At 40.0% G+C, this 288,358-nt stretch overlaps 5 protein-coding genes, 1 long non-coding RNA gene and 2 other non-coding genes across 12 annotated transcripts in view; 3 read left to right on the forward strand and 5 right to left on the reverse strand.

The window, feature by feature from the left end:
• Positions 1-17,785: 17,785 nt before the first annotated feature.
• On the forward strand, positions 17,786-80,654 carry PRKCI (protein kinase C iota). Of its 5 annotated transcripts, XM_036447796.2 has the most exons (18): positions 17,788-18,119; positions 31,493-31,614; positions 40,892-40,981; positions 44,754-44,804; positions 48,378-48,463; positions 51,241-51,381; positions 54,469-54,523; positions 55,597-55,655; positions 59,027-59,203; positions 59,641-59,738; positions 60,442-60,528; positions 65,730-65,865; positions 68,157-68,244; positions 69,156-69,281; positions 71,101-71,180; positions 73,468-73,557; positions 73,884-73,999; positions 77,834-80,654. In XM_036447796.2, the coding sequence occupies exons 1-18, from the start codon at positions 18,019-18,021 to the stop codon at positions 77,919-77,921; spliced, it is 1,791 nt and encodes a 596-aa protein (XP_036303689.1). In that variant the 5' UTR covers positions 17,788-18,018; the 3' UTR covers positions 77,922-80,654. The 5 variants fall into 5 exon arrangements, with proteins under 5 accessions (XP_036303690.1, XP_036303691.1, XP_036303689.1 ...); XM_036447797.2 differs by lacking the exon at positions 40,892-40,981 and having other exon boundaries at positions 17,786-18,119; XM_036447798.2 differs by lacking the exon at positions 73,884-73,999 and having other exon boundaries at positions 17,787-18,119.
• LOC118725015 lies at positions 76,968-77,070 on the reverse strand. The gene has a single exon (XR_004989782.1). It is a non-coding gene; the product is annotated as a U6 spliceosomal RNA (small nuclear RNA).
• Positions 80,655-94,139: 13,485 nt separating the features above from the next.
• LOC118722340 (translation initiation factor IF-2-like) lies at positions 94,140-119,113 on the reverse strand. Its single transcript, XM_036443723.1, has 5 exons — positions 119,033-119,113; positions 116,878-118,057; positions 115,354-115,542; positions 94,524-94,670; positions 94,140-94,294 (listed from the first exon to the last, which is right to left on the reverse strand). Exons 1-5 carry the CDS (start codon positions 119,111-119,113, stop codon positions 94,140-94,142), a joined length of 1,752 nt encoding a protein of 583 aa, XP_036299616.1.
• Positions 116,941-144,908, forward strand: SKIL (SKI like proto-oncogene). Its single transcript, XM_036447793.2, has 7 exons — positions 116,941-117,139; positions 118,879-120,641; positions 134,296-134,393; positions 136,693-136,925; positions 139,157-139,398; positions 139,680-139,904; positions 140,553-144,908. The coding sequence occupies exons 2-7, from the start codon at positions 119,571-119,573 to the stop codon at positions 140,706-140,708; spliced, it is 2,025 nt and encodes a 674-aa protein (XP_036303686.1). The 5' UTR covers positions 116,941-117,139; positions 118,879-119,570; the 3' UTR covers positions 140,709-144,908.
• Positions 144,909-146,771: 1,863 nt separating this feature from the next.
• Positions 146,772-159,233, reverse strand: LOC118724093. The gene is made up of 3 exons (XR_006742036.1): positions 158,943-159,233; positions 158,493-158,494; positions 146,772-146,784 (listed from the first exon to the last, which is right to left on the reverse strand). It is a non-coding gene; the product is annotated as an uncharacterized LOC118724093 (long non-coding RNA).
• A 4,118-nt stretch (positions 159,234-163,351) lies between these two features.
• CLDN11 (claudin 11) lies at positions 163,352-178,194 on the forward strand. Its single transcript, XM_036447134.2, has 3 exons — positions 163,352-163,787; positions 167,170-167,334; positions 176,919-178,194. The coding sequence occupies exons 1-3, from the start codon at positions 163,562-163,564 to the stop codon at positions 177,149-177,151; spliced, it is 624 nt and encodes a 207-aa protein (XP_036303027.1). The 5' UTR covers positions 163,352-163,561; the 3' UTR covers positions 177,152-178,194.
• A 22,259-nt stretch (positions 178,195-200,453) lies between these two features.
• The window catches only part of SLC7A14 (solute carrier family 7 member 14), a 94,667-nt gene continuing 6,762 nt past the window's right edge, over positions 200,454-288,358 (reverse strand). Inside the window, exons 2-8 of the mRNA XM_045583666.1 lie at positions 247,089-247,545; positions 229,046-229,282; positions 227,103-227,320; positions 217,960-218,106; positions 214,842-215,050; positions 212,054-212,931; positions 200,454-201,180 (exon numbers count right to left, since the gene is read on the reverse strand). Of these exons, the coding sequence (XP_045439622.1) occupies positions 200,858-201,180; positions 212,054-212,931; positions 214,842-215,050; positions 217,960-218,106; positions 227,103-227,320; positions 229,046-229,282; positions 247,089-247,392 (2,316 nt within the window). The 5' untranslated portion in view covers positions 247,393-247,545 and the 3' untranslated portion in view covers positions 200,454-200,857. The remainder of the gene's footprint in view (positions 201,181-212,053; positions 212,932-214,841; positions 215,051-217,959; positions 218,107-227,102; positions 227,321-229,045; positions 229,283-247,088; positions 247,546-288,358) is intronic.
• On the reverse strand, positions 254,863-254,969 carry LOC118724986. Its single transcript, XR_004989754.1, has one exon. It is a non-coding gene; the product is annotated as a U6 spliceosomal RNA (small nuclear RNA).

Raw genomic sequence — 288,358 nt, forward strand, 5'->3', positions numbered from 1 at the left:
TCTGTTCTGCCCTGGTGATTCCCTGTGACTCTGCCCAACCCAATTTGCAGGCCCAACCAAGCTGTTTGCAGGTGCTTTTCCATATAAGTGGCCTGTGCTGGCACAGGCTTCAAACTTTGCTAAAATCTCTTAAACAAGCAACAGCTTGAGTCAGCATGCTCCAAAGAGTATCAATTAAAGGCCCAACAACCAGCACTAGCACCAGCCTGCTTTGCCTCAGAGGTGGGCCTTTTCTGGGAACTTCCTAGTCCAATACAAATAGCAGCCATCTGTATATCTCTCTGTAGCTCCTACTGGGTGGCCCTAGTCACTGTCTGACTTTGATCTCCGGGGAGGACCCAGAGCTAGTGGCCCAGTGAACAGCTTCAGACCATACCAGATTACAATTCTACACATCCACAAGCAGTACACTCAAGGGGCAGACTCAGTGAGCACCAAAGCCTCACTGAAGCAAGTCCTGCTCCATAGCAGTGTCTCATGCATAGCAGCTCTTCCATTGTAGACTTAGCTGATCCTCACAGACAATTGGCTTGGAGACAAATTCCCCCCATTGACACCAATTCCTCAAGTACAATAAGACTATGCACCCAGCCCTCACAGAGACACAACTAGAGCTCCCAGCTCAGGTGATCAGGGAGGCTGAGCCACTGGGCCCTACAGGATATCTATTACACAAGGCCACTCTACCAATTCCAGGAAACATAACAGCTCTAGCTAATACATAGAAACAAACACAGGAAGCCAAAATGTGGAGACAAAAAACATGTTACAGATGAAAGAAATGGAAACAGGCAAGCTACTAGATACAGAGTTCAAAACAATGGTTATAAGATTCTCAAGAATCTTACTGAGAACTTCAAGGGACTTAATGAGTGATTCAAGGGACTTAGTGAGATATCCAAGGATCTTAGTGAGATTATCAAAGACATAAGAAAAGACCAGTCAGAAACTAAGCATACACTACCTGAATTAAAGAATAACTTACAGTGATTCAACAGTAGAGTAGAGAATTCTGAGAATCAAATCAATGATTTGGAATATGAGGAAGCAAAAAACACTCAATCAGAAGAACAAAAAGAAAAAGAGAGTCCAAAAATATGAAGATAGTGTAAGGAGCCTCTGAGACAACTTCAAGTGTACCAACATGTTAATTATGGGGGTTCCAGAAAGAGAAGAAAAAGCAAGATATTGACAACCTATTTGAAGAAATAATGACAGAAAACTTTCTCTACCTGATGAAAGAAATAAACTTACAAGTCCAGGAAGCACAGAAAGTTCCAAACAAGAGAAACCTAAAGAGGACCACACCAAGACACATCATAATTAAAATGCCAAGGGCAAAAGACAAAGCGTTACCTACAAGGGAGCACCTGTACAACTGTCATCTGACTTTTCAACAGAAACTTTGCAGGCCAGAAGGGAGTTGCAAGAAATATTCGAAGTGATGAATAGCAAGGACCTACAACCAATATTACTCTACCTAGCAAAGCTATTATTTAGAATTGAAGGTCAGATAAAGAGGTCCACAGACAAAAAACAAAAGGCTTGCCAAAACTGGTTTGGCTCAGTGAATAGAGCGTTGGCCTGCGGACTCAATGGTCCCAGGTTCAATTCCGGTCAAGGGCATATACCTTGGTTACAGGCACACCCCAAGTGGGTGATGTGCAGGAGGCAGCTGATTAATGTTTCTAGCTCTCTATCCTATCCCTTCCTCTCTGTGAAAAATCTATAAAATATATTTTTAAAAAGGCTGAAGGAGGTCATCACCACCAAACCAGTATATATGAAATGTTGAAGGATGTTCTATAAGAAGAGGAGGAATAAAGAGGAGGTGGAGGAGAGAGAGGAGGCAAAGAAGAAGAGATCAAATATATGAACAATAAAATGGCAATAAACACTTATCAATCAACTATTGAATCTAAAAATCAAAATAAATGAACAAGAAATCTAATGAACAAAATTAACTGATGAATAAAATAGAATCAGAGGCATGGAAACATGAAACAGACTGACAAATCTCAGAGGGAAGGGAGTGGTGGAGGCCTGGGGCAGGCCAGAAACAAGGTAGAGGGGGGCAATGGAAAGAAAAAAGAGGGACATCTGTAATACTTTCAACAATAAATATTTTAAAACATAATAAATAAATAAATATAGATAGATAGATAGATAGATAGATAGATAAAAACAAAAATAAAGAAAAAAGAGAGGGAAAAAAAGAAAGTTTGAGCAAATTTGGGATTGGATGGTTTGAGTAATGTTGGCAGACTCTGATCCATAGGGGTGGTCTCTAATTGTCCAGTACCCTGGGGTGATTTAGGGCAGCAGAAAATATTGGCTTGATGTATGAGAGTTAGTTGAAGGAGGTGGTTCGGGATATGAATTTTGGTTTGGTTGGTTTTTATATGAGAAGCACATTCACAGAGAATCATTTGCTATCTCTAGGAGTCAGCTAGCTCCGGGAGCAGCAGTCTTTGTTTTGTCAGTAATACCACCAAAAAGCCAAAATATCATAAAATATATCCCTAAAAGCATGTTTAATACATTTCTAACCTACTTTAAGTATTATGAATGTTTATTCCCTGATTAAATTCTTCAGCTAAAGGATAGACTATTATTGCTATGTGGTATTTTAAATACACTACATACTATATTGAACAATATATATTGATTGAAAAATTATTTTATTATGATAACTTAATATATATAGAGCTTTATCCAAGTAATTTTATAACATTGACATATTGTGAGAAACACTTGGATTACTTATTTGATTAGTTTTATGGAAAAAAATATGTAAAAGCTGTAATTTTCTCTTAGCTAATACCATACTATTTAATCTTAATTTACAATAAATGTCCCCTGTTGCAATATGGTATATTTAGGAGCCCATAAGCAATCCATTCTCTGTGACAGGTATGGAATATTTTTTAGGTAATTAAATGTGTGTGTGTGTGTGTTTGTGTGTGTGTGTGTACATCTTTGTCTAGTTTAATGAAGGAAGATTTGCAGGGGTAGAAATTTGGAGTTCAAAAGCTGAGTTTAAGAACTGGTTTTATGAATTTTCAGCCAATGATCTTTGGCAATTCATTTAACTTCTCTGAATACCAAGTTGATTATCATTAAAGCAGAGATAACAGTAATTTTTACCAGATGAACTTTTGGGAGAAATCAATTAATCTAAATGTGATTGTACTTGTCAATGTGTTTTATAACCACAATGCACTATGTGCATGTATGTAGGGCTTACTCCTACTTTAATATACTGTGGAGACATTTTTTTCAGAATAAGAATTCAGAAAGTTTTTTATAATTGTAGAAATGTCCAAGGGCAAGACCAGAGAGAGAAAACACTAAAAATTGATTCAGGAAAAGAATAATAATTTACTCTCTATTTATGTAGTGAAATTTTGGATTTAATTGGGTATTTTCCATCTTTGAACTTCAAAGAGCTTTGAAATGTTTATTTATTTTCATAATATTTTGAAGTCAGATTAAAGTTGTAATTTGCTCTCTGAAAGGGAAATAAATACAGAGCAAGTTACACAACCTGCCTAAGTCAAAATTAGAACAAAGGCTTTCAATTTTGCCACGTATGTTCAGACTGGATATTGCACTGCTCCCACAATAAGTATCTTCTTTTGTTGGAATCATCAAAGGTTTGGCTTTATCAAAATACTTGCAGGTGGCCCTAGCCGGTTTGGCTCAGTGGATAGAGCATCAACCTGTGTACCAAAAGGTCCAGGGTTTGATTCTAGTCAAAGGCACATACCTTGGCTGCAGGCTCCTCCCTGGCCTGGGCCCTGGTCAGAGCATGTGCAGGAGGCAACAAATGGATGTATTTCTCTTACATCGATGTTTCTCTCTGTCTTTCCCTCTCTCTTCCACTCTCTCTAAAAATCAATGGAAAAATATCTTCAAGTGAGGACAAAACAAAACAAAACAAAACTTGCTGGTGCAAGCAATTAAGTATAGAAAATCTGTCACCAAATAATTGTTAGGAACTCATTTTCAGCAAGCACACCACGTCAAGTCCTCTAAGATGCAGGCTTTAGTCTATAGTAATGAAGTGAAGAATCTGCATCTTTTCCTGAGGTCCCAAAGGAAAAGTAGTTTTTTACTATTCTCAGCCACCCTTTCCTCTGTTCTCATCTAAAGAACAAATGTCTTCACATTCCTCTTTTCCCTAAAACTTCAGCTGACTTAGGGTTAAATAATAAAAGTCTAAATCCAAAGCTCTTTCTTGGCATACAGGGTCTTTATTTTCTGACTCTAAAATACCTTCCCTTGCTTCCAACTGCCTTTGTACTTATGCCTCATTGGCTTTCTCATCATTCAGACACCAGCGAGGCCTTTTCTCTGCTTTGCTTTTACTCTCAACATTAATTCCACCTAAAATAGCATTAAGAAGAGGTTGAGGATGAGAAAGACAAGGCTATACTTGTTGAATACTTATTGAGTGTTCTACACGGTGTCCTATCTAAAATTTGTACAGCAAGCCCATGAAGTAGGTATGGTAATATTCATTTTTGTGGCATTAAGTAAGCTGTCTAAGGTCACAAAGTGGCAGGGCTAGCTTTGGAACCAAAGTCTAACTTCAAAACACAAGTTCTGGAGTTACTTAGTATGCTGAATCCTATTTAGTATGCTGAATCCCTCCACCCACTCTGTGTATACTATTCAAACAGTACTTACCAAATGTTTGCTTTTGATTCAGATATAATTCACACATAATATAAAATTCATCTGTTTAAAGTATACAATTCAATGTATATTCACAAGATTGTATAACCATCACCACTATTTAATTCCAGAACATGTTCATCACCCCATTCCCTCTTCCTGGCAACCATTACTCTGCTTTCGTGTCTATGGATTTGCCGCTTGTGGACATTTCATACAAACAGATTTACACAACACGTGATCTTTTCTGTCTGGCTTCTTTCACTTAGCTTAATGTTTTCAAGGTTCATCCACATTGTAATGTGTTTCAGTACTTCATTCCTTTTTGTAGATGAATACTATTCCATTTTATGGAAACACCGCATTTTGTTTATCCTTCAACTTTATTCCTTTATATATGGATATCCAATTGTTCCAGGATCATTTGCTAAAACAAACAAACAAATAAACAATGGACATTTTGTTTGATTTCACTTTTAAGCTATAACAAATAATGTTTCTGTAAACATTTATGTACTAGTTTTTGTACAGACATATTTTTAATTCTCTTAGTTATATAACCAGGAGTAGAATTGTTGGGTCATACAGTAACTGTGTACAACATCTTAAAGAATCATTGAACTGTTTTCCAATGCAGCTGTACTACTTTACATTCCCACCAATTTGTCTTTTTCTTTTGTTATTTGTGCTTTTGGTGTGCAGTCTAAGAGACCATTGCATAATAAATGGTTACAAAGATATACTACTATGTTTTTCTAAGTTTTACAATTTTAACTCTTACATTTAGATGTTTGATTCATTTTTGAAAAATATTTTCTTTTATTAATTTCAGAGAGGAATGGAGAGAGAGAAATAGAAACATCGATGATGAGAGAGAATCATTGATTGGCTTCCTCCTCTATGCCCCACACCAGGGATCTAGCCGCAACTCAGGCATGTACCCTGGCCCACGCCTGGGAATCCAACCATAACCTCCTGTTCAGAAGTTGACACTCAATCACTGAGCCACGCCAGCTGGGCTTAGATCCATTTCAAGTTAACTTTGTAAATGGTTTAGGTAGGGCTCCAACTTCATTTCTTTATATGTGGATATCCAATTGTCCCAGCAGCATTTGCTAAAACAAACAAACAAACAAACAAACAAACAAACAAAACCCTTATTATTTCTTCCATTGAATTATCTTGGCTCTTACTATGAATTTTTATTTATTTTCTTTTATTTTTTAAAATATATTTTATTAATTTTTTTAAAGAGAGGAAGGGAGAGGGAGAGAGAGTTAGAAACATTGATGAAAGAGGAAGGGAGAGGGAGAGAGAGTTAGAAACATTGATGAGAGAGAAACATCGATCAGCTGCCTCTTGCACACCCCCTACTGGGGATGTGCCCACAACCAAAGTACATGCCCTTGATCAGAATCGAACCTGGGAACCTTGAGTCTGCAGTCACTCTATCCACTGAGCAAAACCAGCCAGGGCTTCCATGAGTTTTTAAATTAACCTTGGCACATGGCTACTCCTATGCGCTCCTTGAGGGAAACTCTTGAATTCCTACCTCTGTGTCTTCCATGGGACCACGACATAGTAAATCTTCAACAAACACCTTCAATAAATAAAAAGCTGATTAAAGATTCCTATTGTTAACCAACAAATACCAAGTGCGGTAGACTTTGCTAGGAGTTGGGAAAGTTTCATACATGTAATTCACAGTCTAGTGAATTTTTCTTTTCTTTTCTTTTTTTTAAATATATATTTTATTGATTTTTAACAGAGAGAAAGGGAGAAAGATAGAGAGCTAGAAACGTCCATGAGAGAGAAACATCGACCAGCTGCCTCTTGCACACCCCCTACTGGGGATGTGCCCGCAGCCAAGGTACATGCCCTTGACCGGAATCGAACCTGGGACCTTTCAGTCCGCAGACCAACGCTCTACCACTGAGCCAAACCGGCTTCGGCATGTCTAGTGAATTTTTCAAATCAAAAGTTTCCAAGGGGTCCCAGAATCTTACAGTTTAGACTGAAATGGGTCTTTGAGATCATAGACCCCCTCACTTGCCAGTAAGAAAATGCAGCTGTTGGAAGGCTGAATAGCAGCTTGTGGCCTTATCTTATGTAAATTTACCAGAGGGTACCAGGTCTCTTGGAATTTACACTCTAACTATTGCAAATTAACAAAGGATTTTTTTTTTAGTTAGTCCTTGATAAAGCATTTCCCCCCCCCCTCCCCCCTTCCCAGTTAGTCCTTGATAAAGCCCTTTCCAGATGAAAGACAATGCTTTGGTTTCATAGCATACTTATCTTCTGAGATAACTGCTATCAGAGATTTTTTAAAAAATCTCCATCCTAGCTGTACATTATTACTCCTTTCTCTGAATTTCTATAGATCTTACTTGCTCTTCCACAAAATTATCAATCTCTTTGTACTGCCCTATTGCTTTGGAATGTAACGTAATCTTGAATTATTATTTATCACAGGTTTATGTGTGGCCTTCCTAAGTAGACTACTCCAACTAGACTTGGGAAAATTTTAGATGTTACACTTTATTGTATGAAATGTAGAGCCCCTAGTGGACATGGGACTGATGTTTCTTGATATTACTTAGATAATAAGTAATAAGTGTGTTTAGATAATTCATGTTTAAAATAAGAAACTATTAGGCCTAAGTTTCATTCTGTTTTCTCCCTTTCAAAGATCAGGCAGCTCAGTCATAGCTCAGGGTGAGAGGCTTAAGGAAGAAGCACCTTCTCTCACTTTCTAGTGATCCTCTGCTAGCTTTCCTAGAGGAAGAGAGAGACCAGGGACCTAATAATTAGTATATATGGGGTGTCCCCTAAACATGTATATACATTTTGAATGATTATAAAGTCAGTGTTTATTAACATGCAGTTCATTTTCAAAATTAAGTGAATTTATAAGCTGTTAAAATATGTATACATTTTTGGGGGAATACCCTATATATTTAAATATTTCTTAATATTACTATTCAAAGTATTAAAATTATATTAAAAGCATAAAAACCTTTGGCAGAATTCTCCCAACAATTCAATAAATTAAATGAACTGCCAAGGGAACTCTGAGTTGTAGTTTTAAATTACTGAGTCAGAAAGAAAAAAAAACATCCTGTTTTCCTTCTTATCTCAAGCTTTCTTTCTAGTTTTGAGGTGGAGGAAGGAGATGGAATAACCTAGCCTCATATTGCTTTATAGGACATAACCACAGCTTTGAAACTGTTTAACTGAGTTAAAATATAAAGTTAAGACTAAATAAAAAGTTGCCAAATGAGAAAGAATATGCCATGACATGACACTTGGTAGATATTATGCCTCTATGGGAATACAGTGAGCCTGTTAATTGATTGTGATAAGACAAATTATGTGTGGGCTAAAGTGCTTCTCTAATAACTGAATACAGAGCATTTTAGCAGATGGTTAGGTCATGGAAAACAAACAAACAAAAAAACCCTCAGAATTTTGTGAAGTTAATGTTTTCCCTGTTCTACCAGAAATCACTCAATCTCTGTTTCAAATTCATGGTATTTTACACTTATGCTAGAGAATGAAACACATTGGATTAATGATAAAGTCTTTCGCCAAAGCTGGTTTGGCTCAGTGGATGGAGCGTTGGCCTGCGGACTGAAAGGTCCTGGCTTCGATTCCGGTCAAGGGCATGTACCTTGGTTGCGTGCACATCCCCAGTAGGGGGTGTGCAAGAGGCAGCTAATTGATGTTTCTAGCTTTCTATCCCTCTCCCTTCCTCTCTGTAAAAACTTAATAAAATATATTTTTTTAAAATGATAAAGTCTTTCTCATTTCACTTCTCTGGACTTCATTTGTAAGATGAGACCTAGACTTCCTACTCCTCAAATTGTAATCAGTGGAGCAACAGCATCAGCATCACATGAAAGTTGGTTTGAAATGGAAAATCTGGGTCCCTTCCTAGATCTCCTAAATCAGAATCCTCATTTTCAGAAAATCACAGCCTAATTTGTATGCATGTTTGAGAAGACTGACCTGGATGATATAATGTAACTTCCAGCTAGTAAATGCTACTATTCCATGATTCCAGTGAAAAGATTCCAAGTTAGGAAACATGAGAGTCAGTTCCTTAAGAGTTACGTTGGACGAGTAAACGGATAGCTCAGCATGTTGAACTAACCTTTCAGGTCACAGCCTTAACAAGGCAAAGAAAATAAAGACTTGCTCTGCTTGTTAGATGTGTCCGATTTCTTTCCTATCACACTAAGATTAATTTTAGCATTTAAATGGACACAAACCAATGTAAACCTACTTAAATATTAAATAATTTAATATTTGTTGAATTCCTGCAACTTTCTAAGTGCCATCAAAACACACACACACACACACAAAAAAAAAACTCTCAAAAGGTAAGATTCCTATTGTTGAGGCACCTAAAGAAGATGGTAGCTTGGAAAGTCTTAGTGTCTGGAGCCCTTTGCTGATTGAATTACAGGCTGATTTATAATTTGTTACTATCCAGAATAGAAGCCACACCAAGTCATTAAAATACCTTATGCTTAAGTCTCAGGACGCTAAGCATAATGTGCCGTTGGATTAATCGGCAGCTTCATCTCTGGAGTAATGTTCCCATTGACATTGTGCATGTAATCAAGCAGCCAGAGATCATTGTAGACTCTGAGCTCTGCTTTTTCTCCTGATTTCTGTGCGACCACCTAATAGGATATGGTTTCAAGGTCAGCAGAAATTCCATATGAAAATATCTGAGTCCAGTAGGAAGTAGGTGAAGGTGGTAGAGGAATGAGCTGGTCCTCTGTGGTGGGGCGAAAGGTTGGCAACCTTGTGGGGCAGTTCTAGGAGCTCACTCCAGAGGCTGAGAGAGAACTAGATTACTGAAGGAGGCCAGTCCTGGGGCGGGTGAACTTCTGAAGCTGGGGACATTATTATATTAGGTTCACATTTTCATTTGAATATGCCACCCTCAGGAACAGTTTGACATTTCAAATCGGAAGGTAATGTACATTTGATGGCCAATTGCTATTAGTGAAAGCATACTTGCTGTGCAAACATCATTAGACAATGAAGTTTCTAGACCAGCCGGCATGGCTCAGTGGTTGACCTATGAACCAGGAGGTCACAGTCCAATTCCCCGTCAGGGAAGATGACTGGGTTATGGGCTCATTCCCAGTGTGGAGTGTGCAGGAGGCAGCTGATCAATGATTCTCTCTCATCACTGATGTTTCCATCCTTCTCTCCTTCCTTCCTCTCTGAAATCAATAAAAATATTTAAAAAATAAATAAATGAAGTTTCTATGTTTCAATAGAGGCTCTTTCAACATCATTTCACTAGTCAATCTTGTGCCTCTCAGTATAGTCAGATATAAACGGTTCTTCTGGTTCCTGAGGTAGCACTGCTGTAATTGCTCTTTGTCATTTCCTGGCACATAGTTTGCTATTTTGCATTATTTTTGTTTTTATTGGTGTATGTCCTGACATTCTATCTAAATTGTAACTTCCTTGAAAAGAAGGAGAGAGCCTAGTGCCTGGCACCAATTAACCCCATTGGAGCTAATTATGTTAAGGTTTCTCTTTAATATTCAGTTATTTTCCTTAAGCAAATGTTTTATAATTTTATTGCTGATTCTTCTGCTTACCGGAACTCTCCATTGATGGTTCACTAAAAACAAATCTCTTTTTTCTTGTTTTTTTGTTTTTTGTATCAACAACTTGCTACTTTATATTTTAAGAATTAAATGTAGTCCAGCCTCAGGAAATCCTTATCAAGTAAAGCAAATGCTTATCCTTTCCTAATAGATAAGAAAAATAAAGCCAAGTGGTGTTGTTAGTGTCAACAGACACTGAGAACCTATTATGTGCTAGGTGCAGGGAAACAGAGGTGAACAAAGTAGAGCTTCAACCTTATGAATGTGCCAGCGAGAAAATAAAGTCTGATTTTGTGCAATGTGGGCTGTAATTGATACATGAACAGAGTGTAGAGCAGGAGTGCAGAAGAAGAGGAAACATAAAGAGAATGGATACCTCATGGCCTTGGAAGCAGAGGTGAGAAGGAGAGTAGAACTCTACCAGGAGTGGTAGGGACTAAGTTAAGGAGGGCATTTCAGACTAAGACAGAAATAGCTGAAACCGGTTTGACTCAGTGGATAGAGGACTGAGAGGTCCTGGGTTTGATTCCGGTCAAGGGCATGTATCTTCATTGCGGGCACATCCCCAGTAGGGGGTGTGCAAGAGGCAGCTGATCAATGTTTCTCTCTCATGGATGTTTCTAACTCTCTATCCCTCTTTCTCCCTTCCTCTCTGTAAAAAATCAATAATATATATATATATATATATATATATATATATATATATATATATATAATTTTTTTTTTAAAGACAGAAATATGAGCCGGGATCGGTTTGGCTCAATGGATAGAGCGTCGGCTTGGGGACTGAAGGGTCCCGGGTTCGATTCCAGTCAAGGGCATGTACTTTGGTTGCGGGCATATCCCCAGTAAGGGGTGTGCAAGAGGCAGCTGATCAATGACTCTCTCTCATCGATGTTTCTGGCTCTCTATCTCTCTCCCTCTCTGTACAAAATCAATAAAATATATATATAAAAAAAGAAGACAGAAATATGTGTCATTGGCGTCAACGAATAAGCTTCCTTTTCTGTGATTATCAGGGAACATATGACATGAATTTTTAAGTTATTTTAAATTCAAAGATCTTTTATTTCAAAGGCAAAAATAAATGAAGGCCCGAACTGCTATGTCATTATGTGTAGTGTGGGAGTGAGATGGGGAGATATAATGGAAATAAGTTTGTGCAGCTGGAGCAAAGGGAGTATCCAGATAACTTGGAGATAAAGTTGGCCCGATGTCAAAGAGGCAGTGTGAGGGCGTAGGAGAAAGAAGGGTAAAGGGAAGTCTTGGGGTTATTGCTTGCTATGTTAACAGAATAAAAATGAAACTCTCTCATGTAATCTCAGCTATCGGGACTTTAATCAGGAGTTTTGGTCATGGCTTCTGCTCTTGGAGGTTAAGAAAAACTAATGTGATATTAGGACATGATCACGCAGGACCTATGTCCACTAGTTATTGTCTCCTTCACCATTCTCCTAGCAGGTTATTTCTTTGCTCCATCTTGGACAAGCACTCTGATAATGACAGAATTGGAGAATGTTAGCCAAAAAAACTTTAAATCCCTTAAGCCATATGTGTCAAACACAAGGCCCGCGGGCCAAATCCGTCCCGCCAGGCCTTGCAATGTGGCCCGCACTGCGCTGTCATCACTGCACTCCGCTGCGTTTCCATCACAATGACAGTTTATGACTGTTCAGTAAACCATTCGGCCCGCGATTTAGGCTGGATTTTAGATTTTGGCCCCTTCTCTGATTGAGTTCGACACCCCTACCTTAAGCCTATGGATTGGAGACTTAATTATTTTTCTATTAAAGTTATTGCAGTTAGGAAAGTACAAGTCAGCCCAGAGACCACTGTTTATCACCACAGGTCAAAGAGTCCCTCTAAATGATTAGGACTTGCAATTTAAACACTTTTATCTCCTTTTAATGACATTATCACATGTTCAGTGTAACTACTGAAGAATGTTAGGTTAAGGGCAACAGGCTTACGCAAAATTGAAGGTATTCGTAAGCACCATTTTAAGTACAACCGAAAGATAATGGGCTTTGAGAGACTTGTTCACAGTGTCTACTTTTGACTTCCCATTTTATTTTTTTTAAAGAAGATTTATATATTTTTAAAATATATTTTATCGATTTTTTTTACAGAGAGGATAGGGAGTTAGAAACATTAATCAGTTGCCTCTTGCACACCCTGGGGATGTGCCCACAACCAAGGTACATGCCCCTGACCGGAATCAAACCTGGGACCCTTCAGTCTGCGGGTCGACGCTCTATCCACTGAGCCAAACTGGTTTTGGCTGACTTTCCATTTTAATCATTTGAGTTTCAATTAAGAAACAGGCATGGAAGATCCAGGAGCAGGATATATGAGATGACATCAAGAATATAGCAAACAAATTTTCATATTTGATCCTGGCTGCGGGGCTCATTAATAAGGCTAATTAAAACTGAATATAAAGTTTTATCTATTGTGATCAGTCATTTTCTTGTTAGAGCAACTCAATCTCTAGAAAGGAAGCCAAATTTTTCCAAATATGTGATTAATGTGATGCCAAGTTCCTTTTAAACCTTTTTGCACAATCTGGTTTTCTTTAGCCAAAGAGATGATTAGATAGTTTCTGGTATTTTGTTACTAAAAGTGACATCATTTCTGTGCCCTGATCACCCTTATATACATAAATGTTTGTGCCTTAATGACTTTAAAAATTAATGTCAGACTACTTCCAGAATGGAGACACGAGGAGCTTCCGGTATACTCTCCTTATTGAAACAACCACACTGATCAAAATTACAAAAAAAAAAAAAAAAAAAAAAAAAATTTCCTCAGACTATGAGGCAATTTATGCCTCAAGGTATTGTCAAAAACACTGGAGCCATAAGTTGCCAATTAGTGGAGGCGAACAGCTGGGAGTGATATCAATAACAGTAAGCCAGCCAAAAGCTTGATAGGGAGGTGAAGGAAAGGGAACCTAACTAGGGATGGAAGGAGAGAGAGAGAGAAGAGAGATTTATTGTTTCACATATTTTGCATTCATGGGTTGCTTCTTGTATGGACCCTGATCAGAGAATTAAACCGGCAACCTTTCCCTGTGTGCTCAGTGGTTAATGAATGAGTCCTTGCACTGCAGGTCAAGGGTTTGATTCCCCCTCAAGGCCATTCACAGGTCCTGGTTAGGGCTTGTGCAGGAGGCAACCAATTGATGTATCTCTCTCACATCAATGTTTTCCCTCTCTCTTTCCTTCCCTTCCCTCCCTTCCATGCTTTCTTGTGTGAGGATTTTTATTTTATTTTATTTTTTAAGTATATATTTTATTGATTTTTTTGCAGAGAGGAAGGGAGAGGGATAGAGAGCTAGAAACATCGATGAGAGAGAAACATTGACCAGCTGCCTCCTGCACACCCCCTTCTGGGGATGTGCCTGCAACTAATGTACATGCCCTTGACCGGAATCGAATCGAACCTGGGACCTCTCAATCCGCAGTCTGATGCTCTATCCACTGAGCCAAACCTGTTTCGGCTTGTGTGAGGATTAATAAAGATAAACAAAACAAAAAACACCCCTCAACGTTGGCATATCAGAACAACACTCTAACTTGAACTACTTCACTAATGCAAAAATAGCATGTTAAGTGAGAGAAGCCAGACACAACGGACCACATATTATATGATTACATTTAAAATGTCCAGAAAGGGCAAACTATAGAGACAGAACATGGATTACTGGTTGGCTAGGGCTAGAGGTATAAGTTGAATTAATTGTAAGTGGGCATGACGGATTTTACTGGGGTAGTAAAAATGTTTAGGACCAGATGGTAGCTCCGTTGGTTGGAGCGTTGTCCCAGAACCACAAGGTTGCAGTTTGGTCCTCAGTCAGGGCATATACTAGAAACAGCCAAAGAATACATAAATGAGTGGAGCAATAAATCCATGTCTCTCTCTCCAAAAATTAATTTAAAAATTTTTAATGTTCTAAAACTGATTTATAGTGATGAGTACATAATTGAACAAATTTTCTAAAAAGCCCTCTATTACACACTGGAAACAGGCCAATTTTAACATTTGTAAAGTATACTTCAATAAAGTAAGAAAATGTCTATAAGAGAAGAGAGACGTAATAATGCTCTACTCACTATGTTCTTTTATAGTCTCCTTCCCAACGCTTAGTTCTTTCAGGTTCTTCAACCATTTTTTCTTAAATTCATTATATTATTCAACATCTTACAAGAATCATAACATTATGAATTTCCTAAAGATATTGTCACCAAATACTTACAATTAAATTTGAAAAGTAAAGGGTGGGAAGTAAAACACACACAGAGAGAGAGAGAGAGAGAGAGAGAGAGAGAGAGAGAGAGAGAGAGAGAGGGAGAGAGAGAGAAGCTGTCTAAAACCACTGTCATTCCCCTGGGAGGGAGAAGTCAAAGTAACATTATAATGAAGAATATGGTGTTGACAAGGACATAAAGAAGTTAGAAACTTCATACATGCTGGTACAAATGTAAAATGGTGCAGCCAATTTGGAAAAACAGTTTGGCATTACCTTAAGATATTAAACATAATTTGGCCTGCGAGGGTTGGTAGTTGAGTGCTGACCTATGAGCCAAGAGGTCCTGTTTCCATTCCCAGTCAGGGCACATGCCTGGATTTGAGGCTCCATCTCCAGCAGGGGGCGTGCAGGAGGCAGTCAATGGATAATTCTCATTATTGATGATTGTTTCCTCTCCCTCTCTGAGATCCATAAAAATATATATTTTTTAAAAAAATGTTAAATATAGAGCAGTCATATTACTTAGCAATTCTACTCATACCCAAGAGAATTAAAAACATATACATATTCCACACAAAAACTTACACATGAATGTTAATAATATCATGAATTGGAACACTCATGCAATGAAATATTATTCAGTGATAGATAGGTATGCAGAACTTACATATCATACAACGTGGACAAAACTGTACAATACTGAAGTAAATATTATAAAAGAAGACATATTTACACAGAAAGCTACAGCATTGTATGATTCCATTTATATGTCTAGAATAGGAGAACCATTGTGATAGAAAATACACTAGCAGTTGCCAGAGGCTAAAGAGAATGGGGAGTTACAACTAATGCATGTGTAGTTTCTTTGCGGGGGAAGAGAATGAAATTGATCTGGTATTAATGGTGATGACTGCATAACTGTGAATATAGCAAAAACTACTGAATTGTACACTTTAAATGAATGACTCATGTGATATGTGAATTATATCTCAATAATGCTGTTAAAAAACTAAGGTCAGACTTTCTCTGATAATCATAAGGTCATGCTTTCATCATCCAGAAAAGGAATATTTATTTATATGGTGGCATTAATGCAAATTATCAATATTTATAGACTCATGTTGATGACAAAGTAATCAAAGTCTCTCTGGAAAAAAAATTATTTACCTTCAAAGTATGCTATGAGGACAATAATGAAGTATTTTTCAAACTGCTAAGGAATAAGAATCCAAAATAAAAAGGTTTTCATGCCTTACCTTTCTAAAGTCTTGCTTCCCATATAAGATAAATTTCTTTTTCTAGGACATTATATAATCTTTCAAAGTTGTCAGAAGCATATTAAATTTTCCATTAAGCCAGTTAAAATTTCACAATCTCACTTCAGAAATACTTTATATTCCAAAGCTAATCCTATCTAATAAAGAGGTAATATGCAAATCACTTCATATTGCTACATCCATCACTCCAACACACAAAATGGCCACTCCCATGTAGTCAAAGATGGCTGCCCTCATGTGGCTGCCACAGATGGCTGCCAGGGAAGGGCAGTTGTGAGGGACCAGCTCTGCAGGAGAGGGCAGTTAGGGATGACCAGGCCAGCTGGGGAGGGCAATTGGGGGTGACCAGGCTTGCAGGGGAGGGAAATTGGGGTGACCAGGCTGGCCAGGGAGTGAAGTTAGGGGGTGACTGTGCCATCAGGGGAGGGTAGTTGGGGTGAACAGGCTGGCAAGGGAGGACAGGGGTGATCACGCTGGCAGGCAGAAGTGGTTAGGGGAAATCAGGCAGGCAGGTAGGTGAGGGGGTGGGAGCCAGCAGTCCTGGATTGTGAGAGGGATGTCCAACTGCCCGTTTAGGTCCAATCCTACCAGGCAGTTGGACTTCCCTCAAGGGGTTCCAGGTTAGAGAGGGTGCAGGCTGGGCTGAGGGACACCTTCCCCCACTCCCAATGCACGAATTTAATGCACCAGACCCCTAGTTGATTCATATTTAACATGCTGATGCAGGGCCCCAGTTGCCATAAACTCTGATACCAAGTCTTTCAATGGGGATTTTTATTAAAACATATAATCCAAGTTTGTAACAGTTCAAGAACATACCAGGCTAGGTGTCAGAACATACCAGACTAAGCGTCACAAATATCTCTGATGAGTCAATCCCCCCAACCCTGTGTTTTCATAGTAAGAAAAGTTATTTCCTCCATGATTCCAACTCTTTCAGCATGGGTTGGTTCCAGGACTGATGCAGGAGCTGGATTCATGCTACCTCTAACTGCAGTATGTGACAGAGCCAAGACCAGTGGAAGGACAGATTCTTTTAATCCTTTGTCTGCCAGTGTTAACAGGAAAAAAAAAAAAAAAAAAAAGGCAATGGATGGAAGGATGGATTGGTTACATCCATCGTACACTTGTTCTATGCAACATACACGGTCCTAGATATGGAGGCCAAGAAGGAAGAAAAGTCAGTCTTCTATCATATTTTCTTATTTGAGTTTCCTCCTTTATTACTTTCATTATTACATTGGCTACCCTGTTTAATTCTATCCATGCAAGAGGCTATGCTGAGCAGGTAATCCAACTTTCGTTCCTACTGTATAATTGGGATGATGAATGCAACTGGAAGCGAGACTTCATCACAGAAAAAAAAAAAAGAGCCGAGATCGTGACGCAGCCCAGTCATTCCCAGGAACTTGGGACGCCCAAGCTGGAATCAGGATTTCCACTTGGATGGTTCCTGGGGGCGCAAGCTGGAGACACTCAGCCAGAATGCCAGGCGCTCTGCACGGACGGAACCTCAAGTCCCAGAATCCCCCGGGAACTCCAAATCCCAGAATCCCCGCTCGGGAACTCTACCGAGATTCCAAGTCGGCTGTCCACGGGCGCTACCAAGTTAGAAAACGGGGGGAGACGCCGCAGCATTTCCCCTCTACCATTCTCCCTTTAAGGGAAGGGGCTTTTTTTTTTTTAAGAACTCCAGTTACCCAAATCTTTCTTATTCTCTCACCCGGCTTCCACGGAAGACCTTCTCCCGGTAGGCGATGGAGTGGTTAGCGCCTCTCAGTCCTCTCTCCCCCCCTTCTCCTGGCCGGAATGGTTCAGCCGGGCGTCAAGGCTCCCGGAGTCGGCTCCGCGGTGGCGCCCTCCCGCCCTCCCTCCCTCCCGGCGGAATGTGGGCTTCGGGAGCCCGCGAGGTGGGAGGGGCCCGGGCGGGGAGGCGTGCTGGGTCCTCCTTGCCGAGGTAGAGGCGGTGGCGGCCGCGGGCGGTGGGAGGAGCCGCGTGGTTCCGGCTGCCCGGGCGCGGCGGCCCCTGGGTCCGCGCCGCGGGGCGGGAGAGCAGGTAGAGCGGCGGAGCGCACCGCCGCGGCTCCGGGGAAGGCTCCGGCGGCGGCGGAGTCTCCCCTCGGCGCGCCCCCGGCACCCTCGGCCTCCGGCGTTGAGGCGGGGGAAGAAGGAGATGCCGACCCAGAGGGACAGCACTACCATGGCTCACCCGATCGCGGGCGGCGGCTTCGGGGACCATTCTCACCAGGTCCGGGTGAAAGCCTACTACCGCGGGTGAGTGCCCCGGGAGAGAGGCGGGGAGGGCGGGCGGGGAAAGGCCGGCTCCGGGGCTGGAGGTGGTGTGTGTGTGTGTGTGTGTGTGTGTGTGTGTGTGGCGGACGGGACGTGCGGTGGCAGGTTGGTCTGGGAGGGCGGCTTTGGGGCTCGGGATGGGTGGCCGGGGGAGGAGCGTGGCATGGGGCGCTGGGGTGGGGAGCGCCCTCTAAGTGTAGGGGGGACAGGGCGCCTGGGAGTCGCGTGGCTGAGGGTCCGAGGGAGGAGGAGCCTGGGGATCGAGTAGGTCCACCTGATGGGCTGGGTGGACCCGCCTGATGAGACATGTCCACGGGCTTAGAGGTCATTAAGTCTGGACGTGTTCTTCGGAGTTGACTCCGAGGGACGATGCCTCCGTGAACTAAGTTTGCTCTGGGCTGGAAAGATGGGGGCTCCCGTTGTGCTGGCGGCCCTTTGGATGTCCAGCAGGCCTGAAAGAAAGCCTCTGGTTCTCTAAGTCAGGTTTCTTTGATTGCCTGCAAGAGTTCACCAAGTGTGCTCTAGTGTCTGGAGTGTGGTCCGGCTGCCAGGAAATGAGACACAGCAGTTGTTATTTCAGAGGAGAGTGGATGCATTTTTAGGGATGTGCATTAGTATTTATATCTCCAAGATTAGAGCGTGCATGCGTAAAGTTCTGTGAATGCTTCCCTGTAAAGGTTGTTGTGTTGCCTCGTGGGTCTTCCCCCTAGGGTGAGAGACAATGCAAGGTGAGAGAGGAGGAGGAGGCGGCTAAGGCACAGCTGGAAAAATCTGTGATCTTTATTCATGTTATTATCTAAGTTATAATTAACCGTGGTTGCCAGAAATAACCCAGTCCTGAGATCGTGGTATTAAATCATATTCCGTAATCAGTGACCTGAAGTGTCCCCCATTCCCTTCAATTCAGTTGATGGTTTTTAAATGTCTTTGATATAATTATATTTAGGAGGATCAGAAATGTGAAATGTTAGTGTGAGAACAGAGGTTTGAAACTAAGGGTTAAACAGAAAACCCAACCATCTTGGCATGTCTCTCTGCTTGTCCAGGCAGAAATAAATTGCTTTAAAAAAAAAAAAAAAACCTCAGGCACTGGGAGGTTGAAACTGCAATGCATACTTGAACATTCCTGAAAGGATCAGTGGAGATAGCAAACTTTAAAAGCAAAACTCTCGCTTTGATTTCAAAGAAAATATAAACCCCCTAAATGTTACTGATGGATGTAAGGACATACTGGTTTATTTTGTTTGCTGCCATGAAGCGTCTGATCTGTGTGTATCAGCTTGACTGTATTCACAAGTTGTTCATAGGTATTTTGGACAATATCAGTGTTTTTGCTTAAATTGACACAGGGAGGTCTTTTGTTTGTTAATTTCCCCAAATATATTTTTCCCATTGATTTTTAGAGAGAGTGAAAGGACGGGGAGGAGGAAGAGAGAGAGACATTAATGTGAGAGAGACACATTGATTGGTTGCCTCTCCAATGCACCCTAGCTGGGGTCAGGGATCGAGCCTATACCCCATGTACCTGCCCTTGACCAGGAATTGAACCCACAACCCTTCCGTGCGGGACTGATGCTCTCTAACTCTGGGAACACCAGCCAGGGTGATCAAGGAGGTCTTGATTTTAAAACAATGCCAAGAATGGTGTGTAGGGGTTTTTTTTATTTTTGTTTTTTTAAATGGTTTGTAGTTACCACAGTTAACTTGAGGATGGTCAGCTATGAATTTTGCATTATGGGGAAAAAAGCTTTGCTTCTTTTATCTTACCTTTAATAGATATTTCACAAAGTGTGCTCCATTTTATAAAGACTACAGGTCATGAGCTGTTAGATTCAGAGAATGAAATATAGTACTTGGTGTTGTTTTTTAAAGGTATCTGATTATTGGTAGTTTAAAAGGTAGATTAAGAAATGAGAATATACACACTTGGTAGGAGAGTGCAAATTGTCCAGATGTAAAATAAAGTGTTCCCCATCTCACCTTGCCAACCTCCAGAGGTAGCCACTGTTGACACTTGATTTCTGGTTCTTCTGGAGATTGCCTTTATTATTTTAAAAGTTATAGCTCTATTTTGTGATTTATCAACATTAGATAATATCTTTTGATACTCTGAAAGATGAGAAATTGGATGCATACTACCTTTTGCTTTTTCTCCTCGTGGTTCCTCTCATTTTTTATTGTTAGTCTATTGTTTTTAGTTTTCTGATTTACCTTTATGACTTTAAATATATAAATTCTTGACTTATTAAATATGGGTAGTTTTCAATTATTCCAACTATGGAAGATGAAGAAACTGGTGCTTTATTTCCATTTTTATTAGCTTGACAAATGTACATAGGCCTAATTAGTAAATTTAAATCATTGTAAGCTTCTCCTTTGGAAAGAAATCAAAGTATGCTATACTTTAGGAATGCATTATCATATTTTCTTGGCTCATTACCCTTTTAACGCTGGACTAAAATTTCTCCAAGACGTTCAAGCTAACATTTTCTTTGTTTTATTTTATACCTATGAATTTTTGCTAAGGAATGAAAGAATCTCTTGCCCTTTAGCGCCTTTAATTCAATGAAAGCTTTCTAATAGTGCCTTCATTTCAAGCCTCATTTAAAGACAACATCAGCACTCTAAATTGTACCAATTTCTCCCCTCTGAAATTAGATCTGTTAAGATTTTATGTTTTTAACAATAGTCTAAATTGATAGTTATGATATGTAAATGTTCAGGTGACTAAAATGAGTCACCAATGAGGATAGTTAATAAACAGGTTACCTAACTAGAACACCTACCTGATTTTAAAATAAAAATCCTTCTTGTCAGGAAATGTAAGGACAATCTACATTGGAAAAAAAGTATTTTTATTTCAGATTTTCTGAATAGCTATTATCCAAGAGCTTTCCCCTTATTTCCTTCTAACAACATTTCTATCCAGTACATGTTGAATCTCAGAATAGCAGCATTTTGTAGTGATTAATGGCCCTCTTCTTTCAAAGATGTGTATAGTGTTATCATTCTGTTAAATTTCTTTTTAATACAAATGTGATGTCTCCTAGCCATACAGACATTTAATTAGATTTTTTTCTAGTTTTTAAGCAAGAGAGTAATAGCACTGAGACCCTGATTTTATTGGAGCCCCCCTAAGAGCCCCTGTCTCCCAGCCTGAACCCCTCTTTCCTGGCCTCAGTGGCTTGCCAGTGAGTGGCCTTCCTTCAATCATTACCCGAATGGTATTAGTTCGGAGGAAGAGAAACAGGTTTTGTTGGTTAGTGATAGATTGCCATGGGATGTGATTTATCCTTATATGAAATCACTTGTTATTATGGGATCAAATTTAACAAGGAAATGTCTGGGCTACTCATTCCTTTACGTTGTAAGTGTTTAGGACATTTTGTAAAAAGTGCTTTTTAAACTGCTGCTGTTGAGCAGTTACAACAATTCAGAGGATTCTTTGTGTAGACAGATAAGATTGTTAACTCCTTGCATATTTGGAATGTATAGCTGGTTCCGTGAAGAAATCGGCAGGATTTTTTTTTTTTTTTTTTTTTTTTTACTGTTAACAAGTCTTAACAAGACTTGTTTTTTTGAAGAATTGCAACATAATTTTAATGATAGACTTTAGTAATGGTTCTAAGGAAATAAAAATAGTATATGGAGTTGAAAATTGGGGGAATGTTAGATATTGATCCTAGAGCTTCTGCTTGACACCTAACCATCCAGCAATTGATCCATAGCTTTACTGGGGAGAGAGAAAGGACATGGTGGCCTGGTGCCAAAGACCAAAACCAAAACAGCCCTCTCAGAAATTTGAATTAGATGATATGGCGGTAAGTTGTTGTTAACAGTGAGGACTAAAGCTGAAGAGTGGAGGGAGAGGCTGGTGAGACCATGTGCAAGATCTAATGAAACAGGAGAAAGAAACAGTTTTCTACAGAAAATTCTCCCTGCCGGGCCGATGTGGTTCAGTAGTTGAGCATTCACCCATGAGCAAGGTCATGGTTCGGTTCCCAGTCAGGGCACATGCGGGGTTTCAGGCTAAATCCCTAGTAGGAGTGTGCAGGAGGCAGCTGATCAAAGTTTCTCTTTCATTGATGTTTTTATCTCTCTCTCTCCCTTTCTCTTCCTCTCTGAAATCAATAAAAACATAGATATTTAAAAAAAAATTTCCTACAGGTCCAAGATAATACAACACACAAACCTCCTTTTAAGGTGGGTTTTTTTTTTTTTTTTTTTTTTTATGATTGAAATGGAACTTGTTAAAATATGAATTTTAAAAATTCCAGTCTTACGATTTCACATATTACTTAAATGTGTTTGAATTCAATGTAATAAACTTGTTGGCCCTGGATGGTGTGGCTCAGTTGGTTAGAGCATTGTCCTGTGCTCCAAAGGGTCACAGTTTTGGTTTCCAGTCAGGACACATACCCAGGTTGCAGGTTCAATCCACAGTCAGGGGCATACAGGAGGCAATCAACATTTCTCTTTTTTTCCTCTCCTTTTCTCCTTCCCCCTTCCTCTCTCTCTAGAATCAATGAAAAGCATATCATTGTAAGGATTAAAAAATAAATAAATATACATATACATATATATATATACACACACACACACACACACACACACACACACACACATTGTTGAACACCTACTATCGGATATAAGCCAGGCATGTGGTGCTAGGGTAGACACAGAGGATAATACAAGGAACTAAGAAACTAATAGGAGGAAAGACATAGAAGTGTTAGTAAATGTGTGTGTAAGGTATTTGCAGGGATGGATGTTGGAGAGGAGTTTGGATGAGGGAAGCCTTTCTAGAGGTTGAAATGTTTGAGGCTTTTATTATTATTCTTTAATATATATATATATATATATATATATATATACACACACACATATATATTTTATATATATATATATATATATACACACACACACATATATTTTATATATATATATATATATATTTATTGATTTCAGAGAGGAGGGGAGAGGGAGAGAGGGATAGAACCATCAATGATGAGAGAGAATCATTAATTGGCTTCCTCCTGCACACCCCCCTACTGGAAATTGAGCCCACAACCTAGGCAAGTGCCCTGACTAGGAATTGAATTCAGGATCTCTTGGTCCATGGGACGATGCTCAATCCACTGAACCATACCAGCTGGACTATAGTATGTTATGGAAAGACCCATTTCATTAATTTTCTGTTTCCAGATTTTCTTGTCTATTGTATATTTTCTATTCCAGATTAATTTTTGAAGGTTTTTATAGGTTAAAAATAAAACAAAACAAAAAAACAACAACCTTACTGGCATTTTGATTTGCAATTGCATTGAATTTATAGATTAATTTGAGAACTGCCAGTTTTATAATATTTAGCATCTTACAAGTATATGGTATAATACCTATTTATTAATTTCTTCCATGTTTTTCAGTAAGGTTCCCATTCCATAGGTCTTACACATTTCCTATTAAATTTATTCTTAGATATTTTATCATCTACACTAATAAAAGAATAACATGCTAATTGACTGTACCTTTGCAACGACCACCAGCCAGTCAGGAGTGAATATGCAAATTAACCCAACAAATTTGGTGGGTTAATTTGCATACACAGGCAGGGAGCTGCTGGGAGTGGGGCTGGACACGTGCATTGTAGTCATGGTGACAGCGCAGGCGTTCTGCACCACTCCAGCTGCTGAGGGCCTCTGGGCAGGTGGGAAGGTGCAAAGGCGGCTCCGGCCAGAGCAAAGACTGCCAGCAGCCAGGGGAAGGAAGGCCCATTCTTGCACTAATCTTTGTGCATCGGGCCTCTAGTTCTTTTATAAATTGCTTTTATAAATTTTGATTGCTTTTATTCCATTTTATTATATGCCATGTATTTTTGTATGCTTAAATCAAACTGGCCACCTTATTAGTTCTAATAATTTCTTAGTTAACTGTCTTAGAATTTAGAGGTAGAAAATGCCATTTGCAAAAAACAGTTTTGCCTCTTTTTATTTATATATCTTATTTATTTTTCTTATCTTAACCATATGGCTAGGTTTTCCAGGCAGTGTTGAATTTTAGCAGTGATCGGTTATTTAATAAAATATGAACAATATCTAGAAAAATTTAATAAATTATATTAAGAGATACCCAGTCTCCTTTTTTGCCTTTGAAGTACATTAAAGAGCATAAGAACTAACTTTCAAGATGCACCCACATGTTCTAAGAAGTATAATAGTGTTTTGCACATATCCAGAAGTATATATCAGTATCTCCATTTTATGGATGTTAACATTGAAGCTGAATAAGCCTCAGAAATTTCTTTTTTCCCTTTTACTATTTTAGTAGGGCTTTTTAAGGTAACTTTTTTGTTTTATTGTCAGATTCATATTTCACAGTTATTCTTTTGGAGTCAGTTTTCGATATCCTTTATTACTTAAAATGGTTTATGACTTTTTACAATTAGCAGTTAACTTGAGGGGTGATACTTTGAGATTGTGTGAATATTCTGTTTCTCCGAAATCTTTCACCCATGGTTTACCACCCATGAATAATTCTGGCTAAGTCTATTATATTGGTGATTCCAAAGAAAATTTTTCTTTCTGATTACATATTTAATTATACATTTAAAGGAGAAAAGCTTATGTTGAGATAGCAAAAGGGCTGAATGTGGTTCTTTTTATTTCTAAAAGCAATTAGTCCCAAGGAAAAACTTTAGATTCTATATTTTAGAACATAGGAACATAGCAAATGTCTTCAGAAGTTCAGCAGCAAATTTAAAAATGCATTTTTTTTCCTTTTAAAAAATTTAGCTAAAACTCTATCTGAATTTGTAATTTTGGGAAACCTTGTGGTGAAGCAGACTGTTAGAATAGTCTGTTGAAGACTAGTGGTAGGAGGTAATTTATGTAACACTGAAATTAAAACAAGAAAAAAATCTTCCATGCATAATTTGTTTTATACCTTTAAAATCTAATATCTTTATTCTGCAGCTCAATTTAGCTTTGCTACTATGATAAGGATTTGGTGATTATGGAGTATATGAACATGGTGTTTTCCCAATTACTGAGAGAAGTGTTTATAAAACTCCCTTAAATATTTTAGTTCCTGGAACTTAAGGAGTGGCAGTTGATAAAGCATGACTCCTTCATTGAGACTCTTTAGGAAGTATGTATTCATGTTTTCTAAGGATTCCACAGATTTTGAAAAAGTATTTGTATGTTCTGATAAATATTTTTTAGCTCTTGAGAAAAATAAGATTTCTGAAAAATCCCTATTGCTTACATATGTGTTAATTTTAACTCCATGTGGACCTGAATAAGGAAATGATAGCTTGAAGATATCTGATCATACTAATTATTTTCCCCTTGCATTAAAAAATGATAATGTCACACTTGTTTTTGCCAAAGAAATTTCCTTTCCTTCTCTTCCGATTTAATTCTAAAATACATTTCTGCCAACCCTTACTCTCTCATACTAATAACCTTGAGCATATTTTGAAAGAAAAGTTGCTTTAAAGTAGAAAAATTACTAATTATACCATTAAGCATGAGGGAGGTGTAGACTGGGACTAGGGGACAGGGGCAAGCTGGGAGATGACAAGGGTGGGAAAAGGGGACACATAATACTTTCAACAATAAAGAATTAAAAATAATAATACTTATACCATTCAGCAGGGTCTAAGTACAAAGTACAACTTTCCATCTCTAGTCTCAGCCAAATCCCCAATTCCACCATCCAGAGTTAATTACTTTAAAAATTTTGTTTTGCTTTAATATATCTGTTGATTAATGTGAATGATGACAAATTTAACACATCTTCATTATTCTCTCATCTGACTATTTTTAATCCTTTTTGTAATTACATTTATAATTTAAATAATATACCTTTTCTTGCTTTTAAAGTGTACACTTCAGTAGTATTAATTACATTCATACTGTTGTGCAACCAATCTCCAGAATTTTGCATTTTGCAAATCTGAAACTCTGTCCTTAGTGAACAACTCCCCATTTCCCCTCTCAACACCTGACAGCTACTATTCTACTTTCTGTTTCTATGAATCTGATTACTCTAGATACCTCATATAAGTGCAATCATTACAGTATTTGTCTTTTTGTGACTGGCCTTTTTTCAAGTCAAGGTTTATCCATGTTGTAGCATGTGTCAGAATTTCCTTTTCAAAACGGAATAGTCTTTTAGTACATATACACACATACACACACACACACAATTTTATTCATCTGTTGATGGACATTGGGTTGCTTCCACCTTTTGGCTATTGTGAATAATGCTGCCATGAACATGGGTGTCCAAATATCTGGTGAAGAATCTGCTTTCAGTTCTTTTGGATACCAAGAAGTGGACTTACTGGATTCTACGGAAATTTCCTTTTTACATTTCCACCAACAATGCAACAATTTTTCTCCACATCCTTGTCAACACTTGTTATTCTGTGTGTTTTTTAAATAGTCAGCACCCTAATGGGTGTACAGTGATACTTCATTTGGTTTCCATCTTCATTTCCCCAATGACTAGGGATATTGAACATGTTTTCATAAATTTGTTGGTCATTTGTATATCCTCCTTGAAGAAATATATGTTCAAGTACTTTGCCCATTTTTGTATTATTAGTTTAGGAACTTGGAAAGGAACATTTTTAAATTTATACTTCCTTTTTTTTTTTTCCATATCATGATTTTTCTTAGTAATTTTTACATTGTAAAGGTTTATAACATCATTCTACTCTTTAACTCTTAGTTTTTTCTTTAAAGCGAGTTAGAAAAGAATTTATAATGAATGCTTATGTAAAAGTGTTATGCAGTTGAAGATTCGAGGTGATATGATTAGATGCTTAGAGGAGGGAAAAGTAATCTTGTGTCAATAAAACTTCTCTTTTTTAAAGTTTCTCATAATTCTTGTTGTTTGGGGCAGGTATGGTTTCTGGGGTCAATTTAATCCCATCTGTTTTCAATACTCTAGGACTTTCTCATAATTCCTGGTAGTATGCTGTTTGTGCCCTTTTTTTATTTGTTTGTTTGTTTGCAAAGCCTTTGATAATTTGTCATTTCAGTGGGCCCTTATGATGAAAAGATATAGATGTGTGTTCCTCGTACCATATTAAACCAGAAACATCTGAGTTTTGCTTTTAGAAGGTTGGGCTATTTTTAATCTCTCTAATGAGGTTTCACTTCTATTTAAATTATTATTATTATTATTATTATTATTTACCAAGCCCACAATCGGGGTGTGTGCCTTGACCGGGAATCAAACCATGACCTCCTGGTTCATAGGTCGATGCTCAATCCCTGAACCACACCAGCCAGGCTATTTTTTAAAATTTATTAAATACATATAGAGTATGCTATATGCACTATTCTAAGAATTATAAAGATTAATTCACTTAATCCATTAAATCTTTATAATACCATATGAGATATTATTACACCTATTTTATAAATGATGAAGTTGAGCCACAGAGAAGATAAGGAACTCACGTAAGGATACACAGCTGTGACAGAGCCTGGCTTCAGCTCTCATGGTCTGAACCAGTATAGTTCAGCTGCCTCTTATGTGCCATTCCTCTTTCCTGGAATGTTTTTTATTTTCACATTTCCCTTGCTTTCTTTAGAGTACAGCATGTGACACCTCCATTCATTTAACATATATATTAAGTGAGCATCCATTCTGGCCAGACACTGCTTTAGGTACTGATGATATAGAGCAAAACAGGGTTCCTGCTCTCATGGATTTTACATTTAGTTGGAGGAGACTTAAAATATGTATAATTTATATATGTCAGCAATGTATTTTCTCTGAAAATTCAAAAAATTAATTACCTTTAGGTATTAAGTAGACTAATTTCCAAAACAAGGGTTACATTTTTCATTAGCCAATCTCTTAAAAGTGTGATTGACTGTTTGTATCCATTATATTTTTTGTCAAAACAATATCTTCTGATAATAGCTAGCGTGGAAAGTTGTGTCTCAGATTAGCATGAAGGAGATTTATACAGGAGGACTCTTGGAATCGGTAGCTATGGAGGAAGAGGGAAGGGAAGGGAGCAAGCTTAGGTAGGAAAGAATCAAGGTGCTCTGAAATCTCAACAGAAACCTTAATTAACTCTCCAGAGAGTGAGTTCTGAAGAGCAGTTCACACTTCAGAGCTTTCCTGAGTCACATCTAGGGCCCTTTTATACCCCACATCGAATTAGTCATTGGTTGTGGGCTGTTTCTAAGAAGGGGGTGTGATCATCTGCAAAGAGTGAAATCTCTGAAGGAGGCTGACAGCTGGGGATTGTCTGCTGGTAATAGTTCCAGCAGCTGGTATAATAAATGCATCGTTGCTAATGGGTGAACCTGGAGGTGGGGAGTGCGGAGGGGGAAGGTCAGATTAAAGCATCCACCATGAGGTTATTAGAAGATTTGGATTTTAATTCATATTCTATTTTCTACTCGTGAGACATTGGCAGATATTCCAGAGTTGAAAGTGTTTTACTTTTTACATTGGTAAAATAGGATTAGTATGTCTAGTTTGATGGTTGTTTTGAAGATTATGTAAGATAAAGTTTGTTTAAATGCCTGGAACATACTCAGTATTCTGTACATGTTTATAGGCAAAAGAAACAGTGATATTCCCTTGTCATAAGTACATTTTCTGGAAGATGGATTTCTCCTAGAAAGTATTTCTTCTATAGTTAAATATTCGAGTCCTGCCGAAACCGATTTGGCTCAGTGGTAGAGCGTCGGTCTGCGGACTGAAAGGTCCCAGGTTCGATTCTGGTCAAAGGCATGTACTGTACATTGGTTGCGGGCACATCCCCGGTAGGGGGTGTGCAAGAGGCAGCTGGTCGATGTCTCTCTCATCGATGTTCCTAGCTCTCTATCTCTTTCCCTTCCTCTCTGTAAAAAATCAATAAGATATATTAAATAAAAAGAGAAATATTCTAATCCTAATTATGTCATTGGTTATGTGAATATATTTAAAAGTCCAAAATCTGCCGAAACCGGTTTGGCTCAGCGGTAGAGTGTCGCTCTGCGGACTGAAAGGTCCCAGGTTTGATTCCGGTCAAGGGCATGTACGTTGGTTGCGGGCACATCCCCGGTAGGGGGCGTGCAAGAGGCAGCTGGTCGATGTTTCTCTCTCATTGATGTTTCTAGCTCTCTATCTCTCTCCCTCTCTGTAAAAAATCAATAAAATATATTTAAAAGTCCAAAATCTTTGTCTTCCAGTTGTTTACAATTTAGTTGAGGATGTATTATCAGTATATGATGAGTTAAATAACAAAAGGTGGAACATAAAATACATGTTGGACAGGTTTAGAAGTATAGACTATTGGACTGGTTTGGTTGAAAAAGGTTTAATGGAAGTTGGTGTTGAAGTACCTGTTAAGATTGATCCCCACCTCCCTCATAAACTGAGGAAATGTCAAGGTTAAAGATTGGATCATCAAGATCTTATATTTGAAGATTGTGATGTGAAACCAAATATTTGCAATAATTTGTGTTGGAAATGATGGGATCAAGTTGAGAATAGAAATTAGAACCAGATTATCAAGAGTCTTAAATATTACACAGAGTTGGAATTATAGATTTAGGAGGCCCCTAGAGATAGTAGTTAAAACATTGATTATGAAGTAGGTTTGAGGGACGGGGACTGAATGAAGGAATAATAGAGCAGGTATAAAGAATATCTTGTGATTGAAGACAAAAGTGTTCAGAATATAGTAGAAAGAGAGCCAGGGTAGCATACTGTTAAGAAAGCCAAGACAAGAGGACTCTTAGAAGAAGGGGCAGAAAACCATGAGATACTTAGGAAGAGAATGATTATCATAAAAAGGCAATTCAATTTCCATGCTTGGCTCTCTGCTTACCTTTAATAGCCCCTAAGACTGAAGTTTTAACTTTTTTGCAGATGACTGACATTTTTAATTTCCTACTCTATGCTCCAAATACTCAGGTATATTCACAGTTCCTAACACTGTCATTTCCTTCATCTCTTCAAAAATATTTGCCAAATAGCCATTCTGTGTTAGGCATTATGTTGGCCACTAGGAATATCATGAGCTTACATTGTAGCTGGGGTAGGTGGTGGGCTACAAACATTGTTTATCTGTCTGGTGGTAGAAGAGGTAGCCAGGGCCAGTTCACAGCGGGCTTTGTAGAAGTGAGGACTTTGGATTTTACTCTGCATAAGAGACAAAAGGCATTTGGAAAGTTTAAAACAGGAAGCACATGAACTACATTAACTTTGTGAACGCTTAGAACAGAGTGTGACACATAGAGATGGTTATATAAGTGTTCCCTTAGACTCATTCAGTCTGTTTAACTTACCTTTGGAAGGATGACTGGCTGACTACTGTATGATTAAATCATAGGCTTCTCATGGCTCCTTGGGAGAAGCCCCAGGCTTCTGCTTAAAACTCCTTATTTTATTTATTTATTTTTTTTTTTATTGATTTTAGTTTTTCCATCACCATTTATTTTCTCTATGCCCTCTTCCACCTCCACCCACCCCTCCTCTCCACAGTCACAACACTGTTGTCCATGTCCATGAGTTCTCTCTCTCTTTTTTTTTTTCTTTTTTGCTCAATCTCTCCCCCACCTTTAAGCCCCCCTCCCCAAGCTGTCTGCCTGCTCTCTATCTATGAGTATGTCTCTAGTTTGCTTGATAGTTCAGTTTGCTCATTAAATTCCATGTATGAGCGAAATTATATGGTCCTTATCTTTCTCTGACTGGCTTTTTCACTTAGCACAATGTTCTCCAGGCTCGTCCATGGTGTTGCAAAGGGTAAAATTTCTTCCTTTTTATGCGGAGTAGTATTCCATTGTGTAAATGTACCATAGCTTTTTATTTTATTTTTTTAATGCATTTTTATTGATTTCAGAGAGGAAGGGAAGGGGGGAGAGAGAGAGATAGAAACATCAGTGATAAAAGAGAATCACTGATCAGCTGCCTCCTGCACAACCCCAGTGGGGTCAAGCCTGCAACGTGGGCATGTGCCCTGACCAGGAATTGAACCGTGACCTCCTGGTTCATAGGTCCACACTCAATCACTGAGTACCACAGCTTTTTTATCCACTTACCTACTTTTTGTTACATTTTAAGTTTTATAATGAATGGCTGCTAAGTGGATTTATATAATATTGCTTACACATTTATTTATTCTTACATATTTTGAGTATCTTACCAATTTAATTTGTACTTTGGTTTCTTACAGATTTAATTTTTACTTTGCACAGATAGTTTACTGAAAGCAACATATGTCGATGCACATACAAAACAGCTGAAGTCCTTAATGGACGATTTAATATCGTCAGGCATTTAGAGCATTATTCATTTTAATCCTTGTCTAACTCGAAACTCCCTTTCTTTTTCAGGGATATCATGATAACACACTTTGAACCTTCCATCTCCTTCGAGGGCCTTTGCAATGAGGTTCGAGACATGTGTTCTTTTGACAATGAACAGCTTTTTACCATGAAATGGATCGATGAGGAAGGTGAGTGGTAAAGAGAGGATTGCAAATGTAAGCATTTGATTTAGATACCATTCTTGTCATTTATTTTTAAAACTTAATAAAAGTCCTTATTAATTTAAGGGGGGAAGATATACTACAAATTGATGCCATTCTTAATTTTCTGTAGGTATTTAAATGGAAAGTCTACCAAAGAGTACCATCTTTGTTTTGCCCTTTTTACCCTAAAATAGTGAAATTAGTGTGACTTTTTTCCAGCAATGAGATAAATATCTCATCAAATAGTATTACATTTTACTTTAATTTTGAATTTGTGTTGTCTTATATTTTAAGTGACTTTTAATAATTTGACAGTATTTTTTACTGTATATTACTCTAAAAAATGTTATGGAATAAAAGTGATTGTGACAAACATTATTTCAAAGACTGGCAGAAATGCCATACCTTAGTGACTTGTATTCAAAAGACATTTATTGAGTATCTTGTGTCGAGGATAGCATTTTTATATCCCCACACTCACAGTCTCAGGGGGAGACAGACATGTGAAGTGTGGTGAGTTAAACATGAATGCATAGGGGCCATGGAACACAAAGGAAACAGCAACAACATATGCCTGAAGGCTCTGTGATGTTTGAACTAAACTGTAACAGAGAGTAAAAGTTTTTGAAGTGGAGGAGGTAAGGGAAAAACCATATTCAGTGAAGATATAAAAAGGCACAGAGGTAAGAACATGGTGTTTGGGGAAGAGCATTAATTCACTGTGTGGGAGTGGTATGAGGTATGAACTTGAGCTATTGTAGATCCTTGCTACTCAAAGTTTCGTCTGTAGAACTTACTAAAAAGGGAATCTCCGGTCCCATTACAGAACACTGAATCAGAATATTTTAATAGGATCTACAGGTGAGTTGCATGAATTCCTGAAGGCTTTGTAAGCCACATTTGACTTTATTTTGCATGATGGAATGTCATTGAAGTGTAGTCAAAAGATCTTTTCCGGCTGGTATGGCTCAGCCTAGGAACCAGGAAGTCACGGGTTTGATTCACAGTCAAGGGCACATGTCCGAGTTGCGGGCTTGAACCCTAGTGGGGGGTGTGCAGGAGGCAGTTGATAATGATTCTCTTTCATCATTGATGTTTCTATCTTTCTCTGCCTCTCCCTTCCTCTCTGAAATCAGCAAACATATTTTAAAAAACTGATTCAGAGACAATTCATTTAGAGACAATTCAAAATATCTTACAGTACCCTTATATTTTATATTATCTTTGCTTGCAGAATTCTGTTCCTAGATGGTCACATGGCTTTTTCTTTCTTGTCATTCAGGTCTTAACTCACAGGTCATGTCCTCCAAGAAACCTTTTAGCCCTGTTCACTTTGCATCTTATTTGTATGGTAGAATGTAAGCTCCATAGAGCAGAGATCATCTTTTACTGTGGAATTCCAGTACCTAGGGCAGTAGTCAGTAATAGTATACACATAAATTATGACTTGTATGAAAGGTTAATATCAAGCCTTTCCATAGTGTAGTTTTATTATGGAGATTTAAGCATTGGGAGTTGCGGTGTGTTCTGTATTTTTCTTAACAGTAGCATATTTTAGGTAACAGATTCACATAGTAAATTCAATTAATTATCTGATGAAATAGTTTTTTCCTTTTATAATACAACTAGAGACCCAGTTGTATAGTAGGGGGAAAAGGAGGTCGGGTTCCTCAGCCCAGCCTACAACGAGGTCAGGGTCCCATGCCCTGGCCGGCCTCTGGCCAGAGGCCTGCCCGCCCTCCCTCTGCGGGCCAGGGCACACGGCAATGCTGGGGCCCATTGCCAGGGCGCTGCTGCCAGCATCCAGAGCCCCTGCCACTATGAGCGCTGCCATATTTGTGACGGAGTGATGGTTAATTTGCATATTACCATTTTATTAGCTAGGATTCATAGTTTTTCTCTCTAAATAGCTATTAGGTGTCCTAATGTTCTGGAGGAAAACAAGAAAACTGTAGCCTTTGCCTCATTCAAATAAAAAAGTTAAATTTTCCATTAAGGTTTGTTGATTACCTTCTTGCCCTGGTTAATTTCTGATACCAATCTTACTACAGCCAATAGTAATTATATTTTAGTTCCTTGCAATTATTTTTCAATTGTAATCTTGCCACCTTTGTTTTTAGCCACATAGGCATTTAGGGCATGCTTATCTGGAGAAAATGTTTTTCTAGGATGTGTGGAAGACAGAACTACTATAATTTTACTTCTCTGCTTTATGAGAAACACTGTTCTAGAAGCTAAACTTTTAATAGTGGGGTTTTATGTTAGAGTAAATAAAGATCATACGCTTACTTCATTCCTTTAAGCAGATTTATGGCAACCACTCTTTTTCTTTGTGTTCAAAACCAGTTTTACTGATTTGTTTTGATGTACATGTGGAAAAACTGGTTTGTTTAATGGAACTAAAGACTTTAGAATGAATAGTAAAATTTTATAATAATCATACCTCGATTTCTCAGACTGTGAGAGAGGTGGAGCAGAGAATGATAAATGTGACTTTTTAATTCATTTTTTTTTAACTGTGGCCATTTTTCCTTAAGGATGCACTTTTAATACTTACAACCTAATAGTGTTTTCTAACCTTCTAATTTCTTCAGGGTTTGATTACCTGGTTTAAATTTCACTATGTTTCTTTCTGTTCTTTCTTTTTTACTAGAAAATAACCTTTGGACATTTTGTTTCTTTTCTTTTCTTTTCTTTTTCTTTTTAGATATATTTTTATTGATTTCAGAGAGGAAGGGAGAAGGATAGAGAGTTAGAATCATTGATGAGAGAGAAACATTAATCAGCTGCCTCCTGCACGCCCCCCACTGGGGATATGCCTGCAACCAAGGTACGTGCCCTTGACTGGAATTGAACCCGGGACCCTTCAGTCTGCAAACTGATGCTCTATCCACTGAGCCAAACTGGTTAGGGCTGGACATTTTGTTTCTTATTGAAGTTTTTATTAAGGATATGGAGTCATAGGTTCTGGGTCAGGGCACCTGTGGGCTTGATCCCCAGCAGGAGCATGCAGGATGTTGATGTTTCTCCCTTCTTCCCTTTCTAAAATCAATAAAAACATATAAAAACATGATTTGTGTGAAGGAAAAAGTATCTCTGGGCATCCTCCGATCCCCAGAAGTAGTTGCTATAAAGTTTATAGTATAAACAAATTGATGATGTACTTTTCTGTGAATATACAACTAAAAGGGACATGGTAATAGTTTTTTCTTCTTTTTTTACAAAAAAACTGATTGATATTGCACAAGCTATAATTTAATGTGCTTTTTCACTTAACATCTTGTGGCTATTTTTTCATATCAGTGCATGGAGATTTATCTTGTTCCTCTTAAAGTGTTGTGTGGTATTATAACATGGTTGTACCCTAATTTATTTAACTAGTTCCCTTTTGTTGGGTATTTGGATTGTTTGTAAATTCATTATAAAAAAAATATGGTGCAAAGAATAAGTGTGTGCATAAATTTTTGGGGGACACCTGTACTATATTATCTCCAGCGTAAATTCCCTGAAATAGAATGTGTCCTTGACAATAGATGGTACTAAACTGACTACCAAAAATATTGTACCTTTGTTATACTTTCACCAATAGCATATGTGAATGCTTATTTATTTATTTTTATACCCAGTAAAAGACTATGTGAGGGGAAATATTGAAAATGATTTGCGGAACCGAAACTGGTCTGGCTCAGTGGTGGAGCGTCGGTCTGCGGACTGAAAGGTCCCGGGTTCGATTCTGGTCAGGGGCATGTACTTTGGTTGCGGGCACGTCCCCGGTGGGGGTGTGCAGGAGGCAGCTGGTCGATGTTTCTCTCTCATCGACGTTTCTAGCTCTCTATTTCTCTCCCTTCTTCTCTGTTAAAAAAAAAAGAAAGAAAGAAAATGATTTGCAGAGAGAGTGGGAGAGAATATTATTTGGATATAGCTGTTTAAATTCGTGTCCTATTGGTTTAGATAAGTTAGAATTATGGAAAAGAAAATTTTTATATATATTTTATTGATTTTTTATAGAGAGGAAGGGAGAGAGATAGAAAGCTAGAAACGTCGATGAGAGAGAAACATCGACCAGCTGCCTCTTGCACACCCCCTACCGGGGATGTGCCCGCAACCAATGTATCAATATATGCCCTTGACCGGAATCGAACCTGGGACCTTTCAGTCCGCAGACCGATGCTCTACCACTGAGTCAAACCGGTTTCGGCAGAATTATGGAAATTTAAAACGAATATATAAGTATTCTTTGGCATAAAAGTTTGGAGTTTTTCTGAATTCTGAGAGATTAAACTTCTTCCTGGCTTGTATTATAAAACTCGTGTGCTATTAGGGGAGAAAATTGAGTGCCAAGGTGTAACCAAACTTAAGATAATAAGGAACATACTTCTTTTATGTGATATTTTCCAAGCATCTTTAGTCTGGTGTAATTTTAGCTGGTGTGCTAAGAACTAAAATAGCAAATCGTTCTTCAGACTTTTTCTTTATCACCCAAGCTATACACTAACTTTGGCAATCATGTCAGTGAGGAAAACTTTTTGACTGAATGTCTAGTAATTCTTATTTCAATTACTTTGATAGCAGTATTATGGCTTCAAACCTGGTAATTAAAAAATGAAATCAGTATCAGTAAGAAAAAGCATCTAAGTACCCTTAAGCAGATCTCTCTGTAACTCTTATTTTCCTCCTGCTTCCTTTAACATTTCTTATAGTGGAGGCTTGCTGGTGATTAATTCTTTCAGCTTTTCATGTCTTTATTTCATATTTTAAAAAATGGCTTCATTGGGTGGTGGGCACACAATGCAACATCAGGATGATATATCATAGAATTGTTTAGCCTGTATAATTTTTTCTCCGTTTAATAGTTATCTATATTGTTAATAGTATTATAGATGTCCTCCCTTTTCTCCAGTTGTTCCTTTGATTAGCCAATGTGACCCCAATAAATTTAATTAAAAATAAAATGGCTTTATTGAGGTATAATTGACATGCAACAAACTATATGCTTAAAAGTATACAATTTGAACCTGGCTGGTGTGGCTCAGTGGTTGAGCACCGAACTCATGAACCAGGAGGTCACGGTTCAGTTCCTGGTCAGGGCACATGCTCGGGTTGTGGGCTCGATCCCCAGTAAGGGGGCATGCAGGACACAGCTAATTGATGATTCTCTCTCATCACTGATGTTTCTATTTCTCCCTCTCCCTTCCTTTCTCTGAAATCAATAAAAACATATTTTTGAAGAAAAAAAAGAAAAAAAAGTGTAAAATTTGATGAGTTTTAATACCCAGAAAATCATCACAAGCAAGATATGGAACATATCCATTATCCTGAAAAGTTTCCTTGGGCTTTGAAATTCCTCACTCCTGCCCCTCCATCCCGGGCAACTACTGATCTGCTTTCTATTGCTGTCGATTAGTTTGCATTTTCAAGAGTTTTATAGGAATGAAATCATACAGCATGTCTGATTTTTGGGTGAAGGGGTTGGTCTGGCTTCTTTCACTCAGCATAAGTATTAATGTATTAGGGTTGTGTGTATTAGTTTACTTCTTTTTATTGCTGAGTAGTATTTCATCTTGATGTACCACAGTTTGTTTATCCATTCTTCTGTTGTTGGACATTGAAGTTGTTTCCAGTTTGGGGCTATTATAAATAAAAGTGTTTTGGCAATCATTTATAAGTTTTTTATGGATATATGTTTTATGTTATATGCTAGGTATATATGCATGTTTTTTATAAAATAGGAAGACATTTTTGAAAAAAAGATGAGGCAGGGTATTGCACCGCAGGCACATTCCCAGGCAGATGGCTTTTAGAAAGGAACTTATGTGACAGTTAAGGATCTGGGCATCGATACCTTTTTAAAACTGTTTATGTCTGGTAATCCCTGGAAAGTCTTCCTGCACTCCCAGGCATGGCACACTCCACACAGAAGACAGCTGGCTTAGAAAAGTCCCCCAGTACTTCTCTTAGTTCTGGTCTCTTCAAAAGGATCAGACTAAGGCCCACCTGGGAGAAACGCCGTGCAGTAGGGGGTGGGGCTGAGTTGAGAGGTGAGGCAAGAGAGGCTGTAGGAGCCTAATAAGGCACCGGTGCTCCCAGACTGCAGCTTATGCTCTGGTTTTAGGGGAAGTCTGTCCTTGTTAGCATCCCATCTCCAATTGCATTGTCTTCCTTCCCAATCTCTTCTCTCACTCATGCCTTCATCCCAGGCAACTGCTGATCTGCTTTCTGGTTATAACTAAGTATAGTGTATTATGTGCTTTTAAATTAATATAAATGCCATTATTCAGCACATAATTCTGAAACTTCCCTTTCTCCACTGGGCATTATCTCTTGAGTTTCATTCTTGTGGAAGGAGAACAATTATATTCCCTCTTAAGAATTTTTTTTTTATTGTGCAAAATATACATAACATAAAATTTACTATTTGAATCTTTTTTAAATGTACAAATCAGTGTCATTAAGCACATTTACATTGTTATGCAACCATCCTCATTACCCATTTCTAAAACTTATTCATCATCCAAACAAAACTCTACCCATAAAACAATAATTCCTCATCCCTTATCTAGCTTCTAATAACCTCTCCAATATTTATTGTCTCTATGAATTTCTCTCTATGAATTTGTTTCTAGGTCATCTTTGATTTTGAAAGATAATTTTCCCTGGTAAATAATTTTAGGTTGACTTTTTTTAAATTTTATTCTGTACATTGTCTTCGAGCTTGCATTGCTTCTGATGCAAAATCTGCTCTCAATATTATCAGGGAGAGGAGTGCAGTGGTGCCAACTTTGGTTTTAGACTATATTGATTCTTTTAAATGTGGGGCACTGAATTCAGTCATATATTGGAGAAAATATATATATATATATTTTATAAAGTGTTATAAAGGCATCAGGTCATCTCATAAATAATTGGCTGTTGCAGATTTACCAAACAGTTTGAGGTGTTTTGTTCTTTCTTTTTATAGTTGAGAAGAAAATACAGATTTACTGAAAAAATACCAATTCTGCTGGATAATATACAGATTTCACTATCCAGAAATTTGTTTAACTAAGCAGATCTCTCTCTGGGTCTATGGCCATTTTAGGATGTAAACTGAGATTTTAGTAATAGAGTGGACTTTAAGGTATAACTTTTCCTTTCATCTTTGCTTCATGGTGACTCTCTATGGAATGTTTTGCTTCTGAGTAATGTATCCTGCTTTATCAGGCATTAAATAGTTGGTCTGAAAGGTAATACTTGAACCAAAGATATTCAGTCCAATAAAAATAAAATAGATTTGAATATACGTAATGTCAACTATTAACTCTTATTTTCACACTTCCTTGTGGTTATTCCAAAGTATTAATCTCTAAATGCACATTTGAAAGTGGGTACTTGGCCTGACCTAGGTTTCTTCCAACAGCAAGTAGATACTACACTGGTTTGGCAAAAGGACAATGTCTAGCAAGAAAAGAAAAATTGATTTTTTAAAAATATGTTTATAATGATGCTTTTAACAATAGTTAAATCCATTTATGGCTTTTGATCAAAGTACAATAATAAAAACCACACCTATAATGGATCAAGCACACTATGAGTCATTTTAAATATATGGTCTTTAGTTTTCCCATCATACTTGCAACATAGATAATAGCCCTCTTTTTATATAGGAGAAAATTGAAACTCAAAGTAATTTTGCTGTAGTTGCGCAGAGAGACAGGATGTGAGGCATAGGAGAGAGCCTGGATGCAAAGTACAGCAGGACACCTCTTTGAGAGATTTTTGGTGCTTCTTGAGTGGGGGAGAGACTTTTTTTTCCCCCCGCCCCCCCTGGGGGAGAGATTTTTGAGGGAGATTCTAACATGCCTTTGCTTTCCTGAGAAGAGCTAGTGGCAGGAAAGCCAAAATAAAAATGAACTAAGGAAGACTAATTCTGTATAATAAAAGGGTAATATGCAAATTGACCCTAACGGGGGAACAACCAATGCTATGATGCACACTGACCACCAGGGGGCAGATGCTTAACACAGGAGCTGCCCCTGGTGGTCAGTGCACTCCCACAGGGCTGACAGCTGTGAGCACAGTGGTGGTGGCAGGTACTTGCCTGCCTCTGCAGCAGTGCTAAGAATGTCTGACTGTGGCTTAGGCCCACTCTCCATGGGAGCAGGCTTAAGCCATTAGGTGGACATCCCCTGAAGGCTCCTGGGCTGCTAGAGGGATGTCTGACTATCAGTGTAGGCCCATTCCCCAAGGGAGCAGGTCTCGGCTGGCAGGTGGACATCCCCTGAGGGTCCTGGCCTGCGAGAGGGCGTAGGCAGGGCTGAGGGACCCCTCCCCCCCAGCCCTGAGTGCACAAATTTTTGTTCACCAGGCCTCTGGTGGGATAATACCCAGAGAAAGAAGGAAGTAGGGATTCATTGGCCAAGTTAGAGAACAGGACAGCATACTCAAAACAGGACAGCAAATGACTTCATTTTTCTCTTTCAAGTACTAGACCAAGTTTTCTGCTGAGAATGATTGAGGTTTGGATGGGGTTGGTGGTATGTAGTGTGTGGTTACACTTGGTGTAACCACAGGAATGAGCAAAAGAATGACAGAGTTGAGGACCCAGCTCAGGCCTCAAATATGTTCAGAATGACTTCTTCATCGGGGAATGCCATCTATGAGGAGATGTGTCATCTCATTGATTGCCAGGGATGACTCAGTTTTATTGGCTGGTTGATCAAGGAAGGTGTTTCTTCCCCTCTGTGTATAAGTTTACTGAAACTATGTATTTACATTTAAAAGCTCAAATAGGACTGCTCTCCAGTCCAGAGTACTTTATTAGCCACACTTCCTTGTGAGTCTCTTGAGCAGGCTCTCAGATGAAGGAAGAATTTGATAAAATGCAGACCTCAAAGGAACTACTTTCACTTCCTCTTTTAATGAAACAGGTGACAGAAAGTCTCTGGCTATTAGTCATATGGCAGTGACAATCTAAAATGTGATCAACGGTAGATTCTGTTTCTACGTTTTGAATATGTACATTATTGAGAATTAAATGGTTTTATCTGTATAAAATTTGGTGTCTATGAACCTCGAGTATGTTGTAGAAATAGAAATGGAAATATATTAACTACTTTAGTGAACAGAATTACCTAAATATGTAAAGATTTGTCCTTGTCAAATATTTCTCTCTGTATGTTATGTCTTTTCCCCCCCTCAAGACTTTATGTAACAGAAACTGTTTTCTAATCATCACATTTAGAGGATTTAAAAAGAACTTACCTTTAATTTTTATATTTTGCAGGAGACCCATGTACAGTATCATCTCAATTGGAGTTAGAAGAAGCCTTTAGGCTTTATGAGCTAAACAAGGATTCTGAACTCTTGATTCATGGTAAAGGCGTGTCATTTCTTATTTTTCTAGAGCAATATTAAAAACACACACACACACACACACTCACACACACACACACACAAAAAAAAAAACCCCAACACACACACACAAAACACACACACACACAAAAAAACCCACCAAGCTTATATTCTTGACCAAATTAAAACAAAATTTTGATGTCATTTTCTTAATCTCTATTGCTCATCATTATATAATTATCCTAGTAGTATCTCAATTGCTAGAGAAGACAAAATCAGTTCAGCTTTTTTAATCTTGAGAAATTTGTTATTTATGTATGCTCCTTGGATACTAGTAAAACTCAGTGTTTCACAACAAAAATGTAACATAGAACTTGAAGTTTTTAATTTATGCAAACAATGATCTCTAAAGGTAAGGTATTGTCAATGTCCTTTCTTTTGTTTAGGGGTTATCAATGACACTATTTATAGTTATTACATAATTAAAAGTCAGCAAGCCTGAGAGGTGGGTAGTGGTATAGAAGAAGCCTAAACTCAGCTAGCATGTAACTGGTACAATATAGACCTGGGTTGTACTGTAAATCTAGGTATTTTGATTCCAGATCTGTATTCTTCCTATATATATATATATATATATATATATATATATATATATATATATATATATATATATATGAGAGAGAGAGAGGAAGGGAGAGAAAAAGGATAGAGAGATAGACCGGGCCAGATCTGTGTTCTTTTCATTCTCCCATGCTATCTCTCATTTTTTTTTTTATCTTATGTAGAAACCACTTAATGTATTGCATTTAATTGCAATACATTGACAGTTTTTTATGGAACATTTTGGGGAGCTTTAGGAGACCTAGGAAACTCTTTAAAACTTGAAGTAGATATAAATCTCCCTTAAGTGTAATGAATCATTTCAATTCTTTGTTGGAATTCCCTTATACTTTTCTATACAGTATGCTTTTTGACAAACAGTAGTTTGACTTTTTTCTACTGTTAGAATTTGACATAGCGATTCCTAAGGGCTACATAATCTAGTTTGTTGAGATCCTTGCAGAACTTTGTCTTCTATTTTGAGACTCATCTTTTTTTTAGAATAAAACTACAATGCATGATTGGTCAATAGTATTAAACTGTTTATTTTAAGTTTTAATACTACATCACAGATCTATTTTCAGAAACTAGTTTATAGTATTTCAACTTTTAAAAATATATAAGGAGCTGCCTTTCTCATACTCTGTGATCTTTATTAAACCTATGAGAAGCCCGGTGCATGGATTCATGCATCAGTGGGGTCCCTTGACCTGGCCGGGGAGGTACCATGGGAGGGCTCCAGGGTATGTCTGGCCCATCTCGTCCAGTCCTGATCAGCCGGACCCCAGCAGCAAACTAATGTACTGGTTGGAGCTCTGCCTCCTGGTAGTCAGTGCACATAATAGCGAATGATTGAACGGTTGGATACTTAGCACATTAGGTTTTTATATATATAAACTAGAGGCCTGGTGTATTTGTTCACTGGGGGGTCCCTCCACCTGGCCTGTACCCTCTCACAGTCTGGAACCCCTTGGGTGATGTTTGTCTGCCAGCTTAGGGGATCGGGCTTAAGCAGGCAGTCGGACATCCCTCTCACAGACGGGACCCCTCGCTCCTTACTGCCTGCCTGACTGCTCGCTCCTATCGCTCAGCTTGCTGCTCCTCAGTGCTGCCGCGGAGGTGGAAGAGGCTCCCCCACCACTGCTGCACTTGCCAGTCGTGAGCCCAGCTTCTGGCTGGGTGGCACTTCCCCTATGGGAGTGCACTGACCACCAGGGGGTAGCTCCTGCATTGCACATCTGCTCCCTGTTGGTCAGTGTGCATCATAGTGACTGGTTATTCCAGTTATTCTCCCATAACGGCCACTTAGGCTTTTATTATATAAACTAGAGGCCCGGTGCACAAAATTCATGCACTGGGGGTTGGTTTCCTCAGCCTGACCTGTACCCTCTGCAATCTGGGAGCCCTTAGGGGATGTCTTATTGATGGCTTAGGTCTGCTCCCCACAGAGCCTAAGCCATAGTCTGGACTCCGTCTGCAGAAGGCGACTGGGCTGATCAGGGGAAGGCACTGCCCTTCACCCTGCTGCTGCTGCCACTGCCAATTGCCACAGCCGCCAAGGTGTTTTCATCATCATGGACTTCAGTCTCTTCACCATGAAAAAATGACAACTTTCTTTAGGCATTTTCAAGATGTCTCTTTTATAGAATATGACAGTTATTTCTTTCTTTTTTATCCTCACCTGAGGCTATTTTTCCATTGATTTTTAAAGAGCATGGAAGAGAGAGGATAGACAGAGAGAAACATCAGTGTGAGAGGGACACTTTGATTGGTTGCCTGCTGAATGAGCCTTGACCTGGCCCCAGCCAGGGAGGAGCCTGCAACCTAGGAACATGCCCTTGGCCAGAATCAAACCTGGACTCTGTGGTTGGCATGCTGAGGCTCTATCCACTGAGCCAAACCTGCCAGGGCAGGATATGACATTTCTTAGCTCCTCCAGCAGCAGACCTTCATTTTTTTCCTCCAGGAGTGAGGTGGAAAAACCCTAGATCACCTCTTGGATTCTCGTTACGCAAGTTACCAGGAACACTGTGAGTGGCGTACCGGGAGCTTAACCAATGAGTGGTCAGAAAAGGTGTTTTCTCTGCAGCTCACACACAGAGGTGGGACTGCTGGTGTGCCTGGCAAGCAGGCAGACCCTCCTTGCTCCCTGCTCTCTGGGGGCCATGCTCTACCCTGCTGCATGCGCAGCCTCCTCCTGAGCCGGTTGTGACTGTTATGGTGTCCCGGCTAATTTGCATATTACCTCTTTATATTTATAGATGGAACTTAGGTTTTTATTATATAGCTGGAACTACCTGACAGTCAATGTGCCCCCCTGAGGGGTCCCAGGTTGCGAGAGGGTGCAGGCTAGGCTGAGGGACCCCACCGGTGCATGATTGGGGCTGGGGAGTGACACAGGAGGGCTCCAGGGCGTGTCTGGCCCATCTTCTTCAGTTCTGATTGGCCAGACCTCAGCAGCAAACTAACCTACCAGTTGGAGCGTCTGCCCCCTGTTGGTCAGTGCATGTTATAGTGAGCAGTTGAATGTCCTTAGCATGTCATTAGCATATTACACTTTGATTGGTTGAATGGATGACCAGACACTTAGCATATTAGGCTTTTACTACTGTATATAGGATTCTTTTGTACATCACAGACCACAAATAGTTGGTTAAATGTTCATATAATATTTCTTCTATCTATAAAAAAAATAATCTGAGTTAGCTTATTTATAAATCCATAGTTTCTAACATAAAGCTTACATTTTTGGATTTGGGTACTGTTTCTGGTGTTAAATTATTCCTAAGTTTAGTATACATTTTTTAAAAACTGTAAAGGCTTATGTCCCTACTTGTATATATTTTTATAATTTAATTCTTCATTGTAGTAAACTTGTCAGTACAACAAGGATTCAAAGGAATAGTGGTTAATGATTTATCTAAAGCAAAATAAAAAAAAATCAGAAATGTAACAGAGACTGGAATGAGTAATTTGAGCTTCTGATGCATTATTTATTGATGGTTACTTTCATTAAAACTATTTTTTAGATACCCTTGGTAAAGTAGATCTCTTTAAAAAAATAATGCTGACTATATGCTAAGTATCTGTGTCAAGAGAGGGTCAGGTTAAAATTTGGGTCAATTTTTTTGATATCTGAATTTAAAATTCTATGTAATTTGTATATTTTAAATTTGTGGTATTATTTTTTTCAGTATTTCCTTGTGTACCAGAACGTCCTGGAATGCCCTGTCCAGGAGAAGATAGTGAGTATTTATATACTTCATACCACTTAATAAAGTGTTTTATGACACAATGGCACAAGTGAAAGGAAATCAGAAATAGAAATTTTAATTCCTTTGGTTTCTTTTCCATTCTTTAGTCTAATTTAGAATATATTAAGAACTGCCTAAGTTCTACTTTGCCAGATCAAAATAAGGCAGTTCTTAGTTATAACTTACTAACATAATTATCTATTCTGCATTTGAAAGGAAAGTTAAGTCATATTTCTTCTGAGTTTTTTTTTTTTAATATATTTTATTGATTTTGTACAGAGAGGAAGGGAGAGAGACAGAGAGCTAGAAATATCGATGAGAGAGAGTCATTGATCAGTTGCTCTTGCACACCCCCCACTGGGGATATGCCCGCAACCAAGGTACATGCCCTTGATCGGAATCGAACCTGGGACCTTTCTATCCATTGAGCCAAACCGGTTTCGGCTCTTCTGAGTTTTTAATTTTGGAAAATTTCAAACCTATGGAGAAGTTGAAACAACATTGAAAACCAAGATACCCATATATCTTTTGCCTAGATTCACCAATTTTAAAAAAATATATATTTTATTGATTTTTTACGGAGTGGAAGAGAGAGGGATAGAGAGTTAGAAACATCGATGAGAGAGAAACATCGATTCAGCTGCCTCTTGCACACTCCCCATTGGGGATGTGCCCGCAACCAAGGTACATGCCCTTGACCGGAATCGAACCTGGGACCTTTCAGTCCGCAGGCCAATACTCTATCCACTGAGCCAAACCAGTTTCGGCTAGATTCACCAATTTTTAACATTGTGTTTGCTCTATCTCTTTATGTGCATGTGTGCACACATATGCGTACATGTATATACATAGGAAACACTTGTTTTATTTTTACTTATATTTGCTGTACCATCTGAGAGTAAGTAACGGACATAACACTTCACCTCTAAACACTTCAGCATGCATCCTTAGGAATTGTTACAGGATTTTCTTTTGAATGTCTAAGCTAGTGATTGCTATTAGTGAATGAATTGAAAGAGTCAAACAACTATTTGTCCTGATATAATTTAAATATTCAAACTTATGTATGAGCATAATTTATTGCTTTTGCTATATGGAATAATTTATTAATTGTGGATATTAGACAACTCATTTTCATTTGTGGTTTCTACACATACCTATGACTTTAGAAGGAATTGTGGTAAATATTAAAAATTAAATGAAGTAGTTCTAACTTTAAAAAAAATTCAAAATTTTAAATTTATTTTTTAATTTTATTTTTGTAGAGAGAAGAAGGGAAAGAAGTGAGGGAAAGAGAGAGTAATAGCAATGTGAGAAAGAAAAATTGATCTGTTTCCTCCCACATTGCACCCCAATTGGGGACTGAACCCACAATCTGGTCCCCTGAGTGGGAATCAAACCTGCCACCTTTTAGTGTAGAGGACAACACTTCAACCACTGGGTCACACCGGCCAGGGTAGTCGTTCTAACTTTTAATTCTATGACTCTCCATGCAACTTCATAAGAAGAAAAAAATTAAAGAACTATGGATGTTCGTATATAAAGTCGAATGGGGCCATGCACTATATAGGAAAATGGTTAACTATAAGAAATAGACAGAGCTCTGGTCAGTAGTGAAAAATGTCAGTTTGGATTCAGCTAGGAATAGTACTCTGGACTTCCAGTGGCAGATGGATTGAAGCCAGCATAGGCTGCCTTCAGAGAGCTGTGAAGCAAGTGGCTGTTCTCTCTGGCCAACCTCAGGTTTTAAAAGACTTGTCATTGTGGCAGATCTTGGTTTTAGAGTTCCATCTGCCGTTGTATTATGGTCTGCAGCATACAGATAAAATATTTCATAACTTTTTCACTATATTTCATGCCCACTTTCCCTCTTTAAAATTTGCTGGTGGAGATTTTGACACAACCCCTTCTACAGTATAATAAATATTAATAAACTAGAGCATGGGGGGAAATTGATAACCATTAATGTGGTCTCTTGGCTTTTTTAATTTCTAGCCAACATTAACATGTTTAAATTTATGATATATCAAGATGTAGTTCATGAAAGCTTCTGAAATAAAATGTTCTTTCAACTTTGGTTACTCCTAACAGAATAAATAATTTAAAATAAAACATCTAGGTGTGGCTCAGTAGTTGAGTGTCAACCTATGAACCAGGAGGTCACGGTTCGATTCCCTGCCAGGGCACATGCCTGGTTGTAGGCTTGATCCCAGTGTGGGATGTGCAGGAGGCAGCCATCAGTGATTCTCCCTCTTCCTTCCTCTTCTGAAATCAATAAAAATTTATTTAAGTAAAATAAAACATCTATATTTAAGGTTATATATTACACTATCTCAAGATTTCTAATTCAGAGTATTTAATTGGTCTTTTCTATTTAAATTTTAAATAGTAAACCCAGTGCTACATTTGCTTTAAAATGAGTTTAGAAACCTAATGGAATCTTTTCCACATATATTGTCTATTGACTAATAGACAATATATATAATAGTGATTGACTTAAAACCAAAATTTCACCAGTAGTCTAGAATGATTTTGTGGCAGTTCTTTGTTTAGGAAAAGCATTAATTTAAAGACAATTGGATGAAAGGTTGTTAGGGAAGAGAATATTCTTGTGGTTACAAAATGTCACTTAGATATTTGTAAGACTACTTATAAAAAGGAAAATGTACCTTTACAATAAAGAGAACTAGCAATTACTACCTTCAACAGAGTGAGCACCAGTAGTGAGAGTCAACAATCTGACATTTGTGTATTTCTTGATGTGTCACCTGTGTATTATTTTTGGCAAAATATTTATTACTAACTCTAATGAAGGAAGAGATAAATCCAGAATGTAGAACCTAAGACTGTTGCCTAGACTTAAAAAAAATCCTCAACTTTATGGAAAACAGACAACAAAGTTGAGTGTTTTAGCATACATGAAAGAGACAAAAAGGTTATAGCATCCTTGCAATTATCATTTTCTAAACAGTGAAAAATCCAAATGCAATGCCGGAATCTTGATTAGATCCTGGAGAGAAAAGGAAGCTATGACTGACACATTGAGGGCAAATAGCAAAATTTGCATCTGAACTGCATATTTGGTATTAAATTAATGCTAATTTTCTAAGAAATGGTAATAGTGGGGGATGTCCTTAATCTTAAGCAATGGGAGTTTAAGGGTGAAGTGTTAATGATATTTCCAATCTTTAAGTGATTCAGGAGAAAGTGTATGTGTAAATAGAGAGAAAAGCAAGTGCTTGCTTAGGTAGTACATATACTGAGTCAAAATAAAATGTAGTAATTGGTAAATCTTGGTGAAGGATGCAGGCATTTATTGCAAAATTAGGAGTTGGGGGAAAATGCAAAACCAGAAAAGTAATAATAGTTACCAAAACATTTATATTCCATGGGCTATATTTCCATCCAGTCCCTTTTGAATCCAGTTTATTTTTCCACTTTCAGGTTTTTATCAATATAAATTATTTTCTTGCTATCAATATCATGAAAAAAAATAACAGACTTAATTATGATAATGATTTTTATCCACACTTGCTCATTTTTAAACTCTTATTCTCTTTTCAGAGTCCATCTACCGGAGAGGTGCTCGCCGATGGAGAAAGCTTTATTGTGCAAATGGCCACACTTTTCAAGCCAAGCGTTTCAATAGGGTAAACCTTAGTTTGCTGAAAATCGATAATTTGAGAAATCTATTTTTTTCTTCTCTATTATGAAAGAAAGGTAGTCTTGTTATTCACCTTTAAAGGAATATGGTTACCTAAAATTCCCAGTTTGTGTAGTGTACCTGTTTCCTTGATGATGTAATTTTTAACAGAATCTCCTGTCACTCTTAAAAATGTTCCTGATTTGATGATTAGTTATATGGTTATTCTAGCTATAAGAATGTTGTATTTTTTAATATAACTCCAGATACTCATAAAATAAGGTTAATTTTGCAAATCATTTAATAATGTAATTTTAATTTTCACTGTTTAGAAAATAATTGCAAAAACTTCTCTAGCTTTTTTTATGTCTCAGGTACTTTTCCAAATGCTTGACATATACTAATTCATTTAATCATTACTACAACCTTGTGAGATAGGTACTATATATTTCCATTTTATAGATGAAGAAACTGAGGATTGGGGCATTTAAATAACTTGCCCAAGATGAGAAAACTAGTAAGTTGCAAAGCCATGGTTTGAAAGCATTTATCTTCTGAAGTTCACATTTTTAACTATTCTTGATAACTAAACCAATGGACTCCCATTTCCATTTTAAAACTGGTGCCATGTTCTGAATTCATTAATGTAAATAGAAGTTACCACCCAAGGTACCACTGATAATTAAAAACCTTTGACCCTGGCTGATCAGACTCGGTTGAGCTTAGCCCTATGCATCAAAAGGTTGTTGGTTTGATCCTGATCAGGGCACTTGCCCAGGTTGTGTGTTGGGGTATGTATGATTGAGGTTCCTCTGTCTTTTTCTCGCTCTCCCTTCCTCTCTCTCTCAGGTTATTAAAAACATATTAACAGAAAAAAGCTTTAAAATGAAAGGGCTTTGGTTTGACTTCTAAATAGTCTGGAAGGTTTATTTTTTATTGAGAGTCCTTGTACCGTATTTTCTGCAAGATGTTTTCCAGGTTTACTCACTTTTTCTATTTTTATAAATCTCAACCTAATTACATGAAGACTGAAAAGTCTTGGACTTATAAAGGAAAACAACATGTTGCAAATTTCTCTACCGTATTTTCCGGCGTATAAGATGACCCCTAATTTTACACTTAAAACATAGGTTTAGGCCTATATTCGCTGTATAAGACTACCCCCCACTTCAAAGAAAAGACTTACTTTGCCTTCAAGATCTGCAGGTAATTTTTGTGCAATTTTGGTCTTTTGCCCCCGATTTTCGATTGACTTTTTTTCGTTTCAAAGGTCGTCTTATACGCCGGAAATATTTATTTTATTTTATTTTTTAAAATTTCTTTATTGATTACGGTGTTACATATATGTCCTTATTCCCCCATTACCCCCTCCCATCCCCCCTCATGCCCTCACCCCCTTGTTGTCTGTATCCATTGGTTAGGCTTATATGCATGCATATAAGTCCTTTGTTGATCTCTCCCTCTTACACCCACCCTCCCCTACCTTCCCTCTGGGTTTAATAGTCTGATCGATATTTCTCTGTCTCTGGATCTATTTTTGTTCATGAGTTTATGTTGTTCATTATATTCCATAAGTGTTCACTCTCTCTTTAAACCTATTTTTATTTTATTTTATTTATTTTTATTTTTTTATTTTTACATATTTTATTGATTTTTTTTTTGCCCCCCTCCCTCCCACACATCCCCTCCCTCCCCAGAGTTTTATGTCCATTGGTTGTACTTATATGCATGTATACAAGTCCTTCGGTTGATCTATTATCTCCCCCAGATCCTCCTCCCCTCCCCACTGTAATTTGACAAACTGCTTGTTGCTTTATTGTCTCTATATCTATCTTTTGGTTCATCAGTTTATAATGATCTTTATTATCCACAAATGAGTGAGGTCATGTGATGTTTCTCTTTCATTGATTGGCTTATTTCACTCAGCATGATGTTCTCCAATTCCATCCAGGTTGCTGCAAATGATGAGAATTCCTTCTTTTTTATGGCAGCATAGTATTCCATTGTGTAGATGTACCATAGTTTTTGGATCCAATCATCTGCTGACGGGCACCTAGGCTGTTTCCAAATTCTGGCTATTGTAGATTGTGCTGCTATGAACATAGGGGTGCATATATCCTTTCTGATTCATGTTTCTAGTTTCTTGGGATATATTCCTAGAAGTGGGATTACTGGGTCAAATGGGAGTTCCATTTTCAGTTTTTTGAGGAAACTCCACACTGTTCCCCACAGTGGTTGCACCAGTCTGCATTCCCACCAGCAGTGCACGAGGGTTCCTTTTTCTCCACAACCTCGCCAACACTTGTTTGTTGATTTGTTGATGTTGGCCATTCTGACAGGTGTGAGATGGCACCGCATTGTTGTTTTGATTTGCATTAAACCTATTTTTTATTATTAATTTTTAGAGAGAGAGGAAGAGAGAGAGAGAAACATTGATGTGAGAATGAAACATCCATCTGCTGTCTCTTGCATGCCCCCTACTGGGGATCAAGTCTGTAGCCCAGGCATATACCCTCATCTGGAATTGAAAGGCAACCCTTCAGTGCACAGGACAACACCCAACCAATTGAGCCACTTGGGCCAGGGCTCATTGTCTCTTTAAAACAAGCTCTCTTTTCTGTTTATTTTTCCCAGATCATCATAGCTTTGAAAAAGTCATGTATGATAAAAAGAACTGAATTAAAGAAGAAGGCTACTTATTTTCACTATTTTATGAACAAACTGTTGGGGAATGATTATGACCTTTTTGTTGTTTTACTGAATTCTTTGAATTACTCTTCCCAGCGTGCCCACTGTGCCATCTGTACTGACCGGATATGGGGACTTGGACGCCAGGGATATAAATGCATCAACTGCAAACTCCTGGTTCATAAAAAGTGCCACAAACTTGTCACAATTGAATGTGGGCGACATTCTTTACCACCGGTAAGACACAGGTGTCTTCTTTATTTTTAATAGAGCATTTTTTATGATGTTACCATAAAAGAGGTATAAAGTGGTCTAAAGTGGGGGGGTTGTTAAGGAATCATAACTCAACAGTGTTATGGAATGTGGGTAGGAATATTTTACAGTCAGCTCACATATTGTAAATTTGGGAATTGTCATTACAAATTTGTTTATAGGATATAGTTAACTTTTCTGTTTTGCCTGATATAAAATCCTCTGGCCCTAATAGAAAGATATATGGAGAAGCATTTAAGAGTTTTTTTTTTTTCTATTTTTTAAGCTAATTTCATTAGTTGATAGCTCCCATTATTCGAATATGAACACTAAGCACAGATCAGGTAAGAACAGTCTTCATGTTTGCTATTTAAAGTATCAGATTAACTGGAGAGTTTTGCATTTAAAATTTTTATTTTTTACTTTTTTTTTGTTTCTTTAAATATATTTTTATTTATTTCAGAGAAGAAGGGAGAAGGAGAGAGAGATAGAAACATAAATGATGAGAAAGAATCATCCATCAACTGCCTCATGCACACCCCCTACTGGGGATTGAGCCCTTGACCAGAATTAAACCCGGGATCCTTTGATCTGCAGGCTGATGCTTTTTTCACTGAGCCAAATCCTCTGGCCTAGGGCTATTTTTCACTTTTTTAAAAAAATCCTCACTCGAGGATATTTTTCCATTGATTTTAAAGAAAGTGAAAGAAATAAGGAAAGGCAGAGAAAAATATAGATATAAGAGAAACACATCAATTGGTTGCTTCCTACACATACCCTGACCACGACCTGGGCCAGGGAGGAATCTGCAACCGATTCAAACCTTTGAAATAGAACCCGGGACCCTTTCGCCGATGCTCTATTCACTGAGTCAAACCAGCTAGGGCTTCTCTTTTTTAAATATGTAATAAAAATATGTTCATTATAGAAAAAAATAGAGAATACAGGTGAATAAAGAAAAATTAAATAAAAATCCCCCATAAATAAAATCTATCATCTAAAGGTAGTTGTCATTTGTGTATATCTTTCCATGCAGATTTATATGTTTAAACATTTAAAATTTTTCCATGTAGAAAAAAATTTAAACATACATTAAGAATAGCTGGAACCATGTAATGAACTTCCATATACCAATCACCCTGCTCCAACAGTTATTAATGTACAACCAATCTTGTTTCATCTATATCCCTGCCCATTTAACCCTATGTTATGTTGAAACAATCCCAGACATGTTTCAGAATGTACCTCTAACAAGAAAGATTCTTTTTAAAATCTAAAAGCCAAATTCCTTATGTCACATATCCATCCAGGCAATGTTCACATTTTCAGTTGTCTCTTAAATGTTTTGTTTTTACAATTTTCATTATGAATCAGGATCAAATGAAGCCCATATTTGTAATTGATTGATACATCTTCCCTATTTTTAAATTTACTGACTGCTCTATCGCTCCCTCTCTCCCCTTATGTGTGTGTTGCTCTTGCATTCTTGCTCACTCTTTTCCCCCTCTCTTACAATTTAATTATAGAAGAAACTATATTGTCAGTTTTTCTTAATTTTTCTCTTTGCTTTTTTTCATGGTATTGTTTAAAATATTCCTCTTTCCTCTTTATTTTCTGTATATTATAGTTGGATCTAGAGGTTTGATTAGATAGTAGACTTCGGTTTTATTTTTGTGGGTCATTTTGGAGACTACTTTATTAATGGTGGAGGGTTTATTTATCAGAAAGCACATAATATTTGGATGCCTCATTCTTTTACATGCTTTTTAACAAAAGTGAAATCATATGAGTAATATTTTCTAACCATTTTTCTTAGTCAATAATATATTTTGGTCCTCTTTCTATATTTAGCTATCTATATCCTCATCACTTTTAGCATAATATTTTGTTATTTGTTTATACCATAATTTTTTAAACCTGTTCTTCATGATTGAACAGTTGAGTTGTTTTTCTAAATTTTCCTAAGAAGAAAATCACAATGAACTTACTGGTGAATAAATCTTAAGAAGAAGAATTACTGGGTTAAAGAATATGTGTATTTAAAAAGATCTGGATGCCTCCTTCTAAATTGTCTTCCAAAATGATTGTACTATTATATGTTTCTCATAGTACCTTCTTTGAACAAAGATTATTGGTGGTGTCTCTTTGGTATTAGAATTACTTAGCTGGTTCATATAAGCTTAGACATGGGTTTGTACAAGTTACAGAGGTAAAAATCCAATCTTAAGGAGAAGCAGAAGGCCAAAAAGTAAGGACATAATTTCTCCAGGTTACTATTGATATTTGTGTGCATGTTCTTAGGTGATGGATGACTTGTGTGGATTTATTAGTGGGGGGGTGGGAGTGGGGAAGAGGGCCAGGGTTAGGGATTATATTTAGAATAAGTGCTAAATGCATTAAGAAATTCATGAGCCCTATCTTTAAGGCTCATGAATTTATAAAATTATAATGGTATAATTAATGTTCCTTCTCAGGTTCACCTTTTCTTGCTGGTATTCATTAAATCTGGGTCCAAGATTAATGAATTAGTAACATTTTGGTTTGACTTAGTATTATCCTAGTTTAGTGACAGTGGTTAAGTCAATTTCTAGGGGATATTTCTTTTCCTTTTTGGTTCACTGACAACTTACCACAAAATTTTACATGGAATTTCAAGAGGTTTATAGACATCTTGAAATCCATCTCTAGGCTTCAGCTAAAGAAGTCAAATACTAGATACTCTTCCCAGAAACTTAAAGTGTATATGGAGCTTGAAAGATTAGGTAGTGTATAAGAGAAATCAGAATATAAAGGAAAATAATTTTTATTTCTATTTGATGGCCTGAAATTAGTTTTGTGTGTTCCTTCTGTTACCTGTAAAATGTGACATTACCTCATTTACAGGAATATTATATGGTGTCATATAGTAAAGTTGAAAACAAATTAATATAGTAATATAGTTCTTATTATGTTATATTTTGTCAACTTTATGTGTTAATATGATGTGTCTCATTAAAATGCTCCAGAATTTATAGAGATAGTGAGATTTAAAAAGACTTCACTAAGTTGCTGTTTCTTTGGAAATGTTTCTAGGAACCAATGACGCCCATGGATCAGTCATCCATGCACACAGACCATGCCCAAACAGGTAAAAATGACACTGTCGTGAATTATTGTTCATTAACAAAATATCGTTGAGAGACTTCTTTCAGTGACTCTTACACCTAAGTTTAAAAAAAAATTCTGTTCTCCTTACATGAAATCGAGGTAACTATATATTTTATGGTGGTGATATCGTCACAATATTTAACATACGTTTGACATTTTAAAAAGACAAATATATAAACTACAACAAATGACTGTTTTCTCTAATTTAAATTAATTTTGTTTAAGACCCCTTTAAATTCACCAAACCTAGTTTTTGGGGTTTTTTTCTTTCAATAACGCAAACATACTGATTTTGTGGGCCATGTTGATTATGTTAAAGTGACCCATTTTTATTAAAAGCTTTATTATCAGAAGTACAAAATATGTAAAGACATAGAGATGCAGTATAAAAATTCAAAAAAGATCACGTGAATTCAAATGTCAAGTAGATACAAATCTCAAATGTGTATCTGAGAAATTTAAGGAGCAATTAAATGGGATAGGGAAGCCTATTAGGGGATGAATCAAGGAAGGCAAAGCAAGGACTTTGCTGCTTGTATGAAATATAGGATTTTTTTTTGTTTTTTGTTTTTGTAATCCAAGTGGCTTCAAGGAATAGAAGCCAAGAGTAGAATCTTGTCAGTTCTTTACTTCACCTACGTGGTGCAGTAGTTAGGGGCATTTTGAGTATGAAAGAAGTGAGGAATGAAAACCAGAGACCCTCTACTTCCATGCCTCACTCATACTAAAATAATCAAATAGGGTTTATGGAGTCACCCTTACAGAGAAATTGATTAATTTGTGAAGAAGGGAAATATTTTTAAAATAGCAAAAATACTTATTAAAATCAGTACTTGGTTACTGATTGGTTTTTGCTCTCCTTTACCCTCATTAAATATTAAAATTTAATTCATATTATATACACTTTGTTATTAGTAAGACAGCTACTTAATTTTAAATGATCAAGACCAGAAAGAAAACTAAAATAATAAAATCAAGAGGAAATTTTAAGTTAAAATCAGCTAATGGATGTTGTTTTTCTCTTTTTTTTTATGTTTGGGATTGGGTTTTTAGTAATTCCATATAATCCTTCAAGTCATGAAAGTTTGGACCAAGTTGGTGAAGAAAAGGAGGTAAATTAATTAGTATTTTTTTAAAAAAATGTTTAAAAGTTGCTATTTTTTTTAATAAAAATGTTTAAAATTATTGTTCATGTTAGTTTATTGAAGGTTAATCTTATTGTACATTATACCATTAGTTTTTTTAATTTTTTTATTCTTCACTGAGGATATTTTTCCATTGATTTTTAGAGAGAGTGGAAGGGAAGGGGAGCAACAGAGAGAGAAACATTGATGTGAGAAAGACACATCGATTGTTTGCCTCCCTCATGCACCTGGACCAGGGCTGGGATCGCACCTGCGATGGAGAGATATGCCCTAGACTGGAATCAAAACTGGGACCCTTCAGTTTGTGGGCTGATGCTCTATCCACTGAGCAAAACTGGCTACGCCTTTTAATAAGCCTTGACAGTATAAAAATATGACAAATTGATTTTTCTTATTTCTTTCTTTTTTTAAAAAAGGGTTAATATACAGGAGAAAACTCCAGAGAGTTTTTTTTTTGTTTGTTTGTTTTTTTACTTGAGTTTTTTGGTACTTGGGTTCTGGCTAGGAAAGAATTCAGAACCAAGAAGACCCAAATTGTAAGAGAACATTTATTTGGTAAATCACAGAGGTAGAAGTAATTCCTAGAAGAAATGGACTTAGAAAACAAGTTATGGAGATAAAGGAAAGATTGTTGGAGCTTGGGAGTGAGGAAGCTAGTAGTAACATGCCTGGAGAAGGGAGGGGATGGGGATAGGAAAATGGAAACCCATGGGTGTGTTTCTGGGAGGAGAGCCTTTTCTTGTTTCTTGAGGTAGGCTTGCATTTTTGTGAATTTCCCTCTTAGGATTGCTTTTACTGTGTCCCATAGATGTTTGGGTTGTGTTTTCATTTCATTTGTCACAGGTATCTTTTGATTTCTTCCTTGATCTTGTTGTTAACCCATTCATTGTTTAGTCTCCATGTTTTTGTGTGCTGTCCAGTTATTTTCTTGTAATTGACTTCTAGTTTCATACCACTGCAGTCAGAAAAGATGCTTAAAATTATTTCAATCTTCTGGAATTTAAGAAGACTTATTTGTGACCTAACATGTGGTCTGTCCTGGAAAATGTTCTCTGTGTATTTGAAAAGAATGTATATTCTGTTGCTTTTGGATGAAATGTTCTAAAAATATCATTACATCTATTTGGTGTAATATGTCACTTAAGGTTGCTATTTCCTTCTTGATTTTGTCTGGATGATCTATCCATTTATGCCAGTTGGGTATTAAAGTCCCCAATAATTACTGTTGATCTGACCCTATAGCTCTATCACTATTTTCTTTATGAATTTAGGTGCTCCTACTTGGGTGTGTAAATGTTTACAAGGGTTATATCTTCTTGCTGGGTTGATCCCTTTATTATTATGTGTTGTCCTTCTTTGTCTCCTATTATAACTTTTGTGTTAAAATTTATTTTGTCTAATAGAAGTATTGCTACCCCAGCTTTTTTGTTTTGTTTATTTCCATTTGCATGAAATATCTTTGTTTATTCCTTTATATTCCATCTGTGTGTGCTTTTGATCTGAAATGAGTCTCTTTTAGTCAACATATGTATGAGTCATGTTTCTGATCCATTTAGCCACCCTGTGTCCTTTGATTGGAGCATTTAATCTATTTACATTTAAAGTGGTTGTTGATAGATATATAGTTACTATCATTTTGTTATTCACATTTGTTTCTCTTTTTTTCTTAAAGAAGTCCCTTCAACATTTCTTGAAATACTGGTTTGGTGATAATGAATTCCTTGAGCTTTTTCTTATCTGGGAAACTCTTCATCTCTCCTTTGATTTTTAAATGATAGCTGTACTGGGTAATCTTGATTGTAGATTCTTGTTTTTCATTGCTTTGAATATTTTATGCCAATTCCTTCTGACCTATAAAGTTTTTGTTGAGAAATCAGCCGACAGTCTACAGAGCTTCCTTGTAGGTAACTAACTGCTTTTCTCTTGCTGCTTTTAATGGGTTGTCTTCAATCTTTGGCATTTTAATTATAATGTGTCTTATTGTAGGTCTTTTGAGGTTCATCTTGTTTGTGTCTGTGTGCTTCCTGGACTTGTGTATCCGTTTCTTTCATGAGGTTAAGGAAGTTTCCAATCATTATTTTATCAAATCTGTTTTCAATCCTTGCTCTTTCTCTTCTCCTTCTAGTTACTTGATGATGCAAATGTTGTTCCAGAGGTCTTAAACTGACCTCATTTTAAAAAATTCTTTTCCACTGAAACCGGTTCGGCCTGCAGACGGAAGGGTCCCAGGTTCAATTCCGGTCTAGAGCATGTAGCTTGATTGCAGGCACATCCCTAGTAGAGGGTGTGCAAGAGGCAGCTGATTCATGATTCTCTTTCATCGATGTTTCTAACTATCTTTCTCTGAAAAAAAAAAAAAAAAAAAAAAAATCAACAAAATATATTTTTAAAAAAATCTTTTCCTCTTTTTCCTGTTCTGATTGGGTGTTTACCACTACCTTGTCTTCCAGGTCACTGAGTTGATCTTCTGCTTTATCTAATCTTGTTGATTCTTCTAGCGTATTCTTTTTTTTCTTTTTTAATATATTTTATTGATATTTTACAAAGAGGAAGGGAGAGATATAGAGAGCTAGAAACGTCGATGAGAGAGAAACATTGACCAGCTGCCTCTTGCACACCCCCTACTGGGGATGTGCCCTCAACTTGGGTACATGCCCTTGACTGGAATCGAACCCGGGACCTAGCATATTCTTTATTTAAGGTATTGGGTTTTTCATTTGCGATTTTTTTTATGGTGTCCATGTCCTTTTTTATGTTTACTATCTCTCTGTTGAAGTTCTCACTTAGTTTATCTACTCTTCCTCTCAGTTCATTGAACTTTCTTATAACTGGTGTTTTGAACTCTGTACCTGGTAGATTTCTTGCCTCCATTTGATTTACTTATTTTCCTGGAGTTTTCTCCTGTACTTTCAACTCGTGAATTTGTCCCATTTCTTGAGTAGTTAGATTGCATCGTTTGGAATGATGTTAGAAAAGAATTATTAAGAACTTAAATCAGAAAATACTTTTTAAATGGTCATAGGTATAACTAGGTGTTAGAAATATATTTATGCAAAATACTTCCAGTTATAATTCTTTTTTAGTTGTTAATCCTCATGCAAGTGTATTTTCTCTATTGATTTTTTTTTAGAGATAGTGGAAGTGGGAGGGGGCAGTGGGGAGTTTGGTTGCCTCACACATGTGCCCTCACTGGGGGCGGGGGATCAAGCCTTTAATCGAGGCACCTGCCCTTAACTGGAATTGAACCCATGACTCTTCAGTCCTCAGGCCAATGCTGTATAACCACTAAGCCAACCTGCTAGGGCCAGTTATAACTCTGATATAAATGTTCTCAACAGGCAATGAACACCAGGGAAAGTGGCAAAGCATCATCCAGTCTAGGTCTTCAGGATTTTGATTTGCTCCGGGTAATAGGAAGAGGAAGTTATGCCAAAGTACTGTTGGTACGATTAAAAAAAACAGACCGTATCTATGCAATGAAAGTTGTGAAAAAGGAGCTTGTTAATGATGATGAGGTAAGCACAATGTTTTATTACTTCTAAACTGTTAAATTGACTTAAGTGTACCATTTCAGAGAAAACCTCAATGCTTATGATTTATTTCAATCTATTTTTCCAAATAATGCCTCAAATGGGTTATATAAGATATTTTAAAAGAAATATTATATGATGATTAGGTTTTAAAAAAAATAAAAATCAAATCATATTATGATCAAGGGAAAATACTTGATTGAACTTTGAAAAAATTTTCTAGACCATTTCATAATATTGAAATGTTTACTGGTAGTGTTTTTTTCTCTCTTTGAATATAAGTTGTTGTTGCATGATTACTCATTCTTTGATATTTAGTATAGTTAGTTAATAATTGCACTTGTGATCATTGAATTGCCAAGAACAAATATAGTTTGATGATATTTCAGTTTGATAAATATTTCTTTTGTATTTTAAAATAGGATATTGACTGGGTACAGACAGAGAAGCATGTTTTTGAGCAGGCATCCAATCATCCTTTTCTTGTTGGGCTGCATTCTTGCTTTCAGACAGAAAGCAGGTAAGGTCGGAAGATTGAGTGATTACTGGGCTTTACATGCTTTACATATTACACAATAAGAACTCTTTATACTATAAATCCTGAAGCGGTAGTCATGGAGACAGACACAATAATATGATGCTTATGATTTCCTGACACACGAACTCCCATCAGTGATATCTGTTTGGATTAGCCTGGGGGGGCGGGGGGGAGAATGGGAGGGTGGGAGAGAAGGCAGAGGGAGAAATGGGGGGAGGGGCATCTGTAATACTTTCAACCATAAAGATGAATTTATATATATGGTCGAAATATGGCAATAGAAATTCATATTTTTAAATATCTCTAAGGTTTTAGCTTTAGATTTAAAGTTTCCCAGAATTTAACTAGCGGGAGAAATCCCAACTGCTTTACTTTAAGGGACAGTTGAAGTAACTTATCACGCAAACGCTAGAATTGGGGTGGCAGTGGGAGGGTCTGGATTGCAATTGGTACCACGGAAGTAAGAGGTTACAGAATGCTATCTTGCTGGTTTACTTTCTTGTATATACTGTGATGAACAGCTTCCTACTACCACCACCCTTTGTTTCCACCAAATTCCTGGGATTTTGTACAGGGTAAATGACAGAATGCTCTAAGTTGTGACTGGTCTCTATAATATTTAAAATGCACAGTTATATTTTCTTCTTTTGGACCTTGGTTTCATGTGTTCTTTCCTATGTTTTAGGTTGTTCTTTGTCATAGAGTATGTAAATGGAGGAGATCTAATGTTTCATATGCAGAGACAAAGAAAACTTCCTGAAGAACATGCCAGGTAAATTTATTGATTGTTGTTTGTGTTGGGGTTTTGGGGAGCAGCTGTGGCACTTTTATGTTCTAGTGGTTGAAAACAGTAGATACATTAGGTTTTTTTAAAATTTTAAAATTTTATTTTTTAAAATATATTTTATTGATTTAAAAAAATATTTTATTGCTTTTTTACAGAGAGGAAGGGAGAGGGATAGAGAGTTGGAAACATTGGTTAGAGAGACATCAATCAGCTACCTCTTCCACACCTCCTACTGGGGATATGTCCACAACCCAGGTACATGCCCTTGACCAGAATCGAACCTGGGACCCTTCTATCCACTGAGCCAAACAGGTCAGGGCAATTTTATGATATTTTACAGAGAGGAAGGGAGAGGGATGAGAGGAACATCAATGAGAGAGAAACATTAATCAGCTGCCTCCTGCACACCTCCTCCTCACCCCCCAATGGGGATGTGACCACAACCAAGGTACATGCCCTTGACCAGAATGGAACCTGGGACCTTTCAGTTCCCAGGCCGATGCTCTATCCACTGAGCCAAACCAGTTAGGGCCGTAGATAATTTATTTTGATACTGGTTAATTCTTGGTAAGTCATGTGGGAGACTAAGGTAAAAGTTATTTTGTTTTATAATAAAATACAATATATAACATTATATAGTATGTAATAATATAATTATAAGCTTTTAAAAAGTATAAACAGTATTAGAGGGGAAACCTTTAGTCAACTAAACCCAATTGTTTTAAAATATTTTGTCTATTCAGCATCAGCCTCTGAAGTAATTGAATTTACAAATACTTATTAATCTTATCAGATTTTCAGTTATCTCTGACAGTTTTTCATTAGACAATTATTCATACTAGTCGCCAGTGCACGCATTCATGCACTGGTGGGATCCCTCGGCCTGGACTGCACCATGTCACAATCCAGGACCTCTCGGGATGTTGGAGGCTCAGTGCATGGATTTGGCCTGATTACTGCAGGCCAGGCCGAGGGATCCCATGGGTGCACGAATTTGTGCACCGGGTCTATAGTATGCATATAAGATCTTTGGTTAATCCATTCCTGCCCTCCCCCCTCTCCTCTCCTCTGAGATTCATCAATCTGTTCCATGTTTTCATGCCTGTGTGTTGAGCGTCTGCCCCCTGGTGGTCAGAGTGCATCATAGTTACTGGTGGAATGGTTGAAAAGTCGGACACTTAGTGTATTTGTGTGTACACACACACACTTGAGAGTAATAAAACAGTTTCTCTTAAGCTATTATACATGCCTGACTATTCTTGTAATTATGATTTTTGAATTGGTCTGATGTTGGCTTTTTTCCTGTGATTCTATATGTGTTGATGAATCAGAGCAAAGAGCATTAATATTATTTGTTTAGTGCCCTATCTTTAATATTATTATACAAGATTGTAAATTGTTTCTATATTGGAAGACTTAGGTGGGAAGGATCATGGCCTTGGATAAGAAGTTTAGTTCATCAATGCCATGGTTTACTCATAATTAGCAGTAATTCTCACTCTTGTGCTTCATAAAAGTAATTTAAAAAATAAAGCTTGTGCCGAAACCGGTTTGGCTCAGTGGTACAGTGTTGGTCTGCGGACTGAAAGGTCCCAGGTTCGATTTCGGTCAAGGGGCATATACATTGGTTGCGGGCACCCGGTAGTGGGTGTGCAAGAGGCAGCTGGTCGATGTTTTTCTCTCATTGACGTTTCTAGCTCTCTATCCCTCTCTCCTCCTCTCTATAAAAAAATCAATAAAATATATTAAAAAAAATCAAGTATCAAGGATATAAAAATAACTCCTTAAAAAAAAAATGAAGCTTGTGAGTTTGTACACATAGGTAACAAAGGTTAGATATTTTATTTTTTTAAGAATTTAGTAAAAATCTTGCTAGTTCATTAATTATTTTTCTTGTCAGAAAGAGATAATATCCTTCAATTTTATAAGAAGCTATAAATTATATCAACTAACCTCAGGGCCAAAGTGTTCTTTCTTTTATTTACTGTATGTTTATTGTTTATTTAGGCTTTATCAAATGGTGGCCCTTCAATAGCAAAGCCAGGGATAACATTTTATTTTGTGAATATATAACCAGTATTTGTTCCTTGTTTGCTCAGTAGGACATGGGGAAAGTAGTCCAGTTTTATTGTATTAAAGTTCCATTTTTTTTTTTTTATCATCTTTGCTTTTCTAGAAACAAAAGTATAAATAAAGGCTCAAGTTCCCTATTCATAGAATTAAGTAGCTAGAAGGTATATATTCTGTATCCTCAAACAAGATTGTGACTATCTTTATCTAAGCAGCCATAAACCAGCATGGTATTTCATTTTCATTAGTCAGGTCAAAAGTTCTAGTTATCACCAATGGGTTGCTGACAATTTTAAAACTTCTTTCTTTAATATTAAATATTATGGTTGCAGAATAATTTCTTTTTTTTTTTTAAATAAATCTTTATTGTTCAGATTATTACAAATGTGATCCTCTTCCCCCCCCTCAGTTGCTCCCCTTCAGCTTCCCACCCCACCCTCTGTCCTTTCCCCATCCCCCATTGTCCTCATCCATAGGTGCACAGTTTTTGTTCAGTCCCTTCCGCACCCCCACTCCCCTTTTCCCCGAGAATCGTCAGTCCACTCCCCTTCCGTACCTCTGATTCTATTATATTCAACAGTTACTATTGTTCATCAGATTTTTTTTTTAATTTCCTTGGTTTTTAGATTCACTTGTTGATAGTTACATATTTGTTGTTCATAATTTTTATCTTTATTTACTTTCTCTTCTGAAAGAACCCCCTTCAGCAATTCATATAATTCTGGTTTGGTGGTGATGAACTCCTTTAGCTTTTTTTTTTTATTAGTGAAGCTCTTTATCTGGCCTTCGATTCTGAGTGATAGCTTTGCTGGGTAGTTTATTTTTGGCTGTAGGTTCTTGCTATTCATCACCTTGAATATTTCTTGCCATTCCCGTCTGGCCTGCATGGTTTTGGCTGAGAAATCAGCTGACAATCGGATAGGTGCTCCTTTATAGGTAACTACCTGCTTAGCTCTTGCTGCTTTTAATATTCTCTCTTTGTCTTTTGCTCTTGGAATCTTAATTATGATTTGTCTTGGTGTGGTCCTCTTTGGATTCCTTTTATTTGGAGTTCTGTGTGCTTCCTGGACTTGTAAGTCCAATTCTTTCACCAGGTAGGGGAAGTTTTCTGTCACTATTTCTTTCAGTATGTTTTCGATATCTTGCTCTTTCTCATCTTCTGGGACCCCCATAATTCTGATGTTGGATCGTTTGAAGTTGTCCCAGAGGTTTCTTACATCATCTTCAATTTTCTGAATTCTCTTGCCTTCTAGCTTCTGCAGAGGAGTGTCTTCTGGCTCTTTATGTTCCAAATCTTTGACTTGATTCTTGCGATCTTCTATTCTGTTTTTAGGACTCTGTATAATATTTTTTATTTCAGACAATGTATTCTTTATTTCTTGTTGATCCCTTTTCATATCCTCATAGGTCTCATTTATTTTATCGGCCTTTTCTAGGAAACTCTTGAAAAACCTTATAAGTGTGGTTTTGAACTCTATATCCAGTCGCCTTTTGTCCTCCATTTCTTTCGTTTGTGATCTATTTGGTTTAGGCATTTTTGCAGGCAGCTTTCCTGATGGGGCGGGGTTTCAGGGTGGAGCCTACAGCCTTGGCTTCCGTCAGCCCCGCCCTATGCGGGTCCTTCAGTGCTCGCTGCCGGCGCCTCTGAGAGAAAGGTGCCCTCGATTTTTGCCTGCTACCAAACAGTCTAGTCTCTCCCCCAATGGGCCCGAAACTGGGGTTCAGTTCAGTTGGAAGTGGAGTTGGAGGTGGCGTTCAGAGCAGACTGGAGCCCCTGTCTCCTTCCCACCAGGGCAATCCCGCGGCACAGCCGACCGTCCCTTCTCTGCGCACAATGTGCGTGCCTCCGGGACCACCTTTCGCTGCTCCCCCGGGTTTCACCTTACAACCCAGCTCCCCCTGTGTTCGCCTGGGTCCCCGGGGTCTGGCCTAAAACTGGGGTTCAGAGCGATTGGAGCTGGGCCCAGCACAGTCGGAGCGTTTATCTCCTTCCTGGAGGGAACGCCAGCCAGGCACTCAGCCTCCCTCCTCTCTGGCTCCAACCTCTCCGCGCACCGCATGTCTTGGTACCTTAGGCTTTTCCAGCTCCTCCGCTCTTCTTTCTGGTTATCTCCTTGCTTCTTGTTGTAGAATTTCCAGTCAGTCGACTTTCCTGTAGTTCTGGGTAATGTCCATTTTATATTTTAGTTGTATTTTATTGAAATTGTTGCGTGTGGCTGCGGCTAGGTGCCTACCCGAGCAGCCATCTTGGATTCTCCTCCAGTGATAGACTTTTTAAAAACAATATATTTTATTGATTTTTTTTTAAAAAAATATATTTTATTGCAGTGTTTTTCAACCTTTTTTGGGCAAAGGCACACTTGTTTCATGAAAAAAATCACGAGGCACACCACCATTAGAAAATGTTAAAAAATTTAACTCTGTGCCTATATTGACTATATATAAAGTAATTCTCTTGAATAGGAATCAAATAAACACAAAGAAAGTATTTTATAATTACTTTATTATGAAATATTAAGTAAATAAAATAGTGAAAAATTATAAAATTCTTGTCTTGTCTGCCCAGGGGTGTCGAACTCAATCAGAGAAGGGGCCAAAATCTAAAATCCAGCCTAAATCGCGGGCCAAATGGTTTACTGAACAGTCATAAACTGTCATTGTGATGGAAACGCAGCGGAGTGCAGTGATGACAGCGCTGTGCGGGCCACATTGCAAGGCCTGGCGGGACGGATTTGGCCCGCGGGCCTTGTGTTTGACACATGTGCTGTAGAAGATGTGCATACATGTGCACAGGTTCTTACACTTTATCCCAGTTGTTGGAGCATGGACTGCCTGAGGCCCATCCAGATTACGAACCCCTGTTTGAGACTTTCAAATTGATAACTTCATGAGTTTGATTTGTACTGGATCTTTTATAATTATGTTTTGGGTTCAGATGCTTTAAAGTAGGACTTTAATTTGTGTTTGGTATTGTTCCTAAAAACACTGAGAGGAAAATAATCTTTTAACATGATTTTGATGTTTTAATTTGCAGACAAGAGTATGACTTAAATACCTTCCTCTAGAAATTTACAGTTTTAAAACTTGAATCAATGAATTTTTTCATTTTATTTTAGATTTTACTCTGCAGAAATCAGTCTAGCATTAAATTATCTTCATGAACGAGGGATAATTTATAGAGATTTGAAATTGGACAATGTATTGCTGGACTCAGAAGGACACATTAAACTCACTGACTACGGCATGTGTAAGGTGAGGGAAAATTCTAGTTATTCGAAAGCTCTCAGATGCTCATAAGGTTGTTTTGGTAAAATAACTTCATACTTAAAGATGGAGAAATGATTGCTACTTTGTTAAGGATACTTTTGGGGATTGTAGCACAAAAACAAGTACATAGAGTGGGGCAAAAGTAAGTTTACAGTTGTTTGTGTGGAAAATAATAAACAAAAGAATAAACTTTTACATATTCACAACTGTAAACTTACTTTTGCCCCACCCTGTACTTTTTTTTTCCTAACCATTTACAAAATTCCATATTTTCTGTGAGTGTTAAATGTCCTACAATGAGTTAATTTCTACATATGCTTTGTAACCTTTTTTTGAAAGTTGTGATATTATTAAAATTTTGAAGATAAAAATTATCTACAATCTCTCAACTTTAACACAACTACTTGCATATCACCTTCCAGTTTTTGCCATTTAATTGTAATACTCAATAATGCATTTAAAATTGTCCTAGGAAATTTATCTCTTTTTGTATTTAAATTTTTAAATATCTGACATAAAATACAGTTCATTCTTAGGACATGTCGTTATTTCTTGATGTTTTATTCTTTTTGTAACAGTATTTTACTTAAGGATTCAGTCTCTTTCCACAAAATATGAAATGAATCCCCAGGATATAGAATGTTCTTGTTTTATGACTTAGAGTCAGTATTTAAACTTACCTAAAGTCAAACCTCTGGCAAATATTGGATGAATTTCTTTTCCTTGTTACAATTCCTTGGGAAATCTAAAACACTAAAAAAATTTTATGTAGCTTCTACAGAAATACTTCCTTTAGGTTAAATTAATTTAATCTCTTCACTTTCACTAGATGCTTTTATATAAAGAGTGCTTGGGATAGTGATGACTGAAGGCATATAAAAATTTGAATGAATAGCTTCAGGCTCATGTTTGAAATATTTTGTGAACATTGATTATTATGCACTGAAAAACTTTGGCCATTTTATGAGCAGTTAGGAGCCAGTGGTCCTAGATTGAGAGAGGGATGTTCGATTGCCAATTTAGTGGGATTGGGCCTAAATTGGCAGTTGGACATCCCCCAAGGAGTCCCCAATTAGAGAGGGTGCAAGTGGGGCTGAGGGAACCCCCTCCTCCTGTGCATGAATTTTGTGCACCAGGCCTCTAGTATATACATAATTTATATATTTTTTCAGCTCTAGCTTTGTCCAAATCTTTCTGTGCTTATTAATTTTTTGTCTGTATAATCTGTCATCCTATATAATAAAGGCCTAATATGCTAAGTGTCTGGTCATCTGGTTGTTTGTTCAACCAATCAAAACGTAATATGCTAAGGCCTCTCAACCACTTGCTATGATGTGCACCGACCACACGGGTGCAGACAGTCAACCTGTTAACCAGTTGGTATGACATGTACTGACCATCAGGGGACAGACGCCCCAACCGGTAGGTTAGCTTGTTATTGGGGTCCGGACGATCGGACTGAGCAAGCCAGGCCGGATACGCCCTGGAGCATTTGTTTCTCGTGGCTCTGGAGGCTGGGAAGTCCAAGGTCAAGGTGCCAGCATTCTTCATTATTTACAGATGGCTGTCTCTCAGTGTATCCTCCATGGGAGTGGGGAGCAGGGCTGGCTGTCTTTCCCTTTTTATAAGGACACTAATCCCATCCTGGGGTCTCTAAACTCATGACCTAATTACCTTCCAAAGGCTCCACTTCCCTCATCACATTAGAACTTCAACATATGAATTTGGAAGCACACATACTTTCAGTCCATAGCAAAGATTGTGAAATTCTAATACTTAGTCTATTTTTAGTCTTTGTATTTTGAGGCTGTGTTGTTAGGTACATACATAGTTTGTTACAACTTCTTGATGATTGCTCCATTTGTTATTGTGTAGTTTCTCTTTTTATACAGATTACTGGGTTTTGTCTTAATTTTCTCCATCCTGCAACTATTAAAATACAAAACCAAAAAAACTTACGCCCTAGGAATAATTAGAGAGAAACATCATAATGCCAGCTGTGGTTATATTAGGAAGCAAGGTTAAAGTGCTTCTTTTCTTCATAAAATATGATTCCTTTTACTCTAATTGAACTGATTTTTTTAAATCAACATCTAATGAGAACAGATTTTCTCTGAGCTATTTCAGTCCATGATTTTAATGCAAAAGGCAACTGTGCTAGTGATATTTTATTTAAACTTAACAGATGCTGAGCTTCTATAGGTGAAATAAAAGAGGTGAATTTAAAACAGAATTTTGGGTCTTATTGTTTCTCTTTTTTTTCTTTTTTATAAAAGGAAGGATTACGGCCAGGAGATACAACCAGCACTTTCTGTGGTACTCCAAATTACATTGCTCCTGAAATTTTAAGAGGAGAAGACTATGGTAAATAAATCAATAGGTGGTATTTAGCTATGTTTTAGAAGGGTGGTTAGATGTGCTATAAATTGCATTTTTGTACACTATAATATTTTGATGTTGATCTTAGTATAAACTTTCTTGATCCCCTTAAAATCTGCATTAAAGCCCAAACTGAAATTGGAGACAGTGGAACTTGGACAGTATTTGGGAGTACAAATTTGTATGATATTTTATTAGTGACAAGCACTAAAGGGTACTAGGTACTATTCTAAGCAGTTTATATATTACCCAAGTTAATGCTCTCAATCATATGACATAAGCACTGTTAATTCCCATTTCACAGACAAGGAATCTAAAGTGTAGAAAGTTTAAAGTAACCTCAAAGTCATAAAACTGGGAAGTGGTAGAGTAGGAATTTAAACGTCATCCATGTGACTTCAGAACAGCCTCTGGAAGATTGTTTAGATTTCCTGGGATATCTCTAAGTCATGCTATATCTTAAGAAAACATGACTTCTTTGTTTCTAGACCTCTCGTTTCAACAGATGTAAAGGAGGATGGGTATTTCTGACAGCTGCTCATAATCTGATTCCAAGGTTCCTCAAGAATCTTTAATCAGCTAGCAGAAGATCAAGTTTTAGACTCAGAAAGTTATTCTTAAATGCAATTTAATTATGTCAACAGAAGAAAATATTAGATACAGGCTATGAGTCTGAAATTACATATTTATTAGGAAAAGAAACTGAATGTGTTATTTTTTAATAATTTATTTTTAAAGTTATCTCTCAGTTACCTCCCCTTGTTGATAAGTGAAATATGTTTGCAGCCTTCTATGCCTTTCTCATTATGTTTATTTCTTATTATGTAATAAAATGAATCTCAAAATAATGACATTCAAGTATGCAGATTGGATAATTTAAAATTTCTCTATTGAAGGTTTCAGTGTTGACTGGTGGGCTCTTGGAGTACTAATGTTTGAGATGATGGCAGGAAGGTCTCCATTTGATATTGTTGGGAGCTCTGATAACCCTGATCAAAACACAGAGGACTATCTCTTCCAAGGTAAGAAAGAGGAAAATAGCCCTGACTGGTGTGGCTTAGTTGGTTAGGAGTCGTCCTGTGTACCAAAGTGTTGCTGGTTTGGTTCCAGACAGTGCACATTACCTGGGTTGATAGTTCGATCCCCAGTAGGGGCTGTGCAGGAGTCAGCTGATGGTTGTTTTGATCTCACATCAACATCTCCCTCCCTTTCCCTTCCTCTCTTTCTAAAAATCAATTTAAAATAAAGGAAGGAGAAAATAATCTTGACAATATATTCCTTAATATGTGAGGCTTTGACTTGATATACATTTTTTCTACCTCTGTAAGTGTCCATTTCCATTTGCCAGTTACCATCTCATATTCAAAAACAGTTTCCTTCAGATTGTATATTGCAAACAGAGATTGGAGGAAGAAATCCTGTGGCTAGAGAGGACAGTCTTTTTACATGAACCCAGGCCAAGTACATAAGTTCAAGAACAATATGGGAAAAAGTAGAGTACCAAGAAGATAAGAGGTATCAAAAGGTGAAGATAAAAGCCCCACAATTGGGAATACAAAGAGTTGAACAGAACAAAAACAAGTTGATAAGTACAGACCCCCAACCCACAGCCCAAAGAAGTGGGAAGACTGCCATAAATTCTACATTTAGTAATTAAGGACTCACACAATAGGAATAAATATTTCATATAATAGCAAATCCAAATGGCCATGGAACATGTGGGAAGATGCCCAACCTCACTAGTGGTTAGGGCATGCATGTTAAAACATTAATGAACTACTCTTTCATATCCCATACATTTGGCAGAAAATTTAAAGTGTTGTTAATACCAGTGCTAGTGAGGATGTGGAGCAGCTGGAACGCTTCATAGACTGCTGATGGGAGTGAAATCGATACATCTTTGAAGAATAATTTGGCAATGCCAGTCAGATCCAAAATAGTAATATGTGCCACACATTTTCCAGATATTAACTCATTTAAATCTCATAACAGCCCTATGAAGCAGGTATTATTTTATTTTTTTTAAATCAATCTTTATTGTTCATATTATTACAAAGGTTCCTCATTTCTTCCCCCCTCCACCAGGTTCCCACCCTACCCTCCGCCCCCTCCCCATCCCCCATTGTCCTCATCCATAGGTGCACAGTTTATGTTCAATCTCTTCCTCCCTCCCTTTCCCCGATAGTAAATCCTTTTTCAGATAGTAAATCAGTTACTTAGCATTTTCTCATATCAATAATACCTCCACATGCCCAATGATACACTTCACACAAAAGACATTTCCAAATAGGTCAACCAGCCTCATCTAGGCCCCACCCAAGGCACTCACAGATCAACACCCCAGCGCTATACTAACTCAACACATCCAGATCTAAGCCTTCATCACTTGATTCAGCAGACCCTCAAGTTCCCGCAAAAGTTTCCAGCCATGTCTGAGAGGCAGCCGTGGGGCAGGGGCAGGCGAGGAGCGAGCTGTTCCGGGCCTGGATGCTCCGGGCCTGGCCTCTATTGCTCTGGTTCGTTCCACAACCAGCTGCTCCGGGTCTGGTCACTGCCGCTCCCGACCTAGTTGCTCTGGACTTGGCGAAGCAGGTATTATTTTACAGTTTTACAGATGAGGAAGCTAAGGCATAGTAAGGTAGTCAAAGAATAAAACAGGCAGGTAGGTGATTATAAACGGAGAAGAACCGGGTTGGGAAAGTATTATATACAGAGACATTTAAGCAGTCTATGTAATGTCTTATATTTTTCTGCTAAAATGCGTTGAATATCTCATAATAAAAATGTAAAGAGTAAAGCCATATAAAAGTTAAACATAATGCCATTATATTATTTTTCTAGTTATTTTGGAAAAACAAATTCGAATACCACGTTCCTTGTCTGTAAAAGCTGCAAGTGTCCTGAAGAGTTTTCTCAACAAGGTATAAATCCTGTATCAGAAATCTTTAGTGGTTTATCTCTATGTAAGTGAGACTGGTAAGCAGAGGTTCAAGCAATGTAAAATTCCAAAATATCAGAGGATGTAATTTTTCAGTTACATCTGGAATTTGTCTCTTCACCAAAAAGTAATTTGACAACATTAGGTACTGAGATGAGTTGTCCTTTCCATTTGCCAACATAACTTACTCCCAGCTGTATATTACATATGTTGTTTTCAATGTAAATGATACATACCGTGTACTCAATTAAGGAAAAATTGCATCTTTGGGATGGTCTTAATTATACTTTCTGCTCTTATTTTCAATTTTCTTTGGATTCATTTTCAAAGAATCTCTTTTACTTATTGAGCACTTGGGAGAGTCATGTTCTCTACAAATTCCCATGTCAAAAACCCTATGATTAGATAACATTCAAAAGAAACGAATTTTCTTTGCTCTTAACAAATCTGAATGCATTCAGTTGTTGTAGATGGTAGGCTACAGTTTTAGGATCTATCTAAAGTTATGATTTCTGAACTGTTTTTGTTTATAACACCAAGTGTATAGGTTTTTTTCCACACCAACAACCAATTCTCCAACTCTCCAGATAACCAACTATGTGTCCTATATTTCAGTTCATTTCTGACACTACCTAGAGTCAGCATTAGACTCCACAGGTGTAAGGACTCAGTTCCACAAGACTACCCTCACTTCAGAGGCCAGTCACAAGTATTGGGTACCACTCCTGTCTGACTTGGCTATAAAATTGGGAATCTCCCTGTCCTCCCCCCACACTTTAGTTTCAGTAATTTGCTAGAATGACTCACAGAAAATCAGGAAAACGCTTATTTACTCTCACTGGTGTATTATAAAGATTACAAAGGAGCAACCAGATGAAGAGGTGAGATTCAGAAAGGTCCTGAGCACAGGAGCTTCTGTTCCTGTGGAGTTGGGTGTCCACCCTCCTGGCATATAGATGTGTTCACCAGCCAGAAGCTCTGTGACTCCTATGGTATAGAGATTTATATGGAGGTTCCTTCACATAAGCATGATTGATTATGTCTTTGGCCATTGGTGATAAAGCTCAATTTCTAGTCCCTCTGGAAATTGGGCTGAAAGTCCCAAACCTTTAATCGTATGGTTGGTTCCTCTGGCAATCAGACCCCATCCTGAAGCTATCTAGAGACCCACCAAGAGTCACCTTATTAGGGTAAACTCAGGAATTATTGAAAGGGACTTGTTATGAATAACAAAAGACACTCCTGTCACTCAGGAAGCTAAAAGGGTTTTAGAAACTTAGGGTCAACCAGGGACAAAGACCAAATATATACTTTTTATTATATTACAATGATCTTGGCAATCAAATCAAATGGTAGGTTAATGTGCATTTATCTTCTAAGGTAAATGGATAAGATAATGATGACTTTTAATAGGAAATTGGAAGTTTATTTTAAACTAGAGGCCCAGTGCATGAAATTTGTGCACAGGTAGGGTCCTTAGGCGATCAGAGCCTTAGGCAATTGGGGTCTTCCTTCCCCCGGCTACTGGTTGGGGCCTTCCTTCATTCTGCACCACCCCCAGGGGGGCAGTGCATGTCATAGCAAGCAGTTGAACTCCTGTTGGTTGAACTCCCAAGGCGGCAATTTGCATATTAACCTTTTTATTATAAAGGGTGAGTGCTTCATATGAGGAAATTTTTACACTAGAAACCTAAACTTTAACACAGTGAAAAGTGAAGGGCAGAGGTGTTAATATGCAAAATAAAATGTCTTTTATTGGGGGAGGGGGATCTGGGAACATATTTTCATTTCACAGTAATGAATAAGCTAAGTTGCAGGCTCCTTCTCAGTCCAGTGGTTCAGATAAAAGTTATATCATTGTACAGAAATTATAGGTTGTTAACTGCGATTGGGCATAGAGATTCTAAACTGAGCTAAGAACAAACTTGTGAAGTTTGGAGTTTGCAAAATTTGACTGTCACTGTAACTCATGGCAAAGACATAGCTGGATGCTGCTCAAGTTATTCTGCTGCTCTATTTTTCCTCCTGTTTCTCTTTGCAGCTTCACTTTAATTACATGACAGCTGGGGAAGAGCCGTGAGGAAATCTTACTTGTCACAAGTTTCAGAAATTATTTTAATCTAGTGTTGTACCTTCTAGAAAGAAAAGGTAGACCATTCTGATTTCAGAAATAAGTGTATTATATAGTAGACTCAAAGCACAGGCCATAAAGAGGATGTATTCTAAAACATGATATTCACCCATTTTTGAAACATTTCTTCCCACCATAGGACCCAAAGGAACGATTGGGTTGTCATCCTCAAACAGGATTTGCTGATATTCAGGGACACCCATTCTTCCGAAATGTTGACTGGGATATGGTATGTAAATTGTGATTGTTTTCTGTATTAGGTTTCATCATTATCTTGGGCCAAATTTTATTACCTTGAAAGAATGTTGAAAATCTAGTATGTCATAGCTTAAATTAACTTAAAAGCACTCTCTAACGTGGAACAGATTGTAATATTGAGACCTGCATCACTGCTCAGATTTGTAAACTACTTCCATCACTGTGAATAGTGTTGTAGAACTTTACCTAGGGACTCGCTTTAATAAGACTGGGAAATCTCTGAGGGCAGAGGAGAAATGTAGAGGGGGATTTTTCCAAGAACACAGGCTTGAACTGTCATCCAATCTGTCTTTCTAGATGGAGCAAAAGCAGGTGGTACCTCCCTTTAAACCAAATATTTCTGGGGAATTTGGTTTGGACAACTTTGATTCTCAGTTTACTAATGAACCTGTCCAGCTCACTCCAGATGATGAGTAAGTAATTCCATAGACTGAAATATTGTCAGAGTTCTTTGACATTCCCACTTTTAATGGCTATACAGTGTTTCATGATCAGATTATACTGTAATTTATCTAACCACTGAGTTATTGGGTATCTGAATCTATTATATCATTATAAATATGACAATATGGCCATTTTTTACTTTGACTTACATGCATTATCTCTAATTCTCACAACCTTGTAAACCTAGTTATTGTCATCTTCGTTTTACAGATGAGGAAACTGAGGCTCAGAGAGGTTAAGCACAAGTTACACAGATGTGAGGGGGCAGAGCCAGGATTCAGACCCAATAATGAGTGGCGAAGGCCTGTGCTGTTTCTATTCGATGATGACCATCTGCGAGTTCCTGAGTATTACCTTAAGATAGATTCCTAGAAAGGGAATTAGGTCAAGGGGTATGAAATTTTAAAGCTCTTGATGTGTTTTGCCAAATTGCTTTTTTAAAAAATTACATCAACTTATCACGTCCAGCCAGCAGTGATCTCACATATTTTTGTGTGTTCGTGTTACATATTGTAAAAATAGGCTTTAGAATAATTTGGGGATGTTTTGATCCTTTACCTGTGGTTACAGATTCATTCTCTCGTCTCAAGGAGACTCTTACAGCTCGGCAGACATTTATTTCTTGTTAATCCTTATCACATTCCTCATGGCAGCTGTTTCAAACTACATTTTACCCCTACCTCCATCACTTAATGGTTTACCCTGCCTTAATCTGACAGCAAGAATCAAGACCTCCCTATTGTGAGCTTGCTCCCTTTTCAGCTGTCATTCGGGTGCCTTGATCTCAGAATTGCTCTCTAACTCTTCTCAACCTTTTTCTCCTTCCCCGTTCTTGGAAAGCTAACTGTCCTTTGCAAGGGATGCTCTCCTGTTTTCCTAGACTTGTTCCCTTATTTTCCTCCAGGATCTTGTTTTATCAGTGGCCTCCATTATCCCACCTTCTTTCATTTCTTTTTTTTTTTTTTTCCAGCTTCTTTCCCTCTGCCTGTAAACATGCTCAGATAGCCTAATTTTTTTCTTCGGAATCTTAGCACTTTTTGAACCACCACATTCTTTTCTTCTTTTCATCTGCAAGCTTTTTCAAAGATAGTTAATAGATGCACAGGAAAAATAAGCAGTATCTCTATCAAATGTCTTCATAATAGTGAACATTGATTGCACTTTCTTACTGGCAACACTTTAACACAGTTTAACCTGTGGCCTTCAGCTTTTGAAGGTTGAATCAACTTCTTACTTTCTAAACTGTTTTGATCAGTTCCAATGTCCCCTGATGTCTATAAAGCATTTGGCACTCATGGCCTTGCTTTGTTTGGAACTACCCATCCTTCTGCTTCACCTCTGTGACCACTTTTCATCTTTTCTTCCCTTGTCCTCACCTTGTGACTAGGATCCTTCATGGTTCTGTCCATGCCAGCCTTCTCTTTGCTGTATGCAGTTTGCATTTTGGGGATGTCAACCAGCCCCATAGCATGGATACCGGCTATTAAAAAGGACTCCCAGCTAACTTGGCCAACAATTATTGAACAAAAGCACTATTCTAAGTACTAGACATTCAAAGATGATCAAAATTTAGACTGATTTTGCAAAAAACTTACTGTCTATTAAAGGAAATAGATAGGTATCAAAGTCATTATTTCAGACAGCATCTTGTTTTAGAAAGAGCACTGGGTTTAATAAAAAAGTAGGAATTTGAATTCAGACACCAACTCTTACCAGCTGGGTAACCTGGGTGTGAATTGCATAGCTTCTTTGAGCCTGTTTCTTGTATTGCCTACCCCACAAGATTGCTGTGAAGAATAAGTGAATGATGGTTTCTAAACCTAGCCACTGCCCTGGTATCTATCCTGAGATGCATTTCCATTCACTTGTTTAACACCTCCCTAGTGTCAGACAAGCACCTCAAACATATGAAGTCTGAAATCAAAGTAATGACTTTTTATGGTCTCTTTTTCTGTTCTCAGTGATTCCTTGTTTTTATTTACCTTTTTCTGCTCATTGCAGCAGTGTGCATTCCTGCATTCGGATTCAGATTATCAGGGTCATTGATTTCTCCTTTTCATTAAAAACTTACATAATACCTTCATCTGCCAAGACCATGTCTGTTTCTCCTTTACTTCTTCATTTGCATCATATCTTTCTTTTCCATTTGCATTGCCATAAACCCAATTCAAACCTCTTTCAAATCATACCTAGAATATTATGCCACCCTCCTAACTGGACTCCTTTACTTTGCATCCCATTCTGTACATCTCAAGAAGTGCCACTCCAGAAACGTTTAACAGCTCCCGCATTACCTAGCAAGTAACATCCATCCTCTTGGCTAGCGTTCCAGGCCTCCCACCGTCTGCTCCAGCCTTTCTAGCCATATCTCTTGCTATACTTGAACACAGACACTGTGTTCTGATTAGTCTCTGACTCACCATTCCCTGATAGCATGCTGCTGACCTTTACTCCTGCCATTTCCTCTGTGTTCTTCCTTCATTTTTATCTGTTGAAATCTTCGCCATCTTTCAGAGCTTTCTCATATGCACCTCAGTCTTGGATGGGTCAAGGTGAAGCTCCACAGTGTAAACATCACTAGGTTCTCTGAGCCAGCCATTACTTTCCTCCCAGAATCGTCTGCCATATTAATAGCCTTCTTCTGTTCCTGTGCTCCCAGACCTAGCATAATCTTTCATAATTCCATCCAGTGTTTGTTCAATGAATGCTTTTTCTTTTTCTCTAACTAGAAGTCACCCTTTTATTTTGTTTTGCTTTTTTGATTTAAAATTTTTTTTAAATTACAGTTTACATTCAGTATCATTTGTATCAGTTTCAGGTGTACAGCAAAGGCTATACAACTGGCACCATACATAGTTATCACAGTATTATTGACCATATTTCCCTGCTTACTCCTCATCCCCATGACTGTTCTGTAACTGCCAACCTGTACTTCTCAAAAAATGTGAACGTTTCACGAATTTGCATGTCATCCTTACACAGAGGCCATGCTCATCTTCTCTGGACCCTCCCGATTTTAGTATATGTGCTGCCAAAGCAATACCACACTTTTCTTTAGAAACATGTTTATAACAGGACTTAGCTTGTCCTATATGAACTTAGCAGGTACTTCTTTCTCTTGTAGCTTTCTGTTCTAAAAGGTACCTTCCCTCCTTGAAGCATAGGAACTAATATATCCTGTGTAACTTAGTGCTTTGCAGTATGATGTGTACATTGAAGTATGAAAATATTCGATAGTACTACTCACTCCTCTTATATTAACTAGTAGCCCAGTGTAACTGAATGTCAACCTCTCCCTTCCCTGTGATCCACTGCCTGTCTGTGGCATTCTCCCTTTATTCCAGGTCTGTCAGTGTGCTTGTCCCATTTCCCTTTCCTTCTGGTTAACACCTTCCGGGCCTTCTCTGCACCATGTATTCCATCTGGCTAGTGAGGTGACTACTAAATTGAATGCCTAATTCAGACCCGGATGTTTACCTATAACTATGAATGTTGTTTAGTTAAGATTAACTAGAATAGTGATAACTTTCTAGTTAATAGTGAGATTTTTAAATCTCAGGCTTCAGTTTGGACTACCTTTGATTCTAAAGTTGCTTGTAAGTCTTTTAGCCTTTTTTTTTTTTTTTTTTCTAAGACTCTTGATTCTTCTAGAAAATATTTTGGGATTAATCTAAAAACTTGTAAAACTTCTTCCCATAATTAACATAAATTAGCTTTATTTTTTGTTTCTTAATCTTATTTTACCATTTAAATAAGTTGAAGAAATATTGATTGAGGAAATTAATTTATTTTTGTCCCAACAGTGATATTGTGAGGAAGATTGATCAGTCTGAATTTGAAGGCTTTGAGTACATCAATCCTCTTTTGATGTCTGCAGAAGAATGCGTCTGATCCTCGTTTCTCAACTGTGCATTTTACTTGTGTTGCCATTTAATGCATGGAAAACTCATTACCAGCCTGTATATAATGAACCATTTGATATTTGCCAACTACAAAAAAGCGCTCAATATCTTGTATATGTTGACTATAAGAGTCAATTATTACATATAAATTTAACTGTAAAAAGAAAAAAAAGATACTAGATTCCAGACAATCGTGTCAAAATTCAGTTATACTGGTAGTCTAGCAGCCTACTGATGAGTAACAGCGTTGTCTTTTCCTTTGAAGAAACTACTTACCACAGCTTTTAAAGAGTACCTGTTGCATTAAGGCACATGGTGGTATTACATCATAAGCCTCCCTGTGATTTTTGTCATACGTCCTTTATTTAATTTTGGAATAAAAATATTAATTCAAAATATAGCAACTTGTTATATTACCTGTTACTTTATGAATTCTTTGTGTTTAAAAATTCAGCTGTGAATTTTATCATTGCATGGGATAATTACTGATTTTTAAGGCAACAGTTATTAAATTGACTGGTAATAAAAGATGTCACTTGCTTAGGATTGGGTAATACAGATTCTTCTTGAGGAAAAAGGCACATTTTATTAAGAATCAGATTCCAAATCATTAGCTGTTTTTGAGTTCTTTAATATTTTAAGGGGTTAGTTTCTGAGCTAGTCCCGTTAGTCAGAACTTTAACTGGAATGTTAAGAAATGTAGTTCAAAGGATCCACGATGTAGCTGAATGGGAAAGTTCTCAGTATATATAGGAAGAAAAAATAAGAAATTTAAAGGACATATAAAAAAGTGCAATGGTAATATTTATTTCCTACAAGAGAGTAAATCTCACAGTTGCTTTTGTGATTTGATTAAATAAGGAGGCACTTATTACAAAACTTGTAAAAGCATTCCATTTATCCAATGGAGACGGATGTATACTATTTTCCCTTATAATTTAGTATACAAGAAAAGAATTTACCTTCCAAACAGTGTATTAAACATGCTTATTTCCTACTCCAAAACACATTATCCATACTTCTGGACCCTGTGCATGGAGTCTGCAGTGAAATCCATGAAAATAATAAACATGAATAGGTGTTCAGGACCCACACATACACTCACACCACAGTCCCAGCCCCGCAAGCGAGTTTTTGTTAAGTAGGTAACACATGTAATACAGAATTCAATACATTTCAGAGGCAGAGTTCTTCAGGTTATGTTTTATTAATATTAACGTTTAGGAATGTATTATGTAAAGGGATGTCAAAGATAGCATCCTTCTGTTATTTTAATATTTTTTTTTTTTATGAAAAGGGACCTTAAAGTAACCATAATCATCTAAATTACTTATAATTCCCCAATCTTAGTAAAATTTAATTTTGGGGAAAGCTGTTGAGTCTTCAGCTTAGAATTATTTAAAACTTGTAGGCATTTAATATCTTCTTTTTTTGGATGTTACACATTTCATTAGAAATATAATTTTACCAAAGTTTCTGACCGTGTACTCTTTTTACTTTAAGATTTTTAAAAATTATTATTCTACAGTGTTTCTCTCTCTCATACACAAATATCGACGTGAGAGAGAAACACTGATTGGTTGCTTTCCTTCATGTGACTGGGGATCAAACACGCAACCTGGGTATGTGCCCTGCCGGGAATTGAGCCCACCACCTTTTGGTGCACAGGACAGTGCTCCAACCAACTGAGCCGTACCGGCCGGGGCCTGCCTGGCCATGTCGTCTTTTCTTTAAATAATTATCTTTGAACGCAATGAAAACCTCAAAGGAAAAATGTTTATATCCACATGTTTATTTAAGAGGTATACACGTTTCTCTTAATACCTGAAACTTGTTTTTTTTTTTTTTTAAGTAAAAAGCAGTATTCACTTCAAATCATAAACTTACCGAAAATTCTGACATCTTATGATATATGTTTATGATATTGTTTTTAAGTGGTGCTGTTTCCCCTAGGGCATTAGTTCCAAAATTTTAGAATATGGAATAAGTTTGTTTAAAAACACAATACTGGACCTACCTTAGAATTCTGATGGGTCTTTGGAACCATATTTTGAGGAAACTTGAGTCATTCTTCTATTTTTGCCCTGTGTTAAATATTAGAAAGAGGACTTGTGGTAAAACATTTTGAGTAGGGATAGGCAGTGAGTTTCTGTTTTACCTACTATTTTAAATACATTTTGAATGAATGACTTCCTCAAGTTAGATATCATCTCAAAAAAAACCCCATCAGTTTTCTCTCAATGATGCAAACGATAAGCATTTTTTTGTGATGAGGTTTTAACCATTATTCAGGGCGATCTTTAGTTTTTAATCTTTTTTTAAAATCTAAGATTTACTGTGTATATTTTATACAGAATTGCATTACAAATATGTTTCTAATTGTGTTCCTATTTTGTAGTCTTTAAGTGCCATGTCAATTTTTTTATATTATATAAAGTTCTCTGAAAATACTCGCCAGGGGAAAAAGGCATTTGACAGAATGGTTGGAATTTTGGTGTTCTAAGAAAAATTTTATTTTGTATAAGCATGTGGTCAGAGCATTTTATGTGTATGCAGCCTGAATCGGCTATCAGGTATTTTGCTTTCTACATTAACTTTTAAAATTTTGTTTTGCTTTTGCCATGTAGAATACTGCCTTGGTCATCATAATGTAGTCTGTATTTGTGTACCTTCTTTTTTTTTTTACTTTAAAATTTTAAATAAAACGTTTAATACCCATCAAGATTGGAAAATTTTTAATTACGTAACATATCAGAAACTTGTTTCAGATATATCAAAATTTGTTCTAAAAGGAAAATGAGAATTTTAGGGTTTGGGATTTTGCTGTACTTCCAAAAGCATTCTGGTAGTGTTAGTGCCATATTGAAATCATTCACTTATAAAATAGTCAGTATATTTTTAAACTTGCCGCCCTACCATATGTATCTCTTTTGTTGAAAACAAATTAGTAAAAACAGATTCAGCTGAACATAGAGCATTTTAACTAGTTTCAAAACTGAAGGAAACTTGAACAGAACAGATTATTCCCAAATTATGTTTTATAGTGACTAATTGTAAAGTTCTAGAACTTCTTTCAATTGACCCCATGGGTGGGAGTTCAACTGACTGGGAGTTAGACATACGTTGGCCACCAGGGGGCGGCACGGGACATGGTGTGGCAGCAGAAGGCAGTGGACGCCCTGCCAGCCCCGATGGGCACCAATGAGAGCAGGACCGCAGCAGAATGGTGGAGCAGGTGGCGCCAGGCCAAGGTGGGTACAAGTGGGGCCACAATCGGCCCTGATCGCCTGCCAGGCCTAGGGACCCACCCGTGCACAAATTTTGTGCACTGGGCCTCTAGTATGTAAGTAAGTGTGAGCCTTATCCCATATTTACCACTTTATTGTAGCAATTTGTGCCTTTCCCTTCACAAAAATAATAAAATCTTAAGTGCCTTTATTATTTTTTTCTTATTTGACTTGTCAGAAAGCTAGGACCTGTGTAATAAAACCACCAAAGACTGATTTCATGAGTGTTATTTTATCTTTTTAAAAAAAATATTGGTGAGAGTATTATAGATGTTCCCCATTTTGGTCCCCCATTGCTCCTCTTCCTGGATCCCAGCACACCCCAGTGTTATTTTATCTTAAGTTCAACTCTTTCTCAAAATGGAGTTAAAGGAAGTATTATTAAAGTACTATCTAGACCACATGTGTCAAACACAAGGCCCGCGGGCCAAATCCGTCCCGCCAGGCCTTGCAATGTGGCCCGCACCGCGCTGTCATCACTGCACTCCGCTGCGTTTCCATCACAATGACAGTTTATGACTGTTCAGTAAACCATTCGGCCCGCGATTTAGGCTGGATTTTAGATTTTGGCCCCTTCTCTGATTGAGTTCGACACCCCTAATCTAGACTATCCCCTATACTAGGGGTCGGCAACCTTTAAGACATAAAGAGCCACTTGGACCTGTTTTCGAAGGAAAAAAAAAACACCTGGGAGCCGCAAAACCATTGCGACATTTAAAACAAATATAACACTGCATATATTGTTTCTTAACTTAATGCTATATACCGGATCGTGCAGTTAGCTGTCAATCTGAAGAAAAAAAGGATTTTTTCACTTAACAAAAAGAGCCGCAGGTTTCCGACACCTGCCCTATACCAAATCATAAATATGTTTTTCTTTGAATTAGTAAAAGTCCAGAGTCCAAAGAGGAGTTTGATGCTTTAGGGAAATTGTGCATTAGGCATTTAGTCACTAGGGAGCCAACCAGTTTCTCCCTGAAACCTAAAGTCAGTCTCCTGCCTTTAAAATGCAACAGGTTGGTTTCTGGACAACACCCAACAGTGAGCCATTTACTGTATTTGATGGTCCCCCTATGAAGTAATACCCCTCTCTGCTCTCGGACTTTAGTTAAAACCCAGAGAGTCTGAGCAGTTTGTACTCAGAATCTATTGTTCCTGAATACACTTGGAATTTACTATGCATGGTGTTACATGAGACTAATAAAAAGACAGAACCTCTACCATTGACATTCGAGATGGAAAACATACTAAGGAAGATGTTCATCTTCTTAGTATGTTCATCTTCCAAGAAATAGTCCAGTGATAAAAGCCAAATAAATGCCGTGAAATATGGATTATATGGTCATGATAGTTTATCAGTTTCACCAATAAAACTTGTGAGTTTTACTTGACATATATAATTGATCCATGCTAGAAATTTTTTTGGTTTATGGTACCTTCCACAAAGCTTTCAGAATTCAAATATGTAATAAGAATAAATGCCTGTATGTATTATATATACACTAGGGGTCCAGTGCACAAATTTGTGCACCTTGAATGGGACTGTGGGCTGTGAGGCTGGGCGCTGGCAGTGGGTGCAAGGAGCAGCACCAGCAGTGGGTACAGGCAGGGCCAGTGCTGGCAGCAGGTGTCAGTGCTGGGTGGGACCATGGCACGTAGGAGCAAAGAAATTTCAGTAACCACCAGAGGCTCATCCCGATGACAACCACCAGCGCCCGCCTTGGTCTAGCGCCCCTGCTCACCTGCTCCGCCATCCCACCACAGCTGATGCCTTGCCAGGTTCCACACTCTTCTGCCTGCTGCCGACACCTGCCATGTTCCGCACATGCCCTCTGTTTGTCAGTGCATGTCATAGCAACTGGTTGTTTGGTTGTTCCACCATTCAGTCTATTTGCATATTAGGGTTACATATATATAGATTAAATATATGTGATTATTTTTGGCTTTTGAGCTCAGAAATATGAATTAGATTTTACATGGAAATGGGAGAGAAAATCGTTCAATGTTTCTGCTTAGATTAGGATTTTGTACACTCCTTCTCTGAAATTTGTAATTAAAAAGAATCCAGCTCAGAATTTGAGAGTGACTCTCAGATGTGAAATGTGACCGCACAATTCACCTCCATGTAGCAATTTGTGCCTTAGAGGTATAACACTGTCTTTTCACTCCAATTATGGAAGAAAATGAAATTACAAGTATCTAAGAATTAAGTGGCTATTTAGTGTGACCTTTCAAAGTATATCTGAAAGTTATAACTTAAGACAGATGGATTCACTGAAATTGAGAGAGCTGTAACTCATTTTCATTGACAGTTTAGTCAGAAGCAAATGCCATTTGTGTAAGAAAGTCCACTGAAAATCTCTAAAAAATCCTTGAAAAAAAATTAGATGCTTTGCATTTTTCCATAAAAGGGAAGAGCTGGGTTTCTAGAGGAATTGCCATGTAACGGGATTTAAACTTACATGATATAAACTGTCTTCAGTGTGGGTGACTATCCTTGGTGACATTTTATATTATACATAATTAGGAGTACATTCATATAAAAGTAAAATGCAAATAAACCATCACTGCTCAAGCCATGCCCACCAGCTACGCCCACCAGCCCAATCAGAGCGAGTATGCAAATTAACCCCAACCAAGATGGCTGCAGTCACAGAGGGCAGTAGAGAGGCTTGGGTGTCCCTGGCAATGGAGGAAGCCAAGCTTTCCACACATTCTGGCTGGACTAGGCCTCCACTCAAGGCTACAAAGTTTCAGTTAGAGAATGTAAACAAATTCAAACAGAAATGGCCGCAGTCATGTAGCAAGCAGAAGGTTTGGTTTCGCTCCAGGCTACAAAGTTTCAATTGTAGAAGGTAAATAAATTCCAGATACCAGGGCCTTCGCTTGGGTTGCCAGGAGCGTGGCTTGTCTGCAAACCACCACAGACCCCTCACCCAGGCCACCCCACACCCCAAGGGAACCCCCATCCTGATCCGGGACAACCTTCAAGGCAAACTAGCTGGCCTCGACCCATGCTCCAGGCCTCTATCCTATCTAATAAAAGAGTAATATGCAGATTGACCATCACTCCAACACACAAGATGGCTGCCCCCATGTGGTCAAAGATCCTGCCCCTATGTTGACACAAGATGACCAGCAGGGGAGGGCAGTTGAGAGGGACTAGGTCTGCAAGGGAGGGCAGTTAGAGGCAATCAACCCTGTAGGGGAGGGCAGTTAGGGGTGGCCAGGCCGGCAGAAGAGGGTAGTTGGGGGCAAACAGGCTGGCAGGGGAGCAGTTAGACATCAATCAGGCTGGCATGAGAGTGGTTAGACTCAGGGTGATCAGGCTGGCAGGCAGAAGCGGTTAGGGGCAATCAAGAAGGCAGGCAGGTGAGCAGTTGGGAGCCAGCAGTCCTGGATTGTGAGAAGGATGTCCGACTGCCCATTTAGACCTGATAGTTGAACATCCCTTGAGAGGTCCCAGATTGGAGAGGGTACAAGCTGGGCTGAGGGACACCCTCCCAAATCATGCACAAATTCTGTGCACTGTGCCTCTAGTTAAGTATAAGAGCCTAATTCTAACACTTTTTATGGCTCTAAGTACATTTTTCTAGGAACTCTAGGTTTTTATTTTAAAGTCAGATTTTAAAACTTAAGGATTGTGAAAGGTATATGCATTTCTGAACAGTTTGACTCAAGTTTACCCAGTTTGAAACAATATGTTAACAAGGAAATCTGAATTAGTGTGCCAAAGACTAAATTATTCTTTAAATTTAAATTTTTAATTCATGTATTTATCAGAGGCTTTATAATGTGTCTAGCACTATACTGATTTGGCGGGATTTAGAAAAGTTTTATTGAAAGGAGTTTTTTATGCTATAAGGAATAAATCATTCTTGGAAAGTTGGCTTAAGTTAAAAAATAAAAGTCTGTGTGTATGTTATCCCATTTAGGAAGGGGATATACCCAGTGATTAAAAGAAAAATTGCCCGATTGGTATTGCTCAGTGGTTGAGCATTGACCTATGAACCAAAAGGTCAAGGTTTGATTGATTCCCTGTCAGGGCACATGCTTGGAATGTGAACTAGATCCCCAGTGGGTGGCATGCAGGAGGCAGCCAATGATTCTCATCATTGATGTTTCTATCTCTCCCTTTCCCTTCCACTCTAAAATCAACAAAAAAACATAGTTATTTTAAACAAACAAATAAAATAAAAATTAACATTCTCCCCCAAGTAGTGGGGTCTGAAAAATGTAGAAATGGGAGACGAGCCTAGTGTACCTAGTTTTCTCTCAGAATGGTGATTCTATCTGCTTCACCACCACCAGGGGCCAGTCTTGCTGTAATAAAGGTCAATGTTGCCAGCACCTAGTCCTCTAGGAGGCAGTGTATTCACGCCTAGCCGGCTACCAAGAGGTTCCAAGATTCTTACTAAAGTTGATCATCTGTGTTTTGACTTTACAGAACTATTTTTAAATTTAAAAATGTATTCATTAAAATATATTGTTGACTTTACAAAACTATTAAAAGCCAATGTACCATTTGAATTGCTTTTCTGAAGGGGAACTATTAAATATGTTATCTGCAAGTGTGGCAAGTTCTCAGAATCGCTTTGCCTTCTTTAACTGTCTGAGTGCTAGACCTTCCATATTCATGAAACATAAATGAGGAGCTACTGTGTGTCCTGCAATGGGAATATAACAAGCAGGAGTCTAGTCATGTCATATTTCATACTGTCTGGGCAGTTTTCCATCTATGAATAAAACCAGGGCTGAAATGAATCATTTTAATACAGAGGAATTCAACTAAAATAAAAATCTAAAAAATTATCCACATTCTTTAGTTGTGGGACTTTCTATATTAAATATTGCATGGTAATAAAAAGTGTCCTTCACAGGTGAATCAATGAATGTTTGTAGACATTCAGACTGTCCATTAAAAACACGATTTTGAAAGAGTTTTGACTATGTTGCTGAAGAGACCAACATGGGATTATCATGCCTATATGGATTCCCCAGGCTCATATATTAAACTTTGATGTTCTCCTGTTAATCTGTCTCTGTTATTTGGTTTTTAGCCCAGAATAGAGGAAGTTAGAAGGTGGGAGAAAAAGTATTAATATATTTTAGCCTCCACATTGCTATTGCAAAAACACTTTTGTATTGGGGGTAAACAGGGGAAAATTAGCTTACCAAGAAAATACACTTTCTTGGTAATCCTGTTGAAAATAAATAAATTTCCACCACGTCTCAATTCCAGGCAGTTATTTACTTCATTGCCCAAAATAACTGGTTGTACAATATGCTGCAAGTTGCGTTAAACCTCACACCTTCTCCTTCGCAGGTTTTTCATCAATAACTTTTTTAGATTTATTGTGTTGTCGACACCACTTTATAATCTGTGCATTGTGACTTGGTAGTGAGAGTAGCTAGGCAGTATGAAATGTGCCCACTTACAAAGTATTCTTAAAAACACAAGAGTTCCTTTTTGCATTTTGAAACAGAGGGGGAAACTTGTACCTTAAAGCTGTGAGGTCTGATTTTTTTTTTTTTTTTTTTTTTTTACTTCTGTTTGATTTTTAATGATGCCAAAGCAAGTTAAGTTTCCCGAAAACGTTGCACCTCGATGGTAGATCCAGCCCAAGAGACATATCATGTGTGGAGTTCAATAGCCGACATAGGCCAGCACGTGCTGAACATTTTGCACGGCTCATTTAATCCTGACAAACCTCCGGCAGAATCTTCCACTCCAGAGCTGCTGAACGGAAGTCTTTGTAGATGGGACCTGGGGCCAGCAGGTCAGGCTGGTCTCAAGTTAAAGTTTGAGAACTGCTAACCTGTATTGATACGTACTGTTATCACCATCCAACAAATGAAAGAAAAAAAAAAAAAAAGATACATGGGGGTGAAGTAACTTAAACAAGGTCCATATGGCTTCATTGCCTCTCAAGACAATTTATATAAAGTTTGCTCTAAAATCTCAGTCTCCTGAAAAATTACAACTGATGCACTATTTTATAAGCTCAGTCTCACTAATGAACTTCCCCCCCACAGAGACCTGTGGAATCCACTTCTGTGGACAGTCCAGGGCCCCTTTCTTCCAAGCATTCAGAACTGCCTCTCAGGCGTCCCTGTGTCCTCACACAGCATGTGGTGGGAGGCTGCCCAATGAAATGCTCCTGTGGCTGCCCTCCTCACCTAACTATGACTCCCTCCCAAAAAGTCCAGGAGGTTGCCGATTTCCAGGAAACTAGGATGTCTTCCGAAACATGCACAAACACCTCTAGTTCACTAGGTGCCTGCTGGGGTTAGTTGTTTTAGACACTTTGGAGTCACCAGGGGGTAGTGACCCTCCAGATGTGACTGCAGCAAGGTAGCCTGCCCTGCACTCCCATTCCCGTTCTCCATTGCCCTCACCTTCCCCAGCTCCACCTCTCCTCTGCTCACTGGGACCTCCTTCCGGGTAAGTGATCATTGGTGTTGTCAGCCATTTACTGCACGTTCCTCCCCCTTCTGACTGTACCCTAAAGACATTGCTTTTCCTGCCCCCTTTCGAGTCCAGGCTGCACTTTATCCTGGTGGTTCCTGGGACTCGGCATCCTCCTGGTTCCTGAATGCCTCCACATACTGCTGCTGCCCCACCTGGGCGTGCAAACCCAGCTTCTTCAGGGTCCATGCTATGCGGCGTGGCCTCTTTGTCACTCACCATGCTCCTGTTGATTCCATGTCATTTGAGGAAGATGTGGCACCTCGCTCGCTGCATTACCCTCAGGCCTGCCATCTGTGACAACTTCAGTGTCTCCGTGTACCGGGAATCTAACATCCAATCAAGCACCAAATCGTGTCCCTTTTTTCTCCTCAGCTTTTTTCTGCCGCGGTTGTTTCCACCTGAGGACCTCAGCACATGCTGTCCCTGTGTCTGTAATACCCACCCCCCCCTTTGTCCTCCTGTCTCAGGATGGGCAGCTTCTATCCTGCAGGCATGTGTGTCGCTTGCACAGAGAGGACAACTCAAGGCCACATGATCTGATGGGTCCTTCTACTTTTCTCAGTCGTTGCCCTTTATTTATTTCCTTCACAGCATCTCTCACAATGTGTAGGGATGTATTGGCTGGTTTGTTTGTTACCATCTGTCCCCTCCACCAATTTGTATGTCCCATGAGGACAGGGGACCTGTCGATTTCATTTATGATTGCAGTCCCAGCCTCTAGAGCACATAGATCCTCCAGATATAAATAAATGACTAAATAAATGACTGAATGAATGACGATTGGCTCCGTCCTTTGGAGGAGAGCTCCCATGGGTTTGTGGTTTCCATGAGTAGAGGTTGGCAGGGAAATTTTCTTTAAAAAAAAAAATGTTATTGATTTTTCACAGAGAGGAAGAGAGAGGGATAGAGAGCTAGAAACATCGATGAGAGAGAAACATCGATCAGCTGTCTCCTGCACACCCCTCATTGGGGATGTGCCTGCAACCAAGGTACATGCCCTTGACCAGGATCGAACCCGGGACCCTTCAGTTCACAGGCCGACGCTCTATCCATTGAGCCAAACTGGTTTTGGCGGCAGGGAAATTTTCACTGCTCCCGCAGCATTGGGACCAAGGAACCAGGATTTTTAATAGACCATGCAGATGGTTCTCATGCTTTAATACAATTTGGAAAACAGCACTAGGGAAAGGCCTCACCCACACACTAAATGCTGGCCTGGGCCAGGGAAACGTTTTGCTGCAGTCGGGAAAGTGAGTCATCCTGGGGTTTTCTGGGATTCCCCAGCACTGATGCGAAGGGAAGCTTTTAGAGAGGGGCCCCAGTAATAAATGCAAAGCAAGAGAAAGGAGCCTCCTGTAGTGTTGTAGAGACTGAAAAGCATATACTGGTTCAATTGATTATTAGTTTTCTGTTTTGTAAGGAGAATTTAGGACAGGAGAATTGCAGATTTGCCTAAAGACAAAGACAGTTCTTACATTGCCTCTGTCACCTTCACCAGGTGCACATTATTGAAAATCCTCAATGGCAGCACATTTTATACTTTGAAGATGGATTTGGTTCTCAGAAATACCTAAAAGCTACTAAGAGTCAAGTTTAATGTAGGTGGCAAATCTGGGAAACATTTTTCTGGAATTATGAACTTTCACCCCCCATCCTCCACCCCCTGATGGAGGAGCCTTTGACAGGATGACTTCTTGTGATGACTTCTGGAGGTCAACCAGACCTTTTGTTCCTTCTCTTTAGTATACAGAGGAAGACTTTAGTTCTTCTCAGGATTGATGACCTAGAGACCCAGAGAATGAATATATATATATATATATATATATATATATATATATATATATATATATAGTCTTTTCTCCAGCACCTTCATTTTTATGCTAGGCCCTTTGTCTCTGCATTGAGCCCTCTTGAGGTAACTCAGGTGCTTACTATGGACCAGGGGTGGGGAAGGTCTAGTTCTGAAGCTCTTCCAAGCTTCCAAGAACCCAGAAGAATAATCAATGAGCTCTGTGCTCCAGGTCCTCGTGAGAGGATTTCATAGGGTTGGAGTAGAGGGGATGAAAAGAGAGGAGTTGCACATCTAGTTTAGAATCCTTGGCCCTCGAAGGTTACATGACTGCAGGTGCTCATCCGCCCACCCCGAGGCCTTTGTGGGGAGAGAGGAAGGAGGATAGCAGACTCCTCTTCCTCTCTCCCCACCTAATCCGTGCTCAACTCCTTTACCACTTGAGTAACTACTATTTTAATCTCTCACACCTTCTCTGCTGCTTAAGATGGATAAAGGAAACATAGGCCTTCTGGGGTTAAAGGAAGGAAAGAAAGAATCATAATGGCTTTGCTTTTGTTTTCTGTTTATTTTATTTTAATGTGTTTATTTCTAAATTTCTTTTAAAAAATCAGACATCTTGCATTGTGAGGGTTAATATCCTATGGCTACATCTCCAGGTCTGCATTTAAGATTCATACTCTCGCTGCTAGCATAATTCTTGGGCCTTTGGGACCTGTGAGAACATCTGTCTCCTTCTGAAACCTTACAAAGTCGCCTTCTATTAATTTTGTTTGGTTAGAGCCTGTGTCAAATTTCTCCTTCCCAATTTCCTGTTTTCTTCACCCTCTGATATCAGGCAAAGAGACGTTATAAATGATGGTGGAGTGTGCTAACTATTGCTTTTGGTATTGTAGGTGAAGCATATATAGGTGTGAGGACCTAACTGTCATTTCTAACATCATCTATATGAAAGATGGATACATCTAAAGAAACATCTTCTATGTTCCAAACAAAGAGACATATATGCAAACCAGTGGACTTAGTGTTGCCATGGAAACAGTCTCTATGCGTATGCATGAGTGGTCATACACATCACATACATAGAGGCAATGGCCTGGGGCATTCTCTACATAATGACCCTCTTGGGGCCTTGGTAAATCTCTGGCCACGCTAAGTATTCCTTAGGGTAGGCTACACTGCTCTAACAAACAGCCCTGTAAGATGATGGTGGTTTGGGGGCTTCCTCTCCTAACAGTACAGGACAGATGCTCTGAGTCGGGGTTGGGAGGCACTCAGGCTGATGGTGGCTCTGCCATCTTCAAACCACAGGAAGGGTAAAGGCTGGGAGGCCGAGCTGTGTGGGAGGTGTTACAGCCCGGGCATGGGAGTAAATTGCCTCCCTTAGACTCATGGTGGTTTGGCTAGAACTCAGTCCTGTGGCCTTTCCTAAAGCAGAGGAGGCAGAGGGATGAGTGTCAGCCCGCTGCGCGCCCAGGAAGGAGAGGCAGATTGTGGTGGCCCACCAGCCGCCTCCACCGTGCAGTGGGCAGAGTTTCCTTTAGACTCAGTCTAATCAGATGGGAAACCCCGAGGGGCCGTTGGAGGAGTATCAGCATCTGTTTCAGGCTGAGATGGACCAGTGGGAAGTTCTGAGCCCACACTCAGAGAGTCACCAGCACACCCACCTCTTGGGTCTTGGGGGCTGCAACTGCCATGTCCTGCTCTGACATCCCCCCTGATTCCTGGCTCAGCTGGACTCCATTGTTCCCTCCTGTGTCCTGCGCTCAGTCAGCATGACCCTGCTCAGGCCACGGTCCACCCTTGCAACCAGGATCTGCAAGCAGGCTTTCTGGTTCCTTATTCAGCTGCCTGCTGGCCTCCTCCGCTTTTGGCTCATGTGCCTTGAGAGTTCTCTTTGGTTTTTCCTAATGTGGACAACAGCACGGGGCTTGGAGATCCCAGCCTGACACCTTAGGCCCAGGCCCCGGCCTTGGCTTTAGCACATTGGTCTCCTCTTTCGTTTCTCTCAACTCCGTGTTTCCTTCCTCCTGGCTGGCTGCTGGTTTGACTTTCCTGAAGCCGTCCCTTTCATATTCAGAGACAGGAGCCTGCTGCTTCCCCAAACTCCAGAGTGCATCTATGCTAAGGGCCCGAGGCCTCATTTTCTGGATCTCACCTTCTCCTCCCTGAGGGGAACTCTCTAAGCCGGAGATCTTGTGTGGCTCAGGCAATTCAGAAAGCACACAGATAAAATGTATTCAGTAAGAATCCTTCACTTGTCACTTCATGTATGTCAACAGCCTTGTAATAGAATTTTTTTATGTAGGTGGTTTGTCACCACCTTCTCCATCTAAGTTGACAATCCTTGGTCTAGATTTAATGAATATTTTATTATGTCCTATGTATCCTGGCTCATATACACTGAGTGGCCAGATTATTATGATCTCTGAACACATAATAATTTCGTCACTCAGTGAGTGTATTAGAGGCCCAGTGCATGAATTCGTACATGGGTGGAATCTGACCAGCCTGGCCAGGGGGACATGGGTGGTTGGTTGGCCTGCCTGCTGGTCAAACTCCTGGTCGAGGGGACAATTTGCATATTAGTCTTTTATTATGTAGGATATACACTGAGTGGCCAGATGATTATGCGTTCAGAGATCATAATCATCTGGCCGCTCAGTGTATACTTCTTTGTCTATTCCACAGCACCTAGCCCAAATGAAGCACTCACTGTCAATATTAGCTGTTGCCTCATCCACTTATTATGTAAAGGGAAGCTCTTTTTACAATGAAGATTTAGATGATTTAAACTGCTGGCTACTCGACCCTTAAACTAAGTATGACAAATGAAGCAAATGAATACATAGCACTAATGAGGAGGTTATATCCAAAACTAAAGAGAAAGGTGGTTTAAAGGTGGCTCCACAAACTAGAACAATGTAAAGCTAGATATCTGCTATACTGATCTGAAGCTTGCTTCGTCCTCATACCTATACTGTGGCTTTGCCGCGTTTTTAACAGCATTATAACTACATTTTGAAATGAGGATCTGTCTTCATAGAGAAGTATGGCAGCTATAAAGAGAAATATCATGTATGCAGGCTAAAAGTTGGCCTGACCAAGAAATTCTTTAGAGACTCATTTATTTATATCTTTTGGCAAAGCAGACCTGAAGTAGGAGCGGTAAGTTAAGGAATGATAGTCGACATTTGAAAAGGAAGATCCACTGGGTAGGAAACAAATCCTTCTTTACAGGATGGTTTCAAAGGAAAGGTTTGCCTGCAGCCCGCATTGCGGTACCCATGGCTACCTACCCGCCCCAATGTGGCTCCGTGGAGGCCGCTGCACTATGTATAGAAAGACAAGTTGAGTGGAAGATGAGTTATGTAAATTTACATTGACTGAGGATCCTGGTGGAGCATTTAGGAACTCTGATTATTAAAAACAAACCTAGGATTTTCTTACATTCAAAAGCAATGAAAAGATGAATGCTAATTTGCTATAGTCTTAGAATGGCATCTGGATCCGCCCCCAAAAAGAACATTATTAACATTACAGTAAGTTACTTGCAGGTAGCAGCCATTTTGTGGATGTGAGAGGAAATATAGAGTGTTTTAAACTGGAAGTTTATATTTTAATATTTGTTTATTAAAAAAAACACACAAAAATAACCTGATGGTACCAAAAATGTCACACTTTCCATAAACCTGTTAACATAGAAGCCTGAAATGTTCTCCGCTCCAGGTGGAGGGCTTTCATTTTAAAAATATAAAACCTAGCTTAAAGGCAGAGGATTAGAAAAACAACAAAGACCAGAAAGCCTTTAGCTCTTCTCAAAGAAGACCTTTTCTGTTTTTGTTCAAAGATGGGCCATCGAAATAAACACCTGAATAAGGATGCTTAGCCTGACGCTACACACTTAGCAATTTGATAAACTCGGGTTTGCTGAAATTGTTAACGAAAGCAGAATGAAACTGGTATTTAAATTTTTTTCTTCGTGAAACGTTACTCAATACGTAATTTAACAAGCTGTCATTTTAAATGAATCTTTCCCTGCTCAGACACATTGGGAAGGCAGCTAAGTCGTTCAATCGCCCACTCACCTAACAACAACAACAACAAAAGACATGTCTTGCTACATATCAGAAAGGTGGAGGGTGCAGCACAATTCACAGAGAAGGTTCTTTTTTTTCTTTTTTTCTTTTTTCTTTCCACTCGCCAATATCAGAGCACTTGGAATAAATGGGGGGAAAGCACTGTCCTATCAGAGTCAGAAACCTGGGTGAATATGAAATGCCTTGTGTTTATCGCCACTCTTAATTCCCAAGTACGTATATTTCAACCATCTACAATCCAGGGGGGAATACCCAAGGCTCTTTCCTTGTGCTAGACGGAGAACCCCTGTGCAGACAGACAAAGGACAGCTTGAGGATACCGGGTGTCCATATTTAGCACTGACACAGCACTTCCGTCTGCAGCGCGCCTTACAAACGTTAGCCAATTAAGAGGAGCCACGGCCCTGCAAGGTATTTTAGCAGGATGCAGAGATGAAAACCTACAAGCAACGCAGCCAGGATGCATAAATCATGAGGTGTTAAATCAACATGACCCAAAAACCAGCAGGGCTCCCTCCCCCTCTTCTTGCCAGGACTGTCTTTTGGAAAAGGGAGTAAGTTAGACTTTATGCCGAGTGATGGTGGTGGTGGTGGTGGTGGGGACATGTCTGGGTGGGAGAACGGAGATGAAGTTCTCAGGATCACATTTGCAAAGGGGCAATGTTCTACGAACGCCGAGAACAGGCTTCGAGGCTCTCACCCTTTTAGCCGCACCTCAGAGGATAGGAAATCAATGCAGTGTTTAATTAATCTACTGCGGATGGACTTCCCATGGAGGAGCCCCAACCTGGAGAGGGTCACGCTGGGAAGTCGGACAGGGCACAGCAGGAGAGGCAGGGAGGCAGGGAGTGGCCAGTGGTACAACGGGCCACTTTTTGTCCTTTCAGGGCTGGGGGAGGGCATCGTGACTGGCCTGTGATCCGACTGCACAGGCTTCGCTCACCTGCTCTAGGATAGAGGTCTCTACCAGCCTTACACCGCCACGAGTGGGATCTGACTGGTAGCTTTGAGAGGAGGGATGGAGTGCCATTCAAAAGAGTCTCTGGTGTAGGGCTCTGGGTGAAGGAGACTGCGATTCTCAAAGCCGGTGCTAGAAAATGAAATGGACACAGAAGTGCTTCAGTGCAGAGTAAATGCTCAGTGGATTGTCATTCTCTCCTGACCGCCCAGGCATGCAACCGATATGGGGCAGGGACAGTTCTGTCTCAACCCCTGAAGGTCTGCCACCATTAGAAGCAGTTCTGGGGTGAGATGCCCTCTACTAGCCCCAGGTGGCACTGTCCATGAGCCGCATGAGCTATTGAGCACTGGCACTATGGCTCATCTGAGCTGAGCTGTCCCTGTAAACTGCTCACCAAATTTTGAAGATTTCATTTTTAAAAATATATATATTTTATTGATTTTTTTACAGAGCGGAAGGGAGAGGGATAGAGAGCCAGAAACATCGATGAGAGAGAAACATGGACCTGCTGCCTCCTGCACAGCCCTCACTGAGTTTGCGTCCGCAACCAAGGTACATGCCCTTGACAGGAATTGAACCTGGGACCTTCCAGTCTGCAGGCCAACCTTCTGTCTCAACTGGTTCCGGTGAGATTTCGTTTTTTAAAAGAGTCTCTAGTTTGGCCTTTGTGGCCAGTGATTGAATGTTGACCTATGAACCAGGAGGTCACGGTTCAGGCTACATGCCCAGGTTGTGGGCTGGATCCGGCGTGGGGGGCATGTGGGGGGCAGCCAGTCAATGATTCTCTCTCATCATTGATGTTTCTATCTCTTTCCCTCCTCCTTCCTCTCTGAAAACAATTTTTAAAAAAGTCTAAAATATTTTATTAATAATTTTAATGTTTATTACATATTGCAATGAGGATACTTTTAGACATATTGTGTTAAATAAAATATATTCAAATTAATTCTACCTCTTTTTACTTTTCTAAAATGTGATAAAGGGAGACTTAAAGTTACGTACGGAGCTTACTTTTGTGGTTCACATTTATGTTTCTGTTGGATGTTGTTGCCCTAGAACACGACTCTCAAATATCTTGGTTCACACACTGTCAGTTTTTAAAAAGTTTAAGAAAACACCCTCAAAATACATATTCTTATTTATAAGTACACATTATGTACATTAGGAAACATACAAAAATAGAAAACAAACATATGAATAGAAGTTCTAACATCCTTTTCCCATACCCAATGATCACCACATGTACCCTGAGGGTGTGTACATGCCCCTTTGGAAATTGCTACCTTAGAAGTGGCTCTTGGCCCTGGCCGGTTTGGCTTAGTGGATAAAGCATCGGCCTGCAGACTGAAGGTCCCAGGTTTGATTCCGGTCAAGGTCATATGCATGGGATGCGGGCTCAATCCCCAGTGGAGGGCTTGTAGGAGGCAGCCGATCAATGATTCTCTCTCAACATTGATGTTTCTATCTCTCTCTCCCCCTCCTTTCCTCTCTGAAGTCAATAATAATAATAAAAAAGTTGCTCTTGAGGCAAAGGACCCACTTATCACACTCCTACGCTCCTTTGAGGAGTAAGGGAACTGGATGATTATAATTTGAGAGAAACAAAATTACCAGAAAAATTGTAACAATGTTCAGATTATACAAGTACAACCAAAGTAAAATATTACAAATATAACAACACAAGTTAAAAGATATATAAGAGGCCAACAATAGGCTCCCCTGAGTTTCAGCTGAAGAACTGGAGGGTGGGCAAGTGGAGGAGGGGCCAATGAGATCTAGTCCGGAAGCTAACTCTTCATAGAACTTCACAGAAGGATAGGAAGATGGCAATTGTTTGAAGCAAAGATTATAGGGGTGGGACTGAGGCATGCCCTAGTTCCGTGGTCGGCAAACTGCAGCTCGCAAGCCATATGTGGCTCTTCCACAAAATACTACAGCCTGGGCGAGCCTATTTTGAAGATGTGGTGTTAGAAGTTTAAGTTTAAAAAAATGTGGCTCTCAAAAGAAATTTCAATCGTTGTACTGTTGATCGTTGGCTCTGATGACTAGTGAGTTTGCCGACCCCTGCCCTAGGTGCTCTTTGGTACCTTCTTCACTCACCACCAACCCCCATGACAGTAAAGAGGGCTGGGTTTCTAAACGTTTATACGAGGAGAGGGAAAGGAAAGTGCCAAGAAATAAGAAAGTGGAGAAGGAGCCCTTGCCGTTTTCAGATTCTGTGAGCAGGGGCATGGAGTCAAGGGCATGTACCTTGGTTGCAGGCACGTCCCCAGTAGGGGGTGTGCAGGAGGCGGCTGGTTGATGTTTCTCTCTCATCGATGTTTCTAACTTTCTATCCCTCTCTCTTCCTCTCTGTAAAAACAAAAGATTTGAGGGCAGCAGTGAAAGATTCTTCTGCCCACATTTGGTCCAGGAATTTAAGAGATTAGGCTTGAGCATAGGGATTTACATTGGAAACCAGAGGACCTGCCTCATATATATATTTTTTTAAATAAGTTTTTATTGTTCCTATTATTACAAATGTTCCTTTTTTCCCCCCCACCATTGCTCTCCTCCACCAGGTTCCCACCCCACCCTCTGCCCTTTCCCCACTCCCCATTGTCCTCATCCATAGGTGCACAGTTTATGTTTAGTCTCTTCCCACGCCCCCCTCTCCCCTTTTCCCCCTGCCTCATATATTTTAAAATACATGAGACCATCTCTTGCATGACCTTAGGGAGGGGGAGCATATCATGACTGATATTAATTTTCTGGCAGGAGAATTATCTGAATGAGAGAATCATGGAAATGTAACAAGCTTTATAAAAATTTTCTTAATTAATAAATGTACATAATTATATCTTTTAAAACATTAAATAGAAATGAAAATAAAAGTCCCTTATCCCACCTCCACACTCCAGATTCCCACCTCTCAGGAACCTGCAACTTTTTAAGCTGCTTTTTCTTGCATTTACCTCCAGAATTCTAAGTAAGGTATTCTTACTGCTTCTGAGGATTTTTAGTTTTATATATTACCTAAGGACTTCTTACTATGGGAGATGACAGTGCGACTCTCTTACACACACACACTTTACCCCCCTTCTAGTTATATCCCAGTTTCATAACTTTGGTTATTAGCAGAGTTAATTATTACAACCACGCCAATGTTATTCACAGCAGAGCCAGATCGTGTATGATGGTTTCCCTTTTTTGAACGACTTACTGTTTGGTTTTTTTCTAGAATGAATAAGCGCCTTAAAAACCTTTGCTTAGTTTTCTAAGTTACTGATGTATCATCACTCATTCATCTTCAAACTGCCTCACTGCACAGTAGGGCTTCCTCACATGCTCACGCGATAGGAAATGAGTCCCTTCTCTGGCGTCTCTCGCCCTGCACCAATCTGGGCTGGAATAAACTCGTCATCCTGGGGCTTCCCTTTACCAGCAGCTTCACATTTCCCTTATCTTTTGCAATTTTTTTTGCTCTCGTGGTTTCATGATTACTTTATTTATTGACTTCCTTTTTTATGAGGGTTAAGGAAGGTACAGACTTTTTTTTCTCCCCCCCCCCCCAGGAGGGCTGCTTATTGGGTGGTGGGAACAGGACATTTTCCAACCTCAGTCTTGTGGAGTAAAAGTCATAGCAGCCTCACAGAAACAAACCACAGCATCGGAAAACCATGACCAGTGCAACCCCAGGGACAACGGAAGGGAAATGCCTCTACCAACTGGAGCTGACTCCGACCACCTGCGTGGCCCTTGGACTTCATGGTAGAATGCAGTCCTCTGAAATGCTGGTAACGCACTGATTTTGTTCTATAAACGCCGGATTGGAATAATTTGGAACAAATTATTTTTTTAAGCTCTGGAAAGTAGCTCTTGGTCATATGAGAAAGTAAACACATACGATTGTGGGTCATTCATTCCAAGGCCAAAAGCAACTCCTGTGGCCCAAAGTGGAACATTTTGAGCAAAACCAAACTATAATGGATTGAGATATGTAAAATATGCTTAAATACAGGGGCTCATCGGGACATACAAAAAAACAACAAAAAACTCCTTGGTTATATTTGGACGATACTCATTATTCTGAAAACTGGTAAAAAAAAAAAAAAAAAAAAAAAAAAAAAAAAGGGGGGGGGCAGTGGGAATCAACATTTTGCCTTTTCTGAAAAACAAACAAGCTATCCCTAAAGGTAACCAATAGATGGTAAGAGAGAGAAAGTTCTTCTAAAAAAAAAAAAATTCAGCTAACAAAAGAGGATGGAGTAAATTACATTACAACCCCTACTGAAATAATGGTTCTTGGGAATCATCATCAGTGGCTACTGAAATCATTTGCTGAGAACTTTGTAATAGACTAGTGGCCTGGTGCATGAAATTCAGTCCAGCCTGCACCCTCTTCAATCAGTGACCCTGTGGGGGATGTCCAACTCGAAATCTGGGACCGCTGGCTTGCAATCTGACCGCATGCTCACCTGCCTGCCTGCATGGTTGCCCCTAACTGCTTCTGCCTGCCTAATCACCCCTACCTGCCCTCTCCTGCTGGCCTGATCTCACCCCCAACTGCCTCTGCCTGCCTGATCAGCCCCAACTGCCCTCCCCTAATGGCCTGATATCACCTCCAATGGCCTTAAAACCCCTCCTCAGCCCCCACCTTAGGCTCTGCCTTTGCATTTCACCCAGATTAGGTTCTGATTGGTGGGCTTCTATGCCAGTTAGCATCTCTGGGCCTATCTCCGGGCCTGATCAGTAGTCCCTGCCGAGGCCCAGAGAGAAAGAGAGGCACACTGCTGGCCAGGACTAGAGAGAAGGAGAGAGGCAAGGGCTAATCAACCACTGCCATGGAGGCTACGGATCAGACCCTGCTTCTCTCTCCAGGTCTCCCTCTCTGGGCCTGTTCTGCAGCCCTCTCAGCAGTCAGTGCTGGGTTGCCACGGCAAGTACTGACTTCCGGTGTTCGGTGGAGCCTTCAGTTGTTAGGGTCACTGCCTTTTTATATAGATCAATAAATATATCAGGCTGAAAACACTGATCAATGTTAATATTACAAAAAGGAGAGACAAACACATTATGTGATATAAATAAGAAGTATACAACATTGCCAATAAAATATTCTTCCCAATAAATCACTTGAATGTGATCCATTCAAGTCTCTAGATTTTACTCAAAACAAATAGAGGGAGCAGGCACATGGTGCATTGACATTATAGGGATGCAATAAATAAAATAATCCAATATCAGAATATAGGAAACCCTACAGGAAAAATTACAGTTTCTGTCACAAATAAATTGTAAGGAAAAAAAAAAGAGTAGCTACAGATGCATAGAGTCAAGAATCCTCACTCAGGTGTAGAATGTGGAGATATATATATATATATATATATATATATATATATATATATATATATTTAATATATTTTATTGTTTTTTTATAGAGAGGAAGGGAGAGGGATAGAGAGCTAGAAACATCGATGAAAGAGAAACATTGACCAGCTGCCTCCTGCACACCTCCTACCGGGGATGTGCCCGCAACCAAGGTACATGCCCTTGACTGGAATCGAACCCAGGACCTTTCAGTCCACAGACCGACGCTCTATCCACTGAGCCAAACCGGTTTTGGCTAGAATGTGGATCTTGATTCTAACACATTAACTGTACAAATGAGCAACGCTTTATGAGATAACCAGGGAAATGTGAACATTGACTAAACATTTGTTAGTTGTTTAAGGCCTGACACTGGTATTGTGATTGTGCTTTAAAAGGACTTCTTGTTGTTTTAGAGATAGAGAGGCTCAGTTCACCTGCCTTCTCTGTCCCACAAACTGTTATGCTACAGGGTTGGCTCTCTTTACAACAGGTGGAAAGCTAGTGTAGGTGCCCAGGAGCCCTCTGGCTTATCACAGAGCCCCCTCTAGGTGGGACCTTAGAGTCAGTCGAGGTCTTCAAAGCCAAAGAAGATTCAGGGTAGCTGGCCACTATGAAGGCTTTTAATCACTGAGTGTGAAAATGTGTGCCAGGGCCAGCTACAGGGAGAGGTGGGGCCAGGGTAAATCGAAGCACACTTGCTCTATTGGAAAGCATTCACATTTCATGTCTGTGGTGGAGAACACAAAGAGCTCAGGCCATGTCCTTTAGCCAAATCCATGATCTCTGCAGAAGACTTAAACCTATACTTAAGCTGAATCTCAACTTTCTTGGTAGTACAACTTTTGGCCATATCCATGTCTTTGTCAATAGGGAACTTTATCATCTAGCCAGAGTGGATTTAAAAATATTATGCTTATCAAACCGACAAAGCAAGAATGTGTAGGAAACGCACCACCAGGAGAAAAGCAGTCCCTTCGGGAGCCTGACTCTGTTGATTTAATGATAAGAACCTGTACACCCAGGGTGTCAGCCGGCACAGGAAGTCCATTCTGCTGAGACTCTGAAGTGCCCCAGTCAGAACTGTGGCCACATCAATTGGCTCCAAAGGGCATCCTTTATACATTCAGGCAAAGGGCATACCTAGACTTGCCAGTCACCAGAGACTTTCCTGGACACTAAAAGGGTGTAGGATATTTAGGACCTAAGAAAGAGGCTAGAAACCTACTTCTCATGTTCTCCTTTTGGTTGGTTGATTTTTATTCAGTTTAAAAAGAACTCCTAAATATTAGAGGAAATATCAGAATGTGCTAGGAAACTATTACAAAACAACAGCAAAAAATAAATAAATAAATAAAATAAAAACAAACATACACACACACACACACACACACACACACACAATGAAACAGGCTGAAACCGGTTTGGCTCAGTGGATAGAGCATCGGCCTGAAGACTGAAAGGCCGCAGGTTTGATTCCGGTCAGGGGCATGTGCCTTAGTTGCAGGCACATCCCCAGTGGGGGGTGTGCAAGAGGTGGCTGATCGATGTTTCTCTCTCATCGATATTTCTAACTCTCTATCCCTTTCTCTTTCCCTCTGTAAAAAATCAATAAAGTGTATTTAAAACACACACACACACACACACACACAACACACACACACACACAACACACACACACACACACACACACACTCAAAAAACACCCACAAACAGGACTTTTGGTATATTTCAGTATCTCACACACCAGACAGGATAATTCATTTATTTGGTGGGTTATCAGGAAGGCTGACTATATCATTTGGTGGGTTATCAGGAAGGCTGACTGTATCAACTTCCACATTGTCAAGAACAAATACTTACTGATAGTACCCTGTTAGGAGCTATATCAAGCCCTGTGGGGGGATACTGACACAAATAAGATCTTGACCTACCAGATCTTACAATGTAGAAGAAGATCGTAAGACCCTAAGAGTATATTTTAAGACATACTGTGATAAATTGAAATGATTGTGAGATTAGGAAAGGCTGAGATGGACAGACACAGCTTCACAGAAGATCTGGGAACCGACCAGCTTTGAAGGGTGGCCCGAATTTCAATAGGTGTTGAGGGGAGAGAGAGCCTGCTTCCTATCTAATCCTTTATGGTGTACTAGATATTTAAGTGTCTTCTTGTCTTTATTCCTTCCAAAAAAGCTGCCTTGCCCAAAGGCTCTTTTAGGGAGTCATGTTTTAACATCTATGACCCTCTGTTCCAGCAGGTTGGGCAAGAGGTGATTACCTGAGTCAGGACTGGCACTCCCAGGTGTGGCTTGACCAGCACAGCCAGGCTTAGAAAAATATTCTGAGATTATGAGAGTATACTTCTTTTTTTTAAAAAAAAGATTTTATTGATTTTTTACAGAGAGGAAAGGAGAGGGATAGAGAGCTAGAAACATCGATCAGCCACCTCTTGCACCCCCTTTCCACTCCCCCCTACCTCCCCGCACTGGGGAAGTGCCCACAACCAAATACACATGCCCCTGACCGGAATGGAACCTGGGACCTTTAAGTCCGCAGACCGATGCTCTATCCACTGAGCCAAACCGGTTTCGGCAAGAGTATACTTCTTGACAATTTAAATGCAGAGGCATGGAAAGAGCTCATAGGAAAGGATGCCATGTGCAAGTCAAAGCAAGAGGAAAAGAAGGTGGTACCAGGCTACCCAGGAGCTTGAGGACTTCCTGATTTCATTAACAGGTCTCTGTAATCCTCCGCCTTTAAGTGACTGGAAGTAAACTAAGTGGATATCTGTTTCTTAACCAAATGAGTTGCTTAAATTATATGAACACAATGAATGGGAATAGTTAACAGATTGTTGTTGTTGTTGTTGTTGTTTTTTCCATTTTTCTCTCTCTCTTAGTTCTGAGACTCTCTTTGTACAAATACCTTGAAAGTCATCCTAGTGTTTATAAGGTGGTCATTGCCCTTATGTTAATATGCGAGAGTAATCAACAAATACCATAAGTTAACCAGAACTTTTGGTTTCTTTTTCTTACCTCCAACTTCTCTCTCTCCCTCCCTCCCTCCTTCCTTGTGTTACGGATGTAATGAGAGCAATGAGTGATAAAGGTGGGCAATAAAATCAAACTAGGTGTAGAGTCAACACAAAACTGTAGCTAGAGGTAGTCCACAAATTAGATTCTGAGCTCCTAGGAACCTGGTGGAAAACATAATTAATGACAACATTTTTAGTATTTGGAAGGCAGAAATGATGCAGTTGTGGCCCAACAGAAATTTCTCACGTGGGTTCTCAGAAAGTGAACACCATGTCATCCTTAACCAGCAAATGACAGGTGGCCCTTCCTTAGAAAATCTCTTACATGGATTCTGCCTAATGCTATAATCCTTGTAAGGAAGGGAACTCTCCGTGCTTGAAGCATAAAAATTTCTGATGGTTTTGCTATCATCGTAATTAACTAACTAATATCAATACAGGAAGGAAGCAAAGGGGAGGCCAGACGTTTATAAGCATCGCCATCTGGCAGCTCCACCAGGAAGCTACACTTCACGCTCCCTAAGGAACCACCCTTTCACCCTGTGCACTGGGAGAAGGAATCAAACAAAGGGGGAAGTGAAGTCAGGGTGACACAGGGAAGGTACTTCTCTGTCAATCTACCTTGGGAAAAAGATCATTGGCTAAGGGGGGTGGAGCCACTGCAAGTACATGAAATCCAGAAGGGTTACTTGGTTAAGCTCCTGGTTATAATCCCCAGACAAGGAATTCTCTCTCTCTTGCTTTGCTCCTGCTCTCTTGCACTCTCTTGCTTCATGACTCACATTCGCCCACCCTGTGGCTTTAAGCAGCTGCATGGCCTATGACCATGAAGACTCCACACACAATGGACTGCAACTGGGAACACAAACTACGCTATGCTAGCCAGGTGCAGGACTGGACTGTGTTTTGATATGGAGCAGAGATTCTGGGCAGTGGCTTGACCTGCTGAAGACAACATTGGACTTTTCTGAGGTGAGATGGAGAGAGATAGAAACTTGGAAGGGAATCCCCTTAATTTTACATCATCAATAAATCTTTCCACAATGCCTCATCTTCCCACATCTTCCTGTCGGGGCCTCAGTAAATTATTTTCCACAGGCACCCCAAAAATTCCATTTCCACCAGTAACAGGTGAAGATGCAGAGGGCACACCACTGATAACAATTTGATTTGATCTAAAGAAAAAGGGGGGAAGAATAATTGCCTTCCAGCCCTCTTGGCAACCTTTGATGAATAGCATTCCTCATAACTGCTTTGATAACAATTAAAGAGCCAAGAGGTTATATTCTGCAGGGCATAAATTGGATACAGCTGATTAACAGCAAGTGCGTATTTCTGACACTTTGATATGTGGATAATCAATGGAGCAAATGTTAATGGTGTTAATGATGCATATAATTTTTTAGAAACAAAGAGCCAAACCAGAAGAGGTGTCACCAAATCTTCCAGTTTAGGTAGAGATCTCAACTGAACCTCCAAGCAGGTGTGGGGCTACTGGTGGAGTTATAGAGGCTGTAGGAGACTGGACTTCTATATCCTATTTATTTTGATCATCTTTGCAATACATGTTTCATGGAAGGCCTTCTACTTCAACATGGGTGATGGTTAACAATTCAGTAATTTTTGTAACATTTATTGGCTAGTTGTTCTCCATTTCCCCAAAATTATGGTGATGCAGTGCTTATTTTGTTTATTTTTAAATGTGTAAAAAATACTGAATGCTTGGCACTTGTCCATCCTGGAGTAAATGACTAAAGCATTTACATGAGGAAAGTATTAAATAGAGCTTTATTTGACAAGCTGATTTATTTAAAATCAACAAAAAGTGGCTAATGGGACCTCAGGGCAGTAATTTCACATTTATATGAACCTTTAATGAGCCCATGTGGTTTCTTTAAGATCTGTATTACCTGTGTCAAGAAAATCCATTCATTAGAAATGCAGTCTCTGATTTTGGTAACAGAGCCAATATTCATATCCCACACAAGGCAATTCTAGTGAGCTTTGAATGGCAAGATATTTAGCTTTGTGAATATAAGGCTTTATTATCAACACTTATTTCCCATGCTATCCATTGAAAGACTATGTTGACCACCTACTGTAACTAATTTAACTGGTAAATAGTTGAGACAGTAATGGATAAAACAACAGTGTAGTTAATATCTTTCTTAGGAAAATAACTTTTATACATATATTGGGCATATTTGCAAATAATCATTTTTACTCCCTGAGGTTTTAATATAACTTTATAATTTATTTATTTAAAAATGTTTATGTCAATTCCAACTGGCTAATTCTGTATTTTTCTGTTAAATTGCAAAACAAGAACAATCTCTTTCATCTAATTAATTAGTATCAATCCCCCTAGACCAGGCTTTTTGGGTCAGGCTCAGTGTGGGTTGTTGCCTAGCATATGGTTCAGTTCCCCATTCCCAATCCATTCTGTGACTACCCTTTGCTCAAAGAATAGTCTAAGGCCACAGCAAGGGATGGTGAGCAGGGTGGATTCTGTTATCCTGATTCCTTGTTCGTTTATTTTGATTTTTAGATTCAATAGTTGATAGATATGTGTTTATTGTCATTTTATTGTTCATATATTTGATCTCTTCTTCTTTGCCTCCTCCTCCTCCACCTCCTCCTTATTCTTCCTCTTCTTATAGAATATCCTTCAATACTTCATATATACTGGTTTGGTGGTGATGAACTACTTTAGCCTTTTTTTGTCTGCGAAGCTCTTTATCTGACCTTCACTTCTAAATAATAGCTTTGCTGGGTACAGTAATATTGGTTGTAGGTTCTTGCTATTTATTACTTTGAATATTTCTTGCCACTACTTTCTGACCTGAAAAGTTTCTGTTGAGAAATCAGCTGACAGCTGTATGGGTGCTCCCTTGTAGGTAACTAACTGCTTTTTTTCTTGCTGCTTTTAATATTCTCTCTTTGTCTTTTGCTCTTGGCATTTTAATTATGATGTGTCTTGGTGTAGTCCTCTTTGTGTTCCTCTTGTTTTGGACTCTCTGTGATTCCTGGACTTGTAAGTCTATTTCTTTCATCAGATAAGGGAAGATTTTTGTCATTATTTCTTCAAATAGGTTTTCAATATCTTGTTCTCTTCTTCTCCTTCTGCTACTTCCATAATGCAAATGTTGGTACACTTGAAATTGTCCCAGAGGCTTCTTATACTATCTTCATATTTTTGGATTATTTTTTCTTTTTGCTCTTCTATTTGGGTCCTTTTTGCCTCTCGTATTCCAAATCATTTATTTGGTTTTCAGGATCCTCTGCTGTAGAATCTCTGTAATATTTCACTTACTAAACACCAAGAATATATTACTCACTCTTCATATGTATAAGCATCTCTTTAGTATATATAAAAGCCTAAGTGTCCATCTGACCATCTGACTGGTAGCTATGATGCTCAATGACCACTAGGGGGCAGATGCCCAACACAGGAGCTGCCATAGTGTGCACTGGCCATTTAAAAAGAAATGGCACTGCGCACTTGGTGCCAACAAACCAACACTCAGCTTCTCCTAAGTGGGACACAGGCCCCGCCACCACCTCAGAGTGACAGCCCACTAAATTGCAGCCAAAACTGCCAAGACTCCATAACACAAAATGTGGCCCATAGTCCAGCCCAGCCTGGAAATGGTCACTGTGGGTTCTAGATAATGACGTCACGTAGCATCACCCAGCTTCCTCTCCAAAGTGATGACTAGCCTCCTTGGAGTTTCTTCAGCCCAGGAAAATGGCATGCTTTATAGCCAGGTGCAAACATTTTACACTTTAACCAAATACTTGTGAAGCGTTTTCACATGCCTCATCTCATTTGATCCTCACTGAACTCCTGAAGTATGTAGATAGGATACTTGGTAGAATCCTATTTTCTTTTCATTAGCCAGAAAACAGATTTAGAATTGACCCTACTGAAAAGAAGTAAGAAATGGTAGACCTTGAAAAAGACTTCAGGTTTTCTCAGTGCAGAGAATGTGGTCATACACTGCTACAGTGAAATATTTTATCCTTTGTTCTCCCTGTGTGATCTAAAATAATAATCTGCTTCGTTGATATTTACTGCTGTGTTGCTGACAATTAGCTGAAAGAGAAGTTGAGATGCTTCACTGGACTGAAAAAAAGTTTAGCTAAATCAGAGAGCAGGTCTAATTAAGCAAGTTTGTTTTATTTATTAGTATATAAAAGGCTAAGTTGAGTTGTGCATGCACAATACATATAAAGCTCTTGCTGGTGCCAATCACATGCCTGTGTTTCGATCTGTCATTATCGATCATGAATTTGGTTGACACTTCTATTATAGAGAAAGGGTGAATAGTGATATTAAAATATTTCTTCTAATTAATTTCCTTTCAATGTGCATGGATCCTTGCACCAGGCCTCTAGTAATAAAAAGTTTCATTTCTGTAATTAGCTCACAAAAGTAGTTGTGCCTTACAACCTCTTGTTTTCCTTGTTTGTCTGTGAAACTTTTAGTGAAATAATGGAAATATCGTTTTGGGAAATATTCATATCTCTAGAATGTTTTTCTACTTCAAGCAAAGGTTAGGGTTTGACTGCTGTTAGGGAGGCTAGAATCCAGGAGAGAGAGAGAGAAAATTCCAGGTGCTGTTTTCCCCTTAATTTTATAAAGACATTAAAAAACAAACTGCCCTCAGGGTGGTGAAACAGCTGGCAAAGTTTGGAAAGTCGGGCCTGGCTGTTCCCTCAGGAAAGCCTGCTTTGTACTCCATCTGGCCTGCCCTACAAGCTGGTCTAAATGATCCTGATGCAATAGTTGTCCCTAGCTTCACTCAGGCAGAGTTCTTTTTTTCTTTATACTTTCCTTGCTGTAGAGCTTCAGCATGAAGGCAAAGAAGCTTCTGGAGTTTATTCAATGTTCAGATTCCTGCGCTCCAACTCTTGGGATTCTAATTTGGTAGTTCTGGGGCCCAAGAATCTATATTTTTACCAACATCTTCAGATAACTCTGGTGTAGGTATTTGGTAAATCCCACTTTGAGAAAAATTGCTTTGGGGACTTCATGAGTACTTTTTGGATAGGAGGAAATAAAAAGTACAAGTGTTCTATTAAAAACACAACAACAACCTTTTAAGATAAAAACAAAAACAAAAACCCAACAAACTTGTGTATGCTACTCTTTGTTTCAGGAAGTCAGTTCTGGGTATCATCAAGCAACTTTCTTAAAGAGGATATTGAACTCTCTCTAATACTTGCCAACAAGAATGCCTTGTTTCCTAACTTTTTCCTACTGTTCCATCCTTTTTAATTAACTCCATCTGCCTGAGAGTCTTCCAATCCTAATCCCCCAGGTTCTCCTGTTCCTATTGGGCCAGGCCAGAATCCATTGAGGAGCGTAGAGTTTCTCCTGATCCTACTTTAGGAATTAGTATTTTGAAGAAAAATTCCTGGGACAGGTTAGGGAGTGTGTAAGGAAGTTATTTGTCTGTCTGCCAGTTTTGACTAACTGACTTTATCTGAGTTAGTTATTCAATAGAACCTGGCTCTTAGCCTTGAAGGGCCTGATACTTGATTTTTGTCAATAAACAAGACCAGATCTGATCTATGAGCAGGCTCACTCTAATCAAACTCAAAGAGCCTGGTGCATGCTACTAGCATGCCAGGCATCTATTTTCAGCCAGAAATGAACTGGAACATTTGCACTGGCATAGACCTCCCCACATGTGAGTGGTTTTGGTAGCCCAATTTTAATCAGAAATTTGCTCCTTGGGTAAAAATTCAGAATAAGGGAGTTTATATATGTAATTTGATTTTTGGATACCTGGAGGCTGCTACATTCCAACCTTCATAATGGAGAGGGCCTCACTAATCTAGCTGACCAGTTATGCCTTCTGAGAGATACATGTATTTTGTGGGTTTGTTAATGCAACCAGTTAAATTTTACTCTGACCAGAGAACGATTTAATCTCTTTAATGTGACTTTGCCTCTGTCTGCTTCCTTCTTTTCTTCCTTCCCTTCTTTGACCCTTTAAAAAAAACAAAACAAAAAACACAAAAAACGTTTTTTATTGATTTTTAGAGAGAGAGGCAGGGAGAAGAATAGAGAGATAGAAACATCAATGAGAGAAAAACATCATTGATCAGCTGTCTTCTGCATGCCCCACACTAACCAGAATTGAACCATGATCTCCTGGTTCATGGTTGACACTCAACCACTGAAAAACACCAGCCTAGCTCTTTTTGTTTGTTTTACAGGTAATTCTTATTATCTTTTATCCATCTTTATATCCTTTCCCCAAATTATTATGTGGAATGGGAGGTAGGGATGTAGTTTACTATTATTGGGTCAGCACTTCATGGTTGTTCTAGTGTTTCCACACTACTCCCAGTTTTCTTGTGATTTTTGTCTTTACACTTAAAACCAAATTTACTATTTGGATCTTGTTACAGAAGAAAATCTATTTTCAAGAGTGAGAGAGCTGCACTGTCCAATATGATACCACTAGCCACATATGGTGGCTATTTAAATTTAAATCTATTAAAATTAAATTAAATTAAAAAAATCAGTTTCTTAGTTGCACTAACTACATTTCAAATGCTTGACAGCCACATATAGCTAGAGGCTCCCTATTGGATAACATAGACATAGAACATATCTATCATTGCAGAAAGTTCTATTGGACAGCACTGGCCTAGAGACACCTACATCTAAAAGAAGTGAGGGGATCCTTATATAGTTTGTATGCCACAGGCAAAATTTGGGAGTATTTGTTTGATTTTGCTGTTGTTGAGATGTCTAATACTAGTGACATTCGTCAGTTATAACTAAGTCCAACGATACATATAACTAAAGTGGGTAAGTCTTTCTACCCCATCCTTCCATTTCTTCCTGACTCTTTTGGTTGCAAGTAACAGAATCTCACTCTGACTAGCTAAAATAAATAAATAAATAAATAAATAAATAAATAAATAAATAAATAAAAAAAAAGAGTTTTCAAGATTTTAGGAGCATCCAAGCATAGGAATACAGCTCAGCCTGGGAACAAACAGGAATTTAATTCTTATCAGCACTCTATCTGCTCCTCTCTTTGCATCTGCCTTATTTTGGTTTCTCTCTGCAGTGACTTACAATGCTTTTTCACCCCAAGAAACAGCAAATATAGTCATGAATAGCTCCTGAGACTATATTTCTTCCATTCAATACACTAGCCAGGCTGAAGCTAGACTCTTTCAGTGATCATTGCAAACATCTTTAGGGAGGTGCTCATGGGCCTGCTTGGCTCAGGTGTCCATTCCTGGTCCACTGAGCTGTGACTGGGGACGAGGCTAACCATAGCTCCATGAAGCCCTGCTGCGATGGCCATTCCAGTGTAGACGGTGGAACCAGAGCCAGAAAAAGACGCAGAGCTGGGCAGCTAATCAACCCCATGGGAGGCCACTACAATCCCCATTTTACCCCACTTTGGTCCTTTCCCTGAGCTTTCCCTGAGTCATAAATGAATGTATTCTATTTCTACATTCTCTATTTCTAATCAGTTTCTTAGCTTGTAAATGTTTACAATGGGGTTCTACTAGATGACCAATTAATCTGGTATAGACAGCAAAGTATAGCAAAGATTTCAAATTAAATCAGAATATCAGTTTTCTCATTTAATACTTGGAGATAATATTGGCTAACTTGAAACAATATTGTAAGGTTTATATAATAATAATAATAATAATAATAATAATAATAATAATAAAAAATGCTTATTCCCTTCTAAGTAATAAATTATTGGTTTAATTTGGATATTAATGGATTTTTTTTATAAAGGAGCCTCCATGCTGTTTTTCATAGTAGCTGCACCAATTTACTTTCCTACCAACATATTGTAGCATAAGGGGGTCCCTTTTCTCTACATTCATATATCTTTTATCTTATTGATATCAATTCTAAATAGGCATGAGATGATAACTCATTGTAATTTTAATTTGCATTTCCCTAATGATAGTGATATTGAGCATTCTTTTATGTGCCTGTTGGCCTTTTGTATATTTTCTTTGGAGAAATGTCTATTCAGATCCTTTGCCCATTTTCAATTGGATTATTTATAGTTATTGAATTGTATAAGTTCTTCATATGTTTTGGAGATTACCCCTTTTAAATATATGACTTGCAAATATTTTATTGATTCTGTAGGTTATTTTACTTTGTTGGTGCTTTCTTTTGATGTAGGCCCACTTGTATTTATTTTTTATTTTGAGGGTCATGCTTGAGGCATCATACCAAAAAAAAAATATTACCGAAACTAATGTCAAAGAGCTTTGTTCCTGTTTTCTTCTAGGAGTTTCATGGTGTCAGATTTTACATTTAAGTATTTAATGCATTTTTGAGCTTTTTTGTGTGCATGGTGTAAAATATGGGTCCAATTCCATTCTTTTACATGTGAATATACAATTATTCCAACATCATTTATTGAAGAGACTGTCTTTTCTTCATTATTCTTGGCTCCTTTGTCAAATATTAGTTGACTTATGCTTATATATTTATTTCTGAGTTCTCCATTCTGTTCCATTAGACTATGTGTCTGTTTTTATGCCAGTACCATACTGTTCTGATTACTATAGTTTTATAATATAGCTTATAACCAGGAAGTGTGATACCTTCTGCTTTGTTCTTAGAATTTTTTTTTTTAATCTATTGGTGTCTATTAAAACAAGAACTTTTTTTACATCCAGATTGAACCTACATAAGACTCAGATTTGAAAATCATGTATAACCTTTTTCAAAATCCAAGTGGATGGTTTTATCTAACTATGTGATCTTAAGCACAACTCCATGCTAGTTCCTTCCTCTTTAAAATGGGGTCATAATACCCACTACCTCATAGGATTGTTGTGAAGACTAAATGAGTTATTATATGTGGAGTGCTCAGAATAGAGCCTAGCAATAGTAAATACTACATAAATGTTAACATTCTTATTCTTTTATGCATTGTTTCTCAAGGTATAGGTTGCACTGCACTACTTGTGAATTGAAATACAAAGAGACAGAATACAGCAGAATAAAATATTAAAGAGCATTGCACATAGTGAATGTTAAGTATTGTGCTACCAACCCTATAAATTTCAATATTTGCTCTGTTTTGGCAAATCTGAATCATTCCTTATATCTTATTTGAATGAACACTAAGAGGAATGAGGAAATAAAGAACAGAAACTCCACTGATGTGGGTCAAATGCATTTGGTTCTGCCACTGAACAGAGAAGTGGTTTGGCACATGACCTAAACTCTGCCTGGACTTCTCTTTGTTAAAAGGGAATTTCTTGTTAATATCTCACAGGAAAGTGTGAACAACTCTGAGCTACTTATAGTCTAGCACTACATATTAAGCAACACCTCTCAACTTGCAGGCTTTGAATTATAACTTGGTAACATCAGAGCTAATTATGACTCCTCCCATATTTTGTAGGGAGGGGTGGACCCACAGAGGAAAGGTCTTTGGTTTGCAATAAGTCAAACTTTGCTAAACTTTCTAAACACTAATGAAATTCCTAGAATTGACAATTAAATATACTTAATGTGTTGGTTCATTGATTTTACACTTTATGGCAATTTAAACATTGAAAATTCAAAGATTTCTGACATGGGCTTTCTCTATTTTACCCTTAACTGGCTATTCCATTTTGGTTTCTTCCTCTTACTTACTTTTCAATTTCACAGAGCCCAAATTAAAACCTGAAAAAAATTTGTGTGACACTATTCAGGAAGAGGAAGTTAATAGTTTTTAAGCATCTCATTCTCATTTTATTGAAAGCATGAAAATGGAATTGGGATCTTGTGAACCCAGTATTGACTTGGCAGAGGAGAAAGTAGCTCTGAGGAGAAAGCCTGGCCAATGAGGGGGAGGAACTTGGCACTGGCAAGAATCATAGTATTAAGCCAGCATAGGGAGTAAAGTGCACAGAGAGGAGGACAGGTTGGAAAAAGACTCAAGTGTGGTGAGAAAGTTAAGGAGCATCATCATCATTCTGATAAGTAGAAATAAATGAAAACAGAAAAACATGAGATGAAAAGGGGAATAGTTGAGATTCTTCTGTGAAATTGAAGGACTTTGTTTCTGACTCGCTGCTAAAAAAAGTAAAAAAAAAAAATTTTTTTTTTTTTTTTTTTGTTCAGAATCAAGGAAGGGGAGAAAGGAAGTACATCAAGCTACAATGATTTCTCTTCCTTGGAAAAAAGCAGAAGGTGTAAACAAAACACAAGCCAGTGTTTGTACGCTCCATTAACATTTGACTTTTCTTCCCCTTCCTTCACAAACATAAAAATGCTTTACATTGAATGTTTGCACTTTATCCTATCCTTTTTGTTATCAGAGTCTTCATATTTTTAAAAAATATGTATTTATTGTTTTTTTTTGTTTTTTTTTTTACAGAGAGGAAGGAAGAGGGATAGTTAGAAACATCATGAGAGAGGAACATTGATCAGCTGCCTCCTGCACGCCCCCCACTGGGGAAGTGCCCAAAACCAAGGTACATGCCCCCGACCGGAATGGAACCCTGGACCTTTCAGTCCACAGGCCAACGCTCTATCCACTGAGCCAAACCAGCCATGGCATAGTCTTCATAATTTAATATTAGTAGGTTATAAGTGAAATAAGCCAGTCAGAGAAAGACAAATACCGTATGATTTCACTCATATGTGGAATCTAATGAACACAATAAACTAACAAACAATATAGAAACATAGTCAGAGATAGAAAACAGACTGATAACTATCAAAGGAGAGGGGTGTTGTGGGACTGGATAAAAAAGGTAAAGGGATTAAACAAAACAACCCTAAATACCACACACACACACACACACACACACACACACACACACACAAAACCTCATAGACACAGAGGACAATATGGTGATTACCAGGGTTTGGAAAGGAGGTTGGGGGAAGAGGAATGAATATGGGGGGCGGGCAGGATAAATGGTGATGTAAGGAGACTTGGGGTGGTGAACACATAATACAAAATACAGATGATGTGTTATAGAATTGTACATCTGAAATCTATATGGTTTTTTATTAACCAATGATATCCCAATAAATTTAAAAAAAAATAGGTCATTTTCAATAAATCAGTGAATAGGGACAAGAGGAAAGCACTTGCCCCAAACCATTTTCAGGTTACAGGGCAGAATTGGTCTTGGAATTTATAACCTCCAAATTCTTGGCTTCTGTTGTTACCAGAAGGCCATAACTATCGAAGAAGACACTTTAGTACTGGTTAATTTGGATCTTTCTACTCTGATGCTTGATGGAAGATGAGACAATGGGTAGGATCTCCTCACTCCCTCACGCATTTGGATTCCTACATGCACACCGCCCCCCCCCCCCCCCCCCCCCACCTCCCGTGGCCTTGCTCAGTATCTTCAGGCAGTCACGAAGGTAAGAGTCCATGGGAAACCCATCTGAGCTTACTAACCAATCCTCAGGTTGACTTTTCAACCACCAATGAAGATCATCGGTGTGTAGAAATCACAGTATTCATTACATCATAGTGCTTATTTCTTTCCTAAGGCCTATATTCTCTGTATCGGTTCAGTTCTGTTTCTGAGATAAAGAACCATTATCATTTGTTTCGGTGTTTTTAAAAGTCAATACTATACAATCAATTTTACTGATATCTTCTGAAAATGCTTAAGTAGACCTGCAAATGTGGGTTAGTGTGAGAGTCCCTATTTGCATCAGATCTATATCAAATGAAGCATGCTTTACTTGAGTTCAAACTTGTACCTTTGAGGACACTTTGGGAATTCAAGGGCAAAATGAAATTTTAACTTATTACATCATGAACATTGATGAATAATAAAAAAAAAAAAGCCCTCAATGCTTGATTAGTTCTTGCCATATTTGCCTGCCATTATTTCTTAAACCACCGGCACAAAGGATCCTTCCCTCAAAAAACAGATTCCTCCTGGGGAAAGCAAAGAAAAAGAGCAGGGAGGAGATAATGCGTTTGAATTCTTTAAAGTCTATTTATGTCCAATTTATTTTGGTCCTTAGGCCTTTGGACATGTTAGCAAGTAATTATTTTTTTATGGCTGATAAGAGTATGAAACAGGCTTTTTTTTTTTTTCCCTCCAAATGTCATCCTGGTTTCTAAAAATTGCTTCTTCTTGCTAGACACAAGCCAGATGCCGGGAGCTGACCGGATGCCAAGTCTCAGGACTGTCCAGTCTCCCCTATCAGATTTTCAGAGGAGCCTTCTGAATATTCTCGAGGTTAGAAAACCCTTATCCCCCAGACTCACAGATGCTGCTCTGCCACCCCTCCCCACCGGCTCGGCACAGAACATCATTATCTTTGCCGAGCTTCTGTCTCTATGGCAATAACAGATGGGAAGTGCTGCGGAATTATTCATGCTCAGGAAAGGAGGCAGTCGAGGAGGAGGGGGAGGTGGCGGGTGGGAGAGGGGGCGCGACCTGAGAGCACCGCGATGGACGGGGGCGTTAAGGACAGGAACTTGGGCGTAGGAGTGGGAGTGGAGGGGAAGGGGGAGAACGAGAGGCTCGTGAGCCTTTGGGAAGAAGAGGGGGGCAGGTGGCATCTGCGGCTGGCTCCAAAGGCGGACCCCACACGAGCCACAGAGAAGCAGGAACACCAGGAGAAAACTGTTCAAAAACGGGGAAAATTGTTAAAAAAGAAACAAGGGTTAGAGCTCGAGCCCTCGGAGTTGTGCACCGCGCCTCGGTGGCCTGTTTCTGTTCCTGATCTTGCGGTGGGGTGCAGGGAAGGGGATTTCTTGTCGGGGTTTCGAAACCTGGCGGGGCCCCGGCTCGGCGGTAGAGTTCTGTGTGCCCGTCGCTGACCCTGGAGCCGGGGCCAGGCCGCCCTGAGGGTCACAGCAGCCAGCTCTTGGGTCGCGTCTCTCTCTCTGTCCTCTCTCTCCACGTCTCCTCTCGAGTTTCCCTCCAAAACAACACACAAAACCCCTTCGGGACACACGATGGAAACATGTAATTTCTACCTCCGTTCTGCAACCGAGAGCACAGGCGGGTGGGTGGGGAGGGAGGCTGAAAAGTAGGGGCAAAACTGTTCCTTGCTCTCCCCCCAGCCCCCCCCCCCCCCCGTCCCCCCGCTCCCTCCCCGGGTTTCGCCGGAGCCAGCACCCGGGCCAGGCCCGCCCCGAGGCGCAGGGAGGTCAGCCCCGGGAAGGCGTCTGGGCGGAGGCCGCCGGGCCAGGCGGGGGCCGCGGGGAGGGGCGCAGCGCCGGCAGCTGGCGGGGCGGCGGGAGGCGGGAGGCCCCGCGGGGGCGGGGGAGCAGCCCGGCGCGCCCCGGGGAGCCGGGCCCACACAGGGGGCCGCCGCCACCCCGCTGCCTCCGGGGCGGGGCGGCCCAGCTGCGGCCGGCGGGGGCGGGGGCGGGGGCGGGGGCGGGTGGGGGAGGGAGAGTCGCCCGCGCCTGACCCCGGGCAGCGGCGCTCAGCCCCCAGAGGCCGGCCTCCGCCCCGCCGGCTGCTGGGGTCGCGCACAGTGCACCGCGGGCCGCCCTGCCCCCTCCCCCGCCCCCTGCGCGCGGCGGCGGCCGAGCGGCCCCGGCGCCCCCGGGTCTGGCCTGTCACCAGAGCGCAGCGGGGGGGGGGGGGAGGGCGCGGGGGCGGGGCGCTGGCGGCCCCAGACAGTCGGCTGGGCGACTCGAGGAAGGAAGGAGGGCGGGCGGCGGCGGCGGCGGGGGTGGGGCGGGGAGGGAACATCCTGTCTGCGCCGGGTGCACCGCAGACGGCGTCGCGCGCCAGCCGCCCAGACGGCGCGCGGGGCCAGGAGCGCGGGGGCGCGCCGGGGCGTGGGGGGGGGGGTGAGGGGAGCGGAGGGGGTGCGCGTGCGCGTGCGCGCAGGACGGGGCGGGAAGCCCTGAGGAGCCCCCGTAGGCCGGACGGCGCGCGCGTCCCCGAGGGCCTGGGAGCCGCGCGGCGGGCTCGCGCGTGCGCGTGCGCGTGCGCGTGCGCGTGCGGCGCCGCCGCTGGCTGGGGCCCCAGCCTCCCCTCCCCCCGCGCCGCCCTCGCTCTCCCCCGGGCGGCCGGAGACGGCGGCGGCGGCGGCGTCTGCGGGAAGCCGTGTGTCTCCGCAGTGACGTGGGCGGGCCGAGGGCTCGGTGACGTCAGAGGGCTGTGTGTAGCGATGTGTGTGGGGTTCGGAGCGGCGGCGCCGGCACAGCTGAAGGGAGCAGACGAGCGGCGGCGGCGGCGGCTGTGGCGGCGGCGGGCACAGGTGCGGCCGGGCTGGCCGGGGTGGACGCGGCGGGAGGCAGGGGCACGCGACCCCCGGGGGGCCCACGGCGACGGCGGGGGACGGTGGTGTGGAGGGAGCGGGGAGTTCACGAAGCTCGTCGAGCTTCCCCGGGGCATGGAGGAGGCCGGAGTCGGGGGTCCGGATGCGCGGTGCCGGGTGGGGTCGGGGCCAAAGCGGGGCGGGGACGGGGGGCGCGGGGCGGGTGCCCTCCGGCGGACCGCGTCTCGCGGAGCCCGGGCGGGGGCGTGGGCAGAGCCGGGGCGCTGCACTTGACTCGAGCCGCCGTCGGAATCCCGGAGCCTCGGACTCCGGTCCCCGCCCCCCCACCCCTCCGCCCGCCGCCCGCTGCCCGTCTGCGCTCCGTGGGGATGCCCCGGGCTCAACCCGGCCGGCTGGCACCGGCGGCGGCGGGAGGCTCCCCGGGAGGCTCCGGGCTCGGCGCCCCACCCGCTCGCCCACCCCTCTCCCTCCGGCCCGGGGCGGGGGCGTGGGTGCAGCCTTCGGGGTGCCGGGGTGACACTCGAGAACTTCCCGAGCGGGGGGGGGGGGTGCGCGGGGGATTTCCGCCGGCCTCCGCGCGGCCTCCGCAGCGGGGCCGGGCTGGAAGGGCACTCGGGGTTGTCCCGGGAGCGCGGGGTCGGGGTTCGAAAAGGGGCCCCTGTTCCTGCGCTTCCCCTCGCCCCCTTCCCTCTCCGAGGCGCGCTGGGGGCCTCGTCCTCCGCCGCCGCCGCCGCCCCGGGTTGGAGATGGGTGGGTGGCCCTGCGGGGGCGGAGGGTTTCGGGGCGTCGGGGACTCCCCCAGCCGAGGTCTTGCCTCCTGCCCCCGCCCTCCTTCCTCGGTTTGCGTTGGCGGAGGTGCTCCTGTGGGGGGCGCCAGTCAGCGCGTTGGCTGGTGGCCTTGGTGGTTTAACCCTTTGGTTCCGTTTTTTTTTAGGGTATATCGCTGGGAGTTTGGGAGACAGACTTTTCTATTCTATTGGATAGCTTTTTTTTTTTTTTTTTTTCCTTCCTCGCAGGAAAGAAGTGGAAGAAGAATCTTTTTTTTTTTTTTTTTCTTTCCCCCCTTTTCCTCCATTTGCATTCTTTGTGAGGTCTGTCTCTGCCTTGGCGCTTTTTGTCCTGGAAGTAGACTTGTTCAAGGATGGAGGTTCCCAGGCGTGGAGGCCATAGCTTTTTTTTTTTTTTTTTTTTTTTTTTTTTTGGCTCCCATTCAGCAAATTCACTCACCTATTAAAGGAAAGTTAATTTTTTGCCTACCACCATTCCAGAAGAATAGCATACACTGGCTAAATGAAATAGTGTATGTAAGATTGTAACTTCGTTACATGTGGCAGATATGTTACCTTGTATGTTTCTTTTCCTTTCTTTTTTTTAAATAATGAGATGAAGGAATGGGTTCCTTTAGTGAAAATGGCATAATTGTGAAGCCTCTGGTACTGAGTTGTGGGTGAGATGATCTGTTGAAGGTTCTTTCTGTTTGGAGTTAGATTAGCCCTTGCCCTTTTGAGGGATGATATTACCCTTTGCTTGTTCTCCAGATTGCTTTCCTATTTAAAGGAAGGTGGTTCTAATAATGGTGTTACAATGATAGAAGTCACTCAGGTGTCACCTTTGGTAAAGTGAACTCAGTTTAAGATTAAGAAACTGGTTTCAGACTGACCCTTTGGCCTCTGGAGCAGATTCAAATGTAACTCTCTCCCATCCCCCTTCTCTTCCAGATTAATTAAAAGAAGAATGAATAGCAGTCCTTGAAGATAACTGGGCAATTTTTCTTTAAATCATCTTTAATTGTAGATGTTCAAGTGGAGCCAGAGGCTCTTCTTACTGGTGTGAGGACTTATACAAGTCTTAAGTTTGTCAACATAGACTGACATCATCATTTTTTGAGAAGACATTTTTCTGTTTTTCCTTTTTTGGTGTCTTGGTGCCAAAAATTAAATTTGGGTGCATCATTTTGACTTGTGCTTGTGTCTAGATTTTATAACACAAGTAATTTAATAGAATTTTGACTTGTTTTGCTTAAAACCAACCAAACCATTGCATTGAACCTGGAAATCTTGAACTGAGAGAATTGGCAACTTTATTTTAATACATATATCTGAAGACTTAAAAAAAAAGCAAAGGCTTTTTCAGAGGAGTGCCTCTTAAAATTCTTTATTATTGGAGACAAATTTTATAGCACTTGCAGTGAAATTATGCTAGAGTATAGGCAGAATCAAAACAGTTGCAAAATCTATTGAGTGACTTAGGAGATCTCTCTTTGGAAACAAATTTTCTATGAGTTACCATAGAAATTTTTTATAAATTACCATATGTAAGTTACCACACGTATTGGTATACATTTTCTCCATATAAGCAGCTAAATAATGCAAGTGTCAGACTTACTTATTTAATACAATAGTTTTTAGCAATGGAAAACCTACAGATGAATTTCTCCTTGGTTCGGGGCTCAAATAAAAAAATGAATGGGATAGGAGATGATGATGGCAGCCCTCCAGTGAAAAAAATGATGATAAACAGGATGCCAACAGTTAAGAAGGAACACTTGGATGACTATGAAGCACCAATGGAGACTGACGGAGAGCATGTCAAACGAACCTGTACTTCGGTGTCTGAACCTTTACACTTAAATCCCAGTTTGAAACACACTTTGGCACAATTCCATTTAAGCAGTCAGAGTTCTCTGGGTGGACCAGCAGCGTTTTCCGCTCGGTATTCCCAAGAAAGCATGTCACCTACTGTATTTCTGCCTCTGCCGTCTCCTCAGGTTCTCCCTGGTCCACTGCTCATCCCTTCGGATAGTTCCACAGAACTCACCCAGACTATGTTGGAAGGGGAATCTATTTCTTGTTTTCAGGTTGGAGGAGAAAAGAGACTATGCTTGCCCCAAGTCCTAAATTCTGTTCTCCGAGAATTTTCGCTTCAGCAAATAAATACAGTATGTGACGAACTGTACATCTATTGTTCAAGGTGTACTTCAGACCAACTTCATATCTTAAAGGTCCTGGGAATACTTCCGTTCAATGCCCCGTCCTGTGGGCTGATCACATTGACTGATGCACAGAGACTATGTAACGCTTTGTTGCGACCACGCACTTTTCCTCAAAATGGTAGCCTACTTCCCGCTAAAAACTCATTGGCTCAGTTAAAGGAAACTGGCAGTGCCTTTGAAGTGGAACATGAATGCTTGGGCAAATGTCAGGGTCTGTTTGCACCCCAGTTTTATGTTCAGCCTGATGCTCCCTGCATTCAGTGTCTGGAGTGCTGTGGGATGTTTGCACCCCAGACGTTTGTGATGCATTCGCACAGATTACCTGACAAAAGGACTTGCCACTGGGGCTTTGAATCAGCCAAATGGCATTGCTATCTTCACGTGAACCAAAAATATTTAGGGACACCTGAAGAAAAGAAACTGAAGATAGTTTTAGAAGAAATGAAGGAGAAGTTTAGCATGAGAAATGGAAAGAGAACACAATCTAAGGCAAGTTTTTTTTTTTTTTTTAAATATCGAATAGCAATAACGGTTTAATTTAAATATGCGTGTCAAGGAGCTGTTTATGCTCATGCAACAACAAAAAATCCTGCTGTATGTAATATGTTTGTATCACACATTTTAGGCCATAAGATGCTTTTCTCTGTATGTTCTCACTTGCATTTCCAAACAACCTAGTGAGCGGAGTAAGATTATTCCCATTGTACAGATAGAGACTGAGGCTCAGAGATCAAGTGGCTTTCCTAAGAGTATATAGCCAGGGAGTGGATTTGGGGCTTTTTTCCCTCCAGTCCTAACTTCTCTCTCTCACACATCCTGCTTTTTGATGACTAAATCTGTTGTTTTCCTAGGATTCAGCATAATTTACACTTCGGTGTTATCTCCATTTGCAAATGGTGTAATAGATAGTCAAAAACAGTTCTGGTGATGGGCTTGAAACAGCCTTTTTCTAAGGTACATCTAGGATTTTGACATTGTTAATATACTTGGGTATTTAAGCTTGATCATAATTGGAAACAAATGGAAGTGAAAGATTTGTCTGAAGAATTTGTGACTGTAGTAACCTAGATTCTTTTATGAAGAAAAGAATAATTTAAAAAATGTGACAACTAAAGTAAATAAAAGACTTTGGAGTAAATGTTAACATAAAAACCTATCAGCAAAGAGAGCTTAAGCTTATTTTTCCAACTGCATTATCTGGTAGTCTAAACTAATATATTCATTCTAAGAGTTTGAATGCCTGGGTAATAGACAAGTTTTGGGTTATTAAATGCTCAGTTTGTTGGTCTGGTTTTAAATATATTTTTCTACTTGATTAAAATAAGTGAATAGCTAATTCTAGGTGTTCAAGATGGCAAGCATTCTTCTTGAGCAGTTTTACATGTGTAATTTTAAGGTTGGCCATGTTTCACTTTAAGAATCTAGTTTTCTCTCTCAGTTTTTATTGAAACAATCTCTGTCCTTTCTACTTCACAGAAGAAATGAATGAAGCATATTAAATGCCAAGGTTATTCACAGCAACATGAGAACTTGGGCTAGAATGTAAGATTTGATGTCTGGTGCTTTATTATGGTGCAGTTAAGGTTTTGAGGGAAATTTAATTGCAGTGTACTTTGAAGACAGTGATTTGCTCTTGAAGACCCATGAATAGAATTTTAAACTCTTAATTCAAGTTTGCTACTTGCTGCTTTCAAAGGGTCAGCACACCTTCAAAATTCCTTGCCTGATGTCACAAGATAAGTTCATTTAAAAAATGTATTTATTGATTTTAGAGAGCGAGGAAGAGAGAGAGGGAGGGAGGGAGGGAGGAAGGGAGAGAGGGGGGAAGAGAGGTTGGTTGAGACATTGATTTGTTGTTCCACCTATTTATGCATTCATTGGTTGATTCTTGTATGTTGTCTGACAGGAGGGTTGAACCCAGATTGTTGGCATATGCGGACAGTGCTCTAACGAACTGAGCTACCCGGCCAGGGTAGATAAATTCATATTGTTCAGGTGCAGTTATAACTTATTTTGAAGCAGGATTGAATTAAAGCCAGTTCTCTTTACAGGACCTGCATTGCTCCCATCCAGGCTAAGGCTGCTGCTTAGAGATTCTCTATATGCTCAAAATGTGGATTATTCCTTTTGGTATTTATGATGTCTTGAATATTTAGGGGCTCTACCGTTATAGTCATAAGGTAGTGACATTATTTGCCAGATATTCTTGCTCCAGTTTTTGTTGGTCTGACAGCATTTTTGGGATAAATTACTTTGTCTAATATTCCTGCTCTGTGTTGGTGAGGAAAATATCTGAGAACCATGATGAATGTTAAAAAACAACAACACCCACATGATGAATTTACTTAACTGAAACTGAATGTGCCAGCTAGTGCTAGGGTTTGGTTAAAACTGAAATTATCCCTCATTTGGATGTAGCCTTTTATTGTCTCAAAAGTTAATAATTTGGATTTATTTTTTATTTTTGGAAGAGGTGAGGTTCCCCCCCCCCCCCCCATCTTTTTGCTGTTATTATTTTTTGCAGTATTTCCTACTGGTGTATTTTGGCATTGTTTCCAAGCTTATATGAATTTTAAGCTACTTAAGGGAATTTAAAATTCCAGCATATAAAGCTTTTTAAAAAAGGAGTGTTTTGGGAGGCTTGTGTGTATACTACATACTTGAGTGGTTGTTTTGTTGTGCTTGCCACATTGTATTTTAAATATTTATTCCTCAAAACTTGGTGAGGTGGTTCTTTTTGAAGGTCTGTTGAACAAGTTTTCTCAGATGAACCAATCCCAGATGCTCTTCTTGGTTGTATAACTGGTAGATGGTAGAATCAAGAGTTGAATGCAAGTGTTCTGACTTGAAGTCGAGTAATTTTAACTTTCCCCCTAATTTAGTAGCAGAAACTGTATTTTGAGAAACATTAACTTAAAGCAAATTTAGTTTTTTATAATGGTTCGTAAACTCTGTATTAACTTGTATATACTCAGCTATTTAACTGGGAAGGGGGCAAGGAGAGAATCCTTAACTGGGGAGCATTTTTCACTGACTCCTGTGACAGTGAGCTGGTTGCCAAACAAACCAAATTAGACCTAGAGGAAGCTCATTTAAAAAAGTTGGCAGGCTTTTCTTTTCTTTTTCTTTTTTAAAATAAAAGAATATACCGAATATATTAACCTTATATAAAGGACTTTATGTTTAGTGTGAATACTAGTGTAATTTTATATGTTTATGTAATTTATGTAGTTTATGTAATCAAAGTACTGTTTTTGGATTAAAAAAAAAAAAAAAAACCAACCCTGAAACTCAATAGGAAAGTTTTTGAAATGTAGCAACTGTTAAATTATTTCTAAGGATGGAAATTATATTAGTAATGATCACCAAGCTATTTGCATAGCTAATAGCTATGTTTAATTTGCATAGCTAATAGCTATATTTAGATGGGAGAAGTAGGTGGTATAAGGTCAGTGTTCTAAGTGAAGAACTGACTGTATTCTATATAGAAACTAAAGCTATATTTTTAAACTTTTTTACTCAAGTCACCACCACAAGAAATATACTTGATTTTAGTTCTGTCTAGGTTTTTTTGCAAAATGGCGTTATTTAACTATTTTTCTCTTTATGTCATTTGCACTTTTTGTATTTTTTTGTTAGAAAAGTATTGTAATTAAAAGTGAACAAAGATATGCAAGAAAATTATATTCCTAATTTTTCTTTAAATCCTCAGTAGGTATTATTTATTTGATCTAATTCTAATTTTGTTGAATCTTATATTTCTCTCTATAGGAAAAGGTTGTTAAACAAATTGATAATTTGTATATAATATTTGAAGGGTGACATTTACTTAAGATTATTTTTAAGCATATTAGAAAAGCCCATTTATAGTCAGTTGATGGATAATTATAGGTGATTTTTTACTGCTACAGCATGTAGCTGACAATTGGTAGATAATTATAGGTAATTCTTGACTGTTACAGCACATAAACAATCTTCACTAAGTTATAGATGGTGTATGTTCTGTAAGTATGTGTATTTACATTTATTTTTTAAAATATGTTTTTATTGATTTCAGAGAGGCTGGAAGAGGAGAGAGAGGGAAACATCCGTGGTGAGAGAGAATCATTGATCTGCAGCCTCCTGCATTCCCCCTCCTGGGGATAAAGCCTGCAACCCAGGCATGTGGCATGACTGGGAAGCCAATCCTGACCTGCTGGCTGCTTAACCACTGAGCAACACCGGCTGGGCAGTACATATGTTTGTAAATTAAAATTTAGCTTTCTAGTGTCTAAACACATATTAGGTAGTAAAATGATACAGTTTTTACTCTGCTTATGGGGAAAAAAAACAACAACCTATAGGTTATCTGTGATGCAAGTAGATGACCTAAACATACCAACCTAAAAACTTAATTTTTTCACTTAAAACTTATTAAATATTTCACTATTTTTAATTTTACATTTTTAGGTTCATTTCTTCAGAGGTCATTGGAATAATAATAATGATACAGAAAATTTCTCCCCTCTTGTAACCTACTACACTTTCGTTTAGTAAGAAAATACACTTCCTTATTTAAGAAGTAAGGAGTAAGGAAATATACTACAGAGAATGAGCAATGATAAAGGGTAATGTTGGGACAAAAATGTGCTGTGGTAGATATGATAATTTATTAGTGGTATTATTTCCATTTTGTTATTAGAATACATTTTGATAAAGTTGGGGGTAAATCAGAATCTTATGAAGTGCTCATATGAGAGACCAATGTGAATATTTTTGTCTTTCTAAAACTAATAATTATCTTTTTGACTTTAGAGGCTTTTTCCTGTTTTCCCAGAACATAGTTTAGTGCATGGCACATCAGAGGCACTCAGTAAAAAAAAAAAAAAATTAAACTGAATACATTTTTTAAAAATACCACCGCCACAGTTTTAGAATGTTTGGAATTTACTGGAAAAATTATGTTTTAATCTTTAATAAATACATAATTTGAGAATAAACTGATGAATAATTGATCAAATGAGAGAATGAATGTGAAGTATTTTGGATGTTAAGAGGCCAGAAATGCAGGATGGTACTTCAAACTATTATTGAACTATTTACTATTATGAATTTGGGGATTTTTCCTTTCCCAAAACATCTTGATTTAATCTAGAACTATATGAAGATTATTTCTAAGACATGATAACTGAGTATTGGGTTCAAATGTATCTCCTCTTAGTTGTTTGTACATGGTAATTACACGAGTTGGATATTTGTTTACTTATTAGAATAAAACGTGCCAGAAGAAAGTGTAAAACAGTTTATGAGAGAATTATGTTTTGGAAGAACGTTTCAATTAAATCTCTAGAATGGCTTTGGGAATAGTGCCCCCTTATGGTCTGGGAAATACAGAGTCTAGGTTTATATTCATTTACCATTAAATGGTAAGACATTAAAAAATGTTGATGTTTTAAAAAAGGTTTATGATTAAAAAAAACTTAGATATTGACACTTTTGGTTTGAAAAAAATTAACTTTAAGGAAGAAACAAAGGAGGGACAGGCTTGAATCAGTGTGTAGTCAGCTAATGGTGTTCTCATAGCTGTGCATACATTATAATATGCCACTGGGAGAATAAGGAAGTAATCAAGAATTGGGTTAATTTCAGTCCCCATAGAATTCTGGGAATGGAAAGTGATTGTGGAGTCAGAACTCAATTTGTTCAAGTAAAGAGATAAAACTAGTTTGGTAATAGCTTTAGTAATGACTTGAAGCCTGTATGTTGTCCAAGTACAGAATTTTTGTCTGAGGGTTCAAATACCTAAAATAATTTAAGGATATTATTAGACTACAAAAAACAAAAAGAATATGTAATTAAACTATAAGCTTTTTAAAAGGTGTAGTTTGCTTTAATTACTAAATAAACCATTATAGTCCCATAGTAGGCAGAAAGAGGAATGATTAGGAAAGGCATACAATTAATTTAAGTCATTTTGATTTCTAGACTTAGAAGTGGGTCGCAGAAATATGTACGTAAAGACTACATGGAGGGTGCCCTAAGGCAGAAATTCATCTAGTTTCTGAATGTAGAATGTGGTAAATGCTTAATAAAGGATTGGGTAACTGAATGAAGAAAATCTTAGTGTTCCTATTATAAACTTTCCAGTGATTTTCAAGAAGGAAAATAGGATTGGTTTTAAAGCAAATCTAATCTTTTGTTTTTATTTGTGATAATTAATTTTGAGATTTCAAAGAGTATTGAAAGTACATACATTTTTTTAATTTTATGGGGCCAAGGAATAAAAAAAATGTTTAAGAAAATAAAGATAATTTGTTAAGTAATACTAGGGGTTTTATTTAATATTAAAAATGAAATGACAATATTGGAATTCATTTCTTTATATGTGTAATGCTTTGTAAGTCAGTGCAAAAGCATCTATAGAGCACAAATGTTATTTATACAGGACTAGTTGTTGAAACAGTAATATTTTTTGGACCAATTTTAAGATAGTTTGCTTAAAACAGTGTTTTTCAAATTGCAGTTTGTCACCCATGCACCCTTTCTCATCGGGGGTTCCCTGAGGGGAGAATTAGGTCCTGCAGAAATGACTTGACCAGAGTGATGGTTTGTCATTTCTCCCAGGGATGTAGATAGTACCATCCTAAACGCTTTGGAGAGTAGTTAATTCATTGTGTACAATGGATTCATTGGGGGCAGTTGGGCTTAATTTTCTTGAGAACCCCTGTTGAGAAAGGGCCAGAAGGGTCATGAAATCAGTTTAGTGGCTCATCAGTATTTATTTAAAAAAACCACATGATAGAATAAAAAATGAGCACATTGAATATAGTAAAATTAATTAATCTACATTTTGCTAATGTCAGTTTACATTATTTGAAGGCCAAATAATCGGAGATCATATATATATATTTTTAAAGCACATATCTAAAGTGGGATAGCAAAACCTTCATTTTGTACAGATTGAAACTTGACAATAGATACTTTAGTGAAAGATATATATGACCTGGAGATTTCCGGTATTTGCAATGTTAAATGAATAGGGCACCACATAATTCTAGTACAAAAAGTTATTTTTAATAGCCTGATGAACAAAATAGAGGCATGGATACATGGAACAGACTGACAGCTGTCAGGGAGGATGGGGGTGAGTGGGGGAATGGATGAAGGAAGGTGAAGGGATTAGCCAAAGAACATACAGTTATATGCATAACCCATAGAGATAGACAACAGAGTGGTGATGGCCAGAGGGAAGGGCAGGTGAAGGAGGGGAAATGGAGACATCTGTAACACTGTTAACAAAAAAAAAGCTAAGAATCCATTTTTAAAAGTCCCAGAAATTAACAGGACTTTAAAAAAAAATCAGTTTTTGTGTTTTTTTGTGTGTTTTTTTCAAATTGTAATAGGAGTGACATTGTACTACTGATTTAACATGGCTTTTTTCTTCGAAAGTTTTAAGATAAGAGTTGCACATTATAAGAATTTTAAGCACTGTAAACCCAAAACTGGCTTTGTGAGGTAGGTGGTATGATCGATCTTTCAATATGTGGGAACAGCAGACATTACTCTAACTCCTGAAGATCTGTCTGACAAGTTAGTGGAGATACTTAGATCATACTGTTCCAGTTTTGCATTAAGTTGATAAATTCTAATAATTACAATGAAATGAGGCACAAGACTAAGCCTTACAATCTATTAAATAGCTACTTGCTACCTTGTAATACTATTCCTATTTCAGTTGTTGGAATACTTATTCACAACATGTTGGAAATATTGAGGAAACTTGATCCTGTACTGAAAGATTCAATTTCTTGCTCTAAGTTGTTGGCAGCTGTCTGGTAGAGTGTCTTTTGTGTCTTTCTGAAATCATTTATTGACCACTTGAATGTCCTACACAGTAAAAAGACGCTGACAGGTTATATTCACTTTATACCTAAAGAGTTGTTGCTTAACTGTGTATTCAGTCATGTGTTTAGTAAAGTTGCTAATGATTTACCAGTATGTTGTGATGTGCATTTAATAAACACTGTTTTATTTCTTATGTAATCACACCATTGGGGGGATTAGTCCTTCATATGCCTTCTGTCTTATAAATACACACAATGTGTAGTCTTTATCTTTTATATTTTTAAAAATATTTTCCCACATATTTAAAAAAATGTAATTCTGATTAAATTTTCCAGGGGTGGGGGGAAGGTTTGGAATTCCCACCTATATTTAGAAGCATTGTCTTGATTTCTTTAGTTTATCAATGTTTGTCATTAGACACAATTAAAAGTCATAAATAGCCTGTTCCTATAATTAAAAACTGGAGTGCTACCTAAATGTTGTTTATTGCAGACAAGTCTAGGAATTTTAAAGGTTTTTTTTTTGTTTTGTTTTTATTAGTACAAATTTGAATGTATATGAATAGTGCTGACTGGGTGGAATTGCTTTTGTATCTAGAAAGTGGTGGCAAAATGCCTATTGATTTTTTTTGTAAATGAAATCAAGTTCTCTAAATTACTTCATTGTGAGTTAGTAAGCATTGTACTATCAAAATACAATGGTTCTTTATTAGAGAATCTGATTATCAAAGAGTTATGTATGTATAACACAATAAGTTGAAATTTAGAGAAACTTTCATTAAACATTCCCTTAATTTTTACTTAAAATGATCTCTTTCATACATTTTGGGATTGTTTAACTTTGCTTTCATAGATACTATTGGTTGTTCTATGACTTAGAGAAAATGAAATATATTGTCTGAAATTTTTCTTAGTGTTTCAGGTAAGGATGCCATCTGTTCATTTTGTGGTAGATAATGATGGGGAAGTTGGATGATAAAAGCATTTAAAACTGTTACAGCTTCAAGTTAAGCCACTAAATGATGTACATCTCTCCTTTGCCAAGTAGTGTAATGTATTCTATTTTAATGTTTAAATACACAAAGGAATGACTTATTCCTATAGTGAAAGGTAAGATAAATGGCAGTAGATTCTCCTCTCTTAGTATCTTAAATTTTTATTGCTAATCAATAGTAGCATTGCTGCTTGCCATTTAATTATATTGTTCTTTTTCTTTTTTTTGAAGATCTAATTTGTATGTTGAAACAAATGCAGAATAGATGAAAAAAGTCTGGCATGACTGAATGTTCTGCATAATATGTGCTTTTCTTAATTATTTTTAATGTGCGGTTAGGATAGTTTGTTATAAATGTGTTTATGGCTTATCACAGTATATTAGGGAAAATGAATTCCCAACGTTTTATTTTGGTTAATGTCCATTTTTCCATTATTTATATTATTTAATTTGTAGATCTGATCTCTAAAAATACATCCTAGAGAACTTTGGCTTCTTTGGTACTTCATGGGGTAGGATATAGAATGTGAAAGGGATTATTTATAAATTTCTTGATAGCAGAGTTACCTTATATATGGTCACCGTGGGTATTAATGAGCTACGTTGTCATTCAGAACTCATTCAACAAATATTTATTGAATCCCTACTACATGCCAGGCATGGTGCTACGTACTGAAATATGAGTAAATAAGACAGTCCTTGCCTCCAAGGACTGGATCAAGCAGAGACTGGATATCACGGATTTTGCATAGGGAATTCAGACATTGGCTGGGGGATTGGTAAGGAAGATTTTTTTTTGTGTGTGTGTAAGAATCCCTAGTTTGTGGGATTATGTAAGAATGGGAAATCAAATAAGACAGTTTTTGAGGCTAAGAACAGAAACTAGAGAGGGATGGATGTTTTAAAATACAGGGTAGAGCAAAGGTAGGTTTATAGCTGTGAGTATATGAAAATTTATTCTTGTATTTTCCATATGAACAACTGTAGACCTACATTTGCCCCACACTGTATGAATGCACAAACAATTCTTTAAGGTGGTATCTGAAATGTAGAGGCATCATAGAAACAAAGATAAACTGAGTTTGGGTCATGAATAAAAGCAAGACATATGCAAATCAAGCTGTAGAGTTTTGAAATGATCAAAATTGAGTTAGGTTATTATTGAAGATAAGTCTAGGAATTTTAAAGTTTTTTTTTTTTTTTAAGTACAAATTTGAATGTTTGTCTATGAATAGTGCTGCAAAATCAAGATCTTTGGCTGAAGAAGTTTAGAATTTGCTTTTCTGAAGATTGAAGATTCCAAATATCCATAATAGGAAAATTTTTGAATATGTGAATCCATTTTAGTTCTTAATTTTAAAAATCTGATAACAATTGATTTCTTGAGTAGTATACCCAAGATTGTTTTAATTATAAAAGTGGAACAGAGCTCGCTTTATTATATATATTTCTAAATAATGAGTTTAACCAGTGACTTCTAGAGAAGAGAATCTTGCACTTTTTTTTTTTTTGTTGTTAATCCTCACCTGAGGATATTTTTCCACTAGAGGCCCAGTGCATGAAATTCGTGCACTGATAGGGTCCCTAGTGGCTGGTGGATGCTGACTGCCAGCTGGGGTCTTCCCCCCCCCTCCTGCCACTGCCAGCTGGGAGGGGTTGGCCAGGGGGAGGGGCCGTAGGCGGTTGACGGGTTGGCCCCACCCACTGGTCAAACCCCCAGTTGAACTCCTGGTAGAGGGGACAATTTACATATTAGGTTTTTTATTATATAGGATAGGATTGATATTTAGAGGGTGGAAGGGAGGGAGAGACACACAGAGAGAGACAGAAACTTCAATTTGAGATGTCTCACATTGATTGGTTGCCTTTCACCCGAGCCTAATCAGGGTTGGGGATCCGAGCCTGCAACTAAGGTATATGCCCTTGACTGGAATCAAAACCAGGACCCTTCAGTCCTCAGGGCGATGCGCTATCCACTGAGCCAAACCTGCCAGGGTAAAGAAATTCTCTTTAGCCCTGGCAGGTTTAGTTCAGTGGATAGAGCATCAGCCTCTGGACTGAAGGGTCCCAGGTTTGATTTCGGTCAAGGGCACATGCCCAGGTTGTGGGTTCAATACCCAGTGGCGGGCATGCAGGAGGCAGCCAATCAATGATTCTCATCATTGATGTTTCTCTTTCTCTCCCTCTCCCTTCCTCTCTGAAATCAATAAAAAATATATAAAAAGAAATTCTCACTTAATTGAAGTGGATCTTATATTTCATTGATTTGTTAGCATGAGCTATTCATGCTAATTAACACCTCTTTTATTATACAGTGTTGGGGGTGACAAATGTTCTCCCTAAGTGAATATTCTAAGTAATGAAGCTACTTTTTTCAGCATTAACCATGTTTTTTAAAACTTTTAATTTTATTGAGGAATTCTAAAATGTCAAATAATTTTCAATCTTTTCACATGGCATGTGGTATGCTATATATGTATGTGGTAAGCTATTTATATATAGTACTAGAGGCCTGATGCTTGGATTTTTTCGGGGGGTGTGAGGAGTAGCCCCAGCCTGGCCTGCGCGCTCTCACAATCTGGTACCCCTCAGAGGATGTAGCAGTGCGCCAAATGGCAGGCGGCCAGGAAGGAGCTCGCTCACTCATCCTGGTATGCTTGTGCCTGTGGCCACTGCTCAATAGCACTGAGAGGCTCCTGCCACTGCAGCTCTGCTGGCCAGCCAGCCAGTCGTGGGCCTGACTTCTAGCTGAGCAGTGCTCCCTCTGTGGTGGTCAGTGTGCATCATAGCGATTGGTCGACTGGTCGTTTAGGCGTAACAGTCACTTAGGCTTTTATATACACCGAGTAGCCAGATTATTATGTGTTCAGAGATCATAATAATTTGGCCACTCAGTGTATATAGATAATATAAAATATAAATTAACGATGTCATGTTGACTCAAGACTTCGTAAACATCAGTTACTATACTCTGTTGTGATGAGGATAAGGGACAATTGAGATACATTAAATTATTTGCCCTGGCATATGGTAAAGCCCTCAAACTGCATTGCTTTTTGAACAGTTTTTATATTTACATTCTGTAATCCATCTCTTTAGGCTGTCAGTTGTCACCTATCATTTAGTATTTCTGTTGCCAGCCGTCAGTTCCCTTTGTAACTTACTAGTACAACTAAGCTGTAGGCCAAGAAACTGTGTAAAAAAAAATGATTGGTTTATTTTATTAATAAATAGTTGATTTTGCCCCAGATTCTCAACTTTTTTAGAATATTTTATCAGAATTGTGGGTTGTTTTTTTTTAAAAAAAAAATTCTACTCTTATATAGAGTTCAGAGGCCCCAGTGAATATGTAACTCTTAAATCCTTTCAAAATAATTGTTATTTTTCCTATAATCTTATGGTCTTAGTCTTTCATATTCCTTTCTCAGTAATTTTTTTTAAGATTTAAAAATTGATTTTTAGAGAGAGGGGAAGGGAGCTAGAGAGAAAGAGAGAAATAAGTGTTAATGGTGAAAGGGAAAACATTGATCAGGTGCCTCCTCTATCCCCCTCCCCCCCATGCTCCCATCTCCCTACCTGGTATCGATTCCCAAACCTGGGCATGTGCCCTGACTGTGAATCAAACCGGCAACTTTTCTATGCATGGAATGATGCCCAGCCAGCTGAACCACACCAGCCAGGACTGGCCCAGTAATTCTTAACAAAAATGTTGATCTGCCAATACAAATAACCATATTTTTGTTTTTGGCTTTTAATTGGCCTATATCATTTTCTAATTGGTCGAGTTGTATAATGTATGATCCAAAAGTGGTTTCCTTTCTGTTTTGAGCTCGTTGTGTTGGGCAGTGGATTACTTGTCAGGCCTTTCCTTTCTTGAGTCTTTTCAATCTGCTTTGGTTTCCTCCATTAGCAGGATCTCCATAACCAAACCATGGACAATTTATGAATTTGGTTATGCTTTAATCGCAACTGCTTAGCATCTGGAGATGTTTCCATTCCGTACTTAGTTTCTTAGTTCTGAACTGAACATTAGGACGTCAGGCAAAATAGTTTTTTTAATTCTTGGTATAATATTTAGTAGCTATCCCCTGAGTGCAGTGTTTAAGCATTCTCAAATGAGGGTGCCATTCTCTGCATACCTTACCTCGTTGCAGAGTTAACTAGGCAGGGTCAGAATATCCAGCTCTCCTTTTTGTCTCATCCTTCCTTCTGTATTTCATCCCCAGCTCCCTTCTTCCTCACCCCACTAGGTTTGTCTTTTAACCTCCTATCTTTGTTGCTCACTTGAACAGGGCTTCTTGTAGCTTTTTTCCCTCCTTCTCCATTAGTGAGTCTTGACCCCTTTCAAAGAACCCTTTTCCCAAAAGAGCAGGGTAATTACTATAATATTAAATAGGAAGGGAAGATTGCAAAGCAAACCTGAATAAGAGAAATTAGTAACACAGGTTATTCTTTTCTTGTCTCAGTTTCTGAATCTCAGTTTTCTAATCTGCCCTGATAATATATATATATTATCAGGTAGATACTCAGTAAGTCAGTTATTATCAGGTAGATACTCAGTAAGTCAGTTATATTCTCCTTTTTATTTACAGATACAGTTTATGAGGAAATGTGGTTTATTGATAAGTGTTGGCAGACAAAGTAATTTCACGTTTAGTTTGGCAAGGTATTTATTGCTGTAGAATGTGATCTATACACTAACAAATACTATATTTATATGGATGGGTTATATTTTAGCTGGTTGTAGCAGTGAAGAAGAATCAGAACCTATCAATTCTATACATTTGTAGGGTACTGTTATTTAAAATGGATTTTAAAGTTTTAAAAGTCCTCATCAGAGGATATGTTTATTGATTTTAGAGAGGGATGGAGAGAGGGAGAAAGACGAAAAGGGAGGGGGAGAGGGAGAAAGAGACAGAAACATTGATTGGTTGCCTTTCGTACTCACCCTATTGGAGATGGAGCCTGTAACCTTTTGGTATATGGAATGATGCTTTAACCAACTGAGCCATCCAGCCAGGGCTAAAATGGATTTTAAAAACAGATGTTGTAAGTATGAAATTGGATGAAATCACTTCTGGCAATTCCTATTAACATGCACACTGAAACTGTTTGCAATGGGATAGATCATGTAGCAGTCTCTTTGAGTTTCAAGTAACTAGGCATGGTACTTTAGGGAAAGCATTACTTTATTAGAAGATGACTCTTAATGTAACGCTTCTTTCGCAAGGTTCTCCCGAGTCACGCTATGACCCTGTCAAGTTGACACTTTAAAATTTTAACCATCACACCTCCCAATAATCTTCCCTTCTACATTTTTCTACAGATAGATACACCATCAGGAATGGAATTACCGTCATGGTATCCTGTTATAAAGCAGGAAAGTGATCATGTTACTCAGACACATTCATTTTTACACCCCAGGTGAGTGAGTATTGTCTCACTAATCCTCTCTTCCTCCATTCCTCCCTTCTTCCTTCCTCCCTCCCTCTCTCCCTTCTTTCTTTCCTTCCTCAATATGTCAGTTGCTATTTAAGGCCCTGGGAAATTCATGATATAGCTTTAGGCTTTCTTGTTAATCAATGAAATGAATTGTAAATTTGTTGAACATTTACAGTAACCTTTTAAAAATTTAAAAATTTTTACTTATTGATTTTAGTGAGGGAGGGGAAGAGAAAGAGAAAAAGAGAAACATTGATGTGTTATTCCACTTTTTATGCATTCATTGGTTGCTTCTTGCATGTGCCCTGACCAGAGATTCAACCTGCAACCTTGATGTGTCAGGATGATGTTCTAACCAACTGAGTTACCCAGCTGGGTCCAAAATAACCTTTCTTGTATTTCTATGTTTTTTCCTAGAAATAGGTCATTTCTTTTTTGCCCTGAAGTAAAAACGAAAGTTTTCTTTTAATTTCCTTACTTCTCTTCAGGAGGTAAATCACTCTTCAAAAGTTTGGTGTGCAACTTTGTTTTTAAAAAGAAATCTTTTTGAAACTTAGATGCTTTCATAGTAACTGCATCTCTCAAAGTAAAGTGTTCACATTTTCAATAAGAATGCTTCTTATTTATTCAGTCCTAAAGTTTTATCTGCTACTATAAATATATACTAGTATTCTCCACAAGCATGGTAATGTAGAATCTTAGTCTTATTTATATTTGCACAATTTTTATGTTCTGACTGCATTTGAAATCTTTGGGTATTATTAAACCTATCAGTATTTTTAGCAGAATGTTAAATTTTCATCCTTAGAATTAATGTAATTGGTAAAAAGAAAAAAAGAAAATAGATGTGTCCTGTACAATGAGATATAAGAAATTATTTAGAATTTAGAGTAAGCATGTCAAACTTGTGGCTTGCAGGCTGCATGTAGTCCACAACGAATATTTTTGCAGCCCAGCCAAAATAAAGGTATGTAAGAAGCGTTTTAATAAAAATTTCATAACTTACAATATTGTTATACATAATTATTAATAACAAACTGCAACTTTTGCTATGACTGATTACTATAATCATATTGCATTCATTTTCCTTATACGTCAGCCCACCATTTCTCTCCACTGATATTAACAGCCAATTGCCACATTATTAGTCTTGGACTAACTTGTTTGGTGTGCGCAACAGGAAATGTTCGCTTTTGGAGAACAAAAAAAAAATAGATTTATTTGCTTATGCTTGTTAATTTGTGCAGTGATTCAGTGTCTGGTAATGTTCAAGAAAAAAATATTAACTTATTAAAATGTCCTATTATGTTAACAATTACTCATTTATTTCAGCCCTTTGTATTCAGCATGTCTCTATCGAAATAAACCTACTTTTCTCTGAAAATTGAAGCTTTTGGTTTTTTGCAGCCCCAATAAGCTTACACCTTGTTTATTTGGCTCCTGTTGCCTTTGAGTTTGACATGCTTAGTTTAGAGAATAAAGTATTATGTCAGCTAAATGGTTGTATCTTTTGGCTAGAGGTTATAAAGATTATAGTTAATGTGATACTTAAATATTTAGCTCATCTCTATTCCATGAGTCTCTCAGATAATGTACTGAACGATTTTATGTGAACTTCGAGCAAAATTGGTAGATATCCCTTTCATCTTAGTTTTGCACAATTTACTGTTACTGTTTATCAAATACATAGGAAGTATTTTAGGAAGATTGCTTTGTGGCATTTGATACATTCAGAATGCCTGTTCTCTCCTTTTTTAAGCTTTTTAAGACAGAAGGGCCCTGTGAGCTCCATTGGCCTATAGTGAAACAGGCCATAGCCAAGTAGTGTGGGGCTGAATCAGCCTCATCATAACAAAGAACAAGGATTTGTTGCTTTAGAGGAGAGATGGGCAAGAAAACAGTCCTCCAAAGTAGCATATAGTGTTTTCTTTCCGAATAAACCTTACCTACTTGGGGCTGTAAACAGATCTGTGAAAGTGTTTTGTGCTTTTAGTTTTCAGGTGGTTTTGAGGGAAGAAGAAAAAACTGATTTTCTTTCCTAGTGAGTATACTTTTTAGTGCTTAGAAATTATTTTTTGAAAAATAACAAAAATCTCTCCATGATTCTGCTTTTACTGCCTAAAATACTGACTTTTTCAAGAATTCTTTTCTGTGACCCTTATTAGTTGTTATGGTGTCTGTTTTGGTGGAGAAAAATTGTTTAATCATAAAAAATAGATATAACACATTTTGCTTTTTACCTAAATGTAATGTGTCTTATTATGCCTTTCTTTGTTTTCAGCTACTACTTATACATGTGTGATAAAGTGGTTGCCCCAAATGTGTCACTCACTTCTGCTGTATCCCAGTCTAAAGAAGTCACAAAGACAGAGGCAGGTAAATCCATACCAAGACAGTCAGAGAAGCCTTACAGTAGTGGAAAACATCAAAAAACAGTGTCTTATCCAGAAGTCTCACTGGAGGAACAGGAGAAAATGGATTTAAAAACAAGTAGAGAGTTACGTAGACATTTAGGTAAGTATTCTTATATTTAAATTCAGTATTAAAAAAGTGTTAGATATTTGATTTTTCGAAGAGGATTTCTGTTAGGGACTTTTTCAGATAATTGGGGTTTTTATTGTAAAAAATGTTGAGTGACTTCTTCGAACATCAATTGCTGTACTTTTCTAGAATGGTGATAGCTATAGTAGGGGTGTCGAACTCAATCAGAGAAGGGGCCAAAATCTAAAATCCAGCCTAAATCGCGGGCCGAATGGTTTACTGAACAGTCATAAACTGTCATTGTGATGGAAAAGCAGTGGAGTGCAGTGATGACAGCACGGTGTGGGCCACATTGCAAGGCCTGGCGGGACGGATTTGGCCCGCGGGCCTTGTGTTTGACACATGTGCTATAGAGGCTAATGAGATAGATATATAGGTTACATAGCTTCATGCTTGCAAGTGATTTTTGACTGATTATTTTTCCCCCTTCCTGCCTTTTCTTTGCTGTCAAATTTCTTCAAAAGATTCTTATTTTTCTTTTTAATTTTCTGTGAACTGAGAAACCATTTAACTTATAATGCTAAGAAGTATATGTAAGTGTATTTAGGGATAGAACTCAGGGAAACTTAGTCATAGAATAAAGAAAGATTGAAAATTTGTAGCTGTGGGAGCCAGGCAGATGGCACAAATGCAGAATATTGGCTGGACATCTAAAAAAAAAAACCAAACAAAAAAAACTGCCTAGTTACAGTGCCTTTTATAACACCGGACCAAACAAGATATGCTCACTCAAATGCTGCCTCGTTACCCTCCATGTAGCAGCAGAGCTTTGCTTATATCTTAGGGAAATGTGACAGTTATTTCAGCTTTGTGGGAGCCTTTGAAGAATCTGTAATCATTTAACTTTTCATACATAATTGAAATTCTTTAATTTTGAGAATTTTAAAACTTAGTTTCTTTGGATTTAAATATGGTACATAATTACTAGTGTACCATTGTGCTCTATTTGCATTATATTTTATTTCCCAAATTAGTGAATTCTAGTGACTGTTAAAAAGTTATTGAGATATAATTCATTTACCTTAAATTTACACTTACCATGTACAGTACAATGGCTTTTTAGTAAATTCCTATCTTTATGGATTTGCCTATCCTAACATTTCATATAAAAAGGATGATACAACATGAGACCTTTTGTTGTCTGGCTTCTTTTACCATCTTGATTTCCATAGCTCTGTAATAAGTTTTGAAATTGGGAATTGTGAGTTCTTACTTTGATACTCTTTTTAAAGATATTTTGGCTACTTTGGATTCCTTGCATTTCCATATGAATTTTAGAATCAGCTTGTCCATTTTCACTGGGATTTTGATAAGTATTGCATTGAAAAAGCAGATTAATTTGTTATTACCAGCTATCTTAATCCATTTGAGCTGCTATAATAAAAATACCATAGACTGGGTGGCTTATACCAAAACATTTATTTTCCATGGTTCTAGAGGCTGGAATGTCTAAGGTCAAGAAATTAGCAGCCAAAACCGGTTTGGCTCAGTGGTAGAGCGTCGGTCTGTGGACTGAAAGGTCCCAGGTTCGATTCCGGTCAGGGGCATGTACGTTGGTTGCGGGCATATTCCCAGTAGGGGGTGTGCAAGAGGCAGCTGGTCGGTGTTTCTCTCTCATCGACGTTTCTAGCTCTCTATCTCTCTCCCTTCCTCTCTGTAAAAAATCAAAAAAAAAAAAAAAAAAAAGAGCAGATTTGGTGCCTGGCAAGGTCCTACTTTTTGGTTCACAGATAGCCATCTTCTCACTGGGTTCTCACCTGGTGGAAAGAATGGGAGAGCTCTCTGGAGACTCTTACGATGGCATAAACCCTGGCATGGAGGCTCTCCCCTTATAACCTTATAATTATCTCCCTTAGGCTCCATTTCCTAATACATCACATCAGGGGTTTGGATTTCAATATGAATGCTGGGATAGTGAAGTGGGAGTCATTAACATTAAGTTCATTAAGTTCATAGTAAGTCTTCCAATCTATGAACATGGGATGCTTTGCTATTTATTTAAGTCTTTAATTTCAATGTTTTGTCATTTTCATTGTTCAACTCTTGTACTACTCTTGTTAAAGTTATTCTTAGATATTTTATTCTTTTTTACTTCATTTGTAAATGGATTTTTTTTCTATTCTTAATTTCATTTATGGTTTGTCCTACTGACTTTTAGCAGAATGATATTCATACTTTGTTTACTTTATTTTTGCCTCTTAAAGATCCATCAATCTCAAATAACTCTGTAAGTAAAAAGAAACCTGAGTCTACCACTTGTAACATAATCAGAGACACAAGCAAGGCGGGAATTGACCATGATGCAGCAGCTTCATCTCCACTTCTTGTCAAAGATGGCATTTGTGAAGATGATAAAGGAAAAATCATGGAAGAAGTAATGAGAACTTACGTAAAACAACAGGAAAAATTGAATTCAATTTTGCATAAGAAGCAACAACTTGAGATGGTAAAATTGTTATCTAATAGCCCTAATGAAGATACTTTTGCATATTCTTAAAAAAAGTCAAGATGAGATGCTGCAAATTTAAGATTATTTTGTTTTACACTCATAAGCAATTTAAATATAATTTTAAATTTTTAGAGAAAAGCTTTTCAAGATAATTACCTTTACATAGAATTGATATGACAGCTGAATTTTAGATATTTTATGTACTATTTTTTCTTGAATTGAAATTTTTAGCAGGATGGAAATAAGTACAAATTGTAATGTGATTCTGTGTATTACAGGAAGTTGAAATGTTGAGTAGCTCAAAAGCAATGAAGGAACTCACTGAAGAACAGCAGAATTTACAGAAAGAGCTTGAATCTTTGCAGAATGAGCATGCTCAAAGAATGAAAGAATTTTATATTGAACAGAAAGACTTAGAGAAAAAATTAGAGCAGGTAATGAAGCAAAAATGTACCTGTGACTCAAATTTAGAAAAAGACAACGAGGCTGAATATGCAGCACAGGTAAGAATTATTCAGTTTGTATACTGTTGCCCTTTCAATATGGAAATTTGAAGCTGTTCCCTTCTCTGTTAAAGATTTTTTTTTTTTTTTTTTTTTTGTCAAGCTCATTGGGATTTCAAAACTTAAAATTCCGTTCAAAAACACAACTTTATGTGATATCAACCAAGATGATTTTTTTTACCTTGATTTATTTCCTGAAACTTTTATTGGGTTTTTGTAGTGTAGTTGCCAAAATTGATAATTTCTAGCTATCTGAATATCAAGTGTTACATTATTTTTAAATATTGGCTTTCAAATAAAAAAAATAACAAACATGAACTATTGACCACTATGTTCAAAAGCACGGGAGCAAAAATGAATAGTAGCTCACATCTTTGGGAAGATGAACAAGTAATACGTGACACAGGCAGGCTGTGATGATGAGAGGTATGCTAAAGTGTTGGGCATACGCTATGTGTTCAGTCCTCCTAACCCTTTGTTTTTCCCTCAGTCAATATCAGAGCAATAGTATTAGATAATCAAGGTATTGTATATGCATGAAATTGTTCATTTTGTAAAGAGTAATTTAAGGACGATGTTTGCCATGATGTGAAGATTAAATGGAAACACAAAACAATGAAAACTGACAAAGTCTTTTAAATCACACAGTTGGCAGAACTAAGACAGAGATTGGACCATGCCGAGGCTGATAGGCAAGAGCTCCAAGATGAACTCAGACAGGAACGGGAGGCAAGACAGAAGTTAGAGATGATGATAAAAGAGCTAGAGCTGCAAATTTTGAAATCAAAGACTGCTAAAGTATAGAAACCTTTAAAGAGATTCATCTGTGTGTTTCTGAAAGAGTTTATTTTTGTTTGTTTGCTTTGCTAATTGAATTCTGAACTGTTTATTTGCATGAAGATAACTAGGCATTCTATCCATTTGTAGATCAGAGAAAGTGGAGAGATTATATATTAGTACATAAATTTTTACATTTCTAAATGAATGAAAATGTATGTTTCTTTTTACTTTTTTCCCCCTCCCAAACAGCTCAGTAACAATACTCTCTGGTTTCAACTATTAGGTAATCTGCCTATATTTCTAAGCAAATTTAACAGTTGTATACTTTTTAAAAGCTGCATTGTGTGATAAAAAATCGTTGTGAATTTTGTGATTCATATTTAAGACTCAATTTTAGATATAATGGTGGTTGTCATATTTCAAATATATGGAGATATTCAAGGGGTTGAATCTCCTTTTTTCATTAATCTTTTGAAGTTGATAGGCTATACTCATTATTATATACAAAATTTGCTTGTATTTGTTCTTATTACGGAATGAATTTTTTTCTTAATGTCTCCTGAGAGACATTTTATCAAAAGAAGAATTTCATTGCTGAGGTTATAGCTCACCCCATGGGCATAATGGGGAAGGATAATTTGCTTTGTTATAATCCTGCTGCTAAACGCAAGAAACAGTTGTAATTTTTTTTTTTTTTTGCTTTAAATATTTAGACTTTTTATGCAGCAACTTTAGGAGAGAAAAAAATGTAAAAATTTCTGAACTTTGTTAAATGTTTATGTTAAATAGTGGTGTTGAAATGTTACTGTTCTTGAGAAAAACTGATACCATTGATGTACATCGGTTTCTATACAATCCATAATCTTCCTGTACAGTTTTTATATGTAGTTATGGGGCTTACTGAAATTTATATAATGGATTTGTTTTCCTTACTGCCTTTGTTTTTCTTTAAGTTGTAAAATATTAAATGTCTTGAAGGTTACTTTGGACTTTTGTATGTTTAAATGTTAAGTCTTATACAAATTTGCACAAATGGACCATTTCAATTACTACTTAATAACAAAGTCAGGAATTTACAGTCAACTGATAGAGTGTGTGATAGATTAATTTAGGAAAGTTTATGCTACAGGATTTTTAGATAATTTTTAGGAGATAGGAATCCCATAGTTTAGGAGAGGGGCAACATCTGCACTTTTTTTTTTTTTTTTTTTCCTTTTTGCACAGAAAAGTGTCATTCTTTAATGGCAAAGTTCATATTAGTTAATTCTTGGCTTAAGAAATATTAGGTGAAATTTTTAGTATGCATTTTTTTAAAGGAAGTTTCCTGAAGCTACTATTAATTGACATTATTATCCCATGAATTTTATGTTTCTCATGTTCTTGCCTAAGGTACTGAATGAAATTACTTGAAGAGCTAAATCTATTTTTAAAATAAATTAGCTAAGGTTATATACTATTCCCAGCATAGATGATAGGTACTGTAATGGTATAGAACTTCAAAAATCAGTAGATTATCATTTAACCAGTTATTTTCATATTTTACTTAATGCTACTAATATATCCTAAAAGGATTTTATAATTCTCAAAGTATAGTTTTTTCACTAGTGTGAACCAAATGTGTATTTTCTATTTACCATTTAAATTTTGCTATATTAATCCTGCAATTTGTTGATTTTTGGAATCTCCTTAAGGAGGAACAGATGTTAAAAAATGACATACGAGAACAATGTTAAAAATGACATACCCTCCTAATACTTTTTATTTAAATTGGAGAATGAAAAATCACAGAGACATTCTATGATACAGTTTCATTTTAGTTGTGAATCAGTTGTGTCACAGCTAAGATTTTTGGGTGACTTAACTTAAGCTCTTATAATTTTCTTTTATTCTAATTCACTCAAAATCTTTCTACTCATGTTACTTAGTAAGTGATAAGCTTGCTTAAGTTTCAACCCAAAACTTCTAAAGTGCTTAATTTTTGAAATATGTTACTATAAAATTCTAAATAGTGCTTAAATACTTGTAAATGATCATAAACCCTTAATTTAGAATTGAGTGAAATATATATATATATATTTTTTGGTCCTTCACATAATAAAAACTTGTCACATGTATAGTCTTCATTTTCCCTAAGATACATTGATGTTGCCGTAGGTTTCTGTCTAACTTCCTTGAATATAGTTTTTTTAGTCAATTGTAAATAAACCTATTCTGGTGAAAAGTATTTTTAAGTTAAACTGTACCCCATCACTTGAAAATACAGAGATTTTGTAATGCTTTAAAAGTGGCCTCTGCTAAATTATCTTACCCATATAAACTTATTCTATTCTTTGCATGCTCATTTTGCGTGTTGATTGCTATCTTAAAGTTTGTTTTGGTGTTTTTTGAGTGCTAATTCATTAGGCAAGCAGATTTTTCCTCAGATTTTTATCATAACACTTTTTAGGAAAAATATAAAAATTGTTACTTTAAAAAGCTGCATTAAAGGAACAGCCTAACAAAGTGCTAAAGCATCTTTAGAAGGAAGGAAAGAAACAATATTAGCTTACTGGGTGATAGGTGATGTTTAATTTGGGTGATAACAATTTCTGTACTCTATGAGGAAAAGGTACCAAATCTATAAAGGTAGTAAATGTAAAATCTGCTGTCATTGAGGAAGCTCGAAACCACCCTAATTTCACAAATTAACTTGTAACACTATGAAAGGATTTGACTGACAACGTAAGTTTGGCTTGCGCTTTATGTTTGTAAAGCATATTCTTTTGCTTGAATTTCTGTGCCCATGAGAATTAGGATGTTTCATGCTTCTTGAACTAATTTTATAGTATATTTAATATATTACCAGTTGGAATATAAATCATTTGTACATATTGAATTAAAAACCAATTACTAAAATAGATGAAATAGACTGAGTACAAATTTGCAGATTATTCATTTGAAGTCATGACAGAACCACCAATTTATTTGCACATCTGTGGCCTCTGTTTGAGGGAAAGTAAAATGATAAATGAATAACATGCTTAACGTAGTTCCCTAAAATTAATTGTAAAGCTGGTACTGAAGGCTTTGGATCAGCTCTAAAATTTTCTTTTCAACGAAAAGACTTAGGGAACAATCCTCATTTTTATTTGGTCTTATGAATTTAATCTGCAAGACAGGACATTAAAAATAATGAAAAGCTGTGCTCAGACTGTACATCTATTTCTGTGCTTGGAACTACATGTTAATAGTTTTTAATTGAAGCTATCAGCAATAAGGGACACATTACTGATGTATTATATATTGTGGGATTGAATAAACAGCTTAATTTTTTTCTAGAATAGGATACTTGTGCATTTTCATTGGGAAAATTTATATAGGTATTCTATATTGCATCTTGTTTAAAAGGACAGTCTTTTTGTTTTGTTTGTAAAATCTTTCCATTTTAAATGGCTTTAAACTACATAATGCAATTGGGGCCTGTTTTTTAAATAATATAATTAAATGTCTTATATAGTGCTACTGTTTTTGAATTAGAAAGTGATCAAATGTAAAAACTGAAATTTAAAAGTAAATCCCAGTAAACAAAAGTGTATTAAATTAGTTGAATGTAAAATTTTAAAGATTTTCTTCAATATAGATACCTCAACTTGAAAATAAAGCACAGCATACTTAAAGTAGTTCTAGTGAAAACGTCCTACTAAATTACTAAATCTAGGACACTTTTTGGGGGATTATAGTTTGGGAGAAATAAAATATTCTTGTTTTTAACCATCCTGTTATAAGTATTTCTTTATCCTGATAATATTAAGCCAACACCGTAGTCTTAAATTACTTTTGAATTTTGAAATTTGTGAAGGCAGTAAATGAAATACTTGTTCTGCAACTGTTGAAACAAATTGTTGACTACATTAACCATAATTCAATATAAAATTTTGCCAATGATGTACAGTTTTATGGTTAAAATTGCTGTGGTTGGTTGTATTACATGACACAAAACTGTCCTCTACCTCACATGAAATAGATATTTTATATGGTTTTACTATAAAACGACTCATCTATCTGGTCACTTAGTTTACAAATTTTGAATTATATTTATTGAAACATGACATACTGTGCTCTTAGCTTATACCTCAATTGTATTTTGTGCTGTTTTCCATTTCCATGCCTTGTAAATAACTTGTATAGATTGTGGATTAAATTCCAAATAAAAATTTTTAATGCCAATAAAATTGTTTCAAGCCATTTTAGTATCCTGTGCAAGCTTATCCCTTAAAAATTGACATTTTCTCTTCTTTCTTTTTATTTTAAAGTCTATTCATTACACACTAAGTGACCGAGTTAAGAAACCTTTTTTAAAAAATATGAAGCACCTGAACATACTAGCTTTTAGTGATTATCCTCTTTCATGATGCTTGGACTCTTGCTTAAATGTTTTCCCCATATCCTCTACCCCTACTTCTGGTATTAGTTACCTATTACTGTATAACAGAATTTAGCAGCTTGAAACAACTATCACATATCTGAGGGGCAGAAATCCAGGGGCAGGATAGTGTGATGTCTCAGGAGCCCTTGGAGTAGTGCAGTTATGATGTTACCTGGGCTGAGACATTTGTGTGCTGGACAGCTGAAGACCTGCTTTTAAGCTCACACAGGGCTATAGACAGGTGCTTCGTTCCTCACTGTGTGGACCTGCCCTCGGAGCTCTATCATAACATGGTGATAGCTTCCTTCAAATGAGTGTTACAAAGGAGAGAAAGTGATGACACAACCTTTGATGACATAGACCCTTCAGCCACAGACTGCTACTTTTGCCTTATCCCATTTGTTGGAAGTGAGTCATTAAGTCCAGCCTATACTCAATTGGAGGGACTTAACACAAGGGCATGAATTCCAGGAGTTAGAGATCATTGAAGGCCATCTTAAAATTAGACCTGAAAGATCCTCCTCCTAACTGGTGGGCAGAGTTATGACTTTACTGGCATCTGCTGAACCATCCATCAGCTCGTGCCAAATGCCCTGGGGCTCAACCCAACCCATTCCTGTTCCCTCAAAAGGCCATCTCCACCCCTCCATTGCCACTGTTCTCTCCATCTCTTGGTCTGCGGAGACAGCCGGTTGGGTCCCTCTTTCTCCTCCTCCCCTTCCTTTAATCCTAGTTTCTCTGCCTCCTTAATGAACCTCGCTCATTACTGCAGAATAAGCCTCCTCCTTAACATGTCTTGGTCTCCAACTCCAGTTTCCTGTGCCTCGAATCTTACATCTGGTGCCTTGAAACCTGGGTGGGTGCATATTCTAAGCTCGGTAGTGTCAGTGGTGAGTGCCAGCCCGTGCTAATTCCTAAAGGTTTTTCTGGCATCTCTGTCCATAAACAACGGCCCGTGTAAGATTGCCTTCTGGGCATAGCCCTCTGGGCCTCTCCATGAGACATTCCTGTTTCCCTCGGTTCTCCAGCCTTTTGGCCTCATCCCGGACCCCAGGGGGTAGGGGAGACACCCCCTACTGTCCCTGGGGTTACCCCTTGCAGCATTGGATCAAGGACTGGGACGCTGGTCCTTGTCCTTTTGCTACCCGGCCCCAGAAATTGGAATGGACAACCACCAAAGATACCTCTAGGATGTCTCCTCACCAATCTGGCTACTTCTGTAACGTGGCATGGCCTCAGTGGGTCCGAATGACCCAAACGCTGGACTTAACATCCTCACTGACCTCAGTAATTTCTGCTGGAAATTTGAGAGGTGGCCCGAGGTCCCATATGTCCAGGCTTTTTTTTTTTTTCTATCAGCGCTCCTGCCCCTCCCGCTGCTCTTTCTGTTCCACAGCCCAGGTTAAAGAGAAACCCCCTCAAACTGGTCCTCAGCCCCTTTGTCTCTGACTCTTTGGACCCAGCTGCTCTCTCATTTTCTTTTTTTAAATTTTTTAATTAAAAAAAATTTTTTTATTGATTTTTTACAGAGAGGAAGGGAGACAGAGAGAGAGAGCTAGAAAAGTCGATGAGAGAGAAACATCGACCAGCTGCCTCCTGCACACTCCCTACCAGGGATGTGCCCGCAACCAATGTACATGCCCCTGACCGGAATCGAACCTGGGACCTTTCAGTCCGCAGACCGACGCTCTACCGCTGAGCCAAACGGGTTTCGGCATGCTCTCTCATTTTCACCCCTCGCATTCCCTCCACCACCTGCTTTTTGCTCTCTCTCTTCCTCCTTCGCCACAGCTGCCCCTTTCCTGGCCGCCCCTTCCCTGTGGCCGCCACTGCTGCGGGAGCCACCATCGCCGCCTCGGGCCACCGCACCGCGCAAGAGCCACCCGCCCACCAGCCGCTCCAAACGGCTAAGTGACATTTCTGTTTTGTGTTGTGAGCAGCCGCCATGTTGGCCACATGGCCTGCCGTTCCCATGGGGGCCGCCATCTTGAAGTGACAAGTCCCACCCCTCTCTGACCACGTGGCCTGCCGTTCCCATGGGGGCCGCCATCTTGGCCCAGTAAGTTAGGCCCCCACAGGCCCAGCCTGGTGTGACCACCCGCCACCGCCCTTCTCCTCCAGCCCATGGCCCACTACCTGGTCCTCTACTCCCTCCCCGAATGCCTTCTCAGACCCAGGTCCGAGACCCGAACAAGGCATTTAAGGTTTTAATGCCTGAGAGGAGCAGCCTTTGTCAGAAGGTGAGTCTGCAAGCTCAAGCCTTGGTAGCAGCTCTGAGGCCCACAGCAGCCATGCATGGTCCAAAGGGGACTGTGCGTGGTGGGGGTGCGACGAGAGGATGAACGCCACCTGGAGGATGCTTCAAATGTGGACATGAAGGCCACTGGGCAAAGCAGTGCCCCAGCCCCTGGCTCCAACCAAGCCCTGCCTGGCCACTGGAAAAGTGAATGCCCCTGGAAAAGTGACGGGCCCTCTGTATCTCAGCATAGAGGGGCCGCCCTTCCAGGTCATGACCCGCTGCTGGCCATGCTGGAACTGGCTGAAGACTGCAGATGCCAGGACTCGACGGCCCCCATCACCCTCGCTGAGCCAGGGTAATACTCAGGGTAGCAGGTAAACAGGTCTCCTTTCTGTTCCATCCGGGGGCTACCTCCTCTGTCCTGCCCTCCTTTTTCCGGGCCATTTTTCCCTTCTACGACCTCGGTCATGGGAATTGACTGGAAAAAAAAAACCCAAAAAAACAACTGTTCTGGCCTTCTCACCCACCCTTTCCCCCACTCCACCCTTTCTAGAGAACAACTTTCTTGCTGGCACACGCTTATCAGAAACTTAGATCTTTATCTCTAGGAAAAAAAGTGTCAGTTTTTAAAAAAAATATATATTTTATTGATTTTTGTACAGAGGGGAAGGGAGAGAGATAGAAAGTTAGAAACATCAATGAGAGAGAGTCATCGATCAGCTGCCTCTTGCACACCCCCTTCTGGGGATATGCCCGCAACCAAGGTACATGCCCTTGACCAGAATCGAACCCGGGGCCCTTCAGTCCCCAAGCCGACGCTCTATCCATTGAGCCAAACCGGTCCCGGCAAAAGTGTCAGTTTTGAATTCAAGCAGTTAGAGGCCTGTTCCTCCCTCCCCCTGCCTTTTCTAAATATTTTAAATAGCATTTAATATCGAAAGATTAATTGCTAGACATGTTCAGAAATATTTAAAGGAAGAAGGAAGGAAGGAAGGAAGGAAGGAAGGAAGGAAGGAAGGAAGGAAGGAAGGAAGGAAGGGAAAGAAAGAAAGAAAGAAAGAAAGAAAGAAAGAAAGAAAGAAAGAGAGAGAAAAGAAGAAAGAAGAAAAGAAAGAAAGAAAGAAGAAGAAAGAAAGAAAGAAAGAGAAAGAAAGAAAGAAAGAAAGAAAGAAAGAAAGAAAGAAAGAAGAAAGAAAGAAAGAAAGTTCTGAAGTTACCTGTTGACAATTGTAAGAGGACCCACTCACCTGGACGGTCCTGTCCCGGGGTTCAGAGACAGTCCTCCTCCGTTTGGCAGGTCTTCCCCGGAGACCTCCGACAATGCTCCTTAGGACCCAGCACTCTTCTCCAGGAGGTAGATCTCCTTCTCTGCAGCCCCTCCCTGGACACGTCTCCCTACTCACCCTCCTCTCCTGGCTTCTTATCTTTCATTCCTGCCCTTCCTCAGGCAACGGCTCTGGGAACATGCTGACAGGTTTCTGCCCAGGCCAGGACCAGCCGACCAAGACTCCCGAGGACCAGCCCTCCATTCGGGGGCCTTGGTCTTCCTCAAGAACCTTACCCCCAGGTTATATTTCAGCTCCAGGCCCAGAAAAGCAGCAAAATCAGACAAGTTACACAGTGGCAGCCTAAGGACCAGCTTTTCCTTCCCAAGTGACTCAACAGGATTGCTCTCAAGACTTCACCATCCAGTCCCTTGGGGAAACCATGCTGCTGCACCGTCATTCAGCATGGAAAACACCCCCTGTTTTTTGCTCACCCCATGGCTCCTCCCATCATTAGGCCCACTGGGGTAAAGAACAAAAATTCCTTTAATTTTGTTCTTTACCCCCTTTCTCATGCTCTGTTTCGATAGTCTTTTGCAGAACAGAATGCAGGTGTTTATCAGCCAGAGGTGGGAGAGATCTATCTGGCCCTGAATTCATAACCTAGCACCAGAATCCTTTAGACCCTGGGTAGACGCCCCTAACGACGCCCCCTCTCATCAGGAAGTAGCTATGGAAAATGAACCTTCAGCCCCCGACCTTGCCAGGACTCTCAATTTTTCTTTTCTTTTATAATATTACCAAAAGCCTAGAATGATAGATCCTCCCTTCCCACAACTGATGAATGGAGTATGACGTAAACTGCGCTTGTGGCCTGGACATTCCTGAGCACCTAACCAGGCACCTTATATGGACTGTACATTGAACCACCATCAGCACCTGCCAAATACCCTAAGCCCCCGATTCCTAAGTACCTAAGTGCCTAATCATGTGCCTTATATGAAACCAATCAGCGTGTGCCGAGTACCCTAAGCCCCATCCCTTCCCATTCCTCCCCTCAAAAGGCGTATTCACTCCTGCACGTGTGCTCTCTTCCTTTGGGAGGCAACCCAGTAGGAGCCTTCTCTATATAAAGCCTGTAGTCCTGGTTTTCGGCCCACTGTCTCATCTTTCACCTTCCCATTTTCATTTTCCTGTGGCAAAATAAACAAAGTGTATAATTCAGTGGCAGTAAGTACATTCACAATGCTGTGTAACTATCACAATTTCCAGAACTTTTTCATTATCTTGAAATAACTCCTTATTTATCTGTAAGCCCCAGCTTTTAATAGCCCTAATTCTATTCTCTGCCCCTGAATTTGCCTATTCTAGATGCCTTATACAAGTAGAATCATAAAATATTTTCCATTTTGTGTCTGACTTCTTTCTGGGCTGTCTGCTGTCCTTCTGTCAGCACCACACTATTTTGACTATGGTAGCTTTGTAACAAGTTTTGAAATGAAATGTGAGTCTTCCAAATTTGTTCTTTTTAAGGATTGTTTTGGCTATGTGGGGGGTCCCTTGAGAGTCCATATAGATTTTACTATGGGTTTTTCTACTTTAACAAAAAAACACCATTGGGATTCTGATAGGGATTGCCTTGAATCTGTGGATCAATCTGTATAAAATTGTCTTTTATTTTATTTTTTTAATATTCACCCAAAGGTATGCTTTTATTGGTTTTAGACAGGAAAAGAGAGGGCGGGGGAGAGAGAAAGATGGATTGGCTGCCTCCCGCACTCACCCTGATTGGGGATCCAACACACAACCTGGATGTGTGCCCAAATGTGGGCTCGAACTCACGATCCCTTAAATTTGGAAGACTCACATTTCATTTAAAAACTTATTGGTGAACAGGATGATACTTTGACCAAAGAACCACACCAGCTAGGCCTAGAATTGTCATCTTAATATTTCGTTCCAACCTATAAGCATGAGGGGTCTATTTATTTACATCTTTAATTTCTTTCAGCAGCAATTTGTAGTTTTTAGTCTACAAATCTTTCTCCACCTTGGTTGAATTTATTCTTAAGTATTTTTTTGTTTGATGTATTGTGAATGGAGTTTTTTTTTTTTTTAATATATTTTTATTTATTTTAGTGAAAGGAAGGGAGAGGGAGTGAGATAGAAACAAAAATGATGACAGAGAATCATTGTTCAGCTGCTTCTACGTGCCCTCTTATGGGGATTGAGCCCCAAAACCTGGGCATGTGCCCTGACCAGGAATTGAACTAAGACTTCCTGGTTCATAGCTCAATGCTCAAGCACTGAGCCATACAGGCTGGGCTGGAATTGTTTTGTTAATTTCCATTTTAGATTGTTCATTGCTAGTAAGTAGCAAATGCAATTGATTTTTACGTGTTGATTTTGTGTCCTGGAACTTTGTTGAATTCATTTATTAGCTCTGATAGTTTCTTTTTGGTGTGTGTGTGAAATCTTTAAGGTTTTCTATGTATAAGATCACATTATCTGCAAATAGATAATTTTCTTCCTTTTCTATTTGGATGCTTTTAATTTTTTTTTTTTGCCTAATTGCTCTATCTAGAACACCTAATACTATGTTTAATAGAAGTGGTGAAAGCAGACATTCTGTCTGTTTTTATTTTCTGCTCTTAGAGGGAAAGCTTTTGGCTTTTCACCACTGAGTCTGGTATTAGCTATATGTTTTAAATAAATTTGACCAAGGTGGAGAAAGACTTGTACACTAAAAACTGCAAAACACTGCTGAAAGAAATTATAGGAGACATAAATAAATAGACCTCTCATATTCATAGCTTGGTTTTTCATATGTGGTCTATTTATCATGTTGAAGAAGTATTTTTTATCATTATAGAGTATTGAATTTTGTCAAATGCTATTATTTATTTAATTGAAATATATTTGACATATAACATTTATATATCATATAATATGCTGTTGAATTTGGGTTGCTAGGTTTTTGTTGAGTTTTTTTTTTTTTTTTCCATCAATAGTCATAAGGGATATTAGTCTGTAGTTTGTCAAGTTTTTCTGTTTGTAGTGTCTTTGGTCTTGATATTGGAATACTCCTGGCCTCATAGAATTAGTTAGAAAGTATTCTCTTTGCTTTGATTATTGGAAGAGTTTGAGAAAAAATGGTGTTAATTATTCTTTGTTTGGTAGAACTAATTAGTGAAGCCATCTGGTCTTAGGCTTTTCTTTGTTGGGAGGTTTTTGCTTATTGACGTACTTTCCTTACAAATGATAAGGCTATCCAGATTGTCTTCCTAAGTTGCTTCTGATGGATTCTGTGTTTCTAAGAATTTGTTCATCAAAGCTATTTAATTTGATGGCACATACTTGTTTATAGTAATCTCTTAACGTTTTTTTATTTCTGTACAACAGGTAGAAATTACTTATTTTTATTTTCTATTTGAGTCTTTTATGTTAGTCAATCTAACTAAAGTTTTGTCAATTTTGTTCTTTCTGCTTACCGTTTTCTTTTATCATTTATTATGATTATCTTATTATTATTATTATTTAATTAAAAAGGTTCTTTCAACATTTGTGTGGAGGACTGACTGACTTTCAATAGTTGGCAGTGACGGAGCTGCCCTCAGCTGCCCCACCCAGAAGCAGGCCGTCTAGGAATGGCTTCGCGCCAGGTTCCCTGTGGCAGGAACAAGTGCGGCCTGCCCAGTGAGGGCGGCTCCCTTTCCAGCTGCAGCCTGTTTCCAGGGACCAGTGGCTCTGCACCAGACCAATCCAGAGTTCTCGACCTTAAAGCCAGAACTTCAGTTTGGCAAGCTTTAAGGGAAGGTGTTTAGCTCCAATGACAATGATTACTATTTGCCCTGGCCTGACACTGACACTCGGCAAGAAACTGGACTTACCAGAATGTCAGGCACAGCTTCTGCCTTTGAAAAACTCCAGACACCTGAACAGAGTATTTCAAGCAGCATATGGCTAAGTTTTTTTTTTTTTTTTTTTAATTTTTTATTTTATTTTATTTTATTTATTTATTTTTTTTACAGAGAGCTAGGGGAATATGAAGGGTTCATTTAGCTCAACGTGGAGGGCGAAGTGTGCTCCTGTTCTAAATGACACCAGAACAGAACTCGGAGAGATGTGAGCTGTGGGGAGGGGAAATTATTGGAAAGCATTCTAGGCAGAAGGAACGGCACAAGGATAGATTGGAGGCTAAGTAATGAGTGTAATGTGTAATACTTTCCGAGGAAATTCACCCAGTTAAATGAGGAGCTAAACAGCATAATTTGGGTAATTCATGTTTTGAGAAAACCATGCCTAAGGCACCGTGGGAACCCTTCAGAACTTCATAGGAAGACACAGGAAAATCCTGTCACAGGAAGTTCTTGTGCTAATTAATTTTGGGTGACTGGAAAGTAGCTGGGTGGAGACAGTCATTTCCTGCAGGATAAAGGGCTGGTGGAAAGCATAGGGAATGAGAGAGAGTGACTTTTTTTATGAGGAACTACTGACAAGTTCATTATGACTGCTGTGGACATTGCTTAGGGTAGGGGGCTGCACAATGGAGAGGAGGGGTTTCGGTGAGAGTTGTGTCATAAAAGGCCTGTATGATCTGGGTTCCTAAAGGGGTTGAACTATGTTGAAGGTGATGAGGACTGCCAATGAGATGGTGACATAATCAGAATGGCCCTACTGTGTATAGGGACTGAGTACTCTTTAAAAAAAAAAAAAATCAATTCTGTTATCAGTTTTTAAAAAATATATTTTTTTATTGATTTCAGAGAGGAAGGAAGGAGAGAGAGATAGAAACATCAATGATGAGAGGGAATTATTGATCAGCCGCTTCTTGCATGCCCCTTACTGGGGATTGTGCCTGCAATCCGAGCATGTACCCTTGATGAATATTGAACCCGGGACCCTTCAATCTGTAGGCTGATGTTCTATCCACTGAGCTAAACTGGCTAGGGCATGACTGCTCTTTATTTACCCTTATAATAATAAATATTTTAAAATATGGAAAAAAATTTTAATTAAAAAACATTAAAAATTTTAAATTATAAAATGAATTCATGTTCATTATGGAAAACTGAAAAATGCCTAAAGAACAAAAGAAAAAAAAATCCTCAGGCTCATTACCTAAAGGATCTGTTTATTAACATTTTGTGTATATTTTCTAAATATATTTATATATATTTTAAAAGCCAGTCTCCAATTGTATAGGTGTTTTGAAATAAAATTTAGCAATTTGTATTTTGAAATTCATATTTTATAACATAGCTACTTTTTAATTGAACACTTAATTGAAAAACTTGAACACTGCAATAATAAATTTCTTAGACTTTTAGAAACTGGATCAAAGAATATACATATTTTAAGTTATTTTGCTATGTGTTGCTGATTACTTTTGAAAAGGAGTGTATCAGTTGTGCTATTGGTATTTTGTAAGGTTCATTCTTACAATCTTAGCAAATCATTTTTACATAGCGTTAGTGAGGGGCTGTGAGAGCCCTCCAGTGGCCAAGCTAATTTCTGCAAAAATATTGTCAGTGAAATTAAAAAGGAATTGTATCTAGTTGCTAAATCTTAATGGCAAAAAGAGGGGAGTGACTAGAAATACCTTATTCTGTAGTTAGAGAAGAGATACCAGTTGTTTTCCTTTCAAATTCTTGTTCATCTGCTACCAGATTATAAAATGTCTTGAATTCCACTGCTGTGTAACAGGAAGAATAAGATTGTGTTGGTTTCAAACAGGTTTACAAACAATGGATTAATTATTTTTTGGTATAAAAGCTAATATTTATTGAGACTTACTATGTGTTAGGCCCTTGTCCAAATATTTTGCATATAACAATGCATTCAATTCACATGGCTATTATGAAATAATTGTTATTTTTTAATAGCAATTTATTGGCAGGAAATAGAATATTAGTTACTAAACAGAGTTACTGGATTGAAAGGTTAAATAACTTGCCCACGGTAACGCAAGTAGTAAGTAGTGGAGCCAGGATTCCAACCCAGTGCACTCACACCCTGCTCTAATTCTCCCTTGGATCTTGGTGTCCAAGAATGTTCTCATTCAGGATAACTTCATAAAGAAGAATTTTTATTTACGTAAGAAACAAGCAAATAAAAGAAAACAGTTGGTAAGATGGAGACATAGGCTGCTAGCCACTTTTTAATGGAGCAGTATAGTGTTAATAACATAATTGATGATTTTATAGTTTGTATTGAATGAATAACAAGAGGACACGATAGTTTGGATCACTTTGTAATTCATACATTTTTAGTAAAAGACAAAGTTAGACAAAATTGCTCTGTATTTTGATGTTATAGGTAGCTGAATGGAAGCAGCTGCTCTTAATTTATAATTTAATGGTATGGCTTTCTAATTAATTTTCTTATTTTTCCTTTTAGTACTTACATACTTTATTACTTTTATGTTTTTAGAAAATGTGATCTCCAGTTTAAGCTAAAAATAAGGATTTTTACTGTTCCCCGAAAAGTATAACCTCATAGGTTGAATTAGACATGATTTCTAGCGTGTTCTGAAAGTTCTGGTAGAGAAACAGATAAATAACTGGTTGTTTGAAGGCAGAAGAGAGAAAACATTCTGGAAAAGACTCAAACCTAACATTCCAGGTACAAGGTTTATATTATTTTGCTTTATCTCCAAGCTGAAGGAGGGGAAATTTGGAATAAAATGCTTTCTAAAGGAATGGTATTATAATTGCACCATGAAGGCCAATAAATGGGACCCCAAAAATGCATTTTCCCATTTAGCAGCTGAATTTGAAATTCCAGATGGAAGTAAGTTGTGAAGGTGCCGCTGCTCTTCTCTTGATGGAGATCCTACGATGGAGGCCAGCATCTCCAGGAGATCAGACTTTTCGGCTTGAGACCGGAGCACCACACATCCTTCTGTTGAAGATGGTGCCACCATACCCCGGGCAACAGGTGGGTACCTGAGACCACCAAGGACCTGTAGTCTGTCTGTCTCGTCCATCCCTGGACCAGTTCTAATCCTCACCTCCTGATTCATTCTACCCCTTGTCCTCATTTGCTGTGAATTGAATATTTGTGTCTCCTCCCAAATTCCTATTTGAAACCCAATCTTCAATGTAGTGGTGTTAGGAGGTGTAGGACTTTTGGGAGGTGATTCGGCCTTGAGGATGGAGTCCTCAAGAATGAGATTAGTGCCTTTATAAAAGGAACTCCAGAGAACTCCCTGTCCCTTCCACCACGTAAGGACACAGAAAGAAGGGTGTTTTTTTATTTTTAAATTTTTATTTTTTATTTTAAAGAAGGTTTTTGTCAATGAATCAGGAGGAGGACTCTCACCAGACACTGAATCTGCCAGTTGATGCCTTGATCTTAGGACTTTCAGCCTCCCAAACTCAGAGAAATAAGTTTCTGTTGTCTCTAAACCACCGTTTTATGGTATTCTATTATTGCAGCCAAAACCAACTGAGAGAGTAACCTGGAGAAACTTGGAGGCTCGCAAATTCAACCTCTCTTTTTGAACCCTTCCAGTCAGCTCCATTGAGCAGATGTGTATCGGGAGCTTTTATGTTTTCTAGATACTGTGCCACACTCATGTTTCAGTGATCAGGAAAACAGACAAACCCCCAAGACTCACAGGGCATTTCATTTTTTAGATCTGTGTTTGATACCTTTGCACATGCTATGAACTTGTACTACAGTATTTCTAAAAATGTGTGTGTGTGTGTGTGTGTGTGATTATCAAATATTAAATTCACCAGAGGAATTTATCCTTCAAGTGGGGAATCTTTTTCAAAGCACTTTCCTTTTCAACGAGTAAGCTGACCTAAATAATTTCATACATGTCCTCTGTTTTCATATGTTTGGTTTCCTAAAGAGATGCATCTTTTTTAATATATGAAGAAAGGAATGCACATTTTATTTGGGTCTAATAATTGCACATGTGGGATGTGGGAAGTTGCCATTGATATTGTTTCTTTTACACAGAAAATGATTTCCCAGCCATGCAATGATATAAGACAACCACTAGTAGTCACTGTGAGCCCGCTCCTTTGCCCCAAGCTTTGCTTTCAACGTGGGCTTGCCATGCTTAGGCGAACACATTTGCCTTTGCGATAAGTCACACATTAGTTTTACTGACTGTTTTTAGATAATTTTTAGGCAAATGGGAGAATATCTAATCAGGTGTTTTCCTTTGTTTAGTATACACCTGGGGTTTAGAGCATTGACTGGCTCTCTAAGCCTCCCCTTTAAATATCTTCAAATAAGAATAAGGTTAAGGAATTTATGCTCAAGCCATAGGAAAGATGCTTACATTTTTTTTTTTTTCATAATGGAAAGACTAGGGAACCTAAAGTCGGAAGACCTAGTGTCATGTCTCAGGTATATCTGACTAGTCCTGTTACATGCTGTAGAAATGTGAAGACAAGAGAGAAAATGACAGGAAAGACCTTTTTTCTGAAAATTCTGGCCACTGAGAGACTGACTTACAACTAGCAGAGTATTTGGGATGGTGGTAGACATGGAATGTCAGTTGGTTAAACTCTGCTATGTGGGAGGCCAGATTCTAATCACATGGAGGGCTTGGGAAGTAGAGGCACAGCCAAGGACTGTGGGTGACTCTAGGGAAAGTCTCTCAGCTAAGATAGCTTGAGGGACTTCCCCACTATACACAGAACCTTGCCAAAGGGACCGCATGCTTGCCACCACACGGTCTCCTGTGTGTAGCAGAGGATTCTCATGGCCTCTGTCTGCTATTGGTTCCCAGTTCTGTATGCTTCCCTGACTGCCCCACTTACTTTTCAATGGCCGTTCTCTCTCTCTACTTATGGCTAATTCATTGAAAAGGTTATGCTTTGCTGGTCTCCTTGGAGTGACCATTTACATATCTGTGCTGGGATCATTTAGACATTCATTTTATGGTTTCTCTCCCATTAATAGGTAATTATTTTTGCTTTAGCCTCTATCAAAGGCAACTCATATTTTCAATTGCTCTATATTGTTTATGAATAATACTAACTGTGGCTAGTAATTAATTAATATATTTCTATTGATTTCAGAGAGTAAGGGAGAGGGAGAGGGAAAGGGAGAGAGAAATAGAATTAGCAATGAGAGAGAATCATTGATCGACTGCCTCTTATATGTCCCTCTCTTGGGATCAAGCCTGCAACCCTATCATGTGCCCTTGACTGAAATCAAACCCAGGACTTTTTAGTCCACAGGCACTATCCATTGGACAAAGTGGGCTATTTATTAGTGTCCATCAATGTTGGGTACTGTGCTGTGCAGTTTGTGTAAATTATCTCATTTAAATCTCACAATAACACTGTAGGGGCATCTGCTATCCCCACTGTATATAGATGAAGAACCTGAGAGTTGCAAAGGTTAAGGGACAGCCCAAGTGATGAAGTCAGAATATGAACTCAGGAGGTTCCATTCCAAGATCGTAGCCACTTGATAGATAAATCTTTCTGCCATTCAGTACCTGAGTCCTGAAGTCTGGCTTTATTATTATTATTTTTATGTTTCAGAGAGAGGAAGGGAGAAGGACACACAGAGAAACATTGATGAAAGAGAGGAATATTATCAATTGGCTGCCTCCTGCATGCCCCCTACTGGGGATCGGGCTGGCAACACGGGCATGTGACCTGATGGAGAATTGACTCTGAGATCTCTTGGTTCCTGGGTTGATGCTCAACCACTGAGCCACACTGGCTGGGCTGAAGTCTGGCTTTACAAATACCTCTGTGTGTGTGTGACCTGTGGGTGATCTGGGCGTTGTTGAATTCTTACTGGTTGGATTGTTTGTTTGTTTTAATAGGCTTTATTTTTCAAAGTAATTTTACATTTACAGAAAAATTAAGATAGTATACAGAGCTGTCACATACTTGGCATCAGTTTTACCAATTACTAACATCTTACAGTGATATGGTGTATCTGCTACATTTAATAAACCAATATTAATACATTATCATGAACTAAAAATCTATATTTGCATTCCAACTGCAATTACATAAACAGTCAAAACAAAACTATTTATTTTGCTAGAAACTACAAACTCAAACATGTTGAAAATACATCAGAGTAATTGCCTATGCAGCTATGAGATAGGAAGTAAGAAATGTGTCTAAAAGGGAATAAACAAGTAAATGAAATGAGAGCTGATAGCTGGTTACAAACTGAAAAGTACAATGAACTAATTCAGTTTATAAAAAAAGGAAGAGGTTGAAATGAGGATGATTTTAAGGCAAGGGACTGTCATACTCATTTAGCTGTTATGTCCCGCAGGAAAAGGGAATGACATTTAGTTATGAATTATTAGCATCTTAGTGGGCATGTCCATTTCCTCCATCTTCTCCCTCCACCCCCATGCTGCTTTATCTTTAATTAATTAAGCACAAGACTCTCCTAATCATGTCATGTAAGCTCATTTCACCAACTGTTTGGCTGCCAGTCTCTTGTCTCTCTCTGCAGCAATGGTGAGGTTAATACCCTTTCCACGGGGAAGGGAAATTCATGGTTTGTTGCCTTTGCTGATAACAAAAATGTTGGAGAGCCGGGTAGCAAAGCTATTGCCAATGGCATATTTGATATGAACTAGGCCAAAAGAACCAGGGTGTTTCTCTCGCTGGTGATTACACCAATTCTTCCCAGATCGGCACCTCAGTGATCACACCCAGGTTACTGGTGTCAAACTTGATGAAATTGGTAATTTTGCCAGATTCCAAATCAATCTGAATGGTGGTATTCACCTTGATGAGGGGATCAGGGTAGCGGATGGTGTGAGCACCCTGGGTCACCAGATGAGGAGTTCCCTTTGTGCCCACAAAAATCTTCCTCACTTTGCACTGCTTGTACGTGGCCTCCTCAGGTGTGATACGATAAATAGCAAAATGACCGTTGGGCCGAAACTGGTTTGGCTCAGTGGTAGAGCATCGGTCTGTGGACTGAAAGGTCCCAGGTTCGATTCCAGTCAAGGGCATGTACATTGGTTGCGGGCACATCGCCGATGGGGGTGTGCAAGAGGCAGCTGGTCGATGTTTCTCTCTCATTGACGTTTCTAGCTCTCTATCCCTCTCTACTCCTCTCTGTAAAAAATCAATAAAATATATATATATTTTTAAAATGACCCTTGGTGTCATAGACCAGATGGAAATTCTCTCCTGTCTTATAAATGCTGATGACATCCATAAGACAAGCAGGTTACATCGGTTCAGGCCTTGTCACCAATCTTAATGAACCGCTGCATGCAGATATTCTTTACTTCATCTCCTGTTCGGGCATACTTATGTCTGTTTCTTAGGAAAATGATGAGAGGGAGACATTCTCTCAGCTCTGGGAGTGGGGAGGAGGGAAGGTAGATGGACTAAGAAGCAAATACACTGGCCAGTTTATCCAACAGCCAATGCTTTGGAGCTGCTACACGCTTCAGATGCTTCTTGGGACCATGAGCCATGGCTGCACTAGGCATGAAAAGAGGAATCTCTTCTTGCTGGTAAAAACGAAATGAAGTTTATGAAAAGAAAGTTGTCACCCACTGTGCCTTGGTCTCTGATGCAATGGTGTCTCACACAACGGTGTCTGCCGCCCTCACTGGTTGAGTTTTTATCATTAGAATGTTAAATGCTAATGGAGTGACAAGAGTGCAGATTTTATAACTGCCCTTTCAGTGAAATGATGTTGCTTGGGTCTTATATTTTATGTTGTACTTAATACAATAGCTATTTTTAAAAGGAAATATCTGAAAACATTCAGGTAAATAGACCCTGGTGATGAAATGCTATTAAACACAATAAATGGGTCACTAATATAATAGTTTCCAAATCAAACTTGTAGGAATACAGAAAGAACACAGTAAGAGTTTTGAATTATCCTAATATATGAAAACCCTGGGTCCATCACGACCAGAAGCTCAACCAACTGGAAGTCAGTCCTGCAGTTTGACTGCTGGGGGGGCCACAAATCAGGCCCAGAGAGAGGCCTGAAGAGAGAAACAGGGTCTGATCCATAGCCTATGTGGCAACTGTTGATCAGCACTTGCCTCTCTCTTCCTCTCCAGGCTGGGCCAGCAGCCTCCATTTTTCTTCAGGCCTTTACCGGGGCTGCTGATCAGCCCTGCCTTTCTGATCAGGCCCTGATGATAGGCCCAGAGACACTGACTGGCATAGAAACCGAACAATCAGAGCCAAATTGGTGGGCAAGGAGGGCAGTTGGGGGTGAGATCAAACTGGTAGGGGAGGGCAGTGAGCAGTGATCAGGCAGGCAGAGGCAGGGGCAATCAGGCTGGCAGGGGAAGGCTGTTGGGGGCAAGATCAGACTGGCAGGGGAGGGCAGTGAGGGGTGATCAGGCAGGCAGAGGCAGTAGGGGGAGAGATCAGGCTGGCAGGGGAGAACAGTTGGGGGCGAGATCAGGTCGGCAGGGGAGGGCAGTTAGGAGTGATTAGGCAGGCAAGCAGGTTAGCTGTTAGGAGCCAGTGGTCCCAGATTGTGAGAGGGATCTTATTATATCTCTCTATCACCAATTATGAGATTTGAAGATATGAAAGATTTCATCAAGCACAAAAATCTCCTACTCAACATTCTAAGATATGTGTCGTAAATCATAGGTACTGAGCTTTCTGATAGCTATCCCCAGTGCCAGGGTCAGGGCAAATCACCCTGTCTTCTACTTCTAGGGAAGACTGACCTGAAGGAACCCCAAAGAAGTCAAGTGCACAAAAAGGAAAGGTCTGTAATAGATGACAGAGTGTCATCCCCAAGGAGTCCCCGATTGGAGAAGGTACAGGCTGGGCTTAGGGAACCCCTCTCCATGTACGAATTTCATGCACTGGGCCACTAGTCATATTAGAATAAGGCTAGCCAAGGTTTATTGAGCACTTAATATCAGAAATTGTATTAAGCTCTATATGTATACTAACTCACATAATCATAAGAAACCTATGAGGCAGACACTATTTTTATCTTCATTTTACAAATGAGAAAATTGGGGCCCCAAAAGGTGAAATAACTTGGTCCCACAGCCACTTAAGTGGAGCCAGGGTTTGAACCAAGACACCCTGGCTTTCCTTCTTGACCCCAGTGCTCTCTTTAATGATTGTGGTGGCTCTTGTACTTGACACTCTGTCATCTATTACAGACCTTTTCTTTTCATGCATTTGACTTCTTTGGGGTTCCTTCAGGCCAGTCTTCCCTAGAAGTAGAAGACATGGTGACTTGCTCTGACCCCAGGATTGGGGATAGCTATAGGAAAGCTCAGTACCTATGATTTATGACACATAGCTTGCTGAGTAGGAAGTTTTTGTGCTTGACGAAATCTTTCACATCTTTAAATCTAATGATTGGTGATAGAGAGATATAATAAGATAAGCACTTTGTTTCAAAGGGAGTTGAAGCTGTTTCATATAAATGTAGCCTAAAGAGGACTTATCTACATGATAAAAAAAGATGCATGTAATGGATCCTACTTGAATTCCTGAGAGGAGGTGGTTTAATGTTGATGATGATAGCTTACATTTGTAGAGCACTCTGGGCCAGGCAGTCTTCTCTGCAGAGTGCAGATATTAACTTATTTATAGTGAGCCCAGAGCAATCAGCCCAGCCTTTAATGTGTCAACAATGGGATATGTGAGCCCTGTAGGAATTTTCAGGAAGTGGTAACCAGGAATGGTTAGGGGGAGGGTGGGTGGTGAGATGGGTCCTTGGAGTCTACTTCCTAGTAGTGTGAAGTGTGCAACGTATCCTCTCCCATGCCCGTTCTTCATGTATGTTATGTATTAACCGTTATGCCCACCATAAAGGGGTTTTAGGAGGATTATTTAATGAGCTATTTCATGAGATATTACATAAATATAAGTGCATGCACCAAAGTACACGACACCGCCGGATAAATGGGAGTCGCTTGTGTTATCACTATTATTCTGGTCATAGCCGCTCTGATGATTTTGGGCTAGAGAATGCATCATTTTCTCCGAAACAGGTTTGGCTCGGTGGATAGAGCATCAGTGTGCGGACTGGAAGGTCCCAGTTTCGATTTCGGTCAAGGGCATGTACATTGGTTGTGGGCACATCCCCAGTAGGGGGTGTGCAGGAGGCAGCTGGTCAGTGTTTCTCTCTCATCGATGTTTCTAGCTCTATATCCCTCTCCCTTCCTCTCTGTGAAAAATCAATAATATATATATATATATATATATATATATATATATATATATATATATATATATATATAAAAGAAAGTATCATTTTCTTTCTACTACTAACTGTGGTTTACTGAATGCTTTGAGTGACTCCTTAGGACATTCCCAGCTCATCCGTCAGAATGCAGAGGAGGGACTGTATGGGGAGCGCAGCCCGCTCGGGTACTGCCTTCTTCCCTGCTTTCTGGTGGGAAGGAGTTAAGGAGGGATGGAGCGCAACGGGGACCCGAGGACAGAGATGAGAGAGGCAACAAGAGGAGAAACAATTCCCGGCAAAACAGAGCCTGCGCCGGACGCGCGAGCCCTCTGGGCGGGCGCTCTGCAAGTCTGGGACTTGGATGGAATCATCTTACTTTCCAACACGGACTGCGAGGCGCCCCGGGGGGGCCGGGCTGTGCGCTTGTCCAACTCCCCCATCCTGCTCCCCTCCACACCCCGCGATTGGCCCGCCCGGCCCAGGGCCGTCACCGATTGGCGCTCCCGGCCCGGCGGAGAGATTTAAAGAGGGGGCGGGGGCGCGCTGCCAGCCGCTCTCCGGTCCGCGGTGCGCACGAGTCGCAGTCCCAGCCGTGCGCTCCCTCCCCGGTGCGCGCCGTCGCCATCCATCGGAGCCGGGTTCGCAGTCTCTCGCGGCCTGACACCGCCTCCGGCGTCCCTGCCACTGGCCGTTGAGGGCCTGCGGCTGCCGATCGCAGGAAAAGGGAGGACCAGGGTGGGCGCCGTCCAGCCCGGGGGGCGCGGGCACAGCTGCTAGCGAGGGGCCAAGGCGCGGGGACGCCGGGGTGGCTACGATGGTGGCCACGTGCCTGCAGGTCGTGGGCTTCGTCACGAGCTTCGTGGGCTGGATCGGCATCATCGTGACCACGTCCACCAACGACTGGGTGGTGACCTGCGGCTACACTATCCCCACGTGCCGCAAGCTGGACGAGCTGGGCTCCAAGGGGCTGTGGGCGGACTGCGTCATGGCCACGGGGCTGTACCACTGCAAGCCCCTGGTGGACATCCTCATCCTGCCGGGTAAGGACCCCCCCCCCCCCCCCCAGGCCAGGGGCTGGCCCCAAACCCTCACCTTCTGGGCAGACTGGTGGGGCGGGGGGCGCTTCTAGACAAAACATTTTGGGGGCTTCAAGCCTATGGGGCCTGTGTGGACACCTGGAGTCCCCCACCTTGCTGTAGTGCAGTGTTTCCCAAACTTCTCTCATGGTGAGAATCACCTGGTGGAGTTGTTAAAATACAGATTCCCGAATCCCAACTAAGAAGTGCTAAACTAGAATTTTTGGGAACGTATAGGTAAAATGGTATACTTAGCTAGTGCTCTACGCTTAGTTAGAGCTTTAGTTGCTCCCAGGTGTGGGCAAGTCTACAACTTAAGCTTAGAGCACTGGGAAGTGAATGGCCTGAGACGGAGGGAGACACATAGTGGAAACGCAGCCCATGTGAAGTCTCGCCTCCTCGCCTCCTCGCCCACTCCACGCTCCCGCTGTCGCCTGAGCAGAAGAAGGACCTCATTCCCCGCCAGGCCTCCTCCCCAGGCGCCCTGCTTTCCCGTTAGATTCCATCCCCAGAGGCGAGATGGAGAGAGAGAGACGAAACCACTCCAGCGAGTTTCCCGGATGCGCTCTGGCAAGTTAGGGCCCACTGGCTTCGCGAGGTCGGTTCCCGCAGGCCCGGAGCCCGTCTTAGCCCCCCCCCTCCCCCGCGTGCCCCCGCCGCCGTGGGGGCGTCCGCTGCTCCGCTCAGCCTCCCGCCTCCCGGAACAGCCCGCCGCTCGGGTCGCCCCCTCCCGGCCATCTGTGTCTCTGACGGGGGAGAGGAGGGAGTGATGCTCGCCAGGGGTCCCATCGCCACTCGCAGCCTGGTTGGCAAAATCTGGGCAACCTTTCCAATTCATACTTAAATCTGGAGCCAGCTGGGTGATTGGCGAGGTCGCGGGCGGGGCGTCTGGTTCTGCTCTGAGTCTCTGCCCTGCCCGGCGGGTGTGTGAGCCCTGGGCAATAGAACATGATCGTCTGATGTCCCCCAGGGCTCGTGAAAAGGCATAAGGCATATCCCGATTTCCTTAACAAGCGAAGAAACTCGGCCCAAGGCTGCCTGTCTGGGAGCTGGTGCGTGTGCTTGTGTGCGTGTGTGCGTGTGCTTGTGTGCGTGTGTGCGTGTGCGCGCGCGCGCGTGTTTCCTCGTGGACGAGCCTTTCTGATGACCCCCGGAAGCCTCCCTTAATTAGTCCTTGTCCTGGGAATCAGTAGCCGCCCCACTTCCTCCTTGCTGCTCTGGTTTTGGCTCTTACCCCATCCTGGCACATTTTGACTCGATTTTTGCTCATGTTCCTAAGTCCCTGTCTCCTGCTGCATTTGGAATTCCTGAAGGTATAAGTGACCTCCTACTTCCTTTGCACCCGCTCCTGGAACCAGCATTGCTCCAGCACACAGCAGGCCTGAACCATGCACGCCAGGCCTCCATTCACTATCCGTCGCTCCATTTTGGGCTTTTAGAATGACAGCTCCCGGGACCCGGTGAGGTCCCAGCTTCACTTAATGCTGGTGTAGGCAGACCGTGGCCATATTCTGATCCTGCGCTGGATCCCGTGCTCACAGTCTGGGTGATATGAACAAGTGACTAACCACTGAGAATCCCAGTTGACTTCTTTTAAAAGTTAAAATCAGACCAACCCCCTATCTTTCAGAGTTGTTTGGGGATTAAACGAGATTAGAAATGTAAAACTCTTCTGATATAGTAGACACTCTATAAAAGGTAGCCATAATTTTTTTGTTCAAAGCTAGGCAAGATATTTGTAGGAACTTTGAAGCATAAAATTATTCCCTGCTTCCTTTTTCTGAAATTAAGTTTACTAAGCAGTCAGTGCCGAGTGGTTTATTTTCAAAGAACACAGACCCTCTGACGGAGGGGAGTGCATTTTAGGGAGGGCTTCCTGCTTCCTGCTTTCCCTGTCCCTTGTACTTTGGGTGGTGACAGGGACAGAGCTCAGTCTCCCTCTTTGATTTCCAGACATGGCCTTGCCACCTAGCACGTGGACAGCCTGCGTCATGAATTTCAGAACCTCATGTTCTAGCCGACCAGGTGTCAGCCCCGCTCTCCTACAAGGGCTGGGCGGTGGGAGGGGACATCGGGCTGTGGTCAGAGGGCCTGCCTCAGACTTCCTGTGGGTCGTCTCTGCGGATGTTCCAGTCAATGGCTATTTGGTTGATTAGTTCCTTTAATTCATAAGAAGCTGGGATGGACAGTGGTCCGGAGCGTGCCCTTGTGGAGTCTGAATTCTGGCAGGGCATATCCTGCTGAGAGACAGTGCTGCAGTTGTGTTTTGGGGCACAGGGCAGGCCGGCCAGATTTGGTCTGAGGGTCCGGGCAAGTGAGGCAGAAGTTGGGACTCACTTTTTGACTTTGTCAATAACTCTGCCTCTCTGAGGCCATGCCACTAGCTCCAGTTGGCTCTGAGCCAAAAAGAGAGATTAATAAATACAACTTTTTTTTTTTTTTTTTTTTTTTTTTTTTTTTTTTTTAAGGAGGGAGAGTGTCTTAATGAGAAACAATGTATTTAAGGTTGCCAGCTTCTTCCAGTATCTTGTCAGACTTATTTTACATAAATATTGCACAGATTGTAATCTGTTTCTTAATAAAGCTGTTGCCTGGCGTTTTATATGACAGCATAAAGCCCCGGCAGTTTTGCTCCTCTCTTATTAGTCAGCTCAGGTATTCTTTCATTTATAACTGTATGTTTACATCGTTTATTGTGGGCACTGTGTTAACTCCAGGTGTCTGCCCTCTAGGAATCCTTAGGGCTGGAGGGATGTCTTTAAAGTAGTGATAATGGAGTAAGAACACCAATTAATCATAGCTAACCTTTTTAGCATTCTTAGCATGTGCTAGGCACTGTTCTAAGCACTGTGTGAATTAACTAACTTAATCTCAGTTGAATTCTTTTAGAGAAATGTAGGTACTATTATTATTTTCACTCTGTAATTGAGGATACAGCAGTTCAGTAACTTGCCCAAGGTCATACAGGTTGAGTGTATCAACCAGAGACTGGAACCAATAGCGCAGCTTTCACAGAAGGCTTTTTGGAAGACCTGAGTTTTATTCTGAATCGTTCACAAGGTGATATAATAATTGGACTCTTGGCCCCTTCGTCCCGGAAGCTTGGACAAGTGGCCTAAACCTGGGATCCCCATTCAGTCTGTCCAGCCCTCAACCTCCCTTTTTTGGTCATCGAATCACTTTAAACGTTGAACATGTGACGTGGTCATGGACAACATTTAACACCTTCTAAGACCTGGAATGGGCAAGAGGGAGGAAGGCAAGTGGGACCGAGTTCCCGAGAGGCAGGATTCAGGATCCGAGGGTTCCCTTGGTCTAACCGCCCTGTCTGCTCTCTTGCTTGCAGGCTACGTGCAGGCCTGCCGAGCCCTGATGATTGCAGCCTCGGTCCTGGGCCTGCCGGCCATCCTCCTGCTGCTGACAGTTCTCCCCTGCATCCGCATGGGCCATGAGCCTGGGGTGGCCAAGTACCGGCGGGCCCAGCTGGCTGGGGTTCTGCTCATTCTGCTGGGTAAGACAGCACCCAACTCCCAGGAAGCGTGATGAATGTCAGATCTTCCTGTTGCTTCATCCAGTTTGAGGTGCATGAAAGCAAGCCAAGGAATCCTCTGTGGATTAGAACCCCCTCAATGTGTACCTCTTTATGTTTCACGGAGAAAGTCCTATCTGTGGTGGTGGTGGGAGGGGGGAGAGGCAGAGGTCACTGAACATGAACATAAGTTAACAAACAAAAGGCACAAAAGGATTTTGAGGGTAGGGATTGCCTAAGGAAGAGACCAGAAGGGCGGAAAAGGGTTACACAGTGGCTCTTCAGTCAGATTTCACCAGGGGATTCCTTTTTGAAAATACCTGTGCCCAGGTCCCACAGCAGGTTTCGTTGAGTCAGAATTTCTGGGTATAAAGCCAGACGAAGATACTTTACGACATCCTAACTACCTGTGAGGTGACTCTTACCTGTAGTAAGGATTGAGAACTTCAGTTAATGTATAAAGAAAGAATAGAGAAAGAGGAGGGCGATGGAAAAGTAAGATGTTGCCCTAGCTGGTTTGGATGAGTGAATAGAGTGTTGACCTGTGGACTGAAGGGTCTGGGATTCGATTCCGGTCAAGGGCACATGCCAGGGTTGCAGGCTCGATCCCCAAGGGGGCTGTGCATGAGGTGGCCAATCAATGATTCTCTCTCATCATTGATGTGTCTAACTTTCTTTCCCTTTTCCTCCCTCTAATTCAATCTTTCACTCATCGAGCACTCACTGTAGACACTGGGGCTTATTGGGAACAATGTCAGTCTTTGCTCTGAGAGGACCCAGGCATCTTGATAGAGTGTGGCATGTGCTCATCTTAAAGAGCTGCACACCCTGTGCACACACATTGGAAGACACCTAAGCCAGACCAGAGGAAGCCGGCAGCGATGGGTTTTGACAGTTACGGGGAAGGTGGTCATGGATTGGAGCGAGGGACAATCCTCACCCAGAAAATGGCATGTACTTGCTCAGTTTTGCTGATTGCTCCCACACACAGAGGGCTTGATTTAAGCACCTAGGGAAGGTCTTTCTAGCTCCATCCTCTTCAGTGATTTCATTTCTCTCTACTTTTTCCTTGAATGCAAATTTCATTCATACATTTTAAATCCTAATAGAAGACATAAATTTTAAGAACTCTTGTTGTAAAATGGACTGATATACATCATTGAGGAGAAACTCATGTGCTTATGGGTTAGATATATGGTCAAGGTCTCCTTGGACAAGGACTGCCTGTCCCCAAACTATCAATAGTATCAGACTATATGCTTGAGGGGAACGGGTGAGAGAACAGGGTTCTGTCTGGGCCATTGCCACTTAGTGATGGTCACCCACAGTGACGCCAGTGAGATGAGGGGACATGAGATGGCACCACTACAAAATGGCAAAGGAATGGAGGTTTTCAGGGGCTTGTGAAGCCACGGAGAATTCTGAGGAGTTGTGAGCGTGTGTGTGTGTGTGTGTGTGTGTGTGTGTGTGTATTAACAAGAGTAAAAAGACCAGAATACGACTGCGATTTCCAGAGAAGATTCTGGGCATGGACATTTTGGTTGCAGCCACAAAGAATGTGTGTGGGAGTGACACATCAAGCATACAATCAGCACCAAGTGCTTCGTCTAACTCACAGGGGTACTTTAAAAAAATATGTTTTTATTGATTTAAAGAGAGAGAAAGGTAGAGGGAGGAAGAAAAGAGAGAGAGAGAGAGAAAGAGAGAGAGAGAGAGAGAGAGAGAGAGAGAGAGAGAGAGAGAGAGAGAGATTAGCTGCCTCCTGCACTCACCCTCCCACCCCCCTCCCTGATCCCAGGGGATGCAGTCTGAAACCCTAGGCATCTGGGCATGTGCCCTGACCAGGAATTCAACCAGTGACCTCTCAGTGCATAGGACTGTGCTCAACATTTGACAGTCAGATCTTTGTATCTGGATTCCCTTTCCGACAGGTAGACCTCTGAACGCTGTACAAGTGAACTGGTTAGTAGAACCCAGAAGAAACCCCTCTCATCTGAGACATTTGCCTGTGTCTGTGACTTTCCTCCTTCTCACAGAGTCTGGAAGGCTCTCTCTTGGGCACTGAGGATGCAGAGGCAAAGCTGGGTCCGTTGTGTTCGGGGTTCATTTTAGAAATCCTGGCCTTCCATGTAAGTGTCGCAGAATATCCGCAAGTAAGGGCATAGGTTAAAACCCCCCACACAACCAAACTCAAACCCTGTGGAAAACAGAGAGGGAAAGTAAGGCGCACACAGACACACACCTTGGCCAGGATGTGGCACTGCGGTATTTCATGAAATCCCTGAAAACAGCTGGGTTGTCCAGGTGAATAAGAAGGGTTATTTGAAAAAATAACAACCAGCTGTTTGAAACTTTCTTCACCTTTTACAAATGGGGTGGAGGATGTATTCAGAATCGAAGAAAGGAAAGCCAAGTGAGGCTGAGTAGTGGTGTGAGTTCCTCAGTCTGTTTGCTGCCTATGGAGGAGGTGTTGAGAGATCTGAACGCCAGGGGGGCTGCCCCTCTCTGGCCCCTCACCGTGAGGGCTGGAGGGAGGGTATCACCGCTCCTTGCCTCTCTTGCAGCCTTGCATTTCCAGGGTTACCTGCTTCCTCTTCGATTGCCCCGTGCGGATTTATTTCTCAGGGGGTGTCCACCAGCCTTTGGGCTGGCTGTTGTTCGGCCTGGAACGAGCTAGCTCTGGGAATGTAAAGCTCATTGTCTCAAGTGTGGCACCTGCTGGTCTCCTCTAGGTTTTCTCTCCACGGAGCCGAGTGCCTTGTTTTCCCTGTCGGCAGAGGGTGGGAGGAGCGAGAGAGAGTGAAGGCTCCCTTTGTGCTGCTCTGGGTTGGCTTCTGTGGCTCTCCCTGGCCGGGAGAAGCCGTGCTGGGCTCATGGGGTGTTCTGAGGGCCGCCCCTGGCACTCCCGCTGAGATGCGGTCGCTGACCAAAGGGGCCAGTGGAACTGGAAACAGTGGCAAAGTTAATCTTGGTATGGGAATTGTAAACACTGTTAATTAGGATCCGTTTTTTGTTTGTTTGTTTGTTTGTTTTTGTGACACTGAGGATCTTCCATTATTTTCCCAAAAGCTTAAAACATGTTGCCTGTTGTCCAACAGCTTTATCTTCTGAGCAGAGTAAGTTCAATGATGTGAGGATTTGGTTCCTGCTGTGCGGGAAGGAATGGGAGCCTGGTGCTGCTGACTTCCTAAACCCGAACTGCAGATCAAGGAGCTGCAGGCTCCTCAGAGAAGAGTGCAGCCCAGGCGAGTCGCATGTGGGCTTTTCACAAGACCTATCTGCGCTCTATCTTATCATTTGGAGTCAGACCAACTATCCTAAATTTCGGATTTACCACTCTCCAGCTATGCAAACTGGGGCAGTTACTTAGTGTTTTTAAACCTTTATATAAAATGAGTACGGCAAAGCCTTCTTCTGAAGTTGGTAAGAAAAGTGAATTGACATATGTAAGTTCTTTTTTTTTTAAAAAAAGTCTATTTATTGGGGTGACATAGGGCCGTAAAACCATATGGGTTTCAAGTGAAAACTACACTTACAAAACATCGTCTGCGCACTGCATTCTGTACCCATCGCCCAAAGCAAAGTTTCTTCCTTCCCCTTTTTTCTCCCCTTTGCCCACTTCCACCTATCCCCCACCCCCCTGCCCTCTGGCTGTCACCACACTGTTGTCTGTGCCTATGGTTTCTAAGGGTTTTTTTTTCTCTTAATCTATTCACTTTTTTTTTTTCATTCATCCCCTCCCCTCAAATCCCCTCCCCTCTGACAGCTGTGAGTCTGTTTCATGTATCCAGGCTTCTGTTTCTATGTTGTTGGTCACTTTATTTTGTTCATTACATTCCACATGTAAGTGAGAGCATATGGTATTTGTCTTTACTGAGCATAATCATTTCCAGGTCCAGAGTGTAGAGATCAGAAGCTGGTTTTCGCTTCTCTCTAATAATAAAAGCATAATATGCTAATTAGACCGGATGTTCTTCCGGACGACTTTCTGGATGAAGCTGGGACTGTAAGGGAAGCCCCGGCCCAGTGCTAGAAGGAAGCCAGTGCCAGCAGCCAGAAGAAGGAAAGCCTACTCTTGCACGAATTTTGTACATCAGGCCGCTAGTCCCATTATAAAAAGCCACATTAAGCTACTCAGCTGAAAACACTCAGGCTCAGTTCTGATTCAGTCTAAGGGTCATCTCACTATAAGTTAGAGAGTACTTGATTTGGGTCTTTCTTGGGGAGATGGGGTAGGAATGCAAAGAAAGGAAATGTATTTTCCTTTTTAATGGAATCCTTTAATCTTCTCTCCTTTTTAAAAATATGGCTCCAGGAATCCTATTTGTATTGGAAAAAAGTTGTTTTAACTCAGAACTTACAGGTTAATAATGAAATTGTAGTAAAATAAATGGTGTGTGCAAATGTGGGACAGATTGGGCTTGTCCTGAACGCAGAATCAGAAGTCTTGTGGGGATGGGGATTCTTGGGTGTTGCCCTTACTTGTGGGGTCTTAAGAGAATTGTTAGAAAAATCTTCATCCAAACGCATTAGTTTTATACAGACAAGTACCTCATTTAAATCAAATTTCATATGGATAATGGACAGGATGTGGCATCTTATTGATAGTATGGTTGTGGCTTAAAATGATCTTATCAGTAAAACTGGAGGAATTGACTGCTTTATGAGGTCTCTGGTGTCTCTAAATTCTGTGATTAAAATGAACAAGTAACCATGAGACTGACTTTTAAAAAAGGTTATAGGAAAAAAAAGATAATGATGTGTGGAATAGAAGTGCTGAAAGCAGGCCAGGAAAATAATGTACTCATATATTCCATTGTCTTGATGATTGTTGTAAAAATTATATAGTCATAAAAGTCTACATAAGAGGAATATGCCTTTTGGCAGCTATGTTTTCTTAAGTCAAAACTTAGAGAATGATAAATGAAAAAGGGAGAAAACTTTTTTTTTTCTAGATTCAAGTTATAAGGAAACTAATAAATATGAATCTAACCAACAGCTCATTAGAATCTCTTGTTGCCTTGAATTTTAACTGGCCTCTTTGTGAAAAGCTGATGCTGATTGCTACTTAGACTGTATGTAATAATACTATGGATTGTAGAAGATGATGTTCAATACATTGTAAAATGTTAAATGGAGGGGGATTCAAATACGTTTTTCTTATGGAAAATTTCAAACATACACAGAGCAGAAAGAATAGTTTAATAAACCCCCATGTACCCAAACTTATTCTAAAAATCGATCAAGTCATGGCCAACTGGCTTCAGCCATGTATTTCCCCTTTTCTTCCAATTCCCAGATTATTTATTTTTTTGGAAGCAAATCTCAGCTATAATATCAAGGAAGATTTTTTTCCAGTATTACTAATATAAGTCAGATTAATTTAAGTGATTTTAATGAAAATATTGCTTTCTGTTAGAAATGATGCTTTCAATCCTTCCAGTGCTTCATATTGAAAATGACAAAACCTAAGAACAGAGTTGCTCATGGCTGGAGGAAGAAATATCAGTCTGGTGTTCTTCTCTTTTTCTGCACCTGTTTGTCTGTCTGTGACGTGGCTTTTTCTTTGTTGCTACCTCCAAACATACCTGTACCAATTTTATTTTATTTCATCACACTTATTTGCCATCTATTTCCTACCTAAAGGGACTAAACACTACACTTACATTTCATTGCTCTAAAATTATTTCATTATATTATTCGAAATATTTTCTGTGTTTGGCTACATCAAGATCATTGCTAACTTTTAATAAGGGTATATTCTATTAATTAAAAAACACCTTTGTATCACATTATTTGAAACTTATCAAGAGAGGCCAACAATTTTATTCAATGAAGAGCAAGGAATTTTACTTGTAGAGGACCAAGTCCAGGTGAATCTATATGTACACAGGGAAGCTTTTTATCTCCCTTCTCTCCTTTTGTTTTTGAAGCTAAGAATATCCCCAATTTTCACTTTGTACTCTCCCTGCTGGCCCCCCCACACCCCCGTTCAGTTAACTATTGCATTTGCTGAAGGTAGAAAACAAATGGAAAAAAAATCAGTATTAAAACTCCCTTGTCCTGTTTTTAGAGACTTAATTTAAAAACACATTCTGTTGACATAAGAGAAAAGCAATGAAAATTCCTTTTATGTTTCTTCAATTTTCTTTACCTTATAAGTAACTGTGACTTTTAAAGAAAAACATTTACAGTTTTTCTTGAGTAACAAGAGGACCTTTCTCTCTCTCTCTCTCTCTCTCTCTCTCTCTCTCTCTCTCTCTCTCTCTCTCTCTCTCTCTCTCTCTCTCTCTCTCATCTTATACGTCTTTAAGAAAGTTAAAAATTATTGCCAGTTCTATTGGTTCACATCTTTTAGTTGAGTAATGACTTGGATTTTTAACTTTATTGAATAAAATAGATCCCCTTTCCCTCAAACCACAGCTGAAGTTGACTAAATTCTCCTTTCTTAGTTTGTAAACATTCTCCACTGTGAGTTCAATTGAAGGTCACTGTTTCCAGTGAACCTCTCATTTCCTTTCATGTTGTGTGGCGGTCTGTCATCTTTTAGTGGTTTTGATGTGGTTCATCTTTGAGAGCCACAGGAATTCTACACAGAGTTCATTTATCTGCTAGGAAGTAAAGAACCTGCGGGTGTGCATTTGCCTTGTTTTGCCAAAGGTTATAAAAGAAGGCAATCTTTAATGAGGTAAGTCATGGGTAAGGTATAATGATTTAGGAAGTCAGTTTTGATGTGAACAAAGTGGAAAGTAGATTTGAAATGAGACCATCTCTCATTCATCTGCCTGTCTGTCCATTTATTCACCCATTCACTCATCCAGTCCTGTAGGTTTTATTATTTCAATGTTTAGACATTTTCCTGATTTTTCCTTTTTCTAATAATTATATTGGAATAAAATTTAATAAAACCCTCAAAACACTCAAAATCAAGATTGATGATTACTTTTGGAATATTTATTGAGCCTGATTCTTTCACTATATGAAGATAACCTTGTTTATTTAGTTTGCTTAGGAAAATGGGAAGAATTAAATAAAAGGAGAGATATTTCTAATCTTATTCTACAAAATCTAAATCAAATCTGAAAGTTAGGTTAGATTTACATGAAATGTGGAGAATGCTTGTGTGTGTGTGTGTGTTATGTTTAAATATAAAGAATAAAAAAATATGAAACTTAATTTAACAATAAGCATACACTGCTGTTTGGAAGCCAGTTAACTGTTATAGGAAATATTGGTTTGAGTGAACCAAATCAGTTGTTTGAGAATCAAATCATCTTGTCCTATGGAATTCAGCTTCACACTCCCCTCCTTTCCCCCCTAATCCGCTTGGGTGTTTGGAAGCCACTATATCGATGTCTTTGCCCATGGCAGATGACTTCTCACTTGGGGGTCTAAGGGTTTGTAGCTGGATTGTGTATTGATACAAAGATGAGAGCAGTTCTCTCTGGCCAAAATACTCTAGAAGAGGATTCTGTTCCTTGCTCTGATAAAGAAAAAAGGCTTTTATCTATGCCTCCCTGAGAGTATGACCATGAACAATAACCAAGCAGTTCTCAAGAGTGCCGGATTTGGAATCTGTGGCCAGAAAAAGAAAAAGAAAAAGACTTTCTCCTGTATCTCAGGTGTTAAAAGCCCAGGACTGGAAAGGGAAGATTTTATTAACATTGGTCTTCTTGAGAACTTTCTAGTCACAGAAAGAAAATATATCTCATGGTATCTTATACAAAAATATTAAAAAAGCAGGCATGATTGGTCTCACTCTTTAGGAAAAAGGCATCCATTAGACTATGGATAGATTTTAGCTTTTTAGGTAGTCTATCTAAACTTAAATATGTGACTAGTTCACAATTAATGGAGTGAATTTAGGTTGTTATCCAATTTGAGCCATTCAAACCCAAATTTACTCTTTCCTCTGACTTCTTCTTGGGATCTATACTTTTTAAGGATAGGAATCACATCTATTTAGGTGTACCTAAACCCAGCTTATGTGGGTCTAGACTTAATCTGTTTTCAACAAAAACCTATCTTATAAAAAGGAAATGATTATAGTTTAAAAGGTCTTTGAGAATGGGTAAAGCTTTTCTTTAGTTTAGAACTAATATACGGTGTTGTTAGATTTGAGTGCTGTGTTAAAGAAAAATTATATTTCTTCTCTGTGGGTATAGAGGGAAGTTAGAAAATCACTCAGTATGAGTAGAAATCAGAATAAGCTTGCTGAGTTGAAAGTGACAAGGCACCACAGGTAGCAAACACTGAAATGCCTTTCTAGAATTTATTGAAGGCTTTTTGGCTAACTATTGGAAACCTCATTATTGTTATTATTTTGATCTGTCAACCTTAATATGCCATTCTAACGTAAAGCTTTAACTAAAATTTCTGTCCTGCTTATAGTTGTGAAAAATTAGATGTTAACAAAGGAAATTATGGAGTTACTTTGTCAAGACCTGTGTTGTTCAATATAGTAGCCACTAGCCACATGTGGTCATTTAGATGTAAATTAATTAGAATTCAGAGTTTGCTTTTTCAGTCTCACAAGTTTCATGAGAAATGGTCAAGCCTAACTTATTTGACAGTGCTGGGCTAGAGGTTCAAAAGAGTTTTAAGTCTTTATCGGCTCCTGCCTGCCCTTGTTTTGCTACTTCGTTTAGGAGGAGGAGAAAAACTAAATGAGATAGAGGTGATTTCTTAACTTATTCTTTAAAATCTAAACCAAATCTGAAAGTTAGATTGGTTGGTGCAAGAACATACATTTCTACCATTGTGATCCATGAAAGCAAATATTATTATCATAAAACCCTTGGGTGGGTAATTCTTTTGCTCCAAGAACTGTTGATTTGTGTGCCGAGATTTTTGTGATTGTGAACAACATAATACAAATGCAAACTATTAGCTGAGACTCCACAGATGTCTAGTAATAATTCACCACAGTAAGAGAAATTTCTTAGCTTTTTTTAGGTCTTTGTAATGTGGGCTGACTAAATTGAAAAAAAAAATAGAGTGAGGAATTGAGTTGGGCATTATCTTGATTCTCATTTCTGGATAGCTCAGGTTGTACAGTCATTCCACTGATATACACAGAGCACATAATGTGCTTCATATGGATTGAGCTAAACACTGACTTTACAAAGATGAGACATGTTCCCTGCTGTCAAGGAGCTCAGTACTTTGAATGGAAAATAGACGTGTAAAGAGATAGTTATAACCCAATTAGTTAAGTGCAATAATAGAATTATAACTATAGATATATAAAGTTAAGACATGTCAACAAATATAAATACATATTTTTGGACTTAAGTGATGTATTACTAGGAGTTTACATTGGAGTTCCTTGTCTCTTACCTGTTGAAAAAGTAAGGACCTAGCAGTTTGACACCAGCTTTTGGTCAACTTATTTTACAGATGCAAACCTTTAGGTTCAGATGGCAGGGGGTGGCAGAGCTGTGTGTGAGGAATTTCCTGGAGTTGGTTGGAAGCCAGAGGCATGTGTGTGGAGGGAGGTGTATTCTGCCCACTGCGCTTGGTATGCGATGGGTATGCCCACTCACAGCCTTTCCATGTCTCCCCAGCTCTCTGCGCCATTGTTGCCACCATCTGGTTCCCTGTGTGCGCCCACCAAGAGACCACCATCGTGAGCTTTGGCTACTCCCTGTACGCGGGCTGGATTGGTGCCATTCTCTGCCTCGTGGGTGGCAGTGTCATCCTCTGCTGCTCTGGAGATGCGCAGGCATTTGGTGAAAACCGTTTCTACTACTCTTCGGGCTCCAGCTCCCCCACTCACGCCAAGAGTGCCCACGTATAAGAGAGTGGCCGGCCTGCCCGCGGAGGTGCTGTAGATGCTGGGCCCAGAGCCCTAGGTTTGCTCACCACAGATGGGAAAAGCCTGTTCCTCTGTCAGGCTCCAAAGCCAAAGGTCTAGAAAAGCATCCTGTCTGGCATTTTGTAGTCTTAACACCCCCCCCCCCCCATTTTGTTGCCTTATAAAATAAATCTTTAGCTCAGATAATGCCCACATGATTTTCTCATGTTTTTGCCCACTGTTAGCTCTTGGGCATTCTTTTGTTGCCCATAAAAATTACACCTCTATGTATTTTTTTTCTCTCTCTCTCTCTTTAAATTTCAAATATCTTGCAAACATTGCTGAGTTGGGTGTGGGGGAGAGAAATAAAAGACATTTTTCAAACTGTTGTTACAAATGACATTGGGAGCCTCATAAAGATGCCTCTCTGTTCCCTGCCTCCTCTTCAGCTCCGAGGTCACTTAGTCATAAGCTAGAAAAAGATAGAATTGGGGACACGGGGTGGGGGAGGGAAGGGAGTGAGGGAACTTTCCCTTCATGAGAAAATTTCCCTTCTGTAAATTGAGGGCAAAGGGTGGGGATTTTTTTTTTTTTTATAATAGTTTGTGATTTTACATTTACCTGTACATATTTTTTTCAAGATCATTTTTATAACCACGGTTTTCCTGAAATTCTCAATTCAATATGAAGGAAATGAACCAAATAGACTTTCATTATATGATAAATAACAGCACACGTAAGTATAACTCTAACTGGCATTGCACAAAAATGTTTTTGATTTCCAGTTTGTCTGATGTACTCTTCAATTCTATACACGCATATACTTCAACGTAACACATTTTAAAAGCTATTGTCTCTGTTTTCATTCTGTTAGCCATCTTGAAGTGATTAGTGTTTAACATAAATTGTACTGTCGAAATTGGCTTTACGGGTGTAAACACTGACGACGAATGGGTATCTGAGACCCCAGACTTCTCCAAACACTCATGGTGCATTTTGTTCTTCAAGTGAAATCTGTGCAATAAAATAACAGACTGTCTGCAAAACTGGCCTTTAGTATTCTGTTGTATCCAGAGGTGTCGCATATTGATTGTAAACAACTAGTGGGGGGAGGCCCATTCCTCTGTCAGGCTCCAAAGCCAAAGGTCTAGAAAAGCATCCTGTCTGGCATTTTTGTGATCTTAACAGCCCCCTCCCATGTTGTTGTCTTAAAAATTTGACTTCTTAGACTCTAGATTGTAGAGGGAACCTGATTAGTGATGCAAGAACAAGCCATTCTGCACTGCCTTGAATAATTAACAAGTTATATTCTACTCACTATATACATATACATGGTGGTAATGTGTGGTCATAAAAGTTGTAACCTAGGCCGAAGCCGGTTTGGCTCAGTGGTAGAGTGTCGGTCTGCGGACTGAAAGGTCCCAGGTTCGATTCCGGTCAAGGGCATGTACATTGGTTGCGGGCACATCTCCGGTAGGGGGTGTGCAGGAGGCAGCTGGTCTATGTTTCTCTCTCATCGACGTTTCTAGCTCTCTATCCCTCTCCCTTCCTCTCTGTAAAAAATCAATAAAATATATTAAAAAAAATTTGAAGTAATGCAAAATATTAAAAAAAAAAAAGTTGTAACCTACGTAGATGCGCTCGTTTCTTAGGTGAGTGGAGTGAAATTAGTGGCATCTTTAAGTCACGTATGAATGGGCAGCAATCAGAAACCAAGTGTAAAGCATTACACAGTTAAACTTTTTTACATCTAGTACTTGGGAAAGGAATTGGGTAGGTATAAACAAGCATAAAATTTTTATTGGACTTTTAGGTAATAATACTTAAGTACATTTTGTTCATAGATGTTTGGAAATTTTGGACAAAGACAGACACATTGAGTTGATTTTTGCTTGTTTCCTGTTCCAGAAACTCTGTCAAGCTATGATTCTGCTCCAAAAACACAGAGTATAACCTATTTTGGCAGTATTTTTCCAACAATACTAATTTCATTAGCTGATAATCTGATATTTAGCAAACATTTCCTTTTTGGAAATATCCACTTGGGCTCGTCATTATTGTAGATAGTTGTGTACATTAAGAGATTATAACCTGGTGGAAACTATTTCTCAATTACTTATGCAGAAAAGGTAATCTTCATGTTGATCAAAGTATTTGCTCATTATGATATCATTTTTATAAGGACACAAGTCATGCTATTATATGGGAGACCCTCCTTAACTCAAAAACTCATCAGGTGACAATGATTGTGACCATGAATGGAGCAAAGGTGTTGGGGAAGGTGGTGGGCATGTAAAGCTTTGGCCCCACATGCCCATCTTTATAACCACTGGCTGGAATCAGAGTGTCAAGTCTCTTTCCTCTCCTCTTACAGATGGATGTGCCCACTCAACCGCCTCCTTTCCTGAGGCTGCTGCTTGCTTTCTCATGGGAGGGGGTGTGCTACATGAGCCCCACTTTTCCCTGTAGCAGAAGAGACACCCCAGATCTCTCCTAGCTGACCAAACTTGGGAATTCCATTTTGTAGGTCATAACTCCAGCATGGGAAAGAGAAATATCTATCTGTTCAGTAGAAACATATGTAATATATATGCCATATATGTAATTTAAAATTTTCTGGGGCCAATCTTAAGAAAACTAAAAATAAACAAGTGATGTTAATTTTAATGTATGTAATCCAAAACAGCCAAAATATTATATTAATATGTAAACAATTATTAGTGGGATATTTTGCACCCTTCTTTTTGTATGAAGCCTTTAGATTCTTGTGTATATCTGACCGTGACAGCACACCTCAGTTGGACTGGCCACTCCTTACGTGCTGAGTGGCCACATGGGGATTGTGGCTATTGGATTGGTCTGCTTCACTGAAGAAGGATTCAGCCTTTATGATTTTATCTGTTTTTATTAGAGCTTCATTAGAATCTGGCAATAACTGTGTCAGTAATAGTCACTGGGTGGAAGACAATAACTGATCGCAGATAAAATGGTAGACCCAAAGTGCTCTACCTGAATAATAGGGAAAAGGGAATTCATGTTTTTAAGACCTGTTAGTGCCAGGAACTTCACACCTTTAAGGATTCCACAGTCCCCATTGTATAGGTGAGGAAAATGAGATTTAGAGAGTTTAACTTGCCAAGGTCAGATAGCCACTCTACAGACTTAAAATTCAATGTAATTCTAACTCTAAAGCCCTAGTTTGCCAACTTGAGAATCACTACTAAGGCAAAAGGCAGATTCACCCTCTTCACCTCCAGAGATGGACTCCTGGTGGGTACCCCCAAATCTGCATTTTTATTGCATGCCCTCTGATTCTGATGAGCTGGTTCCCATGCCACACTTTGAGAAGCAGTGAGGGACAGGCTTCTTTTCATGCCTTTACTCTCTTTGTCCCTCCTGGCTGGTCCTCAGCAGGGAGGTGACTTTGAGAGTCACATCCAACTTCCTTTCTCTCTGGCTTATTCGGGAGAGACCACCTGCAGGGGATCTTTGGTTTGAAATGGACCAGATTAGCTCCTGCTTTCCAAGAATTTAATGTAAACCAAATTAGAGAAAAAACGTTTCAAGGGAATCTCTGAATCTAGGGGTGCTAGCTTCCAGACAGCAACAGAAAAAGGAGAAAATTGTGTCCTGAAGAATACAAGTTACATATCTGTGCTGGATGGGTGGTGTGGGATAACAATAGAACAAGGTTTGGTTGTATCTTGCCCTGTGTGTGTGTGTGTGTGTGTGTGTGTGTCTTTAAATTTCAGACTTGCATATCAGTGTTTCTCTATACACTGTACACAATGTGAACTGCACCATCTTAAATGTTTGGCAGGACATTCGTGCTCATGACATCACATGCTGGGAGGACAGGGAGGCCACTGTGGGCCGGTCCCGGGGAGAGGCAGCCTCAGTGCTGCCATTGAGACGTCCCCACAAAAGAGTGTGTGACGGCCAGATGTGCAGCCGAAGGGAGACTGAACCCGGATTGTGGGGGGAACATTGGCACATGCTGCTTGTGGCTTGAATAGCAGCTCTTGAGGAATCTATATTTCTCCACCTCAACGAAGACTCTGAGAGCTCAGGCTTTGTGGCCCTGTGGCTGGGGGAGGGGATGGAGACGGAGGGACCTGTCACTGCTCCGTGCCCCATTGTTGAAATGAAAAAATGTGGAGATGTGGAGCCACTTTGAGAGGGTTGTGCGAGGTAAGCATCACTTAGGCTCATATCCAAAGTACCTCCCAAAGAGCTTATGTTGAGTGATACACAGCTTTGCTTTTCAAACTGGAAAGTGCATACAGATCACCTGGGAACCTTACTAATAAGCAGATTTTGACCCCAGTAGGTCTGGGATTCTGCATTTCTGACAGCTTTCAGGGGAAATAGGGGATTTTTGAACACAGTAGAAAAACACAAATATGAAAATAAAAACATACCCATCATTTAATCATTAGCGTGATTTCCTTTTTTATATATTCTCGGTCATCATTTTCTTTTAAAACAAAATCACTAACACATTCTACATAGAGTTTTGTAACCTGCTTTAAAAGATCTTAATATGTAGAGAACATTTTCTATCTCTCGAAGTATTCTTCTAAAACAACATTTCTAATAACGGCACAATCTTCCATTGTTTAGATGTACCATGGTTTAGTCAAAGAGTTCCCAAGAATATCTTGGTTATCCTGATACCCTTTTACATTTTTCCTAAGTAATTTTGCCATGAACATCCTTTTCGGTAAATCTTTGCACACACACATGGTGATCTCTTTGAGGTAAGTTCCTAGAAAGGAATTGCCGGATTGCACATTTTCAGAATAGTTTATATTATTGTCTTGCTGGGAGGGGGTGCCTGGCTTCCCCCAGCTCCTATAATAGAATGCAATATACCAATTTAATATGATGTTTTTTAAAAGTTATTTGAAATTTTAAAAATGTCAGTAATGTCGGTATGGAGTTATATAAGAAAATACTTACCATAGCCCTGGCTGCGAGTGTGTGGCTCAGTTGGCTGGAGCATTGTTCAGTACACCAAAAGGTTGCAGGTTTGATTCCTGGTCAGGGCACATACCTAGGTTTTGTGTTCAATACTGGGTTAGGGTACATACGGGAAGCAACTGATTGAAGTTTCTCTCTCATGTCCATGTTTCTCTCTGTCTCTTTCTTCCCTCCTCTCTCTCTAAAACCAATAAAAACATATCCTCAGGTGAGGATTAAAAAAAAAAAAAAGCTATAAAAATGGTTTATGAAAAAATGTCAAAAGTAGTTCTGAGAGGAGAATTGGTATGGCGTGGGAAGGCTGGGGGGTTGCAGTTCAGCCTGCTCCTCATTACAATTCTGCTTCAGTCCAAACGAGCATTTATCTCCAGGAGACCTTGTGTTGGCGGTCGCTCTGATGCCATCAGCCCCTGGTTAGGAGTGTGAAACTCTGGGAACAATGATAGCTAAATCCTTGTTCTTTGTTTTATTTGTCCCTCTGTCCCCAATCTACTAAACATAATATATAGAGGCAAAGACAAGGCTGGGTAAAAAAGGAATCACTTGCTCATTCCTCTAAGCCTTCTAGACAATAATCCTGAGCTTAAGCCAGAAGGAGAAGTCACCTGGGTTCTCTTGCTGCCTGGTTTTGTTTATGTATGTTTCAACTAAGGGTCCAAAAAAATGCACATAAAAGAGACCTTTCAGAGGCACGTGGACTGTTGGAGAGAGCATTTGGACAGGGTAGCCAGGTCCTGTTGGGCATCAGCTTTGGCTTCCAAGCGCAGAGCAGAACCCTCCCAGCGCCCAATCAGAAGACCTGTGAGTGCTTCTGTTCCCTTTATCATGGGCTATACCAAAGCCTTCCTCCCTTGCCTTGGCCTTTTCCAAACTAAAGCACAACTCAGATTTGCGTCCGTTGCAGAGTGTCTAAGCAAGAACCTCAAGCCAATCCGTGGTTCCAGCCCTACGGAAAAAGGTGAGTCAGGGAAAATGAGACCCTATGCTTAGGGAAGTAGAAGCAAAAAATAGGAAAAAAAGAGAAAGGGGGCCTGGTCCCATTGTTTCTGAGGCCAGCTTCACAAATGTGCTTTGGTTATACACTCATTCCTTTACTTTTCCTAACCAAGTTCTGTCAGTTACAACCCAAGCAGGTCTGACTAGTCAGTGGCCTAGACACAGGTCCCACGGTGCCCATGTCAGTTTTCTCCTCTGCCTTTGGGGTCATGGCCTTTCTCCTTTGCCATAACGGAAGGTCCAGAAAATGGATGTGTGATCCAAGTCAGTTCCAATCAAGTGATTCGATAAAGTTCTCTCCTGGCATTTTTCAAACTGAAATGAAGGAAGGAGACCTTTCTCTCCAGCTAGGAGAGCTTCCAGTACTCGTGGTGTTATTCACCTTGTGAAGAAGCCTCTCTGTCGAAAGGGAGAGAAAGGGAAGAAAAGAGAGAAGGATAGCAGGGGTCCAACGACATTCAGGTCCCTAGTTCTATGTGATCCTGGAGCCAGCACCATCGTTTTTGTTCAAAGCTGGTCTGAGCTGAGGTACTGTCACTTTTAATTAAAAAAATTCTCCTCATAGAGGGTCACTTGAACCATTTGGTTTAGACCTCAAGCCTGAGGCAGTCTTATATTTGTGGTAAATTTATGCAGGGTAGAAGGCTAAGGCTTTTCATCACTAATGTTTTTTTTTTTTCATTTTAATTTCTTTATTGATTAAGGTATTACATATGTGTCCTTATCCTCCCATTACCTTCTCATCACTAATGTTCATCCTAACTGAAACCCATAGACACTCTCCTCACCACCACCACAGTTCTCCACTCCTCCCTACCCCCAACAAACTCTTAAAACTTTGGGCATCTTAAAATGGGCTTTGTAAGCATCTGCTAAAATTATATCGTTTACATATTCATCCATCGATTCATTTGTTAATGAGTTAGGCGAACATATAATGAGCATTTGCTTTGTGCCAGCCGTGCATCAGCCACCAGCTATAAAAAAAGAAGCGCAAAGACAATCCTGGCTCTCAAATAATTCACACAGTCTAGTGGTGTAGTCGGGCATCGCATGAATAATGGTGCTGTTAGCTTCTTATCATTGCCATCCTTAATCTACTTTGGAAAGTTACACCCTGACTGAGAGAGGATAATAAAATACCAATAGAAGCCCATTACTGCACAGATTAAAGATAAGAGTTTACAGACTATTTAATGTATAAAGGGCAAATTGACTAGGCTTTCTCGCAAGCTTGCACCTTTTTAATAGGTGTTGAAAGTCAGCCAATCCCTAAGCTCCCTGAAGTCGATTGATTTAATTATGAACAAGACGGTGAGGAATTGGCAGAAAAGTGCCATCTCCAGGCTTCTGTACAACTAAGTCCTACTAAGTCTTTCTGCAGAGGAATATGTTGTTTTTTTCTGAAGGCTGAAATTTACTCGAAGACATCCATCTTTTGCTTGCCTAAATGATTTAAAAACTCCCTCTCCAGTTGACAGAGATAATTTTTTATTGTGATAGGTACAATAGAAACAGCTGAATCAGCTAGCACTTACACGCACATAAAAAGCATGGCTGGGTGAGCAGAGTAAAGTGGAAACTTGAAGCAGTGACCCCCATGCAAGCAGTGACATGTGCAAGAGGAAGAGAAGGGAGTTTCAGGGAAACTTGTAGCCTATGTCATAACTTCTAACCTTTCTATTGAGGAGTGTAGCTGTCTCAGTCAGTGTGGACTGCTATAACAAAATACCATGGACTGGGTGGCTTAAACAACAAACATTTATCTCTCACAGTTCTGGAGGCTGGGAAGTCCAAGATCAAGGCTCTGGCAGATCTAGTGACCGGTGAGAACTCTCTTCCTGGTTTGCAGATGGCTGCCTTCTTGCTGTGTCCTGACAACAGGGTTGTGGGAGGGGGGTGGAGAGGGGAGGAGAAGGATATCTAGTCCTTCTTATAGGACACAAATGTTATCATGGGGCTTCACCCTCATGACCTTATCTAAACCTTATTACCTTCTGAAGGCCCACCTCCAAATACCACCACCTTGGGGATTAAAGTTTCAACATTTGAATTTTGAGAAGCACACAAACATTCTGTTTACTCAGCCATCAGAATGGCTCATTATATGTTCTCTCCCACATGAAGAAACTGGGGCCCAGGGAGATGAAGTAAGGCCACACAACCAGTGAGAATCAAGGTCAAGATTTGAAACCATGTCTTCCAATGACAAGGCCAGTTCTCATACTGCTACAGCACATTTGGAGTTTATGATGTGACACCAAATTATGTTTAACAAAATACAGTAGAATAAAAACGTCAAAAACATGCATCTTTATCAGAGGATATTAAAGAGAAGCATACAGTTTATTTAAAATAGAAATATAGAGAACAGCACACAAAACTTTGGTTATCTAATTAAATTAAAAAAATAGATTTTTATTGATTTCCAAGAGAAAGGGAGAAGGAGAGAGAGATAGAAACATCAATGATGAAAGGGAATCATTAATTGGCTGCTTCCTGCATGCTTTCCCTTGGGATTCTGCCTAAAACCTGGGCATGTACCCTGACCAGGAATCAAACTGTGACCTCCTGGCTTATAGGTCGATACTCAACCACTGAGCCACGCCAGCCGAGCTGTTTATTTAATTTTTAAAACAATTCCATGAGTTAGGAGCTATTATATGCCCACTGTACAGATAAACAAACAAACAAAACAAAAAACAGAGGCACAGAGGTTGAGGAAATCACTTCAGGTTCCATAGCCAGAAGTATAATCCTTGTAGCCTGACTATAAAGCCTGAAGTGTTCACCACTACTATAGCCTTTGAGTGAAATTTATTCCCTAAGCAAGTGGAAAGAATTACTATGGGAAGCCATTTAATGAAAGGACAGATCCAAAATTAACATAATATTTTTAATGTACTCTCCCAACTAAAAATGTTAGTTTAGTGGTAGGGTTAAATTCTTAACTTTAGTTAGATGGAAAATTGGAAAATAAAGGGAGCTCAAAGTCTCTATAGTATGAGGGCTATTGAATACTTCTGTCTCTGAAAAGAGGAAATGTAGACTCATTTTCTCCATCACTACACACACGGCTTTTCAGGAAATCAGGGGAATTAGCTACCAGAGGGAGTAAACACTGTGGTAGGCTTTGAAGTTCTAATGAATGACAGAGATCATAATCTGTATGTAAAAAGTAAGTACCGGGGAACACATTTTACTAGGTCTGGGCCACGGTAGTCACCCGCCTTCACAATAGTTTCCAATGTTAAGCCGGGTTCAGATCATGGGTTTGTTTTCCAAACAAATGCCAAAATTAGTAACTCTGTTTAAAAAAAAATAATTGGGCTCAAAAACCTTCAAAATATCAATCATTCAATTAGGCCTCCTTAGAAAAACAATGTTAGGATTTTTGTACAGAGCCCGTTTGAAGTTAAGCAGCTTTGACTTAAGATTTGAAAATAAGAGATCGTTCTAGGTCAGGAGGCCTTTCTGAGCTACTTTCAATCCCACAAAACCCCTAGAAGAGAAGTAGGTAGGGCCTTCCTTGACTTTATTTTAAAAATGTATTTGATTTCCAGGAGGCCCCAGGAGGGTGGGCAGTGCCAAGCCCTGGGAGGTTATCAAAGACTCTTCTGCTGAGGATTGGGAATTGATTTCATAGAAAATAAAACAAAAGAACCTGGCTCGCTCTGTGTCCGACCTGGTAGCTGCAGTGACCCTGATGGAGAAAGGAGTGGAATTCGTGTCCTTGAAGTCCTTCTCCAAAGCCTGAAGTTTTCCCTGGACAAACCTAATTTTATTTAAGAACCCTTTACAGAATTATTCTCCAAAAATGCATTTGAACCCTTCCTGAACCCATGTCTGCTTCAGCTAGCACTGTCACTTGGAGTTAACAAGTTCCATATGTTTGCCACCCATGGTGAGAAGAGTTATTCCATTTACTCGTCCTCCCATTGTCTCTTGTAAGCCAGTTACTTTGTCCCTTCAAAGTTCATTTGGTTGCCACACCACCTCCAGGGTCAATTAATGGATCTCAGAATTTGAAAAGGAGCAACTTTTGAGATGCAATTTTGTGAAGAAGATTGAGTAAACATTCTGCAGTGGATGAAAATCTTGGCACAAGTAAATTAGCTTCAAATGCATCCATTTTCTAATCTGTTCAAGGGAAACAAAAGCTCCTCAGACTTTGAGAGAAGAAAATAAAAAGTTTCAAATTGCAATATAACAGTAAGTGATAAATATGCCTCTAATTTCCCTCTATGCCTTTCCTCCCACTAGAACTGGCCGGTCACTTTCTGGCAACATAGTAGTATTTCATCATATTTATGGATTCAAATTAGGAAAGATACTGGAATGTGCCTTTGCCAGAAAATGCCACTAAACGTCTGTGTAGTTCCTCTAATACATTTCATATATATATGAATAATATATATATATATATATATATATATATATATATATAGTTCCACATTATTATCTTTCATTCACTGATATAGTTTAAATTCTAGGACACCAACATTTTTAGGAGGTCATTTCTTTCCCTTTAATTATTACAAAATGAACAGATAATGTTCTATCTCAAGAGTTCTTTTCCCCTCTTTTTGTGTTTTCCTTCACAATTCTATGTATAGGATTTATGGGCACTTTTCATATTTCTGCTATTAAATCTTATTAGAAAATTTCATTCTGTAAACTTTTATAACTATCTTCTCTATCTTTAGATGTACATATGTATGTTTATTTGTTACACACACACACACACACACACACACATATATACACATATACATATATATATATATATATATATATATATATATATACATATATATACTAGTGTGTGTATATATACACACACTAGTGTATATATTGATTTTAGAGAGGAAAAGAGAGGGAGCACACTCCCTATTGGGGATTTAGTCTGCAACCTGTGCATATGCCCTTGACCATAATCAAACCTGGGACCCTTCAGTCTGCAAGCCTACACTCTATCCACCGAGCCAAACCAGCTAGGGCTAGATGTACATATGTATGTTTAGTTATCTCCAAAGATGAACAACTGTATTCATGTATTATGTACAATATAAAATGTAACCTAAATATTAAAAGAATGAAAAAATAAAATAACATTTAAATTTGTTTCATATTATTTATTAATCTTAAAAAACTATCTTTTCTCGTTATAGTACTAACTAGAGGCCTGGTGCATGAAATTCATGCATGGGGGTGTGTGTCCCTCAACCCAGCCTGCACCCTCTCACAATCCAGGTCTGCTGGCCTGCCTGCCTGCCTGATCGCCCCTAAACACTCTGCTTGCCTGTCTCATTACCCCTAACACCTCTGCCTGTCTGATCACCCCCAACCACTTCTGCCTGACTGCCTGATGCCCCTAACTATAATACCTCTGCCTGCCTGATGCCTGTAACTGCTCCCCTGCCTATCTGATTGCCCCCAACTGCCTCTGCCTGCCTTCTTGATCGCCCCTAAACACTCTGCTTGTCTGCCTGATTGCCCCTAATTGCTCCCCTGTTGGCCTGATCACCCCTAACTGCCTCTGCCTTGGCCTCTGCCACAGTGGCTTAGTCTGGAAGCATGTTGGGAATGACATCCAGAAGGTCGTTTATGGTCTAATTAGCATATTACCCTTTTATTAGTATAGATAATATTTTAAGGAGGGAAATGGGTTTGAACCTGCTTCATTATTTAACACTAGGACAAACATTCAAAAGTCTAATTATTAGTTTAATTATCTTTACTACTTGTTTTAATAGCTGCTTTGGCTAAAAAAGACTATGCCATCTGAATATATAGAACCATATAGGAAAAGTCCATCATGACTTCAAAATTTATGGAGAAGAGTGACAGAAGAGCATAATGACTGAGGAAACTGTCATTATGCTCTTCTGTCACTCTTCTCCATGAATTTTGCAAAGATTTGTATTAAAACTTGGCAGTTCTCCATCTTTCTTTCTTCTTTAAAAAAAAATATTTTATTAATTTTTCACAGAGAGGAAGAGAGAGGGATAGAGAGTTAGAAACATCGATGAGAGAGAATCATCGATCAGCTGCCTCCTGCACACCCCCCACTGGGGGTGCGCCCGCAACCAAGGTATGTGCCCTTGCCCAGAATCGAACCCAGGACCCTTCAGTCTGCAGGCTGACGCTCTATCCACTGAGCCAAACCGGTCCTGGCTCTCCATCTTTCTTGATGCGACTCAGTTTTTTTCAAACTAATCAGATAGTTTGTAATTTTATACTTCTAAAAATTGTTTGCAGTCTCTTCGTTTGTAAGATTTCTTAATCAGATTTTAAACATTTAAGTTTTCTGTATGTACAGTAGGACTGCTTTTATATGTACTGCTTTTATAGTTGATAGTATTATTTTCAGCTTCTGTTATTTGTGTCATTGTTTGGGGAGAGGCACCAGGGTGTCTTCTTGGTTTGCCACTTAGGATATGGCTAATTTTTAAAAAGGCTCTTGTTATAGAACATAAAGATTAACAACATCTTATTTTTGAAAATAAAAGTAAAATATGTTTTGAAGAACACTTGAAAAAACAGAAAAGTATAAAGAAAAAAATGCAAAACATCTTAAATAAGACTTCTCAGAGGTAAATAATGGTTAACATTTTATATCTTCTTCTAAATCTTTTTCTGCACATTTATAAAATATATATTTTCAAAAACTAAAGACATACTAAATAAAATATTTGCATCCTACTTTAAAAGTTTAACATGATGATGACCTCATGTCACAAAACATTTTTTAAAGACAATTTTGAATGGGTGTTACCCTATACTTTATTTAAACCTCTAGCTTGGAATATTAGGTTGATTTTGTTAGGGTATTTTTTTCTGCAATTTGGTATAAATCTTTTATCATAATCTTTTCTCATGACTTGTGAAAAATGTGTGTTCTGAAAAGAAACTGCTATCAGCCATTCGGATCTCAATGTGGATGAGTTATGACACTGTGTTCCTTCTTTAGGGGGAGTTAACTGAAAACATTTGAAGATCTCTTTCCTATTGTGGAATGCCAGACTTTGTTTCCCATGGAGGTATTTTGGGCATCAGGGAGCAGATAGGAAAGAGGTGGTCTCCCTCCACTGGCCCCCCAGGCTCACAGCACATCTTCATGTGTCCTTCCCACCATGGTTGGTTAGGCCACTATCCACATTCTTGTACAAGATTGACAAGGCTGGTGAGAAAATTGAGGATATTATATCCACATTTGGAACTTATTTCCAATACATTTAAGGGGCTGCTTTGGACACAGAGCTTCAGAGAACAGGGAAACCCCATTGCTAGGAGCCCTCCTCCATCCCTGCACTCTACCTTGTGAGGAGTGCCTCTGCTAGGAAGGAAATCCAATCAGCCTTCCAGCCACCAGAATTGAATTTGGATGGGCTATTTCCTCTTTGTGTTCTGTTCCAAATTGTATTCCTGTTCCTATGTTTGAAGTTAATTAGAGTCATGAATCATTTGTACTTCCCTTTTCTGAAGGGAAGCCTGCCAGAGTACTTATGTCATCCAGTTAATTGACTTACAGAGGGCTCATCCTTTCCTGAAAACACTCTAAATGGCTCTGATGGGTAAGTATTAGGCTTACACATCCAATATATTAAAAGGCTAATATGCAAATAGACCAAACGGCAGAATGACTGGCTGCTATGACACACACTGACCACAGGGGGAAAATGCTCAATATAGGAGCTGCCCCCTTGTTGTCAGTGTGCTCCCACAGGAGGAGCACTGCAGAGCCAGAGGCCCTGAGCTGGGCTCACGGCTGGTGAGCACAGTGGCAGTGGTGGGAGGCTCTCCCGCCTCCACAGCAGCACTAAGGATGTCCATCTGATGGGGAGTGGGCCTGAGCCATCAGTCAGACACCCCCTGAATGCTCCCAGACTACAAGAGGGCCCAGGCCGGGCTGAGGGAGTCCCCCGCCCCCACAAGTGCACAAATTTTGTGCACCAGGCCTTTAGTATAAGTATTAAAAGTTTGCAGAATTCAGATTTCTAGTTCAAAGAAATGGAGAGTGTGATTTTCTCTCTGAGCCTTGTAGCTTGGAATTTTTCTTGATTTGATGGAGGCCAGTGTGAAAATGGAAGAAACCTCTCCTCAGATAGGGGTACAGGAGAGGAAGGAACTTGACACAGAAAGGACTCCCATTGCCAGTCAGTGAAATGCTGATAGCCGAACATAAAATGGGACAGTGCTGTCAACCTAATGTTTGCGATATGAAGATCCCTTAAGTTTCTAATGAGGTATTTAATTTTTAAAGTGGTTTCGAGTTACAGCCTAAGGAGAAGTGGGTTCCAAAGCAGCTGTGATACTCTGAACAACCTCTTACTTGTTTTTTTCAATTTTAAGAACTTTGGTAAGGTATATATAACATAAAACCTGCTATCTTAGCTATTTTTCAGTTCAGTGATATTAAGCACACTCATCTTGTGCAATGATCACCACCATCCTCTTCTAAACTCTTTTCATCTTGCACCTCTGAAACTCTATACTCATTAAACAGTGACTCCCCACTCTCTCCTTTTCCAGTCCCTGGAAGCCATCCCTCCTCCTCTTCCTCCTCCTCTTCCTCCTCCTCCTCCTCCTCCTCCTCCTTCTTCTTCTTCAAATATATTTTATTGATTTTTTACAGAGAGGAAGAGAGAGGGATAGAGGGTTAGAAACATCAATGAGAGAGAATCATCTATCAGCTGCCTCTTGCACATCCCCTCCTGGGATGTGCCCCCAACCAAGATACATGCCCTTCGCAGGAATCAAACTCAGGACCTTTCAGTCCGAAGGCTGATGCTCTATCCATTGAGCCAAACCGGTTTTGGCATGCCCCCATCTTCTAACTGTCTCTATGATTTTGACCACTCTAGGCATTCCAAAATTGGAGTTATATAGTTTTGTTTTTCTGTGACTGGCTTATTTCACTGAGCATAGTGCCCTCAAAATTCATCCATGATATAATATATGCCAGAATTTCCTTTTTTAAGGCTGAATAATATTCCATTGTATGTATATACCACATTTTCTTTATCTATTCACCCTTTGATGGAGTCCTGCATTGCATCCATATTTTAGCCATTGTGCATAATGCTGTTATGAACATATAGCTTAAGACCCTGCTTTCAATTCTTTTGGTTATATACCCAAAGGAGGAATTGCTGGATCATATGATAATTCTATTTTTTTTAAATTGCTATACTGTTTTCCACAGCAGCTGTATCATTTTATATTCCCACTAATAGTGCACAAGGATTAGACTCTACACCCTTGTCAACACTTGTTATTAAACAACCTTTTAATTTTAAGAACCATGTAATGAGGTTCTATTTTGAAATATTAATTCAATTTTTTTTAAATATTGGCAATCCCTACTTCCAGGTTGTCCTGTGATTCTTCTTGGATATTATATGTAATAGGTAAATGGACAACCCTTCCACCAGTAAGACTGAGTTATCAGGCTTATTGTTCCTGGGAAGAAAAATACTATGTAAGAGAATCCTTGTCAGAGTGAAAGAGGAGTGGAAAGCCAGTCCTTGCTGGCCCTCTGCAAAGGGAGAGTGGGAGAGAAATGGAGATAAAATGGAGAGGGGAAAATACTTGTCCTGGTTCTCCCTGTCTATGGGTGGGGTGGGAAAGCTTGAAAACATTGGATGGGTTCGTGGTCTACTTAGCTGGAAAGGGTAGAAGCAGTGTGCTGGTAAATGTATAACACAGCTCTCTGGAAAAACAAAACAACCCTCCTCTCCCACCCCCTGGTTTTGTAACATTTGCCAATTTGCATGGTGTAAATGCTCCCAACATGGTTGGTTTCAAACTACCAAAACAAACTCATTGAACATGGAGTTGGGAAAATATGTGCAACAGTATGTCATTATATAGGATTTCCCCCATACGGATATAATAGTTGTAAATAACATTGAGAGCAGCCAAATGTAGTAAAATAGTTAATCACAACCTTTTGTTTTCAATATAATTAATTGAAAGTTTATTTAATGGTGGTTATGTTTAGCAACGGGCTCACAAAACTTCTAAGAAGTTAACAGTTGTTCCCATGAGCAAGCTGCAGCAACCCACTGGTTATAAGCGTCAATAACCAGAGCCCGGAAACAATAGTGTACCCTTAGTGAGGGAAGTGACTGGGGTACCTGAGGCTGAGGTAGTGTTCGTGGTTCCCCAAGTCTCAGGAGGATGTAGTGGGTTCTAAAGCAGAAGAACTGTGGGCTCAGTGGACCAGCAAAGCCCTGGAGTCCATACAAACGAGCAGGAACATCACATTTGGAATGAGAAAGCCTAAAAATATCGGAGGGATTAGTGGGCCACTTAGCTGGAAAGGATAGAAGCACTGGTGTGCCGGACCACTGTGGACTGAATGCCAGACCTGTGGACTTTGGAAGTGCATGTCATTATGAAACCCATTTGGCTAGAAGGGCTAGTCTTTCTTCAGTGGTCACCTGTCCAGGAAGCAGTCCAGGGAGCCATTGTGTGGCAGCATCCATTAAGTGTGCAAAGCACCCTCCACTCATCTGCACCCCCAACTTAGGAGATCATACAGGCTCTGTTCCCAGACGTCATTTTGGAGGAAAAGCAAGGGGAAGGGGAGGAAATCCAAAGACTGAACCCTTATCCCAAAGAGACTCAATCATCTAAGAGACTAAACAGGAAGACACCCGAGAATCCGTAAATGAATACATTTAAAGTTTGTTTCCACTGCCACCCAGGCAGGTGAACTTCTGCAAGGGAGATCCTGAGTTGACAGAAAACAAAGACACATGCTCGCATCTACATGTAGTGTCAAAATATGCGACCCTGCTATACCACTCCTCTGTTCCCCAGGTGTCACTTCCTGTACTATCAAAGATAAAAATAGATGAATCCTCCACTAAGCTATTGCAATTGGGTTTGGGGTTGTAGGCTGGTAATGTTTTTTCAGTTTGTCCTTAAATTGAATGGGGGCAATGGAACTGAGTGCTCCGTGGGCTGAGGCTGGAGGGTGTGTGGCTGTGATAGGAGTTAGCACTGAGAATGGGGTAACTCAGGAGGCAGCACAGTGGGCTGGGTCCAGAGAGAGCCCTGCACCGTGTTTGAAGAAACTGGTAAGAGGGAGATGGAATTTAAAAATGTAGGATGGCACTAACTTTCTTCAAATTTAAATTTTAATAGTCGGTTAGCTGTAGTTTTTAAAATATTTTTATTCTGAGAACAAGTTTTCCACAATAATGCAATTAGTTTCAAACCAATAAAATAAAATAAAATAGCTCATTTATCTGGCTTTTCTACAATGGACAATTGATTGAAACATTTAAGGCAAGATTCACTTATTCATCTCCATTTTAGAATGGAAAGAATATACCAGACTTCTGGAACTGGTTAAGGTTAACAAAATATGGGAAAGCTTCTTTTTCTTTTTTCTCTTTTTTTTCTTTTGGTAGTTTCCTAGGTAAAAGCTTTACATTACTGTGGATATTTTATAGTAAGACATTTTTGTTTCTCACTTTTTTTTATAAACCCATTTTTAAACTTAAAGGCACACAATAAAGCTTTATGCATTTATTAAAATATACACATTTTGGTAAATTTAGAATTTTCCCTTAGCATTTTGATATATCAATATATTGTCAACACCACAGTCAATTTCAAAATAAAGTACACTCCATAACATATCTGCATATTATTTCTTTCATCATGACACACTACAACACCCCATTGTACAGTGCACCAATGGGAATTAAAAACCACAAAACGAACAGACTTTAACAAATACAGCAGTTATATATAGTATATATATACATACATATATACATGTATATATACATGTATGTACACACATATACATGTATATATATCAAAGACATATCAAAGAACAACACCAGAAATTACCAGCTGCAAAAAGCAAGTCATACTTCTCAAGGACCAAACAAAAATGAAACAAGTTAGTAAAATTTACAGGCTGTACTTATAACTTTGGGTATGAATTAAACAGTAACCTTTCTTTCCACAGTGAGAAAAAGCTAGAAGGTTTTTCCCCCTCTTGTTAGATGGTGTAACTTTGTGGGATAAGAACAACACATGCTCTCTTCAAAACCTGCAGAACCTTCTGTTAGCCCAGACAGGTGAGGTATTTATGTGCCACCATAGCATTAGCAGTGTCTTTGTTTTGGAAAGTGGGGGTTCATGATTTCCTGTAGAGACTCTTGCTTTGGGGAGTGTGAGTGAGACCAGTGCATCTCAACCGCCAAGACCAACCAGGAGGAGATGGGTAAGGAGCAGTCTCTCGTTCCAATACTGGAATGAACACAATCCTTCCTACTCTGCACTTCCTGAGAAATTTACACCACCCACAATTCCTTTTAGCCAGTGTCACCACGTCAGTGTCAGGAACACATAATAGAAAAACAAACAACAAATAAACACAGAGTCCCTCATGAAAGAAGTCCACACTGCCTCCATTTCCTAGTTTGAATACAAAGCCATCTTCTTTTCTTTTTGTACCTAAATGCACTTATATGTTCTTAAAGAGCAAGAAATTAGATCTACCTGCTTTCAGAAGACGTCTAGCCCAAAGGTGTCTCTGTGAAAGCTCTAGATGAATGCTGCAATCCCATGCATGTAGAATACTGTGTAATGATTTCTAACACTATTTTTAGTTGATACTGCAGGATACAGGTTCATTTTTGAAAGACTTCAAAACATCCACTAATCCCTTTTAGGTTTTAAATCCTACAAAAAAAAAAAAGAAGAAGAAAAAAAAAAAGAATGTCCTTTTCTTGGAGAAGCAATTTTGGCAAAAGGCAGCAGCGTAGGTGTTTCAGAGTGATGCATGTACGACTTCAGCCCAACAAGAAGAGGAAAGCATTTTCGACAGGAAGTTGCTCTGGACGGGGAAAAGGGATCACAACAGCCTCTCCCGTCAAGTCTTAGGGAAAATACAAGTATACAAGGAACTGCAATTATGTACATGAATATGCCCATCCCCATTCCAACAGTAAACTCCAAACAGCATCCTGGCTCCTGCTTGGGGTGGGGCCGGTGTCTGGGATGCTGTTTCTGCGCTTGCGCACTGTTTAATAACAACTATTGGCTGTCTTAGGGCCGGACACCACTGCTTACCAGGAGGCTCTTTCTCTCTTGGAACCTTCAGAAGGTCACCGTAGACAAACAGGTCTTCAGTCAGGGAGGTACTTGCACACAAGAGTAACCTAGGCTTAGTAGAAATTTTGGAGAGAAACACCTTTCTTGACTTGTTGTGTTCCAAATGGCATGAAAACGGAGTGCTGTCCTGCTGCCCTAGTGGCCAGCTTTGGATTAAGTGTTTCATTTGCACAACCCTCTGCCACAGCGTGAGAAATGAGGGCCATCTGCGGATTGCTCACTAACCGGAAGGCTTATATCCAAGAGTAGACCATTAACTGCTGCCTGGGCTTGGTAAACTGACCCCAGCTCTAGCTTCAAACACATTTCCTGATGTCTGACATCCCCACCCACCAAGACATTCTAATCTGAGGAACACGCAGTTGACCCTCAATGTGCTCCCACTGATATCTCTGGACCTGGTAAAACCTGCTGGGAAAGGCAACAGCAATTTTGTCTACACTTTTAGGATGATTCTCAAACTCCTGTGCTCAAGCTAGATAAAATCTTGAGCAGACGTTTTACTGTGTAGCTCAGATAGAAATAAAAACTTATCAGGTTTGGTTGTTTAAGTTTTATGATTGAGAATTTTAAATTGGCTGCATATTACTTTGTCTCATCTGACCATATGTTAAATGTGAGGTTCATGATCAAAGGAAGAATCATATATTGCCTTCAGTATGGATATGTGTTCTGTTGAATATGGCAAATCCACTTGGAGTGTCTATGTGACTTGTTAGCTCCTTGCATAGGCAGAGGAAGTCACTGCCTCAGCTTCTTAAAGTCCAGCTTTCCCTGATTCATACTTTCATCATTTCCCCAGTGCCTCCCCACCCAAGGAGAGCCAGCCAGCTCAGTTCCACTTGCACGTCTATCTGTGGGTGAGCCCTAACCTGCCTTCTCAAATTTCTTACTGTTACATACATAAATCATGCATAATTCATAAGCTCCTGCCAAACTAGCTTCTTGCTTTCCCTTGAAGGAGGCACAGTACAAATTATTAGTCAGGAGACAGCCACCAGCCACATTCTACACCTTACTCATGCTGATCTTCCACTCGGCAAGCCTCTCCCCCATTTCTACCTGTAAAATTCCGTCCATTCCACAAGGCTCAACACAAGGGCTGCATTCTCTATTATTTTTTTCAGTGGAAGGAGGTCTTTTCAATATTCGAACCCTCACTGAACATTATAACTTCCCCATCTTACCTATCATTTTCATGATTGTTCTTTATTTATATATCTTCTTTCCCCTATTTCTTATGCCATAGCACATCATAAGCACTCCATAAAAAAAACTTTGTTGAATAAATTATTTTCCTTTCATTTATCACACATTCATCCATCCATCTATCCATTCAGATATTTATGGTACATTCACTATGTGCCAGGCACAGGTACCTGGTAAAATCAGGCCTGCAACTTATCGGTGGGTTTCAATAACCTATGCTATTGTAATAATCTGTCCTTATAAAGGAAGATTTGTTCTTATTTGTACTTCTTCCAGTCATTAACAATCTCATTATTTTTCAAGTTGCCTCTCATTGGCAATTAGCATTGCATATTAAGTTTCTGCGTTTCCGTACTTATCACTTCTAGCTTTGTTTTATCCTTTTTGTTTGACCACAGCTCCCTACTTAATTATTTTGGGTATTATATGTAATTTGATAGCCACCTGGAATCCTTTTGAAATGAAGCAGAGTACCAATAAATCAACAACAACTGAAAAAATCAAATAATTGGCTCCAAACCACAAATCCACATGCTGTAACCTCATTGGAAGAGCTCTTGCTGCAGAGAAGAATTTAATAAAATGTAAGTCTTCCTTGGACTCCTTTCAAGGAGGCTACATTTCTATGGTAATTATTTATAAGGTGATCTTATGTTTAATGTGGTTTCACAGATGTGGTCTTCAGGAAATTATCCGGAAACACTAGTAAAATCATCCTAATGATTGATGGGATTCGAAAACTGCATTGTGAAATCTGGGGCTGTTTCATGAGAGCTGGGGAACATGAGGAAAACTATGTCTATTTGCCTTATAAAAACCTTTTTCTGTCATATTGACTAATTTTAAAAAAACCAACTTTGCTAGGAAGATGACCAATCAATTTTAGAGAAATAAAGAGATCAAAATTTTAAAAAATTATAGAGATACTATTTGGGAATGAAGTAGTTCATAGGATCTTCACAAAGTCAATGCCAATGGTATTTCCAAAGCTTGTGTTCTCTCTCCTCATGCTCCAGAAATGGCATACAGCAGCCACCAGGCTATTGTGACTTTAATACTAAAACCTCTCTAGTAAAAGGAAGCTCTTTCACCCACATTAAGATTTTGTGATTTTGCATTCATATTTCTCTTTGAACATTTATAATGAATACAGCCCCACCCTATCTACCTGGATATATCCCAAGCTTAACCAGATTTTATTTAAAGTAGGCGGATTTGTTGAATTCTAAAGCCAGTTCAAAGCTTCATTTTCAAAAAATTCCTGATGATTAGATTACAATTAACGCTCAAGGATCTATTTCACAGACCAGGTACTGTATCTTTATGGCTGAGGTCAGGGGAGAAAAAAAATAAAACAAAACAAAACGGCATTGCTAAGCATTACATTAAAATGACAAATGGCCTCAGAAAATTAGAGTTATAAACAATTAATATAGAAGAATGAAAAAGAAGGTCTAGAAAACAGTTATTTGAATTTAAATGACATGTTGGCTGTGGGTATGATATACAATCTATTTGAAATCATATTAGAACGATAGTTTCAATTGACCTTTTAAAAATACCATGGTAAAGCCGAGTGCACCAGCTGTGGGGACTTGTGATGTTCAGCTGTTTTATTTACAACTACCAGGCTGCAGTGCTGCTCGTTCCCTGGGCTGAGAGCCTCCAAGGGCACTGCCACTCTCTTCTGCATTCCTGTCACGTGGTACTTTGTCAATCAGGATTAGTTGGGTGAAAAAATGGACTTCTGCTTCCTATCCATAATCCTACAGTGTGCCAAGATGGCACTCACCTCAACCTGTAAGGAAGAATAGATTTAAACATGTGTTGATGTGTTCTGGAAAACTTTTGGCATAACACTAGATCCAGGAGAGAGAGAATAAGGAATTGGCTCTTTTGCCCCATTTTCAGAAGTTCTCACGGAGATTTTAGCTTAACCCAAGCTGTGCCTTCACATGCATGTGTACACATCTCAATGCAGCGTTGGAATCTCTGCCTCCCAAGAGCAGTTAACAGACCCCGAACCTTTCCCTGTTTGCAGATTGTCTCCTCCAGCTAGTTTCAGAGAAATCCCTTCAAGAGCACCTCTTAAGGCCCAAATTTAAACCTCATCAGGTAGCTATTTCTCTGGGCTTCAGTGAAATTGCTCTGGGAAATAACAGGGAGAAAAGTACATGTCTACAAGTGAGCTACCCCAGAAGAATAAGGTTCAGAAGTGAAATGTGATCTCATGGAATGCAATTACCTAAGAAGCTGTGCTTCAACATTTTTGTTTTCAGAGTAGCACTCACCAATCAAATGGTGGCCTATCTTAAAAAAAAAAAAAGAAAAAAAAAGAAGAAAGAAACACGACAGAATTTATAATTTTAGAAATCTGAAATAGAATTTGCAATGTGATCTCAGTGGCTGGGTCACCTCTCCTTGTAAAGATTTTCATCTGATTATAAAACAAACAGCCTCCTTCTTCAAGGCATATTAGTGCCGTGAAATCATGCTCCACCTTTGCCCCCTTCCCTTCTGTCAGCAGGAGCTTAGAGCCCGCTATAAGAGAAGGCTTGGCGAGGAGTTCATTTCTGCCAACACCCCCTGGCCTTCGCTGCAAGAGATGTTATTTAATGTTTTGTGGGCATTTATGTGGAGCTTTGATGGTGCTCCTCACCCCATTACCGGGTCTGCATGGCTGCTGTATGATACATCTGAAGCCTCTGGGGAAATGGTTTCAGTGTCCCTGACTTTTGGGGGACCCTAAAGTTATATGTTGGAGACAGTGAGAATGTTGGTGAATAAAAAGAAGCATGTGTCTTTTCCATGAATTTGTTTTTGTGAGATTTTAGGACAAAATGCTGCTGCTTGCTGAGGAAGTGCCAATGCCACCTGCCCACCCTGGCCTGGGGGAGCTGCCCTCAGCCCGTATGCTGAGCATAGAGTTTTGCCCTTGGGGTCTCAGGTGGTAGAAATGCTGCAGCGAGGAGCTGCAGCCTCAGGGTGGTCCAAGAAGTTTTCTCCTTGCTTCTTGGGGTCTCCATCAGAAGCAAAAATGATTTCAACCAGCAAAGCAAAGGCCTGGGAAACATTTGCTGCCATCAGCTCTGATGGTTGCATCTAAGTTAGAATTTCTTGTAGCTTTTTGTTTAGTTAAAAAAAAAATTTTTTTTTTTCTATAAGGGGACCAGTCAGGGGACTCAGGTTAAACCCTTCAACAGAACTATCCTGAAGAGCAAAAGAAGCAAATGACAGGCTATGACTGGGGACTGGCTTTGGGGAAGGCTGGACTTTGGAAATGAGAGGCAAAACCGTTTTCACCTTCTAGCCCACAGGTTAAGTTACTGAAAACACATCACCGCCATTGCTATGTATTTCTTGTGTTGTTTACTGCTACTCTGGAGAGTAATCTAACTCATCGTTTGCAATCAGGGCCTCCGAGTTCTGTTTGTGTTTGCTTTTGCTCTTCGCTTTGCTACTTGTCCGGGGGTTGGCCGTGGCATCTGACATCTGTTGGTAATAGAAGCCTTTGTCTTCGGACGGCCCGCCCCAGTTCTCCTGGCTCTCGCCCTCGGTGGCATAGGAGAAACCCTCCTCCACAGAGAAAGGGTCATCCACGTCGTAGCTTTGGTACGTGCTCTGGTGCAGGGCCTCCTCGCGGGCGCTGATTTCCAGGGTGCTGTTCCAGATGCCGTACCCAAAGTAAATGAGCATACCTGCAGGAGGGAGAGGCACAGGTGACTGAAAGGCACTGGCAGCTGCTTTGGGATCCATGGGGTGAGGGGGAGATCACTCTCCAGTGCAAGCAGGGCTGGTGGTCCATGTGTTTTCTTTGGTCTACACTGAGTTTTGAAGAGACTGGAATGAAAGGCCATTATAATTGGGAGACTGGACATTAGGCAACCCATATTTATAGCTTCCCCTAGAAAAGTCTGATAACACTGCACCCGTATTCCTGTATGGCTACTTAGGGCTGGAGGTAAGAACCAGCTGACTCCTTACACAAGATGAGGGCTCTCTAGGTCACCCCAGGCCCCACCTCCCCTGTTGACATCCAGCTCACTGCATTCATGTAGGTGCCAGCCAGGAATCCGCATTTTTTTTTTTTTTTAAAAACCTTGGGTTAAATATTTATGGATGAGAAACAGTGTATTCCCAACATTCTCACATTTTGTTAACCCATGCCTCCATCTTTTATTTTGCCACTTAGCAGAATTCATGTCACTCCATGCTTTCCCTTGGCATATTGCACTCACTGGCAGCCCAATACACTACTGCCACACAGAGCTGCCCACGTCCTTCTGTGGCCACTATTATGGCCCTTAGAACAGCTATTGTGTGATTGATTATCTGCACAGAGAGGTCCTATGTTATAGACTCTTCAGAGAACTGGCACTTAGTATCTGTGGAATGAATGAAGGAGGATTCCTAAGAAACATGAAATATCAGTGCAATTCCTTGTTTTGATATCAATCCAAGCAAAGGAAAGAAACTTGTCTCTCTAGTCAATCTGTAGCATTAATATGGGCCAGTGTTTCATTTCTACTAGAATTATCTGATACAAAATCTAAAAATAATTTGAGAGCACCATTTTCTATCTCGAAAACTGAGAACTATAGCCATGGGAGGCCATAGAGCATGATGACTAAGAGTGTGAGCTGTGGGTTCCAATCCTGCCTCCACCACTATTCACTGTGTAATTACGGTACTTAGCCTCTTGGTGTCTCAGTTTTATCTTCTGTAAACCATGAGAGCATTGTACCTATAATATAGGGTTGCTGTGGGAATGAGACCAATTAAGCCATCGTTTTCAACAGTGTCTGCACCTGAGAGCCACCTGGGAAGTTTTGAACCACTCTGATATCTAAGCCCCACTGATACTTGAGCTGCAGTGTGACCCAAGCATAGGTGTAGTTTTTAAAGCTTCACAGGTGATTCCAATGGTCAGACACGTCTGAGAACCCCTGAGATCAGGAACATAGAACTCCCGATGCACGTATTCCACTGCCAACTCTGGCCATATTACGGCCTGCCCATTGCACTGGGGACCTCTTGGTTATGCAACCCCCTTCCAGGCCCCAACACCCTCTTCTGAGTGGTGCTAACCCTGCGGGCATCTGCTGGGCTCTTTGCTTAGAATAGCGAGGTCAAGCCTGCTTTCCGCTCTGGTGCTTGAGAAAATCCTGCTCCCTTTTGAATTTGAAGTGTGTCTATTTAAGCTTGGATTTCTTCTTCCTTGTCTCAAAGCACCCCCCCACCCCCCTACACAACCCCCCATGAAGTCAACTTTTCAGCAGCCAAAGTAAGCAGAGATTTATAGTCCTAATTGGTAATAAATCCTCAAGTTAATCATTTGCAGATGTAGCTCTTACTTTTCAAATAGTGACTTTATTTTTCTGAGCAGGGATTTTTACTTGTCTGAGGGTGGGAGTGGCCATGGGGGGTAGCATTATCCTTATGTAGTAGCATGAGGTGCTAAGTTAAGACCTCTTCTACAATAAAAGGGCCAGTATGCTGCTTCTTGGAAAACGCCTCTGGTGGAAGCATGCTTAAGACCTGAGAATGCATTTCAGAAGACTAAGTAGAATTAGCAGATACCCTCTTCCTCTCACTTAATTTTTCTTTTTTTTCTTTTTTCTTTTTCTTTTCTATATTTTTTTCCTGAATATCCAGGCAGGTGCCAAATCTTGCCTCCTACTCCCATTTTGTATCTATTATATTAGTTCTTTCCTCTCTGATCCCCTTCTCCAACCTTCCTTATTTCCCTCCTGAACTCAATGCCATTTATTCTTTTCCCATAGCCCCTAACTTCTCTGCCGCCCATCACCTCCTACAAGCACTGGTTTGACATCTATTTTGACAGGTCATCCCCTACCTTCTGCAGGTAGGTATTGGGGTGCCAGGTAGGTTGATATTTATGGGTGTGAAGTGCTCATAGGATCATAGATATTCAGAGTCTATAGATCATTCACTTATTTGAATACCTTCATTTTATAGAAGACACAGAGGCTGGGAAAGGCTAAATCATTCCCTTAGGCATTCCCTATGGATCTAGAAAAGGCTCTTTCATGCCCAGTCCTTCACACCTCCTCTACCCTGGGTGGTTTACAGTCTGTGCTTATTGCAGGGACTATTCAGTAAGAGGTTAGGTCTACATTGTTCTTTGGGAGTGGCTGAACCTGGAAGGAACGTGTGTGTGTGTGTGTGTGTGTGTGTGTGTGTGTGTGTGTGTGAGAGAGAGAGAGAGAGAGAGAGAGAGAGAGAGAGAGAGAATATATGTTGACTATGAATACTTTGGGAATACAAACCTGCCACATAAATATTTATGGGCCTTTTAATGTTTGCTCTGAGCCCCCTACAGTTTCAAAGGTGTATCATAACACTCTGCCTTCAGACACACATTTCAAAGATGAGTGCTGTAAACCAAGAAGCAACTGTGCGTGCAGCGTGACGGAATAGCTAGTAGGTATTCTCCAAGTCCTGGCTCTCTGTTTGCCTTTCTCCCTCTTGCCGACCCTCCAGCCAATCCAGGAAGAGTGGTGGGAAGCAGAGAAGGATCAGAGAAAAGAAAAAGTGGTGGGGACAAAGAAACAGAAGGGGACCGATGAAGCGAGGGAGGGCAGAGAGAGAGAAGAGGAGAGGAGAGGAACATGTACCACCATCTGTCGCACATAAACAAAGGCTTTGTGTCGGAGGAGTAAACAGAGCTGCTAAAAGCCTCCTGTGTGGAAGCAGGGGTTTTTGTTCCTGCTCCTTCTCTCACTTGGCTTAGAGAACTGAGCATGAGGTAGTTTCTGAAAAATCTCCGGGCATTCTGGGAATCCTGAATTATCTTAACTAAACTTCACACAACAAGTCTGGGTGCTGAGATCTTATAACGATGCATTTATGTGGCACCTTTATCTCAAGGAGCTCAAAAGATTATACAAATGTTATCTTGTTTAGACTCCTCCTAGCCTGTTTGAGAGAGAGAGAGAGAGAGAGAGAGAGAGAGAGAGAGAGAGAGAGTGTGTGTGTGTGTGTGTGTGGTTATGGTTATGTGCATTTCAGACAGGAAACTGGGCACAGGACAGAGAAAGAATTGTCCATAGCAACACAGTTAGTGTCAGACTGTGAATCCTCTGGGTCTCTCCAGGCCCAAATCCAGGGTGCTTCCATCTACTAGGGATGGCTATGAAGTGCAGACTGGCTGAAAAAGTTTCTGCTTAACTTTTTATTTTGAAGGTTTTTTTTTGAACATATGCAAAAGTGGAGGGAAAAGCTTTCCTGATTCCTTCTCTTTAGATTATTTTGAAACAAATCCTTTTCATCTCCTTTAAAAATTTAACTTTGTATCATTACATATTTAAAAACTAATAAAAAAAAAGAGAGAACTCATGGTCATGGACAATAGTGAGGGGGATGGGTGGGTGGAGGTGGAAGAGGGAATAGAGGAAATAAATGGTGATGGAAAAACTAAAATCAATAAAAACTAATAATTTTTAATATCATCTGATATCTACTAGTAATAATTTCCCTGAATTATTACATGCGTGGGGTAAACTCTTCGCCTTATGAGACTATTTACTTTTTTTTCAGTGATGCTGTCATCGTGTGAAATAGTTTTGGGCACTGCTGTTTAGATTGTCACTGGTACTGGCATTATATTCTTTTGTAAACACTTAAAGATGGCAAGGTCTTATTTTTGCGAGTGGATTTGGTTTTAACAAAAGCCTGAAGTCATTTGGAATCAAGCCTCCAGAATATGATGGATAATTGAGAAATACTATTATTTATTCTATTTGCATATTTAATTCTGCCATTCCTTAAAAACTTTGATCCATTGCTTTGTAGTTATATATCTTAAATCTGTAATAAATGAAAGGCAGGTGTGATGTTGAAAATCAGAAGGGAATCAATATTTATGCTTCAGTACAACAAAACATAATAAAAAACCCAAAACAACAAAAAATGGGCCCTGGAGGCTTCCCTGTGGGACAGGAGTGATGGGTCCTGGTGGGAGGGACACTCAAAGCGGAGAGTAGTTAGCAGCAGAAGCGGTTCAGTATTTCAACAACAGACATGGCTGTGCTGGAGCACTCGGGCTGCATGCCAGCTCTGGTCAAAGGTAATGGCTGTGAGTCCCGCGAAAGGCTGTTTGCAGTGAAGGGCGCTATTCAAAGGAAGGCTTTGGCTTTTTTTCAGACAGAGTTTCCTGGTGGAAAACGTGTCCGTGAGAAGTTAGTGCTAGATGGAGGAAGAACCTTGCCTTCAGCAATTGAATAGGCTTTCTTTATGTCGTAGAACATTCTGTGATCATTAAGCCCTTTATAAAAAAGCATTTTCTTGTCCATCACCCCCCGAGAAGCTAGAACTCCATAATCCAGCAGTGATCAAAACTGCACCGGAGCTCACATCTCTTGAATCCAGAGGGGGCACTGTTCCCATCCCACCTGAATGCCTTGGGAAGGTTTAGAAATGCCAAGCCTGCCTTCAGATGCCGGGGCACCTCAGTATGAGCAGCCAACACACCTCCGTGCTCTGCTTGTGCCGATCTGCTCTGTGATAATTCAGCAAGTGACCCCAAATCTACAAGTGAGAGAGGTGGGAGGAAGGGTCCTCTGGATCATCTGGGAGAAAAACCTAGAACAACAGCTTAACTCCGAAAAGAGACCGGGGGAGCTGCAGATGGGTAACAGCAGGTTTCCAATTCTGCAGGCACAAACTCTGGCTGGGGAGCAGGTCCCTGCCCTCTGGAGTCCCCCAGGGGCTGCCTCCTCTGCTCAGAGCTCCATGTCAGGGCGGGTGGGGTGGGCCACCTGACCTCGGCTGGGTGGAGTGCCTCTTCCTGGGGAGCACTTTCCATCAGGAAGCCCTGCCCACCGCAGATAACTGGGGCACTTTGTTTTCCCCGGAGGCTTTTTTATTTTTATTACTCTGGGATCAACTTTCCAAACACATTTGCCAACCCAACGCAGCAATGAAGACTGGATGGTACTGAGGTGTCCTCCCATCCAGCACAGTCTCCATCAGCTCCCATGCTGCTGTTTCACACCATGACATGTCCTGTGGACTGTAACAGCAGTAAGGTTTACTATGGAGTGGCCAGGAAGAGCAGGCTTAGGACGGAAAGGTTCTCTCCTTGGCCCTGAAACGAATCTAAACTGGCACAAAGCCACATTACTTTAGGTCTCAGTTTCCCACCTGCAAAACGGAGCTGGGGACCCTTATTTTATTTGAAGGGTATAATGGCCATGAGACAGAATGCATTTTGTTAAAAAATGTCTTTTAAAAAATGTAATGACCCAAGCCAGCAGTTCTACTTCTAACTCAACAGAAACCCAAGGGAAATGTGTCCATGTGACCACCAAATGCATGTACAGAAGTGTTCATAGAGGTTCTATTCCTAATAGCCCCTAACCAGAAACATGCTAAATGTCCATGGACACTATGGATAAATCCCTTGTGGTATATTTCCACAGAGCAAGGCTAGAAGGCAAGGAGAATGAACACACTAAGACTATAGGCAACAACGTAAATGAATCTCACACATACACATAATGCTGAGGGGAGGAAGCCCAGCCTCCACTCTTTCATGGCTCTAATCTGTTCCAGGTGCACTGCACATGCTCACAACAGGGCCTTCCATCTCAGTGATGGCCCTTTCTACCTTCATTCTCAGGTGCCTCCGGGTTCATCACCCTGCCCCTTACTTTCCATGTGTCTCCCTGTCCTGCACAGCACCTCTGCCAGCAGGCATATTTGACTATAGCAGGATCCACCGCCATACTCCCTCCTTCTTGGAATCCCACTGACCCTGTTCCCATCCTCAGCCTGGCCTTCACGATTTTTCTTATTCTTCTGATGTTGAAGGTGCCAGTGGTTTTCTCCTCTGTCTACAAGGAGAATTTCAAATTTATGTATGGAACAGCCATAGGAATTTGTTTATTTCAGTGCCCTCTCAATTCCCAATTCATGGCCCTCTTCTTTTCTTCCTATTCCCCTCATCACCATGGCTGTTATCGCCAATTTCCAGTAAGATTTCAGATGATAGCTCAAAGACCATAGGTGGCGTCTTATCTTTGAAATATTTATGTCTTAGTACAGGATATATGGGCCCCATTGTCCAAATCACAAGTTCTATCTGCTCTCTACATCTATAGGCAAGAATTTGTTTTCCTCAGAAGGACTGAAAACATTTCAGATGAAAACTTGGCAATTTTCAAGGTAAGGGAGCCCACAAGCTGGTCTAACAGATAGTTGATTCATAATAATGGCCCGTGGGGAACAGTTGACCTGAAGGATAACCTTGAAAACCCCATTGCACAGTGCTCTCACTGGTCCCTCCTACGTTCATCCTTGAGACTCTGCCCAACTCCTTGAAGTGGTCTTCACAAAACTGGATCAGCTAAAAGAAAAGGAGAATGAAGGCTGCTTTGTGCTCATTTTGTTGGGATTATTGACCATTTGCTGTTGGGTTACTTCTCTTTCCTGAAGAAAAGAAACAAGTGCTGGGTAATCTTGTTGGGACTTGTGCTTCATTTAACTCTATGAGTCGTGTCTTCTGAAGGTCAAAGCTTAGAAAAACATTGTGACAAAATGCTGTATTAAGATTCATTTATAGAGGGTTGGGTAAAAAATGTATCAGGAAGATTTTCAAGTTATGACTCAGCCCAAACCTTTAAAAAATACCTGATGTTTCATAAGAAGATCTATTTAAAAAGATCTCTACTGTTCTCCCCAGGAAAGCTATATTATGAATAGAGAATAAGAGAAAAAAATCTGGCATTTTTTGAGACTTAGAGGTTTAGAGGTGGGGTATTTATTCTATAATATCATTAAAGACTTTATAAGCCAATTTGGTGTTGTGGGATGGATATATTTTACAAAGGCAAACATTTATTTTGAAAAACAGAGAGTTTTATAATTAAGTAATCTGCCTTGCTTGCTAATATCTTCTTATCCTTCTCTTTAGATGAGTGGCTCTCAAATTTGAGCATACATCAAAATCACATGGGGGGCTGGTTAAAACCTAAATTGCCCTTGAAGATTCTATTTTGGTGGTGATAGGGTTCAAAACTGCATTTCTAACTAGTTCCCAGGTGATGCTGACGCTGCTGGTCAAGGGCACACTTTAAGAACTACGTTCATTTTAAACATGGCTGCACATTAAAATGACATGCACACAAAAAAATACCCCCAGAATTGGCCATATCAGACCAACTGAATCAGAAAATCTCTGTGGCGAGATCCTGAGTGTAGAATGTTTTAGAAACAATTCAGGTGATTCTATCTTTGTTCTAGGAGAAGCTAACTAGTACAACAGCCTTCAAAGATCACCATGCCAAAGCAGTTAGAGCTCACAGCTGGGTGCTTGCTGACCTGTGGGCTCCTGTGCCCCGTCTGGCTGGCCCCAGGCTGCAGGGTGGCATCCTCCCCTGTCAGGGAGTATCGGTTTCTGGAGCGAGCTTGAAGTTTGTGCTATCAGCAAAACTTTATTACAAAAGGCTCTCTGGGAGTTTTCTTTTGATAACTGGGAGGGCAGCCTGAGTCAGAACAGGTTCACGCTGTACTTTGGCATGTGATAGCTAGTCTAGGGGACAATGAATCACTTCAGCTTTTGAAAAGAAAGGCAGGAAAGAAATAATTCTCATTGCTTTCCCCAATATTTTCTTATTTAAGCTCCAAACAGCCACCACACCAATGCTAGTAAATTATCTGCATTTTTACAGACGAGTAACCTATAACTTGAGGCCCAAAGGAGTTAAACAATCTTCCCAAGGTCACAAGACAAAGGTGGCAGAGTTGTGATTTGAATCTAGGGATGTTTGCTCTAAAGACACGGGTTGCTTCCACCTCACCAACTTCGAAAAGTGCCTTTTGGGTTTCAGAGACCATAGATACCATGTAGAATCAGCTACTTAATTTGCGGATCCCAGTGCGAAATGAAACCATGGCACTCCTTGTTAAAAAAAAATTGTTAAGAATTCAAGAAGGTAGCAGAGCATTCAACCAAGTGTCGGGTCCTGTGTGACTGCAGTGTTCGTACGCCCCGGAACCCAGCCCTGCCTGATGTTATGTGTTGATCCACATAAATTACATATCAGACTTTCTGATCCAATAAAAAGGTCTGCTCAGAGGCCCCTGGTAGGGCGAGCCCCAGATCTGAGCATGGAGATGTTGGATTGTAGTGATAGCCCTTCAATTAACTTCCTGTTGACCTTGATCATGTAATTTAAACTCTTGGAGATTCAGTTTACTCATCTGTGAAATTGAGACAGGGACAAGTGGGGAGGCGGTGGACTTTATCAGTGTTTTTCAAACTTTAGGTATTTATATATCATATTTTTAGTGTAGTGGCTATGATCATGGACTCTGGGCCCACACTATCTGAGTTCTAATTTTGACTTTGATAGTGTGTGTGACCTCATCCAGGTACCTCAGTTTCCTCATCTCTAAAATGGATATTTCTGTGATGATTAAATAAGTTAATATAAGTAAAGCCCTCACAATAATGACTATGTGATAAGTGTTATATATGTTAATTATTGTTATGAATCATCTAGCACTGGTACTATTTATTACTAATGGTTTTCTTAATTTGATCCCCTTTTTAAATTAAAAAATAATTACCAGATTTATGTGAGTATGTCTATTTCTTCTAGAATGTGAAAATGTATAGTAACTATAAAAAGTTTACCCATACACTCTCTAAAATCAGCCCAAATATTACCAATGGAATAGTCACCCCACTGTGGGTAACATTGTTAATCAGCTTAACAATAACCCACAACCTTCGGACCAACTCCACTGTGGGTAACATTGATCTAGAAAAGTGAAGGCCCCTTCCAGCTTTAATAGTCTAGTAATGATTTAGTAAGTCCATGTAACTTTGTGTCTATATCTTCATTCATTTCACAAATATATAATTAAAATATTTTTACCCACTTCAGCCACTCTACCCATGGTAAGATCTTTCCATTGCTTAGCTACATGTCCCAGTGGAAAAATGTTTAAACAGAGAAGAGAGATTGTGAGTGAATCATATAAATGGTTAAAACTTTGACAAGTTAGTGCTCTTGTCCTCTGGAAAAATCCCTCTAATGTCCAACAAGGGATGAGACATAGAAGACTAGAAAATTGAAACAAAATGCTTATGGGAAGGTACAGAATGTCCTTCAGAGGAGAAGAATCTGCTGGAAGACATGTGCTTTCATTTGAGTACCATGCCCATCTCTCCCCCACAACCACCACTTCCCTCTATCTAAACCTTACCTTATAGTTCTAATTCTACCTCCTCAAAGTTCTTTCCGGCTATTGTGATAGGAAGTTTCTTTGTTTCTCATATAATGAGTGCTTTATAATAATAGAGAAGTATTTATTAAGCATCTACTCTGTTCCAGGCACAGAGGCTGTAATATTAAACACCTATATCCCTGGCCTCAAGGAGTGGATTGTTTACTAATCCATGAGTCTCTATACTGTCTTGACTAGACTGGTTGATTCATGCAGATTTGTCTATCCTCTCCTTAAGGCAGGAGTTACTTATTCTATTGCTTTTTTATTCCTCAAAGTACCTAAGGGTCCTTCTTAACTAAGTATTTGTTAACAGAGAATCTAGGGTTACCAAGTTGTATAGGGAACATAAAAACAGTGACTAAAGAACTTTAAAATTAGTCTTCACTTAAACATCCCTCTCAGGTTACTATTAGTACCACTCCCTAGCCATCTCATAAAATCAGTGATTGTTAGATATGATAAACATCTATTGTGAATATAATATAAATAGATCACAAAGGAAAATTAGAAATCTTGGGGAAGGTACGAAACTTCTTGAAGGCAATGAAAGTGAGCTTAGAGAGAGCAACTCTATTCATACCCAAAGCTGTGAACAACTGAGGACCTGACAGAGTCATCAACAGAAGTTATCAACAGAAGAAGGATGATGATGTGATGGGTACTTCCCAAGAGAATGATTGGAATATCAAAGGATAAGAAAGGATCTTGTGGGGGGGGGGGGGGGATAAAGGGATAAAGGGGGGAATGAAAAACTCTTGAATAGTTTATGAAAATCAATATGAATTTAGGGGTGTTAAATGGTGCCATAATGCAATTTTATCAGGTAAAAATTATTCCAAAAATCCATACTTAATTTATACTTTGCTCATTAAAAAAATATGGCATGGTTCCTATTTTAATTTAATTTTGTCAAATACTTTTTTCCCCTCATAATTTTCAGTTTCTAAGATAGGATACCAATCAACTTTTCCCACCCTCACTTTTATAATGCTGTTTCCCCCTCTTTTTATGTGGATTCATTTAAAGTGGACTTTTTAAGGTATTAATTATCTATAAGAAGACTGTCCAGTAATAGTATTCATGGAAGTGATGGATTCATCAGCATCATTCTTCAGAACCAACGACCAAGACCATAGGAGGAAGAAAGGATATAACTGACTCTCTTGACTCTAATGCAGAAAGCAAGAGTCCAAAGAACCAGCCAGATTTTTCTTGGAATGGTAATACCTAGTCCAGCAAGAAGGTAATTTTGGGTTAAGCTATTCAATGCCTTAAAATGGCACTCTCAAGGCTCCAAAGGAAGTTGCTTACCCACAAAGCACCAGACAGCAAACCGGATCCATGTGATGGTGGAGAGCTTTAGCATGAGATAGATGTTCACCAGCATGGCAAAGGCAGGCACAAAGGGGAGGCAGGGGGCCATATAGGGCAGCTTCTTGGGGTTCTCTGGCTGCTGCAGGATCACAAACACCAGGGCACTAATCAGCAGCACCATCAGAACAACCAGAAGGATGGCCCACCAGCTCTGCTCTGAGATGTAGTCAGAACCAAAAATGATGAAGGAGCAGAAGATGAACATGAGGATGAAGAGCAGGAGCACGCAGATGGTCACTGTGTGCCCTGTAGCTGCTGTGGGCCGGTCCATTTTGCCAGGAAGGCCCAACCGGATCCTCATGGTGTAGTAACGGGGCCCGATCAGCTTTTTTAACTTGATGAGATAAATGTTCTCAGATTCGTCAGCTTCTATGCCTGTGGTCATGTCCACAGTGCCATAGTTGGGGTGGTTGACATTGTAGGTTGACTTGTCTGATTTCCCTATGAGCATCTCATTGTCTCCCAAGGATGGTAAGTTCTTGGCCCCACATGGGTTGGTGGCAGGGCCAGAAAACTCTTCCCCTTCACTCACAGGAGAACATACTTCCTTCTCACCGTCAGCCAGGATGCCCTCCTTTTTCTTTGTGTGCTCCTCAGACAGGAACTTGACAAAACCATCAATGTCACTCTCTGGCTGGTATCGAAGGAGCAAGACACAGACAGAGACCAAGGTGTACGCAAGGAGTGTGCCGATGGACATCATCTCTATCAGATCTCTCAGGCTGACTAATAGCGAGAGGAGAGCTGCCAGGAACCCCGACACGATGCAGGCCACCACTGGTGTCTCGGTGTAGGAGCTCACATGAGCTAGAAACCTGGAAAGTTAACGAAGCACAGGGTTAACATGGCTTCAGATGATGATTGACTCTAACATGACTTAATTCCTCTTGGTCCAGCCCCTCCAATTGGCTTACGGATTCACTGCTTTAAATACAGCTATGCTTCTGATCCTAGGATTTTGTTCCTGGAATACAATTTAAAAATAGTTTACTTTAATTCCTAGGTGTTGAGACAAACTTTTTATTAAAGTTCCTAGTCTATTATGTGATGTGAAGAGTTGACTGAATCTTAAATCTAGGAGGTATTTAGAAAACTAAATTGAAATCCTGCTAGGAAGAAGTGATAGTAGAAGTCATACACCTACTAGATAAGATAAATATTTGGGGGTCCTCTGGACCTGTGCAACCCAAAGTATGGTCCATGTGTCAGTAACACCAGCATTCTCTTGTAGCGTGTGAGAAATACATATTTTCAGGTTTCACCTGACACCTACCACATCAGAATCTCTGGGAGCGGGGCTCAACAAACTATACATTAAAAAAAGAACTTCCAGAATCTGACTTATGCCAAACTTTGAGACACACAGCTTTATAACAAAAGTATAAGAAGTAATCTGGTAAAATAGTACAATAATTAGGAACCAGTACTCATTAATGCAGGCTAAATTCATCCAGTTACCAGCTGAAGACCAACACGAGTGATTGAATGCTTCTTTAGCAGTTTCTGTGGACCTTAATTAGGTTCCTGTTCTCTTCATGATCCTCCCCATTCCTGCCTCTTTTACTCTTCCCTTATTTTCAGGATTCACACAGGACAATAAACCATTCTTGGAGCCCCAGTGTCTTTCCTTTTAATTTTCTTTGACAGAAGAAAAACCTTGTGGATGTGTGTAGTTGTCACCCCCCTACCTTGGTGAGATTCTCCCTGATTTGTCCAGCTTTCCTAATATAGCAGCGCAAACCTGGTGATGATTTCAGGGGATAGACTGAGGAACTGGAGCAGAAGGTGACAGCCAAGGGCAGAGATAAAGTCCCTGAGTTTGTTCCCTCTGCACCCAAGGGATCCTGGTCTCCAGGGCTTACACCTTGCTTTGTGCACTGGAAGGAATGCCTTCCCTGCAAGCCCCTCCCATGGTGGACATTGGGAACCAAGAGATGGGGCCACATACCTCTGTGCTGGGGGCAGACAAACCACTTCATGTTCATGATAGGGAGCTGGAAATGTCACTATATTGGTGTGGTTAAAAGTCTGGTCTTTGGAGTTAGGCCAATCTTGGGTTCAAATCCTGACCCCCCCCCCCCCCCCCCAGAAGCTGAGGGACCTGAGGCAAGGATTTTTGCCTCTCTGAGAATACTCACCTAGTTCACTCATCTGCAAAATAGAGTTATTGTGATGACTAAATAGAATTATTGTGATGACTTAAAGGTATACTGTATATAAAGCATCTGGAATGCACAAATATTCAATGAATGGTAGCTATTTGTTTTTACTATTATTAGGTTCAGTTAATAGGGTATTATTCTCTTTTTGAGGAAAACTTTGAACTTTTTCAACTTCAGAGGGGCTGTACAGACAGGGTCAGGTACCAGGCCTCAATATGAGGGCAGGCCTAAGGTGTCCCAGGATGGGTTCTCCCTTCTGGAGGCCACTCAGTATCACAGTTTGGCACTCACCATCTTTACAAAGGGATACACAATGTCAAACAGGAGAGGGAGCAGATAGAGGAACAGATCAGTTTGTGCTGGATTGAGGGACCCAGAGTCAAATAGAGGAGCTGTTTCAGGGCGTAAGCTCTTTCAACTCAAATTCTCTGCCAGGATGTGACAAGTTCCACTGTCTATGTGACAGGCACTCACATCAAAGCTGCAGTCAGGCTGACAGCAGTGACATTCTCCCTGTACAGGCATGACATAACAGAATTAATTCCACAGAGCATAAACCTTACCTGAAAAGGAGCCCATCACCAGCCATGGCATAAATGACCCTTGGCATTGGGAAGAGGGAGCCCAGCAAGCTGACCGTCAGTCCTGCAACTGACCCAATGGCCACAATGAATTTTGCAGCATAGAACCCATGAACCACAAACATCTCCATGAGCGGGGATTCCGTGTCAATGGCATAATAGGGCACCATCAGAGTTAAGATCATGCTCACCTGTTGAAACAAGAGAAAACATGGCTGGAGGTAGAGGGGACTGACAGCATGGATGAATAACCCACAGGAGAGAAAGTCAGAGGACCCAGGGTCAGAGGGCTGCAAGGCAGTTTGGACCTGCCATTTCTTGGCAACATAACTTCCCTTTAGAACAACCATTTGACCTCTGGTGTTCTCGGTCTCTATTTTCTCCCCACACATGGATTTAGTGGATTGGACCAGATCACCTCTAATATCTCTCAATGGGCCTTTCATATCTGAGGAATAAGTCTGCAAGTATTTCAGCCCCATGAAAGTACTGACATTTCAATGAAAGGCAGTTCCCAGGTGGGAGGAGCTACAGCCACAGGCACTGGAGCCAGGACCCGGCAATGACCATGAGCACCCTGCCCACATGGAAATGACTCTCATTTCTTTTAAACTTTCAGGGTCCTACAAGGTCTTAACAGTACTCCCTGTCACCCCAAAGACCAGAGAGCAGAACTCCAAAGACAGTTGTGTAGGATATCCATAGCCAAAAAACTGATGAGATTCAGATGAGAACTCCTATTTCCATTATGGCTTCAGGATGGAATCCAGTCCTACTCTGGGCCATAAGACCACGATGGCTTTGCTTAATCAGGAATCACTTAGCCAGGGCCTATCTCCCTTCATACATTATAGATCTGCCATAACATCCCTCCCTTCAGAATTGGCCTCAGGCAATGGAGCCACCAGTCACACGGCCAGGCTCCCCTTTGGCTTCAAAGGCCAATGCTGGCATCAGGAAAGGAGTTCAGAGTCTGAAAGGGAGATAGCAATGCGCTTCTAGATCACTTCTTTGCCTATTCCTCAGTAGTCGAGAACCTCCAGAGAAGCAAGCCATGGGTTGAGAGAGGATAGCAGGATGGGCTACCACAGCCCAGCAATCTCCCTCTTCTGGTGGTGGATTGGCAACTGCTGACCAGCACAGGAACAAACAACTCTTGAGGCATAGCTAAGGCCCAATGCATTTTGAACAAATACAATATTTCCCAGCAGCCACTCACCATTTGCAATGTGAGTGGGGTGTGGTGGGCTGGAGGAGAGTGGGATTGATCTTACAGCAATTTCTGTTGTGTCTTCTATCCTCATTAGATCAGGATAGGCAAAGAATTGGTAGATGTCTGAAGTGCTCTGTAGTCTATGAAGTGCCATTCTAAGGAAGGAGTAGTTATTATTAACCTTATTGTGTGTGTGCTGCAAGGGTCGACCCCTGGAAGAGGTGGAGGTATGAGGGAGGAATAGGAGAGGAAGTGCATAGCAGAGTGTCTCTGCTGCACACCCTGACACCACACCTCCCTGAACACTCAGTCTGCAGGGAAAATCAGGATATAGATAAGAGGAAGCCACTTGTACTATGTGTGCATGGTGGAAGGTGATAAATGACCTTTCCATAAATGTTTGACTGGGCAACTGAATTTAACCACATATAAACCACATTCAAAGCTGCTCTGTTTTCCTTTGGTTTCCAGGACAATCCCGTTTTGCAGCTTGCCTTAATGATCAATTGGTCTGGCTTCTTTAGGTGGTTGTTAAAGATGGTTTTATTTTGTGCCTGGCCAGTGTGGTTCAGTGGATTGAGAGTTGTCCCATGCACCAAGAGTTCATCAGTTTGAATCCCTGTGTGCCTGAGTTGCAGGCACACTGGGAATAGGAGGCAGTCTATCAATAGTTCTCTTTCATTGATGTTTCTCTCTCTCTCCCTTCCTCTCACTCTAAAAAAATAAATAAAAACATATTTTTTAAAAAATATTTTTTTCTGGCCAAAACCGGTTTGGCTCAGTGGATAGAGCATTGGCCTGCAGACTGAAAGGTCCTGGGTTCGATTCCGGTCAAGGGCATGTACCTTGGTTGCGGGCATATCCCCAGTAGAGGATATGCAAGAGGCAGTTGATGGATGATTCTCTCTCATTGATGATTCTAACTCTCTATCCCTCTCTCTTTCTCTCTCTAGAAAATCAATAAAATATATTAAAAAAATATTTTTTTTCTGGAGGAAGGAGAAGGAGGTGCTTTCCCCATGCTGTGGCAGTAGGAGCCACAGGGCTTATAGTGTACACCTCAGCTGCTGACTCTTTCCTAATTGTGGTGACAAGAGTGGGGCCTTCAGGGCCTGGAGTATTTGTGTACACACACACCTGTTGGCTTGTTAGCTGGTTCTCTCCATTGCCAGGGGGTGAAGGGAATCTTGGATGTGGCTGAACTACCTCTGTGGTAGGAATTCTAGGGTGGGAACTGACACATCAAAAGTGTGAGGAGCATCCTTGATCCTGAGGACACAAGTCTGACGGCTTTATTATGAGGACAACCCTTGATGGGGAAACCCTAAGGGGTAAGCTTAAACTCCTCTAAAAAGGAACAACAGCAGAAAGAAATTGCATATTCCCACCCCCCACATTTAAGGGAAGAGCATCTTCAGAGGATGATGCACTCTCCTCTCCTCGCCTCGCCTCTTCACTGCCGGGAAGCTCCCAGAAGACAGAAGAGCATTGAGGAGGATGCACAGAGGCCCACAAAGCCTCTGCTCGCACACCCACCCGTTACTGCCAGCCTATGATCTGAGATCCTTGGACAGCGGCCCACTCCCAGCACACCATCCTCAGGCGGCAGGGGACACCAGGAGCCTGTGTGTAAGGCAGTTGGGGATGGAGACTCAGAGGCAGTGCTTAAAGGAGGGCCTGGGATTCTCCCATCTCTAGTTTGGAGTCCTGATTTTTCATCTTGTCATAGTTGGGCAAAGATATAGGGAGCATGTGCTTATGTACAAACACCAAGGGCACAAACAAAGGATCACTTTCTGACAGAAGGGGACCCAGCCCCAGAGCCACACTTTAGGGTCAAATATGAACAAAGGCCATGAGGAGGGTCCCACATGTCTTGGTACTTACAGATACATATGCTGTCAGGCAGATGACCAGGGAGGCGGTGATAGCATAAGGGATGGACGTGTTGGGATTTTTGGCTTCCTCTCCGGTGGTGGCGATGATGTCAAAACCAATAAAAGCATAGAAACATGTGGCTGCTCCTTGCAGCACCTGTAGGGATGATGATATCTGTCAGTACCAGAGCAGTTCCAGTGCCTTACATGTGGTATCCACAATTGCCCAATGCCCCAAAGACATTACTGAGTGGCAGAGGGGATAACAAGGTGGGACTTATGCTAAACACTTATGTTCTGATCTCCTCTACTTTCTAGCTGTGTGACAATGGTCCATTTCCTCATGTGTAAAATGGAAATAAGGAGAATCATGCACAAATAAAAATAAGCCATTCAACACATTCAAATCATTTTTGGAACTAAGTGGGGCTATAAAAAAAAATCACTAAGTTGGCTATCCCAATATCTTGGGAGAACTCATTAATCTCTCTGTGCTTTTATCCGAGGTGATTCCATCACAAATAGGGGCTGTATGACTATTCCTAGGGGGCATTAGTAAATTTGGGGAGCTACTTGTGGCTGTCACAGAGACATGGGGTAGGCACTTCAGGCATTTAGTGTAGTGGGCTCAGATGTCTGCACAAGAAATTGTCTTGCCCAAATCACCATTAGTGCTCCTGATAGATCATCTCTATGGTAACTTCTAGATCTGAAGTGTTGTAAAAAACCTTCAGATATTCTATTGTCTTCCATGGGAAGACAGACAGAGACAGTTTAAGTTTTCTGCTTTTGGGGGGGCTTCAGTGACTTAACGGCTACAAGGCAGGACAAGGTCTGAGGTAGTTGGCTGTGTAAAGCTGGGGAGGTGGTATCCAGTGACATCTACTGGATGTCTGTCTGTCAGGAGCATGCGTGACTCCAGGGATGGCTGGTACTTGGTAAGTCAAGGGGTCTTTGAAAAATTTTCATTGAGGAGGGTGCTACTTTATTTCAAATAATCTACTGAAGTATAAATACACCTATCCTAGCACTCTTATAATCAGCTGAAGACAAAAAATGTGCCTCTTTGAATGCTTGGGGATGTCCCTTCAGGGAAAGGTGAGAGATTTTTCTGGACTTGTGTGTATAGGTTGAGGAGACATGGCAGCATTTAAGCTTTCGCCAGTGGATCCAGGAGACTTGGCCTTTTTTTCTTTATCTTTTTTTTCTCTGCATATTCAGTTTATAAATGATGACATTTAAAAACACATGCCGAGCAGACACCTGTCCTAAATTTTCACTCTTACCTTTCCCACTGACTTCTCAATAAGTATAAAAAAAAAAAATAAGTTCTAGAACTTGCAAGATCCATCTCAATATTGAAGATCTCAACCCTTCAAAAGCAATCTTTGCTCATCTGCAAAATGAGTTGATCTCTTCCACAGTTTCTCTCATTACGATTTCAATGGTTCATTTCCCTAACTGGGATCATCCTGGGTTGGTTCAATTCAGGGGGTCTGTGAAAGTATGACATCTTTATTTTCACTCATCTCTGATGGAATGTAAGCAGGTGATAACTTTGTCACTGGTAGCAATTCTTTTTCTATCATATTAGGGTCATGGCAGAGATCTTAGAATATCAGTTGTGCTCATGGCTATTTTCAAATTACGATATATATATGTTGTAATATTTAATGCACTAAGAAGCACATTGCTATTCTATCACAATTTAAAAATATTTTTATGACTGCATTTCAGTATAATTGGTTCCTTCTGATTTCTTATGTAATTAGGTTAGTCATTTAAAAACACAGTTCTCAGGTGAACTTTACAGGCTTCACCAGACAGCCAAGGAGTCCATTTCCTCACCCATCCCCCAAATCTAGGAATTCCTGGTCTAGTCCAATAACTCAAGTAGAAAAAACTTCTCAAACAAGAAGTTCTGTAGTCAGAGAGCTATTCTCTGGGAGAGGAGATAGCTCCCAGTTTCACCCCAGCAAAGTCCTTCATTTCAGGGCATGAAAAGTGTCTTTAGTCTTCACACAAGGAGAGAAAACAGATGTACATGGAGGGTCACAGGCTTGGAAATGTGCTTGCTTTCACTTATCTAGAAAACATTTCCATTTGTTAAGGATGAACACATGCTGGGATTGCAGGCTCACTAAACTGCCCCAATCCAGAAAAGCTTTAAGACAGCTTCCTGAAGACAGGTCCTGCTTACTCTTCCCTTAGCACCTGCACACACACACACACACACACACACACACACACACGCACACTCCCCTCTTGTTAATTGTACAGTGACCTGATGTGACAGTCAGTCTGAAGGTGTATTTGTCCCAATTAGGATGTTCCAGGGCTACAGTTCTGTGCCTCTTTAGTGTGATCAGTTCTAAGTCTAATTGAAAGGTTGTGGATACTAGAAGAGCTCACTGCTGAGGAAAGGAGTGTGGGAGAGTCCTAAACAAGAATTTTGGGGCAAATCTAGCCTAGAAAAGAGTGAGAGGTCTGTAAAATCACACCATGTGAGGGACACCTGGGCATCTGGGGATGTCTAACTTGAAGAAGAGAAGACTCAGTGTAAGTCAGAGAACAATTCTGCAGTTTGGACCATGCACTTGGAGGAGAGGTATATTATAGGCTCCAGGGGGAATCTCAGAGCCATGAACTTGGGTAGATTCTGCTTGAGTTATGAGTCTAGACTTTGTAGACTGTCAAACCTGGTTTTGCCACATATTAGGCTGGTGACCTAGAACAAGTTCCCGACCTCTTGGAGCCCAGTTTATCCCTTAAGTGAAAAGAATGAGCGTACTTAGCTCATATGATTGTTACAAGGATTGAATGAGATAATATAATAAATTGCAGTCCTAGAATTCTGTAGTTGCTCAATAAGTATTATCTCTTACCAGTATTATTTTTATAACTCATAAAATTTCTAGGACAGATGAAACCCAGGGGCACAAACAAATTCCTTGCCCTCCTCCTCATTCTTCTTGACACATATTTATTAGCTGTTCCCACGTGCCATGCACTGTGCTTGGTGTGGAGACAGTAATGAGCAAAAGGTTCTCTGAGTGTGACCTTATGGTACTTGCAGTCTTGAGAACACCACACAATCCAAAATATAACCTTGACTGAGGTAAACAAACTGAATAAGATGAATAAATATCTATATTATTTTTAAAAGCACAAATGCTATTTTCCAAGTGAATGAAAGAATAGGTGGCAATTGCTGATAATTAGATACCAGAAAGTTAACATAATCAAGTTAGGAAGAGAGAGAAAAAGTTTGCAAAGGCAATGTCTGTTAGCCTGCATTTGCCTATGAATAACTAGAAAAAAAAATTGTGGTTGAAGGCTGGAGAGATTGAAGGTAGGACATTGGGAAGTTCTACTGCATTAGGAAGAAAATAGAATTTAACTGAGATGGTTCAAATGAAATTATTTCAATGAAGAGCTTATAGGAGCTAAGCCTGGGTCGGAGAGAGGAGGACATACTCTGGTCTTGCTTTCCTCTCACCTTTTGATCTCCTGATAATGTCTTGCATTGGCTGAACCCAACCTGAAATAGCAAAGGGGTCTTTTGGAGCACAGAACAGAGCAATATGGGTGGAAAATGAATCTGGGGAGTGGAGGCAAAGGGAGAAAAACCAGCTCATCTGCCAAGATCAAACAGACCCTGGCCTCACAAGCTGTAGATGAAATAAACAGATTATCAAGGAGAAGATAATGGGATTAACAAATGAGGTCTCATTTTTACTTCAGTTAGTTTGCATGAGGTTATCTCCTGGCCAGCAAATGATCCCTGATTGGTAAATACAAAGGAGCCACGAAGTGAAACTGTGTATGGGTGTATCTCTACTCAAGTAACCACTAAAACTGCTTTCCATTTTACTCTGGCCACTGGTATTTATGATTGGAATACCCTTCCATGCATGACAATGTGAGTGGTACCTAAGGGTGAGCATCTGTGAATAAAATTAGTGGGTGAAATGTATGTGTGTGTTACTGGTTTCATTGGTACTTTATCCTACCTTTCCTTTACTGTTTTACATAAATAAAGAATAGTATTGACTTTTTAATTTGATGACATAGCAGAAAATGTTTTCCAAAGTAAACCTGGTATAGCAGCTCAGCCAGGAGATCCAGATGGATCTGCCTTTACAGACCTTTGTGGGGAATCAGCTTGTATCTCAGTTGCTGGAGGGCTGCTGCTTAATTAGTTGTCAAAAGAAAAGTCATTAGTGGCCTGCTACTCAATGTGTGGGGCCCCTATGTTGACCCCCCTGTGCCTGGCTGATATTTGAAAGGCATTAGGGTGAGGCAGCCCTCTATATCATGCCTTGGCCATTCTGCCAGATGCCTTGGAGATAATTAGGCACTTTTATATAATTCACTCCCAAGTTAACAAGATGAAACTACAACTTTAATAACATTTTCTACCATGCTCATGCTCCAGCTATTAGCAGCCTGTTTGCAGTGACAGTGGAATGTACTACTAGTTCCCAGCAAATGGATTTAAATGTGGAGGACATGGAAAAGAACTTTTCCTTTGGAGGTTGTCAGCATTCCCCACAAATATTTGCTATGAGCCATTTTCCTGGGAGCTATTTGTGCTTGTAGGGCGTCTTATTTGGTTAAAGAAAAACCATAAGATAACATCAAGAACAAATAACATAGAGGGAATACACATCCAACAATGTTCAGGGGCTGAGGATTTGCAGATGGAAGCAGGGGTTCAGCCGAGGGCCAGCAGTTACTTGATATAGGAGGGGGGAGATTTTTGTTATTCTTAAGCTCTTCAAGACCAAAGAAGCATTTGACCCAGAACCTGAAAGTGAGTAAACCATTTCTTCTGCTATTTTCTTTGGAAGGAAGTAGTTGCAGCAGGGAAAGAGTAGGCCTATGAGGGGTCCATGGCCAGAGGACAGATTGCTCATTAACCCTTTCAAAGTGCTTGAGAATTGTGTTGCAAGTCATGTATTGGTATCTTTATAAGCCATCCTCTACACAGTGATTTCCTCCATCCCACCCTACCTAAAGAGAGTAAGAATGGAGTAGACTGGAACTCTGAACTAATCTCCTTGTAGGTCATGTTTTCTCTTGGCAGCAGCCAAGTAGGTAAACTCACTTTTATTGGCAATTGCTAGATAACAGAGTAGGGAGTGTGTTCGTTAATGTGGTGGATGAAATGCTTATGAGAAGGCCGGGACCTTAATAAAATAGAATCCATATTCAAAGAAGTGGCCCGGCTGGACTGGAAAAGTGACCTGAAATCAGACTTGAGAAAGAACAGGTCCAGGCCAGTTCGCCAGGGAGGAAATTCACTCTGCAGAAATCCAAGGCCAGGCAGATAGCAGGGACGATGAGTCAGCAACATCTTCTCACTGGGATGTTCTTTGTACTCAGATGGTGCTTTTTAATCACAGCCATTAGGGCACATATTTGAATTTCCTGCAGGGAAAAGGGATTTGCAGTGGAAAATCCAAAATCCCAGCCGAACTTTTTTGCTGGTCAATGGCAAGCCTACTTAAGGTGGTAGGTTTGGGTTGGAGGTCAGTGGCCAAAAATGCAAAAAAAAAAAAAGAAAAAAAAAAGAAAAAAGAAAAAAAGAAAAAGACAATTGGTTCCATGTGTTCACTACGAGGGGGTATTAGAGTTTCTGAGTAAGTGCTTTGGTTCCTCCAGAACTGGGACCACATTGCAATTCTTTTATGCTTAAATTTGTGGTCTAAGCTTTAGTTATTTTGGTGTAAAAGTGGAGATCATTGTATTTATTTTGCAAGGCTGTTGTGAAGATTAAAGGGAAATTGTATATGGAAGAGTTTGTCATAAAGGAAATGTTAAGTGTTGGGAATGGAATCTTCCTTGATTTTTATGGCTGATTTCTGATCTTCATTTCTTGCTATAAAAGCTGGTGAGAACCCGGGATATGCAAATGAGGAGCCTTTGAAGCTGGCTTAATGAGCTCCTTCCTTGATGAGGCGGGCTCCCGACTGAGGGAGGCTGTGGAGCCCCAAAGAAGGGAAGAGGACACCCCCAAAAAGAATAAAGACCCCAGGATGAAGCACAAGAAGAAAGACCAAAAGACTCATCTTCTTCAGCGTGGGCAAAGGGTATTTACTCTTTCCAGTTGTCACATGGGACCTAGACTACAGTGTGTGCCATTCAAGAAAGCTACTAGGAAGATTTAAAAATATATATATTTTTATTGATGTCAGAGAGGAAGGGAGAGGGAGAGATAGATGGAAACATCAATGATGAGAGAGAGCCTGCAACCGGGCCATGTGCCCTTGGCTGGAATTGAACCTGGGACCCTTCAGTCTCTCAGGCTGATTTTCTAACCACTTAGCAAAATCAGCCAGGGCACTACTAGGAATATTTTGAAAATTTAACATAATCCAAGTAATTAAAAAAAGCTTTTGAATTGCTCTGATATGATATCTTGGTAAGCAATGCACTTTTGGCCTGGGCTGGAATTATACTTCCCTTTGAAGATAAGAAAGAAGGAGACTAGGCCATCTCTGACGGCTCTTCCCAGGTCCAAGACTATGATTTTGGGAAAGCTTAAAGGAAATAAAAATATAACCTGTCAGATTAATTATCTTATTTAAGAAGACTCAGAAGGGAGGGTCATCATGCACAGGGCATTGATGTAGTAAGGGGTTTGGGAGCCACCCAGACCTGGGCAGAAATTTCAGGCCTGGTAATGACTGGCTCAGTGACCTCAGGTAAGTGACCCAGCCTCTCTGAGCCTTGGATGCTCCATCTGTAACTTGGAGACAACAGCACTTGCATTAAAGTTTTGTTGTCAGAATGAGATAATATTCATAGAGAACAATGCACAATTCAAAGGGCATCTAGCAGGTAGTGGATACATTCTAGCTCCTCCCTCCTATCATTATCACTATTGCTTAACTACACACTGTGCAAATAAAAACATCCAAGATTTTATTCTCTTTTGCAAATATTTGGTACAATTAGACTTCCCACTTGATAGCTCTGAGAAAATGTAAAAGCATAGAAATTAGTTGTGGGCCAAAGTCTTACAGTAAGTCCATGACCCAATAATTTCTTACATTGTTAAGAAAATGGTGAGAACATTTTTGTGTGCTATGATGAAAATGCTATTGACTTTCTGGAAAACACTTTTTCTTTGTCACTCCTATAATTCTTTTTATCTCTCCTACTTGATAGGAAAGAAACGATTTGTATCATAAATGAATACAGATTTAGGGATATAGAATGGGGTCAACCGTGTCTTTGTCTCTTTTGGTTTTAACCAGTTTCAGGACTTATTCATTTCAGAGAGGCAGAATAAACTTTGTGGTTCTGTGGAATTCTTACAGATAAGCAGAAGACTAGAAATCTTGGCTGAAATTGCTTTCTTGCTTATTTCTTTGCATTGAACAGCATGGCATGGTTCAAAATAACAGAACTTATTTTGAGAGTTCTTCCAAAGAGATTTCTGGTCCCTGAACATCTTGGAAGAAAATAGTTTAAGAAAAAGCTACAGCAGAAACCGGTTTGGCTTAGTGGATAGAGCATTGGCCTTCGGACTGAAAGGGTCCCAGGTTCAATTCTGGTCAAGGGCATGTACCTTGGTTGCGAGCACATCCCCAGTAGGGGGTGTGCAAGAGGCAACTGATCGATGATTCTCTCTCATTAATGTTTCTAACTCTCTATCCCTCTCTCTTCTTCTCTGTAAAAAATCAATAAAATATATTAAAAAAAAAGAAAAAAAGAAAAAAGAAAAAGCTACAAAAGCAAAATTGGTGAAATCCTGGACTTGCTTCTGCCACCATCTTAGGTAGGTTTGTCTCTCTCGGCCTCAGTTTTTCTACCTGTTAAATGGGAGAATAGGACCTGATGGCTGTAAAGACCTCTTTTAGCTCAAAATTCTCTGATTTATGTTCAACTATTAAAATAAAAAAAGAAGAAAAAAAGAATGGCTGGTGAATTTTACCAATTAACTCATAAAGTAAACATTTTTTGTTATCCTAGAGAACAAATCCAGGTGCGACTTAGAACTACTTTTGTCATAGGGGTGAGATCTGAACATGTCCTTTTGGTCCAGCCTACTGTCTTGCCAAACCCCAGACCTCATCAGGTGGATTTCTCTGTGTGAACCGTGCAATGGAATGGACATTATAAACTGTACCATAGGCCCACTCAGCTGCCCTCAGACCCCTGAAGAATATCCACTTTGGGTCAAATGTGGGGATTAGATTTAAGGTTTAAAAACGTTTTTTTTCTTATCCTGGCTAGTGTGGCTCTGTTGGTTGAAATGTTGTCTCCTGCACTGAGGGGTTGAGGGTTTGATTCCCAATCAGGAAGCATACCCAGGTTGTGGGTTCAATCCCTGGTTGGGACACGTGCAAGAGGCGACCAATTTGATATTTATTTTTCACAACTATGTTTCTCTCTCTCTCTCTCTCTCTCTCTCTCTCTCTCTCTCTCTCTCTCTCTCTCTCTCCCCTCTTCCTTTCTCTCTCCTTCTTCCTCTCCGTCTCCTTCCCCCCTCTCTAAAATCAATAAAATAAATGTCCTTAGGTGAGGATTAAAAAAGGAAAAAGATAAAAAAAAATTAAAAACAAACAAACAAACAAAAAAACTGTTTGTTCCCTAGTTCTATACCCAAGAAACACTAATCTCTTCCCCACCCATCCCTCTCCTGGCCTTTGTTACTGCATTGTTTATTGACAGACTGTCTGTCATCTAAATAAACTATAGGGAGATTCTATAGATTTTGGAGTCAGACAGTCCTGCTTTGGGTCCTTTGTGCTTACCTACACTGTATGCTTAATAGCAAGTCATTTGACCTCTCTGGGTGTGAGTTTTTTCTCCTGTAAGACCAGAATGTAAATATTTCCTTGCACAGTTATTAGGAAGACTAAATAAGATACCAAATGCAAAGCACTTTGTATTAGGTATATTGCAAGGGACCAACACAACAAATCTTTTAGTTATCTATAAAACTGGATTTTAATAAACGTTTGTGAAACAAAATAAAATGAGAGCTACTTCTTCAGAACATTCCAGTGAAAGGTGATGAAGAGGGTGGCATGAAGATTATGAGACACAACAGCATTTTCCTGAAAACATGTCTTAGACTCATCATGGGGTGGAAGGCAGAGCATGGGAGAGGCACATAGGGATTTAGGATGAACTCACCCCTGACCAGCCGTGGGGCAAGAACTGGCCCTCTGCCCAGTACTTCCCATTGACGAAGAAGAGGCCTGCGATCATGATGAACACCCACACTGCCAGGTTCAGCACATTGAGCACGTTGTTGAAGCCCACAGAGTTCTTCACCCCTAGCGAGACGATGATGGTGACGATGACCGCGATCACCAGAGCCAGAAGGTCTGGGTAGGATTCTTCACCTTTCCCTAGAGAGGAAAGACATGAGTTAATGTCCAGAAGGAAAAAAGGCCACACAAACTCCCAGCCCCTTCCCAGGGCATCTGCACTCAGCTCTAAGAAGGGTGGTCAGATGGTCACAGAGGGAGAGATTACAGTGTGAGTGTGTGTGTGTGTATGTGTGTGTGTGTGTGTGTGTGTGTGTTTACACTGTGGTCTGCAAGTGTCTATTTGCAAATGGGAAGGTTTTGATATATAGATAAAATAACATGATATCCTCGACCCAAAATTGGGATACATGATATGACAATTACAAGAGTCCTATGGAATCATGGCACAGAACATTTGAAGTTAGGACTATCCTGGGATATTTGGCATGTATACATAGGTCTAACATGTTACTTGAAAATTGTTTTATCTTCATTCTTGTTCACTTTAGAGTCCATGAATTTTGCTTTCCACTCCAGCAGTTTTTTCATCATTAGAAAAATTTTAATTGTGTGTCTTTGAAAACCATTGGAAGAAAGGTATTCTTTTTTCCATTTACGTGTATGTGGCTGCAGAGAAAATGGCCAGTGGACAGCCTTCAAGCTCTTGTCTGTTGGCCAGTGGATGCCTGCCCTCTATAGAGTGGAAAAGGCACTGCCTTGGCAGTCAGGCTCCTGGATTTCAGCTGCACTTTTGCCTGTAACCAGAGGTCAAGTTAAATTAAATTGCTATTAAGTACAGCGTAAGTAAGCACACAGGACCCAAAGTCAGACTGACTGACTCTCACTCCTCTGGACCTCACCTGTGAAGTTTAGGGGTTGGATCCCTGATGCTGGAGGACCCTTGCAGACTTAAAATTCTATGAAATTAGTGTATTGAGGAGTTGTGGTCTTCATACATTTTAATCTTCTCATGGTATCTGGATACTCAGCATTTTTGTCACTTCTTCTCAGATAGAGACACCAAAGTTAAAGGACTTGTACAGCGCCTCATAATCAGTTCCTCAAAGTTCTGGGGCAGGACTCCAAAGTTTCCCCAACTAATGTTTAGCCTCCCATGAATGCGAAAGCATAAAGCCAGACATCGGGATGGAAAGTGGAAGGCAAGTGATGGACAGAGTCTGAAGTCTCAAGGTAATTGCTCCCTGAGCTTTTGATCATTTAGTATTCACTCCGTTCCATTGCCATCCTTGACCTCTGCTAGACTGAATTCATTTTAGAAATATATTAATTTTTTTACACATTTAAAAATTAATGAATGCTTATTTATGAAAAATTTAAAAATCTTCTGAAGAAGCCAATGAGAAGTTTCTTACAGTTCTTACATCATTGGTTTTATTTTTATGTATTAACATGATACATGTATGATTTGCATCCTTTGTCATATGTTATTACATTAAAAACATTCCATGTTATTAGAACAGTTTTCCTAGTCATTCTTTTAATTTCAAGCTATATAATATGTTTCCATGATTTACTTAGCCATTTGCTCCACTGTAGAATATTTAGGCAGTTTCTAATTATTGTTGTTATTATAAATAAGGCTGTGATGAACATCTTTCTGTAGAAAGCTTTATGGAAATTAGACTGATTTCCTTAGGATAGATTTGAAGAAAAATAATTACTTTGCAAAAATAACAACAACAACACACACCTCCTCGCCCCAAACCAACACATATTTAATGCTATTGATACATTTTGCCAAGTTGTGTCCTGAAAGGAAAACCCATTTATTTGGCTCAGATAGCTTGCATGTGGTGGTCTTACCCAGGCCATTGAGGGTCCCCACGCTGTTCACCATCCAGCGGCTGAAGGTGTGGTTTGCCAGCGAGTCAAACATGCTGCTCAGAGCACTGGCACCGGCCGCAGTGCCAATCAGGTATTCCAGGATCAGGTTCCAGCCGATGAAAAATGCCACAAACTCCCCCACAGTGACGTAGCTGTAGGTGTAGGCTGACCCCGTGGTTTTTGGGACACGGACTCCAAACTCTGCATAGCAAACACCTGCATGGGAAGAAACACACCAGTGGTGGGCTGTAGGAGATGAGCAAACCTCTTGGTGGCTAACGATGTTGGGTAGAAAACACTGGGAATCTCTGGGATTGAAGAACACATACACAGAGCTTTATGTATAAGAATCAGTTCAAAGCCAGTAGTGTTTTCCAACCTCACTTCTGAAAAACTTCTTAACCTGGATGCCTGGAAGACAACCAGAACTAATTCTAAGGAACTATTAGAAACTGATCTTCATTTAGAACAGTCCCCATTTGTTGTATGGGTCTCTGTCACTGTTCCTTTGGTGTCAGATATCCTGAGTGAACATGGACCTAACCCTATAGCTGTTGGCACCAGGGTTAGATTATGTGTGAAATTTTTTTCTGTTTCATTTTTACATCTTGCAAAAGATGCATCTCATTGGAGAGTGATACTTTGAGCGATTTGTGAACATCTTTTACTATATCTAGGGGACTGATAAAAAATTCAAATGTAAATAAACAACTAGTTATTAACAAGAAAATTGGATCACATGGAAAAGATAATTTAATGAACAATTTTAGAGTGCCTACTATGTGCCTGTCAGGCTGCTGGGAATAAGCCACACACACACACACACACACACACACACACACACACACACGAGACAAGGCCTTACCCTCAAGGGGATGTGCCAGAAAATCATGGTAGGTTGGATAAGCTCAGTGATACAAAAACACACAGGAATGAGAGCAAAGATGAGAGATGTCTACGTTAGCTGGTATTGAGAAAGATGGAGGAGTTAATTGAACAAAGAAGGTGTAATATGAGGTAAAGACATGGCAGAGAGAAAGAGTTTGAAGTATTTGGATGGAGGGGAATGCACAGGTGGGCAGTTAGGAGGGTCAGAGCCCACTCTGCCAGAATCATCTATTGAATCATAATTTCAAGAAATGGGGACCTGGAACCTGTATTTTAACAAGCTCCTCACTTATTATTTAAAAAATTTTTTTAAATTGATTTCAGAGAGGAAGAGAAAGGGAGAGAGAGAGAGAGAAAGAAAGAGAAAGAGAGAGAGAAACATCAATGATGAGACAGAATCATTGATTGGCTGACTCCTGCATGCACTCCACAGGGGATAGAGCCTGCAACCAGGGCTTGTGCCATGACCAGGAATCGAAGTGTGACCTCCTGGACCATAGGTCGACACTCAACCACTGAACCATGCCGGCTAGGCACTTCCCACTAATTTTTGAAAAACATTGGTACATTGCCCCATTCTTTGTTTAATGGAATTAGAGATGAAATTAGAAAGAGGTTGGGGATACACCAGACTTTTGAGAGTTGGGAAAGTTTCCTACACTGCAGGAGCTCTGGATGTGGGGCCAGAGGCTGAGATGCCAAGTTGGAGGACAGATGTAGGACAGCTTGGAGGAAACATAAAAGGAATGGATGAGGAGAATGTCAGAGGGAACTCCAAGTAAACTTCACCTCCAGTCCCAATTTGTTAACCCTGAAGCTCTGTCATCACACATCAGGGAACAAGAGTTCCCTCTTCTGTGAATAAAGAGCAGGTTTCTTGTCCTTTGGAAGTGTGGAGAAATCAATGCAGAGAAGCAAAAACAAATGTCAGAAGCAGTGACACACTGAATGATGACATGTCAGATGCAACGTCGCTTTTCCTTCCTCTCAGTGATGTCAGTTGTCAGGGTGTCCATAGGGAAGGACAGAAGGGCTGTGCTCTTGTCTACCTCAAACCTGTTGCACCTTTTACTTTCAGTTTCCTTCTTTGTAAAATAAAGGAATGGGACTGGGATGCTCTCTGAAGGGTCTCCCTTCCCCACCACTCTAGGATTCAACCTGCTATATTGAATTTTTGCTTCAAAATATACTAGGCATAACCTAACTTTTCTTTTATGTCAGTTATTATGTTGTTCTGTACTATGGAGATGCTCTCGGCCTACATTAAACGGCTCAGCTGCTATTTATTTTGAGTTCCTATGTCAGCCCCCCTCCCTCACTGTAAAAACAGTTTTCCATCTCCTTCCTGGATGGCCAGTTATTTCTCTTCGTTGCTATCACAGGGCTCACCCTGAGCAGTCAGACCTCCTCCTTTCTAAATTGCTGCTTCTAACAGCGGGTGTTTGGATTGTTGGAGGGAGTCTAACATTAAGAGGATGTGGTCTTGGAAAGAAGACCCAAGGGGCTCTTCCGTGAGGAAATTGTAGGGTGTGTAAGCACCGAGTATGAGGACCTAATGAGACTTTCTTGTTGGAGAACTTCTGTGTTTTCTCCTGAAGAGAGCTGAGTTGGCACATTACCAAGTAGGTTATTCTTTAGTGCAGCTCGAAGGATTAGAAAACAACTAACTCCTCTTTGGTGCAGGATCTGCATTTATATGCTACAAATGCCATCTCTCCTCCTATCTTTACCTCCTCATAATATATATGGCTTATAAATGGTTCTTTTCCCCTCCAAGCAATAATTTTGAAACAGGCTCAGTTTGAAAACGTAATTTGGAAATCCAATATTGTGCAATCTATCAGTCTCTTCTTAATATCTGATCTGTCAAATCAAATTTTAAAACACTCAGTTTGTCATCAGAATGGAATAGCCAAGGCTTCACTGGGTTTTAGGAAGGGACCAGTTCTAAGTTCAGCTGTGCATAGAGCAGGAGCATATGGAATCTTAGCCATTCATTTCCCAAGGTCCTGCTTGGACTCTGGTGACTGGAGGTTGGGGAGGATGGTGAGAAAATCAATTAACCACTAACCATGTAAGACAATTTCTGCTCTCAGTAATCATACATTTGAACACATTGTAAGGGAATTTATAATATTTTTAACCTTTCCCATTTATGTGTTTGCAGGAATCCAGGCTTGTTGTGGGCAGGAGAGGGTATCACAGCTGGAACTAAAACTCAGGGGTGAGAAGTGAGTGATTTCACCCCAAATATCCTGTTAAAAACTGGAAAATGCTGTGTCATTTATCTATTTTCAAGTACCTGGTGTGTAAAGAGACAGATTCAAGGCTATCTTTCTATTCAATAAGAACTTTTAAAAAAGTGCTGACAGGGTAATCTTGGTTTTCTACCCTAATAACTGAGTCACTTACCTCACCTGGATAAAAATGAAGGGGCCAGTTAGAGAAGGTTAAAGGTAGCTTCTAGTTCTATTGTTCTTTGGTTTCACAGCTGGAATCTGGGTCAATAGGGAAGTTCTATAGAAAATACTTCAAACCAGTGGTCCTCAGCAAAAGTTACTGACTCCTTGGGTTTCAATTCTGGAAATCTGTAGGAGGGTCTATGGTTCTCATGATAATTGTGGGCACAAGCTGTGTTAGATGTTCAGAGGACTAGGCTGTTAGACATCGTGCCACGTGTGGGACTGTCCCACAGAAAAAAGCAAGGTCCTGTGTCTCACATGACTTCTAAAGATGCCAATGGGCAATCATGCAAGTAAAAACCTGTTCATTATTTCCAAATCTGCCTCCAGGTTGCATATTAACACAAAGCATTTTTCCACGGCTTTATCAACAGTGAGTTTTCCAGGACTACAACAATGGGGTAAATTGAGGGACAGTTGTAATTTGTTTTGTTTGGAATTTACCAAGAGTTGGCCATCATTATGGAAAAACTACATCATCCACAGCAACATGACTCATGGTCTTTGAACACCAAACAGCATACCTATGTGAATGTACATTTGTAGCAGTTGCATTAGTATTAGTAGTTCTACAGACTATGGCAAACATTTGATCACTTCTTTATGTCTCCTAACATTATGTCTCCCAGATTCACACATTAAAACAAAATTTTTTTATTAGAAATTGCTTCTCTTACATTTATATTTCATACTTAGGCACATTAATTTTTTTAATTAAGTGTACAAGAAGGTAACATTAATATCTCGAGTTTGTATTTCACAAGCGTAAAGGAAGCATTGCAAAGTATTTATTACATAAAGTTGACTTGGTGTACTGGGTGGAAAATCACTATTTTAAAAGAGAGATAGATTTATAAATAATCTTTACTCAATTTAGTAATGTGTTAAAAAATAATTCTTCTCCCAGAGTTACTTTTCTAATCATATTTGCTGGTGCTATTGTCAAAGTGCATTTCTTGGCTGCCCACCAAGTGACTGGAGAGGGAGAGGCATATTGATTCCAATAATATAACCATATAGCTGGAGAAAATCAATATAGAGTACTATGTTGAGGTCCAGATAGCCATCAGTGAGAGACTGCATGCTGCAGATCACATGATGGATGGTTCCCATTACAGCTGTTCAGAGTTAGCAAGTCTAGGTCCTTAAGAAATACGAAGGATCCATTTCAGCAGGACTAGATGAAATAAATGATTTCTCATAGCCTGCAACTGATATTCTTTTCTTTATGTATATTGTAAGTGTATCCCTGTTTTCATCTTGTCATATCCCTTGTGTTTTGTTTTATTTCTATACCCGAACTATATATTTTTTAAATTAAATTGACATATTGCCAGCCTAAAAAGCACTTAAATTAGGATTTACACATTGAAAAAAAGATTAGGACAAGATACCAGGAGATTCTGTATTGGAAAATTTTCTACCAATCCTCTCTTGTGTATCCCAAATGATGTATGATTTGGGGTTCAGAAAAATTTAGTTTCTTTCAACATGAATTCTTTTCAACTCAGAGAGTCCATGGTTCTATCATATGCAGGCATACGAGGTCAGGCTAAGGTTAGATACCCCCAGAGAGCCTACTTTCCAACTGTGCCTGAGACAATGCCACACTATTGTAAAATATTACTGCCTGCTCCCCCTCCTTTAATTTCATGTCTTCATTCACAGCTTACCCTGGCTCTCTAATATTCTCTTAGAACCAGAAGGACAATATTCTCCAACCTAAGAGGGCGAAAGGAGAAAGACCCCGCTGAGAGTAGGCAAACGGTAGGGAAGTGTTTCTTGACTCAAGAAATGTATTTCCTCCCACATTCCACTGAAGAAAGCCATTAGATAAATAAGTACTTTTAAAAAGTATTCTTTCACCTGGAAAGGTTAAATCTAGTGGTTATTCACACTCCAATGCTAATTTCTCTACTCCAATAAAGAGGTTTTCCCATTAACTTGTAGTTTAATTTATGGACTAATTCCCTAACCTATTTCTCAATTAACTTACTAATTTCCTAAGAAACTTCTGACTTCCTAATTTCCTTCCTTTATGTGACACACATTGTTAAGTGCCTACTAAATTAACCACTGTAGTGAATACCAGCGAGAGACACAACAATAAGTAAGCAGATCTCCTGACTGTGAAGTATCTACCTTTCAATCAGGAAAGAGTTTAATAAATAAATGATTGCACATGGCCAGTTTTAATACTATAGAGTGTTTATGGGGCACTCTTTGAGCTCTATGGGTCAGCTCGGTTCTTGGTGGGCATGTGTCTTTGGTTTATGGGGGAGTGGGGAAGAAGGAGGAAGGCTAATGAGCTGCATCTTAAGGGCGAGCTGGGCTTTGACAGGCAAAAAAACATGGGAGAGGGTGTTTATAATACAAGCACATGAAAAGGCATAGCTGGGATGGCACACGAAGGCTATTTTAGGGATTGAGGAAGACGAGTCTCCAGAAGTGGACTGGAAGCAAGTGATTGAGAGGGTGGAACCCTTTTAAAGATTGGGGGAATCTAGCTGAAAAAAGACTGGACAGTGCATCTACTTTTATAGTTTTAAAGATTTGTCTTGATTGTTAAACCCTCTTTGCACACAAAGTCTTATTTGAGAGCCTTATACATAAATAAATAAAGGAGGCTGGTATGTTTGAAGAGGGACAGGAGACCTGAGGCTGGCCTGCCCAGGATTTCCCTCATCCCACACCTCCCTCAAGCCCTGACCGTCCTCTGTGGATGCACAGGCCTGTACTGAGCAAGGCATGGGTACAAGTGTCAACTGCTCATTGGATTTGTTCTCTTACTTCATAGATAATGCCCCAGACTGAAGTTGCATATTCAATTAAATACAGAGCTGGGACTGGAACAGGAGCTTTAAATTCATTCATTCAAAATTATAAGAAATTTATAAGGCGCCATCTCCATGATTCTGTGTTAGCTTTAAGGGGTTCAAAGTTGAACAGAAAGACTATTATCCCTTTTGTGTGTGTGTGTGTCTTATAGTCTAGAGGAGAAGACAGACCAGAAAACCAACAATTATAATAAAACAAGAAAGGAGATGTTGGTTGCAGGGAGTGGGAGGGAAATGCATGAACTACTTTAAGAAACTGTAAAATTGAGGTTTTTGTTTTGTTTTTAAAAATATACATATTTTATTAATTTTTTACAGAGAGGAAGGGAGAGGAATAGAGAGAAACATTGATGAGAGAGAAACATCAACCAGCTGCCTCCTGAACACCCCTGACTGGGGATGTGCCCACAACTAATGTACATGCCCTTGACCGGAATCGAACCTGGGACCATTCAGTCCACAGACCGACGCTCTATCCACTGAGCCAAATCAGTTTTGGCTAAAATTGAGTTTTGAAGTAAGGTCTTCAGACCACCAGAAGGGCTGTTCAAAGGGAAAGAGGGTATCAGGAGATACAAGGGGGAGTGGAGGGAGCTGTCTAAGAAAACAATTTGCCATCCCTGCAGTTTCATTAAGACCTCTAGAATCAGCAACGTCTTGAGCGCTGCTCAGAGTTCAATCTCAGAGGGTCTTGCTTTGTGTAATGGGCATAAGCTGTAGGCATAAGGCCTGATAAGTTGTTTTGAACATACTATAACTACAATACTTCATACAGGGTGAATAGGTAGGAAGGTTGGGGTGGGCTGATCTGACAAATGGATGAGGTCATTGATTCCTCATTCCTGAAGGCAATTTCTCCTAAATGTCAATCATGCATCAACTCCCAGACACAGGATGGAATCAGCTGATGGACTATGCCAGTGGTCGGCAAACCACGTCTCGCGAGCCACATGCGGCTCTTTGTGGCCCCTTGAGTGTGGCTCTTCCATAAAATACCTTGTGCTGGTGGGCATGTACAGTGTGATTGATACTTCGTGGCCCATGTGCAGAAGTCGGTTTTTGGCTCTCAAAATAAATTTCAGTCGTTGTACTGTTGATATTTGGCTCTGTTTGCTGACCACTGGACTACACCCATGCAACTCACCACTTAGGCCCAAACATGTCTTTAAGCAAGTCCTCACCAAATATAGCATTTTGCTGAGATGGTGATTACCCATTTCCTTCTCATTTTCTTAAAGCATGTTTGTTCCATTTATAAATTCACAACAGGGCTAAGACAGGTCATATACATTGCTATGGTTGCTAGTACTGCTTAAATGTAGATTGGGAGTAGGGTAGAAGGAGAAATCCCAGGACCTCAGAGAGAAATGGAGAGTGAATTCTCATGGAAACATTCGTTTTCTGTGACACTGAATTCCAGATGGTGTATGATGAAGTGTCCCCATCATTGCTGACCTCCTTGAGAAGCAGGTTGCTATATGCTGAGAATCATCTATTCAGCCCCTGTCATGTGCTGTGGGACCCTGTGATTTGCACTGATGCCCTTTTCCCAGTGTTCTTGATAAGCCAAGAAAAATGTGGGTTTCTTTTACAGGGAGTAATCCATCAGGCATGTTCTCCCTGCTACTGTCTCTTCTCTCCTAGCAACCTGGGCCACTCACCTGTCAGTGAAGCCTGGGCAATTTTTACAAATGCATCTGGGACTGCCTATGTTTCTTTGTGTCTGAGAAGAGACAATTTTTTTTTCTGCCAAAGCAGGCCCCAGGTGGACAGTGAGAGCCTGGGTTTAGGGGATGGACAGTATCATTAATCAGGGATCATATGACACAATTAGTTACTGAACCTGACAGGGCTCCAATTAAAGATGCGCAGTGAACAGAGAACTTGAAAGTTCCAAACCACAGTGCCAATATATCCGAATAGAAACAGGAAGGGCAGAAGCTGTCCACGTAACAGAGAAGTAATCCCTCACACGGGTCAAGGAAGTTTAATTATTTGCTGATTAAATATGACTAGACTGTACTTTCTTCTCTGAATCTCCCTCTTCTATAAAAATTGTTTAGAGGTTATTGGAGGCCTGATGTCTGTTTCCATAATTGTTTCTATAACATGATGAATTCAAGTATTATATTATCTGGTGATGTTATTGCTAATTGTCATCATTAGTGTACATTACTTTACTTTTTAAAGAACTGTATCATTTGTGAAAATGGTAATAATAATAATGCTCATGTGGTTGCTTGCCCGTAAAGAATCCACAGGGTTAGCTGTTCCCTGAGGCCACATTCTCATCTTGTTCCCTCTTCATTGCTGAGGTGGCAGAGGAGCTGGGACTGCCCTTTATTCTGTTCTTAACATTTTTATGTAGATGATGTTAGGCTAGCACCAAAGGCAGTCTTGGAGGGGAAAAGACATTACAAAAGAGAAAGGAAAAATCATGTTTTTGGGGGTCTACTTGTGCTCAGCTCTCATCTGATGCTCAGGTAAGCAGTGAGGGAATGCTGAGGCCTCTATCTGAAGTTCCTCTTTGCTGTAGGAGAGGCAATGAGGCATCATGGGAGTAACATAGCCTCCAAAGAGAGATTCAGAGAGAGGGTATGACAATTATAGAGAATACACGCAGATCACGTTGCCCAGTGCCTGGTACACAGTATGTACTTAATAAATGGCAACAAAAATTACTACTGTGGCCTTGAGCAAGCCATGCAAGTCACTGAGCCCTAATTTCATGTGGAAATGGTGATGGAGACTCCTACTGACATGCCATACCATGGCACATCTGCAATTTTGGGAAGCTCTAGGTCAAATGAATTTCCCAAGTCAAACAAGTAGTAAATGGCAAGCAGGGCTTGAAGATCAGGTACTAATTACGATATCGGGTTGATTGTGTGTGTGTGTGTGTGTGTGTGTGTGTGTGTGTGTGTGTGTTGGTTTGGGAGTGAGTTGAGACATTGGGTCTTTCTTTACAATTCTCCTCCCCAAATTCTTCATTTTGCAGAAGGAAAAATTAAGGTAAAGAGATGTGAATGACTTGCCCTGAGCTGCTGTAGGACAGAGCTGGGACTAGATCTCAGGTGTCCTGACTTGTGACCTAGGCCCTGTTATCTCTTGCTGTGATCATAATCATGGCAGGTGTGCCTGTCTTATTTCTTTGCATTGATGCCACGCTCTTTGTCTCAGAGTTCTTTCCTGTATTCTTCAGCACCTTTGCCACACTGAGCCCAGAGCAGGTGGCCAGTAATTCCCACAGCCATGCTAGGTGCTCTTGGTATACACTGTCCACCCTGCTAAGAGCTGCAGAAGTTGTAAAAGGAGCCCAGGTTCTCCTGGTTGACTGGAGGAAACTCATTTTCACAATAAGCGATTTTAGAAACTGGCAAGTTTCTATTACAATGTGCTCACCTTCTCTGAACTGGTAATTGACATCCTTCCTACAAGGCTGTCAATCAGCCCTGGAGAGAAGAGCTATATGCACTTCACAACACCCTTCTCACTGCTGATAGGTACCAGAAAGGTACTGAACTTAGAAGTAATTTCCATGACCTCGGTTATAGAAGTTTTGAGCTAAAAAAGTGTTCTCCTAAGCAATAGAATACAGTGAGCAACAGGATCTTTTGAAATTCTAATAAGAGGGAAGGTTTTCTTGACTCATTTGATTCCCTTTGGTGAGTTTTTGAATTCTGAAGCAGCATGGGCTTATAATTTTTGGAGCTAGGCAGAATTCAATTTAGACTTGGCCTTTGACACTGACTACCTGATGGCCTTGAATGAGCCACCTAATCTCTCTGAGCCTTAGTTTTCACATCTGCAAGGTGAGAATAATAATGGCACATATTTTCCAGGCCCCGAGCAGTGGCTGTCAGGCTGGGAGCGGCCAGGCCCGGAGCAGCCGGGTCTGGTGCGGCCAGGCCCGGAGCAGCGGCTGCCGGGCTGGGAGCGGCCAGGCCCAGAGCAGCCGGGTCGGGTGCGGCCAGGCCCGGAGCAGCGGCTGCCGGGCTGGGAGCGGCCAGGCCCGGAGCAGCCGGGTCGGGTGCGGCCAGGCCCGGAGCAGTGGCTGCCGGTCTGGGAGCGACCAGGCCTGGAGTAGCGGCTGCCGGGCTGGGAGCGGCCAGGCTCGGAGCAGCCGGGTCTGGTGCGGCCAGGCCTGGAGCAGCAGCTGCCAGGCTGGGAGCGGCCAGGCCCGGAGTGGCCGGGCCCGGAGCAGCCAGGTCCAGAGCAACTAGGTCGGGAGCGGCGGTGACCAGACCCGGAGCAGCTGGTTGTGGAACGAACCAGAGCAACAGAGGCCAGTCCCGGAGCAGCCAGGCCTGGAACAGCTCGCTCCTCGCCTGCCCCTGCCCCACAGCTGCCTCTCAGACATGGCTGGAAACTTTTGTGGGAACTTGAGGGTCTGCTGAATCAAGTGATGAAGGCTTAGATCTGGATGTGTTGAGTTAGTATAGGGCTGGGGTGTTGATCTGTGAGTGCCTTGGGTGGGGCCTGGATGAGGCTGGTTGACCTATTTGGAAATGTCTTTTGTGTGAAATGTATCATTGGGCATGTGGTGGTATTATTGATATGAGAAAATGCTAAGTAACTGATTTACTATCTGAAAAGGGATTTACTATCAGGGAAAGGGAGGGAGGAAGAAACTGAACATAAACTGCACCTATGGATTAGGACAATGGGGGATGGGGAGGGGGCGGAGGGTGGGGTGGGAACCTGGTGGAGGGGGAAGAAATGAGGAACCTTTGTAACAATATGAACAATAAAGATTGATTTAAAAAAAAATAATGGCACATATTTTGTAGGATTTGTATGCACCTGGTGTTCAGCTAGTGCCAGGCACACTATAAGTCCTCAACGATTTAGCCATTATGATTTGCCATAGAATGAAAACACTTATTTCTAGCTAGCAGGGAGGGTGGGAGGATTAAATAAAGTGATGTATGCACAGTAGTATTTACCTAATAATAGTAAAAACAATAGTAATAATAACAATGCCAACATTTATTGAGTGTTAATAAATTATGACCTAAAGACTTTACAAACATCAGGAATAGCTGGTATGATTAGTAAGAGTTCAACAAGAAGCTGTTTTATTTGGACACGATTTTGGAGTTCCTGTCTTCCAGAGGCTTGAAGACTGGCATGCATTCGTTTTCCTTTGCACTTCCTCCCCACCCTCTCAATGTTTCTGTCTCTTCCACCTCCCAGTATGGTTAAGAACAATTCTTAGATATGTTTTGGGGAACCAATCAATGTAAATTTGTGAAATTAATAATAAAAGGCTGCTAAAAGACCAACCTTCCTGATGTTCACCTCTTACATCTGATTTCAATTTCATGAGGAGAAAATTGCTGGAAAACAAATCAGTTGCACTAAAAAGGAGATGTTGATAGGAAGCCAGGAAGGCTGGTCAACAACCTTAATTGCTTTAACCTTTAGTTGAGATATTGTTAGCTGAAGCGGCCTCCACCTTGTTTTGTCCCATGTAAGTTTCTGTTATTTCGTGCCTAACAGCTACATGTAAATTTCTATTTATGTTGCCTAAGATGTTTTCCCCAAAGCCTCAATAAAAGGGGATGGCAGGGCCAGAGCAGGAGTAGTTCTCCCACTAGAATTGGACTACCGCCTGGCCCCCCGTATCGCCAAGTTGAATTTCTTCAAGTCTCAAGTCTCTTCATTTGTGTGCGGTCCTTCTCCAGAACCTTAACCCTGAATTGGAACTCTTTCTACACGGGCCATGAGAGAGATTTCTATAGGAAATGGTTGATTCTTTAAAACAAAATAAGGAAACTCACAAGACCCACTTAAATAGAATCTTTAGAAATCTTCTTCAGTCATGAAAAATCCAACCTGAGATGAATACTGAAATGGGAAAACTCTGCGTAAGCTTTGTGAATATCCCCAGAGCCAGCCCAAGGAGGAGGTTGGGAAAGGCAACTGCTTGAGAGGGCTTTGCTCCCCTTATCACCTCCCTAGGGATTCAGTTACCATGGGCTCACCTGATGAAGAATCAGAGAGCAAAATGAAAATGGCAGGAAATATGAATTATAAACCCTTGTGCTAAACTAGGGGTGTCGAACTCAATCAGAGAAGGGGCCAAAATCTAAAATCCAGCCTAAATCGCGGGCTGAATGGTTTACTGAACAGTCATAAACTGTCATTGTGATGGAAACGCAGCGGAGTGCAGTGATGACAGTGTGCGGGCCACATTGCAAGGCCTGGCGGGACGGATTTGGCCCGCGGGCCGTGTGTTTGACACATGTGTGCTAAACCATAAACTAAGAGTGCCAAAAAAATACTACTTGGTGTGATTATCATTGTCTTTTAGACCCTCTCATTGATTGCAATTTATTAATCCACATCTAATGATAAATATTGGCTTAAAGATCTCAGAGGCAGCTTGCTGAAACAGAAGGCCGTGGGTTTTGGAGTCCTACAGACTGAGATTTCAGTTCTGGCTCTGCAATGAAATATCTGCCGGCCTCTCAGGAAATTACTTTAACCTCTGACCCTTTGGCTCCTCATCTGAGAGCAGAATTAAAATTACCCTCCATTCACTGGGTTGAGGACATCAAAATAGGTGCTACATGAAAGTACCACACACAGGTTAGTTTACTCTCTTTCAAAGTGTTCTGTGAGGATCCTCTATTCTAGAGTTTTCTGTTTCTGTGTTCATTTTCTACCACCAGAATGGTGGTGTAAATCTGTTACTCTAATGTCGTTGTTTCAAAAGCATTCTTATTTAATTTGTGTCTTTTTTTCAGCTAGAAATAGCATTCTATTCATTTTCCCTCAGGCTCATCCACTCAGGCTCAAATCCTCTCTGTCCTAAGCTTCTTTTCCTCCACTGTTAGGGCCTAGTGCTTCATAATCTCTTGCCTGTTCCATACAATATGCATATGACCAGTTTCTTCTCCACCTCTCTTCTCTCCACACTGCTACTAAAGTACAGATCTGGTCACACCACTGAGCTTCTCAGTGCCTACAGAATGATATCTAATCTTGGCTTGGCCCCCAAATTCTTCCTCTAAGAACCTGTTTTGTTTAGTAAATTATCTGGGTGGACTGTTCTGTTTGGGAGACAATAGTCTTTGAAAAATGGCCAGGATGAACTTGGAGGGAGATAGAGATAAGCAAACTTCTCTGGATAAGATATGGACAAGAGTCTTAGGGCTTGGCAGGAAGCAGGCTAAGGAGTTTGAGGGAGAGAGGCTGCCCATCCATGGGGCTGGAGGCAGGAGCCAAGAAGAGAGGGTTGGTGGAATTGTTATGTCCTATATTCAATTATAAGCTTGCTGTCTGCTGGAATGGATTGCATTATATCTCCCATCTCTGGCCCAAACTTCCAATAAAATCCACTGTATATACAACTTTGCTTCATAATACATGGGGGAGGAAGAGTTGGGGTGTCATGTAGTTGGATAAAGAGGTAGAAAGGGTTATCAGGAAGTGAAATGCAGAGTGGAGACAGACATTCCATGAAAACAAAGATTTGGGGCTTGTAAAACTGGGAGAAAAGTAAGACTCACAACTCCATAGTTTTATTGAAAGGGCTATAGATTTTCTTGTGCATTACTGGGCATCAGAACCAATTTTACTTAAATATTTTAGGACAAATTGACCTCAGCAAACTGGAAGGCTTAGGGTTATGCATCCATTATAAATCTGGCATGACACTACTTTTCCTTTCTTTCCCCATCAAAGGATCATCTGAAATACTGGGGTTGGCAATATACATAATGAGAAGATTACATTTCTCAGCCTCACTTTCTATGGCGAAGTGTCCAGGTTTTAGCCAAGGTAAGTAGTAGTTACAGGACAAAATTTATCAGAAAGATTCTTATAAAGGGGACAGAAATGTGAGAAGTGACCTGGCCCAACTTTCTGTTCTCCTTTCTGGAACTCAGACATACTGACTGGAGCTCTAGTCTGTGTTGAATTTTGAGGGCACTCAGAGAATGGAAGCCGAGCATCTGGATGGTAGAGCAGAAGGATCAAACAGTCTGAGTCCCTGGGACTGTGGGGCCACACCAGCAGCTTTCCTTCGGATTTCTTTTACATAAAAGATAAGGGAAATTATCTCTAATTTTTAGTTCTCCACTGTATGCAATTAAACCTAATCTGAATCTGCTAATACAGTAGCGGAATAGCAAAGTGATTAAGGGGTGGGCTCAGGCTACTTTCACTGTTCCTTGCTCTGCCACCTCCTAAGCAGTAGTCTTAAACAAGTTACCAAACTTTTCAGAAGCCTCCATTTTTCATCTATAATGGAGGATAATAACACCATTATCACATGGGGATTTTGTGAGAATTAAATAAAATAATGTGCTAAGTACTTAGAACTCTTTTGGTATGCAGTAAGTGCTCAATAAATGGTAGCTGTTGCTGCTACTGTTACAGTTATTAGTACCGTTATGACATGGTTACTTGTCAGGTTTGGTGTTCATTCCATCAATAAGCTATGGGTCCTCTAGGGTAGACATAATTTCTTATTAATTTTTGGTAGTTCCCTAGGGCTGGTATATGATGGATACCCAAAACATCTTTATTGAATTCTTTTTCTATTTTTGCCAACTGTTTCTTATGATAAAAATTAGTGGTTTTCTGCATTGGGATGGGGACCAATGCTGTGAATGCATACTGTTCATTTAATCTCTACCAAAAACATTTGAGATAGCTTGAAGGGTTATTGTAGCAAATGCATGAATTTAGGGGGCAATTATATCTACATTCTGCTCGAGGTTTAATTTTAATAATATGAAAAAAGAACTGGAAATAAAGCTGACCACCCCTTTCCCCAGTCCATGTTTCAGAAAAAAAAAAATTATTCAAATGATTTAAATTCATAGTCATGGTTGAAAGACACTGTTGGCACAACAAATTTGAATCTAGCTTTCTGTTATTAAATTTCAATTTCTTCATATGTAAAACTGGAGATGATAAAACCTACCTTGAAGAGATATTATAAGTTTTAAATGTGATAATATAGTTTTTCAGGTGAATGGAAATGAAAAAAAGCTGGGGTAGCAATATTTATATCTGACAAATGAGATCTCAAAGTGAAGGAAATAACGAGATAAGGAAGGCCACTTCGTAATACTAAAGGGAGCAATCCAATAAGAAGAAATAACTCTGGTAAATTTATACACACTCAATACAGGAGCACCCAAATACATAAAAACAAAAAGAAAACAAACAAACAAACAAACAAAAAACTCCTGGAAGATATCAAGGGAGAAAGTGACAGCAATACAATCATAGTAATAGACTTCAATACCCCACTATCACCATTGGACAAATCATCTAAACAAAAAAGTCAACAAAGAAACATCAATCCTAAATGATTCACTAGACCAGATAAAATTGACATCTTCAGAACATTTCACCCAAAGCTACAGAATATATATTCTTCTCAAGTGAACATGGGCCATTTTCAAAGATAGACCATATATTGGATCATAGGCAAAGTCTCTTCAAATTCAAGAAGATAGAAATCCTATGAAGCATCTTCTCAGATCACAATGGCATAAAACTAGAAATCTACTACAATAAAACAATCCAAAAAAATCAAACATATGGAGACTAAATAGCATGCTATGGAACAATGACTGGGTTACCAGAGAGATCAGAGAAGAAATTAAAAAAAAAATCATGCCAATAAAAGACAATGAAAACACAACAATCCAAAATCTATGAGAAACAGCAAAAACAGTCTTGAGAGAGAAGTTCATAGCTCTACAAATCTACTACAAGAAACAAGAAACAATGGTAATAAATTACCTAACCTTACAACTCAAAGAGTTAGAAAGAGAGTGTAAGCAGAAGAAATGAAATACTAAAGATCAGAGCAGAGATAAATGACATAGAGACCAAAATCATAATACAAAAGATCAACAAAACCAAGAGCTGGTTCTTTGAAAGGATAAACAACCTTGATGAACCTCTAGTCAGACTCACCAAGAAGCAAAGAGAGAGGACCCAAATAAACAAAATTAGAAATGAAAGAGGAGAAATGACAACAGACCCCACCAAAATACAAAGGATTGTTAAAAAATACTATTAACAACTCTATTCCAACAAACTGGACAACCTGGAGGAAATGAACATATTCCTAGAAAAATACAACCTTCCAAAATTCAATAAGGAAGAATCTAAAAATCTCAATAGGCCAATAACTATAGAAGAAATTGAAGCAGTCATCAAAAAGCTTCCAGCAAACAAAAGCCTGGGGCCAGATGGCTTCACAGGGGAGTTTTACCAAACATTCAAGGAAGAACTAAAACCTATCCTCCTCAGACTATTAAAAAAAAAAGTTCAAAATGAAGGAACGCTTCCAAGTTCATTCTATGAAACCAGCATCACCCTAATACCAAAACCAGATAAAGACAACACAATGACAGAGAATTACAGGCCAGTATTCCTCATGAACACAGATGCCAAAATCCTCAACAAAATTCTAACAAATTGAATCCAGCAGTACATCAGAAAGATCATACATTATGACCAAGTAGGATTTATCCCAGGAATGCAAGGATGGTACAATATCTGCAAATCAATAAACATGATATATAACAAGCAAATTGAGAGATAAAAGTCACATAGTAATATCAATTGATGCAGAAAAAGCATTTGACAAAATCTAACACTCTTTCTTGATAAAAATTCTCTACTGGTAGGAATAAAAGGATCATACCTCAACATAATAAAAGCCATATATGTTAAACCCACAGCCAACATCATACTCAATGGGCAAAAACTAAAACCATTTCCCCTAAGAATAGGAACAAGACAGGGATGACCGCTCTCACCACTCCTGTTCAACATAGTACTGGAAGTATTAGCCATTGCAATTAGACAAGAAGAAGAAATAAAAGGCATCCAAATTGGAAAAAAAGAAGTAAAGCTGTCCTTATTTGCAGATGACATGATATTGTACATAAAAAACCTGAAAGACTCCATCAAAAAATTATTAGATTTAATAAACGAATTTGTGAGTCTCCCAATGGCTTTGTATTTCTAGCCTGGTTTTCTCCTGCTTGGGAGTCATAGTACCAAGTGTGAGGTTCATCAAATCCTAATCATATCAGATTTACTGACTTATTTTGCCACTCTTCCTATACTTTGTTTATAACGTATATCCTAGCTGAATTCACTTCCCTCTCCTATAAAAGGTCCAACATCTCTTCCAAATGGACATGACAGGGAATAAAAAATTGGGAGATGGTTTGGCACCAGAACAACTATTTGTATCAAAAAGCAGTGGAGCTGAAACCAGTTTGGCTCAGTGGATAGAGCATCAGCCTGCGGACTGAAAGGTCCCAGGTTCGACTCGGTCAAGGGCATGTACCTTGGTTGAGGGCACATCCCCAGTAGGAGGCAGCTGATCTGTGTTTCTCTCTCATCGATATTTCTAACTTTGTATTTCTCTCCCTTCCTCTTTGTAAAAAATCAATAAAATATATATATTTTTTAAAAAAAGCCAAAATCGGTTTGGCTCAGTGGATAGTCGGCCTGCAGACTGAAAGGTCCCAGGTTCAGGCACAGTAGGGGGTGTGCAAGAGGCAGCTGGTCGATGTTTCTCTCTCATCGATGTTTCTAGCTCTCTATCACTCTCCCTTCCTCTATGTAAAAAATCAATTAAAAAAAAATCAGTGGAAAGGGTAGTTATTACATTTGAACCAAAACTTTTCTCTGAACTCCTGGCAGTCCAGGCACAAAGGAAGCATGAAGACCACTCCTCTGTCATTTCCTACATCTCACCACTAAATACTCTAGAATCGTGGGATGAACTGTCATAGGTCTGCAAGCATGCTTTCCACAGGCCTTTTGTTTCATGAAGTCCCTTACCTGATAATATGGACGCAACAGCTGCAATGATGAAGGACACAATGACACCAGGTCCTGCCATTTCCTTGGCCACCAGGCCAGAAACCACGTACATCCCTGTGCCCACACAGCTGCCAACGCCAAGTGAGATGAGGTCCACGGTGGTGAGCACCTGGGCTAGCTTGGTACCATGTGCTGTGGTGCCCCCTGTTCCCTCCAGCATGGACTCCACTGGTTTGGTGCGCAGGATCCTGGAGTGCATGGCATACCAGGAAGCTCCCCACTGTACCCGCCGGGGGTCCAGGGCGGCGAGGAAGCCACTCATCCTGAGTAGTAGGGGTTCTGGTGAAAGTCAACCGATGGAAGAGGGCTTTGGAAGCCTTAGTGGCTGCTTTTGGAAGTCATTTAGTGCACAGGGATCTTCTTTTTAGAAAAGGTCCAGTGGGACCCAAAGCAGCCTTTTCCTGGGCATGAATGTCTGCAGGAAGAACACAAGAAAAGAGAAGATGAGACTCAGTGGGAAATAAGCCATGGCTTGGAGGCATGGTTGGAGGTCCATATACTATGTACGCTGTGAGAGCTGGCCTATCCTGTGTACTCATATGTAGGAAGACTTCATTCCCCCTTGTATCCCCTTCAATCCTGAATGACAGTCTGTAGTCTGCACTGTGTTGCCCAGTTGTTTGGAAGATCATGATTTGAGTCAGGCACTGCCACTTACTCCTCTGGGACCTTGTGTAAGTTGCTTCACTTTTCTGTACTCGAGTTTCAACTGTACAAGGTGGATAATAAAGTCTGCCTAGCGATTATGTGAAGATTAAGGTAGAGCATGTCTAAACCAAGCTTAAGACAATGCTTGGCACATGAAATGTGCTCCTTTGTTCAAACGTTAAGTATTTTTTCCCTTCTTGGCTTAGCCAAGACTTGGTCTGTGATTTTGGGGCATATCCTTTGGGGGCACAATATCCTCATTTTTTTTTTTTTTTTTTACATAAGGATGTAAAATTAGACCTATGACTCTCGAGAGGGCCAGTGCCATTCCATGGGGTTGTTTTGGAACCTTTCTTTCAAATATAAAATAAAATAAAATAAAATAAAATAAAATAAAATAAAATAAAATAAAATAAAAATGTTTCTTGTGTTGTACACACTCAAATATATTTCTTAAGGAGCACATATTAGTCTAATAACCAGGAAAATACTAATAAAGACAAATCAAGTTTAGTAAAACATTTCACAATTATTCTGTTTTAACATTATGAATGAGTATGGTTCTAATTTATCCATCCTTATTCATACAGACAATGTATGAATTAAAGTAACCAATAGTTCCACTATTACAGATGAACACCATAATCCAAGTTTTCACTTGACCAAGTGAAAAATGTTTTGAACACTGTTTTGCTCTCAAAGACTAAGGATGGGGAAGCAGTCCTGGAATTTGATGGTGGGCCCCACAGATGCTAAATGTGTCGGAATATCTCATCAGGCATGCTTGTAGATGAAAATTCCGATTATGGTGATCTGAATCTAAAATATAACTTTGTTTTACATATAAACACATGAGATTTTGGGGGAAGGCCACTTTTAATATACAAGTTCATTGAAATTTTCAGGAAGGCAACTATAGAATAAATTGAAGGAAGATCATAATTTCTTTAGTTTGGGGAATTTAAGAGTTCTTCACCATTTCAGAACACCAGTGCCCCCTGGCAGTGTCATCATGGTATTGCCTCTCCCATGCTGCACATGTGGAATAGCCTGCCATTTGGAACTGGCCCATGTGTAGTATTTTTTCATGTGGTGCAATCATCTGACAACTTCATTTGGACATGCCTGAGTGTTTACATAGTGAAATATGTTATATACAGTCAGGTTATCTATGAATTTTGCTTTGGATATTAAAGAGGGGTGTGGCCAAACACTTACCACAAAAGTGAGGTGTTGGGTCTGATAAAACTATTGTATTAGATGATTTCAAAAGTGTTGTCAAGTTAGGTAATGCAAAGATTATATGAAGCTATTTTTCTTGGAAGCCAGAAGTGGTATAAAATCCTATAAAGAAAAATTTAAAGTATAGCTGAATATTGTACTGTGTTGCTAGGTCTAGGATATTTACATTTATAAGTACCAGCCCATGTAATATACTAATATTAGTGAATACTCCTTAGTACTTAATGTAACACTTGTCTGTTTCTACAGCCTTCAAACAGTACCTAATAAGGAGAATTGTGTGAAACATGGTTTACAGAAATTGGGTGATTAGCACACTGGTTAAATTTCCTCCTAGACTTGACAGTATTGCTCAATGATGTGTTTTAATTAACTTTTTAAAAATGTATTTTTATTGTTGAAAGTATTAAAGATGTTCTCCTCCCCCTCCCCCCACCCATGACCTCTTCTAGCCCATCCCTGGCCTTCACCACACTATTGTCTGTGTCCATGGGTTATGCATATATTCATATAAATTCTTTGGTTAATCTCTCCCCCGCCACCCACCTCCAATCCCTCCCTCCTCCCCCACCTTTCCTCTGCGATTCATTAGACTGTTCCATGTTTCTGTGTCTCTGGATCTATTTTGTTCATCAGTTTATTTTGTTCTTTAGATTTGTTGTGCTTCAATTCTTAGCAATACCTTATGTATCAGTACAGTTTGATAATGCTACTTTATATGCTAGAGTCATTTAAAAGCCTAGAGTGTCAGCATTCTTTTATTTATTTATTTTTTCAGATTTTTAGAAAATGTGTCACATTTATACCAGAGAAGCTGCAAGAACAACTGCTTTGCTTGCACTCTTGTGGGGAAATTCAGTATTATCTGCTTAATTTCAACTCAGCCAGCATATAATGAACATCTATTATGTGTCAAGCGTGGTGTTAGGTTTAGGGGTGTGAAGATGTAGTACCGGTTGTCATGGAGCTTCCCATCTAGAATGGGAAGTGATGGAGAGCCAGATCACAGTGCAAAGGTGGTCATATGCTTGTTTGTTTTTCTGAAAAGTCTTTTTGTTCCTATTATAAAGCATAGCATGGCTTTTTTTTTCCTGCAGAAAAATCACACGATATAAACAATGAAATTGAGTGAGGAGAGAAGGTAATACAATACACAGGTAGACAAATAGAACCAGATGGTTCCAGAGAAGAATAGGGGCTATGTTATGGGTTGAATTGTGATACCCTTAAATGAATATGTTGAGACTCTAATCCCCCATACCTCAGAATGCGACCTTACTTGGGAATAGAATCATTGCAGATGTAATTGTTTAAGATGAGGTCATCCTGGCATAAGATGGGCACCTAATCCAATTTGACTGGTGTCCTTATAAAAAAAGATTTGAACACAAAGCCACACACAGAGAGAGAACAAGATGTGAAGATGAAGATAAGGGTCAGGGTGACACATCTATAAGCCAAGGAACACCAAGGATTTCTGGAAAACCACCAGAAGTTAGGAGAGAGCCATGGAACAGATCCTTCCTCACAGCCCTGGGAAGAAACCAACCCTGCTGTCACCTGGATCTCTGACTTCCAGCCTCTAGAATGTGAGACAATAAATTCTGTTGTTCAAGCTTGTGATACTTTCTTAACAGCAGCCTTAGCAAACGAATACAGGCTACAAAGGAAATCAAACAAGTTGATAAAGAGGTGCAGAGTCTCTGCAGTCATGGCATTGGGTCTTGAGTGATGAAAAGGAACCAGTCATGCCAGGTGTCACTCTTCTTGCGGGGGGGGGGGGGGGGGTGGGGTGGGGGGAAGGGTTCACAGGGAAGAGCCAGAGTGACTGTTCTGGGAACTGAGTGAGACTTGGACAGGGGAAGGGGAGGATCTAAATGCTATGTAGAGCTTTATGTGTGTTGGCTAACATAACTGCCTTATAGATGAGGCAGTGAAGGTAGGGAGAGGTCCAGTAACTTCTCGGAAGTCACCCAGCCCATAAAGGCAGAGCAAGCACTTGGCTCTGGGGTGTCCACTTGCAGAGCTCCTGTCCTCACTCTTGGCTCTCCTGACTGAGGATCAGACTGTTGAGGGTCTCACAAACCAAGATGAGAGGCTTGAATCTAGATTCAGTGAAAAGCCATTGGAGGGGTTTATTCAGGCAAGTGACATGATGTGATGTATATTCTTTATTTTGTGTTTGTTTGTCAATCCTCATCCAAGGATATTTTTTCCATTGATTTGGAAGGAAAGGATGGGGGAAGGGAGGAGAGAGAGTGAAAGAGAAACATTGATGTGAGAGAGACACATCAGTTGGTTGCCTCCCACAGAAGCCTGGAATCAAACCCAAAACCCTTTGGTTCACAGGTTGACACTCTAACTACTAAGCAAAACTGTCCAGGGCAATATGATTTATATTCTTAAAAGGTCATTGTAGCTGCTGTGTGAAGTTAACTGAGGAATCATGTGTGATGGTAAGTTAGTCCCAGGATGTACAAAGGTGAGGGAGGTGTGCTCCTCCTGCTGAGGGAGGCTGTGGTTCTCCATCCTGGCTGCAAGGTGGAATTACCCAGAAATCTTTCACAAACACTGGTGCCTGCCCCAACCTCAGAAACCCCAACTTAACTGATCTAGATATAGGGACTTGTTAAAGCCCCTCAGATGATTCTAGCAAGGCAGAGTTGGGGTCTACTGCCCTCCACCACCAGTTGTGACTGAAGTGCTGGGTGTGGAAAACCAGATATTGCTTGTGATGATTGATTTTTATGTTTCAACCTGCCTGGGATTAGAAATACCAGTGGGTAAAATATTATTTTGGGTGTGTGTGAGGTTATCTCTGGAAGAGATTAGTGTTTGAGTTGGTAGACTAAGAAGACTGTCCTCATCAGGTATGGGTGGTTATCATTCAATCCACTGAGAACAAAAAGGCAGAGCAAGGTGAGTTCATTGGTTCTGCTTGAGTGTAAGACATCAATCTTCTCCTCTCCTTGGACATTGGTGCTCCTGGTTCCTTTCGGAGTCAGACTGGAACTTATAGCACCAGTCCCTCCTGATTCTCAGGCCTTCAGACAGGCTGAATCACAGCACCGACTTTCCTGGTTCTCCAGCTTGCAGAGAGCTAGTGGTGGGACTTCTTGGCTTCCACATCATGGGAGCCAATGCCTCTAACAAATCACCTCATCTGTATCTGTATAATCCTATTGATTCTGTTCCTCTGGAGAACCCTCACACACTGCCATTTCCCCCACGGGGCCACAAGTCGGACAGGTCCTTCCCGTTTCTCTCCCTGGGCAGGTAGCTGGGTGACTAGGCAGCTGATTTCTCCTGACAGTGATTACAGAGGCTGTGCTGCCTAGAGACACCCTCTGGGATACTTGTCCAGACCAGCCCTCATCACACACTTTCAAAAGGACACTGAGAAATGAACCAGACTTGGTGGAGAGGTGATGGTTTCTATTGACTAGACAAGAACCGTGGTGAAGAGAACTCAAGTAGAACTAAAGTAGAGAGGCGGAGGATTCCTCCCTGACTCTGTCTTTCCTTCTGAGCACTTGCTTTACTGATACAAGCACGGGCTCAGGGCATCTTCTCTTTAGGTTGGAAATCTAACCAGAGAGAACAAAAAGTACAAGGGAAAACATGCTTCTCAGTGACTATTGGCAATATCCATATTCATTACCCCCAGATTATGTTCGTCAGAGCCAGTTTTGGAAGCTCATTTCTGTAGTCTTTCCAGGATGAGTAATAAATGTGCATTGTGCTTTCTCCAGCACTTTAATTCCAGTTTCTCAAAATACTTCACAGCTTTACCTAAGGAAGGCTTATAAGGCCTCCGGGAGAAGAGAGGCATCATTGTGGTGTGTGCTGGGATGCTGGAGGGTTCAGCGGGCTCCAAGGATAATGACGGTAAGAGCAGGTTTGGGTCAGGATGAAAATAATTGCAGCTTAGAAGTTCACTGAGGTAGGATTATCGAATTAGGTTGGAGTTGGATGGAGAGGAGAGGAAAGGAGAAGAGAGGGAAGGGGGAAGGAGAGGAGCAGAGAAAAGAGAAGCAAAGAGGAATGGAGAGGAGAGAAGTGGAGAGGGAAGGGGAGGGATGGGGAGGGGAGGGAGACAGAGGATATCAAAACAATAAACAGTCCCGAATCATTCCTGCCTGATTTTGCAAGTACACTGAGGGATTACAGAAATCCCTTTATGACATTCCCTTGAGTAATTGTCCAGCCTTTGCTGAAACATCTGGAGCAGCAGGGACCCTTGGCTGGACAGTTAAGATGGCTACAGAATTCTTCTCATCAGTGTCCCCTGGTGAGGCCAGGGTACAGTTAGAGTTCAAGGTGCCTGGTTTGATGAGGCCCACCAGGTGACTGCAGGGTCAGAAGGAGCCTTCTGAGGCCCCTCCCCAGTCCTGTAACCTGGGGTCCTGTACTAACCCTCTCCCCTCCAGCCTCACTGCTTTTCCTCCTCTGGGCTGAGCTCCTGGCTCCTTCAGGACGAAATTCAGCACCCAGGTTCTCTGGGTTCAAACTCTAGCTCTACTCTTACTAGCTAAGTGACCCTGGGCAAAGCCTCGATATGTTCCAGTTTTGCCATCTATGAGATGGGATAATAAGGGTACTTAGCTCACAGGTGGTGGAAAGGAGCAAAGGAAGTAATCCGTGTGAAGCTGTCAGCTTAGTGCCCGGCACAGCCTGTGTGAGCGCTATGGGAGCGTTAGCTCAGACTACTCTGCTCTGGCACCTGACCAGGTCTCTTGGTCCCCTGCTGCTGACACCCTCTCCTGCCCCCTCCACCTCCACAGGCAGCTCTCAGAGGACCCCTGGACTGCTGCTCAGTCTTCATCCAGGGCTTTTCTTTGCCAAAACTCCCCTGAGTATCTTCTGGCTGCAGACTGAACACCATGGTACTTTCACTGCCTGGGACTTGTGCTCACCCTTCTCACGTTTGCTGAGTGGCTTTCTCCCTCCCTGTGTTATATCTAAAGGGGCATCTCAGCAGATTGGCTTGGGCCTTTGGGGGTTATATCTCCTCTCATTCTTTTATACTCTTGACTTTTCTGCCCAAGATGCACACACACCATTGGGTGGCTGGGTTCACTTATAGTCACCACTGTATCCCTATAAGCATGAACCTCTTCTGACCTTCATGCCTGTGGCTCCCTCAGCCGGAGTCTTTGACGGCAGAGGCTCTGCTGAGGTCCTTGCTTCTCTTGCTCTTCTAGTTCTTGCGAGCTTGCCCGATAAGGCTCTGTCTTTGCCTGTGTTGCCCTCACAGTGGATGTGCTGGCCTGTCAGTCACTCTGACTTTACACTGGTGGTCAGATACAGGTCAGGTGTGTGTGAATCTCAGGGTGTGCCCATCCCTAACAAAACATTCTAGCAAATTGAATTGAGATCTGTGTCCTGGCAACTCTCTTCTGTTGTTCCCTGTTTTGCTCTTAGTGTCCGTGCAATTGAGGGCTAATCTGCTTACGGGAAATGTCTTTAAGTTTTTGCAGACAGCTGACGTATCTCTTGGAATCTTATCTTTCCCAGACTAAACATCTTCAGTTCTTCAGCGACCAGCAGTGTTTTACATGTTACAGATTCTCGTCCAATCACATTCTGATTTGTACTTGCAGCTTGCAGTGTATTATGCTTGGCATTTCTGGACCATGACAGAGTGGTTGGGAAGATGTCTTGCTCTGTAAGTATGTGTGTACCTGACAAACATACAATGTTGGTGCCTGACAAATTTACTCAGATATACAATCGGCTTAAAAGCCAGGGTTTCTGATTTTCTAAATTACTGATCTCCCCAGTTATATCTTTACTAAGTATCTGATAGATCAAACCCATTTCAATTATTATTATTTTTTTAAAAAATATGGAATGCTTCACTGATTTGTGTATCATCCTTGTGCAGGGGCCATGCTAATTTTCTCTGTATTATTCCAACTTCAATATATGTGCTGCCGAAGCGAACACTCAAGTGTTTTTTGATCACCTACCATATTACTTAACAATGTAATAACTGCTAGTCCATTTATATTGTATGTGGAATCTCAGATACAGCTGCTTTGATTTGCTTGGAATGCCTTTAAAGGTGAGTTTGAATCTCTGACATCTGAGCAGCTATGCAAAAGAGATCATACCAATTCCTCGTCTTCTTCCAAGCTTGTTTTTTCTTTGATTCTACTAAGTTATTGAGTGCTTTAATCAGCTTTTGGAGTAACAAACAACCTCAAATTTCAGTAAGTCACAGCAATGACATTTATCTCTTGCCTTGACTCTGCTCCAGGCTGTGGAGTGGCTTCAGGTCTTTCTGTCAGTCTGGACTGTGAGTTGCCACATGTCTGCTCATTCTTGTTTCAGGCTGGAGAGCAGGCCCTACCTGACACTTGTGGTTCTCTCCTGGCTCAGGCCAAGAACAAGGACTGGTGGGAATGAGCAATGCCTCTTCTGCTTCTGGTGGAAGTGGCATTTCCTCAGACTTCTCATTGGCTGAAGTAAGTCAAATTACCAAGCCTGTAGTTAATGGGCTGGGTTGCATACCCCCACCCATGGAAGGCATTTTAGTCACATGGCAAAGGGCCAGGTTGTATTCTTTTCTTTCTTTTTTTTAAACATATTTTATTGATTTTTTACAGAGAGGAAGGGAGAGGGATAGAGAGCTAGAAACATCGATGAAAGAGAGACATTGATCAGCTGCCTCCTGCACACCCCCTATTGGGGATGTGCCCACAATCAAGGTACATGCCCTTGACCGAAATTGAACCTGGGACCTTTCAGTTTGCAGGCCAATGCTCTATCCACTGTGCCAAACCGGTTTCGGCTGTATTCTTTTCTTATAAAGGAGGATGTGAATAGCTGTGACCATAATATAACTCATCTCATTGAGCCCATGCTATATACTAGGCAAAGCAATTGCATTTTGTTTTGAGGCTTTTTTCTTTCTTTCTGGAATGAGTAGATGTCTATGCATCTGAGGTATAAACTTAGGGACTCTGTTGTGTTTGTTCCTGTATTTCCACACCTAATTCTTAAAGATATAAATATTGATTTTCTTTAACAACCAGTATAAATCCAAAATTCACCTGCTTCAAGCAGAACAAAACAGAAGTCATTTTATATTTATTTGCTTGAAATAAATAATTTAAAAACAACCTTAGGAGGATTGATTTTTACCTAGTCTGGGACAATATTTCTGCTTAAAAAAATATTTCCCATTCTTCTTCCTTGTTTTGTCAACACTCCAGGGATTGAGAATATCATCTGTTTATTTATTTGGCAGAAATTGTTGTGAAAACACTTTCAAGAGAATGTGTACCAGTGAGAATGTCTATTCAGTGAGAGAAGTGAGAGAAGCTTGTCCAGAGATCTGGTTATTTAGCACAGAGGTACCACGTTTCTCCTCTAGCACCGGGTCAGAAAGGCACTCACAGCCTGACCTCACCTTCCACTCTTTTCTCCCACTGACCCCAGGTCCCAGATCGCAGGGCTCTGCATGGTATCATGTGTTAGCTACTGGGGCCTCCTCTCCTCTGATTTTCTATGAAACCCTCAACTCAGTATTGAATTGCCTTGCTCAGACTGTTTCACTCGCACAGGCTAGGATCTCATTAAAACCCTCCGAATGGTTTTATACTACAAAGAAAATGAAATCCTATAGGGCACTTACTCTAGCTTATAGGGCACTACACATTATGGTGTCTACTTCATCTTCAAGTTCACCTCCCACCACCATTCCTCTTGGTTCAGCCATGATGACCTCCTTTTGGTTCTTGAAACACAGAGAGCTCTTCCTTATTTCAGGGACTTTGCACTTGTTTCCTCTACCTGGAATCTCTTGCCCCAGGTCTTGGCTCTCTCCTTCTCATGATTCTGATCTCAGCAGAAATGTCACCTCTGTGGAGGGAGACCTTCCTGTACCAGCTGAGCTAAAATTAGCCCTTGTTTTTCATTCTCCTTCCCTCATGTTCATTCTATCTATCTATCTATCTATCTATCTATCTATCTATCATCTATCTATCATCTATTTACCTACCTATCTATCTATCTGACTATTTGTCATCTACCTATCATCTATCATCTTTTATATTTTGAGTAATTGAACACCATTTGACATTAATTTATATTTTCATTGTCTGTATCCCCCTCTAGACTGTAAACTCATTGAAGGTGTGGATTTTGTCTGTGTCGTTTTTTGCTGACTCTCCAGTGATCACAGCAGGGACTGGTACACTGTAGGTAATCAACAAACATTTGTAGAAAAAACAATTTCTCCATAGCACTAAAACAGAGTAATAGGCATAAAATATTTCTTTATAAAAGATACCGTTTACAATCACAGTTTGTAATAATCCTGCTCTCTTGAGCATTATATTGCAATATAAAATGACTTTCTTTGTTAATTACTCTTTTTGTATAAAATCAAAGAAAACAGAACCTTAGAAATCATTTGATTCAAATCTCAGATTTTACAAGTGAGAAAACTATTTTCATTGAATGCTTTTATATATCCTTTTGGAAAATTAAACAGTTTCTCTAACTATAAATAAATCATCTCTCTATATTTTTATTTTTTATATTAATTAAGTCAAAGAAAAACAATTAAAAATTATAATACCATAATATTATAGTATTGAAATATTTAATATGAAATTATTAAAATTTAGTTAAGGTTAGAGTTGTAATTTTTAATGTAGACATCCCACGTAGTACTTTTTGATGTAGACATTCCATGTAGCTCCTTGGAGACCTCAAATAGTCTTTTACCCAATTAGAGTAATAAAAATCTCCTATATCACAGACTCTGACAGCCTAAGAATGTAATATGTTTTGGAAAATGGAGCTCTGCTTTGCCCTCTTCATTTCTAGCTTCAGAGTCTACTTTGAGGATGGCAACTACACAGGGTCTGGGAGCTGCAGGCCCCAGGGGTACACTCTGAATTCACAGCCCAGAGAATTCCTCTCCAGAGGCAGGTTTCTTCGACTATCATCAGGAAATCTGAAAGCGAGGAGAGCATATTTCAATGCCAACAGCCCTAAGTCACAGACGACTGCCAGATTTTACCTGGGGACTTGTAAAGGACTTTTCAACCTATAAGCTATTCAACTGAGAAGTGCTTGCTTCCAAGCTGCTGAGTTAAAAATTTTCCAGATTGCAAGTTCTTAAGTTCAAAAGTATTCCTCACAGAGCACAGTAAGATGCAACTGTTAATGCAAATACAAATAGTTAACAGAATGGAACAATAAGTCCATTATCACAAGTATTCAAAGAAATATCAAATAAAAGGAGAAATTTTCTCTTATTAATATGGCAAAGGTCAAAATAAATAAAAATACTCATTGCTGAGGAGGGGGCCAAAGAAGTAATAACGCGTACACTGATGGTGATGGGAGTGTGAACTGACATACATGTTTTTGGAAAGTAAATCTATCATGTGGAAATAATGAGGTGCAAAAAGTTTTTTCTCAAGGGCATCCTCTGCAGTTTTATTCATAGTGGCAAAAATTGGAAACAGCCTATGTGTTCAAAAATAGGAACAGAGTTAAATAAATTATAAGGCATTCAAGGAATAAAATAGTATGCAAACATTAAAATATTGTTCTAAAATAGTATTCATGTACATAAAAACTGCTCAGGATATAATCAATTAAAGCTACTACAACAATAAAGAATATAGAAGTGCGCATGAAGTATGATCCAATTTCATTCATGTGCTAAAATATTAAAAGTATGGATCTAGGTATGGTGGCATTAGGAATGATTTCTATTTTCATCTTTTTTTGTGATCGCATGTATTCCTTTAAAATCAGAAAAGGGTAATATGCAAAATTTCCCCTCCGGAGTTCTACTGACTGGGGGTTTGACCCCTTGCTATGATGTGTGCTGACCACCAGGGAGTGGTGTAGAATGAAGGAAGGCCCCAGCTGGGGCCAGGAGAGGGGAGGAAGGAAGGCCCTGATCACCAACCAGGCCTAGGGACCCTACCCATGTACAAATTTAGTGCACCAGGCCTCTGGTACTGCATAAAAAAGAGTGTTTTCCTCTGTCTTCTATGTCTGCACATCTGAGGTAGAAATATTGACTCATGTTCTTCTATGTGCCAGATGCTGCCCATATCTTATCTTGGGTAACCCTTACTGTAAAGTTGCATCACTTACAGGATGCTTACTAAGTACCAGACATGATTTTACATAATTAGTATATGTTCTTTTTACAACAACTCTGTGAGGGAAATATTACTTTTAACCACTTCCAAATTAAAGATGAGGAATATAGGGCACAGAATAGTCAAAGCATTTATTCAAAGTGACACAGCTACTAAGTGGCAGACTGAGATTTGAACCCAGGCAGTGCAGCTCCAGAGTGGTGGAACATTTAGGGCAGCCCAGTACTGCAGAATTATCTGTGATGATGAAATGTTGTGCTATCCAGTATGATAGCCATAGCCACATATGGCTATCAAGCATTGAAATGTGGCTAGTGCAACTGAATTTTAAATTTTATTTAATTTTAATTAATTTGAATTTAGATAGCCTTGTGTGGCTAGTGGCTATTATACTAGTACCAGACAACACAGCTGTCAAGTCTGTGCATAGTAACTTCCAGAATAACTTTATAATGGTGGTGGTATCCTTTTCAGGACAGGACACTGGGGGATATAGCCAAGGCTCTAAAACTAGAATGTGGACATGCCAGGATGTCAGGTTCTAAAACCACATGCTTGGTCATCAGAGCTGCACCTATCCCAGCCCCCTTCCCTACAGCCCATCTATTCTCCTGACTCTTCATCTCTTTCCAAACAGGGTCAGAAAGCATATCTTCCTTCCTCCACCCTATCAAAGTCTTTTTCCCTTCCTCTATTATTAATGCAGTAACAGTAGAACAGCATTTAGTGGCAAAACGTCATGCTACATGTGTGGGGGACGTGGCATGGCCCAGCAGAGCTTAACTGACCAAAGTAGAACAGTGTAACTTGGTAGTAGGTGGTGAACTCATTCTTAACATTCTTAAGAGCTTATCACAAACTGTTCTTTTGTTGTCTCTCTCGCTTATTCTTCCCTCCAATCTACCACAATTCTTCCATCCTTGGGAACAAAATGCATGCTGCATTAAAAAAACAGCCTTTGGTTAAAAGCATGAAAGTTTTATCTACTTCACATTTTGCTATTTTACCTGAAGTTTCCACAGCTTTTCCTATATCCCCACCCCAAACTTCTTTTAATTAGGTTCACATTAGCTAATATTATTATTAAAGAAAAAATATATAATCATTTATGGTTCGGGAGATTGTCACTGTTTCTTATGCATGGTTGTGGATAAACCAACCTTATATTAACAGCGGGTGAGCCAAGCACAGTGTCTTGTACCCAGTAAGCTCTCAACAACTATTCAATTTTAATTGATTCGCCTTTCTTCTACCTTCCTTTAGTGACTTAGAACTGTTCTGAGTAGGAAATCTCACTTTAATCATCAGGCATGAAGAGAGAAAACAGACCTCTGTTCAACAACAACAACAGAAAACCAAATTTAAAAACAGATGCACCCGGCTGAAAGCACCCAGGCAATCCTTTTTGGCATCAGAAGAGAAGAAATGCTGTTACTTTGTCAGGTAGCAGCCTGCCCATCTGATCACCAAATACTATTGCTGTCTTATCTGGAGATGAAGACTCACCAGCTCCCAGACAAAAGGAGGCAGAATCTAATGTTTCCTGGTGGAGAGGAGCATGCCATTATTTCCAGTGACCTGGAAAGCAGGAGTCTGCTGGCAAGCAGCTTGGGAAGAGGACTCTTTTAAGACACTGAAAAAATGGGGAGACAGGACATATGTTGTTGGGTCTCCTTGGTGATCCTAATTCCCCTGTGATGTACTCTGGACGTCTTGGATCTTACATGAGGTATGTAAGATCCAAGTACTTAAAAATCCAGAACATTGATGTAAATTAGTGTTCTTATTTCCACTGACTCATTTGGAGGGAATTAGTTCACAGGGTGGTATGAACAGAGAAGAGAGGCGTAAGGAGCAGGCATTTAATAATTTCTCAAAATATGATTTCTAGCATTTGTACTTATAAACAGAAATTATTTATACTCCTAAGCTACCTTCTGGAGCAATCCCACTGTCAAACCATGCAGTTCCCTGGTGTGCAATCAGAGGGGAGGCCCCTCACACTGATGGACAGCTGGCTCTAGAAGATGATATGTATGGATTAGCATTCACGTGTCCAATTTTTTTCCTCCCTAAAGTCTGGCCTTTAACTAGTATTGGTGGCAAGGGCTATAGGACCATGAATAGTACCACATGCTGGTGGACAATGCATAGATTTCCATGGTCTTTGAAGTTAGACTCCCAGGGGTTCTCAGTCCTTTAGAACCAATTGAGTCAACAGAGGAACTTCTAAAAATGACGCCAGTTTCAGTATTAAGAAATTTGTATTTAATTGATCTGAGGTGGGAACCTGACATCAGTGATGTTAAAGGGATCCCAGATGATCCCAAAATGTAGTCACTGCTGAGGTCACCTGGATGGGGCAACTAGCAACCTCAGTTTATCTCTTTTACTATAACCATCCTAGTGAGTGTGAAGTGGCACCTTATTGTGGTTTTGATTTGCATTTCCCTAATAATTAATGAGCATCTTTTCATGAGCTTATTGGTCATTTGTATATTTCCTTTGCCCATTTTAAAGATTAGGTTATTTGTCTTTTTATTGTTGATTGTAAGAGTTTTTAAAATATATATCCTGGATACTAGAGCCTTATCAGATATAAGATTTGAAAATATTTCCTCTCATTCTGTGGGCTGTCTTTTCACTTTCTTGCTGGTATCATTGTAAAGCGAAAGTGTTTAGATTTAATGTAGTCTAATTTATTAATTTTTCTTTTGTTGCTTATGCTTTTGGTGTCATCTCTAAGAAATTGTTGCTTAATCCAAGGTTACAAAGATTTATGCTTATGTTTTCTTCTGAGAGCTTTATAGTCATTATATAACTCTTACAGTGAGGTATTTGACCCATTCTGAGTTAATTTTTATATATGCTATAAGATGAGCCCAACTTCATTCTTTTGCATATGGATATCCAGTTGCCTCCATACCACTTGTTGAAAAGACTATCCTTTCTCCATGTAATTATCTTGGCACCTTTGTCAAAATCTATTGCCCATAAATGTAAGGGTTTATTTCTGGACTCCCGACTCTTCCTCTATGCTTTACTGCTCATTGGAGCAAATCTAGTATTATTAGCCCCCATCGACTGAATGCCAGTGTGCTTCCCAATATAAACAACTCATAAATATCTAGAACACCAGGCAGCAATGCTCCTGAGGGGTGTTCTAGATATTTATGAGTTGTTTATATAAAATTAATGTACATTAACTCTCTAAATTTTCCTTCTGTACCCTTCAACCTATTCCTTTCTCTGACTCCCCTAGTCCATCTCCCACATTACTAAAATACGTTTCTTTTCCAGGCTGTTCCTCCCTTGAACACTTTCAATGTCTCTTGATGCCCTGTGAGCTGAAGTTCAAACTTTTCAACATGGCCAATCAGCTCCACACTCTCCAGTTTGTCCTGCACATCACCTGTTGACTGGCCACTGTTGACGGCCAGTGAATTTTGGTGGAGAGAATGCAGTGCTGTAAGTTCTTCCTGAGGGAATTATCCAGTTCTCTGGAGACACTGATTAGTCTTGCAGCTCATAGAGATTTACTGCCATTTATTTATATAATACACATGCCTATATTTGAGAAGAAAGACAGGGTCTGTCTGCCTGTGTAGTTCCAGGGAGTAGGGAAAGATGCTCCCATCATCATCATCATCATCATCATCATCATCACATCACTATCATCATCGTTATCATTAGCAGCAGCAGAAAAATCTTACAAATACTAAAAAATTCTCTAATAGGGCAAAACCTTTTTGTTCCATAAGGAAAGAGGCAGTTAAAACCCAAGTGCCCCATGTGAAATATTCAGTGGAAACGTCCGATGGAAGATAAGCAGAGGCTATAGAGAGACGAGGCACCCCCAGGTTCCACCTCCCTGCTAAGCGCAATGGCTGGGGACCTAAAAGAAGCCACAGTGCGGGGATGTGTGAAGAGAGAACAGTCGAGAGAATATATTTGTCTGCAGTGGCAACTGCTGTCTTTAAGTGACTTGTTTGCAAACATTGTCACTGGAAGTCAACCCGGATACCAATCCTCCTGTGACAGCTCTGATGCCCAAGCTATTGTTCAAATGTGTTTTGCGTGATTTGATATTTTAAAATTATTCTTTTTCTTTCTAAAATTAATGTACATTAATATTAAATCTTGAGAAATCTGGCTAAATAAAAAAGAAGCAACATCCATCACCATGAATTCCACTTCTACAGATGGCACTGTGAATGTTCAAGGGCACACACTTCCAGTCACTTCGCTTCTCTCCAGTATTTAACCCCTCCTCAGTATGACTCTGATAGTCATTGGGGAAAACGGCACATTTCAGAACTGAATTATAAAAAGGCGAGCACAAGAAGAGGCTAAATGAAGAATGTTGAGGAGTTTCCCAGCTCTCCTCTGTCTGGGGACTGTGCCGGGCACAGCCAGGAGTGATTAGAGTATTGATTCTATTACATCTTGCCCTGCACTGCCATGACGTCAGTAATGTAATTCAGCATGGCCAGAATGAAATTAACCGTGAGTCAGATGGCAGCTCCTGGCTTTTTAAGCTAAGGAGAAATAGATTTTGTCAAGGTTTATTAATTCAACATTTTCCCTCTATGTCTGTGTTTCATTTATTCAGAATGAAGTCCGAGGGGGCTATGTTGAAACCTCACCTTAATTGATGGTCAGTATTTCCTTCCCCCGAATGAAGGCTTTTGCGCCAACTCCACAAAAGGCCAGCTCTGGGCCTGGGCAACCTCTCCAGCACGGCTCCCCTCCTCTCCCACAGAATTCACCCACTTCAACCTTCATGGGTCGCAGCTGCCCTGACCACTCTGACAGCCCCATCAGCCTCTGCTTGACCCCATGGTGGATGCTGCTGGGAAAACCCAGCCCTGGGCATCACCTTTCTGTTCAGGAACCGCCAGCAGTTCCCTGATGCAAAACAAATGAAGTTCACGCTCTTAGCAGTTTACTTGTCTACCTTTCCTGTCATATATTCTGTTACTTTCACATGGCTCCTGTGAAAGTAATCTCTGAAGGGCCTGTCAAGTGCTTTGAAAAATATTTTGTTTCTTTAGCTAATTAGGAAAGTTATACTTTCATAACCCTCATTTGTAGACAGTTTGGAAACCCCAGGGAGTGAAAAGAACAAATAATAATTACCTCTATCGTACTGCCTAAAATTAACCACTTTTACTAACATGTTGGTGCAAAATGGTCCAAAACTATGTTCAAGCTGCACATGCAATATTGCATTGTGCTGTTTCTACTTATTATGCTAATGGACACTACTCAGATCATTGAAATAGTCTTTTAAAATACAATTTGAATGGTTGTTCAATGTTCCATTACATCGTTGTAATCATTCATCTATTGTTGGTTTTGTTAGACTTTTAGGTTTCTATCAAATTTTGACTATTATAAGTAAATTTGCTTGCATATAAATCTTTAACCACATTATTGATGTTTGCTTGGAAGAGATCCCTAGAAGATGGTACCACATAACTCGTCTGCCTATTATTTTAATAACTGGAGAATTTGCTTTATCTCCCCTACAAAATAAGTGCCTAACCCGTGCCAAGCCCCTGGTAGGTGCACTACAAATGATGCTCAAATTAAAAGACAGTTCATCTACCTGTGTCTCTATTTCCTTCAGCAGTTTCTTTCATTTGTAAAATAGAGGCGTCATTAGAGATGTCATTCTATGGCTTTTGTGGCTTCAGAATTTAGGTAATAACATACCAAAGATGTGATATTCACAAATAGTTGCTATCACAGTCCATTTCCTGTCTAGGTCACTGATTTCCTACAGGGCTCAGGAGGGCCTGCAGCCTAGCTATTGGGACCAATAGGGAAAGGTGGGAAGTCCATGATATTTGCATTCTCTCAACCCTTGCTTCAATTTCTCCTCTGTGTGACCTTGCACAGAGGGTCTTAGCAGCTCTGGATTTCAGGTCTTCTGTAAATCATGCCATGCCTACTTTGCAGGGTCGATGGGAGGATTGCATTGGATAATTGTGCAGAGCTCTGTAATAGTGGGCTTTAATTGTCATAGCTCTTATTCTAATACATGCTTCAGCAAATCACTTAAGGATCCTGTGCCCTGGATGGTGACACAGACGTTTGACATATGAGGGTTATTCTTCGAGGGAGGCATTGATCCTCTTTTTCAACATGGGCACAGTGAATGGTGAATTACCATATAAGCCTGTTTTCTGCCTGTGTCCTTTTAATAGCAGAATCTAGACACAGGGTGTTCCTCAGAAAACCTAAAGGAAGTAGGTATTGGATTTGCCCCTTCTCAGACAGATACAGACACACCAAAGGAAGCCAATTCTTTGAATTGTGAGGAAAATTATATCCAGATTGACATTATACTTACTGAAATAGAGCCTACAGGGCTCTCCCTCACTCCCATCACAGCCTTTGTAACAAAAGTAAAATCAAAACCACTAAGGTACTAAGGGGAAAAACAAGAAAAGACCCTGGAAGCACCCAGAGGAATAAATTAATAAATGGGAGCTTCTTTTAAGAAAGAGTGTTCTTGGGGCCTTTCTAGTCCCTTAAGAAATTCTTTTCTTTTCACTCATCTCTCAGTCCTAACCAGTCAGAGAGTTGGGCCAGGCTTCCTGTGGGCACACTGCCTGATCTTGCTCGTGGTTCTGGGTGGGTTACAGAGCACAAGTCTGTTCACGGTATTTCTGTACGAACTCCTTGCTTTTGGGGGGATGATCTGGTTGGTCCCTTTCCTGAGTATAGGCTGTCCAGAACTTTCTAAGGGGATGTGTTATGAACGTGGAGCCCACTTTCCCACATAATAATGGGCTGTTCTACTCAGCTGAGCTTAGTCCACAGGGGGAGGATGGGGAGATGTAGGTATCCCATTAGTAGAGGCAGAGAGGCTACGCTGGATCCAGTAAAGGAGAAAGTGTGGCTGGGGAGGGCTGGGTTATAAGGAATATAAATGTTTGCTACCTGTGCATTGCTCAGATCCTTATGCCTGTATCTCAGAGGAAAAGACAGAACCTTGCCCTCTAGAAGGAGCTTGGCCTGGCCTCCTTTCTGAACTGGCACTGCCTTTGTGCCACCCCCCTTCCAGCTGCTGGGCCCTAAGGCTCATTCTGAGCCCCTGGATTTAGGGTCTGGGAGTCTTCAACATGAATCTTTATGTTAACAAACTACTAAAGAGATATTTTTGGGGGGTTAAAAAAGGTCAAATGGCTAGATTAACACATGCTATGGTTATAAATATAAAGTGCACACTTAGAGACCTCTACCACTTACTGGCTGTGTGATCTCGAAGAAACTCCAACTCTCCAAGCTTCAGTTTTCTCATGTGTCAACTGGGACTGTCTCACAGGGCTGTTGTAGCAATTATATAAAATAATATATGTAAACTCTGTCACAGTCCAGGCACTTTGGAATTGCTAAAGCAATAAATCCAAACCCACAAACCAACCTTTCTCTTATTTAAAATACTAGAGGCCTGGTGCATGAAATTCATACACTGGAGGGGGGTCCCCTCATCCCAGCCCGCACCCTCTCCAATCTAGGACCCCTCATTATACTTATTGAAATATAGGGTACAGGCTGTCCCTCACTCCCATCAAAAGGGATCGGGCCTAAACCAGCAGCCAGACATTCCTCTCACAATCCGGACTGCTGGCTCCTAACAGCTCACCTGCCTCCCTGCCTGATCACTCCTAACTGCCCCCCCCCCTTACCTGCCTGATCACCCCTAACTGCCTTTTTCTGCTGGCCTGATCTCCCCTAACCACTCACCCCCCCTGCTGGCCTAGTCGCCCCCAACTGTCCCTCCCCCACTGGCCTTATTACCCCGAACTGCCCCCTCTGCTAGCCTGGTCATCCTTTACTAACCCCCCTGCTGGCCTGGTTGCCCCATGTAGCCTGTGTTCGGTCATCTGTCTGGTTGTTTTGGTTGTGACGGCCCCTGGCTTTTTATATATTAGGATTATGACTTCAAGCCAGAAAGTTTTCAATCAGCCTTCATTTGAAACTATCTCTGAGTTATGTAATTCTATATTGATTTTAGGAACAGTGCATCTGGAGTTGCCTAATTTTGTTACCGAGAGAAGTTCAATCTATAATAATTTATCAAAATCTTATCAACAAGTGCTGATTTGTGTCAAGTATTCTGCTGGGTGCTGGGGCAGGAGATGAGGAGGATAAGGCCCCAATCCTCAGAGATCTCATGTTTAGTTGCTGTCATCTGTGTAGTAGAAATGTCATTAGACGGGGGATGTGGAACAGAAGAAAGTTGGATAAGATTGGAGATCGGCCTCTAAGAACCACCATTCAAATCCTGGTTCTGTCACTGTCCAGCTATGTGATCTTGTAACTTGAGCTCCTACATCTGTTTGATTATTTTTCTTCTGTAAAATGGGGTAATATCGATACTAGCATGTTCCCTAAAAGTATTACTGTGAGGATTAAATGAGATGATCCATGGAGCTTGTTTAGAAAATGCAAGTTGATGGTATCAATAAATATTTATTACTATTTATTGAGAGGCAAGAGCCCTGAATTCTAATCCTGCCTTTCTTACTAACAGTTTTCTAATCTTGGGCAAGACTTGCACCTCTGAATTAAAATGGAAGGAAAGATATCAACCTGTTATAGAATATATCACTTGTGAATATGTCCTCCTATTCAGTGGGTTGTCTTTTTGTTTTGTTAAAGCTTTCCTTCAGTGTACAGAAGCTAGATGAAGTCTCCTTTGTTTATTGCTGCTTTTGTTTCCTGGCTTGAGGGGACATATTCAAAAGGTATTACTCAGGCTGATGTTAGTTTACTGCCTATGTTTTCTTAGAGGAGTTTTATGGTTTCAGGCCTTACATTTAAACTTTAACCCCATTTTGAGTTTATTTTTGTGTATGGTGTAAGAGAATGGTCTCATTTCATTTTTTTTTTTGGGGGGGGGCGTGGATCTGTCCAGTTTTCCCAACACCATTTGTTAAAGAGACTTATTAATCTAGTGTATATTTTTACCTCCTTTGTCTTAGATTAGTTGACCATATAAGCAAAGGTTTATTTCTGGGCTTTGTAGTCTGTTCCATTTATTTATGTGTCTGTTTTTGGGCTGGTACCATACTGCCTTAATACAATATTATAGCTTTGGATATCCAAAATATATATAAGAAACTCCTACAACTCAATAAAAAAATAAACAATCCAATTAAAAAATGGGCAGAGGACATGAAAAGACATTTCTCCAAAGAAAATACAGGGATGACCAACTGGCATATGAAAAGATGCTCAACATGACTAATCATCAGAGAAATGCAGATCAAAACCACAATGAGTTACCACCGCACATCAGTCATAATGGCTATAATTCAAAAGTCAACAAATAACATGTGTTGGCAAAGATATGGAGAAAAAAAACTGAGATTTTTGAGATTCCTCCAAAAAACTAAAAATAGTTAGTTCGTAACTTGACCAGCAATTCCACTTCTGGGTATTTACCCAAAGAAACTGAAAACACTGATTTGAAGATATTTGCAGCCCTATGTTCACTGCAGCATTATTTACAATAGCCAACACATGGGAGCAACTTAAGTGTCCAGTAATAGATGAATAAATAAAAAAGATTAATACACACACACACACACACACACACACACACACACACACACACACAGAAATTTTATACAGCAATAAAAAAGAATGTCAAACTCAAAGGCTAACATGGCCAAATGAGGCATGCGGCCTGCAGGCTGCGGGTTTGACATGCTTACTCTAGAGGATATTAAGCTGAGTGAAATAAATCAGGCAAGAAGAAAAATACCATGTGGTTTCATTTATGTGTGGAATCTAAAACAAACAAACAAAAGAAAACAAAAACAGACTCATAGACCCAGAAACCTAAGGGATAGTTACCAGAAAGGGTGGGAAGATGAGTGAAAAAGTGAAGGGCAATATAGTCAACTAGAGGCATGATGCACAAAATTTGTGCAAGGGGCTTGGTCCTTGCAGTTCTGGCTTTGTCCGGGAGGTAGTCCGGACAGTTGTTCTGCTGTTTGGTCTAATTAGCATATTAGCTTTTTATTATATGGATAAGACTTACTCAGTATGGTATCAATTGCTACCTGTGCATTGCTCAGATCCTTATGCCTGTATCTCAGAGGAAAAGACAGAACCTTGCCCTCTAGAAGGAGCTTGGTTCTGAGGGGATACTAAATATAGCCAGAATACTTGCAAAGTATTTTATATAATGAGTAATTGAACCCTCAATTTAAGAACTTGCAATCTGGAAAATTTTTAACTCAGCAGCTTGGAAGCAATTATGGTATTATTAAAAATTGAACCCTCAAATTTTTAATAATACCATAATTAAATTTTGCATATTACCCTTTTCTGATTTTAAAGGAATACATGCGATCACAAAAAAAGATGAAAATAGAAATCATTCCTAATGCCACCATACCTAGATCCATACTTTTAATATTTTAGCACATGAATGAAATTGGATCATACTTCATGCACACTTCTATATTCTTTATTGTTGTAGTAGCTTTAATTGATTATATCCTGAGTAGTTTTTATGTACATAAAAACCAGAGGGATTTTTAGAACACATCATAGTGGTTAAAAGTAATATTTCCCTCACATTGCTGCCTGGTGTTTTCAGTCCTATATTGTGTGTGATATGTTTACACGGTGAGAAATGATTCCTAGAATTAGTGGGGATGATCACGTTGTGAGGTATAAAAATGTTGAATCACTATATTGTACCCCTGAAACTAATATAAACCAATATAAGATTGTATTCCAACTACACTAAATAATTTTTTTTTTTTAAGGGAAGGAAAGAGGTACTGTATTGGCTGGGCTGGTCCATCCTGACTCTCCAGGGAAAATTGGGCTGTACTACTACTCAATGGAGTACAGAAGCTTCCCTGGGTCATGTCAGTACTTCCCTGTCCTGTGGTTAAAGCTATGGGAAAGTGCAACAGTCCAATTCAGACAGGGCAGCCAAAGCCTTGGTGTTTAGAACATAACATTTAGGAAACAAAAGGGTGGTGTAGGAGGGATTGACTACGTAAATTTCCTCTCAGGTTTATAATTCTCAAGTTCTAAATCCCCATTCTACTTCTAGCTTGCTGTGTTTTGTACACTGAGGTACCTGGGCAACTAGCCAGTTTTATTTTAAGATCCCTCTGGTCGATGTGAATAGCACAGTAATAAGACAGTGTGGCTGGAAATGAAATAAAATTCACATCCACTTCCTATGAAAAAAATGTCAAATGACAGAGTTAAACATGATGTTTTGCCTACAATGTCATTCTGAATGGAGAATTACAAAGTTGGATTTCAATGACGGGGCTTTTTTGCTGGCTATAAATATAAGGTTATAGTATGAGAATGGCTTGTTTAAGCTTCTTCTTACACCTTAAACAGAAGGAGTGGCAATTCCTTCCTGTTATAATAGTGCTTAGTCCTGGTATAAATAGTTCTCCCTCTGTGTGGCCCTGCTCCCATGAAGAATACGAGCTGTTGATTTTCAGGCTAGTAGCTGCCTGGCTCAGTGACTGTCTTGGGAGGTTTATATAGGAGTCCAACTGCATGAAAATTCTCGCCATAAACCCCACAAAAGACAGATAGTGCTTTCTAAACTTGTACCTCACAAAATTATTAACATGTCCCTTCCAATTGCCAGTATTGATACTGATGAGAGGCCCCATTTAAATAGTGGTCTCAACCTCTAAATATGTTCATGGGGAGAATATAGAATATAATTATTTTACTTTTTAGGGAGGTGGACTGTTATTAAATTAAAACTGATTTCTTAGCCAATTGTAAAATTTTCTTCTGGTACCAGAAAAGATGTAATCCTCTTAATCAGTGGAATGAATTGGTTTTAGAAATGCAAAGCTATCCTTTTCCTTAAAATTTTTGTTATTATAAAGTAATTAACTATCATTATAAAAATTTACATAGTAAGAAGACCTATAATTTATTACCTACTGTTATACCACTTTTTAAACTGCTTTTATGCAAGACATGTAACATTCACAGAGTAATTTTTAGTTTTTTTTCTCTGTCAAATCTTGTTTTAAATCCCTGAACACTCATTAGCTTGTACTATTTAAAAAGGGATATTGATTAATCCAGGTTCTAATTAAATCCCATAATTTTTTTTATTACAAATGCTAATACCTGGATTAAAAAACAAGCAAATAGACTAAGATACAGTTTCTGTCTCTCCCTTTCTCTCTTTCTCTTTCTTTCTATCTTGAATTTGGGAAACCACATTGAGGTTGGTTTTATTTTTAGTCTCACACAATATGTAATTAACAATCAGATTAAACCAAACCCTTTCAGTCCACTGGCATTTCAGAGGTGAGAAGGACCGGCTGGGACTTTGCCACCTCTCTCAGTCCTAAGTCATTCATTCATTCACTGGGATCAGTCGTAACTGGGAAGAACTTCATTCCATTACAAAACACTGGTGGCTGAGCTGCCAGGAGGATCTCATCCTGAAGAAACAAGCATGATTAGGATTGGGTTGGTCAAGTTGTGTGAGAGTCCTGCCTGGGTGGGCTGATGGTGTTATTATCCTTTAGCTCTTCTCATGAAACTATAACCTCCAGGGAACTCCACTCTCTCTCAGAGTTGTTGGGAACATTTTAATCCCACTCATCTTACCAAGGCCACCTTGCTGCTCTGATATGGGGCCAGGCACAATGCCACTCTTCTAAAAGCAAATATTGAAAAAGTTAAATTATGAAAGATTTTGGACATAGGCAAAAATATAGAAAGCGATAGATAGCCACTTCTATTTAACATGTTTGCTTTCATTCTCTCTGAAAATAAATAAAAGATACCAGTTAATAGCTAAGGCTCTCCACGCTCCTTTCTTCCTTCTTTCTCTTGTGAATCCCAAGGAAACATGTGTGTAAAGGGATTAATTGTGATGAAAAGGGCCCAAATTTTTAACCAGAGCCTAGCAGCTATTGCTGTCAAGTATCCCATGCACTTTGCATTTTGGGAAAAGCCATAAACTACTCTTATACTGCTCCCTCTGATTGAGTCAACCATTGTAAGGAAGTTCCTGGTCTCCTCTTGTGATCAATGGGCTGAGACCTGGCACATCCAATCAGAATTGCACCATTACATCCTCATTTGCCTTTTTTACCAACCAATCAGAGCACATGATACCAAACAATCAGAACTGCACAATTCAGACCAATCAGAAGTGTGCATTTTGAAAAACCTCATTTGTATAAAATGGCCCAAATGTAGGAAACAGGGCAAAAAATTTCTCTGTGAAAGATGGCTTCCCCCTTGTCTTGGTGGAAGGCACTTTTGGTTTTCCACCAGAGGCTGTGTCTTCATGGTTTGCAAACTGTTCACCTGACTAAAATTTCCCCTTTCCACACTTCTTTGGGAATTTTTGACATTCTGTAGAGGTAATCACTGTCCTGAAGATGGTATACATCAATCCCATGGATGTTTAAAACATTTCTTTTTTTTTCATCCCAGAAGTTGAAGCCACATAAATTATTGTTTTACATGTGCTCAGAATGTTTAAACATATTACCAACTTTTTCATTCAAATGTTTCTTTTGAGATTTATCTGTTTCTAGATCTAGATATTCTATTTTAACTTGGGTATTTTCAGTGTCTGAAGATACAAGTTTATCCATCCATTGTCCTGTTTCTGGAAGTTGGTTGTTTCTCTTTCACTATGAATACAAATAATGCCAAAGTGACTATCCTTGCTATATGTGTCGCCTTACATGTGTGCTGTTGGAGTTGCTGGGGTCTTAGCAACTTTTCTAGGTATTGCCAAACTTTACTAGATATTGCCAAAATTGCTCCCTAACGTGGTTGGAGAAGTGTATACTTCAACCAGCAATGTGTAAGACTTCTTGCTTCTGCACATCCTCACGAACACCTAGTGTTATCAGACTTTAAAACTGTTGCTTACATGATAGGTTTGAACATGCTTCAATGGGTTTAATTTGTATTTGATTATTCATTTAGCTGAGTAAGTCTTATCATGTGTTATTTGACCATACGTGTTTCCTTTTCTGTGAATTCCTTGTTCCTAACCACTGCACATTTTTTACTGTTGTTTGTTCTCTTTTTATACATTTGTAGATATTTAAAAATACACATAATGTATACTAATCTTCCATTAGTTGTATGCATTGAAGATATCTTCTTCAGGTTTGTGGGTTTTCTTTTCTTTTTTTAAAAAAAATTCTAAGTTTATTTTACTATGGTGTCAAAGAAGCTTGAAACTATTGCATTTATTTTGCTGGCAGAATCCTACAATTTAAAAAAAAGGGATTTTTCTTTCCGATGAAGGTTGGTTTAAAGGACCTAAAATGAAGATGCTAAAATTATATGGCAATTGTAAACCTCCAGTGCTGTTTTTTTTCCACCCCTGACAGCTAATGTAAAGTTTGTTTTAGGAGATAATTTAGATGGGATAAAGCTTTAAGTCACCCATTCTATATAATAAAAGCCTAATATGCAAATTAGGGAGTTCAACCAGGAGTTTGACCTTCACTATGATGTGTGCTGACCACCAGGGAGCAGTGTGGAACATAGCAGGTGGCAGTGGAGGCACTGCCAGCCCCAATGGGCCTGGATGAGAGCAGGACCACAGCAGGATGGTGGAGCAGGTGAGCGGGTGGTGCCAGGCCAAGGTGGGGTGCCAGGCAGGGCTGCTGGGCTATGGGGCTGTGAGGCTGAGGGTGAGAGCTGGAGCCTGATCCCTGCAGGCCACCCCAAGGGACTCCACCCATGCATGAATTTGTGCACCAAGCCTCTAGTTTTTTTAATAAAAATACTGAGGAGAGAAATTTACCCCTCCTCCCCCAAAAAAGCTATGGTATTGTATTTTCTTTTGTTAATATAGCCAGTATCTTTCAAAAACGACTAATTCTAAAACCAAGAGAAATCACTTAATTGGGAGATGAACCTCTTCCCCAAGGGAAAAACCAAATACTGCCTCTCTACAGAGACCCTCATAATCTGCATACAATGGACCAAGATTTTGGTTCATGGAAAACAAGAGCAAGAACAGAAAGTGGCCCAGCATTTGCAGTTCTTCTTAATAACAGAAGGAAATCCTGAGCATAGTTAGACAATGCTTTTAATATCCAATAAAACATTGTATTCAATTAATCTTTTACTTTAGCCTATACATTAAAATTGCATTACTGGAATATTTAGACTTCTTTCCATTATATTATTTTGTGTTGTGTATTTCCCATGTTTTTTTCTTTGCTTCTTCGTATTTTTCTATAGTACTGAATACGTTTTCCTTTCTACTAATGTGGTTGTCATACAATCTATTCTTTTTGTTTGTTACCCTTAACTATTGACTTAAAATATGGAGCTAGTCAATATTTTGGCTACTTTCTGCATGAAACAAGTACCTTCAACTTCCTTTGCTCTTAGTAATTTCCCTCACTCTTCAACGTTAGTGTTGCCTATTATTTTATTCCCACTTTATTTTTAAGTCCCTATGGCCATGGTCATTATCCTAATTATTTATTTGTTTGTGTGTTTGGGAAATAGAAACTTGTTTGCACACAGGATTCCAAAGTTATTGATATTTGTTTACGATTCTTCTGGGTTCAATATCCTTCTTCTATAAGAATATTCTTTAGTTGTTCTTTCATTAAAGATCCCTTAGTGGTTAACTCAGTATTTGTTTAAAAAATGTTTTTATCTCAGCCTTACTTTTAGAGTGTACAGTAAACTAATTGATGTTCATTTCCCCCATCATTTTGAACATACTATTCTGCTGTCTTCTGGTCTCTGCTGTTGCTTTTTGGGAAGTGTGCTGAGATTCAACTGTCATTACTTTCAAGGTAATTTTTTTTTTATATATATATTCACTGTGTACATTCAAGATTTTTCCACTTGTTTTTGTGATTCTGAAGTTTATTATATTTGTCTATATATGATTTTATTTTTATTTATCCTGCTGAGAACAGGTGGTGATACATATACCCGAAAATTCATATAGGTACTTATGAAATTCTTGAAATTTCACAGAAATTGTATTTTCAAATTTTGTTGTTTACACATTTTTTTCTGATCTCTCTTCCTGATTTGTCTATTTGAAAATGCAAGGCCTTCTCATTCATTCTCTTAATGGTGTTTTCATATTTATATCTCTTTTATCTTTTTCTACTGCATCCTATGCAAGTGCCTTAAATCTATCTTTTAGTTCATTGATTCTCTCTTTAGCTACGTGTAATTTCCTGCTTACTTTGATTTTAAATTTCAATGACCATATTTTTCATTTGTAAATATTCAATTGGTTCTTTTTCAAACCAGTTTACTTTTTTCTCATGACATCTTATCCTTTTTGTGTGATTTCCTCCTCCCTTTTCTTTTTGCTCTTTAATTGCTTTTAAATTTACCTATTTCTAGTTTCCTTCAGATTTTTTTGTTACCTCAGGTTTTGGATGCTAACATCCAGTTCTTTGTTTTTACTTATTCTGAATCATGGGGCATATATCCTTTTATGTTTTACAATTTTTTTTTCAGTGGAATTTGTCTTCTCTTGAACATCCCATCTGGCCTGGATTGTGGAAGTTCTGTATCTTTTTAGAGTTGTTTTGCATTTTTTTTTTTTAAATCAGATGGCTCATAGGTATTTGTGGCTCAATTTTTATGTTAAATCCTCAGTGTTTGGATTTTTATACCATGTGAGTAGTATGACTCTGGACTCCAAACTTTTCATGGAAAGGCATGAGGTTTTGATTTCTTATGCAAGACTTTCTTGTACATGATGATCAGAGGTCAATGGGAAGGTTTCTTATAGTCCCTCATTTCACTGAGAGTGGGGTCCTTTGAGGGTTCTAAACCTAACTAGAGGGACTCAGTTCCAACTCCCACCTTTCCATAGGCCTATATCCACTGTCTCTCCTGCATGGACCTTCAAATTCAAGTCCTTAAAATTAGTACCCTTTCCTGGGTCTTATAACCCTTCTCCTTACTCTCACTTGCAAGAACATGCCCCTTCTGATGCTTTAAGCTCTTTATTCTCTGAGATTTAATTGGTGATAATGCTACTTCTGAAAATACAGCTTGTGATCCTAAGTCCTTCCACAATTGAGACCACACAGAAGTCAGCTCCTTAGAGTCATAACCGATGTTTTGATTTTGGGGGGTTAATACTGAACCTAGCAAGCTTCTTGCATCCACAAACTCCCCATTGTGGGCAATTGCTATGTGTGTATCTTCATAAAAAATATACATACTATTTTCTACTTGAACCGGTATGTATAGTTGGGGAGACTACAAGCTTCAGATCTTATTGTGATACTGTGATGAAATCACTGAACCAGGAATCAGAAGTCCAGGGTTTTAGACAAATCTGTTGTGGAAAGATTGCATGGCTTTAGGCAAAACATTTTACCTTTCTCAACCTCAGTTTGTCTACAAAACAAGGATAGTGTATCTGCTCTGCTCACCCTACAGTGTTGTGATGAGAATTAAATGATGGATGCCATTCAGCAAAGTGATATACATTCTGAAAGGCTATCTATGGCGTATTGTTGGTAATGTGTTGTGACTTGGGAGTAAGTACATAGTAAATCACAGAAGCAGTAATAAAATTTCCCTATTCCTTCTGGGAAATGTTTCTTATTCTGGCATTGTCTGGTTGCCAACCTTCCTACAAGAAATACTGTTTTAGTTTGTCAAATTCCCTTTAATGGTTCACATGCTGATTGATATCTCAGATGGCTTAGACAAAGCTTCATTTTTTAATGTTTAACTTTTTTTAAAAAAAAATCTATCAAATGTCATCCTCTCTTCTAGCAAAATCCTTCCAGGTTTTTTTTTTTTTTTAAGTCAATACAATATTTATCATCATGATGCCATTCCAAACAGCAATGGGGTTCACTCATATCTTACTCCTCTTCCCTTTTTCCTCCCTCACCAGCCTGTACCCAGGCCCTCTGTATTGATTCATACCAATGTGCCTCTGGTCTCACAAAAGATAAACTCACATCACTTCAATAAACACCAGTTCCTAAAGGTTGTGTGTGAAGCAAACTTTCACAAACAAAAGATCATATTTTCACATTAAACAACACATGTCCCTCCTTTGGTTATGTTTTGCATTTAATCTGCACTGGATTTATTTAGTATCTATCTCTCTATCAAGTTCAATCTCTGTTAGACTGTAAACACCCACTATTTAGAAATCCTGGTGATTTTTTTAAAAATAAATCTTTATTGTTCATATTATTACAAAAGTTCCTCATTTTTCCCCCTCCACCAGGTTCCCACCCCACCCTCTGCCCTTTCCCCACCCCCCATTGTCCTCATCCATAGGTGCAAAGTTTATGTTCAGTCTCTTCCTATACCCCCTTCTCCCCCTTTCCCCAAGAATCGTCAGTCCACTCCCCTTCTATACCTCTGATTCTATTATATTCACCAGTTAATATTGTTCATAAGATTTTTTTTTAATTCCCTTGGTTTTTAGATTCACGTGTTGATAGTTACATATTTGTTGTTCATAGTTTTTATCTTTATTTACTTTCTCTTCTAAAAGAACCCCCTTCAGCAATTCATATAATTCTGGTTTGGCTGTGATGAACTCCTTTAGCTTTTTTTTATTAGTGAAGCTTTTTATCTGGCCTTCGATTCTGAGTGATAGTTTTGCTGGGTAGATTATTTTTGGCTGTAGGTTCTTGCTATTCATTAACTTGAATATTTCTTGCCATTCTCGTCTGGCCTGCATGGTTTCTGTTGAGAAATCAGCTGACAATCGTATGGGTGCTCCTTTATAGGTAACTACCTGCTTTGCTCTTGCTGCTTTTAATATTCTCTCTTTGTCTTTTGCTCTTGGAATTTTAATTATGATGTGTCTTGGTGTGGTCTTCTTTGGATTCCTTTTGTTTGGAGTTCAGTGTGCTTCCTGGACTTGTAAGTTTAATTCTTTCACCTGGTGGGGGAAGTTTTCTGTCACTATTTTTTTCAGTATGTTTTTGATATCTTGCTCTCTCTAATCTTCTGGGACCCCCATAATTCTGATGTTGGTTCGCTTGAAGTTATCCCAGAGGTTTCTTAAGTCATCTTCAACTTTCTGGATTCTCTTGACTTCCTGCTTCTGTGGAGGAGTATCTTCTGGCTCTTTATGTTCCAAATCTTTGACTTGATTCTTGCGATCTTCCATTTTGTTTTTAGGACTCTGTATAATATTTTTTATTTCAGACAATGTATTCTTTATTTCTTGTTGATCCCTTATTAGTTCTTGTTGATCCCTTATTAGTTCTTGTTGATCCCTTATTAGTTCTTGTTGATCCCTTTTCATCTCCTCATAGGTCTTATCGACCTTTTCTAGGAAATTCTTAAAAAACCTTATAAGCGTGGTTTTGAACTCTATATCCAGTCTCTTCTTTTCCTCCATTTCTTTTGTTTGTGATCTAATTCCTTGTCTTGGCATTTTCACAGTTTCCCTGAGTTGGTAGGGTGGCTTTGTGTGCTAAGGTGTCCTATATGCTTCAGTGAGTCAGCCTCTCAGTTACCTGAGGTGGACAGTCTTGGTGTAGCCCTTTGATGGGTGGGCAGTCTTGTTGTTAAGCCTTGCTTGTTGTTGGTATCACTGGGAAGCGTTGATCTCCAAGCCAATTGGCTATGAGGATCAGAAGTGTCTCAGCTAGGAGGGTTTCTGTATTCTGCTTGGATGGGCGGAGTCTTGGGGTGGCACAGACAAGCTTTGTTGAATCCCGCACAATTGGTTGTAGGTGCGCGCACCTCTCTGGTATAGGCGCAGACAAGCTTTAGATTCCTGTCTGCCCCTCCCTAGGAGAGTCCTATTGGCAGCGAACAAGGAAGCTAGCCACTGGAAGGGCCTCTATGCTCTGCTTGGATGGGGCGTAGTCTCGGGTGGTGTAGACAAGCTTTATTCAGCCCCTCCCTACGAGGGCCTGGTTTCTGAGTCCTGCAGTAATGGCCGCTGGCTTCACACACCTCCGAGAGATCTCTGCCCACTGCCTGACAGACTGGCCTCTCCCTGTCTGGGGCCGTCTGTCAGCGCAATAGGGTGGTTCTGTTTTCCTCCCGAACAAGAAAGCCAGCCACGCATTAGCTGTCCGCCCTCTCCGTGCGCAGGGAGTAAGCCAGTAGCGAACTCGGCCAGCCTTCTCTGTGCTCTGCAAGCCAGCCGGCAGCGAACTCTGCCGCAGCTTTTTCGCGGGCACAGTTTTCCATACCTTCACAGTTCCTGAGGTTCAGCGCGCCTTCTCTCTCCTTCCCAGATGGTAGAGCCTCCCTTCAGCCAGCCGTCCGGCGCTTCAGGGTGATGTTTCCCCTGTTTTTCAGTTCTAAATTCAAACTTGTTCTGGTAGGCTGCATTCGGGTGTCTGCCCTATGCCACCATCTTGGTTGTCTCCCTGGTGATTTTTTAATTAAATAAAGAATCCTTGCCAGTAAGTATTTCCAGCTCTGTCTCCTATTAACACTCTTGTAACATTTTCACATAAGAGGTGTGTGTGGGTGTGTAATCTTTTCTTCCCATTTCACTTTTTGAGTCACTACCCCTTTGAACATGTGGATGACAAAAAATTGAGTGTAGTTTTCTCTCTACTGAGAGTGTGTGAAGTGGACTGCTAATGGAATAAACAGTGGCGAAGGTTACCTAAGCCAGCCTGACTAGTGGGTAATCGCAGTTATATAAATTATAAGTTCTTCTGGAGAACAGAATTATTTTCTGAGTCATTTCCAGAGCCTCCGAAGTGGCACTTCCTGTTGTTAGAGGTTTATTGTGCTAAGATTTTAGCTCCTGATCCCTGTGAAGGAGACATGCAGGGACTAAAAAGTACACTCCCAGGTGCTGAAACTGGAAGAAATAATTGGACCCTACACTCTCATTTCATGGAAAAGGAAAAGGAAACCCAAAAGATGTACTGAGGGTCACACTGCTAGTTAGAGGCCATAGTCCCAGGACCCAGGAGTCTGCTGGGGTTCGCTGGCTTTGATTTTATTTTATTAAGTTTGAATTTTAATAGTTTATCCTTTTGCAGAAGAAACAGGCCATAGTCTCTGAAATCAGACATATTCATGTTAAAGCCACCGCTCCACTTGTTACAAGTTTACAGTCTTCCTGAGTCTCAGTTTCTAAAAAATGGGCATAACAATGCCCACCTTGTAGAATTATTGTGCTGGTTCATATTAATATCAAAATAAAATATAGTAATTATTGTTATTACTCTAGAATAGGGGTGTCGAACTCAATCAGAGAAGGGGCCAAAATCTAAAATCCAGCCTAAATCGCTGGCTGAATGGTTTACTGAACAGTCATAAACTGTCATTGTGATGGAAACGCAGCGGAGTGCAGTGATGACAGCGTGGTGCGGGCCACATTGCAAGGCCTGGCGGGACGGATTTGGCCCGCGGGCCTTGTGTTTGACACATGTGCGTCTAGAAGGTAGGTTGGACCAACTGCTACCTCTAGTTTTAAGAGTAACTTGCACTTGCTATAGCCCTTTTTTGGTAACTTAAGTCTTTTGTAGTGTTTCCAGCTTTGGGCTCTATGTAGTTCATGTTCCACATAGGCCTCTCTTAGTAATTGAGTGTTTTATTATTTTTTAAGCATTTCTAGTCACCTAATAATCTGGTTCTTGTTGTAGAATTCTGGATTGTTAGGAGGAAACCTCTAGTCTTCTCAAGCTCTGGAGAAATGGATTCTCATTTCCTATACCAGCCTGGGTTCTCACTCTTTTTGAGACAGTTGACCTTGAAATATTAACCAGACTGGCTTAGGAAGTAAAACAGCCAAGAAATGGGTTGAAAGTCTTGGCCTGGGGTAGGGGTGAGGTAGAATAGCAAAGTAGGGGAGACCCTATTTGAAATCCAGCATCAGCTGCGATGAGCAAGGCAGAGAGTGATGGTTCTCAAATGCAACAGTATAGCTCAAGGGACCAGAAGATAAGTGACTAATCCAAGGTCTGGTCTTTTCCTTGGAGGTGAACCTTCATGACTCTGCTGACCTGTTGCACTTTTGGATTTCAACTCTATGTCTCCCTCCTTTATCCCTCTCACTGTGGCCAGAACCTTCCTGAATTCTTCTGGTCACAACTCCATGGCACTGAAACCTTTCATAGCTCCTACTGCCTGTGGCTTAACCTGTTAACCGGGGAGTTCCCTTTTTAATTACGCAACCTTTAACGGGGCACATACTCTTTCACTAGGACGTGTCAGTACGTCACGCCCAGAGGACGTAATTTCATATTATTATTTTTCTTTATTTATACTTAATTAAAATAAATGAAATATATATTTTTTCATTTATTTATATATAAAGCACAAAGGAAAATACAAAATTACAAACAAATAGAAAAGAATACCAACAAAAAAATGGAAACATCGAATTAAAAAATTATAAATTTTACAAACAATTATAAAGATTACAAAAAATATATACCATCCCTCTCAGGGTGCAACATATATTTCAAGGACGTATTCATTCATCCTACCCGTTCCCGATATTGTTTACGTTTGACGTATTTATAGGTCCCACTCAATTAATAGGTTAAAGCCTCATTTCCTTAGCTCGGCATTCAAGTTCCAAGAGAGGTGAGTTTCACTCATCTTAGAGCCATTGAGCTAGTAATGAAACACTTATCTAAAAAAACTCGAAGCAGCTGAGCCCCAAACAAATTCAGGTAAAGATCACCATAGTGTTCATTAAGGAGACCAAAAAGCTAACTCTGATACCTTCACTTTAACATTAAAGCAAAGTTACAATGGACCACCCTGAGTGATGTGACACAGTCACACCCTTAAGTTACACCTTAAACATTCCAATAAGCAACGGATATTTTTCTACTTTTTGATTAGAAATTAGCCCTGCATACAAGCTGACTTTGAGATTAGGCTGGAGAATTTACTTCCTTTTCTAATGACAGTAATTTTTGTTTGTTTTGGTTTTGGTCTTATGCTAGGATAGGCTTGATGTCCCTTGTCTTAAGAGGAGAAAATCACCTTAAAAATCCAAATAGTTTCCTGACTATAAATTAGACCTCTAGACTTGGTAAAGTTGAGATCATTAGTTAATGGCTTCATGATGATGCCTCTTGTAAGTGACGTTTGAAAATTGGGGCCAAATTGAATGATTCAGAGCTGAGAAAGAGTCAATTATTTATGTGTAAAATGTGCCTCTTATTTTCAACTGGTAAAAGCTTTGATTAGCGGGGAAAGAAGTCCATCTCACTTCTTCTCACTGCCCAGAAAATGCTCCTGCGGCATCTCCCACCCCAATTCTCCCCTTTAAGGGGAAGTACATTAAAAATAATGCAATTTCCTCTCTCTCCTTTGTTTGTTGACTTATTTTTGTTTTTACTCTCTCATTCAAAGTTTTTCTTAATATGCTCTAGTTAATCAGCAAAATTAAACTTTAGAATTCTCTTAAACTGAACAAAGTGACCTTTCAAATTACTTTCAAATCCCCATTCTATTTTGCTTAATAAATATCCCTTTGGCCATCATTTCTCCCATTATAGCTTTTTAGTCTTCCTGAAATATGTTCTGGCTTTTGGTTAATCACACAATCTCAGTCTTTGGTGAAAATAATGAGTTCTTTTACGCAAATGAAAATACAAAATGTTCTAGAATATTAATTTATTTAAGTCTAGAGATACATTGTGTGTTGCTGACAATTTAGGGTAAATTTATCTAACAGAATCCATTCACAGGAACCTTGAAGATCTACCATTGTTTTTATAAGAAGTAACTTGCATTATTGGCTCATTGAGCCTGTAATTTTGTTTATTTAACAGTTATATGAGAAGAATTCAAATCACTTTATTGATTAAGAAAAGCAAATCAACCCAGGTGATGTGGCTCAGTGGTTGAGCATCGACCTATGAATGAACGAAAGTGAGGGAAAATAGAGCATCAGAAAAGTAATGAAAAAACAAATAAAAAAAACCCCCACAAATAAGAAATGTAGGGAGGAAAAATAAAGTGAGGAAATCAAATTATTGTTTGATTCCTGGTCAGGATATATGCCATGGTCTTGGGCTTGGTTCCCAGTGTGGGGCATACAGGATGCAGCCAATCAATGATTCTCTCTCATCCTTAATGTTTCTGTCTCTCCCGTCCTACCCCTTCCTCACTGAAATTAATAGACACATTAAAAAAAAAAAGAAAGAAATAAAAGAAAAAGAAAACCAAAACAACCAATCTTGAATGCAATCCTTCATAAACTCTAGTATTGTTTTCATTTTAGCAACAATATCCTGAACAGAGGTTCCTCTTTTTATTAATAGTTTTTAGTCTCCCCCCCCATTATAACTTTAATTTTTAGCATATTTGTTGAATGAATAACTAAATATTTTTTTAAAAAAGAGAGACTCTTTTTTTTCTTTCTTAGATGAAGTGATGGAGGCCTAGAAAAGATATGACTTGCCCAGAGTTCTACTCAGCCTTTGAACCTCTGGGTCCAGTCCTCCAATAAGGCCATGAAGGTAAAGCTGCAAGTAATTCCTTTTCATGCACTCATATAAGATACACTAGAAGCCCTGTGCAAGAAATTCATGCATGAGGGGGGTGGGGTCTCCCTTCAGCCCAGCCTGCACCTGCTTCAATCTGGGACCCCTCAGGGGATGTCCGACTATCTAGCATCAGGCCTAAACTGGCAGTTGGACATCCCTCTCACAATCCTGGACCACTGGCTCCTAACTGCTCACCTGTCTGCCTGCCTGACTGCCCCTAAATGCCCCCCCCCCCGCCAGCCTGGTCTCCCCTTACTGCCCTCCTTTTGGCTTGGTCACCTTCATTTGTCCCCCTCAGCCAGCTTGGTCGCCCCTCACTACTCCCCTCTGCCAGCCTTGTCACCCCACACAGCCTGCTGTTCGGTTGTTTGCTTGCCCCTCACTAAGCCCCCTGCCAGCCTGGGCGCCCCATGCAGCCTGCTGTGCAGTCAATACTGTGAGGGTATTCTGACCAATTTGCATATTACCCTTTTATTAGTATAGATTAGGATTGGTCTTTTTCAGTAAAAAATTTTAAATTGTAGATGGACAGACTTTGGGGTTGGCACAGCATTTGAATCTTGACCATAACCCTGTCTGGCTATGAGATCTTGGATCATTTAAACTAAAAAAATCCTCATATATAGTATTGAGATAATAATATCTACTTAATAGGATTAAATGAGTAAATGTGAGATGTGTTTATCACAAGTATTATGACGTAGTTATCCTTGATTTTAAGTACACTCACTCTCTGGCTGGGTAGCTCAGTGGGTTAAAGTATTATTCTGATATGACAAGCGATGGGCATATACAAGAAGCAACCAATGGCCCTATCAGCATGGCTCAGTGGTTGAGTGTCGACCTATGAACCAGGAGGTCACGTTTTGATTCCCTATCAGGGCACTTTCCAGGGTTTCAGGCTCAATCCCCAGTGTGCGGCATGCATGAGGCAGCCAATCAATTATTCTTTTTCATCATTGATGTTTCTATCTCTCTTTCCTGCTCCCTTCCTCTCTGAAATCAATAAAAATATATTTTAAAAAAGAAGCAACCAATGAAGGCATAAATAAGTGGAACAACAAATTGATGTTTCTCTCTCTCTCCCTCTCTCTCTCTCTCTCTCTCTCTCTCTCTCTCTCAAATCAATTAATAAAAAAAAAATTTAAGAAGAGCACCAATTTGTCATATTGGAATCACATATGTAAAGAGATAACATCATAATGCTCAATTGGCAGTTCTCAGATTCTTAGTGTACTGTTATGGCACCATAGTATTTATTTATAACTGTAGTTTGTAATGGACTTGGGGCAGGAAGGAAGAACAGGCTAGTCACTAAGGTAGTATTGAAACAGGGAAGTCTTGCTTCTATTTTGACAGTTAAGTTCTATAGTGGCATATTTTATTATAGTTGTCTGAATTAGGAATTTATTTCTGGCAAGACAGCCTATACTCATTCAGATATTTTCTTCCTCTGTGTTCTGATGCTGGAATAGAAAGTGTGTCAAAGTCTGTGTGACTAGGAAAGAACTTAAAATGAATCCCAAGCTGTCTGTGTAGTTTGTGCCTGATTGGAATCAGGGTAACCCATCAGCTCAAGGGAAAAATAAAAATAGTCAAATGGTTATTTGGCCTCTTTCAGAGCAATTATATTGTCTAGTTTTTAGAAAAAAAATTTTAAATTGTGGATGGGCAGACTTTGATTCCTTTGACATTTTGTGGATGAGTCATAGTCACTCCATGCATGTCCTGAGAGTGACTAATGGTTACAGTTTCAAATGTCGGTGTCCACACTCGGAGATTTCTGACAAGGGTAACTAGACCCCAGTCTCTTAGAACAAAGTCAGATCATGGTACCCTATAACATAAAATAAACAGAATCAGCACAAAGTCCAATAGATTTGCCCCTTACAGAAATGAATCCAACCACTAGGGTGGTTTATTCATGATAAGTTGTTAAACTGGGGCATCTACCAGAACTCCCTAAAGGAGACTAGCATGTAACTAACATGAGATAGGTCATGAGTTAAGAAGTAATAACATGTCTAAAAGAATATCCTAACAGTAGATACAAACTGCATAGATTAAATAAAGTCTCCAAAATTTTCCCAAAGAATTTGCCAAAGTTTCTCCAACACCAGAGGAAGGGGAAATAAATAAGACACTATTTGAAGGGCTCAGCTATCCCAGTAACCTGACAAGAGTTCTTGGGTAGAATTTGGGAAAATTCTCTAGTCTCTGTTGCAGCCTGGATGGCACAGTTCATGAGACTGCCAAACTGCATCAGTCCTGATGGTGCTCACAGGTCATCTTTGATCACTCATTTGGTTTTTTCACTATCCTAATACCAGGAAGGGAATCACCTGGGCAACACTCACAAGCATCCTTCATTGCACGTGACTATATTGGCAGCCTCTCAGGATTGGGGCAGCATGGTTGAGTTTTACATGACTTTTTGATAGAACTGATAGGATAGAGTTTCTGTACCTAATAAGCCTGGCTAGACTGTGAGACAACCACAACCCTATGAAGTCCTCCCTGAGACGCCAGTTCTTGGATCTATCTCCCTTTCCCTTACTTATCTTTTCAATATAATTTTTACTGAAACATCATCTATTTTTGGCTTAAAATTATTCCTCAGAAGACAATATGAGTTCCATTGATTTTCTAAAAGTATCTATCACTGTAAATTTTGTATATACTAAATTAAATGCACCATGCTGATCAATTCAGGCAAACCACCTTGCCCCTGAAGCAGAAATGGTTTGAGAGCTGTCTTTTTTCATTTTCTTAGTTACTACTTAAATGTATTCAATTACTTAAATTCATCAAATAACCCAATCTTACTTAAATTCATCCAATCACCCAATTATCAAGTCTCTAGCATTATGAATCTAATAATCTGCCACTTACAGTGAACTTCGGATGAACTTTGCTCCACTATCAAATGTTGGGAGCCGTGGACACTACCATCTTTCTTCATGGGCACATTGCTTTCTGTGGTAAAATCCAGCTGAGTGACAGCATTGAGTGTATACATGGGTGGGCAAAAGTAGGTTTGCAATTGTAATACTAATAAATAATGCAATAATCCTATATAGTAAAAAGCTAATATGCAAATCGACCAAACTGTGGAATGACTGGTCACTATGATACACACTGACCACCAGGGGTCAGATGCTCAACACAGGAGCTGCCCCTGGTGGTCAGTGTGCTCCCAGAAACTGGGCTCACAGCTGGTGAGTGCAGTGACGGTGGTGGGAGCCTCTCCGACTTCCATGGCAGTGCTAAGGATGTCCAACTGATGGCTTAGGCCTGCTCCCCACATGGAGAGAGCCTAAGCCATCAGTTGGGCTCCCATACTGCAAGAGGGTGCAGGCTGGGCTCCTGCCCCTCTGATTGCATGGATTTTGTGCACTGTGCCTCTAGTTTGAAATAAAGTAGCATGCTCCTCAAGGGAAAAAATTCACAGACCCCTTGACTTACCAACTCCCAACCATCCCTGGAATCACACATGCTCCTGGCAGACAGACATCCAGTAGATGTCACTGGATACCACCTCCCCAGCTTTACACAGCCAACTACCAACTACCTTTTCTCCTGCCTTGTAGTCATACTAGGTCACTGAAGCCCCACAAAAAGCAGAAAAATCAAACTGTCTCTACCTGTCTTCCCAGGGAAGAGAATAGAATATCTGAAGATCTGAAAGTCTTTTACATCACTTCAGATCTAGAAGTTACCATAGAGATGATCTATGAGAAGCACTAATGGTGATTTGGGCAAGACAATTCCTTGTGCAGACACCTGAGCCCACAACACTAAATGCCAGAAGTGCCTACCCCATGTTTCTGTGACAGTTACAAGTAGCTCCCCAAATTTACAAATGCCCCCTAGGAATAGTCATACAGCCCCTGTTTGTGATAGAATAACCCTGGATAAAAGCACAGAGAGATTAATGAGTTGGAGGGGGCTTCTTGTAAAAACTTCTGGGGGCTAATTTGAAAATCATTGATCTCGGACCCCATATTTTACTTCTCAATAAAATTATTGGAAGTCCAGTACTGATTCTGAGCTGCTGTAGACCTCAAATGAGTATGACTAGATTTCACTGGGGGAGAAGACCAGAAGTAAATTCTCTCTGTTCACATCCTTTGGGAAATTAACAGCACATTACTCCAGCAGTGTTTTTCAGTGGAGGAGTGCTCTTCTAGCCAGAACATGTAGGTAAAATGGAAATCCCCCAGAGAAGGGGCTTGTGTGTTTAGTGGCCTATAAATGGCACACACCAGTTATCTAAGAAATCTGTGATTTTCAAAGAGACAGTGTAGCATGATGGTTAAGAGCACAAATTTGTTAGCTGTACAGATTTGGGCAGATTATTTAACTGCTTTTAGGTCCAGGTTTATTGTCTGTAAAATGGGGATAATAACATTACCAACATTATAGGGTCATAGTAAATGTAAATAAGTATTAGCTAATCATCATCATCATTATTGTTACTGGGTGAAATACTAGAAAGAAATGTCAGAATTGCCAATAAATAAGTAATAACATAAAAACTAAAAACCTTAATTTATTTTTTATTATTTGGGCTGAATGGGGCAGAGTATGAATTATTCACATTCTTGGCTCCATTTTATAGAATGATAGAATGTTATAGCTTGCAGGATCTGAAACACTACTTAATTGAAATTTCTTATTTTAGAGATAAAGATGATGAAGATAACAGGAGTGAAATCCTTGC

Source organism: Pipistrellus kuhlii, unplaced genomic scaffold (assembly GCF_014108245.1).
Source record: "Pipistrellus kuhlii isolate mPipKuh1 unplaced genomic scaffold, mPipKuh1.p scaffold_m20_p_2, whole genome shotgun sequence".
NCBI classification, from domain to species: domain Eukaryota; kingdom Metazoa; phylum Chordata; class Mammalia; order Chiroptera; family Vespertilionidae; genus Pipistrellus; species Pipistrellus kuhlii.

Bases quoted from the DNA above. Each gene is read 5' to 3' on its own strand.
- PRKCI (XM_036447796.2), top strand. From the start codon at position 18,019: ATGCCGACCCAGAGGGACAGCACTACCATGGCTCACCCGATCGCGGGC. The intron at 54,524-55,596 runs GTAAAAATGACA...TTGGGTTTTTAG, and splicing joins CACAGACCATGCCCAAACAG to TAATTCCATATAATCCTTCA. The intron at 55,656-59,026 runs GTAAATTAATTA...TGTTCTCAACAG, and splicing joins AAGTTGGTGAAGAAAAGGAG to GCAATGAACACCAGGGAAAG.
- LOC118722340 (XM_036443723.1), bottom strand. From the start codon at position 119,113: ATGATGCACCCAAATTTAATTTTTGGCACCAAGACACCAAAAAAGGAA. The intron at 118,058-119,032 runs GTCAGTCTATGT...TAAACCACCAAG, and splicing joins TCTTCTCAAAAAATGATGAT to GCCACCAGCCAACGCGCTGA. The intron at 94,671-115,353 runs GTCGCGCCCCCT...TTCATTTTCTAG, and splicing joins GTCCATCGCGGTGCTCTCAG to CACCGGCTTTGAGAATCGCA.
- SKIL (XM_036447793.2), top strand. From the start codon at position 119,571: ATGGAAAACCTACAGATGAATTTCTCCTTGGTTCGGGGCTCAAATAAA. The intron at 120,642-134,295 runs GCAAGTTTTTTT...ATTTTTCTACAG, and splicing joins GAAAGAGAACACAATCTAAG to ATAGATACACCATCAGGAAT. The intron at 136,926-139,156 runs GTAAGTATTCTT...TGCCTCTTAAAG, and splicing joins AGAGTTACGTAGACATTTAG to ATCCATCAATCTCAAATAAC.
- CLDN11 (XM_036447134.2), top strand. From the start codon at position 163,562: ATGGTGGCCACGTGCCTGCAGGTCGTGGGCTTCGTCACGAGCTTCGTG. The intron at 163,788-167,169 runs GTAAGGACCCCC...TCTTGCTTGCAG, and splicing joins GGACATCCTCATCCTGCCGG to GCTACGTGCAGGCCTGCCGA. The intron at 167,335-176,918 runs GTAAGACAGCAC...ATGTCTCCCCAG, and splicing joins GGTTCTGCTCATTCTGCTGG to CTCTCTGCGCCATTGTTGCC.